The sequence below is a fragment of the Desmodus rotundus genome, chromosome 10, assembly GCF_022682495.2.
Source record: "Desmodus rotundus isolate HL8 chromosome 10, HLdesRot8A.1, whole genome shotgun sequence".
NCBI classification, from domain to species: domain Eukaryota; kingdom Metazoa; phylum Chordata; class Mammalia; order Chiroptera; family Phyllostomidae; genus Desmodus; species Desmodus rotundus.
In genome coordinates, this window is record NC_071396.1 from 46,853,354 (window position 1) to 47,096,302 (window position 242,949).

The 242,949-nt window shown below is 47.0% G+C and overlaps 7 protein-coding genes, 1 long non-coding RNA gene and 2 other non-coding genes across 18 annotated transcripts; 6 read left to right on the forward strand and 4 right to left on the reverse strand.

Moving 5' to 3' along the window:
• The first annotated feature begins 854 nt into the window (after window positions 1-854).
• Window positions 855-9,971, forward strand: CAMLG (calcium modulating ligand). Of its 2 annotated transcripts, XM_024575312.3 has the most exons (4): window positions 856-1,158; window positions 2,732-3,186; window positions 5,000-5,065; window positions 8,948-9,971. In XM_024575312.3, the coding sequence occupies exons 1-4, from the start codon at window positions 987-989 to the stop codon at window positions 9,137-9,139; spliced, it is 885 nt and encodes a 294-aa protein (XP_024431080.3). In that variant the 5' UTR covers window positions 856-986; the 3' UTR covers window positions 9,140-9,971. The 2 variants fall into 2 exon arrangements, with proteins under 2 accessions (XP_053769188.1, XP_024431080.3); XM_053913213.1 differs by lacking the exon at window positions 5,000-5,065 and having other exon boundaries at window positions 855-1,158.
• A 3,715-nt stretch (window positions 9,972-13,686) lies between these two features.
• DDX46 (DEAD-box helicase 46) lies at window positions 13,687-62,585 on the forward strand. 2 transcript variants are annotated; one of them, XM_053912912.1, is made up of 23 exons: window positions 13,687-13,876; window positions 14,805-14,993; window positions 17,983-18,126; window positions 21,642-21,741; window positions 24,056-24,221; window positions 28,470-28,621; window positions 29,528-29,641; window positions 30,190-30,355; window positions 31,081-31,201; window positions 31,792-31,967; window positions 32,902-33,023; window positions 34,900-34,978; window positions 36,717-36,799; window positions 41,581-41,745; window positions 42,255-42,417; window positions 45,496-45,689; window positions 48,616-48,753; window positions 49,066-49,215; window positions 52,343-52,519; window positions 53,878-54,096; window positions 54,784-54,928; window positions 60,382-60,455; window positions 61,945-62,585. In XM_053912912.1, the coding sequence occupies exons 1-23, from the start codon at window positions 13,860-13,862 to the stop codon at window positions 61,990-61,992; spliced, it is 3,102 nt and encodes a 1,033-aa protein (XP_053768887.1). In that variant the 5' UTR covers window positions 13,687-13,859; the 3' UTR covers window positions 61,993-62,585. The 2 variants fall into 2 exon arrangements, with proteins under 2 accessions (XP_053768887.1, XP_053768888.1); XM_053912913.1 differs by having other exon boundaries at window positions 52,343-52,516.
• On the reverse strand, window positions 33,435-33,573 carry LOC112318210 (U4 spliceosomal RNA). The gene has a single exon (XR_011650522.1). It is a non-coding gene; the product is annotated as a U4 spliceosomal RNA (small nuclear RNA).
• Window positions 50,236-50,307, reverse strand: LOC112318221 (small nucleolar RNA SNORD101). Its single transcript, XR_002976194.2, has one exon. It is a non-coding gene; the product is annotated as a small nucleolar RNA SNORD101 (small nucleolar RNA).
• A 6,554-nt stretch (window positions 62,586-69,139) lies between the features above and the next one.
• On the forward strand, window positions 69,140-77,752 carry C10H5orf24 (chromosome 10 C5orf24 homolog). 2 transcript variants are annotated; one of them, XM_045183967.3, is made up of 3 exons: window positions 69,140-69,450; window positions 69,916-70,128; window positions 74,342-77,752. In XM_045183967.3, the coding sequence occupies exon 3, from the start codon at window positions 74,345-74,347 to the stop codon at window positions 74,909-74,911; it is 567 nt and encodes a 188-aa protein (XP_045039902.1). In that variant the 5' UTR covers window positions 69,140-69,450; window positions 69,916-70,128; window positions 74,342-74,344; the 3' UTR covers window positions 74,912-77,752. The 2 variants fall into 2 exon arrangements, with proteins under 2 accessions (XP_045039902.1, XP_024431059.1); XM_024575291.4 differs by lacking the exon at window positions 69,916-70,128 and having other exon boundaries at window positions 69,142-69,450.
• A 13,946-nt stretch (window positions 77,753-91,698) lies between these two features.
• TXNDC15 (thioredoxin domain containing 15) lies at window positions 91,699-110,042 on the forward strand. The gene is made up of 5 exons (XM_024575274.4): window positions 91,699-92,065; window positions 101,650-102,131; window positions 103,572-103,735; window positions 105,497-105,627; window positions 107,283-110,042. The coding sequence occupies exons 1-5, from the start codon at window positions 91,765-91,767 to the stop codon at window positions 107,477-107,479; spliced, it is 1,275 nt and encodes a 424-aa protein (XP_024431042.2). The 5' UTR covers window positions 91,699-91,764; the 3' UTR covers window positions 107,480-110,042.
• Window positions 105,625-111,884, reverse strand: LOC123478136 (uncharacterized). The gene is made up of 3 exons (XR_006653272.2): window positions 111,760-111,884; window positions 106,460-106,621; window positions 105,625-105,831 (listed from the first exon to the last, which is right to left on the reverse strand). It is a non-coding gene; the product is annotated as an uncharacterized lncRNA (long non-coding RNA).
• A 128-nt stretch (window positions 111,885-112,012) lies between these two features.
• Window positions 112,013-168,159, forward strand: PCBD2 (pterin-4 alpha-carbinolamine dehydratase 2). Of its 4 annotated transcripts, XM_053912287.2 has the most exons (4): window positions 112,013-112,145; window positions 119,175-119,306; window positions 166,628-166,708; window positions 167,909-168,159. In XM_053912287.2, exons 1-4 carry the CDS (start codon window positions 112,062-112,064, stop codon window positions 168,002-168,004), a joined length of 393 nt encoding a protein of 130 aa, XP_053768262.1. In that variant the 5' UTR covers window positions 112,013-112,061; the 3' UTR covers window positions 168,005-168,159. The 4 variants fall into 4 exon arrangements, with proteins under 4 accessions (XP_053768262.1, XP_045039779.1, XP_045039781.1 ...); XM_045183844.1 differs by lacking the exons at window positions 112,013-112,145; window positions 119,175-119,306 and adding an exon at window positions 123,459-123,518; XM_045183846.3 differs by lacking the exons at window positions 112,013-112,145; window positions 119,175-119,306 and adding an exon at window positions 136,780-136,827.
• Window positions 168,160-168,303: 144 nt separating this feature from the next.
• On the forward strand, window positions 168,304-193,266 carry CATSPER3 (cation channel sperm associated 3). Its single transcript, XM_024575182.3, has 8 exons — window positions 168,304-173,198; window positions 174,802-174,955; window positions 183,251-183,490; window positions 188,291-188,467; window positions 189,143-189,283; window positions 189,624-189,743; window positions 190,539-190,696; window positions 191,652-193,266. Exons 1-8 carry the CDS (start codon window positions 173,080-173,082, stop codon window positions 191,755-191,757), a joined length of 1,215 nt encoding a protein of 404 aa, XP_024430950.1. The 5' UTR covers window positions 168,304-173,079; the 3' UTR covers window positions 191,758-193,266.
• A 14,139-nt stretch (window positions 193,267-207,405) lies between these two features.
• On the reverse strand, window positions 207,406-219,234 carry PITX1 (paired like homeodomain 1). 3 transcript variants are annotated; one of them, XM_053913178.2, is made up of 4 exons: window positions 219,034-219,234; window positions 213,380-213,621; window positions 210,883-211,115; window positions 207,406-208,929 (listed from the first exon to the last, which is right to left on the reverse strand). In XM_053913178.2, exons 2-4 carry the CDS (start codon window positions 213,546-213,548, stop codon window positions 208,387-208,389), a joined length of 945 nt encoding a protein of 314 aa, XP_053769153.1. In that variant the 5' UTR covers window positions 213,549-213,621; window positions 219,034-219,234; the 3' UTR covers window positions 207,406-208,386. The 3 variants fall into 3 exon arrangements, with proteins under 3 accessions (XP_053769153.1, XP_053769154.1, XP_053769155.1); XM_053913179.2 differs by lacking the exon at window positions 219,034-219,234 and adding an exon at window positions 215,695-215,714; XM_053913180.2 differs by lacking the exon at window positions 219,034-219,234 and adding an exon at window positions 214,204-214,221.
• Between the last annotated feature and the right edge of the window lie 23,715 nt (window positions 219,235-242,949).

Below are 242,949 nucleotides of genomic sequence, written 5' to 3' on the forward strand. Positions count from 1 at the left end.
CACTTTATAAATCATGTAAATGTTAAATAACTATGAACACCTGAAGCATATTGTGTGTGAACTAATTAAAAAATAAAAAATTTGCCCTGACCAGGGTGGCTCAGTCGCTTGGGCGTCGTCCTGCAAAGTGAGAGGTGGCGGGTTCAGTTCCCAGTGAGGGCAGGTGCCTGGGTTCTGGGCTCAGTCCCTTGGGGACTGCATGATAGGCAACCGATGGATACTTCTCTCCCCCTCTTTCTCCCTTCCCTTCTAAAAATAAATAAAATCTTTTTAAAAAGACTGTAGCTTCATAGGTTGTAATCTTAGAAAAAAATAAAAATATATATTTAAATTTAAAAAAGAGTGTTGGAGGGGGCGGGATTTAAATAGAATGGACTGGGAGGGTTGCTCTGGGAAAGCCTTGAACAAAGACGGGAGGTAAACCTGGAACTAACCAGGCACACCACGGGCGAGAGCGGTTGAGGATGAGGAATCAGCACCAAGAAAAATCCCCAAACGCCACGCTCCCCGCAGGGACGCCCGCGGAGTTACGTATTCCCGCGGCCTATAAGCGACGCGACAGAAGGTCAGTGGGAACAAGTGCCTGCCGCTGCAACCTCCATTTTGCTTCCTGGCATCCATCGGCATACTTGTAGCTGTCACTCCCTTCTTTTCCCGCTGGTCAGGCTGGGTGCCGATTTTCTTCAACTCCGTGTGGGCAGCAGGGGTGCTCGATGGCAGGAGAGGGAAATGGCGAAGGCCAGCCGAGGGGGCCCAAACTGAGGCATCCCCCGCTGCCCTTAGTCAAAATGGCGGCTCCAGCCTCCGGATCCGGCTGGTGGGCGGCGCGCGTGCTTATTCTGCAATCTGCAGGGCGGTGCTCCGGGGGCGGGTCTACGGTGAGGGGTGGGGGGACGACGCAGCCTGCGGCGGGGCCTGAAGTCATCCGCTCCGCCGCGGAGGCTGCAAGTACCACCGTTGCTACCCCCGAGATTGTAGAAGGGAAAATGGAGCCGGTGACCGTCGCTACTGACAGCGGGGAGCGGCCGGGGGCCCCGGTGGGCGCGGGCCTGTCGGCTTCCCAGCGTCGGGCCGAGCTGCGGCGCAGAAAGCTCCTCATGAACTCCGAGCAGCGCATCAACCGGATCATGGGCTTCCATAGGCCCGGGAGCGGCGCGGGTGAGGTCCTCCGCTTTCCCCCCAGTGTCCCGCCCACCCTTCTCCGTCCCCAGGATCATTCTTTCCCTCTTCCTCCACCCCGCTGACCTTTTGAACCTAGCCCTGCTCGGGGCCAAGTTCTCACTCGACCCCCGGGAGGTCTAGTTGCTTTCAGTTTTCGGGGGGCTTCGCCCAGCGGTTGGTTGTTGCCCCTCCGCCGCCGGCTTCGAAGCCCTCGCTCCAAGGTCGCTCCCCGGGCCCCGCGGTAGTGGCCTTTGCCCAGCTTCCTGAGACCGCCCCTCCTTCCTCCCCAACGCCGTCGCCGTGGAAGGGCGCGCGCGTGGTCTGCCCGGCGTGCTGCTGCGCCTGTCGGGCTAGATGCCGGCCCTTACGGCGCCTTCCCTAGCGTCCGCCTCTGGCTGCAACTGCCGGCCCACGGGAGCTTGTCTTTACTGAACTGCCCCCTCGTCCTTTGTGCGTGGGTCAGGGGCTCTCGCGGCCGGTGTCGAGGGCCCTCAGCATTGTCGCCTACAGGTCTGAAACACGGAGCGGCCGTCCCTCCAGACCCAACAAGTGGGACGCGCCCGCCCGAGGTCTCCTCTCCTGGGACGCCGAGGTTGCCGTGATTGACGGCGGGCACGGCCCGCCACCCTCGCGCGAGTTCCGCATTTCTCCCCGGGGGCATGCACCATGAGCTCCTTTAAAACTTTTTACGTGGCTGTCTACGCGTTTTATGTGAGTCTTTATCGAACGCCTAGGATGTGCCGGTGTTCCCATTGAGCGTTGCCTTCAGTCGCTGGCGGCCAGCTCCTTAGGTCCCTGTGACTTCTTTTCCGTGGGGCTTTAGGTCCGTAAACGTAGTTCTGAACTTTCAGACGGGTCACAGGTCCGCCGCTGCAAACTGCCGAGGGAGGCGAGGGGACTGCTGCAGGTTCTCCTGGAACAGGAGCTAGCAGACTGTCTCTGCCCTTAATGATTAATAGGATGTTTACTCTTTCCCGAAGTGTTTACTGTCGTTCTCGAGGGACATTCCATAGTTTGTTCTGTTGCTTTGAAAACGTTTTCTGTCGCTAAGGTTTTGTTTTAAACTGCAACAGCATCCCAAACTGCCTGCGTCCCTGCTAATGGCTCCCTGACAACAGAGGATTACGTCAGCGGTGGCCGTGGGACTCGCCACACCCTGTGCTGACAGGACTCCGGAGTCAGAAATACAGTATTAAAACACAGATTTTAGAAAGCTTTAATAGTTTTCTGTTTTTAACCAAATACGCTGGAGCAGGCAATGCAACAGCCATACCGCAGGGGTGGATTATGCACGAAAACTTGGCCCTTGCAGCTTGCTCCCTCCCTCCCTGTCTTTCCCAGTTTGCTCACCTGGCCTTTACCCCCACATTATGGGTTGTAGTCTCTGCGGGGATACTCTTTTTTGAGTTATATATTTTGAGGATGTAGAGGAAGGAACTAATTTACATTTTGCGCAGAATCAGAATTAATTTAGATTCAGAGTTCTAGCTCAGTGGCATATTTTTTATTATTACTATGAAGGGTGTTTGCCTGTCTGTTACACATAAGACTTCTGAATTTCTTTTCTCAGAAGAAGAAAGTCAAACAAAGTCAAAGCAGCAGGACAGTGATACACTGAACTCCCCCACCATTCCTTCAGTGTCAAAGCGCGCGGTGCTGGGTGATGCGGTCAGCACAGGAACGACCGACCGGCAGAGCGGCGGGGCAGAGGCCAAGGGGACTGAGCTGGGAGACACACTGGACTCGTTCAGTAAACCACCCGAGGGCGGTAGTGACGGAAGCCTCGAGCTCCGGCAGCGGAACAGAGGGGACCTGACAGCCGACCAGAGGGGGTCTCGCCATGGCCTAGAACAGTACCTTTCCAGATTCGAAGAAGCGATGAAGCTAAGGAAACAGCTGATTAGTGAAAAACCCAGTCAAGAGGATGGAAACACAGCAGAAGAATTTGACTCTTTCCGAATATTTCGATTGGTGGGCTGTGCTCTTCTTGCCTTTGGAGTCAGAGCTTTTGTTTGCAAATATTTGGTAAGAAACATCGTGGAAAGTGAAAATTAGTTATAATAGTGAGTGTTAATAGTTACAAAAAGGAACCCATAGAATTCATTGTCAGTATTAGCTTCATATTCGCCAGAGTCACAGGACCATTTGGAGATGTGTTAGAAGCTGCTATTCACCTTAGTTGTGGGAGGTATTCTGGTTAAATACAGAGCCTAATAAAAAATGCTAAACTCCTTCCACAGGTAGGTACCATTCTAAGTGATTTACATACATTGATTCATTTAGCTTCATCCTATGAACTAAGTATTGTTTGAATCTTTGTTTTATAGATGAGGGAATGAAGCCTCACAAAGGTTAAATCATTAGCCCAAAGTCACACTGCTGCTAAGTGACAGCTGGGATTAAACCCAGGCGGTTTGTTCTAAACCCAAAGGGTAAAGTACGTACATACACTGTATGTTAATTACCACTTCTCAAATAATTTTAAGCATTAAAATTCAGTTCATGTGGTTCCGAACATGATGTACTGTAAAATTTTTTATGGTTCAGAAGGCATTTCGGCATTTTATAACGTAGTAGTATAGAAATGCCATCCATTTTCACTGTACCTTCATGTGCCAGTGGCTGTTCATTGGAAGCTGGGATTTACAGGTCCTTTTGTTTTACAGCTTGTGGAAGAAGGAAGAAAAGCATAGCTCATAATAGTTTAGGCAGATAAGTAAGTTTTTTAGATAATTATGGTTTATGTTATTACACAAAAAATTTAAAAATCTGTTTCTATGTAAATCTTAAAGAGAATCTGTGGAACAAATGTGACTTTTTTCATAGCTTTCAGCATTTAGTGAGATACGTAGCTGTTTTTTTTCTCTTATCTGCAAGCGCTTTCATGCTGTAAAGTTGTTCTATTTTTGTGCCTTGTTTTTTGCATGAGTTTTTTGGCTTTCTGGTTTTCTTTGCTATCAGATTTTCTTATTTTTTAATACTTTCTAAAAGATTTTGTCTATTTATTTCCAGAGAGAGGAAGGGAGGGAGAAAGAGAGGGAAAGGAACATCGATCAGTTGCTTCCTGCACGCCCCCAACTGGGGACCTGCTGGGCAACCCAGGCACTTGTCCTGACCAGGCATCAAACCATCCAACTGGCAACCCTTCGGTGTACAGGCTGATGCTCAGTGCACTGACCCACACCAGCCAGGGAGCTGTCAGATTTCCAACTGTTATTTCTCACGGCTCTCACTGTATTTACATCTAGTAATGTTTGCTCTTTCACTCCCTTCATAATAGCTTTAATTGTAGAAATAAATGTAAATTAGGTATTATTGCTATATTTTTATTTTATTGTGTGAGAAGCAAGATCACCAAGCTATTTTATCGTTAATAAGACTAGGTTGTCATTTGAGAGCTTGATGTAGTATATGAGTTAATTTCTTGCCTGGAAGTCTGAGGAATGTGTGGGCATCTACTCTGAGTACTGGGGCATTGATGTGTGCTTTCAAATCGTCAGTAAATTCCCTCCAGATGAGAGAGATGTTACTGCATGGTGTATTTACTATGCATCTGTCACCGCTGAAGCTTTTTAAGTTGTTTAAAAGGTAAGTTTTTATGAGGGAAGACATTTTTGAGGACATTAAAGAATGTGACTTGACTTAAGAAACATGTTTATGTTAATAAGTCAAATCCTTTTATTTTCTTCACTCTTCTACACAAATGATTGTTTTCAACTGCTAACATTAAATATTTTTTAGGTTTTTTTGCTTAAAATTTATAGCTGCTGTTAGTTTGATTCATTGTGATTTGAATGATTATGTTGGAAATATATAATTGTATCTTCTATCTTCACAGTCCATATTTGCTCCATTTCTTACTTTACAACTTGCGTACATGGGACTATACAAATATTTTCCCAAGGTAAATTACATTTTTCTAAATTATGATGATGAATATAGTTTGATTAATGACTAGAGTACCTTAAGAACTTTTTAAAAATTTGTCATACTTTTGGTCTGAATCAGTTGGCCACCAATCAGACTTTTTGTTCTGTTTGTAATGAGTTAAGTTCAGAAAGTGAGTGATTAGACACTTTTATAGCAACTGTACATTGCCATAACGTCTGTATCGTATTTTTTAAAAATGTTGGTCTACCATGGATTGAGGGAAAGTGTGTATGAAAGTGTTCAATTTAATTACATAGTAAAGACTTAGTAATTCGCCCTGGCTGGTATAGCTCAGTGGATTGAGCACGGGCCTGCTAACCGAAGCATCACTAGTTGGATTCCCAGTCAGGGCACATGCCTGGGTTGCGAGCCAGGTCCTCAATAGGGGGTGCTCAAGAGGCAACCACACATTGATGTTTCACTCCCCCACTTTCTCCCTCCCTTCCCCTCTCTCTAAAAATAAATAAATAAAATCTTTATTAAAAAAAGGATTTAGTAATTCATTTTGTTTATGATAAAGGAATAATTGTTAGGTGAGTTCAGTTATCTTACTGTGCTCCTTAGTGGACACTTAACAGTGCACTTGATCTTTAGTGCCAAGAGCCTGATGTTTGCAAGAAATATTTGCCCGTAATTGCAGAACAGAATCATGGGGCGTGTCAGTGTTTACCTGATCTGCTTGACTGCACATTGTGTACGTTTATGGGACTTGGCTTATCTGGCATAGGAGATAGTTCTACTTGTGAAATTGAGTTTTGTGTGAGTTTTTTGCTGAGAAGTAGATACTTGGTTATTTGCTTAGTGATTTGTATGGCACTGATAGACCTTGTGTGTTTTTTATGGATTTGAAGCATTTATATTTTTAAGGGGCCAAATAGGTCAAATACACAAAGTAAAAGAGAGAAGTGTTATTTTTAATTAAACATTTTTTTGATGATACAGATGTGTATTTATTTTAAGATTAGTATTATTTTTTTTTTAGAGAGAAAAGGGAAGGAAGGGAGAAAGAGAGGGAGAGAAACATCAGTGTGAGAGAGAATTATCAATTGGTTGCCTCTTGTATATGCTCCAACTGGGACTGAACCTGCAACCCAGGCATGTGCCCTGACGGGGATGCGAACCTGTGACTTTTCACTTTGTGGAATGACACTCAACCAACTGAACCACACTGGCCAGGGCCAAATGTATATTTATTGACCTCCAAAAGTATAAATTAAACAAAAAAATTTTTATAAGACCTTATTTGAGTCCTGGCTGGTGTGGCTCAGAGGATTGAGCATTGGCCTGCGAACCAAAGGGTCACTGGTTCTATTCCCAGTCAGGGCACATGCCTGGGTTGTGGGTCAGGTCCCCAGTTGGGGTCACAAAAGAAGCAACCCCACACTGATGTTTCTCTCCCTCTCTTTCTCCCTCCCTTGCCCTTTCTCTAAAAATAAATAAATGTAATCTTTTAAAAAAATTATTTAAAAAGAAAAAAGGGCTTATTTTAGTCAAACTGACAACATCTACCAGGGAGCAAGATCTCGGATGCTCCAAAAGTATAATTTTAATAAAAGCACTTGTTTAGAAATTTACCCTTGAAACACTGATTGTAGTTTTGCAATAGCAGGAGTTTAGAAGCAACCTAAATGTTTACTAATAAGTGACTAGTTAAAAAATTACGGCTGGAGATAGGGGGTTGTAAGGGGACCAAATGGTAAAGGAAAAAAAAATACAATAAAGATTAAATTTGAAAAAATTATTGCCTATTAAGAGAAGAAATCAAAATACTGAATAGGATCTACATTATACTTATTTTTTATAAAAGGGAAGAAAATATAGATACTTGATTTTGCTTATATATGTGTAAAGAAACTGGAAGAGTATTACGTGAAACTTTTAACAACAGTGCACGGGCGTATAGGTTACTGGTTGAATGGAGGACAGAGAAAGAGAGATTGCTTATACTTTCCTCTGAAAACATTTTGCTGTAACAGTTTTTTAAAATTTTTTATTGTACTTTTTCCATGATCATTTATCCCCCTTATGTTCCCCTCCCAAACAGTTTTTAAACACAGAAAAGTTGAAATTGTGCAGGAACACCCATTTATACTTATGACCTAGATTCTACAATTAACATTTCATCATATTTATCGTGTGTCTATCCAACTTTCTATCTGTTGTTTTAAAGATTTTATTTATTTTTAGAGAGAGGGGAAGGGAGGGAGAAAGGGAGGGAAACAGCAATGTCTGGTTGCCTCTTGAGTGCCCCCTACTGGGGACCTGGCCCACAACCCAGGCCTGTGCCCTGACTGGGAATTGAACCTTTGGTTTGCAGGCTGGCACTCAATCCACCGAGCCACACAGCCAGATCTATCCATGTTTAATACATCTTTTTTTTTCTTTATGCATTACGGAGTATGTATGTTGTAGATGTAGACATCCAGTCACCTTACCCCTGCACATTTTGGCTTACATATCATTGTAATTCAGTGTGTCTTTATGGTTCTTTCTCTTTTTGGTAAGAGTTTCGAAAGGTGAATAGCTCAAGTCTTTAGTATACCATTTAATGACTTTTGTCTAGCCTTTGAAACCCGAATTCTTTAAAGGTTCTCTCAGGGAGTCCCATCATGCCTTTGCCAGGCAGCCCCAGCTTCTGTACTCCGAAGGCCAGACTTTCCCTTTCCCATCATAGACTTCTCTTTTCTGCTTTAGTACTTCATATAAGTGGAATCATTCCTGTTCATACATTTTTGCAGAAGGCCTCTTTTATTTTGCATAGTATTTTCGACCATCATTCATGTTGAGTATATTAGTAATTTATTCCCCCTCTTTTTGCTGAGTAATAGTTTATTGTGTAAATATATCCACTGATTTGTCTAATCTGTCGATAGACTTCTTGGTTGTTTCCAACTTTTGGTCATTATGACTAGAGCAGCCAAGCATTTCCTCGCGTGAATCTTTTTGTGGACGTAGGCTTTGATTTTTCTTGGTAACTGTAGCTTTTATATTATTAAAATTTTTGAATCATGGACTTGGTGAAACCAAATCAGTAAAGTAAATGAAAATTTAGCCTTGGGTCTCTTAAGAAATGAAACTAGAAAATTAGGAAGTAAATGTTTGGTGATACCCTACTGCATGTGCAATCCAGTGCGAATTGCTGTGCCTGGTGACTGGGGCTCCACAGACTGTTCCTGTGATTCTGTCACAGAATGACTCACTGTCCTGCAGTACACCTGTCACTCTTCTGACATTTTTTGTCATGGGACTTAACTTGCATTAAGATTTCTCCTCTTACTGCTGCCCACCTAAATCTTGCTCATACTTGAAAGCCTGTTTTTAATTCCACCTTCCCCTGAAATCCTTCCCTGTGCTCTATTTATATGTAAAACTCTGGGGTGATTTCTATTTCCTGTGAGCCACTATGCCTCACATTATCCAGTTTTCTTTTAAAGATTTGATTTATTTTTAGACAGAGGACAAGGGAGGGAAAAAGAGAGGGAGAGAAACATCAATGTGTGGTTGCCTGTCACATGCCTCCCACCAGGGACCCGGCCTGCAACCCAGGCATGTGCCCTGACTGGGAATCGAACCCACGACCCTTTGGTTTGCTGGCCAGTACTCAATCCTATGAGCAACAGCAGCCGGGGCTCCATATATAACTTTTGATAAAAAGAATGGTGTCTTTTTCCCTACTGCCTAGCAGTTTGCTACTTTATATATTGCATGTTTAGTAAATGTTTACGGATAGTGTTATTGATTGATAATTTGAAACTTTACTAACAGTTTTGAAATCAGGCAAAAATAGCACTGATAATGTTTTTGTAGTTTAAGTTATCCTCTGAAAGCTGCAAGATTTACTTGTCTTTCTCTACAGGGTGAAAAGAAGATAAAGACAACAGTACTAACAGCTGCTCTTCTGTTATCTGGAATTCCTGCTGAAGTGATAAATCGATCGATGGATACCTATAGCAAAATGGGCGAAGTTTTCACAGATCTCTGTGTGTACTTTTTCACTTTTATCTTTTGCCATGAACTGCTTGAGTACTGGGGCTCCGATGTACCGTGAAGCCTGCAGAACTCAGAAGGGGAAGCTTACAGAAAACCAGTTTCTCTTCTGCATTGCAGTGTCTCTAAAGGGGGCAAATCGGTTTACACCTTTATGTAATTCTTCACTTTGCAGGAGCTGTAACGCTGCTTCATTAGGAATGGAATGGCAGTTTCCCTGATTTGAAAGGGTTGAGTTTGTATTAATACTGATGTGAAGAATAGAGTACCCGTGTCATTCACTGATCTTTCTTTAGTTAGAATCCCCAGTCTACACCTTCTCTGAGTTCTCAGACTTGTCATTCTCCTGGGGGCTGAGCTAGTGCTTTGAGGGGAACAGAGGAGCATGGTCTCAGCCAGCCCCTTGTAATTGGGGTCTGCGTCTTGTGTTTACGTTGTTCTGTCCTGGGACGTGGAGCCATCTTAAAAATAAAGTGGAAGAAACTACATCGTCTAATGTTAAATCTGTACACTTTAATTTATAAGGGCTCAATAAGATAGCCAGTTGTATCTTGTCCTGTTGAAGCAGTCTCTTAATTCTTACTCCAGTGCAAATGTTGTGATGGGAGAAAGGATTAAGGTTCATACATGTGAGATTAGAAGGTATTTGTGAAATACTGAATTTTTATTTATGAAAAATGCATTATCCATCTCAGAATTGGAATTTTCACTTTTGAGTTTTCAACTTTCAGAAGTATGTTTTTTAAGCAAACTAGACTAGAATGATTAGATATAAAAATGGGATGTGAAGAATTGACTGAGTATGCAACTCAATAGCATAAATATCCCTTTCACTAACCTGGTGATACTGTTATATTTGGAAGGTTTGTATTAAAAGAGTATGAAACGTGTTATATCGCTTGGTATTACATTTCCTTACAGATTTTTGTACGGTCTATTTGATTAATCCTTGTGATATTAAAAACATATATCCTTTTTTTAATTACTCACAAAGTCTTGATTTTTGTCACTGTATTTTGAATTGGAATAATGCAGAGTAAATGTACTTGAGGTCTAGGCCTCTGACTTAGGGTAAGATTACAAGCACACACTTTTTCTGATCCCATAAGGGATCTAGTGTTGATCGGAAAGCATTCTTGATTTATCACATCTCCCTCGCCTCCCAGCCCCTGGGAAGACACTAGTAGTCTCCAGTTGCATGTTTTTACTCCTTTTGTCTCTTTAAAAAAAGGCTCCATTTAGCCAATTAACACATGAAAGTTTTAGTAACTAGAGGTCATTATCAAATTTACTTCAAAAGCAAAAACTGTAAGTACCTGTGTCTATTCATGCCACTTTGTGTTGAGTAGTATCAAAAGGAAATAAATATTTCTCAGTGTTTGGAATAACTAAAAGGAAAATTTTCTTTGGAAATTTCAGGGACTTTAAATGTATATGGGTTAATACTAGATTGAGTAGGATGGTTGTTGAGAGGCAACGTCTTCCATCAGTCGCTTTTTAACCCGAGTAGTTGTATAAATGGACATGTGCATCAGAGTTGGTCCTAAAAGTAGCAAGAAGGTTGTGAGATACTCAGAACTGGGTTAATTAAAATAAAAGTCTGCTTTGGACGCCAGGGTAGTTTGCTAAACGTGATGTATTAGAGACATAATGGACTGTAACTACAGGCCGCCCTGGAGATACAGTGTGTCAGGTTCCAGACTACCATGACGAAGTGAGTGTAAAGTGCATCACGTGGATTTTTTGGTTCCCCAGTGAACATAAAAGTTACGATTACACTGGTCTATTAAAGTGTGCAGTAGCCTTGCATCCACAGAACACTGTACATACCATAATTAAGAAATACTTATAAGAGCGCACTTTCCACCAAAGACGGAAGACTGCATTTCCCCCACCGGAGCTCTGACACCGATGTCTGGCTGGAGCAGAAGCAGAGCGGTGTGGACCAGTGCAGATGGGGCGCAGCAGGGCAGAGCAGACCTGGCAGCTGAGGACTGGCCTGGCCTGGGGGCAGCCTCGTGGCCGTGCTGCTCTGCGCCATTGTCGGGCTGTTCCACGCTTTAAGGCTGTAGAACTGCTGTCACTACGTAGTTTCCTTCTTCACCACACCCCAAATTGGGGATTCCTGTTGGCATTGAGTTGGTGCCAATGACCGTCAGTTGACACTATTGAGATATAAACAAACATTTATTTTAGGTGGATGATAGATTTATTATAAGGAACTGGCTCTTGAGATTACGGAGCTGAGAAGACTCGAGATCTGCAGTCAGCAAGCTTGAGGCTCAGGAGAGCTGATGGTGTGAGTCCCCGTCTGAAAGCTCGCAGGCTGGAGACCTGAGAAGAGCCAAATGTTTGATTTTGAGTCCAAAGGCAGGAGAAGACCAATAAAGTTATAGCTAAAAAATGCAAACCATCATTTGAGTTTGGGAAAAGGCCACCAATAGACTTGCTTGACACGGTGCTGCCACATACCTTCAATTTATAAAAAGCAGCGTGAAGCGCAGTAAAGCAAAGTGCAATAAAACAATGTCTGCCTATACTTTTTCGCGTCTGCTAATAAATAAAAGTTGCTGCTTCTGGGACACAGATGTGCTGCAAACTTGCCATAAATATGTGGACATAAAAAGCCAGTCAATTGTCACTTCGATGTGTTCTCTTGAAGTTAGAGCTCGGTCAGGGTATTAGATGCCTGGGCTCTGGTATCAGCTTAGATTCAAAAAAGATTAGTGATCCAGGATTAAGTTTGTTTCCCAAGTCTTAGTTTTTTCACTTAAAATTGATACGTGGTTTTAAAAACCTGTTTTAAGCTGTAGCATTAACTTCTGCATGGCCTCATGCAGTCATTGCTTCAAATATCATGTGTTATGCATTGTATAAAATGCTTGTGACCCTTACCTCTCCAATCGCTATTTCTCCCTTGAACTCCAAGCTCATCTGTTCCCACGTGTAGCCATTGTCTCCTGGATGTCTAGTAGACATCTCAAACATGACATCACTGAAACAAAACCACTGATTTTCTCTCCTTTCCCCACCAAACCTGCTTTCATGCATTTCTCATCACAAATACGCTACAATCCACCGTAGTTCTGTTCAAAACCAGGGAGTTATCTTTACTTCTCCCTTCCCCTCACAGTTTACGTCTAATTTAACCGTCAGTGTTTGGAGAGGTGCCTCTGGAATATGCCTAGAATTTGAACACTCAGTACCGCCACTTGTCACTAGTGGTTTCTTATTTCTCTTTCACTGAAACCCACATGCCTTCGGTTCAGCCTGGAAACAAATGATTTACAGTGGCTTTGATACCTGACCCACACTGGTGTCTGTTCTCGTCACATTAGCACAAGCCTTCCTTCCCCTTGGCATAGATTGCACTGGCACTTCAGGTGGGTAGTAAGCCACAGAGGAAGTGCAAAACTGGTCTTGGAGCCTTAACGTGGTTGCATTCTTCTAAAAATCAAATGCATTGAAATAAAATTTACATACAGTAAAATGCATCAACTTTTGAATAGTTCAATAAATTTTGATAAATGTATACATTCACTCGACAACCGCAACAATCAAGACAGACCTTTTCTATCATCCTGAGGTGTAGGAAAGAAAAACAGTACAGAAGTACGGAAATACGAGAGCCTCTCCCCAACTCCATTACAGCTTTCTGCTAAAATAACATATTGGTGTGCCCCCCACTGCGAGAGTCTCCTCAACCTTGACTACACTTAAGAATCACCCGAGAACCCTGGCTGCGGTAGCTCAGAGGATTGAGCATGGGTTGTGAACCAGGTCCCTGATTCAGTTCCTGGTCAGGGCACCTGCTGGGTTGTGGGCCCAGCTCCCCCGGTAGGCAACCCGCACGTTGATGTTTCTCTCCCTCCTTCCCCTTCCCTTCCCCTCTCTCTGAAAATAAATAAAATCTTTTAAAAAGAATCGCCTGAGAAACTTGAAAATTCCCAATGCACCAGAAGCACTCTAGACTATTTGATGGCAACACGCGTCCGTTTTTTAAAGCTTTCAAGCACCGGTAATGTTGAGAACCATTATAATTTTGCGAATTTTTTCAAAACTCTCCTCCTCTTCTCCTTCAAGTTTAGCTCCTTATTGAGTCTTCAAGTTAACTCCTTATTCAGTCTTCAAGTTAACTCCTTATTCAGTCTTCAAGTCTCCTCTTCAAAGGTCACGTCCTCGTTTTCTAAACCTCGCTTCTATGTTGGAATCTCTTTCCTGTTGAATTACATCTGCCTGTGTTTCAGTAATGTAATGCCCCAGTAGATTGTAAACTCCCCTGGATTCAGCACACTCGCGACACATATGCTAATGAATTAATGTATAAATGAATGAAAGTGAATGGAGATGTTTGTAGCATCACTCAGCGCGGATTAAGGCGGATGTCAGTACCAGACCTAGCAGAGCAGGGATGCAATTGGCACCCCGCTGGCTCTTGCAGGAAAGACTCTCCCAGGCTCAGCCGGGGGCCTTCCTCCGCGGTGCAGGAAAAACCCAGCCAAGGCATGTTCCTTCAGCGCGCTGAGCGCTGTGCGGCCTCCAGCCGGTAGGTGGCGCTGCGAGGGGTACAGCCGCTTCCGGCGCGCCTTTCCTTCCTTCTGCCGCCGGCGCCAACACGTCCTGTTTTCGTTGGCTGCGTTCGGATGGCTTCCACCGCTGTAGCCACTGCCACCAGTTAGTGCTGCTGCTCTCCCTGCGAGCGGGGTGTTGCGGGGCGTTCCCCATTGTCCGGTCCTCCTGCACGCCGTCGCGGAGGGCGCCGCTTCCCCGCGGCCTGCAGCATGGGCCGGGAGTCACGGTGAGGCGGTGCGGCGAGCGGCGGGCGGCTTCCTTGGAGTGGGGGCAAGAGGCGGGAGTTGAGGTGGCCGCGGGGGAGGCCTGGCCCGGCGCGGCCCCACGTGTGGCCAGCTCTGCCGGCGGCCACTGGAGGGGCTGGGGGCCCTCGGCCGAGGGAGTGGGTGCATGTTGGCCGGCGAAGGGCACAGGGTTCCCCCTCACTACCATCGGCCGGTTCGAGCCCCTGGACTGGTTCATGAGTGTATTATCTTTTTTGTATATTGTTGAATTTGGTAGGCCAGTCTTTATGCTGAGATTGAGTATAGACTGTAATTTTCATTTCTCATACTGCCCTTGTATAAAATAGCAAACCTTTTTTCTGTACTCTTCCCTTTTTCTTTACTCTGATCTGTTTTTCTCCATAGCACCACATGGCGTTTTGTATATTTGGTTGTCTACTTGTCATGTCTTGCTTTAAAAAATTTTTTTTAGATTGAATTTAGAGAGAGGAAGGGGAGAAGGGGAAGGAGAGAGAGGGAGTGAGAAACATCAGTTTGTTCTCGTACTTCGTTATGCACTCATTGGTTGATTTTTGTACGTGTCCTGACCCGGGTTTTGAACCCACAACCTTGCAATATTGGGACTCTGCTCTAACCAACTGAGCTACCCCACCAAGACTGGCATGTCCTCCTTTATAAAATGGAAGCTTCTTGGGGCTTGGTTTGTTTTGTTTACTCTGCTTGCTGCCCTTTTAAGATGGTTCTTTCCCTTATATATGTGCTATGGCAAAAGGGTTCACTCTTTCCCCCTAATTAAAAAAGAAATTGAGTAAAAAGTCCTTTCAATGTTTAATTTGTTTGCTGAGGTTTTTTGGAAAAATGTAGTAAATAAGATATAGTAGAAGAAGGGAGCTGTGCCTGCTAAACTTAACCTTTAACGTAATGTTCTAGCCACTACCGGAAGCGATCGGCATCGCGGGGCCGCTCTGGAAGTCGGTCCCGAAGTCGCTCACCCTCAGACAAGAGAAGTAAACGTGGAGATGACCGACGGTCTCGGAGCAGAGACCGAGACAGGAGGAGAGAGAGGTCTCGCAGCAGGGATAAACGACGGTCTCGGTCCAGGGACAGGAAGCGTCTGAGGTGAGGACGTTAATCTCCCAAGGGCCCTGATAGATGGAGCCTTCTCTGCAAAATCAGGTTTCTTCAGAACTGTGTTTTGCACTAGAACTTAGTGGCCCCTTTGTTTTAATTTCAGCTTGCTTGATTAGGTCCAGAAGTGATTTGCCTAAAACAGCGATTTTTCAGCCTTTTTCATCTCATGGTATATATAAACTAATTACTAAAATTCTGTGGCACGCCCAAAAATAACGCTTTTTGGCAATCTGACAAGAAAATAGGTATAATTTTGATTGATTTACAATAAAAATGGTGACTACCTGTTTTGCTTCAAAGTGACATTTTATTTTTTAAAAGATTTTATTTATTTTCAGACAGAGGGGAAGGGAGAGAAACATTGGTGTGTGAAACATCAGTTGCCTCTTGCACGCCCCCAACCTGGGGCCTGGCCGGTAACCCAGACATGTGCCCTACCCAGGGATTGAACTGGCGCCCTTTCGGTTCAGAGGCCGGCACTCAGTCCTCTGAGCCAGACCAGCCAGGGCCAAAGTGGTTTTTAAAAATCAGGTGCCTATAAGGATTTCCGGTACCAAGAATTAACCAGCCAGACTCAACCTTGTTATGTGACGTGACCAATAAGATGCAACTCTGTGATATGACCATAGATTTATGGTTCAGGACAGAACAATATGAGGGAGAGGTGGTTAGGCCCCTGACTAAAATAGTGAGGTGTTAACATGTTTTAAAAATTCTTGCGGCACACTGGTTGAAAATCGTTGATCCAGAACAAAGACCCTCAAACAGTATTTTAAGTTTGGAGACTTCGGTTGTATTTTCTGTAATCCAGAGAGAGCCCTGGAAGCCCCCCTGAGATAGGTTAAAAAAAGAAGCAAAAGGTAAGGTAACAATAGACCGTCAGTGGGTTCAGTTCTAATTCTGGCCCAAGAGAGCTGACCCTTGTGTTCAGAGAAGCCACTAGAGCTGACAGAAGGAAACAGGACAGAGCCCTCGCCTGCTCTTGCTTGCTTTTTGAGACTATTTTATTTAAAAACTTTTAATTTATATTTTTATTTTTTAAGGATTTTCTTTACTTGTTTGTAGAGAGAGGGGAAAGGGAGAGAGGGCCTGGCCCGTGACCCAGGCATGTGCTTTGACTGGGAATTGAACCGGCGACCCTTTGCTTTGTGGGACTATGCTCCACCATGCCTGCTAGGGCTTTTTGAGACTATTTTAAAGAACTGTTTTTTGTTGTTGATGTAATTTTTTAAAATTGATTCCAGAGGGAGGGGGAAGGGGAGGGGGAGATCGAGACTGAGACATTGATTTGTTCTAATCATTTATGCTGCTGTTGGCTGGTTCTTGCATGTGCTCTGACCGAAGATTGATCCTGAACCCTGGTGTATCGGGAACGTGGTCTAAGCGACTGAGCTCCCCGCCAGGGCAACACGTGTTTGTGGGTTGCTTGATCCAGATGGTTGACGTTCTGTAGCGATGTTCCAGGGCATTATGCTATACATGGAGGGTAAACAGAGAGACACGTGGAGAGAAAGAGAGAAGGGGGTGGGGGGAGAGGGAGAGAGGGAGGGAGGAAGAGAGAGAAATGGAGAAACAATGGTTTGTTGCTCTACCCATCCATGCGCTCTTTGGCTGAATATTGTATGTGTCCCATTTGGGGGGAAGGAACTGTCTTAGATTTTTTTTTTTTTATCTTCACCCGAGGACATGCTCGTTGATTTTAAAGAGAGGGGTAGGGACGAAGGGAGGGAGGGAGAGAGAGAGAGAGAGAGAGAGAAACAGAGACATCTGTGTGACAGAGATACCAACCAGTTGTCTGTTACAGGCGCCCTAACCGGGGATCGAACTGGAAACTTAGGTCTGTGTCCTGATCAGGAGTGAACCCGCCACCCTTCGGTGTACAGGAGGATGCTCCTGCTGGTCACACCAGCCAGGGCGGGACTGTTTTAGATTCAAATGAAAGAACATCTGGCTCTGGCCCCAAAGCTCAGTTGGTTAGAGCGTTGTCCTCAGACACCGGGGTTGTGGTTTCGATTCCTGGTCAGGGCACACACAAGAATCAACCAGTCAATGCTTAAATAAGTGGAACAACAAATTTATGGTTCTCTCTCTCTCTGTCTCACCCTCCCTTTCTGTTTCTATATGGTCAATAAATTAAATAAATAAAAAGATCAGAATTTTTCATTTTACTTGAGTACATAGCCAATCAAGCAGCCATTCCTTGCATCTTTCACCTTGCACTTTCTGGGGGTGAAAAACAATCTTTAAATAAAAATAATCTCCCCACACCAGAGAAAAGTTTTCTAATACAGTTTCTCATTAAAATAGGAAAGAAGACAAGGTTGTACAGTTGCTGTGAACTGATCACAGAAAGAACTTTGACTTTATCTTTTTCAAACATTGGAAGGAGAGAATGCAAAGGTACTACATAATACTCAGGGAAAATACGCCCCTTGACAATGTAGATACTCAATTTTATATTATGTGGTCCCAGGAACAGTTTCATACTGTTCATTCAAGAACTTAAGTGAAATTGTTCGTTTAAGATTTGGTCCTTGACTCTTTTGGTGTGAAAGTAGAATCACAAGATTTTAGAGAAAAAAGGATATTGAGATTATTTCGTGAAGTGTCCATATTTTACAGATGAGGAAACTGAGGCCCACAGAGTTGGTCTGCTCTGTGTCATGTCACTGATTAGTAGCAGCATCAGGATATTGTCTCTTGTCTCCTCATCTTCGTTTCTGTGATCTTCCCACAGCCCTGCTTTTGTCTAACCTCATACTGTGGTTTAGGCCGTCTTTGAAATCTAGGTTTGCTGTATTATAGGCTGTTATTACAGATCAGCTATGTTTTCAGTGAACTTCATTTTGAAATTACTCATTTTTTCAATGACCACTTTTAAGAATTGGCTTTATTGTTTCTTCTTTAGCTGGCTTAATAGTTAATTGAAATAGTCTCCAGTTGATCATAGAATATGTGAAAAGTGTCCCTTTTTCAGGCGTTCCAGAAGTAGAGAGAGAGACAGAAGTCGAGAGCGAAGAAGATCCCGAAGTCGAGACAGGAGACGCTCCAAGAGTAGAAGCCGGGGCCGCCGATCCCGGTCCTCCAGTCCTGGCAACAAAAGCAAGAAAGCTGAGAATAGGTAATGTTTCACTGGGCTGCGTCCGACCTGGGCTGGGAACTGTCTTCCCTGTTCTTCACTCATAATGTGGTTGTTCCCTTATGTAATAACTGTCGGAAATACATTTTATAAATACCTCTGTTGGAACTATGTTTTTTCCTTTGAAATGATTTTCTTAATTTTTCTGACATTGAGAAATAGCTTGAACTCGTGGTATGCATTGTTGAATTGCTGTTGGGTGAACTGTGTATAATTTAAATGTACATGTTTCCATTTGAGATATCTGTTAGACATGATATATTTACTCTTTATATTTCTCCTATCAGTCGTCTAATCTTTGCCTATAGTTTCTAAAGTGGTTTCATAGGATAGTTGATAAATGGTCTTGTATCTCTTTTCTGTTTAATATTTATATCAGTCATAAGTATTTTCCCCATGTCTTATTTTACTTTCTTTGTAAATTATATTTTTATTTAAAAAGGTCAGTCTGATAAAACCCATTGGGGTTATTTAAAAAAATTTTTTAAGTTTTTATTTATTTATTTTTAGAGGTGAAGTGAGGGAGAAAGGGAGAGAAACTGTGTGTGGTTGCCTCTTGTGCGCCCCCTACTGAGGACCTGGCCTGCAACCCAGGCATGTGTCCTGACTGGGAATCGAACCAGCAACCCCTTGCTTCACAGGCTGGCACTCAATCCACTGAGCCATACCAGCCAGGGCTTATTTTAAATTTTAAAAAGTGTATGTGGATATAAATATAAATTAACAAAAATGAATAAAGTAGAAACATGCAGTTTATTAAATAATTATAAAGCAGCATCCATGTAACCACCACCAAGGTCAAGAAATAGAACATTGTCAGTACCTCCAGAAGGCCCTCCACGTCCCTCCTGTAACCCAGCTCTCTGCTTCCTTGGATAAAACCAGTTCGGACTTTCGTTCTAGTAATTGCCCCATATTTCTTTGTAGTTTTACCACCTGTACTTGTTCCTGGAAAAAGTAGTTTAGACTTACATGTTTCTTATTTTTACATGAATGACTCATGTATTCTTTTGTGTCTTTGCTCAGCGTTATTTGGGACTCATCTTTGTTGCTTGGAACAGTAGTACATTTTCACTGCTGCGTGCTAGTACTGACATACCACTTTCATCCATTCTCTTGAGATTTCTGTTTGGGTCGTTTTAACTTGTGAGCTATTCGAACATTTTTGCGTATGTGATACTAGTAGACATATGCATGAGTTTTGCATATCTAAGAGTGAAATTCCGTGGTTGTAGCATAAATGTAGCTTTGTTTTTACTAGGTAATCCCAAATGCTTTCCAAAGAGTGTTGCTGATTACACACTCCCACAAACAGTATAGGAGGGTTGTGTTGCCCCATACCCTTGACGATATCTGGTATTGTCCTTTATGTTTTTGTTAATTGAATAGACATGTAATGCCAGTATCGTTGTGGTTTTAATTTGCATCTCCCTGATTACTGATGAGGTTGGCCTTGCATGTGTTTTTCAGTCACTTGGCCTCCTCTTTTCTGAAGTACATGTTCACATCTTTTGCTTATTTTCCTGTTGGGTTCTCTCTGTAAACATGGATTTATAGGAGAATTTTGGTTTTGTTTTTAAATACCTTGGATAGTTGTTTTTTGTCCGTTATATGAGTGGCAAATATATTTTCTTACTCTGGTCTGTTGTTTTACCCTGTAACGATAGATTTAATGAACAGATATTTAAGGAAAATTTATTTTATGAATTGAGAACATAGATATTTATACTTGACAAGAGCAGTATGAGAAAAGAAAATTAGTCTCTATTCAATCTAAACATAAAGACTAGTGTCCTTAACCCTATAAAACAGATAACAGTCATAAGCCAGTTAGATTTATCCCAGGAATGGAAGAGGGTGGACCATTAGGAGACCAGTGTGACACTGCAGTAATAGGATGAAAGGAGAAAAGCCAGGCTATTTAAGGAGATTCAGGAAAAGTGTTTTATTATTAACTTCCAACATGTGCTCATGTATAAAAGTTATTAGCAGACATGAATAGAAAAGTACTTGATAAACGATTATAAAATTGGAAATGCAAAGGGTGTTAACACTCTTGAAGTGTTACCAACACTTGTCATAAAGTTGTAAAAATTAAGATAGTGAGGTTATAGCTTAGGGATAGATAAATGGATTAGTGGAACCGCACAAAGAGCCCAGAAACAGATCCACACATCCATGGTCGTTTGAGACGTGACTGTGGCATGTGATCGGGCAGGACAAGTTTTTCAGTGAGTGGTGCTAGGGATGTGTGGTACCCTGTAATGAAATGGGACTGCCTGCCTCGTTCTGTACACAAAAAGCATTTCCATGCAGATCAATGACAAAGGCCAAAACTATAAGCCTTTTAAAAGTTTGTACTAGAGAATATCTTATTTATTTCTGGGTATTTTCATCAAGTCTGGAAAGATTTCTAGGTACTTTATTTTTTTCCTTTTTACTGAACTTATTGGGGTGACACCGGTTAGCAAAATTATACAGGTTTCAGATGCACAGTTCCACAACACACCATGTGTACACTGTATTGTGTGTTCACCGCCCCAAGTCACGTCTCCTTCGGTCACCATCTCCTTCTGTCACCGTTTGTCCTCCCATAGGCTCCTCGCCTGCCCCCACCCATCCTCCTCCCGGCAGTCACCACGTTGTTGTCCGTGAGTTTGCTCTTTCTCTTTTGCTTTCGCTTTCTCCCTCTCCCTTTCCTTTTCCTTTTCCTTTTCCCTTCCCTCCCCTCCCCCTCCTCCTATCCCTTCCCTACCCTTCCCCCCCCTTCCATCCTTTCTTCCCTTTCCTTTTTTCTTTCCTCATCCCCTCACTCTCCTCAAGGCCCCCCTCACCCCTAACAGCTGTCATCCTACTCTCCATCTATGAGTCTGTCTATTTTGCTCGTTAGTTCAGTTTGTTCTTTATATTCCACATGTGAGTGAAATCATATGGTATTCGTCTTTCTCTGTCTTACTTCATTTAGTATAATACTTGCCAGGTCCACCCATGCTGTTGCAAAGGATAAAATTTCCTTTTTTACAGCCGAGTTTAGGTACTTTAAACAGCACTGATCATAATGGGGTGGGGGAGATCAACCAGTTTAATTATATAAAACCACGTTTTATTCATTTTAAGGTACCATAAGGAGGGTCAACATACAAACCTGTTGGGATTTGCAATATTACATATAAAAACATCTTGTAGAATATTAATGTCTTGGTATGTTTCTTCATTTGTTAAATTTTACCCCTCCTACTTAAGTTGTGTAGTTTTTATGTGTCCAGTTTTTCATGGGTGAGTTTCTGAATATTTAGTAATATTTGTAATTACAGTCATAGCTTTAATTTATCATTATATTTCCAAGGTGTTTATTAATGGAGTATAACAATGCAGTTGACTATTGGAAGTTTATTTCTTAAAGTAAAGTACAGGTCTATAACATTATTTTAAAATGAATGTTCTCAAGCACATTCATTATCCACACAATGGATAATGTGTCTTCCTCTCTTTTTTAGAAGGTCCAGGTCCAGAGAGAAAACAGATAGTGGAGAAAGTTCGAAAGAGAAGAAAAAGGACAAAGATGACAAGGAGGATGAAAAAGAAAAAGATGCTGGCGTATGTTTACTAACATAAATGATATATAATTCAAACTTGATTCTGCAGTGACAAATTCTTATTGTTTAATGTTGTGTTTATCTTAACATATGTAACATATATAAGGTAAAAAGACAAAATTAATAGTTGTTTCCATGAAATTTTTTCTGAAAAAAGTTGCATATCTATACACATTTTACAAACTGTAACTATACCATATACACCGTTTTGTATCTTGCTTTTATTTTTAAAATATAAATTACTTTATCACTGTATAAAGCCTTAAGAATAAAAAGCAACAGTATACCCACCATCTTCCTTATAAACAGAATACCTTGCTGCTTTCAGCTGTTTATGTATTGAACATCTTTCTGTAACTGCATACATAGGTATAGCTCATTATTATTATTATTATTATTATTTTTAAAGATTTTATTTGTTTATTTTTAGAGAGGGGAAGGGAGAGAAACATTAAGGTGTGGTTGCCTCTTGCGCACCTCCTACTGGGGACCTGGCCCACAACCCAGGCATGTGCCCTGACTGGGAATCAAACCGGTGACAGTTTGCTTCACATCCTGAGCTCAATCCACTGAGCTACACCAGCCAGGGCTCTCATTATTGTTATTATGTTTTTAGTTTTTAATGCCTTTATAGTGTTCTGTTGAAAAAAGATAGATTACCTTTGATGGATATTTAGGTTGTTTCTAGTCTGCAATTATAAACAATGGTGCATTAATTCTCGTATGCATATTTTCTGAATATGGCATAAGGTAAAGTGGTGTCAAATTACCATAAAAAAAAAAAAAAGTTGTATGTCCCTGGCTGATGTGGCTCAGTAGATTGTAGTGCCAGCCTGTGAACCAAAGGGTCACTGGTTCCATTCCCAGTCAGGGTACTTGCCTGGGTTGCGGGCCAGGTCTCCAGTAGGGGGCACATGAGAGGCAACCACACATTGATGTTTCTCTCCCTCTTTTTCTCCCTCCCTTCCCCTTTCTCTGAAAATAAATAAAACGTTTTTTTAAAAAGTTGTATAAATTTTCTTAAGATATAGACATGAAAATGTTTCCTTGCCAACTGAGAATTTGAAATTTTAATTTTTGCCAGTGTAATTGGAGGTATTGGTATCATTTTGAGTTGCGTGTCTTTTTGTTTTTATTTTTAAAGATTTTGTTTATTTATTTTTAGAGGGTGGGGAAGGGAGGGAAAAAGAGAGAGAAACACTGATGTGTGAGAGAAACATCGATTGCCTCTCGAATGTGCCGCAGTGGGGTACCGGGCTGCAACCCAGACATGTTCTCTGCATGGGAATCCAACTAGTGACCTTTTGCTTTGTGGGACCACACTCAGCCAGCTGGAGCCACACTGGTCAGGGCTAAATTTATTTTTAAAATACAAGCATTCTATAGCCATACTATAAGATAAGGGGAAAGTCAGAAGTAATCCCCAGTAATCCCAGGTGCCCAAAACACCATCACCAATACTGTTTTGAAATATTTTCTTTGCCCGTTTCTTGCATGTGTGCTTCCACACCTGTCTACCATTCTAACATGTAACGTTTGGATTTATATAATGCTTAAGCCTTAAGTCTCTGATTCTGGCCAAGAAGAAGATTTGCTGTCTCCTCTTAAGGGTATTATTAATAATCTTGATAATGGCTTTAGAATGGCTTGTTTCTAGGAAACTTAGACCTAAAGGCTAAAAGACCAAAACTTCTTAATGATGTTGACAAATAAGTCTTACTTACCCACTAATAGAAGATTGCTTTTTATGGAGGCAATCTTGGAAGAGAGGGGTGTCTAACCTTTTGGTGTCTCTGGGTCACACTGGAAGAAGAGTTGTCTTGGGCCATGCATTAAATACATTGTCACACGTAATCACAAAAAAACCCTCATAATTCTTATTGTAAATTGACAATTTTGTGTTGGGCCACATTCATAGCCATCCTGGGCCGCAGGTTGGACACCCCTGGCAGAGGATTTAAAGTTGAGAATAGCTGGTAACTACAGAACTTTGCTTGATAAGTCAGGTAGTTGCTACTTTGTGAAAGAAATGTCATTCATGTGTGCATATTGCTTGTAACTAAAAGGAGTTTAATTTACGGTGTTTGAAGTCTTTCTGCTTTCTCGGTTGAAGATGCTTTTTTTGTGATTTCCTTTAGCTGGTGTGTTCATGGATATATTTTAAAGATATGTTGTCTTAATCTGGTCTAAACATAGGAGTTTGTGTATACATCTATTTTTTTCCTTTTTTTATACTTTGGAGAAAATATTTGGAATATCACTTAGAGTAAAATTGTTAATCCTTGTCTTCCTCCATCTCTTTCTTTACCCCAAAGAACTTTGACCAAAATAAGCTGGAAGAGGAAATGAGAAAGCGGAAAGAAAGGGTGGAAAAATGGCGAGAAGAGCAACGGAAGAAGGCCATGGAGAACATAGGGGAACTGAAAAAAGAAATTGAAGAGATGAAACAGGGGAAAAAGTGGAGTTTAGAAGATGATGATGGTATGTTCACTTGTTAGGCTAGAAGCCTGCAAGTATTCATGGAGAATATTCTAGAATTATGAGTAATTTTAATATTGATACTTTTAAGGCCATTTCTTTTTTATTGTAGAAAAATATTTACAATATAATGTTTACGATTTCAACCATTTTTAAGTGTATAATTCATGGCATTAAGTACATTCACAGTACAACCATCACCCCTGTTCATTTCCAGAACTTTTTCTTCATCCGAAACAGACTCTGTACCCATTAAACAACAATTCCCTGTCTTGCCTCCCACCCCATCCCTGGTAACTTCTATTCCGCTTTCTGCCACCATGAATTTGCCTATTCTAGGTACCTCATAGAAGTGGAATGGCTCAATAGTTGTCCTTTTGTTGCACTTAGCATCATGTCTTCAGGGTTCATTCATGTTGTAGCATGTCTCAGAATTTGATTCCTTTTTATGGTCAACAACACGTATATATGTTTTATACATACACACACAGGACATACCACATTCTGTTTTCCTGTTCATCTGTTACATGTAGATTGTTTATCCCTTTTGGCTATTGTGAATAATGCTGCTGTGCTTATTGGTGTACAAGCATCTGTTTGAGTCCCTGCTTTCAGTTCTTTTGGGTGTATACCTAGAACTGGAATTGCTTGGTTCATATGGAGATTTTAAATACCCCCTTAATACATATGTTAAATTTAAAATTGTAATGTAGCGTTTATAAAGGATAACTGATTTTGCTTTAGAGTGGACAGTTGGGTACTTATAGGCATAGTCAGTAAATAGCTTTTTTTTTTTTTCCCCCCCAAATTATAAGAGAAGGTTTATTTAGAAAGTCACAGAGGTGGTAGAAGTGAGCCAGCTAGCAGCATAGGCTCAGGAAACAAGTTTCGGGGGCAGGAGAAGGGCCCTGGAGCTCAGGACAGAGAAAGGCAGAGGTAATGCACCAGGGGAGGAAGGGGGCAGGCCTGGGCCTGCTCTCAAGAGGGAGAGCACTCCAATAAATGGCTTTTTAGTTTTCACTACAGATAAGAATGTTAGTAATGAGGGTAAAGGAAGGGCATGTTTTCAGGTTTCTCCTCTGAGTTTTTATGATTTAAAACAAACATTTCCCCTCCATATCTGATTTTGACTTGTTAGTAAAGGAAGAATGTGGAATTTTCTAGGAAAGTGGAATTTCCTCTAAATTCACTAAGAGTGGATTAAATAGATGAGTAGGTTTATCTTAAGAAAGGTAATTGAAAGAAAGAAATCAGCCCTGGATGCTCTGACTCAGTGGATTGGGTGCTGGCTTGTAAACCGAAAGGTCACTGGTTTGATTCCCATTCAAGGCACATGCCTGGGTTGTGGGCCAGGTCCCCAACTGAGGGTGTGTGAGAGGTAAATGATCAGTATTTCTATGTTTTCCTTCCTCTCTTTCTCACTCACTTCCCCTCTTTCTAAAAATAAATAAAATCTTAAAAAAAAATAAAGAAAATGATTAAACATATTTAATAGACAAAGTTTTTAGTTTGATATCTAGTAGTGTAACTAAGATTTAATACTGGGGCCCTTGCCAAATAGCTCAGTTGTTTTGAGCATCGTCCTGAAATGCTTTGGTTGTAGGTTTGGTTCCCAGTCAGGGCACATACAAGAATCAACCAATGAAGTCATAAGTAAGTGGAGCAACAAATGATACTTCTCTCTCTCTAAAAATAAAGTCAGTAAATAAAAAGAATACATTTCTTTTTAATATATTTTATTCATTATGCTATTACATTTGTCCCATTTTTTTTCTTCCCTTTATTCCCCTCTGCCATGTAACCCCACTCCCACCATCATTCCCCCACCTTAGTTCATGTCGATGGGTCATACATGTAATTTCTTTGCCTTCTCCATTTCCCACATTATTCTTAACCTCCCCCTGTCTGTTTTGTACCTACCATTTATGCTTCTTATTCCCGGTACCTCTTCTCCATTCTTCCCCCTCCCCCTTCCCACTGATAACCTCCATGTGATCTCTCTTTCTGTGATTCTCTTCCTGTTCTAGTTGTTTGCTTAGTTTGTTTTTGTTTCTTTAGGTTCAGTTATTGATAGTTAGAGTTTGTTGTCATTTTACTATTAATTTTTTGATATTTTTCTCAGATAAATCCTTTTAACATTTCATATAATAAGGGCCTAGTGATGATAAACTCTTGATTTTTACCTTATCTGGGAAACACTTTATATGCCCTTCCATTCTAAATGAAAGCTTTGCTGGATAGAGCAATCTTGGATGTAGGTCCTTGCCTTTCATGACTTGGAATACTTCTTTCCAGCCCCTTCTTGCCTGTAAGGTCTCTTTGGAGAAATCAGCTGACAGTCTTATGGGAACTCCTTTGTAGGTAACTGTGTCCTTTTCCCTTGCTGCTTTTAAGATTCTCTCCTTATTGTTAACCTTGGGTATTATAATTATGATGTGCCTTGGTGTGCTTCCTTGGGTCCAACTTCTTTGGGGTTCTCTGAGCTTCCTGGACTTCCTAGAAGTCGATTTCCTTTGCCAGATTAGGGAAGTTCTTCATAATTTGTTCAAATAATTTTTTGATTTCTTGCCTTTCCTCTTCTTTGGGCAGCCCTATGATTTGGATGTTGGAATGTTTAAAGTTGTCCTGGAGGTTCCTAAGCCTCTCATTTTTTTGAATTCTTACTTCTTCATTCTGTTCTAGTCTAATGTTTATCTCTACCTTCTGGTCCAAATTGTTGCTTTGAGTCCTGGTTTCGTTCCCATCACTGTTGGTTCCCTGTACATTTCTCTTTATTTCACTTTTCATAGCCTTTACTCTTTCCTGTAATTTGCGAACATATTGAACCAGTTCCGTGAGCATCCTGATTACCAGTGTTTTGAACTCTGCATCTGATAGGTTGGCTATCTCATCGCTTCGTCGTATTTTTTTCTGGAGCTTTGATCTGTGCTTTCATTTGGGCCATGTTTTTTGTCTTGGCGCTCCTGTTACGTAAAGGGGCGGAGCCTTAGGTGTTCACCAGGGCGGGGCATCCCACGTCACTGAGTTGTGGTGCTATATATGGGGAAGGGTACCAAGGAGAACATGGCCACTTGCTTTCCTCTCTGCCTGTTCCCAGTCACCTCCTCTGCTACCCAAAAACAAATGGGGCCCTTCTGGTGCTGATTCCTGGGTGGGTGGGTTTGTGTACGTTCTAGGACCCTGTGAGTCTGTCTGATGAACTCTCCTGTGAGGTTGGAAGTTTCTCCTGCTGCCATAAACCTCCACAGGTGTTTTCAGTCAGAGGTTTGAGGCTTTATATCCCGGAGCTGGAACTCTGGGTTGTGTGGTCTGTCTTGCTCCCCAGTTGTTCCTCTTGGTTTATCTGCACACAAATGTGGGACCACCTATTCTGCCAGCTGCCACCTGCCTGGTCCTCGAGCCACCACCTTGCCACCTGCTCAGTGTGTGAGCCGCTGCCTTGCCGCCAGTCTCCTCTCTGCCCCAGCTAGAGGCCTCTCCTACCGGTCTGGATGAATGTTTATTCTTTAACTCCTTGCTTGTCGAACTTCCATACAGTTCAGTTTTCTGGAAGTTTTGATTGTTTTTTTATTTTGAATTTGTTGTTGTTGTTCTTTTGGTTGTGCAAGGAGGCAAAGTGTAGCTACCTATGCCTCCATCTTGGCCGGAAGTCTGAAAAGAATACATTTTTAAAAAAGATTTAATACTGGATATTCATTTTTTTAATTTAATTTATTGAGGTGACATTGATTAATAAAATTATATAGGTTTCGGGTGTCCCATTCTATATTAAATTACAGAAATTCATTTTTATGTTTTGCTCACATAGGACTTTTTTTTTAACTGGATACGTTCTATTGCAATTAAACACCTCCAGTTGTGCCCAATAAAAATGTAATTAAGTCCTTTGAGATGAACTATGTGGATTTATTTAGGGCTTTGTTTGCTGTGCTGGTTGGAAACAGTGCTATATGCTGTAAGTTCCTGAGTAGTGTGTATAGGTAACAGACAAGGGCATTCTCTTGAGAGGTTCTTATTTTCAGGCATACTCTTTTTGCGTCAGTTTAATAATTTGTAATTTATATCATTTCTTCTATTATTCAGAACTAATACATGCGTGGTTTAAAGACTGTCCGGTGTATTTGAACTGCAGTGTGCTGGAGTTGACTGGGAAGGCGGGTGTCTGGGTAGTGAGGGAATGGTGGGTGTGGTCTGATTGTAAAGTGTTCGCTTTTGAAACATGTGCAAAGAAAGCGTGTTCTACTATTTCAGATGATGAAGATGATCCTGCGGAAGCCGAAAAGGAAGGAAATGAAGTGGAGGGTGAGGAGTTAGACCCGTTAGATGCTTACATGGAAGAAGTGAAAGAGGAAGTGAAAAAGTTCAATATGAGAAGTGTGAAAGGTGGTGGGGGAAACGAAAAGGTACAGAGTTTTATTTTACTTTTGAAGCTTTATATTCCTTATTGATTGGTTAACTTGATTTTGATCGTTGCATCGACCTCAGTGACCTCAGAGACTTTACGGTGTTTTTGTTTCCTCCTCCCATCTCGGAAACGCCGGCACTTTCCTGAGTCCCGATATACTAGTGAATTTTCACTGCGAACGGTCTCACCATCGTCACCTCTGTGTAGCGCCTTTGCTTACTTGTCACCTTTTCAGTGCGTCCTCTCCGGGCTTCTCCAGCATTTTCGTCTTTCACACTCCTATCCCCTTTACCCTAGTCTGTTTTTCTTTTTTAAATACATTTATTACCATTTGACAAATTATATAATTTAATTTTTCATCATGTTTATTATTTGTCCCTTTTCTTTTCTAACATAAAAGCTCCTCAGGAGCAGTGACCTTTACCTGTTTTGTTTATTGATTTATCCTAAGCTCCTAGAATAGTGTCTTGCTTGTCAAATAAGTGAAAAGTACCATTTTAGTAGTATTTTTAAAATAAATGATATTACATAATGTATGAAATTACATATACAATAAACCACATATATATAGGGTTGACAGAAGTAAATGTACAGTTGTGACTACACAAAACACAGTTAATAAAGCTATTGTAATAATCATAACTGGTGTGCTTTTTCCATATGAACCACTGACTACACCTACTTTTGCCCGCCCTGTATTAACGTATTATACAGTACAGGGCGATGTATTGCCCTGTCAAATTTAAACATATAAGGAGAACACAGACTACTTTCTGTCTTTTCTGTTAGTTGCCTCTAACAATTAAGTTAATTCAAATGATAAATTGTGACAGTTATCATTTCAGTTGGTGTATGATTTCTGTTTCAGCTTTGCAAAATATCTTATATTCCTTTTTTATTTTAGAAGTCTGGGCCAACGGTCACAAAAGTTGTCACTGTTGTGACAACGAAAAAGGCGGTCGTAGACTCCGATAAGAAGAAGGGCGAGCTGATGGAGAATGACCAGGATGCCATGGAGGTGACTCTGCGTTAATTCCCACTTCGTTCACGCACGGCCCTGGGAGTGTGGATGTGCACTGGGAAGCATTGCTGGAGGCGGGTTTGCAGTTACTCAGACGACTGTTAGGAGTTCTTGCCATTCTTAACAGTGGCTCAGTAGCCAGCTGGTAGAGCATTCTGACACCTTTGACCTTGTGCTCGATGTTCACTTTTGAGTCTGTCTTGCAATTCATCAGCTCACCTCAGACATACAATAGGGAGAGAAGAAATGAAGTGACAGTGAAATTTCCTACGCATGTGCGTTGTTAAGATTTATATAGGGAACTATGGCAAAACTTGGTCAAAGCTATATTAGAATTATCTTATTATTTTAGCCTTACCTTTTCATGCAACTTTATATAAGTGGAAAGAAAAGAGATACCAAGTTTAAAAATTCAGAATTTAAAAAAGTAAAAGCCAAAAGAACATTTGGTAGGAGAGGAGGATTTTAAAAGCTAGGAATGTTGATTGCCATAAGGAGAAAATAGAAATGGATTTAGCGCTTTACTTTTTTTTTTTTAATCACAGTATTCTTCGGAAGAGGAAGAAGTTGATCTGCAGACAGCCCTCACAGGCTATCAGACAAAACAGAGAAAGCTTCTGGAACCAGTAGATCATGGGAAGATTGAATATGAACCATTCAGAAAAAACTTCTATGTTGAAGTTCCAGAACTAGCAAAAATGTCTCAAGAGGGTAAAATTCTTTTATTCGTATATTGACTATTGTGGGAACAGAAGCGGATATTTTTTTTTTTTTTTTTTTTGGTCTGGGAGGAATGTGGATAGGCCTATGAGTTGATGCCTGAGTTGGGGGAATTGCCTCATGCACTTGGAGAAACGAGAGGAAATTAGAAGGCAAGAATTCATTCTAGAGAGCGGAAAAATCATCTGCAAAAATTCAGAGCTGTGAGGAATCTGTATTTCTGAAAGTATTTAAAAAATGAGAAATTTGGCTGAGATAGTTGAGAATTTAGGGTTGGAAATACTCTTCCTGTGAAGTTAGCAAATAATATATTGTAAGCCGTTTCCTTCTGGAATTGGGGAGTTAGGAACCAATGTGAATCTGTAATATGGGTAGAATAAGGATAATCTGGGCAACTCTTGCTTGGAGAAGAAGACGATTGAATTACTTGTCAGTGATTATTCTTTTATTGCTCTTGGAATTTAAGATAAAATAAAAGCCAAATTGTGGAAATAGGGATATTTCTTTTCATCTTTAGTTGGTTACAACAGTAATTGCTTTAACTGCCTCTCTGAACTGTTCTGTGCTTTGTCCTGTAGCTTTTTTGTGGAATAATCTGTGGTAGCACAAAAAAAAAAAAAAAAAGGATTCTTAATGTCATCATGCCTCATTGAAAGTGGGAGGCACTAATGTTAGAACAGTGATTAAGAGTTTTCAGTCTGGATTTTGTTTTGTAGAGGTGAATGTCTTTCGGTTGGAAATGGAGGGCATTACTGTCAAGGGAAAAGGTTGCCCCAAGCCAATTAAGTCTTGGGTCCAGTGTGGAATTTCCATGAAGATCTTAAATTCTCTGAAAAAGTAAGTGTGTAGTAGCTTTCCACATTTTAGAAAGTCTTGCTGCTTATAAGTATCCTTTCACACAAATACCTCCTTGGTTATATTTTTACTCTTAATAGAAAAATGTATCTTTTCTTAAACTGTTTTATTGAGATAATTTATTACATAACAAAATTTATCTTTAAAAGTGTACAGTTCAGTGATTTCTTTAGAGTATTTGTGGAGTTGTGCAGTTCTCACCATTAACTAATTTTAGACATTTTTATCATCCCCTAAAGAGACCTGTATCCATTAGTAGTCAGTCGTCTTCCTTTTTCCCTCCCTGGGCAACCACTACTCGTTGTCTCAGTAGGTTTGTCTGTTCTGGACATTTCATGTAATTGCGAGCATACCAACACAGTGTTTTGTAACTGACCTCTTCTGCTTAGCCTAATCGTTTTCCACGTGCAGCCAGGATGTGCACACAGTGGCTTAGGACTTTATTCCTTTTTGCCAAATAATATTTTATTGCATGGATATACCACATTTTTAGAAAACCTTATTCTTAGGGAACTGTGGTAGCTGAAGAGATCTCAGTTTTTACCTTGTTTTCCTCTGGTTTTCTTTTTAAGGCACGGCTATGAAAAACCCACACCAATCCAATCTCAGGCGATTCCTGCTATAATGTCTGGACGAGACTTGATTGGTATTGCCAAGACCGGAAGTGGGAAGACTATCGCTTTTCTGTTGCCCATGTTTAGACACATCATGGATCAGAGGTCATTAGAAGAAGGAGAGGGGCCAATAGGTACAATTTCTGCCATTCAACTTTTTTCAGATAACAATTTTGTTGTCAGTTAATGAGAGAGACTTGACACTTTATATTGTTCTTAATTACAACAATAAAGATATCTTTATGTATACCTTTCCTTTATAAATTTGGCACTTTGGGGCTGATTTCCCCTTACCAGCAGGTGGAGTGAGAATCTTCAGAGCTCTGGAGTGACATCTCAGAAGTACAAAAACAGCCTCTCCTGGCACAGCTCAATTTTTAAACTCTGACTCGGCAGGTAGACTCCTCGTGCATCTATCTGTTTATTTATGTTGAGGTTTGTTTTTAGCCCAGTATCAGTGGATTTATAAACTCAACATAGAGGATTGTAGGGAAATGTATTTACTTTTTTTTTTTTTTTTTTGGCCTTAAAGGCTCTAGTGCCAGCATTGCATTCAGTATTTGGTCTTCCGATTCAGATTTCTTGATTCATTTGGCAGAGATCTCTTTTGCAAATCTGAGTAGGGTTTTGGAAGGTTGTTACCAGCTTCTCTCTCGGAAATTCAGGGCACAGTATATTTCTCCTCTGTCTGTGCCCCTCAGACCAAGGTTGTTTCCAGAAACCGGGGAATGGCTCTTCAGCACAGTGAGTTGCTTGATTATCTTTGCTCTGTGGTTTGCAGTTGAGAATGACTTGCATTCTTTCAGCCAAGTATTTTCTTGATGGTTGAGTAGGCATTCAACTGATTTATCTTCCTCTAGCATGTTAAGTCTACTTAAAACTATCCTTCACCACAACCTCTACTATTACAAAGCTTTTGAAACAGTTTTCAGAGGTGCATAAAACAAAGAAAAAAGGAAAATTAGACCAAGAGAGTTAAACTTTATTGCAGAAGTTAGATTTAACACTTTCAAACATGGCATCTGAGGAATTCTGGTGGCGAGGCACTTGGCCTGTTGCTCGTTGCAGCTGTCATCATGACGCCGACCCGCGAGCTGGCCCTGCAGATTACGAAGGAGTGCAAGAAGTTTTCGAAGACCTTGGGACTGAGAGTGGTCTGTGTTTATGGAGGAACAGGAATCAGTGAGCAGGTAGCTATGAATGGGACATTCACTTTTTTTATTCTTAAATCGGATGATTTAATAATGTGATGTTTTGCTTTAGTGTTTTGTACAGTGATTGCTTCTAAAATCTTAAACAATGAGATATGAAGGTAATTCTAAGAATGAATTATAAGTATGTTATATATTGGAATTTTTTAGTACTCCTTATACCTTGCCTTTGTCATTTCTGTCTTTCTTTGTTCAAGGAAGGCAGGTATTTTCTCCCTTGTATACGTACGGAAATATTCAGAAAGGTTAAGTACTTTGACCAAAGTCTTCAGGTTAACAAGGTGTGGTTTGTCCCAGAACCTAGGTCTTCTGATTTCTGGACACCATGTATTTTCTCTAATGTACACGACATCTTTGAAAGGTGATGAGTAGGATGTATTAATATCAGAGTTTCAGCTGAATTCTTAAATGATTTCAGGAAGAATTATTTAAACATACCTTCACTCACTGTTTGGGAAAAGTTTTCAATTAGCAATAATCACTCCTCGGATAAACCTCATTGGCTATGATACTGCCACTGCGCAAAGCTTCACTCACTGTTTAATATGACATTTCTTCGAGTGTCTTCTAAAGAATGACCATCATTGGTTAAAGCATTGTCTTGATAAACCAAGGTTGTAGGTTCGATCCCTGGTCAGGGCACATACTAGAATCAATCAGTGAATGCATAAATAGTGGAACAACAAATGGATGTTTCTATCTCTGTCTCTCTCTTCCACTGTCTCTAAAACCAATAAATTAAAAAAAAAAATTATAGTCATTGGATATTTTGTTTTAACTAGAAGAAAGAAACTGGGTTCATTCTATGATCAAATAAGTTTTGGAAATGGTGGATTATACGAAGTTAAAACAAGTTTCTTTCTCGCAAGATTTCTTCCTCTTTAATGTGCTTGTGTACAATATATTGTATTGCTAGAAAAATGGGTTAAGTCAGATGGCATTTTCTGAACTTAGTTAACCACAAAACCCTTTCTGAGGACTTGTGTTCTCAGGTTCTAGAACACACTTCTGGAAAGTTTGCTTCTCTTAGCCCAGTGCTATTTTATACACTTGGTCTTAGTTTTCTAAGTTTATCTTTGTCAGTTTTTTTGACCACGGCCTATAGTTAGAAATTCATTTACAAAGTAACCTGGGACATGCACGATCAGTATATTTGCATAGAAGTCACCCAGAAGTTTTATAGTCTTAACACACTGTAATATTTTTCATTCTATTTCATTTTTAAAATGCTGGTTGGATTTACTGGATTTCATGAATCACTGATGGAAACAACTCTCATTTTGAAAAACATTGATCTTACAGCCCTAACTGGTGTGGTTCAGTTGCTTGGGTGGTGTTCTGCAGAGGGAAAGGTCACGAGTTCGAGTCCCAGTCAGGGAAATGCCTGGGTTGTGGGTTGGGTCCCCTGTTGCAGCATGTGCAAGAGGCAACTGATGGATGTTTCTCTCTCCCTGTCTTTCTCCCTCCCTTACCCTCTTCCTAAAAAAATAAATAAATCTTTTTTAAAAAAGAGAGAAACAGTGATCCTGTAATAGCTTTATTTACTGCTATCTCGTGTTCCTTCTTGGTTTTGAGGGATTGTCAAATTAAAATTCATAAAAATCTCTGATTTTTATTGATTTCAAAGTTATAGCATCATGTGGCCATGTTGCTTATACTCTAGTGTTGCCATACTTAATATACTGGAACACTGTACTCCAGAGCTCCAGTATATTAAATAGGAAGCTGTGGAATCTTCTAATCAGACCTCAGTTTCTTTATGGAGCTGTGCAAAGACCCTGGAAATATTTTGAAATATCTTTAAATAAGTGTTAGCGATAAATAGACTATAAAAGTTCTTTTATTTTTTAATTAGATTGCTGAACTGAAAAGAGGTGCTGAGATTATTGTTTGTACACCTGGTCGAATGATTGACATGTTAGCAGCTAACAGTGGTAAGTTGGGAATTTTTATTCTTATTTCTCCTTTTTGAATTCTATACATTTTTGTTAAATCACAGCAGATAGAAGAAACCACTTAAAGGTTTCTGCATTTCTTCTTAAAGCTGTAATATCTTAAAATTTGTATTGTAACAAGCTTATTGTTGTAAGTGTTCATAATATGTTTACAAATTAAATGAAAAATTGTTTTCAAAACTAACTCCATCTGACCTTTTTATAGCACTTAACATGGATTCTTAATCCAAGTTTAGCCTAACTTTCCTTTCAGAAGGGTGGGGGACTATCTTTTCTTTCGTTGTAAAATTTAGACTTTCTATACAGGTGTTAGTATTTTCTTGCAATACTGGATAAATTAAGATATTGCAGCTTCAAGAAATTTTATCTTTTGTAAATATTGCATGTTTTTAGCTCAAATGTTGTAATTTGTTAAATTATTCCCTATCAAAACTGTTACTAAACTGTTGACATTATTTAACTTCTGTGGAGAAAGGCCCTTCAAGATTTATAGAACTGGGCTTCCGAGACTTAAACCATCAAAGGTAGGTAATTTAATGCTGTTCCCAACCTTGCAAAATTACTTGGGGCTGCAAATGTTAGTATGGAATACTTAAATATTAGAAAGCGTTTATTGGGGCTTATTTCTATTGTTTGGAGAAAATGCTTTCAAAGGTTTTGTTGCAGCAGTTAGTAAATACATAGTAGAGTTTCAAAAACCGAGTAGTGCATGTATCTCACAGTATTCTGGGGTTTCTGTACGTATTTAATTCTAGTTCTGTGTGAAGTTGGCAGAGCGACAGCAAAACTGTCTGATAGTCGTCATGCTCGGACAGCATAAGAAAGGTTTTGGGTTGAATGTTGATGAAATAATCCCTTATTTCTTCTCAACGCTGCATTGATTCAGTCTCCTTCTGAAATTCGTCTTGATTAATTTTACCCTTTTCCCTTATTTGTCCTTTTGGTTATATTTAATATCCCTTTGCTAGGTGATTGATTCAACAATTGATAGAAGTGCCTGTGTTCATTGTTTGGAAAGGGTTTTCTGTTTATGTATTTAATTTTCACTGGCTAAGAAGCCTGTCACATTTATTTAAACCAGTGGGAGTATTTAATAAAATTGAATTTGTATCTTTGTACAGAAAAATTTATCTATGTGATACATTTTGGTACTTAGTTTTTGTGTGATATGTTAGCTACCTGATGTGTTGCATAGCTTCTCGTTAATTTTTTACATGCCCGTTAGAAGTTTCTGACTATGTGGAAGTAGGTTATAAGGTAACGTAAGGAAAGGTTTTCTGCTTCTCAAGTAGTTGACACTGGAACTTGCTTTCCACACATGCGCTGTAATCTCTAATATGTTTTTTCCTAGGTGGTGCTGTCAGATAATGGCTGATGTGGCTCGATGCTTCATCTCAGTCTTAGTTTTATGATGTGTTTTGGAGAGGGCTGTTTTCTGAATTTTACAGGTTCTTCAGGCCCTATGATGGTATGCAAGAGACGAGTTTGACAAACTAAAGGGCCTCATGTACCCATTGTCAGAAAGTATTTGCCATTAGAGTAAGACATTGTAGACCAGAACCTCTTTTCACCGTTTAAAGATACCTAACCTGCCCCTCTGGTTATGTCAGGCATTTTAGTTCCCTTGACAGTTTTTTAATGTTCTTGGTAGTCATAAAATGGATTGTGACTGATTTTTAGTTTTCCTTTTGTCTTTTTTTTTTTCCCCTTATCTTAGGTCGGGTCACAAATCTTCGAAGAGTGACATACGTTGTTTTGGATGAAGCAGACAGAATGTTTGACATGGGTTTTGAACCACAGGTAATCATTAAATTCCTTACTGTTTTGAACTGTAAAATAAACCATGAAACAACTGTGAGAATGAAGTTTTTGTGTGGTCTCCAGAATTCTCACACACATTTCTTTTGTGTGGCTATATAGCAGGTTGGGGACATATGAAATTGAAATAGATGTTTATGGTTTTAATTGTCCATAAAACTCATGTAGGAGGTACTTGCGCAGGCTTTCCTTAGCCATCTAAAACCACCATTGGCCCCAGCCGGCTGGCTCAGTTACTCAGGGCATTGTTCCAATACACCAGGGTTGTGGGTTTGATCCCCAGGCAGGACACATACAAGAGTCAACCAGTGAAGGCATAAATTAAGTGGAAGAACACGTTGGTGTTTCTCTCTCTTTTCCCCCTGCCCTCCATTCTCTCTAAATCAATAAATTTAAAAAATTCAAAACAAAACCCCATCATTGGTAAAATTAGAATGCTAATAAAAGAAGCTTAAGTTTTCAGATTTCATCTTTCGTAGTTTTATTGTACTCCCAAATAAATTGCTTTAATTCATGCTTTTAATTACCTCATGATCCAGACAGCGCGTGTTTACATCTGCAGATGTGAACACTCAGGCCTGAAGTGTTGCCTGACTTTCGTACTCCTCACACATGCCCTTTGCTCAAATACAAAATTCTAGTGCTAGAAACTTAGAGAAACACATCTTAAAAGATGCTAGAAATTTTTAAGAAGAGCAATGTGAATTGCCAAAAATTGTTTTAAATCACAAACTGCAGTAATAGGAATGGGATATTGGAAAGAGATAAGATTCAAATTGTGTCCAGTCTTGTCAGTTATTTGTGTATTCTCCAGAAATGTGTTGCCTGTCACGTGAGAGAGCTTGCACCATGATTACATTTAAGGGTCACATTCTAAATGAGATACAGAGGAGGGCAAGAGAGAAGACAGGGCAGGGTAACACCCGAGCCACGTGAGGAATATTTAACTTGGCGTAGAGGACTTAATCGCAACCTTTGACGCTCTGGCAAGAGTCTGTCACATGAAAGAGTCGTTTAGGTGTGGCTCGGCTGGTTGGGTGTCTTCCTGCAGAGCGAAAGGCCGACGGTTCGATTCCCTGTCGGGACACATGCCTGGGTTGCCGATTTGGTCCTCTGCTGGGGCACGTATGAGGGGCAGCCTGTCAGCGTTTCTCTTTTATATTGATGTTTCCCTCTCTTCCCTCCTTTCCCCTCATTCTAAATAAATAAATAAATAGGTAGGTAGATAGATAAATAAATCTTTTTAAAAGGAAAGAAAGAAACACTGCATTTGTTCTTTGGGGAAGCTGTGGAGAGCTTGATCTGAGCATAAAGTGACAGAGGACTAGATGAACGTTTGGAGGTGACACAGGTTGGTTTGTGGGAGGGGCAGATACTGAGTATACTTTTCTTCCGTGTGTTGGAATAGAGCGAAAGGTCCATTTTTGGAAAGCGAGTAGAGGGAACTGAAAAATCAGATGGCAGCTGGAACTAGGTTTTTAAAAATTTTCATCTCCTTGCAAATGTATTTTCTCCTTGTTGGTTTCTGTGTGTGTGTGTGTGTGTGTGTATGCCAGTGTATTTGAAAGCTTTAAACAGACTCAAGAACAAGAACACTGAAGTAGTCTTAACATTTATTAAAGAAATAAACTTATAGTTTTCCCACAAGGAAAATACCAGTCCCTGATTATTTTTTACTAGCAAATTCTTCCAGACATTCATGGAATGAATAATTATATTCCTAATTATACTTTATTTTAAAGAATGAAAAAGAGGGAATGCTCACCGATTAATAACATCATTGTAATCTCTTGTTTTTAAAAGAGCTCTATTAAAGCCTAGTTATATACCATAAAACGTGCCTGTACGTGAGCGCATAATACGGCAGTTTCAGCGCACACACAGGTTTGCGGAACCCTCACCACAGGCCCGTGGTAGGACATTTTCATCACCAGAAAGATGCCTTGTGCCCGTTTACAGTCATTTTCTTTTTCCACCCCCCGGCCCGAGGCAGACACTGATGTGCTTTCTATCGTTATAGATTTGCCTTTTCTGGACATTGCATGCAGATGGAATCATAGCATATACATGTAGCTGCTTTCCCTTAGTAGACTGTTTGGGGCTCATCCGTGTGGCATGTGTCAGTACTTCGTTACTTTTGTTTTGGTATGTGTCATATTTCGTTTGTCCACTAGCTAGCTGATAAATGTTTGTACTTCCGCATTTTGGCGGTTATGAATGTTACTGCCATGAACATTTACATACAAGTCTGTGGGGATTTATTTCTTCATTTCTATGGGGGAGATATCAAAGAGTAGAATTGCTGGGTTCGATGAAAATTTATGTTTAACTCAACAAACTCACAGCTATTAACGACTGAACCTAAAACAAAAACAAACTAAGCAAACAACTAGAACAGGAACAGAATCACAGCAATGGAGATCACATGGAGGGTTATCAGTGGGGGAGTGGGAGGGGGAGAGAAGGGGAAAAGGTACAGAAAATAAGTAGTATAAATGGTAGGTAGAAAATAGACAGGGGGAGGGTAAGCATAGTATAGGAAATGTAGAAGCCAAAGAACTTATATGTACGACCCATGCACATGAACTAAAGGGGGGCGAATGCGGGTAGCAGGGGGTGTGCAGGCCGGAGGGGAATAAAGGGCGGGAAATGGGACAATTAAATAGCATAATCAATAAAATATATTTTTTAAAAATTAACTTTTTAAGAAACTGTCAAACTTTTTCATAATGGCCGATCTATTTAAAAATAGGACAGTGTAATATTGATAACATCATACAAGTTACAGTTTCATATACGATGACACAAAAATCCTAAAAAATATATTAGGAAACTAAATATATAGCATATTGAAGTCAGTATCTTTTGGATGCAAGATCAGTTTAAAATTAGAAAAATCAAGTAACATAGTCCACCCTATTATCAGAATAGAAGGAAAAAAACATACCATTATCTCAATGTAGGAAAGGCATTTTTTTAAATTTTATTTTTAATTTTTTGTATTTGTTTATTTTTAGAGAGGGGGAAAGGGAGGGAGAGAAATATCAGTGTAAAATACTTAACATTTTGGAGGAGGTCCTAGCAAGTAAGTAAGAAAACAGTATAATGTTTGGAAAGTAGAGATACACTTACCTTTGTAGAAGACTCAGCCTAATCTATGGATAAATAATTAGAATTGATAAGAAAATAGTAAAGTTTCTGGATACAAAGTCAGTAAACAAAATCATTTACATTTCTTTTCCCAGCAAGTTAGAAAATGTATTTTACAAAAGCAATGAAAAACCTGACAAAAGCTACGTAAGATATATCTGGAGAAAACGATGGAGCTTCTGTAATGCATTGAAGAGGACTTAAGCTGACTCAGATTTATTCAAAAATTAGGTGGATTAGGTGGCGAAGCGTGACCCTCCAGAAGGGGAGGAGGAATGTGATAGGGTGGGTGTGGGGGAACTGCTTCTCAAAGTCTAACCCATTCTGATTTGGGTATTTAGAGTTCTTGGGTTGGCTAAGTCAGATACCCTCTAATCAAAATACTGCCACCATTTCCTGTCTTCTTTGTCTTCGTTGGTTTAATTTTTTAAAAAAATTCCCTGTATTGTTTTTACAGGGTTTTTAAAGGGAAGAAAAGTAAATGTCTGTGGTCAACCAGTAGTTTTAACTGAAAGCGCTGGTGTGTGGGTGGAGAACAGATTTCAGATTAGGCCGAATGAAGGCAGGGAGACCTGTGAGGAGACTGGGGAGGTGAGAGCTAGTGGAGGTTTAGCTAGGAACCCAGGATTTAGAAGTGCATGGGTAGGACTGCCCCTTTCTCAGATTTCCTATCATCTTGGATTGGAGTGAAAATGTGATCCTAAAATTCTTTGTATTCTTGGCGAGACCTTCACCCTTCCCAGTTTCTGACCGCTCGCCACTACCTGCTTGAAATACTATCATTAGGTCTTTTTTTTTTCTGTTTATGCCAGTCATCACGGGAATCTCAGGAGTTCTTGGTTCCTCCAGGCCTCTGTAGACGCTGAGGCCTTTGGGGCCTGTATCCCACCCCCTCAATAGTATGTCCATGTTCATTGTTCTGTTTCTGTACCTCTTACCACCACTTGACACCTAATATGTCTGTCTTCCTCATTAGAATATAAGCTCCACAAACACAAGTCTTTGTCTGTTTTTATTGCCTATTTCAAGCACTTAGAAAAATGCCTGGCACATAGTGGTTGCTCAGTAAAAATGTTTTGAATGAATGAAGGTAAACTGATACTAAATGGAGAATGGTTGCATCCTAGACACAGTTTGAAGATGGAGACTACTGAATTTGTTGATGGATTGGGTGTGTGACAAGTAAGAGACAGGGAGTCAAAGATGGCTCCTAGATCTTTGGCCTAAACATATGGATAACTAAAATTAATTTCTTTTTCTTTTTTTAAAAGATTGTATTAGCTTATTTTTAGATGGAGGGGAAGGGAGGGAGAAAGAGAGGGAAGGAAACATCAACGTGCGGTTGCCTTTCACGTGCCCCCTACTGGGGACCTGGTCCGCAACCCAGGTCTGTGCTCTGACTGAATCGAACCAGAGACCGTTTGGTTCGTAGGCCGGCACTCAATCTACTGAGCCACACCAGCTAGGGATAGAATTGTCATTTCTTGAGAAAGGAAAACAGGAGCAAATTAAGTCACTGAATAGATCTTCTCAAAAGTTTCTTCTACTTGATTTTAACATCACTTGATTTTTAGAGACCACACTCACCATATTGATGTATAATGTTTTCTCAGGTCATGCGCATTGTGGATAATGTCCGTCCTGATCGACAGACAGTTATGTTTTCAGCTACTTTCCCCAGAGCTATGGAGGCTTTGGCTCGCAGAATCCTGAGTAAACCCATTGAAGTGCAGGTCGGAGGCAGGAGTGTGGTTTGCTCGGATGTGGAGCAGCAAGTGGTGGGTATAATCCTTAGGATGGCCCCGGTTCCCCTGATGCTGAGGCAGTGTGTGATCCCTTTGAGGTCACTCTCTGTGATGCAGGCAGGTCATTTCTAAAATAGTGCACATCAGCTGCAGCCTTTTCGTTGTTTCCCACATACCCCGGAATATGTGCTGTTCACGAAACTGAATGTTTAAGATCCTCTTGTAGTTTCTCCCACCGGAAGTGGTGGGCTGGTAGGTGAAAATGCCACGTAGGTGTCTTATTCTTTGGTTAATAGGATGTGAAGTTAAGAAGCAGAGAGAACAGATGACTATTTGTCCACATTTGCAAGCTTCTCTGAAAGTTAGAATTTTTTTTTTTTTTGTCTTACTGGTTTACTAAATCAGATCAAAATTTTTCTAATTCTTCTTGGGGATTTAGCAGGGTGTTGTCATTTGTCCATTTGCCACAAATGAAATGAGTATTTTTGTTCAAGAGGTTTATTTGCATTTTTATTCCATTAACTTTAATTTGGTGTTTCCAGATTGTAATTGAAGAAGAAAAGAAATTCTTGAAGTTACTTGAGCTTCTGGGCCATTATCAAGAATCTGGATCCGTCATCATATTTGTGGACAAGCAGGAACACGCTGACGGTCTTCTGAAAGATTTAATGAGAGCATCTTATCCTTGCATGTCTCTCCATGGAGGTAATGTTTAATGAAATATCTGTTAACTACCTAACTTGGCCAGGTACTGTTTTGTGTTCTGAATGATACTTACTTTGTACTCTTAATTTATAACTAAATGTTATATTATCTGTCTCAGTTTTATTTACAGCAGCACTATTGTTATTATTACTCCCTTTTCAAGTGAGATAAGATGAATACATTAGTTTGACCAAATTTCATAGCCATTAATCAGCCAAGGAGGAGTTGAAATGAACATTTTCTGATTCGTGCTATATATTTTATCATTGTATCGTGTTACCTAGAGGTTTTCATCATCCATGTTAGAGATTTAATTGAAATTTTAAAGTAACATTTTAATTTCTTTGTAATACCACCATTATTAAATGTATTCGGATTTACATGAGTGGGAATTACATTTTTTAAACAGGAAATCAACTTGGTTGGACCCATATTCCAAACTCAGTCTTTTTTGTAGTGGGCAGTTTCAGAAATCTCTATTAATTTTTTTAGCCATAACTGGGCTACTTGGTTTCTGTTTCATGAATATGTTTAGGGATCAAATATTTAGACAGCATTTGTATGCATAATAGAGTGTGGCCACTCTGGTTTTTTCTGGGGTTTATCCTCCCTTTTCTGGTCCTGAGTTTGTCCTGAATTCTTTCTTCTGTTTCTTTTTTTTTTTAAATCCTCTCCCAAGGATATGTTTATTGATCTTTTTTTTTTTTTTTTTTAGAGAGAGAGGGATGGAGGGAGAGAGCAAGTGAGAGAGAAACATCAGTATGAGGGAGAAACGTGGATCAGTTGCCTTCCGTGCACGCCCCCACCAGGGACTGAACTCCCAACCCAGGCGTGTGCCCTGAGCGGGAATCAGACCCACAGCCTTTTGGTGTGCGGGACGACGCTCTGACCACCAGAGCCACTGGCCAGGGTTCTTCCTTCTGTTTCTTGTTAGTAAGACTATTTCTACTCAGGTTTTGACTTCCCTACCTGACTTCCCAGGCCCTTCCCACCCTCCCCCCAGTTTAAAATAAATGAACAAAATAAAATTCTATAAACTCAACATTATCATTACATTCTTCCATGTGTCTACTCCTTTCCAGGTTCTGTCTGCTTTTAGTCACTGTCTGGTGCCTTCAGGTAGTTCTTTATGTTGTGTCTACAATTCACAGTTGTCACCTGCGGGGGAGTTGGTCCTAAAGACCTTCTCTAGAGAAATATGAAATCCAGACACATTAGTGCAGGTGTGAATACAAGTGAGGAAATGTTTTTCTGTAATTCCCTATCATTTATCTCTCAGGTTAGAATTACATCACATGTTTATGCCCAAATCATTCATAGGCAAGGGGAATGAATGATTAATGGTTCTTAAAGTGTTGTCCTGGGACACCTGAGGGTCTCTAATACTTTCAGGGGGTTCGTGAAGTCCAGAGTATTTCCATAATGTCCCCACCGTGTTACTTGTCCTCCATTCCCTCGTTGGTGTGTAATGCAGTTTTCCGGTGACTGCGTGGCATGCTGTATTGAAACAGGTTGCAAACAGAAGATGGAAGGCTTCAGCTATCTTCTGTTAAACCGGGCGTTAAAGAAATTAAGCCAGAAAAAACAATCATAAAACAATTCTAATAAATTATTTTATTGTTTTGGGAAAGCTATTTTTCACAAAAATGTTTATTATTTTAACATTTAATTGCTTTATTGTTATTTTTAAGTATTAATAAGTATTTTAAAACTTCTCAGTTCTTGTTTGTAATACATTAAATATTGATAGAAAAATACTGACAGAGATGACCTGTAATAAGCTGAACCCCTCTGGGTCTGGTCCTTCCTAATTTTGAGAGTACAGAGGTAGCTTGAGCACAGAGAGTGTGAGAAGGGCTGGCTTTACAGTCACCATAACTCACCTCCTAAGGCTGAGAGTTAGGCTCCTCCTTGGTTTGGTGCACGGGACCATGTGTTGGACAGACAGGTGAGCAAAATGGGCGAAGCTTGCCGATTGCTGGGCAGGCATCCCATGTGCTGCAATTAGCATGTTATGTTCGTGGAATAAAACATGTACACTTGTGTTAGTAGTCAGGATACCTCAGGCTAAAGTAAAAGTTTTGGTGTTTTTTTGTGATTATCAAGTAAATTTATATTAATATTGATTCCATTAATTTTCCTTAGGAGATTTTTGGGTACAGTGTGAGCTCTTAGTTTCTTTAACACAAGATCCAAATTTTTTCTTTAATTCAGTCTCTGAAGAGTATGTGTAAAATTTTATGTAACATAAATGAATAAGTATATAGATGGTAAGTATTCTGTGTATGCTAAAATTAAATTTTGTATGAAATCTTAGAGTATCTTCTGCTGCAAAAGTGAATTTCAAGGTTGAGAATTTATCCCATTCCCTTCTCTATTTACTAGAGATGCCTGGGTACCCCATCATCAAATATATAGTGGTTGGGCATCTCGGATAGAACGTTTTGGCATTTTATGCTCTGCTTTGTCACTCAGTCTGAGGCTCTTGGGGTAACGTGTTTAAGAGAGATCCTACACTGGTAAGCGTTACCAGTATACCCCAAACTTTAATGTGCATATGCAGTCACCCAAATATCTTGTTAAAGTGCAGAATCTGATTTCAGTAATTTGGAGTAGAATCTGATATTTTGCATTTTTAACAAGCTCCCATGTGATTCTGCGTCTGGTCCTTGGACAGAACTGAGTGGCGAGTCTATAAAACCTGCAGAAGGAGAAGAATCTAAACCCTGTCAGTATAGGCTCAATCTGCCTGCCTTTTCTTCCGTTGCTCCCCAGACAAGATTTAGGGTAGTGAATCTGAGGTTGGTCTTCTGCGATTGTAAGCCTTCCATACACGAAAGCAGGCAAGCGGGGGCAGATTTAGAAGATTCACGAATGACTTAACAGCAGTAGCCTTTGATCTTGCCACTACATTTCCTTAGCGTTTTATTTCCTATATATAGTTGTTGGATGTGCGGTCAATATAAGTTGGATTTGTTCTTCACTGTATGTTGAACTTCTTTCTCTGAGTGTCAGAGAAAGTGGAAAGTTTAATTTGAACAGGAGATTTTGCAACTCTTACGTGTAATTTACTTGCAGGTATTGATCAATATGACAGAGATAGCATCATAAATGACTTTAAGAATGGGACCTGCAAGCTTCTCGTGGCCACTTCCGTTGCTGCCCGAGGCCTCGATGTGAAACATCTGATTCTTGTAGTAAACTACAGCTGCCCCAACCATTACGAAGATTATGTGCACAGAGCAGGACGGACTGGAAGAGCAGGCAACAAGGTAAAAAACAGTTTTAGGTTGATTTTTATTATGTTAAAATATAAGTGTTTATTATTTCAAGGAGTAATTAATCAGAGTTATGGAAACACTTTGAAGATCCTCATTCATCAAAGTCTGAGGAATAATAGTTGAGGTGTTCATCATTTATGTACATTATATGTCTAAGTGTCGTTAATGTTATCCATGTGTAAGTATTTTGAAAATTACCAGATACCTTGCTGTTGTCTGTAGTTAGGGGGTGTTAACTGTTTGTGTCCCCTTTTAGGACTTTTAATTAACTTGCCTGAAAGTTTCTATATACATCTATGTATATAAATCAGAATATTCCACTGCTTTTTTTAAAAAAATGTGGGATCATAAAATATACTCACACCCACATTAATCTCCCCTCTTGTCATCCTCCCCACCAGTATACATACATATCACTTGCTTTTTTGACTCATATATTCTGGTTAAGTATATAGGTCTAAGTCATTCTTTTTTTTTTTTTTTTTTCCTGGGGGGTGGTGGAGGAGGGAGGGAAGAGAGCTATGGGCAGGTGGGTGAGATAGGGTGAGGAGGCAGGGAAGAAGAGGGAGGGAGGGAGGGAGGGAGGGAGGAAGCAGGGAAGGAAGAGTGGGAGGAAGGGAGGAGGCTAATTCATTCTTTTTGAAGGAGCAGGATATTCTGCTGTTGGAAACATCGATGACTATATAGTTGGTTTTCCAGCCCTAGTCATTTGTGCATATGGAAGCAGTCATGGCATTGATAGTAAAGGGTATATATCTGGAGTGCTGATTAAGTGGCCGCCGCAGAAGTGCTTTCTTTACCTTTATCATTGCATCTTCACAACTTTCCTTGGAGGTTGGATGATACTGTCTCATTTAATAGATGTGAAAGTTGAGGCACATAAAGGTCAAATTACTTGCCCAAAGTTACACAGCTAATAAGTAATGATGGCATTTATTCTTTTAACCTGGGTTATTCTGTGGATTTGGGAAACTTTTTTGCGTAAATGGCCAGATAGTAAAAACTGTAGCAGGTGGCTACAGTTTTAGTGACATTTTAAGTGTCTTTTGGCACTTTTTAAAAAAATCATCACCCAAGGATATGTTTATTGATTTTAGAGAGAGAGGAAGGGAGGGAGAAAGAAAGAAACATTGATCAGTTGCTCTGGTACTCATCACAACCTGGGGATCACACCCGCAACTTAGGTATGTGCCGTGACTGGGCATCGAGCCTGTGACACTGGTTTATCGGGACAGTCAGCTGAGCCATCCGCCCAGGGCTTAACACTCTAGAGGTCAGTCTGTGGGGAGTAGGGGGTCATTTGAGGGGCTGGCTGTGTGCTCTCCACCCTTCATAGCCGTGTCTCACAAAATGAAGGAAATCAAGGACTGTCTGCTCCCAGCCAGGCGAAAGGATGCCGGATCTGTTAAGATCAAGAAAAAGTGAGGATAAGATGAAGTTCAAAGTTTGATGCAGCAGATCCCTTTGCACCTTGGTTGTCGTAGACAAAGAGAAGGCCGGGAAACTGAAGTAGTCCCTGCCCCCCGGGCTGGGCAGCGAAGGAGGTGAAATGAATCCCACGTGCTGATCTGAACTGTATTAAATTGTTAAAAAATCTTTTTAAAAAATGGTAGCCTTTTGAGGCCACATAGTTTTCTGTCACACATGTGTGTGCAGGTGTATACAACCTTAAACAAGTGTAATGCCATTCTTACCTCGTGGGCAGTATAGGAGCAGACCCTGGGTCAAATCTGGTGACCAGAGATGGCTGAAACACTAAACCGTGTTTTCAAATTTATAACAGTTGTTCAGTGGAAGAGGCAGAGTATTTTGTGAAGATGGCAGTCTGTGGTTTGCAAGTCCTGTACTTTAACTCCAGTCTTTGTCTTGCCTGAACCAAAGGCTGCTGAGGACATGTGAAGCCTTAGGTTTTAGAGGATCCCAAGGAGATAATGTAGCTGACTCATTTTTGCAAGATGGTTACAAAAATAAATAAATTTTTAAAAAATCACTCATTTTTATATATAAATACATTATATACCATATGTATACATACATATGCTTCTTTTTTTTTTTTTTTAAACACGAGTTTATTTGAGAAGCCTTAGGCACAGCCCAGACCAAAGAGCACAAAGGGGAAACACAGGGCATTGCAGGGCAGCTAGGGAGGCGGCAGGCTTCAAAACCCAGGCATGTGCCCTGACTGGGAATCAAACTGGTGACCGTTTGGTTTGCAGGCTGGCACTCAATCCTCAGAGCCACACCAGCCAGGGCACACATATGCTTTTGTACTTTTTGTTGGTCTTTAAAAGTATGAGCCCCTGACGTGTGGCTCAGTTGGTTGGGCATCGTCTAGCAAAGCGAAAGGCTGCTGGTCCAGTTTTGGTTAGGGCATGTGCCTGGGTTGCGGGTTTGGGTTTGGCCCCTCATTGGGGTGCGTATGAGAGGCAGCTGATCGGTGTTTGTCTTGCATCAGTGTTTCTCTCCCTTTCCTTGTCCCTCCTTTCTCCTCTCTCTAAAAATAAATAAATTTTAAAAAATGTATGGGAAGCTACATTCTAGGAAGTTGATAGGGTAGCTGGGGTAGAGGGTGCAGCAGTGGAGGAAGGGACTGTAAGCAAAGAAGGGAAAGAAAATACCATATTAAAGAAAATTATGTATGACAATGCAGTTGTACATTTATGTAAAATAACATATTTTTACTTACGCAGAAGAAATTATGAGATTTCCTGGCTTTGCTTATTTCAGTTTTAAATATTAAACCTAGATATTCCACTTTCAACCATTAAAGAATTTAGTAGGACTTTTTATGGTCTTTAAAATTCTTTAGTAAGGAGTCAGTCTTAAAAAGATTTATTGGGTGATGAGACTTTATCTGTGATCTAAGTAGGGTTTGCCCTGCTGGTGTCTAGTAGTTTCACTTCGTCCCGTTCCTTAGGGTTACGCGTACACTTTCATCACAGAAGATCAAGCTCGTTATGCGGGTGACATCATTAAAGCTCTCGAATTGTCAGGGACTGCAGTGCCTTCTGATTTAGAGAAACTTTGGAGTGACTTCAAAGACCAACAGAAAGCTGTGAGTTTTTTAACTCCCATTTTAATACAAATTGTTATTGTGTCCTAAATAATGACTATTTAACACTCGTAAATCTTGAAAGAATTATTTTCACGTATCTTTTTAAAAGGAGAAAAGCGAAAACAAAACCTTTTGCTTCAACTTAGTATTTTGAGTAGTTTACCTAAAGATCTTATTTTTTCTCACAGGCTAGATGAAGTGTTTTTGTTCAATTGGCATACTACTCCTTGAAGGGTATTTAATTGCTGTAAATTCCTGAACATTAAAGTTTTTTACTATGAAATTAACTTTTTTTTTGTTTTTTCTTGAAAGGAAGGGAAAATAATTAAAAAGAGTAGTGGGTTCTCTGGTAAGGGATTCAAGTTTGATGAAACAGAACAAGCTTTGGCTAATGAGAGGAAGAAGTTACAGAAAGCAGCTCTGGGTCTGCAGGATTCGGACGACGAGGATGCCGCAGTCGACGTGAGTGTTGTTCTGAACCTCGTTCCACCTGTTGAAACAGTTGTTCCTTTCAAACAGGCGTTGAACTGGTGGTCTTATGATACGCTTGTTGAGATAGCCAGTGACTGGAGCCTTGGTTTGTACTCTGCTCAGCCTTTTCTTGTGTGAGCATATCTGTTCATGTGCTTGTATTTTCATAAAAATGAGGTCATGCTGCTTTATGACCTGTTTTACAGCAACGGCCTTACGCTGAAATCTCCCCTTTTTTAGCACGTCACTCTTACATTATTCTTGACGACTACATAATATTCCATTCTATGGATGTTCTACCACTTAAAGAATCAAACCCCTATTTTTTAATGTACAGGCTATTTCTATGTGTTTATTATTTGGAATATACTGTACTTGATTATTATAAACTATACTTCATTGCTTCATCCTTGTACATTTAAGTTTGCGTGTTCATCAGATTCAGTCTTGAGGATGAGTGTATAAGAGGAATTACTAGTCTAACAGGTATTTCTAATTTGGTCTTAAAAACATTGTCAGATTATCCTCCAGCAACATGAGTTTGCACTCACTGTGGTGGCGTGTCAGGAGTGCCTGGCTCCCCATACCATTAGCAACATTGGTACTAATGTTTATCTTTTTAAATTGTTATTGAACATCCTTATTAATAATAATAGTGAACATTTATTGAGAGCTACTAAATGCCATGCACTGTGCCAAGGATTATTTTATTTACTTCCTTACGAGAGGTAGATACTCGAGTATTCCCATTTTATCATTGAGGAGACTGAGGCTTGAAGAAAGAATAACCTTTTCAGATTTATATAGCTGTTACGGTAATGAGTTGGGACCTGTACCCATTGCATTCTGCTTTAAAGTCCATGGTCTTAGCTTGTGGAATTATTTGTGATCAGTGAAGAGGGATATTGAGGACTTAGCAAGTTGAAGGTTTCAGAGAATTTTCTTTGGAATCCTGACTCCCCAGGAGCTTGAGCTTTAGAAGATTTTTTTTTTTTTTTTTTTTTTTTACAAGTTTGTCAGACTGTTATGTTTCACTCATAAAAGGAGCGAAAGGGTATCTGAGAAGATTTTTTCATCATAAAAGAATTTTGGAAAAATGTGCCTTGAATATTCCACTAGTAGTGGCATCAGCATATCAAAGGATGTGAAAAGTCCTTAATTAAAGAAGCTTATTTAACTTCGCTTAACCCAGAAATTTTTCAACATAGTTGATCTCTGATCATACAATATTTTTGACATACTCTATTAAACCTCAGCTTAGAACACACTTCTGGAAATCAGAAATTCGGTCTGTTCTTGTCATTTGAGGAAATTGAGGCCCAGGAAAGTATTTAGTCCACGGCCGCACTGGCTGTTACGTACAGCCAGGACCAGAACCCAGGTCTCCTGTGAACCCCCGGCCATTCTTTCTAGTGTCCCAGACAGGCTTAAAATTCAGTTAAGTCAATGTTTTAGTTATCTGTAATGGTGTAACAAATCAATCCAAAATTTAGTAGGCTACAACAATAAACATTCATTGTCTCAGTTCTGGAGGGTCAGGAAGTCGGGAGCAGTTCAGCCAGGTAGTTGTGGCTGAGGGTCGCGTAGGTGGCAGTCAGGCCGCTGTCCTGGCCGCAGTGATGCGGGACCATCTTCAAGATGGCTCACTCACGCTGACGTTGGCAGAATGCTTCCGTTCTTTACTGCCCTGCCTGCATGTCCTCACAGCATGGCAGAGGCCTTCCCCCGGAGCACTGGAACCTTAGAAAGAGCAAAGAGGAAGACCGAGTGCGTTTTATGACTAGTCTGAAGTCACACACCAGCGCTGCCACTTCATTCTATCCATTAGAAGCAAGTCACCCTCCAGCCCACACTCTAGGACAGGCTCCACCTCTTGGAGGGAAAAGTGTTAAAGAATTTGTGGCCTCGATTTTACACCTCATTTTTTTTGTCACTTTGAACATTTAAAAAAATCTCAAAATGCAGTATATTTATTGTTTCTCTGATTATTAAAATGATGTATACTGTTGGTAAAAAGTTAAAACAATACTGAAGTGAATAAAGTCCAAAGTAAAGTTAACCCAACCCGCTAGCAGCATACACATTCCCCATTCCTGCTTTTATACATTTGTTTTGTATTTTAATGCGTATGTGCTGTTTTTCTCAGTTAAATGGCAAGTTTAAAAGTAGTTGATAACTAAAATCCCTCATTAGATAACAAATATTTTTAAAAAGATGCTATTTCAGTAAAAGGGCTTTCTAAATTAACCTAATTAATTTTAAGCCTTGAACAAAATTTCCTCCGATTTGCCATTTAGGAGATAAAGCCTTACTAGCTTAATCTGAGTGTATGAAGGGGTTACGTCTCTGCGTTGGCAGTATCAGTCATCGTCCTTGGTGAAGGCGTCTTTAAAAGGAAGTGCGAACAGTTTACAAGGTAGATGGGGCAAGCCTGTGGATTGCACAGTCGCTGTAGGAATCTGTAGGAATCGTATGATCCCTGGAGAGCAGAGGCTTTCTGCATTGCTTTTGCTTTGATGGGGAAACCAACTTTCATTTCTTTTCTTTCTTGATTCAAATGAATAAAGCAGTAAAATGTTCTTTTCTAGTTCTCTTACCCAAGTTTTAAGGCAAATCTAGTTGCATCTTAGGAGTTGGGAAGAATTTTGGGAGCCTTGTCTTAGGAATATGTTGTACCAATCCCCCTGAGAATCATTGACTTTTTAAAATTATCCATTGGCCTTGAGTTACTGGCCTTTCACTGCAGTATAATTTGGCTTCAAGGCCTGAGCTGCGGAGCATCTTAGATGTATTTATCATATTGGCTGCTCTGTTTTGACAACACACATTCTTTATTTGCTGAACTGGGATGTACTTTCTGGACCACACTCAGGAGTCTGCATAAGTGGTTCATGCAACATTATATCTGTTTTCTATTTTTTTCACCATAGACAACTGATTTTTTAAAAATGAAAAGTGTTACTCTTAACCAATAGCTAGTATTTTTTCCTGTTCTTATGTGTGGTTGAATTAACATAAATATAACTGTAGACTTTTGGTAGAAATATTTTTTTATTATTTGCTATAGATATACATAAATTGGTATTTTTAATCTAATATCTGTTAACTTTTTTTTTAGATTGATGAGCAAATCGAAAGCATGTTTAATTCAAAGAAGAGGGTGAAGGATATGGCTGCTCCTGGAACATCTAGTGTTCCTGCTCCAACTGCAGGAAATGCTGAGAAATTAGAAATTGCTAAGAGATTGGCTCTTAGAATCAATGCTCAGAAAAATTTGGGCATTGAGTCTCAGGTATTAAGTATTTCGTTCTGAGATTTAGGCAATACTTTCCATAAGTTCTTTGATTTAAATGCCTTTTAGGAGTTAAGGTCAGCACAAGTGAACAAGTCCACTAGACACTGAGTGGATGAAAGTTTTAACATTCTGAATACAGAATTCTTTGATGATTGCATTTGAGTGATTGCTCCAGTGTGGTTAACTGAGGTCTCAATGCCTGTTCTGAAAGTCCTAATTGTTGAGCATGTTAGCCATGGAGAGTTTTTAAAGTACGATTCTTGATCGCTCTTACCAGAATCTAAAGAAATAACTCTCTTTTTCTCTCTTGATCTGCTTTTATTGGGTGAATTTGGGGGCACACAAACAATTCCTTGGAAGTGCAGACACCAAGGTAGTTACATGACTCCAACTAACATGGGTTTAAACAGCAGAAAATGTGTTAAATATTTTATGTTATCTTTCTTTGTGGAGCTTTTCAAATTTTTAACTTAAGGGTAGATTTTCACAGTGTTCCCAAAGAATATGTTGTTAATTTTAACAGTATTTTGAAGGTTTTTAGAGTCTGGGGATCTGCAGGGCTCTCTGTCCAGTGAGCGACATAGGGCAAGGTCTGTAGCACCTAAGCTGGGATGACCACGCCAGAGGCTGGTGCACTGACTGAGCGAGGCAGCCACAAGCAGGCTTGGTTCCTCTGGTCTGTGCATCTGCTTTGTTTAGCCATTGCGTTATCATTAAGTGTTTACTGTACCCAAGCCTCTGCCACCTCTGAGAACAGGGATGGAAGGACCTAAATTTTCTGGGATTATTACTGCTAATGACTCTATTGGAGAAATGAAATAGCTGTAGCTTTTCACCATCGTTGGAAAATCTCGAGGTATGATTCATGTATTACCCACAGAAGAATTCTGAACATGTTAGGTGTGTGGTAAAATTAAGTTCAAATTAAAACCCAGAAAGGTCCTGAGTAAGTCATTATACTGTAATTTGCTAAATGTTGGGTCGGGCTGTGGGGAGAGAAGGAACTTAGTGGTGGTAGTGGGCAATCTGTTCTAGAGAAAATTCTCGGGAGCCCCAAAGCATGCAAATGATTTTAGAAATATTATACTGTGTTAAATATTAAGTGTTGCTTAATTATCTATGGTCCAGTAGAACCTTATTTAACATAAGAGTTGAGTGTTCTTTAATTTTCTCATCAGAGTAAGGGAGATATGTCAGACTATCAGTTACAAGCGTATACTGCTAAATTGCACATACGGCAGGACTCTGCACTAGAAAGATGCTTTTAGTTAGTGGCTTTCCAGAGAGTAACTGGTGGGGTCCCTCATCTTGCCTCCGCCCTCATTTGAGATTTGACTGTAGGCCTCCTTTAATTACAGGATGTGATGCAACAGGCCACCAATGCAATTCTCAGAGGTGGCACCATCCTGGCTCCCACTGTGTCTGCAAAAACCATTGCAGAGCAACTTGCGGAGAAGATCAATGCCAAGCTCAATTATGTGCCTTTGGAGAAACAGGAAGAGGAGAGACAGGATGGTGGACAGAATGAATCTTTTAAGAGATATGAGGAAGAATTAGAGATCAATGACTTCCCACAGGCAAGTAACAAGTTTAAAAATTGTAGAGTGGAAAATTTTGCTTCTTAGGAGTGAAAATCCCTTCTTTAAAACCCATGAACATTTAATTTTATTTATTTATTTATATTTTTAAAATGACAGTTTACAGTCGATATTATGTGTATTGTATTAGTTTCAGGTTTATAGCATAGTGGTTAGAAAAACATATTTTACAAAGTGCTATGGACATTTTAATAGCTACTTTACTTTTTTATCAGGATGGGGGAGACAACAATAGAAATTCCATTTTTATGACTCTGTTCTAGGTACATTAGGTTTTTTTTTTTTTTTTAGATTTTATTTATTTACTAATTAGAGAGAGGGGAGGGGAAGGGAGGAAGAAAGATAAGGAGAGAAACAGCAATGTGGAAGATAAACATCGATTGGTTGCCTCCTGCACGCCCCCAATTGGGGCCCTGACCTCTAACCCAGGCATGTGCCCTGACTAGGAACCAAACTGGTGAGCTTTTAGCTCTCAGGCCAGTGCTCAGTCCACGAAGCCACACCAGCCAAGGCTAGGTACATTAGGATATAAGTGAGTTTATGATAAAGGTGTTAATTATAATTAACATTGACCATATTATGATTTAGACAGCCTAGTTTTTGTCAGTACACTCAGCTTTTAAATCCTGGCATGAAGTGAGTTTCCCCCTACCCTTTCTTTTATAGACTGCTAGGTGGAAAGTTACCTCTAAGGAAGCTCTGCAGAGAATCAGTGAATATTCCGAAGCTGCAATTACAATCAGAGGAACATACTTCCCACCTGGCAAGGAACCCAAGGAAGGAGAGCGGAAAATTTACTTGGCAATTGAAAGTATGTACTGTTGATTCTGTTTCAAGGTTGACCTAGATGTAATAGAGAGAATGTGAAATCAGTTCTACAAAATAGGGAGTACATATTTTAAAAGTTTCGTATTTTATTTAGAAGTTTAGTACACATACAAAGGTGAAAGATCTGTGTTTGGGACTCTTTCAGTCTTGACAATTAAGTCAAATTTAAAAATAACTAAATGAAAAGGACTTTTCTTTTAAGGATTAATCTGTTTATACTTGTATTAAGTTGAACATTCTGGCCAAAGTTTGGGTTAGAAAGTAAATCAACTATATTAATAGTCCACTTAATGAATGTTTAAGCAAATATTGCCTCTGAAATTATGCCAAAAAAAGTTCGTGCAGACCTTTAAAAAACTAACAAGAGGACAATTAATACCGTAATTGAAAGGATATAAATAATGCATTAACTAAGAGCGATCTGGTTTGCTTTTTAACCTGTATTTCATATATTCATGTATAAATTTAAAAGACACTTCATTTTGATTTATTTTCCTAATATGTTATTCTGCTGTGTAGTAGGTTAACCTGTCCCCCCTTCATTTCTATTTAATCTGACCATTTTTCTTAAAAACTTTAAGTGGCCCAGCTAGGTCCATTTTCTCTCTTTCATGGGCTGCATATTTGCAGGATACTCTAGTTGGAACTGTGGAGTCCTGAAAGCTCAGTGATCTCAGACACCAGCCTTGTGCTTTCGAGTCACACCCGTCAGTTCTAACAGGGAGGCTTGACTTGATCGCACCTGACACCCTGCATGCGACTCTTTACCTGCTTTGGTTTTCTTCACTGTACTCATCCCGTGGAAATTACAGTGTGCTTGTACTTGCTGTGCCTGTCTTCCTAGTGTGCAGTGACTGTTACCTTCGGTGTTCCCGGTGCCAAGCACATGCTGGATAAGTTTTCTGAATAATGCATCTGATGAAGGCCTGTCGTCACCTGTTTGCAGGACACAGAATATGATTTGACAGGCATGTCCATTTGACTCTAAAGCAGCGCTGTCCAGTAGAATTCACTGTGACGGCTGTGGAGCACTTGAAATACAGCCATGTGACTGAGAAGTTTTAAATGTTGTTTAATTTTTGTAAAATTAGATGTAAATAGCCCATGGCTGGTGGCTACTGTATTGGATAGCTCGGCTCTAAATGTTTTAGAAAGATCAATGGAGATTTATTTAGATCCATTGACAGTACATTGTTAAAAAGATTTGTCACTAGTTAATTGTGTTCTTATTATATTTTGGGATTCCTTTGGTTTTTGTGAAGACCATAATTTTAGGTAAAGTTTCTTACTGAAAGAAATACTCACGAAAATGATTTAATTATATCTTAGGAATTATTTTTAGGATTTGATTCTTTTGTTGCCAAAAACAAAGAGAATTTCACAAAAACTAAATTAGGATTGTGCCTAGTTAGTCACTGTGCTTTTAGTTGGTGATCTCAAATTGTTTTTACGTGGCTTCTTAGCATAAAGACGTGTGCAGTGTGCATCCCATTTACCTCTAAATAGAAACGGTTTCCTGGCCAGAATTGCCTGATGGGTTCAAAGTAAATTAAAACACTGAAAACTGGTTACTAAGGTTCATCTGTTGTTGGTGGTGGTGGTTTTAAATAAGTCCTTGCCTGCTTGTTGTAAACTTGTGATTAGTTTCCTGAGTTCTGATAAAGTTTATTTTAATAGTTTTTGCAAGTTTATTTGCTGCTTTTGTGGAGGAGCAGGCTTTTGGAGGTGGCTGCTCTGCTGTTGTCACCAGTGACACTCTCACTGTTGTACTTTTTAAAGTTAATAATGATGAATTGTGGCCAAGGTAGAACTCACATGCAGCCGTTACATTTTCCATGTTATTGCCATTTTACCACTACTGTGTAATAAGATTCATCAAAGATGTACAAAAGGAAGTGGAATGAGAAGTCAGCATATTTAATATTTTGTTTATGACTGTGACTTTGATAAACTGACTCATACCTATTTCAAGTCATGTTTTTTTAGGTTTTATATGTTTTTAGATAGAGAAGAAGAGAGGGAGAAAGAGAGGGAAAGAAACATCAATGTGTGGTTGTCTCTCACGCATCCCCTACTGGGGACCTGGCCCACAACCCAGGCATGTGCCCTGATCTGGGAATTGAACCAGCGACCCTTTGGTTCTCAGGCCAACGCTCAGTCCACTCAGCCACACCAGCCAGGGCTCAAGTCATGTTTTTAAAAGGCACCCTTTTGTGTATCCTGAAAGACTTTTAGTCTCCTAGTCACTCAGTGTGTTTCTAAATCATGTGATACTTTTTTATTGTGTAGTAATATAGGGGGGTTGCTGGCACCCAGACTTTCAAGGAGAGAAAATTATACTGATACGTTTCTGCGTTTGGAACTGGACAGGTGGCCCTTACTGCTCTGTTCATTAGGCCCCCTTGCAGGATGGAAACACAATGTCCTGCAGTGGGATCTGTTGACAAAGCCTTTGGTACACATGGAGTCAGCCTTTAACCTCAGCTTGAATATCATGGGTATTTAAACAAAACCAGTATTTTAAATTCCTGCCTTACTAAGAGGTAAATCAGAGACATGACTGCTCTGAAAGAGGATCCTCTGTGTAATTTGTTAATTTAAAGGTAATTGTGCTTGTTTAATATGGTATAATTAATGTATCAAAATTCAGTTTACATATAACTTTATCAGAACACACCTCCTATACTACAAAGTGAAATGAAGTGAGAAGCCCACAGCTTCTGCTGACTTTTCCATCCACTTAGAATGGTTCTGGTCACTTCTCTTCACTGTCAACTCAGGAAATAATGTCTAATTTTTATAATCTAAGCACCCCCTCCCTGGGATAAAAATAACCTTATCAAAAATGAATCTTGAAAATTCTACAGACATAAGATGCTGCATAGGAGCTGGGAATTGGTAATTAAAATGATCTCAATCTTTGCAAAGTTTCATAGATGATTAGAATTTAAAGGATCTTTCAGATTTTGAAACTTCAACCAAATCAACTGCACACTAATAGGATGAAAACAGGTGTTGGAAGGAGCCTAGTGTCATCTGTTTCTCGTTCTGTAATTGGAGGGACCCCACTGCCTGGCTCCTTAGAGGCTCTGTAGGCTCAGCAGCTCCAGGCCTCCCACCAGGCAGCGGGAAGGAGAACAGGAAGGACTTACATGCCTAGCCACCCTGTATAATTTATAGCCTGTTTTGTGACCCTCTTTTTATTAGTGGAGAATCCCTTAAAAGCAGCCAGAGTTGTTTTAGGACCAATGAAAGGAAATGCCTCTTTTTCATGGCAGCTTATAAACATATGTAACCTATTACCTAAAGAAGCTGTGTAAGTCAAAAATTTAAACTGGTCCAAATGGTCAGGCTTTAACTAAAATAGAAAAGTCATTCTTCCATTTGAGCCTAGGTGAGAGTCATTTTCCTTCTTTTTAAAATAGCACAGAATACCAGCAACCTTCACACCAGGTCATGCCAAGCAGCATATTTTCCTACTGATTTCTTTTTGGTTGTAATCCTCAGTCTGGCTTGGCTCTTGATTCTACTCTTGTCTTTACTCTCATCTCCCTCTCTTCCCTTCCAGTGCCCACAGTTTTAAAATGTGGTGGTTGGTCGCTGGTGGAGCACATAGGACTTAGATGCATTGCTGTGACTTCACAGCTGTAATCATGGCCCTTTCCTCCCTGTTGTTGCTGTTTCTTCTCCCTCTTCCTCTTCTTCCTCCTCCTTTTCCTCTCCATTCTCCCCTCCTCCCCCTCCTTCCCTCTCTCTGGGGTCAACAAGTTCATTCACATGTAACAAGTTGGAAATTTTTCCCATGTCTAGTGAATTATTTTCCTTATTTTGTTTTCTTATATAGAATAATTAAAATTCAGTTTACTGCATTGCAAGCCCAGTTTTCATTTTATTCTTTTTAAAAAATATTTACTTATTTTCAGAGAGAGAGGAAGGAGAAAGAGGGGGAGAGAATCATCATTGTGTGGTTGCCTCTCGCACACCCCCAACTGGGGCCTGGCCTGCAACCCAGGCATGTGCCCTGACTGGGAATCAAACGGTGACCCTTTGCTTTGTGAGATGCCTTGCCAACTGAGCCATTCTAGTCAGGGCCCGTTTTATTCTTTGACATGTCATTCCTGGTTCTCAATCTCTAGTTTACTTCTTTGGTCTAGTTCTTTTCCTCTTAGTGTACACTGTGCTGTCCATCTAGACATACCTCCTTCGTGGTGTTGTCCCTGGCCCCAGGTCCCTTCACACGTCCCCTTGGTAGCTGTCTGATCTCCAGCTCTCCTGAGCCACCGGTCCATGTCTCCATTGGCGTTACTGACCTTTCCAGCTGATGTCCCAAGAGCAGCTCAGCCACAGTGATCTCAGAATTGAATTTTGTCCACCATCACTGCTCGTAACACCTGTTCTTTCTCTTGGATTCAGTATCTTCTTTATTCTTATTTTACTTTCTGCTCAACTCTCAGCGTGTTACTTTGTTTCTCTTCTTTACTGTTCACATCTAGTCAGAAAAAACATTTTATCCATTCAACTGAAAAAAAATGTGCCTTCTTGGTGGTATGAACACAATCCTGTGAGAGCACTGAGGAGAAAACACCTGTGTGGAAGTCAGGGAAAGCTGCTTGGAAGAAGGGATATTTAAAAGTTATTCGGGCAGACTACTTCCTAGCTACTCATCCGGTTGTAATATCTTTACAAGGTTGTTTTTCTAGTGGCCCATAAGACTAACGAGCACAGAGTGCTTTGTGTAATGACGCTTACACCATGTCAGACATGATGGGTACTTAATGTTTTTTGAATTAGTGACTGTGAATGAATGTCTCCAGCTTGCCTCAGCCACCGAGCTACCTTGCTACATCCTTTCCCACTCTTTTCCAACCGCGATACACTTCTTTTACCGGCAGTGTTTAAGCACACCTTTCTTCATCTGTGCCGTTGCACATGTGATTCCCTTTGCAAAATATTCTCCGTGCCATCTCTTCTCCTTTAGCTTGCTTAGTCCTCCATTCATCTTTAAGACTTTGCTCAGATGCCCCCTTTCTGAAACATTTGTTGACTTTAAAGAACATAATATTGTGAAAATGTACAATAAATATTTGTTAAATAAATGAACCAAGAAAGTTATATTTCCCTTTAACTTTTTCTTACTCTCTTTGGACAAATTCCTAATCATCTTTTCTTCACTGTCCTTAATCAACATACCAAGAACTCTTAAGACTATGTGTAATGTGACCTCATTGGTTTCATTCGAAGCTCTCGAAAGAGTGAGAACAAATAAGCAGCCATTATATAATGTAAACGCTGTTCCCGGTAGTGAAAGGCTATCTTGGCACGTAGCACAGTGTTCCTGGAAGTCATCCGTAGTGTTCCTGGTGGCTCTCCATGACATGAATGAATATCCAGTGTGATTCTAGCAATAGCAAACAATGTTTTCCACTTGCTTACCAGGTGCCAATGAACTGGCTGTGCAGAAAGCAAAGGCAGAAATCACCAGGCTGATTAAAGAAGAACTGATCCGGCTGGTGAGTGAAAACCTCAAGGACGTGTTTTGTTGTTTTAATAAATGTTCTGTTAGACTACAACATAGAGAAAAGTATGCAAATCATAAACATAGCTTGATGAGTTTTCACAGAGTAATAAGCTCACCGATGTGGTCACTGTCCATACCGAGATATGTAGAATGTTTCCTAGTATCCCAGAATCCCGCCTCATGCCCCTCTTCACTGTTCATCTCCCCCCAGATGTAACAGTGTTCTCACTCTTTTAAAAAGATTTTGTTTATTTATTTTTAGAGAGAGGGGGGAGAGGGGAGAAAGAGAGGAAGAGAAATATCAATGTGTGGTTGCCTCTCATATGCCCCCCACTGGGTGCCTGGTCCACAACCCAGGTGTGTGCCCTGACTGGGAATCAAACCGGCGACCCTTTGATTCGAAGCCCGTGTTCAGTCCACTGAGCCACGCCAGCCAGGGCAATAAATCACTTTTAACATCAAAGATTAGTTTTGCCTATTTTGGAATTCCATGTAAAGTAGAATCAGATGCTGTGTAATTTTTCATATCTAATTTCCTTCACTCCACATTACTGTTAGGAAATTAGTCTTTATTCCATGAAACAGTAGTGATTCATTCTTTTTCATGGCTATATAGTATTTAATTGTGTGAACATACGATTATTTATATATTGGATTTGGGGTTATTTTAGTTTTTGGTTTTTATGAATAATGCTTCTATAGACATTTTATCCCATGTCTCTCTGATACACATCAGGATGCTTTTCTCTGGTTATAAACCTCGAGGTAGAATTGCTAATTATAGGGTATGTGCAGTTTAGCTTTAAGTTGGTATTACGGAACAATTTTTTTCCAAAGTGGTTATGCTAATTTACATCCCCTCCAGCACTGGGTGAAAATTCTAGTTTCTCTACATTTCTTTGCCAGTACAGGTGTTGTCAGTGTTTTTACCCTTAGGTAAGGACTTCATTTGATTTTGGAAAGGCCCCTTTCATGGACCAGCTTTCCGAAGGAGGCAGAACATCCCTGTGTCTTTAGTGTTGGCTGAAGCTTATAAACTCTCTGTACAATTTGTATATTGGGGTGAGGGCCCTTTGGAAGGAAATGTCCTTTCTCTAAGAATGTGTTTTTGAGGGCTTTTCTAAAATTCTCTGTATAGAACATTCTTTGGGGGAGGATAAAAAGTTTAAAGAATAAAAGGTACACAAAACAAGAGGGAAGAAGAAAAACAACCTTTAAATCATGTGCTTACGACTGTTCCCTCAAGGAGTGATAGAAAAAGAACGTGACACCACCACCCTTAAGTCAGTCCGAGACCGTTGTCACGGAGTTGTGGAGCGAACACAGAAATGACTAGTTACTGAACAGTTCTTTCTGCCTCCTTGTAGTAGTAACATTTTTATTTTAAATATCTGTTAGCTTGTGAAGGAGATTTCCATAATGTATCTTTCTTTTTTTTCTTTGACTTTTTCTTACCATGTATCTTTTATTTTCTATTACAGCAAAATTCATACCAACCAACAAATAAAGGAAGATATAAAGTCTTATAAAACATCTGAAAAAACCTTTTTACCTGTGCTGGTCATGATACACGTGGCAGTTGTTGTCTGCAGTTTACACTGTATTATAAATTAAGGTTTTTAAAGTTCTGCCTTGCTGATTTTTTAAATACGAGAAACCAGTATTTGCTAAAGAAATCTTCTTGCAGTAAGTACGCCTAGAATTCTCAAACTGTATTTAAAGCAGTCCCGTTTTCAGAGTATGATGTCCTTTATTGTAAAGCTGAAATATTAACGTTTTAAAGATCTGGGTAGTATTCCAGAAGTTTAAAAAAAGGGAAATACTTGGACTTTCTACTGAAGTTAATAAAGTACACAAGTTGCTAAGGGGCTGTTCATCGTGTCCTCTTGCAGTGAAATTGTGATCATCTCTTCAGGAAAGGTAAACTTCTGTCTAATTTTGTGTCCCCCTTGAGCTTAAATCTTACTTAACTCAGTGGAACAATATGAACTGGATTTAAGAATGTTATAATAGAATTTTTACAAAATGGGTTCAGAGTTTTTGTTTTAATTTTTATCATCATAAATGGGCAATAGTTGGATTGCTTTTTGGTTTTGTAAAATTAAAGATTTGTAGTATAAGAGTCTTTTGCATTTCTTTACATTGCAAAGAGTTTTAGTATTTACTACTTTTAGGTTCCCCTCACCACCTCTGGGTCTATACCTAACTACTAACTCTTTTCTAATCTCCATTTTAAAAAAGTGATTTGAGTCTGTAAATACTAATATAATTCCTTTCCCCCCCTGAAAATATTTGTTTATACATCTGTACATATAAACACCCTACTAATTTTAATCTAGTTTTTCTTCAGGATTATTGTGTCGGTTGTGAATTTTTAAAAAAATTTTCAAACATCATGACCCCATGTTTTAGACTCAGACATAAGCATCTCTCAGTCAACCTCAGTTCATAAGAAATCATAGGTTACACTTTCGAGCCCTCAGATACATTTCCTGAAGCACTAATGTAAATTGTTGTAATTGGATTACCTAATACTCTTTCCAAGACTCCTGGTATAACTTTATATTCTTGTCACTTCATGAAAAAAGAAAATTTTTAAGAATTAAACAGACATATTTCTTAAATTAAGAGATGGTTCCTTCGAATATTCTTGACTTGGAGTTTTTAGAAAAGAAAAGAGAAAGAATGAAAGCATATTATTGCTGTTAAATCAATTTGCTAGTGGTTAAAGGGACAAGTATTGACCATTACTTCTGCAATACAATATCATCACGGAAAAACTAGAGTAACTGGGGAATATTCTTAGATGCCGCACATATCCACTGTCTTCCTTAGAGGAAGACAACAGAAAAAACATGTCGGTAGAACCAAATAAATGAGTTACTCTAAAACTCCAGGCATCTTGGGCTCCTTTTTTCCCCATAGCTTATTTATTTTCTTATTTTTATTACCTAGTGATAGTTTTTTTCCTTTGATAGAGTATGTGGCAGTCCTACCTTGGTGATGACTGGCGCTCCTGTAGCCTGCTGGGTCACTTGGGGTTCAGCGTTTTACATCAGTTTAGCATTGCTAATTTGTGTTTGTATATCCGGTTGTAATAAACCATTGATAGTATTTTGTTCTAAAATGAAACACATTTCTCTGTTGCTACATTTGTAGTGTCACATCAACTCTTTGATTTTTAAAATTTGAATGATAATTTGTTTTTAACAAAATAATCAGTATTTGGTCATATTTTCTAAATTCCTTATAAAATAAAGTTGATTCAGTCTGCATTTTCCTAAAATTATCTTTGCTGAAATGTTTTCTGCTGTTTATCTGAATTTGCTTGTATTGGTAGTCATGGCAGCCAAGTATTGTATTCTATATTTGTTTTAAAGATTTCACTTATTTTATTTTTAGGGTGGGGGGAGAAAGAGAGGGAATTAAATATTGATGTGAGAGAAACATCGATGGGTAGCCTCTGGTATGTGCCCCGACCCAGGACCGAACCCACGACCCTGACGTGTGCCCTGCTCAGGGATCAAACTTGCAACCTTTTGCTTTGCATAATGATGCCGTACCAACTGAGCCACACTGGTCAGGGCTCTGTGTTTATTTTAAAATTCTGACAACTTCTACCCTAAATATACAGCTTTATTCAAAAATAGGTTCCTGAAGAAGCTCTTAGTCTTGGATGATTCTTGTATTTGGCATACGACAGATAAGCTACAGGGGAAATAATCGGCTCGTGTGCCAGTTGGTGTTTTACCACAGTGACCCTCTTAGCGTGGATATAAAGTACAGAATTAAATGGTAATGGCTAAGTTCTCCAGCTCCCTTTAAACACTTTATCATTTGCTGCATTTCAGGTCTCACTAGCCTTGTTGGTGTACATTGGTGTTCACCTGGTAGTCACAGTGCACCTGTGACTGGGATCGCTCCTTCGAGGCAGGCAGCCCCTCCACATAAAGAGGTGTTTGTCTGAGTAGAGCCAGCTCTTGAATGCCTGAGATTATATAATTCCCATGAAGCCAGCAGTGGGGTCCTTTTCTAAGTAACACATTAGCATTTTAAGAATCACAAGATGGAAAGCCCAGCCTCCAGATTTGTAACTTGGCTATGTGTGAGCTCTTTTCCTATGCTGCCTGGCTTTGTTTTGTAAACCCATCCGCTACAGTCATTTAATGACAGATAACATAGTATTCGCTTTAGCCAGGAGCTGGGGAGGAGGGATGATAGTTGAAGTGAAGTCTAGGGTAAAAAGCTACACTTTGTTCAGTAAAATGCTCCATTTTGGTGCTTTATAAATGATGGATGCTGAGTTTTCAGAGCAGGCAGGAGCTCTGAGTGGCTAGCCCAATGTGGTGCATGAGAATACTCTTCCTCTTAGATTTGAGTCTGGAGCTACCAGTTCTTGACATTTTGGTACATAGTTTTAAATAAGAATTGGAATTTATTGACATTTTCTTACACTTTCTGTTTCTGGCATGAAAAGCTCTCCCCCCCCCCAAAGTATTTGTGGAAGTTAATGTTTAAAAATGTTGTGTGAATAAATACAAAGAGAATGCAAATGAATGAATATGTCTGGGGAATATACGGGCTCTCTTAACTTTTTATTCTGTTTAGGTGTAACCATCAGAACACCTTAATAAAATCTCAGTTGAGTGGGGCTTCTAACTTGGAGTTTAGCAACATCTTTGTTCACACTGCCTAATAAAAAATACATTCTCTTAGCCCAGCTCTCCAGAGCCAGTGGGGGCTACATTTCCCTCACTAGGTAAAGATTCCCTGACATGTTAGCAATTGCAGATATTTGATACAAGATTTTAAGTTTTATATCAACTTATAATTTTCCTCAGGCAAGAATCCAAGTAGAAATGTGAAGAAAAAATGTAAACAAATGTATTCTTCGCAAAATTGCCACAATTATCAATGGTTCCACCTTTTTAGTGTTTATGGCTTAGTTTACGTAGGTATGGTAAGCACCTACCGTAAATCACATGACTGGTGGAGAATTTACTTTCGATTCCTTTTCCTGATCTTGTTCTCTTCCAGATATGGCACCAGCCTATAGGGGTTCATGCTTTTGAAGTTCCAGCCTTCAAAAAGAAACTTTAACTTTGCATGGACCTTGTTCTGTTGCAGAGGGGAAAACTGAAATGAAAAAGTTTGAACCCCTTTGGAGAACTGTAACTCAGAAGTTCAGAGTTACTCTCTCCTACATTGTTGGTATACGGTAAAAGAGTTCAGAATTTTAAAAAATCCTAATCATTTTTAGTATTTGGAAAATCCTGGTAGTACATGTTTTAAATCTTAGTTCCTCTTTACAGTTTTTCCTATTTATAGAATAAAGACCATGTGAGGATTCAGTGTAAGAAATGTGCTCTTTGTCCACAGAAAAAGAATGTCATTTGAACTTGGCACTTTGTAGTAGATGGATTTTTAGCAGCCTATCAATTCCAGGCACTTCTAGCAGCGTTGGATGTTGAAGTGTCCTTGGCCTTTATTCCTGAATTCCTAGGAGGCGCTCAGGTGCCTGGGTCCAGCCAGTACAAAGATCTTTGAAGGCGGTATTTCTTCTCCATGCCTTTGCCTAAGAGAGCCTTCTGGGAGCTGAGATTCCCAGAACTATACTGTGGATTTTTGAAAAAGAGTCCTCTCTATCCCAAAAGCCATCCTAGGCCCAAGTTTCAGATTTGGAAAGCTTGGTAGAGAGAACAGCAGAGTAAATGCCTGGGAACTTCAAAGAGAGCATAAGTTCCTCTAACTTTTTATTGGTCTGCTGTTGCTATTATTAGTGTGTCTGGGGTGGTAATGAACCTGTGATACACATTCGAGTTTGAAAACAACTGATAATGTTCGCTTTCTTTCGCTCTTGGGTTTTTGACTTCTCCGATACAAAGCAGTGGTCTCAAAGTGGGGCACACGCACCACAAGCCATTGGGAAGCCGGACACTATACCAGAGCATCTGATTGTATTTATTTTAAAATCATCCTTTACATTTTTTTGAGTGGGTTTTATAATATGCTGTTACCAAATGTATCATGTATAATATTTTGTTACAGTATTGGTATAACTGTTCATATACACAATTAAAAATAAATTTACATGTATTGGAGGTACTTGGACCACCTTAGGCACGTTGCTTAAATGCTTTGAAATGTCTGTTTTTTAAATAAAATGAGAATATTATACCTATTTCTCAGAGTTCTTGTGAAAATGAGGTGAAATAATAACAGAGAAAGCCTTAAAGCATAGAAAGACAGTGTCTGACAAATGTGTGGTAAGCATTCAATAAATACTATTACTCCCACAATGGGTAATGGGAGTGGGTTTTCCTCTGATATCTCTCAATATTGCTATAACTTTCAAAATTGCTTTGTAAGCCCTGTACCTAGCGAGGCCAATCAGTGGTGCACTAAAGCCTAGAAAGCGAGATTCCTTTTTTCTATGTATATCTTTCAGATGAAATTGAAGTATTTAAGAACTCTTGTTGCCTCATTCGAAAGGTCTTTAGAGGCAGCCATCTCTCAGTTCCAGACACATTCTTTTTGTGGCCTTCCTTTTGCATATATACAGTGACCATTGATTACTCAAGAATCTTACGAACTGGTGACTTGTCTATATGGTTTGGCCTGCCCTGGGCCAGGCTGAAGCTATTGGAGAAGAAGAAAAAAGTTTGAGTCCAAATTGTATTACAAGGGTATACGTTATTTTTGTTTAAAGATTTTATGTATTATTTTTAGAGAGGGCGGAAGGGAGGGAGAAAGAAGGGAGAGAACCATCAATGTGTGACAGCAACATCGATTGGCGGCCACCTGCACAAGCTTCAGACAGGAATGGGCCCGCATCCCGGGCATGTGCTCCGACTTGGAACCTAACTGGTGACCTTTCACTTTGCGGGACAACGCTTAACCACCTGAGTCACGCTGGTCGAGGCAAGAGTGTATGCTTTTGAAGAAGAAATGGGAGGTAAGTCACAAAATGTGACATTGAAAAGTGTGCTCTTGTTGCAATTGAAGTGATGATAAATGGTTATGCTCTTGAAAAAACCTCTACTTCTAGAACTACACTGTACCTTTATTGTGTACCCCATTAAGACCAACCTGAGATGATTATCAGAAAACACCAGATCATTTTCATTTAACACTATGCTGATTATTTTGAGTTTTCATCTACCTCACCAAATGTAAACTTGAGGTCAGGGACCATGTCTATCCTAGGGACTATACTAGGGACTATGTATCCCTAGTATATGTTTTGAACCTTAGTTTCTTTGTATCTGAAATGACATCATGTAGCTCCTTGCATTCGGTAAATACCTGTTGAATTGAATTGACTCATCACTTGTCCACAGTCATACAACTAGAAAGTGGTAGACCTAGAATTTAAAATCCAATCTATACTCACCTTGTAGCTCATTTAATTGCACAGCCCTACAAGGAGGGCATTGTCTTCTTCACAGCAGAGATTTACCCAGGGTACCAAAGGAGTCAAATGGCAAAGCGGCATTCAAACCCAGGAATATTTGGCTTCTCTGTTACTTTGGCTCCTTCTCCACTGGTCTTGTAAATCATTTGACCTTGTTAATACAAAAGTTTCTGTTTGTTAAGTGGTTTCATACACAAATGCCATTTCAGATAAAAGTTAAGAGTTATGGATCTGGAGTAGTCATGATGTGGTATGAGAAACAACAGTGCATTCTCAAATTCCATTTTAAAAAAAGAAGCCATGCTTAGAGAAAACATTGAAAGGATATTTAATATGCTCTAAAATAATGTGTACACATTTTAGCTGTTGTATATATATGGGTATTTTCATTTTATATATAAAAATACTAGCATGACCAGTCTTGTTTTCTAGTATTTCATAGTAGTTAGTTAGAATGATATTTAAAATCAAGTTATGAAACGCTGCCTGCCAGAAAATGGGCTGCCTGTTTTATGTACTGAATTTGATTTTGCTCCTGGCTTGTGTGTTCACCCAGAAAAGCTGCTCCTCCTTTCTTTCCTACTGACAGTAGAACTTGGCCAAGGAACTTGGTCTGTAGTTAGAGCTTGGTGCTAAGAATCATCTGCTCAAACACTGATTGGGCAAAAAGGACAGGCACCCACCTCTAGCCTCTTCGCACTTCTAATCAAGTGTCTTCCTCCCAGCAGCCTTCCGAATTCTAGCCTCTCTGACATCTTCAAATTCATGGAAGGAAGAACTGGGGAAACTAACCCTTTCTGCTAAGTGATTTATATGGGGCGACTGATATGCCAGAAATCTCACAATAACTACATAAAAGGGTGGGCGAGTTTGTAAGCAGACTACTTTTTGTCTCATCTTTTGATGGTGAAATGAAAAATATGGCAATTCTCAGGTCATGGATGTAGGTGTCCCACAAAATCAGGCATTTCATTAGCACGTAATCCTGGAACGAGACTGCTGGATTCAACCATTTACTAACCCTGTAACCTGAGAAATGGGGTCAGTAGTAGTTTCAGCATCACAGAATTGGGGTGAGACAACTAACTGAAGTTACTTCCCTTTTGGCGGGTCCCTCCATCCCTGCTGCAGCCGGGTCCACTAGACCCTGAGACGCTGGACTTTAAGCCCCGCCTCCTGCTGGTCCCTGCGACGCGCAAGCGCATCCTTGCTTCCCGGTTACTTCCCCCGAGCTTGCGCGCTGGTGGGTGGGAGATTGGGTTTCGCGAGTGCGAGTGCGTGCGCGTGCGCGGTCCCGGTGGGCTCGCGCACGCCCCACCCCGCCCCCTCTCAGTACGGGGCTGTATGGGCCTCTTCCTTTGGCGTCAGGGGCAGGACCCTGAACTGTGGCCGCAGCCGGAGTCGGGAGCCATCCTCCACCTCGTCGCCGCCCTAGCTGCCTGCCACTGTGCCTGGGGCTCTTCTCCGTGCAGCGCAGAGGCGGTGGGCTTGGAAGGGAGCATTGCCAGCGTGAGGTTCGCGGCCGATGGGCAGCCCCTGGGCGCGCTGAGGGGCCGGGCTACTAGCGGCTGAGGTAGGTGGAAGCGCGGGGAGTTGTCAGCTCGGCTGGGAGTAGAGTCGGGGCCGCGGGCTCTCGTAGAGAAGTCAGGTCGGTGGTGAGAACAGGGCCCTGCCAGCTAGCGAGACGAGGTCTCGGACCTTCGCCTGGGGAGGAGCTCTGGCCTATCCCAGAGCGAGAGGAGGGGCCCCAGACGTAGCCTGCATTTCCCTCGGCTTGGAGCCATTAATGGGGGGAAATTCCTTTGCTGCGGGCGGATGGGGTCATCTTTTCTTTCCTCAGAGGTCAAAATCAGCAGCCCTCTTCGAAGGGGGACGTCTCAACGGAGTGGCCTGTGGACTTGTACGGCTTGCACAACTCCGAGTGCACGCTCGGCGGGCGAGAGGTTTCGATTATGGAGGGCGGGCAGCCCTTTCTCTGAGCGTGGGCGTGTATGGTCTGCGAAGTTGTTATTGCTAATACGGTGATAATCGCTTTCAGGCACAACAAGTACCACGTTTCCGAAGGCCTGCTGTCAGCTAAGGGCTCTGGCAGCGGGGAAGCCGCGCCGTGGGGCGCGATTAAGGAGTGGGAAGAAGACAAAGGAGGCCGTTACACGCTCTGCCCCAGTGTCAGAACTTTCCGTGGGGGGCAGGACGCGGAGCTGTTGGCGTTTGTTTGGTCTTTGCTGCGTGGCCTTTCTGGGTGATTGAGGTGGGTGAGTCACAAACGGACTTTAATTTAGAGGTTTGAATTCGTGTATGATCCCGTACAATTGTTCGAAGCCACATGATCTGAAATAAATCTCTGAGAATTATGTGACGTTGGATCTTTGGGCAGAACTTGGAATTCTCGAAAGGAAGACTTTCTCTATGTTTAGAAAGCTCCATGAATGTTTTGAATGTTGCTAAAAATATAGTTCTTTAGGTTGGCAGTAATGAGCGCCACCCCTCAAGAGGAGGGAAAGGAATTATTTCGTAAAGAACAGCTCACCAAAAGACTTTAGGGGCTAAACACACTGTTAGAACAACTCCAGGGATGGCAAAATTTGGTGTATGCTCTGAAACTTCTAGTTTAGTCATAGTTAAAACATATGGAACCTCTTAGTTGGCTCCCTTAGATTCAGTGAACTGTTTTAATAGATAAAATTAACTGTTGGGCGTCCACACACGGTCTGTTCCGTAACGCTTGTCTTTCATTAAGTCCCGACTTTGCAGAAACGTGGTGTTAACTCCAGTGTATGAAGTGCGCTCTGCGGACTCGCAATGAACTGTGTGTAGTGTGGGAAGAGGCTTCAAGAAGGAGCAGTGGGCGGGCGCGCCCTGACGGGGGTGGGGGGTCGTTCAGGGTAGGACTCGCCCGTGTGTGCAGAGGTGGCTTCCACGGCATGGCCCTGATGGTGCGGTCTTCGCAGGTGGGGATCGGAAAGTGGAAGAAGGTTGGTTTTAGCTCTGTTTCCGTGTTTAGATAACTATTTACGTGGGTAACTGTTAAAGTACATTTCTTGCCCAGCTCCTTACGCAGTTAATGTGATAAGCAACATACTGTCCTGGTTTCTTGGCAGTGGTGGGGAAGGAAAATACAGAACATACAGAAAACTGCCCTTAGAATGTACGTGAAGTCAGTGCGTCACTGTCTCTGTTGGAATAAACAGCTTTACTCCTATTTTTGTGTCTTAGTGCTTAGAATACTGTTTTCAATGGGATTGGTCCTCAGTAACTGTGAGTTTTGTCAGAAGTAAATTAACATAATACAAACCAAATGCATACATTTCTGGAAAAGGTTGAAGGAATTGGGGAATGGTACTTTTTTTTTTTTAATTGAAGGACTACTTTATTTTTTTAATTGGGAAAATTTGTTTTAAAGATTTTATTTATTTATTTTAGAGAGCAGGGAAGAGAGGGAGAGAAACATCAAACTGTTGCCTCTCCCAAGCCCCGGGGAGAAGGGGGATAGAGTTTGCAGCCCGGGCCTGTTCCCAGGCCCAGAATCCAGCTGAGGCCTTTCACTTTGCAGGAAGACACCCCACCAACTGAGCCACACCAGTCAGGGCAGGACTACTTTTTTACAGTGTTTTTTGTTTTTTTTTCCCCCCCCAATGTTGGTTGGTTTCTGAGTAAAGGATGTCTAACATCCTTTAAAGCCTGATGTTAGTGTGGGAGCGTTTGAGATCTTGCTTTCCAGCATGTCATCAGTTTGGCTGAAACAGATTATTATAAAAGTTTTCAAATAAAATAAAATTCTAACATAAATGTAAGTTGAGATTCTCTATATCCTGAGTGCTAATAGATGGTAAATGTTCTGATATATTAAGAAGAAGTGAAGTTAAAGGAAGTAGGGTGCAGAGGGAAGGTATTGGTAAGTTAGTGAGAGGAACTTTAAGAGGCATGAACTATAAAGCAGTGCTTCCTGTGGAAGAGAACTTGGACCTTTCTGCCTCTTTTTCCTAGAGCTTTGCAGAAGGGTGATTTCTGAATAATAAAATTGAAAAAGGGGTCACCTTTTCTCTTAAAGTCTTCTGCCCAAAAGTCTGAGTATGTTTCTCTTTGTATTTGCACTTGGTCTCTATTCTATCTTTATTGGAAATAAACTGGTGTTTTGATTCCTATCTAAGGCCTGTGCATATTCCGCAATTAGCTTGTAACTTGAAGGGGAGAGAAATGTGGTTGGTCCCTGCACAAATCCCAATATTGGCTTTTCTTCAATTTGGAAAACAAATCTGTTTCACTTTATGGATGTTATCAACAGAAAGGTTTTGTGAATGTTTGAATAGGTAGGGGCTAAAGAAGTAAATAAAAACTTAAACAGGAACATTTTAAATTAAGTCCTGTATTTTCATTTTAGTATAGCTGAGTGATTCTCATTGTAGGGGGTGGATTTTGTCCCCCCAGGGAATATTTGGCAATGTATGGAGAAATTGTAGGTTGTCTGAAATTGGGAGGAGAGAGAAGAAGAGGGTGTAGTTACTAACATCTATGCGTAGAAGTCAGAGGGATGCTGCTGAGCATCCCACTATGCACAGGACAACCCTCCACAACGAGGAATTGCCTGACCCAAATAACAGTGCCACTACTGAGAAACCCTGGCGTAGTTTTACACTACACTGATGTTGTTGGTTCTGAAGGCAGGTGATCTTGATTCGCATTTGGCTTTACCATTTCCTAATGTGTGACCCTGAGAAGTTGCTGAAGTCTGCCTCAGCTTCTGTAAAATGGAGTTAATAATTGTATCCTCCTCAGAGTTGTGGTGATAATTAAATCAGATAATGTGCAAAGTGCAATCCTATCACCTGACACATAGAAAATGCTCAAAAACTGTTAACTTCCAGCTAATGTTAATTCATTTTGAACACATCTTGATGATCTCTCCTTATTTCTCATCTGAAATTAGAATTTGAGCTAGTGATAATTAGTAACCTAGTTCTCACTGTATCCCTGGGGAGTGAGTGAAGAATTACTCCTTTATATTTGTGTTTAGCTCAGTCTTGTTTTATATTCTGAAATCTGTAAGGCTTCTGTCATAAACAAGTAGTTTCTCATTGTCGATGTTTTTCCTTGATAGTTAAGACTTGAAGCCAGCTGGCCAATAGCTCTGTATCCGATGATTTTCAGCAAATACTTAGTAATTTAACAGAATTCAATTCCGTGACTTGATTTGATCCCCTTTTCCTTTGGCCTTTATAAACTGAAATTTACAGTGGTTTTGACTCACATTAGTTATCTGTTTTTTGCCTCTGGCAATAACTACTTTTGTGAGGTTTCGGTGCAACTTTGCATGTAGTAAGGGTCTAAGGAAGTATCTAACACCTCGGGGCTAGGCCTTCATACACATTTGAGACTTGAGAGAAAGATAAATATATGGGTCTCAATCGGAGCCCATATATTTATCTTTTTCGTAAGCTCTTCCTTTTCTGTGTGTTTTAATGATATGGCTCTTAGGCCTGGTTTGTTGCAGTGGCGGTGGTAATACAGCCTTTATAAAGAGAAAACGAATCACAGGGCTGCCCTCACAGACAAGACAGAGACTTTGCACCTCGTGTCACAGGGCTCTTGTAGGGGAGCATCCACATCCTACTTATGATCCAGGGAGAAAGCAGTGCTGTACATTCAGCTTTTTGTCTTAGTGACCATACCTTCAAAATAGAAACTATTTTGTTATGGTTTTTACCCATATCTCTGTGATATAAGTCTCAATTGTTTGTATAAGTGTTCACGCATTTTAGCTAATGGAAACCTTTGTTTACTGTTTATATCGATACTGCCTTCTGTTTGAATAGAGTAGTTTGAAGGGAGTCAAGATGTTAGGCCAAGAGATTGTGTTCCTTGTTTGGTACATTCCATCTTTTGTGAAGTGTAACATACACTCAGGATTCTGTATAAATAATAAATTGCAGTAATGATGAGTAAGTTGTGGAAACTGTGGCCAGATCAGAAGTATACATGTGGGAGATACAATACAAGGCCAAAGGGAGACATTCTAAGAATGTTAGGCAAACTGAAAAAAAGAATCATGTTAATAAGAGTTCTTGTCTTTACTGTTATCCTTTTGGGGTTTAGTGATCTAAAAGAAAAGAGAATATGGATTATATAGGACTATAGAATACATTCCTACAGAATGTAACAGGTTTATTTTTTACCCGTGCACCTTTTAATTTCCGAAGCAGAGAATACTATAGCTACTATATCAGTATTATCGTGGAGTTTGTATGGCGTTTGTCTCTACCTGTGATTAAATTGAGAAACACAAGTATCTTTGAATCTGCTGATGTGTGTTTGTTTATGAGTGGTCTGGAGTCCTGCCTGTTCAGCCTAATTTTAGGTAGCCTGTATAGTTGTTGGAAGACAGACTATTTTCCCACTGAATACTGTCATACAGATATATATTTGTATATGTGTATTTATGCATATTTGTGTTTTATTTTTGGTAGAAAATGATGCATCCTGTTGCCAGCAGCAATCCGGCTTTCTGTGGGCCTGGCAAGCCTTCTTGCCTCAGTGAAGATGCCATGAGAGCTGCTGATCAGTTTGACATATATTCCTCTCAGCAAAGCAAATATAGCCACACAGTCAGCCACAAACCAATGGCTTGTCAGAGGCCAGACCCATTAAATGAAACGCACTTGCAGACTACGAGTGGCAGAAGCATAGAGATAAAAGATGAACTAAAGAAAAAGAAAAATCTCAATCGATCTGGTAAGCGTGGCCGGCCTTCTGGAACCACCAAATCAGCAGGATACCGGACCAGCACAGGCAGACCCCTGGGAACCACCAAAGCGGCTGGATTTAAGACAAGTCCAGGCAGACCTTTGGGCACAACCAAAGCTGCGGGATACAAAGTCAGCCCGGGGAGACCTCCGGGTAGCATCAAAGCTCTGTCCCGTCTCGCCGACCTTGGGTATGGTTGTGGCACAGCTGCTTTTCCTTACCCTATGATGCACGGCAGAGCGGTTCACGGGGTAGAGGAAAACAGCAGCGAGGTCAAGCCCCCCAATGAGTGAGTGAGGCAGGAAAGGAGGGCCAGGTTTAAAGGAAGATTGTGAATAATCCCAAAGCTTTTTGGTTTTATTTTGACATACATGATTTTTTGGCCTGGACTTTCCACGTTTGTTTTCCTGTTTGTTTGGGTGTTTTTTTTTTCGCCCCCTGCTTTTGCTCAAGAACCGCCATATGCTGACAGATGCACTCAGGGCATGAGCAGTGGCTTTGAATTTGTACATAGGTTCCAGTGTAACACCTAACTAAGTCATTTTTGCTTTTTCTTTAGAGTATGGTTATGTCTCATTTCATTACTACTTTTGGGCTATTCTAAATAGATGCTTCATGTGCTAAACAACTGAAACCATTATACCTACTAGATTGTGAAGTAAGCCTACAATATAACAAAGGGAATATCTAAGGTATTTTTTGTTGATGGAACAAAACAAACCAATGATTCAGGATTGTTTGAAGTATGGCTGTGAAATTTTGTAACATGTATTTTCTTGAGACAAGACACAGATATTTGTATGCTTTGGCATTTACATAGACTTCAGATGTTCAAATTTTTATTTTTAATGTTCTAGGTTTAGGCAGCTTCTTATTTATTGATCTAAATGGCATTAATTGATTTAACTGTTGTTGCAAAAGGAATTATTTAGTGTTTGCTTTTCAGCAGTGATAGGTTGTATATTTTTTAATTGCCTAAGACCATATATACTGAACACTACAAACAATTCATATTTACAAAAAAAAGAAGCTTTTTAATAAAAACTGCACATTACATTATTGGTGAAAAATGATGCATTCTGAGGCTAGCATATGTAATATAATAGAAAAAGAAACATTCTTAAGGTTTGCATGGAGCTATATTCACTACATTTTGTCTTTCATATACTTAGTTTCAAAACATGCTTAAAACATTTATTATTATTACTCATGTATTCAGAATGTTAATAGTTTTTTTCTGAGAAATTGTCCCGTTGCATTAGCATTTACTGTGGTTTCAGGTTGGGACACAAACTGAATGGTAGGCTCTAAAACTGATAGAAATAACAAGCAGTTTTCTGGCTGTCAGAACACAAATACTAAGAAATATATAGGAATCCACCTATGCATGAAACATGTAAAAAATATATTGATTAGTTTAATTAAAAATCTAATTGTGGCTCCCTTTACCCCTCCACCCCAATTTTTTTTTCCAACAGTGTTTGCTTTAGAAGCAAGGTAGTTAGAAAAGAAAAAATATATATTGGGTAGATACGTATAGTAAGGACAGAAGGAAATTTCTCTTGCCCCCTTTCTGAAAGTAATATTCTTTATTAACACGCATTTTATTTATTCTGAGTTTGTTCTAAATAAACTGGATTTGAAAAAAATTCCACTGAACTTTAAAGTTACAATGTATGTATTTGCCATTTAAAATGCTTTTGAGATTATAATGTAGATTTTCAGGACCCAAAAACTTAAAATAATTAAAAGTTTAAGAAGGCGCATAGTGTGTTGTTAGGGCTTGCTCTCAGTTAGTGCAAATGGATGTCACGTTTCGTACCTTTTTATCAGGAAAAAAGCAGCGCGCCTTCAGGTGTTCCAGTGATGCCTGACGCAGTGAGCTGGACTTTATGCTGCTCTTTACAGGAAGAGGTGTTGCATTGTATGTGGGAACTGTGTGTGCACTGGTGTCTGAGGCAGTGACCTCAACAATTTTAACTTTGCACAAACCATAGAGAACCATGTTGGGTGACTACATAATCAGTTGCAACATTCTGGCAGCTAAATTGCTACACGAGTTTCTTCTTGCAGAAGCTTAAAATATAAAATTTTAATAATTTACTCAAAGCAGTATAACTTCTGACACACACAATGCTTAACATCTTTATTCATATGTTTATCCACTTTTATGATGTATCTGTCATTAGCTGTTTTTCAAGGTGATGTTCAGCAGCTGACTGCTTAGAAATCCTCCTTTGAGTTCCTGAGTACAGTTGTTAAATGTTCTACTGTAAATTTGGTTGCGTGTTGTGTTTTTTAGTATGTCCATTTGACGTTGTCCTTTCAGTTTATTTTGATTCCTGGTTTTGTTACACATGGCCTTCCCTTTCTCCCTGCCCTTACGCATATTCACTTCCCGCCCCTTTCCTCATCCTCCAGCACATCCACTCGGTGGTGGTGTGCTGTGTGTCAGAAGGTAAAGCAGGTGTATTATTGTATGCTGAATTTTTTATACATGTTTAATGAAATGGTGGAATCAAGGAAGTGTGTTCCTAACAGTGTTTATTAATATCAGGAGCTATGTCCCAGGAAGAAAGGGGAGTGAATGGATAACATCGTTTAGAAAGCTGCATTTTCTGTTCATGTCACAGTTACATGGACTGTTATGTCTGCGTGCGGGTGAGCATCTCCTGATCCTACTTCCTTTTCTCCTTGTGAACAGTTAGCGCTGCCATGCTGGAGAGAACAACTCCTCTGAGGGGGAGGGGGTGTAAGGACTAAATGGTAGTGGATAAAAAATACAATAAAGATTAAATTTTTAAAAAGACACATCTAAGTAATAAATAACATGAAGTCTTAAAATATAAAATATTTTTACTTCTCTATAATCTAAAGACTACATTGTGCATCTTTTGTAACACTGTCTCTTGTCATGATTAACACTGAAATAGCATGTTAAACAAATGCCTATACTTTAATATAATCACTTGGGGAGAACCGGACTTTTCTTCCCACTGTATGACTGTTCCTTTAAAGGTGAATTGCTGATTTTATATTGTATAGTTCTCTTCACAAAATAGGTTTCACTATTCTGTATTAAAACTGTTGGTCAGAAAATGATCTGCTGTTCAAATAAATTTGCTTTACTTTTTTTTTTAAAAAAGTGTTTTAACATGCCTTATTTATTATTCTCATATTAACCAATGAGATAATGCAGATGAAATTTTCATCTTTTGACAAATATAACCTTGCATAACTAATCTTTAGTACGAGATGATTTTGATACTGTCTTTGGAGTTTTGCACTGGATATTAAAAAAATACTGGCATGTTGTGTTAGAAGAAAAGTATTGGCTTAATTTTTAATATTGGGACTTTTTAAAATCAGTGTTTCAATTAAATTAAGAAATTCTTTATATTTTTGTTTACTTAAAAAAAATCTGTTAGAGTAATAAAAGCAATATGCATTCCAAACTGATATTTGTGTAAATTTACATGTATATTTTCATGAAATAAGAATAGAGATTCAGTTAAGGAGGAAAAAAATATCTGAATCCACTTATTACGTTAAAGATAATTCATCCAGTGTAAGAAAAACCAGTGTATGAGCTAAACAAAAAATAAACAACACCACCTCTTTTATATTCTAAGAAGCTTTAAAAGACTAATTCAGGGGATGTTGACGATAACTGCTACTTTGTCAGTCATTGTCTCTATATGCAGTAAAATTTTATGATCCCTTTATAGTAAAATAAAAGAATTCACAGCAATTGTTGAAAACATTTTTCCTTGGACATAAAATATTTTAATGCTATTAAGTTTCTGTTTTTATTATAGGTTAACTATATCCTATTAAACTTTAGGGTGTATCTAAATCTTTATTTTCCCTCCTTCACCTCCAAGTAGATAAAACTGTGCTCTCACATATAATATATTTAATTTTTGGAAAATTTAATGCTGTAGTAAATCCAGTGTGTGATTTATAGTAATCAGACCACTTTGACTCTTTAAGTTGCACCGTTTCCTTTTTCCACAGATAACTATGGAGAAAATAATTCCCAATTAACTGATATAAGCACGCTGTCCTCTGCTGTAAAAAGTCTGAATAGATACTGTGTATGTTTTTATGTCCATGAACTTGAGCTACTCGTGTGCAATTATGTGTATGGGAATGGAGTAGTGTTCATGATTTGTATCTACATCATCATATGGATGTATATTTATTAATAAAGTCATTACTTTAAAACCACCGTGTTTACTACTTTATTTAAGTAGGGGAATGGTAAATATTCCACCTTTTTTTTTATGGCCGTGGATCTTATATTTGTTCTCGGACTGTGCTTTAAGTAAAAAACCTTTTTAAGTAGTGATTTCCCCAAGCTTTCAGCTAGCCTGATGAAGTCAACAAACTTCAGCAACTATTGAGCACGCACTCTGCGGTGCGGCAGCTCGCGTGCCGAGTAACAGTCTCTCCCCGCAAGGAGCCCGTGGTGGAAGACAAATGCCTTAACACGTAGAACTTCAACAGTGTGAGGCCAGTTTTTATTCATTCTGAATTGACATTTTAGCATACTTAATCTCAAATTAGCTCATTCATTTGAGCACAGAACCAGTGAAGCTACAGTTCATCTGCCTAGTCCTAAGCTTTAGGCTACTTTTTAGATGAATTTCACAAGAAAAACGCTATTGTGGTAACGCTGGCTTTTAAACCATGTCGGGAGCTACATCGTGGCTGCTGTACTCCCTCTGTTGCGTGAAGGAGAACAGTGACTACACCTAGTTACGCATCCTCCGCATGCCGTGTGCAGAGTGGCCGAGAGTGAAACTGATGGTGATTTTTTTGAGTGAGTATAGGACTGTCACAAAAGCACCCTTCCCCCCAAAAACCCCAACTTTGTAAAGTTGCTGAGAATTCTGCTTATTTTGGAAATTCCAAACATACAAAATGTAGTAAGTGTAGAGTGTAGTGACCCTCCATGTGACCATCAAGTTCTGGAAGTAAAAATTCAAGATACCTCCCTGGGTTTGTTTGTTTGCTTTTTGGTCTGTAAATCTATCCAATTTGTCCTCTTCAATTATTCTGAAGCAAAATTTTCCAAATCCTATGTCATCCTAAAACATTTTAACCTCTAAAACAAGACTTTCTAAAACATGTAAGCATGATACCTTTATTATACTTTTTAAAAGTAATAATTCCTAAATATAATCAAGTATACAGTGTTAAAACTTCAAATTGTCTCATAGTTGTAAAAAGAATTTCTTTAGTTGTTTAGTACTTTTATTGAAGCATAATTTACATACCCAAAATGTCAACCAGTGTAAGTATGCAGTTCATTATATTTTGTATGGCTAGCCAGCTTTTACCCCACTGAGTTACCTGGGCATGTTCATTGACAATCAGTTGGCTGCGTAATGTGTAGCTTTGTATCTGGACTTCCTTGCCTACCTCACTGCTCTGTGTGCAGTACTACACTGCGTTGAGTTGTAAAGTTAGTGTAAGTCTGGGTTTTTGGGGTTTTTTCCTCAAAATTGTTTCAGATATTTTAGCCTTTGTGTTTCCATATAGATTTCTGAATAAGTTTGTCAGTTTCTACAAAGTCCTATGATTTTGTCAGAGATTATGTCGATTTGGAGAGATGTGCCGTCATGATATTCCAGTCCAAGGCCGCGATATGTCTGCCCATCCGTGTAGGTCTTCCTCGGTTTCAGTCAGCAGGGTTTTATAGTTTCCAGTGTAGAGAACTTGCGCTTCTTGATTGAAATTATTCCTTTTTTGATGACACTGAATGGAATTGCTTTCTTTATTTCACTTTGGTATTGTTTGCTGTGAGTATATAGAAATACAACCCATTTTTGTCTATTGATCTTATATCTGGCAACTTCGCTAAAATCACTTTTTCTGGTAGTTTTTTTGGTAGTTGCCATGGAATTTTCTAGGAACAAGATCATATCACGTGCCCCCCAAAAGAGTTGTCCTTTCTTTCCAAACTATACACCTTCAGTTTCTCCTTATTGCTTATTGCACTGGCTAGGCCCATCAATAGAATGTTAAATAGAAGTAGGCAAAATGGCCCAGGCTGATGTGGCTCACTGGACTGAGTGCCAAGCCTGCAAAGTAAAGGGCCGCCGGTTTGATTCCTGGTCAGGGCACACGCCTGGGCTGCGGGCTGGGTCCACGGTTGGGGGCGTGCAAGAGGCAACCAAACTCTGATGTTTCCCTCCCTCTCTCCCTCCTTTCCTCTCTCTCTAAAAATAAATAAGTAAAATGTTTAAATAAAAAGAAATAGTCAAAATGGACATCACTGCCTTTTCTTGATGTTAAGGGGAAACATTCAATCTTTCATTGTTAAGTATGATGTTAGATATATGTTTACAGTAGACGCCCTTTAACAGATTGAGAAAGTTTCCTTTTGATCCTAATCTTTTGAGATTTATTTAAATGAATGGGTGTTGGATTTTGAGATGCTCTCACAGACACACCCAGATTTAATATTTTATCAGCTATCTGGGCATCCCTTTCGCCCCATCAAATTTACACATAAAATTAACCATCACTGTAGCCTTTGATCTTGGCCAACATTCTTTCTTACATTAGCAGTTGCAAAATTGCAATTTTTAAAAAGATTTTATTTATTTTTATAGAGGGGAAGGGAGGGAGGAAGAGAGGGAAACAGCACTATGTGGTTGACTCTTGAGCGCCCCCTCTAGGGGAATGGCCCACAACTCAGGCATGTGCCCTGACTGGGAATCAAACCAGCAACCCTTTGGTTCACAGGCCAGCACTCAATCCACTAAGCCACAGCAGCCTGGACTCAATTTTTATTTCTATTGTTTCATTATCAATTAGGTCAAATATTTCTATACTAAAAACCTTCTCCTCATCAAATATCCGGTTACCCTGAAATACTTTTTGTCAGGAATATAAATTCCTGATTCTTTTCTTTTATCTTCCAATCTTCTGAATAGAGTTGGTTCTCTAGCATCTTCCAAAGGGTTAGTTAGGTAAAAAAAACATTTAAAAAATATATTTTATTGATTATGCTATTACAGCTGTCCCTTAATTCCCCTCTGCCTTGCACCTCCCCTCCCACCCATATTCCTCCCCCTTTAGTTCATGTCCATGTGTTGTACATATAAGTTCTTCGGCTTCTACATTTCCCATACTATTCTTAACCTCCCCCGGTCTATTTTGTACCTACCATTTATGCTTCTTAGTCCCTGTACCTTTCCCCCCATTCTCTCCTCCTCTTCCCTGCTAATTACCCTCCATGTGATCTCTCTTTCTGTGATTCTGTTCCTGTTCTAGTTGTTTGCTTAGTTCATTTTTGTTTTTGTTTTGTTTTTTAGGTTCAGTTGATGATAATTGTGTTTGTTGACATTTTACTGTCCATATTTTTGATCATCTTTTTCTTAGATAAAGTCCCTTAAAGTCCTTTTAACATTTCATATAGTAAGGGCTTCATGATGATGAACTCCTTTAAATTGACCTTATCAGGGAAGCACTTTATCTGCCCTTCTATTATAAATGATAGCTTTACTGGATACAGTAATCTTGGATATAGGTCCTTGCCTTTCATGACTTCAAATACTTCTTTCCAGCCCCTTCTTACCTGCAAGGTCTCTTTTGAGAAATCAGCTGACAGTCTTACGGGAACTCCTTTGTAAGTAACTGTGTCCTTTTCTTTTGCTGCTTTGAAGACTTTCTCCTTATCTTTAATGTTGGGTAATGTAATTATGATGTGCTTAGGTGAATGTTTCCTTGGGTCCAACATCTTTGGGACTCTCTGAGCTTCCTGGACTTCCTGGATGTCTATTTCCTTTGCCAGATGAGGGAAGTTGTCCATTATTCTTTCAAATAAGTTTTTAATTTCTTGCTCTTCCTCTTCTCCTACTGGCACCCCTATGATTTGGATATTGGAACATTTAAAGTTGTCCCCAAAGTTCCTAAGTCTCTCCTCATTTTCTTGAACTCTTGTTTCTTCATTCTGTTCTAGTTCAATGTTTATTTCTTCCTTCTGGTCCAAACCATTGATTTGAGTCCAGGCTTCCTTCTCATTACTGTTGGTTCCCTGTGCATTTTCTTTTAATTCACTTTTCATAGCCTTTACTCTTTCCTCTACTTTTCGATCATACTCAACCATTTTTGTGAGCATCCTGATTACCAGTGTTTTGAACTGTGCGTCTGATAGGTTGGCTATTTTTTTGTCACTTAGTTGTATTTTTTCTGGAGCTTTGATCTGTTCTTTCATTTGGGCCATTTTTTTTGTGCGTTGGCATGCCTGCTACGTAGTGAGGGGCAGAGCCTTAGATGTTAAGGGGGCGGGCCAACCCATGCTGCTGCTGGGCTGTGACGCCGTAGGTGGAGGAGGGGCCGAGAGGGTACAATGGCGCTTGCTCCGCTTTCGGCGGGCTTTCAGTCATTTCCCTGCTACCTTCAATCAAATTGGGCCTTTCTGATGCTGATTCCCAGGTGGGTGGGCTTGTGTACATTCTAGGACACTGGGGGTCTCTCCAATGAAGTCTCCTGTGAGGCTAGGAGTTTCTCCCGCTGCCGCCTCAACCCCCACAGGAGTTTTCAATCAGTGGTTTGTAGCTTCATTTCCCCGCGCTGGAGCCTGGGGTTGTGTGGTCTCTCACTCCCCGGTTGTTCCTCCTGGTTTATCTGCACAGAATGTGGGACTGCCAGGTCTGCCAGCCGCTACCTCGCTGGGTCCACCCGCCACCACTGCGCCCACCGGGTCTCCAGTCTCCGCCCTGTCCCAAAACCTCTTCTCCTGGCTGCCATCTCTGCCTCTCCTACCGGTCTGGATGAATGTTTTTTCTCTAACTCCTTGGTTGTCGGACTTCCATATAGTTCGATTTTCTGGCAGTTCTGGTTGTTTTTTGTATTTGAATTTGTTGTCCTTTTGGTTGTGGGAGGAGGCACAATGTATCTACCTACACCTCCATCTTGGGCAGAAGCCCTAAAAAACACCTTTTTATATCAGTATGAATTCATGGATTCTAATGTGAGGTATCTCTGACTATTGAAATTATTCATTCTTATGCTTGAATTGTTCCATCTTTGGTTAATAGGAACCAGTTTGGCTCCTTAATCTTCTTGACACAACCCTAGTATGATAAAATGTCTCAGACTCACAAAAAGGTCTTCTGACTTAGTAAGGCAATTTAGGGAAGCTGTCTTGAATTTTAGGGTGTATGGGGTTTAGAAGAAATGTCCTGTATTTTAAAAAATTGCTATCTTACAAAATATAGAAACTATTTGAAAGAATCCTTACAATGACACATTACTTTTTTTTTTTTTTTTTGTAAACCAAGGGTATTTAAAGAAAGAGAGCTGGGATCAGGAAGGAAGGCAAAGAAAATGAAAAGGCATTGGTTTGAAGTGCTGTACTCCAGTCTGAGATGCTCCTGGTAAACTGATTCTAGAGTATCCCTCTGAGCAGACGTTAGAAGTGCGAGATATCACCAAGCATATTCCTTTTGTTTTCAAATTACAGTTCTTCCTGCACACGGATGTCTTACTCACACCCAGTGCCCTGCTCTGACAGAGCATCCTCCAAGCTTTCTTCTTTCTCTCCCTGCTGCCCCAGCCCCGGCTCCACACGGCAGCTTTCCAGCGAGAACAGGAAGCGCTTGGATACAGACGTGTTCTGTTCACGGCAATTGGTAAAGTAACATTTTGGTTGCAATTGCTCACATGAAGCTAGACATTGTTGACCTAGCCTTTGTCAAATGTTTGAATCCTGGTTTTGAAGAGATAAACTGAATACTGGTTAAGCGGTGTTGCAGGGCACTCCCCACCTATTTCAGGGGCCTACTGGGTTAATCCTAATTTTATGTCTGTAATATGTCACTTTTCAATGTTTGTAGCAAAATACATTGGATTTAGAGGTGGACCTGGATTTGAGTCTCTGCACACTCACCAGCTTATGACCTTTCTCAAGTCATTGCTTCATTGTCTCTGTTTCAGAAATGGGCTTGTGGTGAGAATTACGTGAGAATAATACTTATGGGTAATTTGACATGCTGACGGAATTTGAGTAGGGTTCATATTCTAGACATGTCATTTAATATAAGACCTTAGGCAAATTAATGTTTTATTTTCTTTCTTTATATATGTTTATTTATTCTCACCTGAGGATTTTTTTTTCATTGCTTTGAGAGAGAGAGGGAGAGAAAAACATTGGTTGCCTTCTCATATGCGCCCTGACCAGGGGTCGAAACTGCAACCTGGATATGTGCCTTGACTGGGAATTGAACGCTCAGTCTTTCACTCTACGAGATGACGCTCCAACCGAGTCACACCAGCCAGGGCTATTTTCTTTATTTTTAGAATGTGTAACATATCTATGGCAAGGATATTTTAAGAACTTTATGGGATATATAATCAAAATACTTAACCCAGCACTTGGCATATGATAGTACAATAATTTTAGTTTTTGTTATACACTCAAAAAGGTCTTTTAGCCCTGGCTGGTGTGTGTAGCTCAGTAAGTTGAGCCCAGGCCTGCAAACCAAAAGGTCACTGGTTCAATTCCCAGCCAGGGCACATTCCTGGGTTGTGGGCTGGGTCCCCAGTTGGGGCCTTATGAGAGGCAAGCGATGGATGTTTCTCTCCCTTTCTCTCTCTCTCCCCCTCCCTTCCTCTCCTATCTTAATAAAATGAAAACAGATGCTCAGTTTTTAAGTTTGTAAATTTTCTCATCGATTTGGCCATTTCAGTATTGGTAGTACCAGAACGCCAGGCAATATCATGAGGTATGCCATTAACCTTCAAGTAATCTGAAGCGTTCCTGGGGTGGGGGCGGGGCAGGGCGAGGAGAGGACCGGCATCGATGCAGGTATGCTTACTGGGAAAGCCTGGCTGTAAGGGTACTTCCAGCACTTGAACGATTTTATCTTCCTTCTTGGCAATTGCATGCACTGTTTTTAGAACAAAAGATATTTGGCCTATTGTCCTCTCTGTAGTCGTCATTTTGACGTCAGTTTTAATATTTTGAAGGTAGGGTTAGTGAATCAGTGTCTTCAAACGCTACATTGGATACACTGTCAAACACAGTAAACTGAATCACAGTTTAGGAATTTCTTCATTACTTTAGGATTTTGCACTTCCTAAACAACTTCTGAAATCCTGCTGTAAGTCAAGTGCTTCTCAAAAAAAAAAAAATTAGATTCAGTGAATTGAAAAGGGAAGGAAGAACATATTAGATAAGTAGGTAATTGACCATTAGGTAATGGCTTGGACAGAGTTTCTTTAATTTAATTTTCATATTATTTGTAACATCATCAAGTGTTGAAATTATAGGTATCCAAATCTTACTACTCAGCTGTGGTCAGCCAGCCTCCCATACGTCTCGAATGGTCCTCACTTCCTGGTATTTACACCAGGATATAAAAACCTGGATGGTCCTTGGATAGTCCTCTCCTACATTGTGTAACCAACAGGGTATTGCAGACATAAGGACGTGATATTTTTACGTCCTTAGGCGTCCAACGTATTGCAGGTTTGCTTGGCTCACTTGGTCTGGGGAAAGCCAGCTGTTGTGTTACAAGCACACAAACGTGGTTGATCCACGTGGTTGCGAACTCAGGGCTTCTGCCCACAGTCACTGTCAGCTCGCCGTCTCGGAAGCAGATCTGTGCCCCAGTTAAGCCTTCAGCTGACCGGCACCCCAGCCGACATCTTGACTGTGACAGAGCCACCCTGCTAGGCCACTCCTGAACTCCTAGCCCACATCAGTGAGGTGGGCTAGGAAATGATTGTTGCTGTTTCCAGGCAAAGTTTTGGGGTAGTTTGTTCCACAACAATAGATAACGAATACACTGATTATAATGATTGTTAGATTATACCCAGTACTCAGGAACCTAAGAAATGGCCAACTCTTGAAATTTCTCTGTAGAAATAATGTTAGGACTTGACTATACTGACAAACATTAGCAAGTCCCATAATATTCAACTCATTTGACCCTAGTCTTTCCATCACACAAGCCTGGCAGAACACTAACTCTGGGCTAATTGTGGCCACGTGAACTCCTGGGCTGCTGCGTGCTACTGGAGGAAAACGCTTACCTGTGCCATTGGCCACTATAAGTTGCTTTGCAACCGCAGCTGCACCCCCAACACTCGCAGGAAGCCCTTTTGTGTTCTTAGCTCCCATGCCATTCTTCATGTAGGTTGTTTCAGATTTCCCCTCCCCACTCCCCTTAGGTACGTGTGTACTGCCACAGGCGTGCTCCACGTCCTCTTCACGGAGATGGCTCACCTGCATCCATCCTGTTCCCGGGTTCCAATGGAGCAGGTATTTCTCTCTCTCAGTTTCTTCCTCTCTGGATCCCTTTCCCCACTTCTCAGACATTACCCTCTCTCCTGGACCTCAAACCCCTCCTGACAGAGTCCTTCTCATTAGCTTTTAAATACAATTAACATATTGAAATCTAGTATTTATTCACAGAAGCTATTACAAAAGTATTGATGAACAGTGTGATATCATTGGAAATGAGTTCCTGATTGGATACCATAATATAAAAAGTCCGGATTCCAGCTGGTGTTCTAACCTTAGCTCTGCCAGAAACCTCCCGTTGTGTGACGCTGAGCCATGTTCTTGGTGCCCCAGTGTCCTAGCAGGTCAGGCAGGAAATGCGTCTGGGGGAGAAGTTCATCTGAGGGAAACGTGAATGCCCAGGGCTTGGCACCTGCATTGGGAATGTGGAGGTCTCCTATTACAGCTGCGCTTTAAGCTGCTGATTATACTAGGTAGCCGTCGTCTTTTTTTTAAATTGCAGTTACTTAAAAATACTTTTTCTCAATGACAGTTCACATTCAACATTATTTTGTATTAGTTTCAGGCGGTGGTAATTTCCCCAACTACTATACATCGCTCCGATCTACCCTGTGTTTCAGGGCACAACTCTCTTCAAATAAACATCTTGGGAGGAATTACTGAAGGAGCTCAAGTCAATTTCCTTTTATTACTACAGGGAATACCTATTATTGACGAGACAGTAATGAGTACATTGGGTCAACGTAAGTCCATCAGCATATAACATTAAAATGATAAAAACGGGAAAGGAGCTTGGAATAAAACTATATGCAAATATGCCCAAAGTACTGATTTATTCAATTCACTGAAATATTCTCTTCAGATTAAAGGAAATTCACACAAAATAATCTATTCTCTTAGAAGCCACACAAAACGTAGTGACTTAAAACAATACACTTTTAATCTCTTTCTGGGGGCCAGGCATTTGGGGAGAGCTCCAGCTGGGCGTCTCTGGCTCTGGCCTCGCAGGCAGCAGTGTGCCAGCGGTTGCTGAAGCTGGAACAGAGTGAGGCTGGGGCCTGCTGGTGATGGTGGGCATCCCTCCTCATGCCACGTCGGGCTGCTGTGTGCCAGGTGGTTGGAAATTCCTCCGAGCACGGCCACCTCTGCACAGTCCGACTGCTTTGTGACTCAGGGCTCCCGCACGAATCTTCGAGCAAAAGGATAAAGCTATGCAGTGTGGCCTTGGAAGTCATACAGATCACTCCATAAACTGCTACAGCTGTTGGTCACCTGGGAATCACAGGCCCCTCCAGATCCAAGGGGAGGGGGATTCGAGTCTGCCTGTTGATGGGGGGCGGCAAACGTACTTGTAGAGCAGCAGGTGGGATGGGGCATACTGTTGCCGCGATCTTTGGAAAATACACCTTGCCACAGTGATCAAAATGAAAGTGAATACTAGTCTGTGGACGTGAGAGGGAGGAAGAGAGAAAAAGAAGAGGGGTCCTTGTGACTCACCACATTAAAATAACCTAGGCAAACGTACTGAGAGGGACAAAAAACACCAGGAGTGCAAGTGTGGGGCTGTGTCTGACAGTCCCAACCGGTGTCAGCCTCTTGGATGGACAGTCCCAGGCCCTATGGTGTCGGTGCACAGAACTCATTTCAGCCAAAGGAAACGGATGTCAACTGTCACCCATCTCCCCCGCCCCTCCCACCGAAAAACCCTGCACGAAAATAAAATCAGTTTCCAGACCAGCTTGAAGGCAATTTTCTCCCCAAAAATAAGTGCACGTGCCACCTGGTGGTGAGACCGTCAAATGTGCATTCTCTCCTGTTGACTGCACTTGCTGAGAAGTCCGTGGACAACGACCCCAGCGTCTGTAAGTGTGCCTCTCCACAGAGCCAACAGGCACAGGCAGGGAAAGGACGCGGTACGGAGGAAGGAGTAGCGACTGCAGGGCATCCATGTTGGAGTGTCCAGATGAGTCGAATCGGTCTCCTTTTCATCGATCCTAAGTCCCCTTAATTCTCTGTCCTATTGATTTTTTGTGCACCTTCAGATTGGGCACAGAGGAGGAACAGGGAGAGAGTAAGTTAAAGAAGGGAATATTTGTTCTTACACTGTTGGGGGTGAGAGAGGGAGGTAGCGAAAGGATGGCTGTACTGATCAACTCTAGAACGGTGGACTCTCACCGTGTTGTCCATTGTCTGAGATACTCCTGGACCCGCCTGAGAGTTTATTAAAGCCAAAGCATGCAGCCTGTCTGTCTATCTATCTATCAATCCATCCATCTATGTTTCATCCTCACCCAAGGACATGCTCACTGATTTTAGAGAGAGAGGGAAAGAAGCATCGATGTCAGAGAGAAACATCAGTTGGTTGCCTCTTGTACATGCTCCGATTGGGGACCAAACCCACAACCCAGGCATGCGCCCTGACTGAGAATTGAACATACCACCTTTCAGCTTATGGGATGATGCTCCAACTGACCAAGCCACAGTGGCTACGGCCGTGACAACCTACTTAGAATATAAGAATCATCCACGGGGGCAGATTGACGTTGCAGCTTTCTGGTCCAACCATCTGGGATGGGCACAAGGGGACTGTGGTTACTCTACTAGAATCATATCATCCAGCTAGTAACAGCTACCACTTCGAGGTGCTTATTGTGCATGAGTTACTGCACTGATCATGTTACATCTCATATAATCCATATAATTCTATAATTTTATCCCCATTTTACAGATGAAGGAACTGAACTTTGAGAAAAGTTACGGACCTGAACGACCATATACTGTTATAAATGTTGGAGCCAGAATTCACCACATGGCCAAAAAGCCCAGGTTCTTCTTCTTTTTAAAAGATTTTATTTATTTTTTTAGAGAGAGGGGGAGGGAGGGAGAAAGGGAGAGCAACATCATTGTGTGGTTGCTTCTCACGTGCCCCCACCTGGTGACCTGGCCCACCACCCAGGCATGTGCCCTGACTGGGAATTGAACCAGTGACCCTTTGGTTCTCAGGTCTGCACTCAATATACTGAGTTATACCAGCCAGGGCAACCCAGGTGCTTCTTAATGTTGTTATATTTACTAATGCTTTGATGTAAAGATCTTTGAAATCTATTTGTTTTTTCAACCTCTTAAAGCAAGTTTGAAAGCCGCACTCTTCACATCGATTTAAAAGTTGCCTTCCTCTTTTTTAGGAGGCCCTCCCCTCTCACTGCTGACAAGGAGGGTCATCCTTTTTATTCCCCCTCTGTGACTTTGCTCTGGAATGCACAGCCCTGTTCCCTGGTCGCACACCTCTCCTCCCCACCCATGTTTTCTCCATTCTAGGCCCTGTCCTAGTTTTATGCTCCAGGTGGCTTCATTTCCTCCAGGACCCACATACTAAACCTGAAATGCTCAGGGAAAGGCCAGCACGGCGGCCCTACAAACTCAGAGACTGCAAGTAACCACATAGGATGGTCTGAACATAAAAATTACTAACTAAAAGTGGACCATGGCCAGTAGTCACATGCTAGGCCTGTGGCTTCCTTGACAAAGGTCAGCCTTTACCGTAAGTGAAGAAGAGCCCTCAGGGCTCACCCACCGCGCCAGAGCAGGAGACCACGGAGCCCCTCACGTTATCTTGTTTTCTGCACACCATCTCAGTGTGGTATCACTTGTTCACTAAAAGTATGTGACTCTCCTTTTCGCTCTTGATCCAATCTCACATTTCTTGGCTTGGCTTTCTCCTGGCTCCCTAATCTACCACCAATGACTTTCATGTAACTCAACTTATCTTTTCTCCTTTTATTTTAATGTGTAAAAACCCCGGAATTTATTTGTTTAAAAATGTATATTTATTCTTACATGTTTAAAATTCAGTGACTTCAAAGTACTCTCCATTTGATTCAATATACCTATTGAGATTTTTTTCCCACTGGTCAAAACAGCTTTTGAACTCATTGAATTTGATGCCTTTTAGTGCTTCTGCCATTTTTTTGTTTCACCTCTTCCACATCGGCAAAAAACGTTTCCCTTCTAGGACTTTTTTCATCTGGGGAAACAAAAAAAGTTGCCAGAGGCAAGATCAAGTGAATAGGGGGAATTGGGCACGGGGGTTGTGCCTTTTTTTGGTCAAAAACTGCTGAACACTCAGCATGGTGTGGCCAGGTGCTCTTGTAAATCACCCATCATGAAATGGGCCAATGTGCTGAGGCTTCAAAAAAGATTCACTGAAGCCAAAGGCAGCCTCTCACAACAACGCCATCTGGTACACTGACACAGATGGGTTCCCAGATCACTCGCCTAGTGGGGGAAGCCAGCACTACAAGGGGTTCCACCCCCACAAGACAATTCCAGTTTTCAGGTGTCCACCCCCTCCTAAGCTGCAAAACTGCCGTTCTCCAGAGCATTTTCTTAATCTGTTGAGAATTTGCTTCCTGGCAATTGTTGTCAATTTAGCTCAAATAAACTCATAAAAATTCTCTATAGGTTTAGACATTTCTTACATCCACAAAAGCAATTAAAACCTCCTGTCCTGAGTAGACAGGTAGGGTTAAGACCTCCAGACAGAGCAAATAAAATTAGGGGGCATTCAGTTACACTTGAATTTCATTATGTCTCTTATAGTAAAAACCTATTCGTTATTCCTGTGAAATCCAAACTTAACGGGACGTCCTGTACTCTACCCAGCAACCCTAGGTAGGGCAGTGCCAGTAGAGCAGGGGCTGGGATGGTTTGCAGTGGAAGGAGGTGGCCTCGGCCTTCCTGGCCCAACAATAAAGCACCCAGCAGGTGCAGTGTGTGCTGCCAGCAGCCAGGCCCCACCTAGCCCCTGAGGAAAGAGGCAACGGGTCTTTGCTGGAACCACTCCCAGGAGCTGGGGGTCAGAAAAGTTCGAGATGACTTGAAATGTCCGGTGCTTGGCTGCTAAAGAGCCCTGAGGCCATTGCGCAGGCCACAAGCCAGAAGCCGGCGGCCCGACATCAAGATGGCGTCCGAAGCGGCTGCCAGGTTCCAAGATGGTGTTGCGGGGCCGCGCACCCTGCTGTCCTGCCCCGCCTCCCTCCCTCTGGGAGCGCGCCTCGCGTCGCTGTGCAGGTTGCCCTTAGGTCTGGGTGGTGGTCCCCGCTGCCGCTCCGCACCATGGGGCTCCTGGGCTGGTGGTTGGCACTGCTGTGTGTGCTGGGGCCTCTCGCCCGCGGCCAGGAGGGTGAGTGAGGGTTGGGGCAGTGGTTCGGGGGGCGGCAGGCAGGTGGACGTTCGCAAAATGACTGGGCCAAGTGGGGGACTGGCCGGCCGACGGCCTTTTACCTGAGCGAAGGCCCGCAATGGGCGCCTCGCCTCTCTTAGGAGCTCTTCTCCCTGCGTTGTCCCGACCTCGCTCCTCCGGTGGTCCCCGCTCGTGGTCCGCAGTGGGAGCAACGGCGCGGCGGGGAGCCCGGGCTGTGACCCGGCCCCTCTCAGGCCCCCCGCGGCCGACGGCTGGCGGTCGGGAGTGACCGTGTAGTAGCGTTTCCCGAAGCGCCGTGTTTTTCCGGGGTGCGCTTTGTTATTACGATAATGATCATAACGACTAGCTGGCGTCGGTGCCGCCCTTACTGCGAGCCTGGCGCCGTGCAGGCGCTTTCCATCCTTGCCCGACGCAGTGCTCCCACCGACCGCAGGGGCCAGGCTTCGCTCAGTCCCCGTTTTACGGAAGCAGAGGGCGCCCTCGGGGAGGCCGGGTCCTCGGCCTGCGTTTGCGCTGCGGGAGCGTGGCCCAGCCTGTCTCTCGATGCGCAGAGCCCCGCGGTACTTGGCACCCAGCTCGGCCACCTTCTTAAGAGGGCCGCGCTTGCCCTGGCCGGCGCCGCTCAGTGAGTTGGGTGTCGTCCTGCGTCCCGAGGGCTTGAGGGCTCGATTCTTTATTTTTTAAATTTTTTTAAAGTATACTTTGCTGGTTACGATATGACAGTTTCCCCAAGTTTTCCTCCTTTATCCCCCCTCCCCCCTGCACCCCCCAACTCTCCAGCATCGCCCCCGCCTCCAGGGTTCGATTCTTGATCGGGGCATGCGCCTGCGTTGCGGGTTCGGTCCCAGTTGGGTGCCTGCGAGAGGCAACCCATGGGTGGTCCTCACTTATACGTTTCTCTCCCTCTCTTCCCCTCTCTCTAAAATCAATGAGCATATACTCGGGTAAGGATTCAAAAATAAATAAATAAGGCCACTCTCGCTCAGGTTCCACCCCGCCCCCACCCCGGGACAACCTGCTGCTAGCCGGGGCTTGCTGTCAGGGCCCTCAGGTGGGGGTGGGGCAGCCACCCTGGAGGCCTGGCTGGTTCCAGCAGTGGAGGCCTTCCTCTCGTCGCCTCTTCACCCCACTCCTTGGGGGCCTATTCAAGGCCCTGCTCTCTGGTGTCGCTCGTCATTCCTAACGGAATGGGCACGTCTTTCCTTTGCCTGGGTGTCCTGGTGGAGGCAGGGCAGCTGGCTTGCTAAGCAGGGAGAGAAGGTTGGGGAATAGTAACATGATTACCATTAATGAAAGCACTCACTACGCGGCAGCTGCTGTGTTAATGCTTTACAAACATCATCGAATTGAATCTCTATTAAAAAATATTTTTATTTATTGATTTTAAAGAGAGGAAGGGAGAAGAAGAGAAACATCAATTTGTTGTTCCACTTATTATGCATTCGTTGGTTGTTTCTTGTATGTGCCCTGACCCGGGATCGAACCTGCAACCTTGGCTATTGGCAGGATGCTCTAATCAACTGAGCTACCTGGTTAGGGCCTCATATTTAATTTAATCTTTAAATGCTTATGAGGTAGATGTTGTTACCATCACTGTTTTATAGATGAGTCAGCTGAGACTCAGCATCAGTAAAACGTTTGCCAACCTGAAACAGCCGGAGTTGAGGGGCCACAGTTCAAGCCCGGGCCTGTGTGATTTCACAGTGAAACCTCTGTACTGCTCTTCTGTCACTGCACTTAACCCCCCGCCCCAGGGAGGGGACAGCATGTGCTGGTAGCTTCTGTTTGCCTCCCAGATCATTCTCAAGCCTTCTCCATCCTGCTGTGTCCTTGCTGTTGCAATCTTCTGTGACGGTTTCTGCCTCTGGCCTCAGACGACCTGTGAGTGGTAACTGGCTTGCCGTCGGCTGTGCCTGGCGCTGGAGTTCCTTACCGTTGGCTTTTTCCCTATGCGCAGTACGTGCTGGTGGTCCCTTCATTAAGCTTTCCTCCAGTTGCCCAAGTCGAATGTGCTTTCTGTGTCTTGGCTGATTCAGGGGAGTGACTGAGTGTTGCATTCACTGGGTCTGCGTGGTCATCAGGGCCATATTCGTGTAGACCTGAGGATAACACCAGCCGTGGTGGCGGGGGTGGTCACTGGTCACCAAGGCTGGGCCAGGGATGGGGTGAGGACCTAGGAACCTTCACCAGCTGCATTTTTCTCAGGGTGGCTGAAAACCTTAACTTTTTAAATTTTATTTTTCAATTAGAGTTTACATTTGGTTGTTTTGTATTAGTTTCAGGTGTACAGCGGAGTGGCGAGACCGTCATACACTTTACCAAGTGTCCCCTGGTGTTTCAGGCGCCCACCTGGCACCATACATAGTTACTACAGTATGATTGACTCCATTTCCTGTGCTGTGCTCTCCATCCCTGGGACCGTTTTGTGACGACCAACGTGTAGGTCCCAATCCCTTCACCTTTTCCACCCAGCCCCCCACCCGAGTCCAGACACCACTGGCAGATTAGCAACTGGAGGTGGCAGTGCCCTCCAGGTGTCAAGGGACGGGAGGTTACTCCCGGCTTCAGTACATCCAGGCCTGTCCTCACTGGACAGCCAACTAGCAGTTCTTACTGAGTGTCCTTCAGGTGCCACACACTGTGCTGGGCACTGAGGGTATGATGCTGAGCCAGACGGAGAAACAGGCCCTGTCCTCCCGTCTGATGGGGAAGGCGGGCGTTAAATGACTACAAATAATTAAGTCAGTTACAAGAGTGGAAAATGCTTCAGGGGGAGTTCGGGGGCATTCCTGGATGTTGTAATGGGAGACCCCTCTGGTCCGAGGGCAAGAAAATGCGAAGTTCACCTCATGTGGTGAAGTTCAGGGTGAGATCTAAAGGGTGAGTTGGATTAGCCCGAAGAGGGGGCAGAGGGCTTTCCTGGCGGAGAAACTGCCCTCAGGACAGCTCTGAGGAAGGAGGAGGAGAGCAGGAACGTCAGGGGCCAGAAGTGCGTGGTGGCACCAGCCCAGGGTGTGGGCAGAGGCCGCATCACGAGGGGCCTGGTATCCAGGCCCCAGAGTGCAGACTCCTGCACTGGTCGGGCGGGCGGTGGAACAGGCTTCAGCAGAGGAGTGACAGGTTAGATGGATCTCCAACTTTCAGTTCCACGTGGGCCGCTGTGAGGAGCGCGTCTGGAGGGGGAGATAGAGGGCCAGCCACCACGGAGACAATTAGGTGGCTGTAGCATTGTCTGGGTGAGGGAGGCTGGGCCGAGGGGCGTGAGTGGGGATGGGAGAGGCAGGCGCATCCAGAAGAGGGATTAATACAACTTAGTTATGGTGCCCTTCCATCTCTTTGAATTGTAAATACGCGTCATATCATCGTCATCCTCACTATCATCACTGCAGCCATTATTGGAGTCCTACTATGCGCCAGGGACCGTGCACATCTTTTCTCATTTAATCTGCACAGTATCCCTGTGAAGTTCTGCATTCCAGTGGTATTTTTGGTGCTCCCACCTGTGGCTTCCCTGCCACAGAAGCCACTGTGGAAAAAACAAACCAAAACAAACCCCTGCTGCTGGTAGAGAGCCCTCTGGGAAAAGCCGCCCAGCGTGAAGCAGCTGGCCTAGGCTCGGGCTCCCTGGCAGAGTTGACGTGGTGCCCCCTCTGGTTCTCCAAGCACTTTCCTTGCTGCCAGTAATGCAGTACTTTTCACTTTACGGATAGATCAAGCTGTACCCAGCTAGTTTAGGGTAGGAAGCGATCTCTTTTGAAAGTGCGTTACCATGGGAGGGTTTGGTGGTTCTTGAACGGTAGGTCATTTCTGTCATAGTGTGGAGCAATTCAATAGTTTCTTCCTAACACCTAAATTAAAACGATGGTACCCAAGGCCATATGAATTTTTTTTCCTGGTCTGTACTGTCTACTTAAATATCTTCACAGGAAGGGAAAACTACACTCCTGAACTTAAAATACCAGCTCTCTGCATCACTCAAGACTCCCTCGTGGTTTTCCCTGGGGGGCATCTATCCGTTTTCCCCCTGAGGCTGATCAGAGAGAACCAGATTCTAATTTGTACCCTGATTTTTTCCCCCTGAGGTTCTCCTAGGGTACTGGCATTCTCTGTTTACTTATGGGCCCTAGAATGTCCATTAGGTTCAGAGAAGAGCAGATCTCTGAAGAGCTGGGGCATCTGGGAGGAGGGCTGGCTCTCCAGCCCGTCACCTTTTGTTCTCCAGCCGTCAGGCCTCTCTGGCTTCCTTTCCTGCTCAGTCTCATGGAGGATGCAGCAGACACGCTTGCTTGCTTGCTTTTCTGATTATTCAGGCAGCACATGCTCATCAGCAAAGGCTGCAGAAAGGCCTCCAGTGTGGAGCCCACTCCCACCAAGTTTGCAGAGCCCCTGCGCTGGCACCCAGCCCTTTCTCCAGGTCATAGTGACAGAGATGCTTGACACTCTTCTGTCAAAGCCTCTCCGTGTTGCCCACGCCCTGTACTCACCATGTCTAACCTATGTTGTCACCTCTCCCTCCTGACAAGCTCTCCCATCAGCTCTATACATCCTTAAGCTTCTCCTATGTCTTAAAAAACAAAACAGAAACCTCCCTCAGCCCCCTGCCTGCCTGTAACAAGCACCCTGTTTTTCTTCTCCCCCTTCATTGCTGGACTTTCAGAAAGAATTACATGTATTTGTCCATGTAGTTACTATTTCTGCTGCTCCTCATCCTTTTGTGTGGAACCGTATTTCCATCTGTTAGCATTTTTCTCTGTTTGAAGGAGTTCCTTTAAACTTCTCATCATGAGGTCTGCTGGTGATGAATTCTTTCATCTTCTCTATGTGTGAAAAAATATTTATTTGCCTTTGTCTTTTGAAAGGTATTTTTGCTGGGTATAGAATTCTAGGCTTGTAGTTTTTTTCCTTCTGGTACTTTATTTTTTTTCCAGTACTTTATACTTATTATTCTTTCAAATACTTTTTCTGTCCCTCCCCCCACCCCCACTTTTTACTCTCTTTCAGATACTCCGATTATCTGTACATTAGACCACTTGACATTGTCACACAGCTCACTGATGCTCTTAATTCTTTTTTTGGACCCTTTTTCCCATTGCCTGTGTCATTTGGATTGGGTCTGTTGCTGTTCGCTACCCTTTTCTTCCGTAATGTTGCATCTGCGGTTAATCCCATCCAGTGCCGTTTACATTTGAGACACTGTAGTTGTCATCACTAGAAGTACAGTTTGTTTTTTTCTTTAATCTTACGTCTCTATATCTACTTAACTTTTTGAATTCTTGTTATACAGTTAAAATTATGGCTTTAATATCTTGGTCTAATAAATTTTTTATTTTAAAGATTATATGTATTTATTTTTAGAGACAGAGGAAGGGAGGGAGAGAGAGAGAGGGAAAGAAGCATTGATGTGAGAGAGAAACATCAATCAGTTGTGCCCCTTGCACGCACCTGACCAGGGACCAAACCTGCAACCCAGGAATGTGCCCTGACCAGGAACTGAACTGGCGACCTTTTGCTTTGTGGAATGACACCCAACCAACTGAGCCATATTTGTCAGGGTCCTTGTCTAATCTGATATCGGTACGAGTTCTGGGTCACTTTCAATTGGTTAATTATTCTTGTCATTTTGGGTCATTTTCCTGCTTCTTTGTATACCTGAAAATCATTGATTGGGTGGTAGAGATGAGTTTCACCTTGATGGGTATTTTAGTATTCCTATAAATGTTCTTGAGTCTTGTTCTGCAGTACAGTTAAGGCCAACCTCTGAAAGTTAAACTGCTAAAACAATTCGACCTGCGCTTTTAAAGTTCGTTAGATGGGAGCAGAGCTGTACTTAATCCAAGGTTAAGTGTGCTTCGCTACTGAGGCAAGTCCTTTTGTGGACTCCACCCAGCGCCCTGTGAAATAAGAGATTTTTCAGTCTGGCTGCTGGGTACAGGTACTGTTTCCAGCCCTGTGTGAATGTGGGGCACTGTTGTCTCCAATCCTTTTGGGTGGCTCCTCCCCCTGGCTTTGGATAGTTTAGTCACGTGCACGCGCTGACCAGCACACTCGAGGGGCCTCTGCATGTCTCTGGAGTCCATGCATGCTCTGCAGCTCTTCCGTCCTCAGTGTTCTCTCCTGCAGACTCCAGCTTCCGTGGTCTCTGACCCTCAGCTGCATTTCCTCAACTCAGTGAGTGCACTGGGCTCTGCGTACGTCCCCTCCCCCACGCCGCAGTGGGAACCCCCTGAGGCAGTAGGCTGTTTCAGTTGTAGGGCTCTCCTTGTTTGCGTGACTGTTTTGTGGGATCACTGTCCTTTCTGCCTGGTGACTAGTCTTCTGAAACTGTTGTTTCACACATTTGACTGTTTTTTGGGTCACTGTAGGAGGGAGGGTAAATCTGGTCCCTGTTACTCCATCAGAGCCAGAGCAGGATGTTTTTGAATTGCTGAATGAGCCTGCCAGTCTCCATGGGCGTGTTCTTTTAGACCCTGTGCGAATGTGCATACCTTAGGGAGCTCCCGCCCCTACCCAACTCTGAAGCTAGCTGGTCATTCATAATCCTGCGACGTGCTGGTGGCTTGGCAGAGCTCATTACCCAGCCGGTGGTTCCCCAGCCCCATGGCGAGCCTGCCTGAGTACAGCTGGGTTCGTTGGTTTCCTCTAGTCAGTGTCACTGTTGTTGCGTTAATGAGGGTTGGAGGGCAGGAGTCTTTGTGACAGAGGTGGGTGGAGGTTGCTAAATGGACATACAGGCCTGCCCGGGACTCTTCCCTTGTCTGAGCATTTTGCCTAGGCCCTGGCTAGTGGCTCCGAAGTGGGAGGAGAGTTTTCCTTTTCTCCCTGCTGCTGCTCCTGCAGCGTTGGGCGGCCCTGCACCTGGCTCCGCTGCTTGCTAGCTCTGTGTCGTTGGGCACTATGCTGCACCTGTCTGTGCCATGCGTGGTCATCTGTTAAGTGGGGGTGGTGACCCTTGTCCTGTCCATTTCACAGAACTGTTACAATGTGTGCAACAGTGCTTTGCCATAATAAAGCCTTCTGTAGAGCCATCATTATTTTCTTGGATATTCTCATCAAACGAAATGTTAAAATGTTTGTATTATATTTTCACAATTGGATGTCTGCACTGAAATGCTTTCGTTTATAACTCACATGGCAAGCAGCGGGTTTTGCTTGAAGCTATGTATTTGTCCACTTATTTATTTATTTTTGACTTAAGATTATTTAAAAAATTGATTAAAATTTATTTATTTTTAATATATTTTATTGATTATGCTATTACAGTTGTCCCATTTCCCCCGCTTTATTCCTCTCCACCCTACACACCCCCTCCCACCTCCATTCCCCCCCTTTAGTTCATGTCCATGGTTCGTACATATAAGTTCTCTGGCTTCTCCATTTCCTACACTATTCTTACCCTCCCCCTGTCTATTTTCTACCTACCATTTATGCTACTTATTCTCTGTACCTTTTCCCCCCTCTCTCCCTCCCACTCCCCTGCTGATAACCCTCCATGTGATCTCCATTTCTGTGGTTCTGTTCCTGTTCTACTTGTCTGCTTAGGTTTTTTTTTGGTTTTTTTTTTTTAGGTTTGGTTGTTAATAGCTGTGAGTTTGTTGTCATTTTACTGTTTATATTTTTGATAGTCTTTTTCTTAGATAATTCCCTTTAACATTTCATATAATAAGGGCTTGGTGATGATGAACTCCTTTAACTTGACCTTATCTGGGAAGCACTTTATCTGCCCTTCCATCCTAAATGATAGCTTTGCTGGATGGAGTCATCTTGGTTGTAGGTCCTTGCCTTTCATGACTTGGAATACTTCTTTCCAGCCCCTTCTTGCCTGCAAGGTCTCTTTTGAGAAATCAGCTGACAGTCTTATGGGAACTCCTTTGTAGGTAACTGTCTCCTTTTCTCTTGCGGCTTCTAAGATTCTCTCCTTATCTTTAATTTTGGGTAATGTAATTATGATGTGCCTTGGTGTGTGCTTCCTTGGGTCCAACTTCTTTGGGACTCTCTGAGTTTCCTGGACTTCATGGAAGTCTATTTCCTTTGCCAGATTGGGGAAGTTCTCCATTATTCTTTCAGATAAGTTTTCAATTTCTTGCTCTTCCTCTTTTCCTTCTGGCACCCCTATGATTCGGATGTTGTAACGTTTAAAGATGTCCTGGAGGTTTCTAAGCGGCTCCTCATTTTTTTTGTTTTCTTGTTTCTTCATTTTGTTCTGGTTGAATGTTTCTTCCTTCTGGTCCAAACCGTTGTTTTGAGTCCTGGTTTCCTTCCCGTCACTGTTGGTTCCCTGTAGATTTTTCTTTAATTCACATAATGCAACCTTCATTGCTGGCTGGGTCTTTTTTTATGCTGTTGAAGTACCTACCCAGTGAGTTCCTGGAGCATCCTGATTACCAGTGTTTTGAACTGTGCATCTGCTAGGTTGGCTATCTCTTTGCTGCTTAGTTGTATTTTTTCTGGAGCTTTGATCTGTTCTTTCATTTGGGCCATTTTTTTTTGTCTCACCACACCTTACTTGGTAAGGGGCGGAGCCTGAGGTGTTCACCAGGGCGGGCATCCCACGTGGCTGTGTTGTGATGCTGTATGTGGGGGAGTGGTCTAAAGGGGAACAGTGCCAGTTGCTCCACTGTCTGCCAGCTTTCAATCACTTCCTCCGCTACCGACAAGCAAATTGGGCTCTTCTGGTGCCGATTCCTGAGTAGGTGGGTTTGTGTACATTCTAGGATCCTGTGAGTCTCTCCAATGAACTCTCCTGTGAGGCTGGGAGTTTCCCCTGCTGCTGCCTTAACCCCCACAGGTGTTTTCAGTCAGAGGTTTGAGGCTTTTTTTCCCTGCACTGGAACCTTGGGTTGTAGGGTCTGTCTGGCTCCCCAGTTGTTCCTCCTGGTTTATCTGCACGTGAATGTGGGACCACCCAGGCTGCCAGCCACCGCCTTGCCAGGAGTCCTCTCCACCTGCTGCCCGTCTCTGCCCCTCCTGCCAGTCTGGATGAATGTTTCTTCTTTATCTCCTTGGTTGTCGGACTTCCATACAGTTCGATTTTCTGTCAGTTCTGGTTGTTTTTTGTTTTTAAATTTGTTGTTGTCCTTCTTTTGGTTGTGTGAGGAGGCACAGTGTGTCTACCTGTGCCTCCATCTTGGCTGGAAGTCCAAAATTTTATTTATTTTTAGAGAGAGGGGAAAGGAGGGAGAGAGAGAGGGAGAGAAACATGTGCGAGGGAAACATTCATCGGTTGCCTCTCACACACCCTTAACTGGGGACCTGGCCAGAGAGGAGGGTTGGGGGGGGTGGAGAGAGAATATCTGCAGCCTTGGTGTATCGGGATGATGCTCTAACCAACTGAGCTACCTGGCCAGGGCTTGTCCACTTATTTACTTGGCATTCAGTAATCTAGTACCTCCTTGAGACCTTCAGGGCCTGGAGAATGGTGGGGGGCCCTATGATAGTTTAAGGGGAAGGATAGCTTTTTTCTCTGTAGGGAAAATGTCATATTTGAGGAGAACTGTAAATCTCTTGGGTTTATGTATTCGGAAGCCGAATATGACTGTGAACATGCTGGCACGTTTTGGTTGCAGAGGAAAGTGGTCACTTATGGTCAGAGGAGCAGCCGGTCCCCCACCTCCATGTGGGGGCTGTGTACAGGAGTGAAGAGGAGCCTTCGCATGGCCTGATGGGCCCAGACACGTCAGCAGAGGAGGCTGGGGCCGTGCTGGGGCTGGACGCGGAAGGCGACCGCGTGGTGATGCTGTCTGTGGCTCCTGGGGAAGCTGAGGGCACACTGAGCTCCGAGCCCCGCGATGGCACCTGCAGGGCCGGAGGGAAGGAGGACTCGCGGTGCAGCCTCCGGGAGCGCCTCTTTTCTCTGGATGGCGCTGGGGCCAACTTCCCGGATAGGGAGGAGGAGGATTACACGGAGCCAGAGGCAGCGGAAGCCGACCCGGCCCCCACCGAGGACTCCAATCACACTGACAGCCAGAAATCTCCCAAGGTCAACTGTGAGGAGAGAAACGTCACCGGGATAGAAAATTTCACCCTGAAAATTTTAAATATGTCACAGGTAAGAAAAATGACTTCGTGCTTTTCTCCGTTTCAGCACTTTGACTTCATGATTCAGGTTCTTGATCAGCTCTCACGGGGGGTCATGTTGACCACGTTGTAAGTAGTGCAGTGTTCAGTGGCTGAATCAGTGAGAGTGGACGTGGCTCTCTGATCTCTGTAGGGGAAGGAGAGGAAGTAACTAGTGTCCGTTACGCTTTTTGGGGTGGTCTCACCACTAAGCCCCACGACAGAATTCCAGTGGACATCAGAATCGTAACAGAAGCCACTTAAAAAATCTGAATTGTAAAAAGAAGTCTGAATTACTGAAATTGTAATTTAGCGTTGTTTAGACTGGTAATGCACCTGGGAAGTACGTAACATTGAAGAAAAGTTTATTTTCTCCAGAGTGTGAGTCTAGTGTTTATTCTTTAGTGACTGATGAGACAGTTGTCCCAACCAAGCAGCTAGTTGGATAAGTGGTGATCCCTAGGAGAATGCTCAGGAGAGGGCAATAGTTGTCTGTTGGTAGTCACGTCAGGTAGCAGCGTGAACTCACAGTCCGAGCTCTGAAAGCTGTGAGGGCGCGTGAGGGGTGTTGGGCACACGTAGCTCCTCTAAGTGCAGGGTCAGGCCTGGCCTCACACCCTGCCTCTCACACCCTGCCTCAGGGCCTGGTCAGCACCGTGCCGAGCTCTGTGGGACTTGTCTCACAGGTGTCACACACAGGACCAGGAGTGACGTGACCAGGAGGGACTGAGCAGTCTGCTGGTGGTGGATGGAAGATGTTTTATTTATATTTTTAGAGAGAAGGGGGAGGAGGGAAACTTCAATATGTAAGAGAAACATTAATCAGTTGGTTCTTGCGTGCCCCAAACTGGGGGCCTGGCCTACAATCCACACCCTGACTGGGAATCGAACCAGCGACCTATTGGTTCACATGTTCACAGGCCAGCACGCAATCCACTGAGCCACACCAGGCCTGGGTAGGGATGGTGCACTTTTGACTCGAACTGACCTTTGGCCAAATACATTGATCCAACTGCTTAGTACAGACTTGGATGTACTGAGATGATCGTTTGGGCCTGAGACCACAGTGCCTTAATAATGCCATCAGATTGTGTGAAACGCAGAATTCAAGGCTGGGACGGTGGCCTGTACCCTGCGAGTACCTAGTATTTGAATGGATAGATTATGAAAAATACTAAAATGGCTCTACAGTAATATTAAGAGAGCTTAGAGGAAAGTTTTGTAACTTGTCATTTGATAGTACTTTTCTGTTGATTGATGTGGATGCATAGGGTTCAAAATACAGAAGGCTTTGAGGGGTACACTACAGTCCCCCCCCCACCTCTGCTCCCACCTCCTTTCCCCAGAGGCAGCGGTGTTTCCTGTTTCCTGCGGGTCAGTCCAGAGGAGGTACATTTACTGCTGACGTTGACACTTGTTTCTTTTGCCGCAGGACCTTATGGATTTTCTAAACCCCAACGGCAGTGGCTGCGCGCTAGTCCTGTTCTACACCCCTTGGTGCCGATTTTCTGCCACTTTGGCTCCTCATTTTAACTCTCTGCCCCGGGCATTTCCAGCTCTTCATTTTTTGGCCCTGGACGCATCTCAGCACAGCAGGTATCTGCCCTTTGTCGTCTCTGACTCATCCTGTGGGGTGACAGGCGGCAGTTATTTGGAGGTGGTAATTAGTTCAGTGAAAAGCAGAGGAGGTGGGCGTGAGCTGTGCAGAGGAAGGCAAGGGTGAGTGAGGAGGCAGGACTGCTTCTGTGAGGTGGAGGTGGCTCTGCCTGATGCCAGGGGAGGGGCCGAGGACTTCCTAGGATCTTGGCCAGAACCAGTTAGCAGAGTCAGGTCACATGCAGGATCTTCCTTTGTGACTTTCGTCTGCAGTTCCGGTCCCCAGCCCTGACCGCCTCACTCTCGGCACCCCGCTCTGTGTTTATTCACGATTTCTTTCTCTTTCTTTTTTCCTCTTTCTCTTTCTCTTTTCTTCCTTTCCCTTACATTTATTTTTGCATGAGTATTCCTTACTAGACATTCAATAAATTAATTCAGTGAGTGAGTTTGGCCCTCTAAGGTGACATTTACCCATTCTCCATTTCTTTTATACTGTTCAGTGGACTTCTCTTTTTTAAACGCTCAGTAAGATAAGTCCCTGAGACTCTGGTGAGGCAGGACACGTCTCCCCGCAGCGCTCTGCCTGCGCCGGGGATGAAGGTGGCGCGTGGCCCTCATGCTCTCAGGCAGGCGCTCCTCCGCAGCTCGCAACAGAGCTGTGTGTGAATGAACACAGGAGGTCCGGGCAATGGTCAAGCTGGTGGTAAAAATGGAGTAAGGCTTGATTAACCTGTGCTCCAGGGATTTTTGGTGTGGGTCACTGCCAGTGTTTACCTGAGACTGTTTATGAAGAAATTGCCCAACAAATTGGTGATTCTCACAGGGGTTCAGGGAAGCAGATGTGAGCGGCCTGGCCTAGGGTAACAGATTGACGGGAAGGACAGTCAGCCCAATGCCCAGCTTTGACTGGGCCCTCCACTGTCGCCAGCCGAGCAGGGTAACTCCAGCACCTGCTCAGCACTTTTTGGTTTGGGGCCTGGTACGGTGACCCCCACTACACCCCCCATTCCCTGCAGGCTTTTATCATCTGCTGGGTTCTTCATCTCCACACATCCTTCTCAGCGGCTCGTATGGCCCCTTAATTACGGAGAATACAGGGTACTTGCTCTTACATGGATGGCGTGGGACGTGAGTTCGTCTCCCGTTAATATTTAAGTCACAGCGTGTATACGAAAGAAAAAACCCTGATTGTCCAACATTACCACTTTATAACGGGGGCAGTTGAGGCTTGGAGAGGAAAAGTAACCTGCAGGTTACACAGATTACCTGGTCCGGACCAGGACTAAGGCTGAACCCAGGGGGTTTTGACGCGGAGCGCGTACCACGCGCTGTGTTATGAAAAGGTAAACAGAGCCACGCAGGTCACGTTACTCCTCAGTCGTCCTGCCCTAGTTGTGAGCTTCCTGGTGTGTTTGTTAGATTATAGATCCCTTATTGCCAACTCATCAGACTGTTTGCCATAAGGTGGATCTTTTATGAGGGGTGGAGGTGGGCATTCTGGAGAGTTTGAAATGCCTTCTGTCAAGTAAACTGACACAGTGTGCTTTGTCCGGGAGTTAGGATTTTTTGTTCTGGAAGTTAGGAACTTACACCCCCAACCGTGACCCGTAAGGAAGGAGGTCAGAAATGGCAAGTCCAGAGTTCGAATATCAGAAACCTCCACGCAAAACAATCCTGTCTCATTTACTGCCGTCCATTCTCATGTGGTCATTGTGTGAGAAGGCCCATGGTTCATTCAGGTTTTCTGACTTTCTCTCATAGCCTTTCTACCAGGTTTGGCACTGTAGCTGTTCCTAACATCTTGTTGTTCCAAGGAGCTAAACCGATGGCTAGATTTAATCACACAGACCGAACATTGGAGACGCTGAAGATCTTCATTTTTAACCAGACAGGTATGTAGAAATAACATGCTGTACACAAAGACATTTTGTTGCTGGGGGGTGTGCTTCTGTGGGTTCCAATCTGCTGTACCCTTAAGTGAAGGGTTCAAGATTGCTGTGAGAGGCGAAACTTCTCTTGTAATGAATGGTCCTGTGCCTGTTGACTGTCTCCCAACCAGCATACCATGAGTAGGTGATTTTCATGTGATTAGACACCTTTAAAAAAATGGACAGCTTTATTCAGATAGAATTCACGTATCATACACCTGTAGATACGTTTTTAAGTCCATTTTTTATTTGAGTATAGTCTTTACACAAAAATACGCATCAGTCAGTATGAACGGGGTGATGAATTTTCACGAAGTGAACACCTCAGGTAACCAGTACTCGGATCTGGAGGGAGAACGCTACCAGCCCCCCTCGGGCACTGCCGCCCCTGCTTTCCCCCAGGGAAGCCACTGTTTTGACTCCTGACACTGCAGACTAGTGTGGCCTGGTTTTGAACTTTGTCCATGGAGACGAAGTATGGGTTGTTTGTCTGGCTAATTTCACTCCCCGTTGTACCTGTGGGGTCCACCTGCACTGTGGCATATGGCTGTGTTACGCTTTTGCTCCTGGATAGCATCCCATTTATTAGTCTACTTGCAGATGCTATTTTAATTCCTTAATATCTGCCAAATCAGGTGGCCTTATTTTCTACTCTGTGGAAGTTTGAACATTGTATATTGAAGAACTTCCCCTCATTAGGCAAGTCTGCTCCTCAGCAGCTTTACCACATCCATAGTGAGCACCCATCTTCTTCCTGAAGTATATCCCCTGGGAAGGAATACAAATTATAACATACCTTCCATATATATTACGTTGCATGTAATCGCTTACATCTAACACTACAGAACAGAGAGCCGAGTGACCTCATAGGAGAAGGCGGCTTTGTGCCAGGCGGTTAGCTATTCCAGGTCTTGCCCTTCCAATTGACACGGAGAGAGGGAGCTGTTTTGTTCGAAGTCTAGGAGAACATAGGATACAAATGAAATCATTAATCACCGACCCCAATGTTATCTGTGCTAACAATTCTTTTAGTAAATTCATTTAAAAGCATTTTAAAATAAGGACAAAAAACACACAAAAAAATTAAAAGCATTTTTGAATTTATCTTTGAATTGTAGTCTCCTGAGAGTCGCTTTACTAGTTACTTGTTGAACTTGGGTGTCTAAAGAACGAAAGGCCCTGGTCGGTAGCTCGGTGGTTAGGGCGACATCCCGCTACCCCGAGGGCGCAGGTTTGGTCCCTGGTGAGGACATGCACAAGCAGCAGCAAATGATGCCCAGATAAGTGGGCCAGCAAACCGGTGTTCCTCTCCCTCACTGTCCTCTCCCTCTAAAAATTAGTAAATAAAAATAAAAAGAGAACAGAAGACAACTCTTCGTATGAGCTCACAGAAATTCTAGTGTTTTAGTGGAGAGCAGCTGCACGGATCCCTGTTCCTTCGATGTGGCGGGGAGGGAGGCGAATTACACTCTGCACTCAGGCAAGTGAGACCCGTCCCAGACACATCAGCAGTGGCGCTTCAGACTGCACGTCATTTTGCGTACCGTGCAGAGTGCTTCAGAAAGATCCGCAGTGCGTGTGTTTTCTCTCTGATGGGAAACAATTGATTTCCCTTGCAGGTATAGAAGCCAAGAAAAATGTGGTGGTAACTCAGGCCGACCAAGTGGGCCCTCTTCCCAGCACTTTGACAAAAAACGTGGACTGGCTGCTTGTGTTTTCCTTGTTCTTTTTGATTAGTTTCATTATGTATGCTACCGTTCGAACTGAGAGCATCCGGTGGCTAATTCCAGGACAAGAGCAGGAACACGTGGAGTAGGGATGGACCGAAGGAAGTCGGAAAGAGGCATTTCAGTCCTTTGTTTCAGAGGTTAATGCTGCGATTTCACTATTTTCTCCAGTGAAGAGTTGACTTACAACTGCAGTCAAAAAATCATGCGTTCGTCGAACTGTTAAATGTGTAAAAAATTATAAACTGGTGTTTTAACTAGTATTCCAATAAACCAATGCAAAAATACACAATGGAATTCGCTATTCTTGTTTTTACTACCAGAGCATAGTCCAGTATTTTAAGGGAGTGATCCAGTTTGAAATGTGAAGATGTATTCTGGTGGAATAACGAGTAGGAGGACAATCTGCTTACTATATAAAAGGCAGAAACAGGACTTGGAGATGAGTTTCGGAAGACTCTTGATCCCTGACATGTCTAAGAAGGTGGGTCTTCTGTTCGTTTGCAGGTGCGCTCTCACACTTTTAAGCAGGAGAGCGTTGTGACGGGAAGAATAAACTAGAATTGCTAAGTGTGGCCTTACAGGTAGCAACTGACGGGAAAACAAGAGTCAAATACCCTGTCGTTGGGACCTGAACTCTGAAAGAGTCCGCAGTGGTATAGGAAGTTCTTTCTGGGTAAGGCAGACGTCAGAAGGTAAATGGTACCATAACTGAAGCTTCCTGAGCTTCGGTTCTGTGCTAATGCACTCAGTGGGCCTTAAAGCGTTAGCTAGCACTGTGCTACGTTTAGTGAGAGCCAAAAGAAATATAAGACAGTTCCTGCCCACAGGTTGATTCTAGTCTAGTTTTAAGACACATAGAAAACACGTGTAATTTATACAAACTTTTTGAACAGCTGTTTCTAACAGACCCCTTAAATTCAGGTATGACAGTTGATTACATGATGATAAATTGCTTTTATACTGATTGTTTCTAGTGTTTGAGACAGTAGTTTATAAGGCACCTACACCCTATGGAAATGGAACCTCAGATGAGTCTTCTCAGCGTCACATTGGAGGAGAGTTTAGAACTTGGTGTCACGTGGACAGCTAAGGCAGGGGCACGAGGGCTCTGGCTCAGAGCACCCCGTCACTATTTCTGCTTTCTAAAGGAGCAAACCGAGGTGCAGACAGGTTGAACGGCCTGCGAGGCTACACACACAGTAAGTTGATGAAGCTGGGACTTCAGTTTTCATATGTATCTGTATTTAAAATACAGGGAAAAAACTCCCAGTAATTCTGTGTCTCGTAATAACCAACCCTTGCATATTACCCTGTGTGTAAAGCACTATTTTGAGTGCTTTACATATCATTTCATTTGTCTGTACAACAGCCCCACAAGACTGTCACTACTATTTAATAATCTCATCTTACCGAAGAGAGAACGAGGCCCCAAATCACTTGCTCTTGGTCATGCAGGTTCCAGTGGGGGGACCCAGCCCCAGACCTAAGGTTTGCGGAGTAGTGCCCTGCCCCACCTCTGTGCCATGCCTCCCGATCATGGTGTGTATTTCCCTCTAGTCTCTTTCCTGTTTCCCATAGCTGTAGTCATATATATATAGCTATAACGTAGCATATTTTTCTTAAATGGTTAAGTATTTCATTGTTGCTAATAGTTTTCCTAACCATGGCTATATAATAGACCTTTGAGTAGTTCGGCATTGGTTACCTAACCTGTCTTGCTGGATTTATGGAATGTAGTCTCACTTCCTTGGGGGCAGATTCCCAGAGTGGGAGTTATTCTATTAGAGATGCAGGAATTTTCATGCCCTTTGATATGTAAGGGGGCCCTGCTCTATCTAGTCCAGGGCGGGAAAGACTCCCAGGATGACAACAGGTCCATGGCTTTGCTTCTAACGCTTAAACGACAGCTATGAGCGGTTCCCCCAGAGGAAACCGTGGCACATGCTGGACCTCTTGGTGGGAGGATGTTCAAGAGCAGAGAGTGGGGAAGAGCTGGTGTTAGCGAAAGCACTGGGTGGTACAAAGTTTTTTTATAGAGAGAGACAGAGCAAGACCAGCTCCAAGTGTGTGTCCCTCATGGCTAGCTGATGTCCCCCGCAGCCCACGGCCTGGTCTGTGGTGCCCCAGCAAGACCCCTCCATGTGTGTCTTTTCAAGAAATCTATGGAAACAGAAAGTAGATGAGTGGTTCCTGGGCCTGGAAGCAGAAGGAAGAAATGAGGAATGGCAGTAGGTACAAGGTTTTTTTTAGGGGGAGATGAAAATTTCTAAAATTAAGACTGTGATGGTTGTTTAACCCTATGAGTGTACTAAAGAACATTGAATTGTGTACTTCATTTTATATTTTTAGAGGTTTCATTTACTTATTTTGAGTGGGGGAAGGGAGGGGGAAAGGGAGACAAACATTCATCAGTTGCCTCTGGAATGCCCCCAACTGGGGACCTGGCCAGCAACCCAGGCATGGATCCCAACCGGAATCGAACCCGCGACCTTTGCTTTGTGGAGGACGATCAACCAGCTGAGCCATGCCAGTCATGGATGAATTGCATACTTTAAATAGAAAGGTTAAATGGTATGTGAATTGTATCTCAATAAAGCTCTTTTTTAATCAAATGGCTAATACACTAGAGCCAAGGAAAACATTGTGCCTATTTAAAAGACAGAAATAAAAAGCATACCCAAAGAAAAAAAGAAAGGAAAATCATGAGAATGATAAGGGGACTTTAAAGGGCTTCCCGGACCCAATGTCCAGTGTGGTGGTGGTGGGCTTTCCCTCACCAGCGAACAACTCTCAGACACTAGGAGGGTGTCCAAGAATTCACCTCAGTCCTGACACTCTACTAGAGATACCATCAGGTTCCACGGGTTAAGGGTTCAGTCCCAGAAGGCTGTCCCCAGCCCCCACCCTTCAGAAGCCAGTGGAAAGCCAGGCTTGTGCTTGTTGTAGTGGACTGCCTGTACATCAGAGGTTCCCACAACCCCTTCCTTGGATTTGATTAATTCTCTGGAAAGGATCACAGAACTCCGGAAAACCCGTGTACTCACTAGCAGACCAGTTCATTACAAATTATATTAAAAGACACAAATCAATAGCTATATGAAGAGATGCATACATAGGGGAGCTTGGTGGCTCCCCTCCCCAGAGGTCGGGGGTGGGACTGAAGGGTCCAACACTAATCACGTGGTCTGCTCCAGGGGCCACCAGCCCTTACCCTTAGGTGTTTTCCAAAGGTGAACTCACATTTTAACAAGACACCTTTATCACTCAACACTTAGGGAAGACCAAATGTAAATCAATACCACAGGCCTCACACCTACCAGATCATTTTTCAGTTATTTTTTTAAAGAAACTTTTTTTCATTTATTTTAGAGAGGGGAAGGGAGAGGAAGAGAAACATCAATGTGTGGTTGCCTCTCCTGTGCCCCCTACTGGGGACCTGGTCCAAAACCCAGGCTTGTGCCCTGACTGGGAATTGAACCCGTGACCCTCTGGGTTGCAGGTCAGCGTTTAGTCCACCGAGCCACACCAGCCAGGGCCCAGTTCTTACTTTAATGAGCAAGTGTGTGCAGCATTTCTCATGCTCTCAAACACTGAAGGTAAATACTGGAAGTACAACCTTTAATTCCACCCTTAGTCTCCATCCACCTAAGGCAGAGAAACTACGATATCTTAGATAAATGCCTTGAGACCGGTGGCGTTTGGTTAGGGTCTCCAGTGAGATTCCTCCCTGAGATTCATCAAGTGGGCAAAAAGTGGGTTTGGGTTGTAAGTTTTAGTTTAGGCTATTTTGAGGCCAAAAGGCTTTATTTTTTCCAAGGTCATATGAGAAATAAAACCGCCAGTAACTACTAAGTTGAACTCACATGGCCTCATCCTTAAAAATTCTTGTATTGTTATATCCACTGCAAAACGGCTTATATTATAAATTTGCTTATTAAGAAAACCCCACGTGGATATACTAAAAACCACTGAATTTCACACTTTAAAGGGTGAATTTTGTTAAATGTGAGTTACATCTCAAAAAGACAAAAGGGAAAAAAAAAGATTATTTTATCTAGCACATACAGATGAGCCAGCTTTCTCCAGGGCCTTGGCAGTTAAGGAACCACAAAGCAAGCTCAGATTCGAACCTACGTCTCCCTGACCTGAATCACGACGGTTCGCTGCCCCCTCCCCGCCCCGCGAACACCGGCAAGGTTCCCAGGCACCCACCCGCAACTCATCTCTTCCTTCCCCTGCCCCCGACATCCTCTTGCCGGCCGGACGGTTCGCCCCACCGTCCTGGAGGGAGACCAGCACCATCAGACGGTCCGCGAGTGTCAACCCTAAGCGCCGAGGAAAGCCCGGGGCCCCGCGGGCCGCTCACCTTCTCTGCACAAATAGGGCAATTCGGCACCCGGGCAAGGGAGACGCAGAAGGGCGCAGAGCGGCCTCTGAGATCGCGGGGGCCTGCGGGGGCCTGCGGGGCCGGGTCCGCTCGCTGCCCGCACAGCCGGCGTGGAAGCCCTGGGGGCCTTCCGTGCCGGGCCGCGCCTGGGCCTGCGCGGTGGGGCCGGGCTGTGCGGGCGGCCTGGCCCGCCGCCGGGAGCTGCCCGCGGCCGGGCGGCGGGCGGCCGGGGCTGCGGGCGGCGGGCAGGCAGTGCGCCGGGCAGCTCTCGGCGGGCGGCCATGGCGGCGGCTCTGGGGTCGCGGGTACCGACGCGGTGCTTGCTGGCGGCGCTGCGCAGTCGGCGGCCCGGCCTCGCGGCCATGGTGAGTGGGTGGCGAGGGCGCGCGGTGCCGGACGAGGTCGAGGCTCCGTGGCGGCGGCTGCGGGGCGGGAGGGACCCGCGCGGGCCGCGAGGTGGGCCCGGCGTCGGGACTCGGACTTTAGCAGCCGCGCTGGTCGTGCACGCCGGTCGGGGACTAGCGTCGCCGCAGCATCCTCCAGTTTCCCTTGACTTAAAAATCCCGTCGCAGTCTGCGCAATTTTCAATGGAAAACGAACGGGGACGACTTTTTTTTTTTTTTTTTTTAATTGACGTTTAGGTCACTGGAAGGGACTGAAGGTGCTGTTTGGTCCTCTAGGCTGTACGCTCGGTGAGAGCCCGGACCGTCTCGGCCGCGGCGCGCTCGCTGTACACGGGGTGACCGAATGTTAAATTAACTCACTTGTTTTGGTGTTATCTTTGAGAAGTTATTAATAACTTATGTTACTGGTGACACATCTATTCTTCCCCCTTACGAGGGGCGTCCGTCAGTTACCCCGCTGGAGAAGTTCAAGTATTGGTGGTGAATTAACGAGTGAAAGTTTTAACGTGCAGCACCACCTAGTGGGAAAGTGTTGAATTAAACCCATTTTATTTTAAGTTGCTTGTTAAGAGCCCGTTTGGCAGTTTGCAGTTTTTTGATAGAAGAAATTAAAAATATTTCCGGGATGGAGGAAGATAAGCCTCTGGCTTCGTGGCCATTAAGGTGAGAACACAAACTGAGTGCTTGCTGCCACCTAGGTACGTCTCCAGGCGGAACTCTCATCGAGGGACTGGTGATTAAGTAAAATTCGGGTGTTGGGGAGAAATGAATAAACAGATAGGATTTGAGGGGCTGCCACGAGCCAGGTTCTATACTGGGTGCCTTCGCATTCAAGATCTCTTTAATTGAAGCCTTTCAAAGATCTCGTCAGGTCGATACTGTAATATCCCCATTATAGACACGAGGATGCTGGTGTTTGGAGAGGCTCAGTAATTTTTGTTCTGCATCCCACAGCTTCAAGTAACAAAACCTGGCCTTAAGTCAAGTTTTTGCCCTTAAGATCCTATACTTTTCCCTGTCCCTACCCCCAGCCCCTACGGAAAAAAATTAAGCCCACCACCAAGGGTTCTGCGCCGGGCGTGTCCCCAGGGGGCCCATTTCTGCCGGTAGACGGAGTGGCTCCATTCCCAGCCCTCGACGGATCCCGGTCCCGGGCGGACATCTGTGGTGAGCGCGCCGTGCGTGCGGGTAACCTCGTCGGGGGTGTGGCGGGCGGAGGACACGACGGCTCCGCCCTCGCTCCACAGACTGCGGGGGACCGTGTGTTACCTGCAAGGCGCTTAGTCGTTTTCTTTGCAGCCGCTCGGGGTGGATGCAGATAGTTCCGTTTCTTTTCCAAAATACTCTTGAGTTGACTTAAAATATTTAAGTGTTTAATAAGAACTTTACATTGTAACTTGTAGTGGGTCTTGGTGTGAAAGATCTCAGAAACTGTCATTTTAAAGAATGAATAGATATTTTGGTTCTTAGTAGTAAATGTTTTTGATAACAAGCCTTTGAATGTTTTTATCTAGTTAAGAGGTATTTTCATTTTTCTTTTCTGTTAGTTATAGGTAAGGGTAGCTGACCTAGTAAAGAAGAGAAACTAGAAAATTGGCTCATTAGCATCCTTTTTCCTCTTCTTTAGACTAAGTTGTCTTTTTATCCTTTATAATTTTTTAAATATTTCAATTAGAGCCCACGTTCAATATTATAATAGCTTCAGGCGTACAGCATAGTGGTTAGACATTAATACAATTTATGAAGTGATCTACTCACTTGCCACCGTACACAGTTATTGCAGCAGTATTGACAACATATTCCCTGTGCTGTACTCACGTCCCTGCGACTGTTCGTAACTACCAACCTGTACTTAATCCCTTCACCTTCTCACCCGGTCCCCCAGCTCCCCTCCGATCTGGCTGCCGTCAGTTTGCTCTCTGTTATCTGTGAGGCTGTTCTGCTGTTTGTTTGCTCATTTTGTTCTTTAGATTCCAGTATAAGTGAAATCATACGGAATTTGTCTTTCTCTGCCTGACTTGTTTCACTTAGTGTAATACCCCTGTAGGTTTTTCCATGCTGCCATAAATGGTAAGATTTCATTTTTTATGGCTGAAGAATATTCCATTGTATATACCGTATTTTGCCATGTATAATGTGTACCCATGGTTTTGGCCCAAACTTTCAGGAAAAAAACTTTTGTTTTAATTTTTTAACTCAATTATTTATTTATTTATACTTAGAAACAAAATCGATGATCATATTTCAGGGTTTTATTTTGCATACGGATATCATCATTGCTTTCTAGAGTTATACTTTTAATGCATAAACATAAAAGAATTAAAACCATTTACATAGATACTGAATTAGTACCGCCTATGTATAATGCACATCCTTATTTTTCCCTCAGAAATTTGGGCAAAAAGGCGTGTGTTATACACGGCAAAATACGGTATGTAGCCCAGCTTCTTTATCCAACTGTATATGGATGGGCACTTAGGTTGCTTCCCTATCTTGGCCATTGTAAATAATGCTGCCGTGAAATTGGGGTGCGTGCATCTTTTCAAATGTGTTTTGGATTTTCTTGGATAAATACCCAGAAGTTGAATTGAGGGTCATTAGTTCTGCATTTAATTGTTTTCCCTGGAGGCCGCACCAGTTCGCAGTCCCACAATCCCAGCAGCAGTGGGGAGGGCGCCATTTCTCCACACCCTTGTCAGCACTTGTTGTTGATTTAGGGATGTGGCCATTCTGACAGGTGTGAGGTGAGAGCTCATCGTGGCGTCAGTTCGCGTTGTTGAGGATTTTTTTGCGTCTGTATTCATCAGGAATGCTGGCCTGTAATTTTATTTTTTTAAATGTCTCCGGTTTTGGAATCAGGGTAATGGTGTCCTTGTAAAATGAGCTTCGGAGTCTTCTCTCCTTTTGAACTTTTTGGAATAATTTGAGAAGGAGAGGTGTTAATTCTTGTTCGAATGTTTGGTAAAATTCACCTGTGAAACCCTCTGGTCCAGGACTCTTGTTTTTTGGGAGTGTTTTGATTACTGATTTGATTGGTAGTAGTCAGTCTGTTCAGAATTTCTTTTTCTCCTTGATTCAGTCTTGGAAGACTGTATGTTTCTAGGAATTTGTGTGTTTTGTCCACGTTGTCCAGTTTGTTGGCATGTGATTGTTCATGGTGTTTCCTTACAGCCCTTTGTATTCTTTGGTGTCAGTTTTCACTTCTCTTCTTTCATTTCTGATTTTATTTATTTGGGTCCTTTCTCTTTTTTTCTTGATGAGTCTGGTTAAAGATTTATCAATTTTGTTATCTTTGCAGAGAATGAGCTCTTGGTTTCAGTGATCTTTTATATTGTTTTTTTTTAGCTCCATTTCATTTAAACCGGTTTCCATCTTTACTGTTTCCTCCCTTCTGCTCACTTTGGGCTTGCTTTGTTGTTCTTTTTCTAGTTCCTTTAGGTGTAACTTTATATTGTTTATTTGAGATTGTTCTGCTTCCCTGAACAAGAGGCCTGCATTGCTATGAATTTCCCTCTCAGGGCTGCGTTCGCTCTGCCCCACAGATTTAGGGGGTTGTGTTTTCATTTCTATTTGTCTCAGTGTATGTTTCGATTTCTTCCTTGTTCTCATTGTTGACCCATTCATGGTTTAGTAACGTGTTGTTTAGCTCCCGTGGGGGTGTTTTTTCAGTTTTTTTCTTGAAACTTTTTCTAGTTTCATACCATTAAAACTTGTTTTGTGGCCTGTATGTGGCCTATCCTGGAAAATGGTCCATGTGCACTTGAATATGTATTTGCTGCTTTGAGATGAAATGCCCTGAGAATATTAGTTAAATCCATTTGGTCCAACGTGTCATTTCAGGCTGCTGTTTCCTTGTTGATGTTCTGTCTGGAAGATCTGTCCATTGATGTCAGCGGGGTGTTAAAACCCCCGACTGTGACGGTATTACTGTTGATCTCTCTGTTTATGTTCATCAATACTTGCTTTATATATCTAGGTTCTCTTATTTTGGGTGCATGAATGTTTACAAGGGTTAAATCCTCTTGTTTGATGGATCTTAAATCATTACGAAATGCCGTTCTTTGTCTCCTACTACAGCTTTTGTTTCAAAGTCTGCCCTTGTCTTGGCCATGCAGCATGAGCACGTTTCTGGAGCTTGGGGTGAGCAACGAAGGTGCGTTGACTGAGCTTGCGGCTGCCGCCCTCCGGGATCTTGGGCCTGACCTCCTTGGGCTTTACCAGGGCCTTGATAGCCGCAGCGTGTGTGCTCATGGCCTTGGTCTTGTTGGCCTGCATCTTCTTCGGGCCCTTCTTGTGCTTCTTGGGAAAGCACGTGTTTCTCAGGAACTTGATGTCCACCCCCCAAAGAGATTTGTGTTTTTGTGATTGGAATTTCTTGCTGCCCTCTCTGGACCATTTTTGAGATTCATTGTGCGTGGTGTGGTCCTTGGACTTGGCCATGTCTCCACTGAAGCCTGTGGCTCCCGAAGCACCTTGGGCCAGAAGAGAAAGAGTGTAGTTGAGTCTTGACTGCTGATTGACCCTCAGGCTCCCCTGCTGTGATGATCGGTCACAAGCACAGCAAATGCGCTACTGTGCTGGGGGCTGACCCCAAGGAGCGGGATTCACCCCAGGGGGCTCTTCTGCCTGCTGAGGTCTTCCTTTGGGCGTGCAGCTTGTGGAGCTGATTCCGTGGTGGTCTGTTGTGATCTGAAGCTGGCCACCGGGTGTGTTGTTGCCGAGGTCTCCTGGGAAGTGCTCCAGTGCAGACCTAGGTCAGCAGTTGCCTGTGACTGGCCTGGGGCTACCTTGCAGGGGCTCCAGAGCTCTCTGTGGTTGTTAGCTGCCTGTGCCGGACTGGGCGCAGCTCAGCAAAATGCACGGGGCACTGTGAGGCTTGCCACTGCCTGCCAGCTGCTCAGCCACTGAAAGAGCCTCGGGTGGTATGCAGGTTGTGTGAGGTGGGGTCTCAGGGAGTCGGCAGGGTGGGAAGAGCCGTGTTCACCCGGTTAATGCAAATTCTGAGTGGCACCAGTGCTGAACCTGGGTCCATTCAGCGAGGGGCACGCTGCCATCCCCCTTGGGCCTGCAGACCTATGAGGATTTTTCTGTAAAAATTTTATTTATTTATTTTTAGAGAGAGGGGAAGAGAGAGAGAAGGAGAGGGAGAGAAACATCAGTGTGAGAGGGAAACATTGCTTGGTTGCCTCTCCAACTGAGGACCTGGCCTGCAACCCAGGCATGTGCCCTGACCGGAATCGAACCAGCAACCTTTGGTTTGCAGGCCAGTGGCCAACCCCCAGAGCCACACCAGCCAGGGCCCTTTGAGGATTTTTAAGAAAGATTGCCACACAGTTTGGCTGCCACTGTGAAATAGCCTCTGTTGGTCCTTGACGTGGGTGTGGCGGGGCCTCGGGCAGTCATCAGGCGGAGGGCGTGCAGTTCACTAGGCCAGTAGACTGGCTTCTGGCTGCGTGCGGGGAGGGCTCAGCACAGGGAAGATGGTGCCCTTCAACTGTGCAGGAGGAGAGCTCAACTCGGGCAATGGTGGCCGTCCCTCCAGTCCTTACCCTGACACCACACAACTTAGTTTCTTCCAGTCTGTCTCTGATGCCTCCCAAGCCACTGTCCCTCCGCAGGAGCCTGGGGTGAGGGCCTGTGAGCGAGTGAGTCCATGTGGGGGCCCTTTAAGAGGATGCCTGGGTCTCTAGCAGCCGTCAGTGTCACCCGGATGGATGGAATCCCCATTGATTTTCACAGCCAGGGGTTGTGGGGGCTCTTCTTTTTGACACTGGCGAGTGAGGCTGGGACCCCTTACTCCTCAGAGGGGGACTTCTGTAGCTGAGATACCCTCCCGATTCTCAGCTGCCACAATCGGGTGTGGGGTCAGCCCAGTTTGCGTCTTCGCCTCTCTTACCAGTCTCATGCCAGCGGTTAAGGTTCTCGGATTTCTGAAAAGGGAGTGGGTTGCAGTTTCGTGGAGGAGCATCCGGCTCAGCCCCCTGTTACCCTTTGATGGGGAACTCTCTTGTCAGCTCACTCTTCCTGGGTGACCGTCCCCCTGTCAACTGAGCCTACAGTGGCCCTGCAAATAGGTAAGGCAGGAGGTTTTGGATGACACTCAGCCAGAATGAGAACGAAATTCTTCCGACTTTTACTGGAGTGCCCTTCTCTTCTCTCTCTGGCCGTGATGCTCAGAGTTCTTTCAGTTAAAAACAAGTAGTCCAGGGATGTGTGGGCCCCTTAACCAGCAAAAGTCTGGGTTTGTGAACGTCGTCAGCAGCCCGAGCAGGAACGAGGTGGGCAGCGCACACTGGTGCCTGGGGCTGGGCAGCGCGCTGGCCAGACTGTGGAGGGAGGTCTTACTGGGGCCCCGAGGAAACTCACTTTGCTGAGGTAGAAGGCTTTGTACCTGTAGTCCGCCCCCCAGAAGTTATCAGCACAATCCTGTGTAAATGTGCATTTGTTTCTTTTCTCTCTGGGGATTAGTTTTCATCACAGCTGAAAGGGGTAGGAACCCAGATAGTTAGGTCCCACGTCAGTAAGCAGTGGCAGCTACTGAGGTTTTGTGGGACCATCCAAAGAACACCAGACCAGGAGTTCAGATCCCTGGGTTCTAATCCTGGTCCTGCCAGTGGACTTGCAGGGTTTCCTTGGGTGGGGCATTCACCTCAGTTTCCTAAGAACTGGGATGCTGGCCGCTGTTCATGGTCGCCAGTCGGGGGCCGGTGGTAACGGCCAGCCTCAGTGGTAGCTGTGACTCACCAGAGAAGCACAAGTGTGAAGTGTGAGGCAGCGTGAGGGCAGTGAGACACTGTCCATGCAGGCGGCTTGTGTGCTGTAGAGCGAGCCTCGTTTCTGTCCATAGTTTGGGAACGAAGGAACCAAAGATGGTTAGAAATTGTTGCCCTTAAGACTTTTTGTACATCTTTAATAAGGAAAAGAGTTACGATTTGATTTGAGTTTAACTAAACCTCTACGTTTCAGATATTGAATGTGTTCTTTTCATAGTCAGCAAATGCTCACGTGTTGACAGCGGAGGAGAGGAGCCAAGCTATACTCGACCTGACAGCCGCAGGATGGTCGAAACTACAGGAGAGAGACGCCATCTACAAAGAGTTCTCCTTCAAAAACTTTAATCAGGTAATCATGATACATTGTTGCTGGTACATTGTCTGTGTTGTCACCTTAGGCTGTAACTTTCTGACACCGCTGGTTGTCTGATCCCATGTGGATCCAGGATCCAAACACTCTTCTTTAAGACTTCAGTCCCTGTTGACATTTGATCCCACCCAGCTGAGGGAGGGATTCCCCCTTAGCTCTGGGGGAAGAGGGTGTTTTATCATTTGGAAAATCAAATTCTGAAACCACTCTTGCTTTGATTTAGTGCTGGTTGGGAGATTTAGTTTCCTTTAGAATTTTAAATAATGTGCTAAGAGAGTGTGAGTGTATGTTTATCAGAAGGGAGCACGAGTAAACACAGTTGGGAAACACGCACCAGCTCGACTGATTTCTCCTAATCTTCTTAGACAACTGTCAAGTTTTCTTTCTCCCGCTGGTTGTATTTCTGTCTAAGTCATCACCCAAGCTGCACCCTCGTCTCTGATTGGCTCATTTCCCCCAGGCCCATAGCCAGCCCTTGAAGCTTTTCTTGAAAGCTGGTCTCCAGGTGGAGACTCAGCCTTAACAAGGTGACTGCCCCACCAGGGCGCCTCCCTGTTTGGAGAGCATCTCCCGTGACTCACCCTGCAGTTCTTACTCCATCGAGTTTGCATGAGGTGAGCACTTGGGGCTCTTCCGTGTTCGTTCAGTTAGTTTGGTGATCCTCCAGACACATTTACTGTTTTTACTTATATTAGGTGTCAGCATCTCGAAGGCAGAGACCCTGTTTGCTTAAATAACTCTCTATTGTACCCAACACAGCTCTGCCCACAAACAGGCATTTGATAAATGCAGACGCTGATTACAGTGTTCGCTTGTTTCTGGAAGGGTGTGTGAGGACCAGATTTCCACCCGAGAAAGCGCCGACGTGTTTTCCTAGTAAATGCCGTTGGCTCCACTGAGCTGCGTGCCCTGCTCTGCTCTCCATTCATCTGGCTGCCAGCCTTCGGCTGCGCGTCTCCACTCCCGAGGAAACCCGGACCAAGCCCACTCCCTGTCACTGCCGCCCCATGTGCTCAGAAGCTCTTGTCAGGGGCTTAGCACTCTGTGGCTGGTGGCAGGGAATCCCATTGGTACAGTAAGTTCGTGCGTAAGCTCTAGGTAGCGTTTTCCAAGCTTATTAAAATTCTTACATGTGTACAGCCTGACTTCTTTAAGCCTGGGCTAATTTATTGGGCTTGAACATGTGGCTTAAAGTACTGGAGTAGCATTGCCTCGGGCTCTGCCCGCGAGTCAGTCGTCCAGCCTCGCTCTAACCTTGGGCCAGGGTGACTTGTGGAAACGGGAGGGAAGGGAGATGTCCAGGCAGCATCGAATTAACTAGACTTTTCCTTCTCACTTCATCCGGCTTTTAGGAGAAAGAGGCAGATGACAAGAAAATGAGCTCATGTCAGGGAGTGTGTTCAGAGAACCAGCACTGACTGAGGTTATGTCCTAGAGCTGTCGTTTCTCTAGCCAGCCTCCTGTGACTTCTGCGTGCACAGTGGCCTGTCATGGCAGTCGGCGACAGCTGTCACTTCCCACCAGCCAAAGACTACCAGGCACATACCGTTAGTTGAACAGGTTGGGCTTGCTGCTTGGTGAAGCAAGGGAGACCACACACTGCGGGAAGCTGTGGGGCATCTCAGGACCATGCCGCAGACTTGGTACAGGATTGGGGCTTGTGCTAGTGATTCGGGAGAGTTGAGGGGCTTTGCTGTCCACATAAGGAACGTTCAAACCTGTAGAGAATTTTTGTGTTTATTTGAGCCAAACTGATGACAAGTGCTGGGAAGCAAGATCTCAAGTGACTGAGAAAATGCTCCAGAGAATGGCATTTCTGCCCCTGCTTTGTGCATTCAGTCCAAGGGGAGGACGTAGGTGGGTCACCTGAACTGCACTGGGAATAGATTAGGGAGGCGGGAGGAAGCAAAGCAGGGAAGCTTCTGGGATTGGATAAAAGGAGAGATGATAGACACGTACTTTCTGTACATTGGTGGGTGAAGGATAGTCAATAGTTAACAGTCGGCAGTTAACTCAGTAACAGGGAGGGGATTTGTGGTCTCTGCTCCGGTGCTCTGGTGCGGTATCTGTGCTTTGAGGGGTCCAGAACAAAGAAATTACTTTGACATTCCAAAGGTATGTTATCATAGATGCAAAAAGACAATAGACAGGCTTAATTAAGGTGTAAAGATTGACTTTTGTCAGGGAAGATTCTAGCCTAGGACGTAAACTGCTTTTCGTCAATAAGTTTTAATCTCAGACCGGCCTTTGTGCTGCCTTGAGGTCTCTGAGTTAATAAGGCTGCCACGCAGGCCCCTGAGCTTGTCAGGCTTCGCGTGCGGCCCCTTTCTGTCCACAAGTGGATGCTGTCAGAGAGTGGGCAACTATAATTCAGTATTTTTCCCCTTAAATTGGAGAAGTCCTGTTACAAAGAATTTTTAATTTAAGTATAGTTGGTATGGAATATTATCTTAGTTATATTAGGTCCAGGTATGCATATAATTCAGTATTTTGATAAATTTTACTGATAGGCAGAAGAGACTAAAGTGTAAATGAGTAAAAAGCTGTAGTCACTCGTTAGCCTGGGGTGGGTGGGTGTTTGTGGTTTGTCTGTACTCAGATATCACTACAGGGCGGGCTTATTTTTGTCTTAATTTCCTAGAGGCGGTCCGGTCACCTCCAGCGCAGCCCAGAACTCGATCAGGCAGACGTAGACATTGGTGGTGACATGTGGCCCAGCGCCCCACACAGGACTCCTGCAGTGTTCTCTGAGGGGTCTGCTGCATCCCAGTGGCCTTGGGAGAGGCGGGTGCGCGCTCCCTGGAGCAGTGTTGTCTCACGTGGGTGTTTGCATTCAACACTGAGGCCCAGGCGCTGGCCCAGGCCAGCTCCGGGGTCAGGGCTGTTTTTCTCCAAATCAGTGTTTAGAGTGGTGACCCTCTGCACTGGCAGACCCTCCCTGATCTTGCACTTAGGGTAGAAACTCTGTTTTTTAAAATTATAAAACAGTAACATAAACATTAAAATAGGTTAGTAAATAAAAAAGTTTTCCCATTGTAACTACTTTTACCTTTTTTACCATTCTCTTTTATCCATAGGTCCAGTTGTTTACAATGTGGCAATTGTACATGCAGTTAATTTTTTAAAATTAGTTTAATTTTTATTGTAAAAGTAATAGTCATTAACTCAACAGGTATTTATTTATTAAGCATTTCCCTGGGCCAGGCACTACAAGCTCATGTCGGTAGCTCCCATCCTAGCGGGGAAGAGGGACAGAGAGCAGGTGAGTAGCCGGCATGATTTCGGGCAGTGGTAAGTGCCGTGAAGGAGAATGTAGTTGGCTTTGCAGTGGAGAGGATGGAGTGGTCTGGCAAGGCCCCATTGGGGAGGGGACATCTGAGGCCTGAATAACGTGACGGAGCTCAGCATGTGAAGACCCAAAGAAAGAGCATGCTGGCGAGTCCGGAAGTACAAGATTCCTGAAGCACGCATGATCTTGGCATGACTGCGGAGGAGTGGACTTCTTGAGTGGACAGGAAGGAGACAGGGCTGGTAGGCCACGAGGCTGGAGAGGGGGAGGGGCGAGCACACCGAAGCCTTGTGAACGTGGAGAGTTTGGATTTTACTCTGTGCAGGAAGGCCACTGGGGCATTCCCAGCAGAGAAGTGCTGTGATTTGTGTCTGTTCTGGAAAGAGCGCTCTGGCTGCTCTGCCGGGAGTAGACAACCAGAGGGCCCGACTGCGTGGGTTGCCATTGCAGCAGGCTAGGCAGGAGGTGATGGGAGAACGGAGGGAGCGGTGGAGAGGAGAGAAATGTAGGATTCCCCATGTATTTTGGAGCTAGAACAATTGCGACTTCCTGTTAGAGCGAATGTGGGGAGGGTCAAAGGTGATCCTAGGGTTTTAGATCAAGCTGTAGGGTGGAGGGTGGTCCTATTGGTGTTACTGAGCCGGGGAAGATGGCAGGGAGGGCAGGGCAGGGAGTTGAGAACCCTGCTTTGTACACGTTAGATGTCAGGTACGTGTTAGTCACCCAGGTGGTGTTCCGGTCAGCCGGCAGATAACATGAGGTTGGCGTGCAAGCCGGACGTGTCAGTCTGAGAGTTGTCGAGGGGATGGTTGTGAGAGCACAGCCCTGCATCAGCAGGAGAGCGGGCCGGTGGAGGCATGGGGCACGGTGTGTCCGTCGGAGCAGGGGAGAAGGCAGAGTGGGTGCGTGTGGGTGGGTTGCTGTGTTTGTCCAGGGAAGAAGAGAGAGTTCTTTTCCGACTGCTCCTGTTTTTTCAGTGAGGCCATCAGTTGAGAACGAGCAGGGGTGAGAGGGAGGAGTGTTGGAGAGCTGGGAAGGCAGGAAGAGGAGCGGGACAGTCATCTTGGACCTGGAGACTGTGACAGTGAACTGACTGAGGAAGTGTGGCCGTTTGCTGGTGGTTCTCAGAGTCACTGGAGGTTTATGGTCAGACAGTTAAAGTGAAGGTTTTGAGTGTTTTGTCCAGCCGTGTTCAGCTGCTTGGGCAGAGGCTTGGAGCAGGCACTGAGCTGGGCTTAACAAGGGGCTGAACGTTTGCCCAGTGAGTGCAGTGGAGGACCACAGGGCAAGAGAGATGGAAACGCTGGACCCTGGAGTCTAAACTGGTGAGGAGGGCGGGGCAGCTGGGATGTGGAGAGGGATAGTGGAGAGGTGGGAGTGTCCTTTCCTGTAACCTTTTGGAGGGCAATTGGGCAAAGCCTGTCAGCTTTTAAAGTGCACATACCCATTGTCCTAATCTAGAAATTTATCTAGATTTAGTCCTGCATGAGAGCAAAACGGGTATGTGGGGGCACCCATTATAGCTCTGGGGGCCTGTAATTTTGTGTTGGGGCAGGCATCTTCCTGTGCGCGTGCGCCCCTGGGGAGACCACGCCTCCCTCGCTGTGGCTCCACCCTGGGCAGGGGGCAGGGGAGGCCCGCTGTGCTCTGTCTGCTCTGGCTGAGCAGCACCCACCCTGGCCTCAGCTCTGTGAGCTGGAGGGAGCCCCCGTCAAATCTGGTCCCCGCCCTTGAGAGCGTTCAGCCCACACGGGGTGGCGTTAGCATATCTATTTTTAAATCTTTGCAGAACATATAGATAAAAAACATGTTGTGTTTCATTCGCTCTGTAGATTATGAACACTCGTAGTTCTTTAGTAGTCTTTTCCTGTCACCTACAGTAAATCTTCAGGAGTAAGATTACACTTGGTTGGGTGTTAAAATAGTTAAATGGTTTGCTTATGTAGTGTGTGGAAAATGGTATCACAAGTTTGCTTTAGAATTCATTTCTTTTACTACTGTGGAAAATGAACCATACATTTTAGAAACGTTTTCAGTGACCCTGGATGAAAAACCTATTTGCTGGGTAATAACCCAGCAAAATACGTATGAACTTTTTTCTCTTTGAGGTTTTATTCCAGGATATAATTAGTTCCAACTAGTCCACAGGCATTTGATAGCTCAGGTGGGCGCATGTAGTTGGAGAGTGTAAGTGCGAAAGTTCCCCAGGAATTCTAATTGTGTGGGTCGCTGACGTGGCCACGGGCCTCCAAAGCGGTTCGTCCACTGCCTTTCCTTGGTGGGCAGTGCGGCAGAGCGGGGGAGGCGCCGTGGGCACTCGGGGCTGGCAGTGCTGGGATGGGGGGCAGGGAGCTCTGCACTGGGAGCGCTTGGACTTGGGGTGGGGTTGGTGTTTGTAAAGGAGTTTTGCTTTGGGTGTGCGTGCGTGTGTGTGGACAAAGGAGGGAGCGGTTTCTGAGTGATATGTAAACTTACTCTAAGGTGCTTGGCGACTGCAGGGTGTCTGCATTGAAGGAAGAAAATGTCAGAAATGTGACTGTGAGTGTCCCATACAGACAGATGTTACAGGCTGTCATGTGTGGGAACACGCCGGAAACTTACCAAATCAGAGGGAACTTTAGGCTGTCCTGTGGGTGCACAAGGGGAGGCTTTGGAACCCAGGAAACAGCCACTCCAGGTGCCAGCAGGTGGAGCCCTGTAGGGCAGGAGTCCAGACCGGTCAGGTAGCAACACCACCTTCTTTGGAAGGCTGGCCCCATTCTCTGCTCCTGGATGCCGCGCCCACCATTGTTCAGGATGGAAATAAGCTTCGTATCAGGAATGGGTGGGCAGTGGTGGCGGCACCTGGCCTGGCTTGGTACTTTTTGGGTGAATGAAGAACTCTGGGTGGAGGATATGAGTTTCCAGGTGGTAACGATTCCACTTGTGACTCAGGAGACAGGGACTGAGCTTTGTCAGAAAGAACTGTGATGCCCTGCCCTCCTGGAGGCTCCTGTCTCTCGTCTGTCCTTTCTCAGGCGGGCCTGCCTGCAGGGCATTCAGTTGTGTTAGATCGAATCACGTGAACTGGCTGATGTTCGGCCAGTTTTGACCGACTTTATGTGGTTTAGTCTGGTAGCTTGTCAGTGTCGTGTCTGTTGCAGAGCGAGGCCCACGCTTATTTAGCACATATCTTCTTCGTCACATTTTGGTTATTGTAACTGCTGTCATTGAAAGAGTTTTGGAGCTGCAGTGGGAGGGGGCCTTCTGAAGGCCAAGGCTACAGTGGTGTTGGCAGCAGTGGTGGAGGGGTGGTCTGTGCATCTAGCAGCAGTAGCGCCGTATGTGAGTTGGGGGTTTGTGAAATGTTTTTCTTCCTGTGCCCAGAGCTGCTGCTGTAGAGCAGTTGAAAGTTACTGTTGCTGACTTACTGTATGAAAGTGTCTTAGTGAGGAATTTGACAATAGGCTACGGTTAGCACTTGGAAACCCTGAGTGAAGTTAAAGCCTTGATGGTGTCAGAAGGAAGACAACCGCCGATGGAAACTTCAGTCCCCTGCAGGACGTGGTGGGGGTCTCAGCAGCTCTTATCAGGGCGAATCAGTTCTGGTTTTATTGTGCATTGCATGCGCCAAAGCCATCAAGCACATCAGAGTTGTGAATCAGAAATGCAGTAGTGTAGATCTCACACCCGAGCGCTCCTGAAGGCGGAAACTGCCTCTGCCTGGTGAGGGAAGGGACGCTCTCCCAGGCTCAGGCAGCACGCAGATCAGAGGGTGTCTGTGTTTTGCCTTTGAAGTGTAGGCTGACGTCTGTGTGTTGGGAGCCAGGAAGAGTGAAAGCTTGGGTTGTTATCACACACAGTAACTGGCACCTAGCTCATGTCCACTGTAACCACAGCAACCTAGAAACCCGAGAAAGTGTCCCTGGTTGTCATGCCTGGAGACTGGAGACGCTCAGCATTTAGCAAACTTTACCTAAGGTGTGAGGAGCAGTTAGAAAGGCTTGGGTGGCTCAGTCACGCTGGTGTTCATTTTGGGGTTGCTCTAGTGCCCCTGTCTGGCTGGGGCCCTGAATCCATGCCAGATTGGCCTGTGGGTGTGCCCAGCACTGGTGGGGCCCACTCTCCTTGGCATTGCCTGGAAGTAGATGGTACCTAAGTGAAATGAAACAGGCGTGAGAGGTGGGGGCAGGCCCATGCCGACCTTGTGGGGGGGGCGGGGACGCGGAGAAGTTAGAGTCAGAAATGCTATCATTTGGAGCCTTGCTTCTGCTGTTTAGGTTACAGAGCTGATGTGTATTTGTGGTGCGTTGGATAGATGAGGGGAAATGTAAAACAGGTGTCGAAAATGCAAATAGGACACCACGCAGCAGTGGGGAAGTGCCGTGGTCATTACCGGCCTTTGATAAAAACGGACTTTTAACTGCATCGTTTTTTCTTAGTCATATAGTAAATCTTCTGTTTACAGAACTTAGCCTGAGTATTTTGTAAACGTCAAACAGCCAAGAAATATAATTTCCTCAACAGTCTTTGTCTTGCCCTTTTACAGATGGTGTAAAATCGGGTGTGTAAAAAATAGAAAGCAGTTTGAGCTGACGTGAAAGGTATTTCAGATTTATGCTTTGCAGATGATATTGGTATGATTAATGCATTCATTGCTTTTTTTATTACTTTTCACAGATAATGCACATGATGCATGGAAAATGTGGGTTTAAATCTTTGCCAGGTTTAGACTGTGAATATCAACAGATGTTATCATATAAGTACTATAATCATTATGAAATGAAAAATTTGTCATGAAACGCATTGACATAAATTTCATTTATGTAAATTGCCTTCATTAGTGTAAAACCTTAGTGTAGCTGTTAGGGTTTGTGAAGCACTTTAGATGAGATTAACTTGGTATAATGTGGTCGCAAATGGGTTGCTTTAAATTTAACTGACAAGAAAATAACACTCAAAAGTGAGGAAATTACTGAGGCATTTGTTTTCAGCCTGCGTTGCTGGTACTGCTTAAATGGGTTGAACATGAATTAATAACAATGGACTGCGTGGCTCCATAATTACAGACAATAATTTAAAGGAGACCTTAAATAATAACTTAAAAGTATTTTGGTCTTGTACTTTTCTGTTCTGTTTCTGGTTCTCCTTGGTACGCCGGCCCCTTGCTCCAGTGCAGCTGCTGTCAAGAGTGCTCAGGTTTGCACAGCGAGTTCTGTCAGTAGAGTTTTGGAGCGTCACGGCCATGGCGTAGCAACTTGCACTGGCTGTTTTAAAATGCCGGATGTTGCCCTGGCTGGGTAATTGCTTACAGTATCGTCCTGACATGTAAGGGTGTGTGTTCCATCCCAGGGTAAGGCGCAAACAAGAACCGGTGAATGAATACATAAATAAGTGGGACAACAAATCGATGTTTCTCTTCCTCTCTCCCTTCCTCTCTGTCTCTAAAAATCAATTTAAAAAAATTGGGTATTGGGTCCTGATGGAGTGGCCTTACCAGCTTCAACTCCTCCTGGCAGCAAATGCAATGTTGCACTTAGGTTTCTGTGGCAGGGTTGCCCTCTGTCCTCAGGAGTGATTCTGCGCCCCCACCCCCCGGGGGGACAGGTGGGCGAGGGTCTTCTTCCCTGTCTCAGAGCTCTCTGTGTCCTGCTCTCTTTTCTGCATCCTTTTAGACAAAACAAAGCAGTACATCCTCTGCCCTGGTTTGCAGATGATTTGCCGTCTCGTTGCCCTTCCAATCCAGGCTGGAACGGGCCACTCTAACTAATTCACCGCATTTTACAGGACACCCAACCAGACTGAGATCATGGGATTACTTGAGGTCACCCCAGGTCATGTCACACCTAGTAGGTGCCAGACTCACATCTCTGGTTCCTGCAGGAACATTTTTAGGTCCTGCCGTGATGAAAGGTGTTTCTGTTTTTTTCCTAGGAGATATCTTACTTTCCAAGGTCTACCTGTTGGATTACTCTTCTGCCTTAAATGGGTGTGAGAAAGGGATTATTCACCAGCTAAAACAAAGCTGTACTTGTTTAGGAGTAACCCAGGTATCCTTGCTGAGCAATCGGAAGTCATTTAATTATATCATTCTATCAGTCCCATCAAAACAGCAACCACCACTAATGTATCTGTTTGCCTCTGGGCTTTCAGCTGGCCAGGCAGGCTTGCGGCCTTCTCCCATGTTGTTCATCACTGACTCCGTGTGACCTGTCCTTGTCATTGCATCCCTGGCTGTGGACAAGTACCAGGCGCCCAGAGCAGACCCAATCAGGGCTGAGCTGGGAGCCCTGTGGTCTCTCCGTGGAGCGCTGGCAATCCTAGCACTGCCACACTCAGTAGGCAGTGAGACCCTTGAGCTGGCAGCCCCCGAGGGGCTCGCACTGCTCTGGGCCCAAGGCGCAGAGTGAGGAAGATGCAAAAGAAGGACAGGATTCTGCTTCTGCCCAGAAGAGCTCCCGGTTTGGCTGGGGAGGTGGCACGCCTGCATTGCACAGGGTGGTTGATTTTTAAAATCGCTGTGTTAACCAGGTGCTAACGTGTGAAGTAGTAATAAGCTGAGGGAGGTGTATTTCCAGGATGGCTGCCTGGAGAAAGGGGAGTTTTGAGGTGGTCCTTGAAGGTCTGGTAAGTTGTGTTTTTTTTTTTTTAATTTTTTTTAGGGAAAGAGCTAAGGGAGAGGTCAGCAGGTGGCACAGGCCACAGGCAGGGAAGAAGAGGGCATGTCGGATGGGTGATGTGTTAGGGGCGCGACGGTGCTCAGATTGGTTCCGGGGCCCCTGTGCTCTCTGTGCATTTGGTGTTGCCTCGGGCTTAGAGTGTCTGAGAGCCAGCTCTCGTGTTTCTGTCTCACCTCCAACGTGCTCGTTTGTCCTGGCTGTCCCACTGTCCTCTCAGGCCCCCGGACCTGAAGCTAAAGACTCACCTTGGTCACAGTCACCAAGAACTGGTCCGTCTTTGCTCAGTGTCTTTGACCAAGACTGCTTCTGGTTGGGTGTGTCACTTGCCCCAGAACTGCTGCAGGAGGTCCCATCTGCCTCCAGTGGCCTGTAAGCTGCTTTGTAGTGACCGAGTTGGTCTCTGCTCAGAAAAATCCCACTTCTTTCTTATTCCATCTAGTAATATATCATCTTCTCAGAGGTTTTCAAAGCTGCCCTCAACCTGGCCCTAATTCTGCCTCTCATTACTTCCCTACAAGAGGCCTCTTTGCTCTGTGAGAGATTAGAACTGTAAGATACCTGAGAGGTCACCTAGTCCTTTCCCTCACTGAAGAAGTGGGGAAACCAAGGCTGAGACAGGGGAAGCCCAGAACATTAGTCACCACCATGTTGGAACTGCACCCCAGGCCCCCAGCATCTCAGGTCAGCTCTTTTCTACCTTTATGCCAACTGTTCCTCACCTTCCTGTGCTGCATCCCACCTGTCCTGCCCCCATCTGTCCACATCCCACTCACTTCTAGAAAGTTTTTCCCAACTCTTACACACTCGACACTAATAATTATTGCACGCTTACTGTAGGCTTGGCGCACTGGTAGACACTGGGGTGCAGTGGTGAGCACAGCAGATGTTGCCCCCATTTTCACGGAGCTCAGAGTATAGTACGGGAGGGAGAGCGTAAACAAAGAAAACAATGAGGGGAGAACCAAGATGGCGGCGTAGGTAGACACACTGCGCCTCCTCGCACAACCAGAACTGACAGAGAATCGAACAGCAAGGGGGACCGACACCAAGGAAATAGAAAATAATCATTCATCCAGACTGGTAGGAGGGGTGGAGACGGGCACCGGGGTGGAGAGGACTCGCATGGCTGTGGCGGGACTTAGACTGGCGGAGTGTGGGACAAATGGCGCAGGCAGTCTGAGCAGTAGCAGACCCTGCAGCCCCACATTTGCACAGATAAACCCAGAGGGCCAGACTCAGAGTGGCGGAGAGTGGGGCAGGCAGAGCAGCGGGTAGCACCCCGCGGCACCACATTCGCCCACAGATAAACCAGACAAACGGCGGGGAGCAAAGCAGACCGCGTAACCCAGGGCTCCAGCTCAGGGAAATAAAGCCTCAAACCTCTGATTGAAAACGCCCGTGGGGGTTGGGGCGGCAGCAGGAGAGACTCCCAGCCTCACAGGAGAGGTTGTTGGAGAGACCCACAGGGGCCTAGAGTGTGCACAGGCCCACCCACTTGGGAACCAGCACCAGAGTGGCCCAGTTTGATTGTGGGTAGCTGAGTGAAAGATTGAAAGCCGGAGGAGAGTGAGGCGGGCGCCATTGCTCCCACTTGGCCCCTCCCCCACGTACAGCGTCACAGCGCTGTGGCCAGCATTACCCCGCCCCGGTGAACACCTAAGGCTCCGCCCCTTAAAGTAACAGACTCGCCAAGACGAGAGAGAAAAAAAAAAAAAATGGCTCAAACGACGGAACACTTCAAAGCTCCAGAAAAAATACAACTAAGCGAGGAAGAGATAGCCAACCTATCGGGTGCACAGTTCAAAGCACTGGTTATGAATATGCTCACAGTCTTGGTTGAATCTATTCGAAAAACAGATGAAAAAATGAAGCCTATGCTAAGAGAAACAAAGGAAAATGTACAGGGAACCAATAGTGATGAGAAGGAAACTGGGACTCAAATCAATGGTGTGGACCAGAAGGAAGAAACAAACATCCAATCAGAAATAATGAAGAAACAAGAACTTGGAAAAATGAGGAGAGGCTTAGGAACCTCCCGGACTCCTTGAAACGTTCCAACATCCGAATTATAGGGGTGCCAGAAGGAGAAGAGGGAGAACAAAAAATTGAAAACTTATTTGAACAAATAATGAAGGAGAACTTCCCTAATCTGGCAAAGGAAATAGACTTCCAGGAAGTCCAGGAAGCTCAGAGAGTCCCAAAGAAGCTGGACCCAAGGAGGAACACGCCAAGGCACATCATAATTACATTACCCGAGACTAAACGCAAGGACCTACATCCAAGATTACTGTATCCAGCAAAGCTATCACTTTAGAATGGAAGGGAAGATAAAGTGCTTCTCAGATAAGGTCAAGTTAAAGAAGTTCATCATCACCAAGCCCTTATTATATGAAATGTTAAAGGGAGTTACCTAAGAAAAAGAAGATCAAAAATAGGAACAGTAAAAATGACAGCAAACTCACAGTTATTAACGACCACACCTAAAACAAAAACGAGAGCAAACTAGGCAAACAACTAGAACATGAGGGTTGTCATTAAGGGAGTGGGAGGGGGGGAGGGGGGGAAAGGTACAGAGAATAAGTAGCATAGATGATAGGTGGAAAATAGACAGGGGGAGGGTAAAAATAGTGTAGGAAATGTAGAAGCCAAAGAACTTATAAGTATGACCTATGGACATGAACTATAGGGGGGAATGTGGGAGGGAGGGGGTGGGCAGGATGGAGTGGAGTGTGGGGGGGAATGGGACAACTGTAATAGCATAATCAATAAATATATTTAAAAAAAAAAGAAAAAAAAGAGAACAGTGAATATATAGTTGCAAAGTGTGGTAAGTGCCATGAAGGAAATTCCTGATAGCTGATGTATGGGGGAGATCCAAGGTGGTGGCAGAGTAGGTGGAAGCTTCACTCACCTCCTCCCAGGACCAAACTGGAATTACAGCCAAATTCTAGAACAGTCATCCTGAAGGACCAACTGAAGACTAGCTGGAGAGAAGTCTTATAACCAGGGATTTACAGAAGAAGCCACATCAAGATTGGTAGGAAGGGCAGCGCCACGAAAAGGGCTGGCCCTACTCCTGTGGGCAGCACCTGAGGTTCCAGAGGGATATCTCAGCTGTGGGGGGTTCTCCCTGACAAGAGTGAGGTCTAGTCCCCAAGCCAGCTCCCCAGCTGAGAGCACCAGAGCCAGGAAGAGGCACCCACATAACGTCTGGCTCTGAAAAGCAGCGGGGTTTCTGTTTGCCAGGGAGAGGTGGGAGTCTCCTAGAGACACAGGCACCATCTTAAAGGGCCAACACACAAGATTTTGTTCATAGCCACTTTCCCTGGGCTCCTGCGGAGGGAAGGAGGAGAGGATTAGAGTCGTGTGAGGAGAGTCTGCAGTTTGTGGCTCTGGGGAGAGAGCTGGAATCATATCAGTCATCTTCTCTGACCATAATGGAACTAGAATCAGTCTCAAGAAAAAAAAAAAAACAACTGAAAAACACACAAAGACAAGGAGGATAAATAACATATTACTAAACAATGAATGAGTTAACAATGACATCAAGGAAGAAATCAAAAGATACCTTGAACAAATGAAGATGAAAACACAGCAATCTAAAAATCTATGGGACCCAGCAAAAGCAGTCCTAAGAGGGAAATTTATAGCATTATAGGCGTATCTCAAAAAAACAAGGGAAATCTCAATCTGTCTTTAAACTTGAAGGAACTTGAAAAAAAAAGACAGCACAGCCTAAAGCAAAATAATAAAGATCAAAGGAGATAATAAAGATCAAAACAGAAATAAATGAAATAGAGTAAAAAGGCAGTACAAAAGATCAGTGAAACCAAGAGCTGGTTATTTGAAAAGATAAATAAGATTGACATTCCTTTAACCAGACTCATAAAAAAAAAAAAAAGGACTCAAATAAATAAAATCAGAAATAAAGAGGAGAAGTAACAACTGACACCAAAAGAAATTCAAAAGATTGTAGAAAAATATGAACAACTATATGCCAACAGATTGGACAATCTGGACAAAACGGATTAATTTCTAGAAACATACAATCTTCCAAAACTGAATCAGGAAGAATCAGAGAATCTGAACAGACAGATTACAGCTAGTGAAATTGAAGCAGTAATAAAAAACCTCCCAACAACACAAGTCCTGGACCAAATGGCTTTCCAGATGAGTTTTACCAAACATTCAAAGGAGAACTAACACCTAGCCGTCTCAAACTATTACAAAAAATTCAAAAGGATGGAAAGCTCCCAAGCTCATTTTATGAGGCCGGCATTATCCTAATTCCAAAACCAGATACAGACACTACAAAGAAAGAAAATTATCGGCCAGCATCCCTGATGAACACAGATGCTAAAATCCTCAATATTAGGAAACCAGATCCAGCAATACATTAAAAAGATCATACACCGTGATCAAGTGGGATTTATCCTGAGGGTTCAAGGTTGGTACAACATCCGCCAATCCATAAGTGTGATACATCTCATAAACAAAATGAAGGGCGAAAACCACATGGTCATATCAGTAAGGAAAAGCATTTGATAAAATTCAGCAGCCATTTATGATAAAAACTCTCAGCAAAGTGGAAATAGAGGGAACATATCTCAACATAATAAAGGCCAATAGGAGAAACCCATAGCCAACATCACACTCAGTGGGCATCCCCCTTAAGATCGGAAACCAGACAGGGATGTCTGCTATCACCATGCTTACTCACCCTAGTGCCAGCAGCCCTAGCCACAGCAGTCAGATAAGAAGAAAAGGCATCCAAATTGGAAAGGAAGAAGGAAAATTGTCATTACTTGCAGATGACATAACATGTATATGAAGAACTCTAAGGATTCCACCAAAAAACTACTAGAACCAATAAAGGAATTTAGTAAAGTAGCAGGATACAAAATAAACATCCAGAAATCAGTTGCATTTTTACACACCAGTAATGAACTATCAGATAAGTAAGAAATCAATTCCATTTACAATTTCCTCAAAAAGAATAAAATACCTAGGAATAAATTTAACCAAGGAAGTAAAGGACTTATACTTGAAAAGTTATAAGACACTGAAGAAATTGAAGAAGATACAGATAAGTGGAAGCACATACCACATTCATGGTTAGGAGGAATTAACATCATTAAAATGTCCATACTGCCCAAAGCAATCTAGAGCTTCAGTGCAATTCCTACCAAGATCCCAATGGGTTGTTCCACAGAGATAGAACAAATACTCTGAAAATTTATATGGAACCATGAAAGATCCTGAATAGCAATGGCAGTCTTGAGAAGAACAAAGTTGGAGGAATCGTGCTACTTGATACCAAACTATACTATAAAACTATAATAATCAAAACAGCATGGTACTGGCATAAAAACAGACATTATAGATCAATGGAGCAGAATAGAGAGCCCAGAAACAAACCCACGCCTTTATAGTCAATTAAATTTGACAAAACGGGCAAAAATATACGATAGGGTTAAGACAGTCTGTTCAATAAATAATGTTGGGTATATTGGGCAGGTATGTGCAAAAATATGAAAGTAGACCACCTTCTTACACCATACACAAGAATAAACACAAAATGGATTGAAGACTTAAATGTTAGACACAAAACCATACAAATCCTGAAAGAAAAACATAGGCAGTAAGATCTCAGACATTTTTCGTAGCAATATTTTCCTGGTATAGCTCTTCAGGGAAAGGAAACTAAAGAAACAATAAGCGGGACTACGTCAACCTAAAAGTTTTTGCACAGCAAAGGAAACGATCAACCAAATGAGAAGACATCCCACTGAGTGGGAGAACATCCGAAATTTATAAAGAACCTGACACTCAACACCAAAACCCCCCGACTGTCCAGTTCAAAAACGGGCAAAGGACCTGAGCGGACACTTTTCCAAAGAGGACATACAGATAGCCAATAGACATGTGAAAAGTTGCTCAGCATCACTAATCCTCAAAGAAACGCAAATTAAAACCACAATGAGTTACCACCTCACACTGGTCAGCATGGCTATTACCAATAAATGAGCAATCAAGAAGTGCTGGCCAGAATGTGGAGAAGCAGGAGCCCTGGTGCACTGCTGGTGGGAATGCGGACTCGTGCGGCCACGGTGGAAAGCAGTGTGGAGATACTGCAAAACATTAAAAACGGACCTGTCTTTCGACCCCGTGATTCCACTTCTGGGACTAAATTCGAAGAATCATGAAACACTAATTGAAAAGAACATGATACATTCCTATGTTCATTGCAGCATTATTTACAGTAGCTGAGATTTGGAAGCAGCCCAAGTGCTCATTGGTAGATTAGTGGATAAAAAAGCTACGGTGCATTTACACAATGGAATACTGCTCAGTGATGAAAATGAAGGAAATCTTACCCTTTGCTACAGCATGGATGGACCTGGTAAGCATTGTTCAGAGAAAGATATACCGTTTGATTTCACTCACATGTGGACTCTAATGAACGAACTGCACTAGCAAGTACAGTAGTGACAGACTCATAGATGGGGAGCAGGCTGACAGCTGTCGGGGCAGGACTGGGTGGAGGGATTGAGCAAAACAGAAAAAGAGAGAAAAACTCGACACAGATAACACTGGTGATTGCTAGGGTAAGGGGGCGGGGAGGAAGGTGGTGGAGGGACGGGGGAATAAATAGCGATGGACTGAGACTTGACTTGGGGTGGTGAGCACGCAACACTTACGGAGCAGTGGAGCTGGGAATGGACCCCAGGCAGTCCCTACAGCTTGCCAGCGTGAGAGCTGCCTCTCCGACAGAAGAGTGTTGTGAGGGGGATAAGGGGAAGACCTCCCTCAGTGCGAGGAGAGCGGCCCAGGAAGGCCTGAGGAACTAATAAGCTGGTGCATTGTTAAACTTTTCTAGCTAGAATGCACCAAGTTATGATTAAAAAAAAAACAAAAACAAAAAACACATCAGCCAAGAGTGCTGGGCCACAGTCACAGAAAAGGGAAGGGAGGGAAAAACAGGATCCGAGGCGAACAGAGTTGTCTGGGAGAGTGAGTGCCTAATCAAACGGGAGGAGTGGTGATGGGTTAGAGGAAGGAGAGGGGTTGCAAAAGCATGACTCCCAGATTTAGGACCTGGAGGAACTGGGTGACCGGAAGTGACATTTACTGAGCTGGAGAATTGTGGGAGAGGGACAGGATGGGGTGCAAGGATCAAGATTTCTGGTGTGGACGTTGCTAAGCGTGAGACACCTAAGTGTGAACTTAAGAAGGTAGTTTCGTTTCTAGGTTAGGAGCTCATGGTAGAGATTGGGGTTGTAGATCACTGGGGAGTCACAGGTGCGTGTGGGAGAAAGCCGAGACAGTAGATGCTGTCACTCAGGCACAGCTTGTTGCGTGAGAAGAGAAGGGCTCAGGCCTCAGTGCTTTCAGGGGTTGGACAGAAAAGGAGTTACTGGCAGGAGACCGAGAAAAACCTGTTAGTGACACAGGGAGAAAATCAGGCCAGTGTTGTAATATCCCAGAATTCAAAAGAAGATGCTGTTTTAAAAAGAAGGGAGGAATCAGTTCTGCTGAGACTTTGAGTAAGGTGAGTACCAAAAGGTGACCGCTGGATTAAGCAGCACGCAGGTCGATGACCATAGTGAGGATGTTTGGCGGGTGAGGTGCAGGCCGGCTTGGAGAGGAAGTGGGGCTCATGTGCCATCAACAGGTCCTTGTAGCCACAGACGTGAGTCTGTTCTCTTTTTCCCATTTAGAATTCAGCCTGTGGGTTACCTTGTTTGTGATGTTCCTTGTTTTGGTAATGATCCTGTGAACGTTAGGACTAGAAGGGATGAGGCAGCCGAGGTCTAGGGGTGAGGGGGTTGCCTAAGTTGGCAATGAACCAGTGGCGAATCGGGATGTCACTAAGTGCAGCTTCGATGGTGCAATAGAGAAATGTAACTGCTCACCTGTATTTTTGTCCAGCGAGGGTGGAAGCTCCTTGAGGGCGGAGGCTCCTTGAGGGCGGAGGCTTGGGGCTCCTTGAGGGCCGAGGCTTGGGTTGTGCTTGCTTACACCTGTACCTAGCCCAGTGTTACCTAGATGCACTTTTAGTACAAGGTCCCTTGATTGTGTTCACGTGGGTGGTCCTTGTCAGTGTCCTTAGCCCCAGGGGGGGCATAGTGTTTTTTTGTCTTTTTGTCTTCTCCCTAAAACCCTTTCTCACCAGGGGACTTTTCCGCACCCTCATTTCCTCACTCCCAGACGCAGATGGTTCCTGATGGCGGCCAGCTTACTTGGCCACTGAGCTGTCGTCTGTGATGGGATGAACTGCAGGGCAGCACTTCCCAGGAGAGCAGCAGCGGCCGTGCCTTTGTTCCGTGGGCAGGTTTGAGTAGCAGAGAAAGGATCTGCTTAGGGCATCTCCAGGAAATTGCCTCCAATAACGAGAGCCTGGGGTTGGCACTTAGCACTTTGGCCGCACGGCTTCAGCTACCCACAGCCAGTCTCTTGTGAGTCTTGGTGTCCTGAGGGCCCGTGGCAGAGCCTTCCAAGACTCCCCAACGTCTTGCACTGGGAGACGGCCCCGGCCTGTTCAGTTAGGCACTCACTCTCCCAGACAACTCTGTTTGCCTCAGATCCTGTTTTTCCCTCCTTTCCTTTTTCTGTGACTGTGGCCCAGCTAATGTTTTTTTTTTTTTAATCATAACTTGGTGCATTCTAGCTAGAAAAGTTTAACAATCTATTGGATGCATTTTTTGGAATCACTTTGGGAAATTTTGATGTAAAAATGTTGCTTTAAGGCTGTTCTGTATACAGGTAACTCTTAATGTAGCTTCATTTACCTGAAGTGCAGCCGAATCAGTTTTCTTCGTGACAGTTTGGAGAGTCACAAAGTATTTTTTCAACCAATGGTGAGTGTCTGTGAGGTGTTAGTAGCTCCTGGTTAGGTGACCTGTGAAGTGACAGAAGCCTTGCAAGGTTAGGGTTAGTAACCCCACTCTGCTAATGGGAAGTTAAAAACCTGCTTGAACTTAGAGGAGGCAGGCAGGGCCGTCCTTCCAAGGCCAGGCTTCCTACCCCAGGCCACAGCTCTTCTCGAACCCAGCTCTGTAGGTCGAAGGGCTGCGGGCTACTTCAGGACGTGGACTGCAGTTCTGGAACGTCCTAAACCTTCAAACGAACAACTCTGTTCGTGGATTTTGAACTCTGTGTTCAGAATCGAGTCTGTTTCTTTGTTCTGTTTAGGAAAAAATGTTGATTTTGGAGGTCTTACAGGGGGCTCTTGTTCTTTGCATACTTTGAAGGGAAGGGTGGCCAGCTGCTGATAGGAATTTGCCTTGTAAATTGCCGCATGGTCCCTTCCCCGCGTCCTGCCTTGAAAGCGCTCGGTTCTAATACTTGGATGATCAGTTATTTGTCCTGAGCTGATTACAGATTGGAGTTCAACTTCTGTCTAGAGTGGGAAGTCACTTCCAGATTGGCCTGCAGAGAGCAGCTGAGAACTTTACTCTGCAAGTCAGAACTCCATGGACAGAAGATAGACTTGTCATGTGTGGAGCGACCCCAGCTTTCTGAGCTACTGGCCGTACGGCCGCGGGTACAGATGTGCGAAGAGAGGGCCACTGTAATTCCGAGCGTCTGCTAGTGCGGTTCTGTCGCGTGAGCTTGAGAGGGCGTCTTCTCCATCTTCCTGTTTGTTTAAAACTGCAAGCGTTGTGTAGAAGGGTTTGATGTTTATGGGTTACTCCTGCACCACGGAGGTCAGGCCGGCCTGTCAGTCTCACGGGAATGGTGTCACCATGTTACATTTGTGTGGTATGTTTAGCTTGTTAATAAATAGAACACTTTTTGTTTCCTGACTGCATAGTATGTTTTATGGTATGGAAAACAGAAAAGTGCACAGAAGAAAAATACAGTACCTGCAGTTCTTCTGTTTGCTTAAAAAAACAGCATGTGTGAATGTGTGTTTTGTGACTATTCGTGTATATATATGTATATGATATATATTCGGGGTCACATTGTAGATTTTTTTTTGCTCAGTTGTGTTTTCACTTAACGTATGGTGAACATTTTTCTCCGTCAGTAAGATATTTTGCTTGATGATTTTTAATGGTGGTATATATTCAATACTCCGTTGAAGGGAAAGGCCGTATTTAATTTGGCCAATACCTTTCTACAGTAACTAACCGTCTTCACAGATTGGGCTTTATGAGCCCCCTCTTTCTAAATGCTCCGCATGAATGCTGCTCATCAGAGAGGGAGGGGGCCACACCAGTTCTCGCTAAAAGCACTCAGGGTCTTGATGCCTATTGAGACCGTGCATAGATGCCATTTACTCGTTTAAAAACAATTAAATAGAAATCATCACCTAGATTGAGTTGATCTGCTGAAGCTAAAAAAAAGATCAAGCCCTTCCAGTCCCTTGAGAAGGTCAGAAGAAAAATGTTAGCATTATAGGGCGTTGTAGCTCTGTTCTCACAGCTTAGTGGAGTGATGTAGGGAATATGTTCATCGAAATATTTCTCTATGTTAGAGATTTTTATTTTTCAGATAAAGAAGGCTGGTTTAATTCAGGAAGAGTTATTTCGTAGGAAATTAAATCTCTGCAAATCCTCTCTCACGTTTCCTCAGGTGCCAGTTCTCCGGCCCGTGATGGCTTACAAACAGTTCAGGGAGGGTTTCTTCAAAGGAAACAATTCTGGATTTTTACACAGTTATCTTTTTATTTTTGATTGGATAGGTAAGGGAAACTTGTATTTCCCCTTTGTGTTTGTCTCTGGGTGATATCGCTGGTTCCCAAACTCAGAATGGTAATTACCGGTAGTGATTCTTTAAAATTTCACCCTGTGAGAATGTTTTCTTGGGTGTGATGAATGACTCCAAAGAACTTCAAAACGCAACCGGTGATGTTGGCCAGGCGCCGGAGAGTGGCTGCTGCTCCGAGATCCGTAATTGTTGCATCTCAGTTTGGTGCGCTCGGTGCTGTCTAATCATGCCGTGTGCTTGGGGGCCGTGAAATGATTTTCTTTTCAAGTCTCAGTGCATCATTTTTTCCAGCCTTGATCAAAGGTCGGAAAACGAGTGTTGTATACGTAGCCAGGGTATTCGTAACTGTCTTACATGCTTAATCTTTTGGATATTTGGTTGAACTCTATCTACGCCTCTTAAATATTGAAAACATAACATTCTTTAATCTACAACTGCAGAGTTAAAATGAATTTCATGTGAAATATTTAGTTGTGGACCACATCTTCAGCTCTTGCTATACCACAGTGGTCTTGTTTTCCCCCTTCCATTGTCTGATAGTGAGGTCATTTTCAGTCCTCTGAGAAACTCTATTCCCAGCCAGATGCAGCTCATATATTAAAAGTAGCACCTGTGGCTAATATCACAGCAGCTTACCATAAATTTACATGGTAACTAGGATTATATCTGTCAAGACGGTTAAAAAACATCTAGATTTAATTTGATTTCCAGTATTGTAGAAGCTCTCCAACATTTTGCTTCATAACTATATTTTAAAAGTTAAAAATCACTCCATTGTTAAGTTTTATAGCACTCCTAGTGCCCATTAAGTTGATTTGTTCAATGGAGGTCAGAGTAAAGCAACTTGGTTACATTAAGATCGGAAACCAACCCATTTGTGACAAATTTAGTCCTTTCGTGTGAATCTTCTCAACGTCTCTGCACTGATTGGATTCAGGTGTAGCTTATGTCAGTAGCATTTAACCTCAAAAGAATGAGCAGTGTGATTGGGTGGTTGTAAATTATGGAGCGCTTTGCCTTTGCTTGTTCAAACGGAACTGTTGACTGCCGCCCGTGCCTGATTGCCCCGCTGCGTCTGCTGTGAGCGAGAGGATGGGTGGGTTGGAAGACCTCCTGGGCAATTGGGTATGTGTCCTCATCCCTTCCCCGCTCTGCGTGACCCTTTCTAAACCGCTTTATTCCCCGTTATCCTTTGAGTCATCTGCCGCATGTTATGATTTGCACACCTGCAGTTATAAAGTTATTTGGGGGTGTCATTATATCATGTTGTTCACCGATTTTCCAGCATTTATGAATACAATAATGATTTGCTGTAAATCAAGATAATTTACAAGTTACAGGGAATCTGCTCCTACAAGTAAGAATTGAATGATTGATTTCTTTGGTGTCCTCCCATCCGAACGTTGGTCCTCAAAATGAAACCAGTAACCTTTTTCTTTGTATTTGTGAAATGTAACTCACAGTCCAGAACTGAATTAAAGTTTAAGTTCAACCTTCAGGACACTTGGTATTTTAAGGCATGTGAACAAAAATAAGCCAATTAAGAAGTAAGCAACATCTTTTTCTTAATCAGTAGTTGTACCGCCGTGCTCTTGTGAGAGACCCGCAGTGTGTTGGTGTTGAGGGTAGGGCAGCACGCAGTGTCCTAGCGTAGGGCCCGTACCCCAAGTGGGCACGTCTGCTTGGCGTTGGGACTCAGTGCGGCGTCGTTCTGGAGGTGAGCTGATCGTCTTCTCTGAGCCCAGGGCTCACCAAGGCAGTGGAACGGTAGCCGAGAATTACTACGCGTGCGGAAAGGGCTGTGGCGACGGAAAAACTGACTAGGTTGATTACCAGGTGTAATCAATCACTAAAAGATATGAGGAAATACCTATTAATGACCAGTTTGGAGGCTTGTAAAATATCTTTTTGGGTGAATCATGACATCTCTCTTGCAGTTGCGTCCCTAGGATCAAGTCCGCTCCTGGGGGACGTGGGTGCCCTCCTGTGAGTCTGCTGCGGTTTCTGCTCCGTGGAAGGGGGGCTGAAAGCACGTTCCCAGCACCAGTCTGTCACACAGCCTTTCTGCTCACTCCCTCCTCTCCCTCCCCGACTTCTTACCTCATCTCCACGGTGGACCTTTCTGCCCTCCCCAGCACACTGTAAGCTCCTTGAGGGGCAGGGACTGTGCCCCAGGGCCTGGAGCCCAGGGAGGTCCCCAGATCGGTAAATGTATCCCACACCTTCAGGCACAGAGTGTTAGGAAGATCCTGAATCTTCCAGATACATTAAAGGTTTCAGATCTTGTATGGAGAGCAGAAAGATACGAAATTGGTAACTTGTTTTGATGACCAGATTCTTCTCAGTCTTCCATTCCAGCTGGTGGCACGTGTGAATCTGTTTCCAAAGGTGTCAGTTGGCATTGTGAAGGGCACAGGAGCCATGGGGTTGCTGGCGTTGGGGTTCCCCTTGCCATGTAGCCGCCTTCAGGCTCCCTGGGGTCAGCCTCTGCGGGGCCCAGGGGCGGCGTCTCTCAGTGGCCCGAGACACAATCTTAGGGGGCTGGTTTTGAGAACAGAAATAAAACTTATTTTAGAAGACCTGCTCATTTTTAGAGAAGTATTATCTCTGTTCAATTCAGAAATGAGTTAACCCTAAAATAATCACCGATTTGAAGTACCCAGTGCCAGCTTTTATCACTCATTAATGCCATATTACCTTAAGTGGTTTATATATAGGAGAAGTGGCTAATTGAAAGCCAAGTGGACCAATTTTTTAGCACTATGTATAAAGTATTTTTGCATGCATTTGCTTATAAGATAATATTTAGCTTTGTTCTTTCATAAGCAGTATCTCGTTGAAAAATGGAAGCTGGTACTAACTGCATTTTTATTTAGAATTTTGTTTTAAGCCATGTAATATAGTATTGTGTAATTGGCTTTTCATATGAGAGTATATGAGTAAAGTATTTATTCTAATGCATTCCTCATTTGGCAAATTTTGGCTGTTACAGTTGCTATTTGATGAACAAGTATATTCATTTCACATGAAAAAAATTTTCCTTCATTACATCAACACACATTTATTTTTTTAAATACATGCAACTTTTTCTTCACTAAATTAGTAAAAATAAGAAACCGTTACAACAAGACCTGTAACTCTAAGACTGTAATATTCTGGACTGTAATTAACAATGGGCTCTGCTGGTGCATGTTGGGAAGAGGCAGAGAAGAAAGTTAGAATCCAGTGCCTATTTACAAATTAACCATTACCTGCCAAAAGCACATCAGACCCTCACAGCGGACATCCGCTAATCCAGCGGTTCGCCGTTCCGGGCCCTAATGCACACTGTTTTACACGTTAGCGGTTTTGAAGTTCCAGCCAAAGCTGACCTTTCACATGCGCTCCGTTCACGGTAGGAATCTCCACTCACTGCTTCCTGTCAGCGTGGATTATGGTGACACAGCCCAGGGCTCGCTTTGGCTGCAATTAAGTTTTTGATCAGAATTATTTCGTTCACAAACAATCACATTTGTTAAAATGTTACATCTGCCCTGAAAGCCACTGGCAGCCTCTCGGTTTATCAGTGTGATGGGAGTGTAATTCTTCATTTGTTTTTCATCAAACGGCAAACCATCTTATGTATGTTTTTTAATTTTTTCTTTTGCTGGTTTCTGCCTTTCATTTCATTGGGTTTGGAAGGAAACTATGTCTCAATATTAGTACAAATCTGATCGTAGACTTTGGGAATTTGAATGGACTGGTTTTTGGTGCAGAACAAAATTATCCAGTTGAGCCAAGACTCAAATATTATTTCCAAAAGTTGTTAGTGGTGGTTTCGTTTCTCACACGAGGAAACGTTTTAGCTTTGTGAGCGTGGGGGTTCGAGGGTTTGGTCTTTGGTCTGTAGTTCCTGTAGTGTCCATGCCCATGATGTCGCTGTCTCAGTTTTTATCATAGTGCACGTCTCAGGACCCATCACCACTGCCATCGGCTTTGGGCACCGCCACCGAAACCAGCAGGAGCGCTATTAGCCTTGCCTCTCATGCTTCTTCGACAAGCTTTTAAAAGTGGTTTTCTCACTGAGAAATGGCAGCAGAGATATACAAAGTAGCTTTTTGGCTGACTAACCGATTTGTCTGTAGCACGGTGTGGGGAGCAGGGGGACTTTGCAGCTTTGGTGCTGATTTTCGTTGTCTGCCCGGTGTCGTCATCCTCCTGTGAGCCCTCCCACCTTGGAGGAGAAGAGGCTGTTGACGTGGTAGTTTCATGGGTGGGGGGTGCTTTGGGAGCACGGGATTAGAGGGTGACTTAAAATAGAAATTAACCTTTGACTTGATTCTGTGTGAGAGTGGAGGCTGGGTGGTGCTGGGGGCTGGGGAAAGAGCATGGGAGGTTGTGAAGTTAGGGATGCCCGAGTGCTGCCTGAAATTCCAGCATTGAGCATGGAAGTTTTAATTGCTTTATGTATGTATGTATGTATGTATGTATGTGTATATATATGCCTTACATGTACATATGCTTTACATATATATATATTAGAATGCTATTAAAGGAATTTATAACTACCTTTAAAAAATTACGTTAAAACCCAAACCATTTCCCATTTTCTTTGATGTAACCAAAGTCATTCATAATTAACTCATGGAATTACAAGTGGCAAAAGGAAGGTGCCACACCGAAAACGTCTCTTTATTTAGCCATAATTTAAAAAACTTTAAAAATAAAGTAGGGCTTACTTATACTTCTAAAATCCAGAGGCTTTACTTAAATGAATAATGTAAATATCGGCTATATCAATTTGCCCTTCATTTTCTCTGTTGTCAGATCTGTGAGCAGATTTTTCATAAATCCATTACCGTAACTGTGTTTTTAGTTTTAAAAATATCATATTTGGACTATGCCTGCTTATCTCTACCATTTAAAGGAAATACATTTAAAGAAAATACTGAATAGGGAAGAAAAGGCATACAACTGTAATTGAATAACAATAAAAATTTTTAAAAAATGCTGAATAATGTTGAATTTTGAGAGGAAACACCCGCCTGGAACCCTCTCAGGACAGGCATGTGAGTCCCTGTCAGCTGTCACGACCCAGGACCCCCTGCCTTGTCATGGAAAGTGGTGCCCACATGTGGCTGCCCAGAACGTGTGCCTGTCTTACAAGTGTGTGCGAATGTAGCTGTTGATTTTCTTGCATCCAGATTTTACTGCGTCTGTTGGGTTTTGAGATTCTGAAATCTTTAGAACTTTATATCTGTCACCTGTGACACCCATGTCATGTGCATAGGGCTCTGCTGGGTGGTGGGAGCCTCCAGCAGCAGTGACGGGGCCCACTGCAGCCTGGGGCAGCCAGGGCAGAGTGACCCAGTGCTCCCACCTGTGTGGTGCACCGGAGGCCACTGAGGCCCTCTGCAGCGTCCACTGCGCGCGTGTGCACGGTCTGCACCTGTGCATGGTCTCCACGCTCGCACCGTCGGTGCGCCTGAGGAAGGCAGCAGGTGAAACGTGTATGAAGGTTCAAAAGCGCTTTTCTGAATGGCTGAGATGGATGGTTGTGACTTGGGACCTGCTCTGACGGCACACGAAACTGAAAGATAGATCGGTCACTTCACTGCCTGGAAGTTTTAGTGGAGCTTGTAAAACACACCTGAGGTACCACGAGGTCATTCATGTCCGAGACGAACTCTAGATTCTCCCCTGACTGCCAGGAAAGTCAACACCCTCACTTTTAACAGCAACCTGATGGCTGGCTTAGGGAGACCCAGTCTGTGCTCGGAGAATAATCTTTAAAAACCCCACCAGGGTATGCAGCACTCTCCTCTTTGTGCTGGTCACGCCGCACAGCGGGAGGAGCCCCACTGTCACCGAGGAAGCCGGGGCTGAGAGAGGAGTCACTGTCACGGGGAGGGGTGCTAGGCCTGCACCCCAAGTACACTCTCCCTTCTGGGACTTTCTGTGTCACAAGACTGTTCAGCATTTTGTATAACATTCTGCGTGAGCCTGGAGAGATCTAATGTTAAGGCAGAACACCTTTTGTACAGAAAATTAGACGAAAAAATCGTTAAGGCCTGCTTTTCGGGGCCTTGGGGATCTGGGCCAGGCAACCGCTGCCGCCCCCGCCAGTGCCAGCCTGTCGGTCTCAGGAAGCCGGGCTGCCTGGGTTGTGCGTTTCTTTCAAAAACACCCAATTTACTTCTGACCTCATGCCCACTCCCTATATTCACAGCTCAGCATATTTTTTTGTTTTATTTTAACTCTAGATTTGCAACTGGTCATAATTCTCAAGGTTGCAATGAAGAATATATCTCAGGGTGCCAGGGAGCGTGTGGCCCCCAAGTTTGCACTGGGTGTCCCAGGAAGAGATTAGGCAGGCTAGGAGGGTAACGGGGACTTTGACCTCATGGTGAAATGCTACCAGTATCACAATTTGGGAGAGTAAGGATGGAGATCGTTTCAGAGCAGTCAGTTGTCCCTTGGTTTCCAAGACCCCTCACGGATACCAAAATCCGTGGGGTTCCTTACATAAAATGGCCTGTGAACTCGACATGAGGTGAACAGCGCTCTAGTGAGTCCTGGAGAAAGCCCGAGTGTCTGTGGCAAGGCGGAGGGCTGCAGCAAGACACGCCTGCACCTCGCTCGTGTGGGTTCGGGGTGGTGCTGCGGGGGCAAACCCCGATTTTGCCTTGTGGAGCTGTGCGGGATGTGCTTGGTTTTTTGATCCGTGGGTGGTTGACTCTGTGGGTGTAGAACCCGTGGGTGTGGAGGGCTGACTGTGCTCTGTTGTCTAGGCACTAAAGACAGAAATACATAAAGCTCTTTTTTAAAAAAAATACTAACTTTATTGGGGCGACACTTCAATAAGATTATATAGGTTTCAGGTGTACAGTTTCTGTGATACATCTTCTGTATGTGGCATTGTGTGTTCACTACCCAAAGTCAAGTCTCCTTCTGTTTCCATAAATTTGGCCCCTTTACCCTCCACTTACTTGCTCGCTCTCTCTTCCTCTGGTAACCACCATGCTGTTTTTGTCTGTTGCTCTCTGTTTTCTATCCCGCACATGAGTAAAATCACGTGGTTCTTGCCTTTTTCTGTCTGACCTACGCTGTTTAACTTGATAGTCCCGAGATCCATCTGTGTTGCAAACAGCGGTGTTTTATCTTGCGGCTGAGTAGTCCTCCGCTGTATTTGTGTGCCGCATCTTCTTTAGCCAGTCTGCTGTCTGCCAGCACCTGGCTGTTCCCATCACTTGGCACCGTGAATGATGCTGCAGTGAGCATGGGGGACATGTGTCTTTATGAGTAAACGTTTTCAGAGTTTTCAGGTAAGACCCAGAAGAGGGATTGCTAGGTCATAAGGTAGCTCTGTTCTTAATATTTTGAGGGACCTCCATACTGTTTCCTGCAGTGGCCGTACCGGTTTACGTTCCCATCAGCAGTGAATGAGGATTCCTTTTACGTGTAGCTAGCTCATCCCGACTCCTCGTCATGTCCTCACGGCCTCTCATTGGTCCTTTCCTGGACAAATAGAGCAGCTGAGTGTGGAAGCCGGGTGGCGTGCCCACTGTCACACGTGTGGCTGGAAGAAGTATTTGAGGATAAGAACCTGGGTCTCAGAGAAACCTACCTGGGGGATCTTTCCCCAGGACACACTGCCTACAGGTGGGAGAAGTTGATGACAATGGCCCTGTCGTTTCACGTGTGGGGGGCGGAGGTTTTACCTGGTTCGGTTGTTAGGGTTTTGCCACAGCAGATTGTTAGTACCTGCACTGATGGGTTGTAGTACCTGCACTGATGGGTTGTAGTACCTGCACTGATGGGTTGTAGTACCTGCACTGATTGGTTGCTTTAATAGGTGCTGAGCTAAAGAGGGTTTTATCCTATTATCAGATGTTTTCACTGGACGTTAAAAAAGGATTAAAAACCAATTTCTCATTTATTCCATGAACCCCCAATTGAACAGTTGCTCTCTAATTTGGCCCCGAAACTCCGCACTGTGTGTTGGTAGAGAATTCAAAGAATCTTTTGTGTTCAGAAGACCTGGCTTAAAAGGTACATTTGGTACACATGTCTCCACTGCATGATCGAACTATTTACATGAAATGATTTCTAAAAGGGAAAATTACCCATTCTATGTGAGATTGTGCAGCTTTTAAAAAATAAGTAAAGAGGACCAGGAGCCACATGGGAAATGAGTAGGATGTTTTCATGTTAAAAGAAGGCTCAGGGTATACAATAAATAAATATTATGACAGTTGTGGGAAAAGGGCACGAGGAAAAATAAAGACAAAATATATGGTAGCTTTTTCTAAGCTTCTGTAATGCGTTATTTTCTCTTGCAATCAAATTTTTAAAATTAAAATGACAGGAAACTTATTTTTGCTAAAATCAGCATTGAGGTAAAAGAAATAAATGAAAACAGTGTATTCTGACATCAGGGATTTGTCCCAAATGCACATGTGTGGGCTTTGGAGTTGGACACACGGGTATTGGAACCCCAGCCTCACGTTTCCTGAGGGTGTGACTCTGGGCGTGTGACGTGTGCTGGCAGAGCCTCAGTCCTGTCCTCTGCAGAACAGGCACGACAACCTGCTCGCGAGGTGGTGTGAGCGCTTGTCCCTGGGCTTGTTGCTCAGCAGGTGCCTGTCATGTTCTCCCCTCCCTTCTTCGTCCACAGAGCCGAACAGTGAGCGTCATCGGTATCTCAGGCCTTGAGATCCACCACGATCCACGGTCAGGAGGGATCAGTTATGTTCAGAAGGTGCTACCTGATCAGAAAAGAGTCTACTCAGGTGTTTCTGTGTTTTGATAAAATAACTTACGGTTGATGCTGAAATAATCAGAAGGTAATCAGAGATATCCCGTTCCTTGTGCCTACCAGATGCTGCCGCAACTGTTAGTGCCTAACATTCTTTTTTCTTGGACATCACAGTGTGTGTGTACGGCGCATTGCTGTGCGATTGGTACACATCGCCTCTCTGTGCCCAGGTGGGAACCTCAGCCCAGCCAAGTCATGTGTAATGGCTTGTTCCACATCTGGGTCTCAAGCCCAGGTTTCAGACTCGTACGCTGGATAGCCTTTCCGTCTCATTGCACTGCTTCTGATCCAGTAGGTATGTTTTTAAAATGTCTTGTCCTCAACACCATTTATTGAATAAACTACCTTTAGTCTGTTGTATGTGTTTGTTTCTTCTGTCAAATATTAATTGACTATAAAGATGTAGATTTATTTCTGGGCTCTCTGTTCTGTTCCATTGATCTAAATGTCTGTTTTTATGCCAGTACCATGCTGTTTTGATTACTATGGCTTTGTAGTATAGTTTGATATTAGGTACAATGATTCCTCCGACTTCGTTCTTCTTTCTCAAGATTGCTGTTTGCTATTTGGGACCTTTTGTGGTTCCATATACATTTTTGATATATTTGGTCTAGTTCTGTGAAATAGGTCATTGTTATCTTGAACGGAATTGAGTTGAATCTAGATTGCTTTGGGTAGTATGGGAAAATTGGACAGATGGTGTGCCAAAAAGTGAAACTAGACTATCTTCTTATGTCCCACTTAATAATAAATTCAAAAATGGATTAAAGTCTTGAAACTTAGACCCAAAGCCATAAAAATCCTAGAAAAAAACATAGGCAATAAAATCTCAGACATTACTTGTAGCAATATTTTTTCTGATATATCTCGTTAGGCAAAGGAGACAAATGAAAAAATAAACAAATGGGACTACATCAGACTAAAAAGTTTTTGCACAGCAAAGGAAACCATAACAAAATAAAAACAACCCACAGAATGGGAGAACACATTCGACAACACATCTGATAAGGGGTTAATACCCAAAATTTATAAAGAGCTTATAAAACTCAACACCAAAAAAAGAAACAATACAATTTAAGAAATGGGCAAAGGACCTGAACAGACACTTCTCCAAAGAGCACACACAGACGGCCAACAGACACATGAAAAGATGCTCAGCCTCACTAATCATCAGAGAGATGCAAGTTAAAACCTCAATGGGATATCATCTCACACCTGTCAGAATGGCCACCATCAATAAATAAACAACAAGTGCTGGCGAGGGTGTGGAGAAAGGGGAACCTCTTTGCACTGTTGGTGGGGATGCAGACTGGTGCGGCCACTGTGGAAAGCAGTATGGAGAGACCTCGAAAAATTAGAAATGGAACTGCTTTATGACCCAGCAACTCCACTTCCGGGAATTTATCTGAAGAAACTTGAAACATCAGTGTGAAAGAACATAAGCACCCCTGTCTTCACTACAGCATTACTTACAATCGCCGAGATAAGGAAGCAGCCCAAGTGTCCGTCAATAGGTGAGTGGAATTCTGCTTGGCTGTAAAAAAGAAGAAAAATTTGCCCTTTGCAACAGCATGGGTGGACCTAGTGACCATTATGCTAAGTGAAATAAGCCAGTCGGAGAAAGACAAATATGTATGACTTCACTCACATGCGGACTCTAATGAACAAGCTGAACTAGCAAGCACAATAGTGGCAGACTCACAGATAGAGAGCAGGCTGACAGCTGTCGGGGGTCGGAGGGCTGGGTGGGAGTGGAGGACAAAGGACTCACGGACACGGACAACAGTGTGGTGATTGCAGAGGGGAGGGGGCTTTAAGGGGGATAAATGGTAATGAAAAAATACAATAAAAATAATACAAAATAAAATGTTCTAGTCCTCTGCAGATCAAGTAAAAATTTAAATATGTTAACCACAGTTTAGCTGTTGCCTTATTGATGAACATTTGGATTCTTTAGGATGTGCATTATTATATCAGTTCTGTAACAAGCACCCTTAGGTTCCCTGAGTACAGGTGTCAGAGTTTCCTTGGATCCCAAGCTGAAATTGTGGGATAACCCTCTGGTATGCAGATTAATACAAAAATGAAGGTTCGGGATTCTGAGAAGTTGGGGGCGTTGGGACAGGCGCATTGCAGCCCAGTGATGCGGAGGCTCGTTGCCATCAGAGAATCCCTGCCCATGCAGGAGACCAGTGTGACTCCGGGTTACCTAAGCCCTCGTGACTTCAGAACCCCGGGAGCCCATTTCCAAGTGGTGGAATCTAGGGAGGTGTGCATGAAGTGCAAGGGTCCTGGGAACAGGAATAGCCTGCGGGGCCTTAGGCCAGGCTGTGAGTGCCTTGGGGCGAAAACAACCCTCTTACATTCTTCACCAGGGTTCCCTGTTGACAGCACTGGCTGGGAAAGCCACGAGTAACTCTGTTACCCTCGAACGTTTACAGCTGTGCCTAGTGTTACGTTCAAACCTCAGTTACTGAATGTGGATGGAAAAAATACTTGAAAATGGTATTTTCCCTTTGATTTCCCAACTGAAAAGGGTCCAAGTTGTGACAGAAATGTAACTACTTGTCTCCTTTCCTGTACAGATACCTGTGAGACTGAAAAATGGGGCTGGCCGAGTGGCCGTGGTTCTGCACGCGCTGGACTTGAGTTAGGATGTGGTGGGGGGGACCTCAGTGGAGCTGGAGGTGGGATGCGGACGCCTGGCCTCTGCCAGGCCTGCGTCTTCTAATCGTGTCTGAGGAATCTCCCTGCTTTCAGCGGAGGAATCCTGTTTTACGCTGGTCTTGATGGGCAAAGATAATTACATGTATTTGCCTGGGTGAGCAAATCAATAAGCTTGTAATAAGGTGTATCAGACCATTTCTTTGGCAGGACTGACCAGAGCAGCTTGTGAGGCAGAGCCGTTTCCAATGGAGCGCGAAGAGCTTTGAAAACTCTCAGGAATAGCAGAGAGCAGGATTTGAAACCACTCTTAAACAGTTGTTTGTTTTCCTCTTCCCCACCCAAGTTTATAAAAATTTGGTCAGACAGGCATTTTGTTTTGATTTAAAATTTTTTCAGTGACTTGTTATCTGCCGAATGCACATGTGTTTCTGCGCTTTTTCTTTCACGATTGAAACATTAAACCCTTCCTTTAAGTCCCCCTACAAACCTCCCTGCCCAGTGAGGTTTGCCTGTATGAGGAGGGCGAAGGGGTTTGGACCCCGGAGAACCTCGCAGTTTGAAGTCTGCCTGTGCAGTTGCGTCCTAGAAAGGGCCGTGCTTACCGCCACGTGGGCTCTTTGTCTTTCTCTTCTACCAAGGTTCCCTGTCCCCCCAAGACACGGTTCATGTGGGCGTTCCAGCTTGGTTAATCAGACCAAGAGTGCCTGTGACCATGGCATGAGACATGAGTGAAACATTTGTAAAAATTTGGCTCATAGTAAGTAAGCCCCATAATTTGTTTTAAAGAATTACCTCTTCAGTGACATTCTAAAAAATCTCCCAAAGACTGTGGTTTATAACACCACACCTGGTCCAGATTGTACTGGATGAATCCATATTTGCTTCGTTGTAAATGATTTTGAGGGTGGAATTCTTGGATTGTTTTCTGTCTTGTAAGCCCTTGACATTGTACTGGTACCTGTGTGCACACAAACCTCCCGACATGGGAAAGGCCAGCTCAGCCTCCCACTGAAATGCAGGTTGGCTGCGTTTATTCTGCATGTTCCTAGAACGAGGAAACGATATGACAATAAACAGAAATGCCCTTGCTGAAGAGAGAAGGGAAGCTGGTGTTTATCTGGTCAGGTGGTTTAGATTAGCCGTGATGCGGCTCTGTATTATGTTACTTTAAATCATTGTGTCCCAACAGGACATAAATTACGAAGATTGTTACAGTATGTTTCATCCTATGTAAGATCAACAAATTGGAATAATTTTTTTATAGGAAAATCACAGTGCTTTTGGCAAGGCTATTGAAGCCTTTAATTTGACTTGAGTATTTCTCAAATATTATTGCCTAATAGATAAAGTATGATTTGCATAAGGTATGAAATAATGAACTTAAAAGCGAAAGGGAAGAATTTCTCTGTGGTAACTGCATCGAATGGCCGCATACTCGCACCCCATCGGTACCTGCGTTTCTTTGTCCCTGTGCTTTAGCGCCAGTTGTGGGCGTGCCTTCCCTTGGTGGGTCGTGGAGGAGCTGGGCAGTGCTCTGGGCGGGGACGGAGCCCGCCCGCCCTCACCTGCACAGAGAGGGCGCCTGCCCCAGGGGCGGGGGGTGGGGGGGGCGCAGCTGAATCGCAGCCTGCTCTAAGGAGGACAGAAATGAACGATCCCATTTCTGTCCATTCAGGGAAACAAACCGTCTTTTCCTTTCAGGATTTTGCAAATTATTTAAAAAAACAAAAAACAAAACCCTAACCCCCCAAACTCTACTTGATCAACAGCTCAAGTTAAGGTAATTTATATTGGACGATTGCAAAAAGAATCAACTTAAGTAAACATTTATTCTTTTAAATGTTTCCTCTATTCATTACTGTTTTCTGAGTTATTGGCTTATTTGTGGATTTTTAACACAGAGACTTATAATTATTCATTTGTATTCAGGATGCAGCTAAGTTTATTTGACCACACAGTAAATTTTCTAGATTAAAAAAAGGCATGAAATTACTGTGTGTGGGACTCAGGCAGACTGGACCCCGTTCAGCGTAGCACATTTCTGCACAGAGCCCTCCGCGTGTTGGTACGAGACCTTCTCATACAGTGAGGTTAGAGAGTAGTAGAGCTTCCAATTTCCAGAGACTCGGAGAGATGAGAGGTTTAGGGTTCGCGCAAGGCTATAGCATGAGGTAGAGGCAGGATGAGAACTTTTCTGGTGGGTGATACCGCTCACCAAACCTTGTGAGTCTTTGATACCAAAAACAGGGTAAGTACCAAGCTTATTTTACTCTCTGTGTGTCTCAAGCCCTGAGAGTTTTCTTGTTGTCTGTAGTAATACTGTTTGAAATGCAAAAACAAGGAAGTACCTCGCTTCAGTCTGTAAGGGTGGTAATAGATCTCTCCTTAAGCCTCATCAGAGCAGGTTGGGGATAAATGCTGAATATATTGTGGTTTGCTTCACCTCGGTGTCTGAAGACTGACGGGTTCAGGGACCTTTCCAAGTTCACAACCTGGGTGTGCACTTTGAAACAAATAAATACAGACACCTTACGAGATGGTCTCTTTCCGCACCGGCCTCTTCTGGATTGGCACCGTTTTCTGAGAAGCGTGTCTGGCAGGCCGTTCTTTCCTAGTGACGCCTTGCAGCCAGCTCTCCCCGGAGGTCCTCTGTGGCAACACCAGCACGTCTGGTCGGGCTCGCGCATTTGGGTGATGTGTTTTTCTTACAGAAAATACTGGTAATGCTGCCAAAACTGTACTTAAAAACTCTTAATAGTAAAGTTGATTCCTTTTTAAAAATAAGAAGGTGAGCATGTATTTGTTGCTGTCGTGCAGGCCTTTTTACACCGTCTGATGTTTTGTGCAGTGGGATGAGACTGATTCACAGAATGCGCACTGCTCGTGGAAATGCATTGGCCACCGAGTCATCAGGAGTTGGCTCGTCTCATTGTAGTGTTTTCACATCACCCCCCCCCACCCCGAGCCCTCATCCCCGCCGCCACCCTCTGGTTATTGTTGCAGGGTCTTGCCTTTCAGTTTAATTTAACGGGATCCAGTTTGAGCGGGAGCCTTTTTGCCTTCTCTCTTTCTCTTTTTAAAATTAGGTGCGATAGATTCTTTTTATTATAATGCTAAGGCGAGACAGTTCCGTGTCAGATGGGCACTGGAATTGTATAGTGTAAGCAGTGGTTGCATCTCTCAGAAGGAGCCAGTTGATCATAAAGAAGACAAAGCAGGGAGGAGAGTGCTCTTTTGCACATTCGATTTTCTGAAATGTGTTTGTCCACATACTCCATGTATCTGGTTTGGGTGCATGAAGTTGAGATTTCTATATAAATTTGAATTTTACATTTTATAATGATGATAATACCAAGGAGTGTAAATTCTAACTCTTAAAGGGTTGCTAGGACAAAACATAGAACTTTGGTAGTCTTTGCAATATCCCTTGCCTCATAGGACTCCTGAAAGGCAGTGAATGTGGGTCATCAGTTGGTCAGGAACGAAAACCTCGATGGGACTTTCCTGAGGCAGCTGGCTGACATGAATGAACAGTGGGGCTTCAGGAGTTATTGTGATGTTGGGGAACTGTGGGTGAACGGTTTCTCTTGGTGTGAATTTTGAAACCAGTGTTTCGGTCTGCTTTAGGGGGAAAGGACGGATAGAAAACGAATGAAATGTGTTGATCACGAGAGCAGAACTGGATTGTGAGAGATCCTAGCAGGAGCTAATCAGAGTAAGCTGCTGGTCTGCCCGAGAGTAGCTGGCTTGATGGTCATGCAGGGAGCTGTAATTTCAGCTGACGGGCGGACAGATTCGGAAATGAGTAGTGTCTTCCCAGGGAAACGGCATTCGTACCTTGCGACGCTCTTGGCCACGACGCCCTGCTGGCTCACGTCAGCCGTGCGGAATCTAACTAGAGAACTTCCACTAAAAATGGAACAGAAGCGAAGAGCCCTTAGGTAAAGAACAGTTGTGTGTGCAGGTGTTTTGTTGCTTAGATGGCTGCCTGGAGAAGAGTAGACCCCTCCCAAATGGCAGTCTTCCTAGCCTAGGAACTCGGGAGGAATTTACCAATGTAATCAGAAATCGTAATTCTGCAAAGGAAAACTGTTTTGCACCTTGCCTTTGCACTGAACAGCGTGTCTTGAAGGTGCTACTGTAATTTAGCTAAAAGAGCTGCCTTGTTTTTCCAAGTGGCTTTTGAGGATATTATGCTAATTTCCAAATATGGTGACTTAAGAACGTCTTTTTATTTAAGGCTTTAAAATGTTATGGTTCTGTGAGTGCAGCTTTTGAACGTAATGTTGAGAAGTGAGCACGCTGTCTCATAGGTGGTGTACTAATTAGCCGAAGGGGTGCTAATTTAGCTGAGGGCACAGTAGAGCAGGCTGCTCTTCCAGGAGCTTGCGGGCATTGTCTCAACGCCTGGGGAAGCCAGTTTTAATTTCAGAGTTGGGTACTCTTGGCCCCAGCCATCAGAAATGTTGTTTTTTAAGTGGGTCAAGTAGAAGGCAGGTAAGACTAGTGGCCCGAATGGGGTTGTGCCTGCCCCCTCCCCTCCATAGTGGACTGCCTAGGTAATGGTCATCACGTGAGACCTTTAGTCTGTCTTCTCAGGGAGACACGAGTCACCTGCTTGGCTAAATGCTCACTGACAGATTGCCAGTTGCACCGGAAATCTTCCTGTGAGGATACCCACTTGGAGAAACAGTTTTAAATATGTTTCTGGGTTTCTCAGCCTTGCAAAGGTGAATTTCTTTGGCCTTCCAATTGTTGTTGTAATAGGTTTGGAAAGGAATATATATATATCTCACCTGTCCGGAAAAAGTTCAGCCATTGTCAATGTAACAAGAACAGTTTGTGTGACATTGATGTAACCTGGCAGCCAAGGAGAGTGGATGGGAGTGTGCATGGTGAACAGTGACGACCTCATTGTACTAGTCCATGAGGGCAGTAGATGCTGTTGAGTGAGCACGTGTACTGAGTGGCCCTCACATTCAAAATGACTGAGCGAGTAGACCATCAAATTTTGCATTAAGCTTGAATGTTCCTCTGCGGAAACTATCTGGATGATTCAGAAGGCCGCAGCTATGGGCACCTGGTGACTGGCAGCTTCATCACGACAATGTGCCCACTCATGCATCACGTCTCGTGAAGTTTTTTGTTGAAACATCAAATCTCCCAGGTGACTCAGCCCCCCTACAGCCCAGATTTGGTGCCTTGTGACTTCTGGCTTTCCCCAAAACTAAAATCACCTTCCAAAGGGAAGAGATTTCACACCATCGATGAGTTTCAGGAACGTATGACAGGGCAGCTGATGGGGACTGGGAGAACCATGTGACGTCCCAAGGTGCCTACTTTGAAGGGGACTGAGGTGTCATTGTCCTGTGTACAATGTTTCTTGTATCTTGTATCTTCTTCAGTAAATGTCTTTTTTTCATATTACATGACTAGATATGTTCTGGACAGGCCTTGTATGTGTTAAATGTTAACATGTTGGTGATGATGATAATCAGTAGCATTAACTGAGTGCCTACTAGAATGGCTGGCATACTGTAAAACGTGTTACATGAATTAGCCCCCTTTCACGTATGAGGAAACTGAGGCTCCTTTCAAAGGTTAAGTGATTCCTCTGAGGTCACACAGCTAGTGAGTAGCAGAGCTAGGACTTGAACCTCGGTCTCTGATGCCGTTGGTCTTTGTGATTGACTGGCGTGTTCAAAATATGGGTAACAGTTTGGAGAAAAAAGCATGGATCAAACGCATCTTGGTCGGGTCTGTTTCTTACCATTCTCATGTTGCTAGTCGAGAGTATTTTCTTTGCCCACAAATTAAGATCTGGTGTTCCCTTTGCAGTGGCTAGAGCAGTTAACGGTGTTTTCCATGAGAGAGTTACGTTGAGACACGTAGTCATATTCTGGGGCAAAGACCACCTCTCCTTGCTGCACCCAGCGGCCTTTATGTGATGGGTCAGACACCAACACCCGGGGAAGGTCCCGTCCTGTGACATGTGCGTGCTTGGCAATGATCTTGCCGTGTATTTTGCTTAATAATTTTCATTATTTTTAATTAAAGTTGAAGAAGTACAGACTCTAGCCAAAATTAAGGTAGGTTGTGTTGCCGGAATCTGGTAATTACTTTAATTGATCACAAGATAGTTTCCTTGATCACCAATTAGACTAAATTGCCGATCAGGTTTCAAGACGTGAAGAAATGCCCAAACTGATTTATGTAATAGTGTTTTCATTTCTAATCAGACATAAATATCATTTCCTTCCATAGCAATTGTGTTTTATGAAAGAAGGGTTATGGGCCCACAAACATAAAGGTGATTCATAAACAATGGAGTTCTAATTCATTGAGTTAGTAAAGGAAGTATTTAGAGGCTTAATGGAGGTTGTGCTGGGGAATTACGTTGGAGTTGCTGGTGCTCATTTTCTTAGTGGGAGATACGTTCTTTCTTAGTGCATAATTAAAATAGCCTACAATCAAAATGTAAAAGGCAGCTGATTTAAAGAACATATCAAAGAGAACTGCTCTGAGTAATGAAAGATTCGTATTGTAAATATGTGCAAAGTTAAGTCTTAGAACTTTAATAAATCATACATGGGACCTGACTGAGGCTGCGTTTTAAATTCAGGGTGCTGTTAAACATTTCACAGATTGATACGGGATTTTTGTTTTGGTTTTGTACATCTGATAGTCTTTCATATTTTCATGGAATAAAATGAAACAAAAGGAACTTTAAGAAAAATTAAAGTTTCCAAAGAATACTTGATTTGAGGTTCATGGAAAAATCTTTTAATTGCTGATGGTTTGGAGATTTCCAAATGACAAACTTCATCGGCCCAATTTACTGTGATTGTAATGCTTACATTCCTTAAAATGGCAGACTGACTTAAAAAGTCATACTTCATCATGCATTCATTGACTTGTTCATAAAATGTTTGTAATTTGCAATAGGGGAAAGACTGAAACTATTATCAGCCATTATATGTTATTTGTTGGCCATATGTTTGTTTGAAATGGCCGTGGCTCAACAGAACATGGCTCATAGACAAACTATGCTGTAAATTGGCACTAAAAACCCACCTAAACAGGTAGGCATATGTTAAGAAGTTAACATGAGCCAAAACATTTTAATACGAACCAGGTTCCATAGACTGCAGGATCCCAGCTGCCTTTACAGTGAGGCCTTCATTTGCATGGCTGCTTCATTTTGTCCCCAGACTAATTTTTAAACATAGATCAGGTGTATACGTGGTACAAAATCCAAAAGGTTCCAAAGGGTATAGAAGTCCTTTCCTGTTCTCATCCACCCGTTTCCTCCCCCGCCTTCACTCACGCTATTACTCGTTCCAGAGATACGAATGCGGGTAGTTTTCTCTCTTTCCTTTTTATACAATTCATAAACTATTTCTTTAGTTATGTATCTTGGAATTATTTCCGTGTCGGGATAAACGGTTTCCTCGTGCTTCCTAGTGGCTGCAGGGCATTCCAGTGTAGAATGCACTGTAATGTATGCATTTAATCCGGGCCCTCCTGATGCACATTGGCTCTCTCAAGTCCATGGCTAGTAGCAGCTGTGCTGCAGCGACCGTCCTTGAAATTTACCTTTGAGAATGTCTGCAGACACATGCCCAGAGATGGGACTGTTTGGCCCAAAGGCATAGGCACTTTTTTCCCTGAGGGCATGGGCATGTACAATTTTGATAGATATTGTCAAATTCTCTTCCATGGTGATCGTTAGTTTATAGTCACCAACGATGCACAAGAATGCCTTTTCTCCTGGGTCTTCACCAATAGAATATTATCAAACTCTTTGGTCTTTACCAGACTGATAGATTTAACTTAGTTCCCCCCAGCTTTATTGAGATAGAATTGACCTTCAACTTAGTTTAATTTGCAAATACAGTTTATTTTGTGTCTTTTGTTTGTTGTTTGCTTTTGTTACCACATAGAAAAAAAAATTAATATAATAAGATTTATCTATTTTGTAGTAGTGGTTTAAAGTTTTCTGCATATGGAATTTATATATTTCTTATTCAGTTTACTTCTAGATAATCTTTGGTGTCATTTTAGGTGGGATCTTTTCTTCCAATGTACTTTCTAAATAGTAGTTTATATTAAAAGGATGTTGAGTATTTTTGGCTTTATTTTATTCTTGACTTTAATGGGAATTCTTTTGGTGTTTCCCTATTAAGAATGATCCTGAGGATATATTCTAATCATTTAAGGAGGGTTCATATATTCTTCTTAATAATTTTAATACATAATAAATATTGAATTTATCATATATCTTTTCAGAATTTACAGAAGTCATGAATTTTTGATTAATGTGATAAATTATAGCAATATATTCCCTAATATCGAACCATCCTTGTATTCTCATATTAAATCCTATTTACTCACGCTGGCTGGTGTGGCTCAGTGGATTGAGTGCCGACTTGTGAACCAAAGGGTCACCGGTTCAATTCCCAGTCAGGGCACATGCCTGGATTACAGGCCAGGTCCGCAGTAGGGGGCATGGGAGAGGCAACCACACATGGATGTTTCTCTCCTACTTTCTCCCTCCTTTCCCTTCTCTCTAAAAATAAATAAATAAAATCTTAAAAAAAGTCCTATTTGCTCATGGTGTTTTGTTCTTTCAGTATATTGCTAGGTTTTGTTTATTAATATTTCAGTAAGTATGAGATGAATTTATGGTTTCATTTTATGTTATCTCTGGGAATTTGGAGACAATGTTATGATAGTTTATAAATATAACTTGGAAACGGTCTTTTTCTATGCTTTGGAACAGAGCAGTTAGCATTAGAGTTAGCCTGATGAAAGACGGGACTGGGATTCATGGGTTCCTCTGTGAAACGACTGGGAGCTGTCACTCTTCGGTGCCATCTGTGGACATACTTCTCTTTTGTAATTGCTTAATTGTTTAGATATTTTCCCTTCTGGGGTCAGTTCTGATCATTTTTATTTCTCAGGGAACTATTTTACCTAAGTTTTACAATTTGAGTAAACTTTGTATTTGTTTAAAATTTATTTTATCTGTAGTACTTCCCTATTTTCATTTCTTCTTTTGTTTATGTGTACTTTCTCTGTCTTTGTTTTTTAGATGAAGTAACCGATTTCCTATTGTATAAATTTTTCAGATACAGCCTTTTGATGTATTCTACCATTTTTCTTTTTTCTAATTCATTTACATCTACTTTTCTCCTATATTTTTCCTGTTCTCCTCCTTCAGTTTATTTTGTTGTTATTTATTTACCTTCTTGATTGAGTCCTTCCTTCCTCCCTCCCTTCCTTTTGATATATCCACTGATCTTTAGAGAGGGAGAGAGGAAGGGGGAGAGAGAGAGAAAAAGAGAGAGGTAGAGAAATCGATGTGAGTGAGAAACATCGATCGGTAGCCTCCTGTACCCACCCCGACTGGGGATCAGACCTGCAACCTAGGTTTGTGCTCTGAGTGGGAATTGAACCTGCGACATTTTGGTGTGTGGGACGATGCTCCAACCGACTAAGCCACACAGGCCAAGGCTTAATTTATTTATTTTTATTTTATCATGTTCGTTAATTTAAGGTAATTTAAGTATTTAAAATGTTTACTCGTATTATTGCTATTTAGATGCATCCTATATATAGTACTTATTACATTATTAATTTCTTTTTCAGTTTTGGTGTCTTTGACTCAAGATTTTTGTTTTGTTTTTTGACTCAAGATTTTTAAATGAAATATTTAAAAAAATTTCCATGCAGTATTTTGCTGCTCTTGGGCCCTAGTTTTGTTTGAATTTTATCAGAGAATGTTGTCAGTACTATTTCTACTTCTTGGAACGTATTGAGATTTTCTTTGCGGGCTAATATATGATCACTTGCTGCGAATGTTTGGTAGATATTTTTAAAGATACAGTCTCAGTTTTTAGAGTAGAAGATATATTGACTAGGTCTGCCTTTTGAACTGTGTGTTTAAGTAGTCGCATCCTTGCATTTGTTGGCCTGAGGGCCCTGGATGGAGAGATGTGAATTGAAGTGTCTAACTGCGCAGGCTTCTGTGTGTCCTGCCTTTCCTGTCGTTCCTGCCTCATTGATTTTGCTGCTTTGTCATTTGCGGTATAAATACTCACAATGGTTTAATCTTTATTGTGGCTATGCTTTGTAACTGTAGATTACCCTTATGATTTCTTCTGAAAAGTCTTTTTTACATTTGGCTGTGTCCTTTTAGTGTTTAGTGGTTGGGTTTTGCTTTGTGATGCCTTGTAAAGTTTTCTCTCTTAATTGGTTGGATTTAGGCTCTTTATTGATTGAAAAGATGTTTGGCCTTATAAAATATCACAGAACCAGTGTACTCCTTTAAGTCATGGTTTGGATTGTGTTTTCTTTGCTTCATTTTAATTGTGCTTTTCTTCAATTAATTGTGAATGTTTTCATTTCCATTTTGGCTCTTCTAGTGGATACTATTATAACTATAATTTTACATAGCGAACTTAACCCTTTATTTGTGTAGAAGGCATTTCGACAGCATTTCTTTGCATAGTGGTCTCTCCACTCAGCAATATCAGAATTATACTTCTGTTTTCCCTCACTATACAACTTTAGTTCACATTATTTTTAGTTTTATTAGTTATATTTTATACCTTTATATGTACATCTGTAACATTTGATATTTCAGCTTTCAAGACTTTTTAAAACTTTCATCTACCTTCCCCATTTCTTTCCCTTTTTCCTTCAGTCCTTTTAATAGTTTATAACTCTTGCATTTATTCTGTGATTATATCCCCACAATTGTTTTTAATGTGTTCCTAGGGCTGAGTGAATTTATTGCTTACTGTCAGTACCTTTGGTGTGGTTTCTCTATTCATCTCTTAGTTCCTTTTATTTCATTCTTTTTATTTTTAATTAAAAGATTTTTTTTCTTATTATTTATTTTTAGAGAACGGAGAAGGGAGAGAGAAAGAGAGGGAAAGGAATATCAATCTGTGGTTGCCTTTCAAGTGCCCCCAACCAGGGACCTGGCCCACAACCCACGCATGTGCCCTGACTGGGAATTGAACCTGTGACCCTTTGGTTCACAGGCTGGCACTCAACCCACTGAGACACACCAGCCTGGGCTATTTCATTCTTTTCAAACAAAAATTTCCTTAATAAGGATGAATGGGAATTATTCCCTGAAAAAATTAAAAATTTTGTCTCTTGCATTAATTTTGAACAACAGTTTAATTTAGCTAGGTATAAAATTTTTGTACTTTCATTGCCTAAATTCTTTTCTTTTTAAAGCTTTTATTTATTTATTTTCAGAGAGGGGAAGGGAGGGAGAAAGAGAGGGAGAGAAGCATTGATGTGCGAGAGAAACATCAGTTGGTTGCCTCTCATATGCCCCTACCTGGGAGCCTGGCCCTCAACCCAGGCATGTGCCCTGACAGGGAATTGAACTGGTGACCTTTTGGTTTGCAGGCCGGTGCTCAATCCACTGAGTCACAGCAGCCAGAGCTCATTTCCTAAATTCTTGATAAGTATTGCTCCTCTGACTTCTATGTTGAATGTTGCTGTGTGGAAGGCTGAAGCCAATTAGATTCTTTTCATCCCTATAGGTGAATTGATCTTTTTTTTCTTCAAAGGATTTTTTTCTCTTCAATTGTTGTATACACATGATTGAATTCTTACCATCTGGAGATTTGAATCTTGTATTTCTGGACGTTTTTCTTGAATTACATTTGTAATTTTTCTGGTTTTCTTGTTCTCATTAATAATCATCTATATGTTAAATCTACTTTGTCTTCTGTATTGTTTTCTGATCTTATAAACTTTTGTTGACTTCTACTTTATTTTGCCCATTTTCTCAGTTCTGTTTTTCTTACTGGGTAGTTAGTGGTGTCCCTTCTGCCTTGGGCTGCTCGCAGCTTTTTTTTTTTTTTTAAATAATTTTTATTTTTGATTGCAGTTGCTACACGACATAGTGATTAGATCTTTCTGGAATGGTTTTAGAAAGTCCGTGCCTTTAGCTAGTTCAGGCGCTTTAGATTCCAACTGGCATCCTGGTAACAAGTAGGCGGGGCTGCGAAAACTCTTAGAAAGAAGGGACAGATGCTCTTCATCATCTGCCAAGCCTGCTGTTGAGTCATAGTCCTTCTTCATTATGTTTCAGGTAATTAGAATTCCCTTTTGAGGTTTTACTCTTTTCTTCTCCTATCCACTCACATAACTTTGTTGCAGAAATTCCACTTTAATTTGAATGTGTATTGTTGCGGATGTTTTTAATTTGTGGATTCGAAAATAAATATTTTGGGGATTATTTGGCTTTGTTCTGTGGAAGGAGGGCTATGGAATCGCCCCCTTGTTCCCAGAGCAGGCTGTGTGTTCTTCCCCTAAGGGGGAATTAGGAGTAAGTCTTGTGTAAATGGTTCATTAGGCTTGGTGACATTTTATTAAATGCAAATATCAGGTGACAGTTGAGGGAAATATATAAAGCTGAGGAGAATACAAATTTAGAGGGCCTTCGGATGTGCCCCCCTTTTTACATCGTCTGTAGATACGGTCGATGCTTTTCCTTTGGTCTGCGTACCTCTTAGGGTGTGGGTGTCTCTTTCAAGTCTGGTGTCTGATGAGACAGGCTTTGCTGTTGGGCTGACCCTTGCAGTCAGAGACCTGAGGAGCACGTGTGCCATGTTCGGTCACCCATTGGGTCCATGAGGCTCTTGGGAAGTGGTAAGGGGTTCTAAGCACCACTTTGCACCTTTCAGGGTACCATGGTTCGAAGACATGCTGGCCACAGGGCTTAGGAGCTTGGCAGTGACTGACCGGCCGCCTCGTTTGTTGCCGTTAAGCTCTTCCCCCCAGGAGGTGTGCGCCCTAGCGTTACCCCGCAGTGTGCCGTCTGTCAGCTGCTCGTGTGGCGGCCCCTCGTCCTGGCACACGGGAAGAGGAAGGGCTGCTCTTCTGGGAGACGGCCGCTGGAATCTTGGGTTCTCAGGGCTCCGGGAGGGCTCGCTGCCTGTCGTTGTTTTGTGGGGTTCGGCGAGGCGCGGGGGTGGTACTGCCGCTGTGGGCCTCTTACTCCGTGCCTAGTGCCGTGCCACGTGCTCTTACGTGCCCCGCCTCGTTTTTTCATGGAATGGTTACCTGAGTGTTTTATTATTGTCCCCATCTCACTGACGAGAAAACTGAGGCTTGGAATTAAATTACATGGCAGTGAAGTAGTGGAGTTGGGGTTGGAATCCAGGACTCGCTGACTCAAAAGCGCATGCCCTTGACGACTGCGTTGCTGTCTCGGAGGTGATGATTAGTCCTGTAAGTCTTCTAGAGCTAAACAAGAATGAGGCATCATAGACAAACAGCAACAGTTCTCACTGTACATCATGTCATACAGGTTAACTCTGTGTTTGAACAGTTAGGACAGACCTTCCCGTTACACTTGTCCCTTCCCCTCACACAGTCTAGAGAATCAGATGACAGTGTCCCCCCTTATCCGTGGGCAGTGCGTGCCAGGGCCCCAGGGGGTGCCTGGAGCTGCAGGTAGTACTGAACCCCACACATGCAGAGTTTTTCCTGTACACACGTACCTCTGGTAACGTTTAGTTTATGAAGTTAATCCGTAAGAGGCTAACAGCATAACTACTAATAAAATAGAACGACGGTAGTAATGCACTGTCATAGAAGTGACGTGAACGTGTCTCTCTGATTTCCTGTCTGATAGCCGAGGTGGCTACTGGGTGACCAGTGGATGGGACGTGTGCACAGTGGGGAAGTGTGGGACAAAGAGATGAGTCGTGTCCTGGGCGGGACGGAGTGGGACAGTGTGAGATTTCGTTACGGCACTCAGAGTGGTGCACAATTTAAAACTTACGAATTGTTTACTTATGGAATTTTCCATTTAATATCTTCAGACCGTGGTGGGTCGCTGGGGACTGAAACCACGGGACGCGGAACTGTGGATAAGGGGGAACCGTGTGCCGTGAGAGGGCGGGAGAGTGAGGATCACCTTCCCACTGATGACTCCGTGCGTGGTTATTAAATGGTTCTGCTTGAATTTCCTTCCTTTTCCTAACAGGGAAAAACCTTTAGGCCTTAAATGTCAAAATGGAAGTCTTTATCCTGAATAAAGTGGATTCGGAGATAGGAACCATTATGGATGACGAAAATTATTAAAAATGGCATCTTCCATATTTCTCACTGTTAACTTGGATGTGCGCTCTTGTGTCATTTGTTGGTCCAAAAACAACACAACTAACATTAGACTGATTTTTCTGGATGTTGTGATAAAGTAAAATATTTATTTCTGTGGCTGCATTGAGGACTGCCCTGTGAATTCCGCTGTAACTTTGCGATTAATGTGACCTTACCTTAGAGTCCTACCAACTATTTCTGCCTTCTGGGCACAATAGAGACAAACTCCCCTATTGTTTGCAATAACCCTCATACAAATTTGAAAGCAGGCAAAAAAAGGTCTTTTTTCCTCTCAGGACAAGTTTGCCTTCTGCTCAACAAAATTAGGTGAGCAGTTCCCTGTGGTATGAAGACAGTCCTCCAGGTCCCCCCACACCGGTGGCGGGGCCCGCAGCCCTCTGCTGAGAGGCGGGCCCTTTCCTCTGTGAGTGGCAATGCTGGGCACTGGCAGAAAGACCCGGAGCAGGCAAGCCAGTCTTCTCTGTCTCAGCCTGGGTTTCAGTACAAGCAGTACTTCATCCCCTCCTGTCCTGCCTGAGAGATGGAGTAGGGAAGTGGTTCATTTCTGCCAGCGCTTTGACTTAGGACACACTCAGAAGACATTCCCATGCTGACGCCTTCGGGAGCAGCCCCGTCTCGGAAACAAAAGCAACGGCTCTGCGAGAGCAGGGGCTCCTGAGATCTGGGGCCAGGCTCTGGGTCCAGGGCCCTGGGCTGGAGGGAAATTATTCCCGGGCTATTTTGGAGAGTCTAGTCCTGAGGACAATTAAACAGTCCAGACAGGTCACTGGGTGAGACCAATTTCCTGCTTTGTTTATTTGAGCCTGATTGTTTTCACCACGGAGCAGCAGGTCACGGTCCTGCTGCGCAGCTACCCCGGCTCTGCAGAGAGCAGTCCCTTTCATATTCGGTTTCTCCAGGCTTCCCTAAGGGTCCTGGCCGCGCCTTTATCTGGCTGGAGTGCTCTGGGGTCTCTCTCAGGTCCAGGGCAGAGGGCAGCGTCAGGAATCACTTTCAACTTCATCTTCTGCAGGCATTTGGCTTTATGTCCCGAGTTGCTCTACAAGCAGAGAAGATGAATCATCACCCGGAGTGGTTCAACGTGTACAACAAGGTAATGAAGTTGCCTTATTTGGGGGTCGCCTTCATTGCAGAGTTTCAGAAACTTCTTTCCCCCTGTCGTCCTGTGCAGCTGCGTGTCGTGGTGCTTAGGAAAGGTTCTCTATTTCTGTTTCTCAGAATCTCTGTGTTGATGCCATTTAGTAACAATTTTGGATCTGCTCGAGAACAGTGACCCCTTTATTTTCATGTTTGTCTCCTATTGAAACTAACATGAAAGTTGGGCTATATTATTAGGCTCCTGAATTAAACTTAAATATCAGCCATGTGGATAAAATTTTAAACCCTCTTAAAGTAAATTATTGAAAGAAATGGTAGCAGATAAGAAAGGTGTGGCCTTATTTATCTCATTGATACAAATATGCTCAAGAACTCTGCTTTAAATAATAATGATTTATTAAGTGCTGTGTCCTCAGTGGGAACTGACCTCCTCGCTTAAAAGACTTCATTGAGCAGGTTTAAGGGGACCCAGTGAGAAGAATTAGCCCCCCCCTGAATGTACTTGCCTGTATGGTCATACCATTTAGAATGTCTTATTATCTAGATTTCTGTGGAGTTCTTTTTTCTCTTTGAAAGTCTTCTATAAATAAAGAAAACATTTCATATTTTTGCGACTTATTGGGATAATCCAGAGCATGCAGGTATCAGCATAAACTTTTCTTTCACAGTTGCCTCTCTTTGCCCAGAACTTTGCTTTTGCCTTTTAATTGACATGTCAAGGAGCAAGAATCTGTTCCTTCACCCCACCCCCACCTCACTTCCCTAATTTGGAAATGAGCTTTTTTAACCTTGCTAAGATACTACATTTGATAGCTTGGTTTTTCTCAGTGGCTTGAAAATAGTGGGTGTAATTAAAGTAATGGGAGTTCAACTGGAACCTCAGTCTCTCTGTCCCTACCCCTACCCCCACCCCCCACCCCCGAGAGACAGGATTTGAGATTCTTGCAGCTGAGGGGCCCTTGCTATGAGAGAGCCTTTTTTACCCCTGGGTGACCTCTGGGCCCAGCCTGGAGCAGACCGCGCCCCAGGAGTTTGCTGGGCTTGGGAAATGCTGTGCTTATTCATGTTTTCTGAATCACTTAATATCCTCAGTTCTTAGATACGAACGTTGGAATATAGATTGATTTCTGAACCCCCCAAAAGAAAACCATGAGTCACAGGTCAGGGTTTTAAAAACTGCTTCTCTCTTTCCTAGGTCCAGATAACTCTCACCTCGCACGACTGTGGTCAGCTGACCAAAAGAGACGTGAAACTGGCCAAGTTTATTGAACAAGCAGCTACTTCTGTGTGATTTCTTTCAAAATGCATGTAAAAATCTCATATACGTCTCAGGTGCAGTATATTTTGAAGGTGATTAACATGAACAAATTAAGCTGTAAAGTTAAGTTCAGCTCTATAGACCCCGTCTTGTCAAATCAGTGCTGAATACAAAAGGATTTACATTGAGTCTGAGGTATTTTTCGTCATATCTAAATCACATATGTAACGCAAACCAGCCTAGGTAATTATATTAATAATACCGTGTGTGTGTGTGTGTGTGTGTGTGTGTGTGTGTGAGAGAGAGAGAGAGAGAGAGAGAGAGAGAGAGAGAGAGAGAGAAGAGAAGAGAAGAGAAGAGAGAGAGAGAGCGTGAGCGCATCCTTGAAGACCAGAAATTGAGATGGGGGAGTATTTACACATTTTATAACCCAGACATTCAGGTGACCCTGGTGACTGGACACATGCATCGTGTTGGAGACTAGTTGTAAGATAGGAAAACAGTGAAGAACTCTGTAGGTAAAGGGTTTTAACCATCTATAATAATTCCTGTGAATTTGAATTTCAGCTGCTGTTATTACTTAAGTGTTTAATTAGATTACAAAGTCACGAAAGTTGGGCGAGCTGTCTTGCTGAAGGGAGTTGGAGGGAGAGCACAAGTGTTTTGTCCACGGCTTCTAGAAAGCTGGGACAGTAGGACTCGCAGTCATAACTGACCAACTCACCAGGTCATTATTTGAATCACTGAGTTACGGAGGAACCAAGGATCATTTTTTTTTTTTTTCCATCATTTGCTTCTTGTGACCTCCGAACTGAAGCTCCATAGCCATTGAGCCAGAAGCTACTTGGGTATTATTCAGTAATGAGCTCTATTTACCGTGCCTGTCACAGACAGGAGTAGAATGGAATATGAAGTAATCTATTATTTAAAAACTGTAGCCCTGGCTTGTGTGGCTCTTTGGGCCTTTGCACTGAAAGGTTGCTGCTGGGTTCCCAGCCCAGGCACATTCTGGGTTGCCGGCCAGGTCCCCAGTTGGGCATGTGGGAAAAGCAATGAATTGGTGTTTCTCTCACACATCAGTATTTCTCTCCCTCTCCCTCCCTTCGCCTCTCTAAAAATAAATAAAGTCTAGCCCTGGCTGGTGTGGCTCAGTGGGCTGAGTGTTGGTCTGCGAACCAAAGGGTCTCTGGTTCATTCAGTTCCTGGTCAGGGCACGTGCCTGGGTTGTGGGCCAGGTTCCCGGGCGTGGGTGTGTGTGAGAGGCAACCACACACTGATGTTTCTCTCCCTCTCTTCCCCTCTCTCTAAAAATAAATAAATGAAATCTTTTAAAAAATAAAATATTAAAAAAAATTGTAACATTCTGTGAAGGAACTCAGGTGTGTACTTATTAATGGTCTTGGAATGCAAATTAAAAACTGTATACAGGGCAGAAGTAGGTTTATAGTTATTCGTGTGGAAATCATACACATAAGAACAGTAAGTGATAAACAAATAATACAAGAATAAACTCATGTTTCGTGTTCTCACAACTGTAAACCTACATTTGCCCACCCTAGTCCCCTTTGTAACCCACCCCACTTCAGAGGCCCGGAAGTTCACTCCCCACCCCACCCCACCCCAGCCGCCGGTTGGAGGACCCTACGGCACGTTACGAGGTGAACTCTCTGAAGCTGGCTCCTGGCGGGCTCTGCTGGCCTGGGAGGGGCGGGCACGGGCGGGCTGCCCTGCGGGTGCCTGTGGGTGCGGAGTGTGCAAGGGGCACAGAGGGGGCCGCCCGGGCTCTGTGGCTGCCGGGAGAGCAGAGCCAGGGTGCTCCAGCTCGTGCTGCTTAGTACTTTTTTTAGAGGAAAAGGCAAATATATGTGTTTTTATAAACTCTTATTTATAGATTTTTGAGGGACTTCTATATATTTTATTACCAAATATTTTTCAATGCTTCAATTTTTTTACATGAGTTTTTAAACGTGGGGAAAAATAGACATTTTAAAAGAGTGAATACTACATTGAGTCCAAGATTTTGCCCCAGTTACTTCATATAATCCCCCATTTCCTTTTTCTTCGCTAAAGTATTTAAAAGCAAATCCCTGACAGCATTTCATTTTACCCCTGCACCCTTCAGTAAACATCTCTAGAAAAATACGGTCATTTTCTTATGTAAACCTGAATGCCATTATCACACCTAACAACATAAACCATGGTTTCTTGGTATCACCTAACACCCAGGCAAAATCAAATTGCCCTGAAGGTCAAGAATGTGTTTGGACAGTAATTTTGTTCTAATTGGGATCCACATGAAGTCCACCCATCACATCGAGTTTCTGTGTCTTTTTAATCCTTCAATCTAGAGCAAGCAAGCTCTCCTCCCTCCCCTCCGCCTTCCCCACGTTATTCACTTACTGCAAGGACTGGGTCAGGGGTGTTCCACCTTCTGTATTTGTTTGTTTACTCTCTTGTGGTACAGTTTAACTTGATTCATTGTACCCTGAATGGAAGCCTTTCCCCCTGTTTAGAATGGATTCTAAGTCTGAGAGGCTCAGGCCGTCGGCTGTTAGCATGCATCGCACTCAGCACCCTAGACAGAGTGGGGCATGGCTCATACTGCCGAGGCGAAGACCCGAGCTGCAGCTACTAATCAGCATCCGCATGGCGGCTGGACATAAGGTTCATGTTAAGGGTGTCGCATCTGCTGGAACGCACAAACTTTGCTATAGAGGACTAAAGGTCCCACACCAGATCTGTGGAAATACTCACAGTGGTAAATTCCAAACGAAGAGTCCCAGACTTGTCTCAGGTAACTGACATTTCAACCTAAAAGAGACATCTGCAAGGGCGGAGGCCCCCAAGTTCCCTCCTGTTCCACGTCTTTGTGTGCTGGCACTGGTGTCGCCGATGTGGTAAGTTTTGGTTTTCCTCCATTTTCTTCCTAGATGATCCCTGGAGAAGAGAGTTGAGTAGACATGACCTATGACCCCTTGCATGACCTCCATGGATAATAAACTGGGGCCAGCAGGTTAACAAGTCTCCTTTTCTAAAACAAAGTTAATAAAAATTCTGAAAATAATGGTTACTTTCCGACATTACTAAGAGTAAGGAAATCTTTGGGTACATAGGATAGGCATGGTTTTAATGGTTTTGCTTTAGACAAAAAACAGCAGCATGTGTATTTTTAAACGCAGACCTGACCCTTACTAGTGTATTCAAGTGTCGGATGACTGGTGTTGATGTGAAGTGGTCTTCACACTAATTTACCATTCAGAAATATCCAAGTGAGCTCTGTAACTTTCAGGTTTTTGAAATTTCCTACAGAACAGCAAGGACTGTACAGGTTTGGCTGTAATATGTGAGCTTTGTGTCTCAGTGCCAGTTTCGTGGGACAACCAAAGGAAGGACCGTCGGCCAGAGGACGTGAGTCGCCGAGCAGCCATGCCTGCTGACTGCTGGCTCTCCCTGCCAGTGCTGCTGAGCGCTACGACCCCCGGCGGGCGGAGAGTGAGCTGCTGCTGATGGGAGAGACAGGTGCCCCTGTGGCTTCCTGTCCCAGGATGCCTGAGTCTCCCTGAGAAGAGCTGGGTTCAGAAGATCCGATAAGCTTGTTACCTGTGATGCCGCTCCGCAGCCAGAGTTCCTGACCCAGACGAGGTGTCTTCATGGGTGACGGCAGAGACCACATTCGCTGTGGTTGGCTGTGCTGAAGCAGCATGCTAAGAGCAGCTGGACTCTGCTGCTCTCAGCTGGCCACCTTTCCTTACCCTTCCAAGCATCGTGAAGAATTCTTTACCTTCTTACTCTCTTCTCCAGTTCTCCCCAAACGCATGGCGTTGGTGCTTAAAGAGGGCACAGAAGTGTACCGTTGGGGTCCCTGAAGGTAGAGTTGCACTACGCTCAGCTACTTGAGCGGGCACAAGGACCACTGGTGCCATTCGTTTGTGTATTCACAGAGCACACACTCACCAAGGGCCTTCTGCATGCCCCTAACGGAATATGGCACATCGGTGTCCTGGGGCAGGTGGAAGCAGAACTGAGTCAGGCTCTCTCCACGCAGCTGCTGCAAGAGGCCACTGTGGGGATGCGGAGCAGGAGCCCAGAAGGTGTTAGGAGGCATAGACCAAAGAAGGCAGTAGGAGGTGTAGGAGGAGCCGATCCCTGAGGGAGAGAATGTCACCTGAGAAGATGAGACTAAAGTTTGAATCTTGGGGGTGTTAATCAAAGTGATTCTTAAAGCTTGACTGCTGATTTTAAATAGAGAAATTGAGCACATAAGATGTTCTTTCCCAGTGTAGTATATTCGTTGCCTACAAGAGTCTTTTCATACAAGAAATGGTCATTGCACTTGTGTTAGAATACTTGGGACAGCTGGGTGGTTCCTTTTTTTCTTATGGCCCAAGAACTTAGGTTTCCTGGAATTTGGCCAAATTAGCAACTAAAGATTTAGTACAACACAGGGCTACCTAGATCCCTCTGCCTTGATTTGTCTTAAAAATCAAAGGAGTAGAAGAAGAGCAAGGAGAATCATATTAATCCCAAAACCGAACAGGGCAAAAAATCCTATTGACTCTTGTACCTAAAGCATTTCTGCCCCGCGGGCTCATTCCGCTCCCGGTGGCTCATACACGTGCAGCCTGTACCCCCAGTTCGCCTTGTTTCTTATGTTCCGGCTCCAAATCCATCAGAACCTTCCCTCGTCCTTCCAGGTGTTTCCAAGGCTGTGCCCTTGCTCTTAGAACCTCAGAGAACTTTGCTTCCTCTCTTCTATGAACCTTAACTTATTGTAACGTATTATTAAGGACCTGTGCCTGTCGGGACACTTCACGAAGAAGGAGTTTTCGTCTGGCCTATGTCTGGCATCTCCTGACTTGAGTCTGGAGCTTCACAGTTGTGGGGCACTCATAACCCTTTTGCTGAACTGAGGTGCCCGTTCTCCTCGGGCAGAGAGGATCTGTGCGTAGATCGGCCAGGGAGCTTGCCCTCCAGGGGCCTGCAGGCTAGTAACGTGCTGGAATGCCCAAGGGTGACCTCATAAAGCTAGAATTCTCCCCACGGACCCTTCTCTGGGGCCTCTGGAATCTAGATGGCGAGGAAATCCTGAAGCAGAGGTTTTCTGTTGGATGATGGAAGTTCGGAAAATGTTTCAACACTTGCATCACCCGACCCACACAAGAGTCATTTCTAGTTCCTTGTTGGATAATGCATTGGCGGTGTTTTGTAAGAGATGCCGGACGTTTCGGTAAATATCCTCTGTTTCTACTGCTTCTTAGGAAAGTGGCAGTGGGGGCAGGGTGCCAGTGCTCTCAGCCTCCTCCCGTAGGCCCTGGTGCGCTTCCCAGACTGGGGGTCTCTATAGGCTGACTTCCCTGACCCGTGGGGCTGGGGAAGGCCAAGCATGTTACTTGTTCGGGCTGTGTCAGGACCGGCTGGTTAAGTCAGATATTTGGTCACGCTCTTATATGGCCTGTAGACTGAGTGGTGAGTTTGACTTCATTTTGTCCTTTCTTGTTAACTGTGTTAGATTATTTAAAGCTTTTGGGGTGTGGGTGGTCACCAACTCTATCTCAAATCAGATCATGAAAATTACACATATTGCTTTTATACATTAAAGAAATATATACATTCTGTATTTTTTTACTGTTATGAGAATGTGTTCATTTGTTACATATAATGGGAAAAAGTTATACTCTGAGAAAAATTGCGAAGCACAGAGAAATTTGGACAACGGAAAAGAATCACCGACAGCCTCACCACTGTCAATGTTTTGACGTATTTCCTGCCGAGTTTTTCCTTCCCAGTTTTGCAGCTGAGCAAACAAGTAGAGAATTTGTATCTCATTTTGTCTTTGTGTTTTGCTATTCAGTGGATCATAAACATTTTTTTAAATCATGAAAAATGCATAGACACGTTCCTGTCTGTATAATCTTCCATGAGATGGATATGCTGTAATGTACTTAACCAGTCTTTTGTTAAGACTTTTAAATTGTTTCGGTAAATAAGGCAGGGACAAACACATTTGGCCCAAGTCCCTGTTTTGCATTTCAGGTTGTATTCTCTTGGGGTAGATGCCTGGGGTCAGAGGATACGAACAGGTCTAAGGCCGTTCAGAAAAGGGTCAATGTACATTCCTCCTTGGAGTGTGGGACAACGCTCGGTCACGCTGCACTATTGCCCATGTGCACATATTATCACAGCGGGGTCTTTGCTGATTTGCGAGCAAGAAGAATGGTTTGACTTAATTTCCATTTCCCCGGTTAGTAGTACTGCTGACCGTTTGGGGGAAAGTTTATTGCCGTGTATTTGTTTCATGAATTGACTGTCTTTGCCCCTTTTTTCTTAGAGCGTTTATCATTGATTTGTAAGCACTTATTGTAACGTATTATTAAGGGCCTGTGCCTGTCAGGACACTTAATAACTTGTGTCCTGGGTGATTATTTGATTATTATCCATTTTCCTTACTAAGCTGACAATATTTAATTTTGCTCATGTTATATCAGCAGTGCCTGCTGTCATGCCTGGTGTGTAGTAGTTACTCAATAAAAATTTGTGACTGAGTAAATGAAGACGATGCTTTGTTTTGCTTGAGAAGGAGTGGTAGCCATTCTGTTCCAGAAGTCTGGAGAGAAAGGACTGAGGAACTGAGTGAGGACAGACCCACTCGGTGACTGTCATACACGTTTCAGGGGCCATTCAGTCAGTATTCGATTGCAGTTTGCAAGTATATATAAACTGACCTCAAAGAAGGGGGAAAAGCAGACCTCGTCCCTACAAAAAAGGACGCATTGTCTGGGGATCCAGCTCCGTGGTGAGATAATCATACCTCTTATTCAACTTCTCGACAGGAGGAAAGACACTCAGTGCCAGGCATTCGTGAAGAGAATCATAGTGAGCCGCCCGTTTAAGATAGTGATGATCAGCACCGTCTCGGTGAATGCCTTTTTGGTGGTCTTGTGTACCGATTACACAACAAGATACAAGCTGTTCAGACTCTTTGAGGTAAGCAGACAAATGGATCCTCTTTTTTTCCCTGTTTCACCTATTTTAATTCTGAAAATGTGAGGCAATTTTGAAGACATTTTGTTTAAGAAAATTTTCTGTAAAAAAATTCTAAGGGCTTTCGAAATACACTCTAAAATCTGGGAATAGGGCCCTGGCTGGGTGGCTCACTTGGTTAGAGTGTTGTTCTGATGCACCAAGGCTGTGGGCTCATCGCCGGCCAGGGCACAGACAAGACTCTGTAACAGAACGCAGGTCCGGCTGACCGCCACTTCGGAAGCAGTAGTCAGGAGGCAGGTGCTGATGTAAAGGAAAGTGGGTTTACTCAGGTGCCACCGGCACCCTGGAAAATAGGGGACTCTCATCTCAAAGCGCATCCTAGCATCTCAGGTGTCATAACTAGTTATATTCCCAAAGGTAACCACTAAGAAAATAAAAATATACAAATGAGAAGGGAATGAAAGTGATACACTACACACACACACACACACACACACACAGAGCCATAATGGGGGAACTGAGGAACATAAAAGATATGACACATATATAAAAGAGTAGCAAAAGGGCAGGAATATTTTATCATTAATTACCTTAAGTGTAAATGAATTAAACTCTACAGTTAAGACAATTTGGATCATCAAAAAGCCCACAGGTATGTTGTCTATAAGAGATTCACCTGAGATCTAAAGATATAAATAGGTAGAAGGTGAAAAGTGAAAAATATTTCATGCAAATAGAAACCAAAGGAGGGCTGGGGTGGCTATACTAACATCGGACAAAATCGACGTTGAGGCAAAAACTTAAAAAGAGGCAAAGAAGGACATTATGTATCGAAAGGGGTTGATTAATTGAGAAAGTAGAAGGTTTTCCAAGTACGTACAGGGCATTCTCCAGTGTAGACCATATGTTAGGTCACAAAACACGTCTCAAAAAATATTGAAATCATACAAAATACCTTCTCTGACAATGGAATGAAACTAAAACTATTATAGCAGTAAAACTTGAATTTTTTTCTACTATATGGGAATTAAACAACATACTTAACTAAAAAACAACAACAACAACACACTCTTAAATATCCAATAGGTCAAAGAAGATATCTCGAGGGAGATTAGACAAATACTTTAAGACAAGACAAAATGAAAACGCACCCCAATAAAACTTACAGGATGCTGCAGAAGCAGTGCTCCGAGGGGAATCATACCTGAAAAAGCCTGGTATGAGAAAGGAGAAAGACCTCACATGAACAACGAACTTCACACCTGAAGGAACTACACAGAAAAGAGCAAACTAACCCCACAGCTATGAAAGGGAAGGAAACAAAAAAGGTTAGAGTGAGATAAACAAAATAGAGAATAGAGAAACAACAGAGAAAAATAAAAATTGTGTTGTTCAAAATGATCGTATTGACAAGTCTTTAGCTAGATCAACTGAGAAAAATAACGAGATGAATTTCTAAACATACAAGTGAAAGTTAGGACATTCCTGCTGACCGTTGATTTCTGTACCGACCACACAGAAATGAAAAAGGTTATAGGAGAGCGCTGCCAACAGTTGTGTGACAACCTAGGATGAAACAGACCAACTGCCAAGCTGACTTGGGATGGAAGAGAAATCAGACATATTGAAATAGACCATAACAAGTAGAAAGATTAAGTCACTGATCAAAACCCTCCCCAAAAGCAATGCCCAGGACCGATTCCTCACTCGCTAACTCTGCCTTGCACTTTAAAAAGAATGAACACCAGTCCTCAAACTCTTCCAAAACAGAGGGGAGGAGGGGCTACTTTCGAACTCATCCCATGAGGCTGAGCGTTACTCTGACACTAAAGATGGGCAAAGACATAATAAAAAAATTACAGACAAATATGAATATAAATGCAAAAATCCTCAGTGCCATACTAACAAAATGAATCCAGCAGCAACCTAAAGAGATTATGCACCGTGACCAAGTACGATTTATCCCATAATGCAAGGTCCGGTGTACGAAAGTCAGGGTAATACACCAATAGGATGAAGGCAAAAATCCCCATGCCGACCTCAGTTGATGCTGAAGGAAATCTCACACCTTTTGATCCAAAGATACAAATAGGTTGACAGTGAAAGAATGAAAAATTATTCCATAAAAATAGAAGCAAACAAACAAGAAGAGCTTGGTTGGCTGTACTAAACGAGAAACAGGAGGGAAATTCTTTAACTTGAGAGTGGTTATTTATGAACAAATTCACAGCTAGAGTCATATTCCATCGTGAAAGACTGAAATTTCCCCCCGTGAGATCAGGAACAAGACTAAACTCCCTGCTTTCACCATTAATCAAACGTTGTGCTAACCGGAGTAGTTAGGCAAGGACAAGAAATAAAAACGTATCCAAACTGGAATGGAGGAGCTGAAATGATATTTATTTGCAGATGACTTGATCTTGTATATAGAAAACCCTGAAGAACACACGCATGTGCCCCGGCTGGTGTGGCCCAGGTGGTCGGAGCGTCTTCCTGTAGACCGAAAGGTCGTGCATTTGATTCCCGGTCAGGGCGCATGCTCAGGCTGGGGGTTCGATCCCTGGTTCGACTTCTTTGAGAAGAGAGCGATTGATGTTTCTCTCTCACATCAGTGTTTGTCTGTCTTCCCCTGTCTCCCCCTCCCCCTTCCTCTTTCTCTCTCTCAAAGCACTGGGAGAAAAATGTCCCTGGGTGAAGGTTTTAAAAATTAAAAAAAAACAAAACAAAACAAAACCCGCACGCACACACACAACTGTTAGAGCTATTCAACAAATTCAGCAAAGCTGCTGAATACAAGACCAACAAGAAAAATCAGTTGATCTCTCTACACTAACAATGAATAATATGAAAAGGATATTAAGAAAGTTCCATGTCCAATAGCATCCCAAATAATAAAATACTCAGGAGTAAGTTTACCCAAGGAAATGAACGATGTGTGTAATGGAAGTTCTAAAACATTGCTGAAAGAAATGAAATCAGACTTCGATAAATGGGAAGATGCCATATTCACGGATTAGAAGATGTAAGACTTAAATCTGTCCAAACTGAACCACAAATTCATTGCAATCCTTATTAAAATTTTAACAGCCTTTAAAAAAAAGTGAAATTGGAAAGCAGGTCCTCAAATTCCTATGGATGTGCCTGTGGCCCTGAGTGACCAAAACAATATTGAAAATGAAGAACAAAGTTGGGAGACTTGCACCTTCTGACTGCAAAACTTACTACAAAGATTAAGCAATCAAAACAGTGTGCTACTGGCAGAAGGATAAACATACACATAGGCCCATGGAACAGAACCGAGATTCTAGCCCTAGGTCCGACCATCTCCGGCCAGTTGATTCTCAAGGGTGGGGCCATTCAGTGGGGAGAAGGGTAGTCTTTCCATTGAATGGTGCCGGCACAACTTGGTACCCACATACAAAACAGTCAGGTTGGACCCCTTTCTCACATCATATACAAAAATTAACTCAAAATGGATTAACATCCTAAATATAAAAGCTAGAACTCAAAACAGAGGGTAAGTCTTCATGACCTTGGATTTGGCAATGGATTCTTAGATATGACATCAAGAACATAGGTAACAATAAAAAATAGATAATTTGGATTCATCAAAACAAAAATATTTGTGAATCTAAGGGCACTATCAAGAGAGTGAAAAAATACTTATAAATCATATATCTGATAAAGGATTAATATCCAGAATACATAATGAACTTGTACAACTCAACAATCTAAACAACCCAATTCCAAAGAATGGGCAAAGGACTTGAATAGGCATGTCTCCAAAGAAAACACAGAAGTGACCGATAAGCACACGAAAAGATGTTCAACATCACTAGGCATTAGAATGGGAAATGCAAATCAAAACCACAGTGAGATCCAACTTCATACCCATTATTAACAGCTAGTATGAAAACAAAGAACCATAAATGGAAAGTACGTGTTTGTGAGGGCATGAGATTGGATAAAGGAAATGCGATATTCTTCAGCCTTAAAAGGAATGAAATTGCCACATGCTACAATGTGGGTGAATCTTGAAAGCATTATGCTAAGAGAAACCAGGGACAAAAGGGCAAATGCTGTGTGGTTCTATTTAAATGAAGTACCTAAAGTAGGCAAATTCACATGGACAGAAAGTAGAATAGAGTTTACTAGGAGCGGAGGGGGGAGGTGATGAACAATATTGTTTGCTGGGTACAGAATTTCTGCTTGAGGTGATGGAACAATTCTGGAAATGGATCGTGGTGATAGTTGCGTATTATTGTAAATATACGTATTCCCACTGAATTGTATCCATAAAAATGGTTAAAAATAGAAATTTCATGGAATGGAAAGTTTTCCACAATCAAAAACAAAGGTAATAAATACTCAAAACTAACCCTCCACACACTCAATTCTACAGTTTAAAAAGATTAATTTTATGGTACATGAAGTATATTTCAATTTTGAAAATTAAGGAGCTAACCTGTTGTACAAGAGCAACAGAATAATATCAGAAAAGAGGGGAAAAGGCCCTGGCTGGTGTAGCTCAGTGGATTGCGTGCCAGCCTGCAAACCAAAGGGTCGCCGGTTCGATTCCCAGTCAGGGCACATGCCTGGGTTGCAGGCCAGGTCCCAATTTGGGGGTGCATGAGAGGCAACCACACATTGATGTTTCTCTCCCTCCCTTTCTCTCCCCCTTCCCCTCTCTCTAAAAATAAATAAATAAAATTTTATAAAAAGAAGAAGGAAGACGTAGAAGGTAAAAAGGAATGCAGATAAAGGGAAATAATAAAGGTAAGACAAAAATGAATGAAATAGAAAACAAAGATTCAGTAGAAAGTATCAATAAAACCAAAAGTCAGGTCATAGAAAATAATTAAAATAACTTTCTTCATGAGACAAGCTGAATAGAAGCCCTGAAATCTGTCAGGAATTATAAAAGGAAGTTACAGATATAGTTGATATCAGAAATCTAATATTTTCATGGCAATGTAGTTGAAAACCTAGCTGAAATAAGACAGTCTTCTAGAAAAAATGTTACAAAACTGACTCAATAAGAAAGCAAAAACCTGCAATAATCTTATATGTTTACATGTGTCCTTTAATGGTCATAAAGTGTTGAATTAGTAGTTAAAATTTTTCATCTCCCAAAACAACTGAACTGGATGGTTTTATATTCATGGAACATATAATTCCAAACCTGTAAGACACTTTAGGTGATTAAATACATGGGTATATCCGCCCTGCCCACAGACAATTCATTTTGTGAACCTTCACGCCCAAATCAGACTAGGATAGTACCCAGAAGGAAAATTGTACTCAATGTTATGAGGTTGGACACAAAATTTCCAAACAGAATATTAGGAAGCTAAATTTTACAAATGCATCCGAAAGATAGTATACCATTTCCAAGTTGGTTTTCTTCAGGGATGTGCCTATTAGAAAAATCTACACATTTCATTAACTAGCTTAAACTATTAAAAGAGAAAAAACCCTGCAAGACCATTTCAAGAGATGCAGACACAACGTTTCTCGTGAATATTGTTCATGATAAAAACTTAGCAAACCACGCAGTTAGAGTAGCTTGTACCGCATGCCTTCGTCAGTCAGCACTGTAGCTGCCACTTCCATCAGGAGTTTTCGTCACAAGTACAAAGCTTCTTATACTTCGTTACGTTTTCAAGTCAGTTGTGGCCCAAGATTTACATATTAAAATACGTACTATTTTATTGTAAATTAAAACAAACAAACAAACAAACAAAAATAGCAAACTGAAAAAAAGAACTTTCCAAACTAGGAATAGGAAGGATCTATGTCTAAGCTGATTAAGAGTACATATGAAAACCTCTATCAAAACTCACAGTTAGTGGTGAAACTTTAGCAGTATTCCAGTTATTATTGCTAAAGTTTGTATTAGAGTCTTAGCTGATGTATAATACAGGAAAAAGAAATAAAAAGCATTAAGGATTAGAAAGTGAAAAAATAACTAATTATTCACAGGTGATGTGATTGCTGCATAGAAATCCCAAAAGAATCTGAAAGAATTATTAATAAAGTTAAATAAAAAGCCCAGCAAGTTTGCTGTATATATGATTAATAAATAAATTTAAATGTATTTAATAAATCAGCAACAAAAAAGATAACATTTCTAATAACAAAATATTAAAAGTTTTAAAATATATTTTATTGATTTTGCTATTAAAGTTGTCCCATTTTTTTCTTCCCTTTATTTCCCTCCACCCTGTACCCCCTTGTAACAGCATTTTCCCATCTTAGTTTATGTCCATGGGTCATACATGTAAGTTCTTTGGCTTCTCCAATTCCCATGCTATTCTTAAACTCCCCATGTCTATTTTGTACCTACCATTTATGCTGCTGCTTCTCTGTACCTTTCCCCCATTCATCCCCCTCCCCTTCCTCACTGATAACCCTCCATGTGATTTCTGGTTGTATGAATGTGTTCCTGTTCTAGCTGTTTGCTTAGTTCATTTTTGTTTTTGTTTTTTTAGGTTTGGTTGTTGATAGTTGTGAGTTTGTTGTCATTTTACTGTTCATATTTTTGATCTTTTTCTCAGATAAATCCCTTAAACATTTCATATAATAAGGGCTTCATGATGACGAACTCCTTTAACTTGATCTTATCTGAGAAGCACTTTATCTGCCCTTCCATTCTAAATGAAAGCTTTGCTGGGTAGAGTAATCTTGGATGTAGGTCCTTGCCTTTCATGACTTGGAATACTTCCTTCCAGCCCCTTCTTGCCTGTAAGGTCTCTTTTGAGAAATCAGCTGACAGTCTTACGGGAACTCGTTTGTAGGTAACTGTGTCCTTTTCTCTTGCTGCTTCTAAGATTCTCTCCTTCTGTTTAATCTTAGGTAATGTAATTATGATGTGCCTTGGTGTGTTCCTCCTTGGGTCCAGCTTCTTTGGGGCTCTCTGGGCTTCCTGGACTTCCTGGAAGTCTATTTCCTTTGCCAGATTAGGGAAGTTCTCCATTATTCTTTCAAATAAGTTTTCCATTTCTTGCTCTTCCTCTTCTCCTTCTGGCACCTCCATGATTTGGATGTTGGAATGTTTAAAGTTGTTCCAGAGGTTCCTAAGCCTCTCCTCATTTTTTTGAGTTCTTGTTTCTTCAACTACAACAGAATGATTATTTCTTCCTTCTGGTCCAAATCGTTGATTTGAGTCCTGGTTTCCTTCCCGTCACTGTTGGTTCCCTGTGCATTTCCCTTTATTTCACTTTGCATAGCCTGCACTTTTTCCTCTATTTTGTGACCACACTCAACCAATTCTGTGAGCATCCTGATTACCAGTGTTTTGAACTGTGCATCTGATAGGTTGGCTATTTTTTTGTCACTTAGTTGTATTTTTTCTGGAGCTTTGATCTGTTTTTTCATTTGGGCCATGTTTTTTTGTCTTGGTGCACCTGTTTTGTAGTAAGGGGCGGAGCTTTAGGTATTCCCCAGGATGGGGCAACGCCTGGTGCTGCGATGTGATGCTGTATGTGGGGGAGGGGCCCGAGAGGGAACAACGCCTCTTGTTCAGCTCTCTGACAGCTTTCAGTCACTTCTTCCGCTACCCACAAGCAAACTGGGCCCTTCTGGTGCTGCTTCCCAAGTGGGTGGGTTTGTGTACGTTCTAGGACCCTGTGGGTCTCTCCAGTGAACTCTCCTGTGAAGCTGGTAGCTTCTCCTGCCACTGCAACCCCCACAGGTGTTTTCAGTCAGAGGTTTGAGGCTGTATTTCCCTGCTCTGGAGCCCTGGGTTGAGCAGTCCATCTCGCTCCCCAGTTGTTCCTCCTGGTTTGTCCACACGCATATGTGGGACCGCCTACTCCGCCAGCCTCCGCCTTGCCTTGAGTCCTCTCCACCCAGGTTGCCCGTCTCCGCCCCTCCTACCCATTTGGATGAATGTTTCCTCTTTAACTCCTTGGTTGTTGGACTTCCATACAGTTCGATTTTCTGTCAGTTCTGGTTGTTTTTTGTTTTTTAATTTGTTATTGTCCTTCTTTTGTTTGTGCGAGGAAGCAAAGTGTACCTACCTATACCTCCATCTGGACCAGAAGTCCTAGAAAAGTATTTAGAGGCCCTGACCAGGTAGCTCAGTGGGTTAGAGTGTCGTCCTGATACCCCAAGGTTGCAGGTTCAAGCCCAAGTCAGGGCCCATACAAGAATCAACCTATGAATGCAGAAGTAAGTGGAACGACAAAACCATGTCTCTCTCTCTCTACCCCACCCCACCTCCCTGCCTCCCTATCACTCTCTCTCTAATAAATATATATATTTCTGACCCTCCAAACCTGGCAACCCCTGCAGGTCTCGGAGATGATCTTTGTGGCCATCTATAGTTCCGAGTTCTACATGAAGCTTTATGTGGACCCCATCAACTACTGGAAGGATGGCTACAACCTCCTGGATGTGATGATCATCGTCACTCTCTCCATCCCCTACTTTCTCCGCAAGATCAAGGGCAAGCACTACCCCTACCTCAACATTGCTGATGGCATACAGTCCCTGCGCATCCTCAAGCTCATCGCCTATAGCCGTGGCATCCGGGTGAGTAACCTGGGGTGCCGTGGATCTGGGAGTGCAGGTGTCGCGGCCTATCCGCTGACCGGCCCCTGATGAAATAATAATTAGACTACTATCATCCAGTCAGGGAGTCCTGTTGTATGGCAGGTTGGTCTTTACTGGTATTATCTCATTTAATCTTACATCAGTGGTAGGAAGGGTATTGTTAGCTCCATATTACAGATGAAGAAATTGAGACCCAAGGTCACGCAGCAGTTAGAAGCCAGAGCTGAGATTTGAAAGGCGTGTCTGACTCTAGAGTCACCTGAACGTTTCCTCTCTGCCATACTGCAAAGTGTGCCATTTTCTAGGCACAGACTCTTCAAACACCATGCCCAGGGGGAGCTCCGGCTTTCTGGTAGCCCAGGCTACTCACTGCTGTTCCCAAAGTGCTAAAAATGCACTGCTGCTTATGATGGGAATAGTCTCATTACTCTGGAAATGCTGCTCCTGCTGAGAAGTCGTGGGGTGACCGGCCTTTCCTCAGTCCTCAGAGCTGACCCACCATGCTCTTAGGCATGAGCCGGGATGCAGGGTGCTTGCCCTGGCTCTGTACCCCATGTGTCCTTGCTTCTCCAGGAAGGGACTGGTTTGGACCGACTTGACCGCTGAGAGTATGCTAGCCTATTCGGCTGAGATTGCTCCTGGCCTAGCCTGGTGTCTTTCTAGGGCCTAGAACTGACACATGGGGACCCCCAGTCCTAGGGGGAGAAGATAAGGACAATGTTAAAGGGCTTCCCCTGCCACAAAGCCCCATTCATTCATTCCTTGCCCTATGTAGTCACACACGTGCGTGTCCCTCCCGTACGTGTATGCCCCTCCCACATAATGTAGTCCAGCCTTCTCTTCCTCCTTGTGGGGAGGCTTTGGAAAGAGGTGTCTGTACTCCCGGCCCCCACTTCCTTGTCTGTCATTTATGCCCTGGCTTCTTCCCTCCACTCCAAGTTACTAGTCCCTCTGAGGTTGCCAGCAACCTCCTTGTCACTAAGTCCACCGGTCGTTTCTCTTGTCACTGCTTTCTCTGGGTTTGCTTCCCGTCTCTCGGGCATGGCTTCTGGGGTACATGTTTCTTTGCCTGGCTCCTAACTGTTGTTTTCTCAGAACTACCTCTTGAGTTCTCTTCTCTGCATATTCTCTTTGGGTGACCTTTTCTACTTTTCGGGAGTCTTCACCTGCCCGTGCCTCTCTCTGTGACCTTCACACCAACTGCCTCCTGGGCATCTTGCATGCTCCTCAAACTCAGCATGTCTCAGCTGGAAGTCATCACTCGCCCCACCCCCTCAAATCCCCAAACCCTGACTCCTCCTCCCGTGTTTTGTCTTTTGCTGAAAGGCACTCCCTCGACCCTATTCAACTTCCAAGTCATACTTTGGAGTGTTAGCTTTGACTCCTGTTGCATGGCTTCCTACAGTTACCGAGTGTCCACTTCTTTTCATTCCCATCGCCATCATCTTTCCCCTGACACCACCCACCTTCACCTGGGTTCCTGCAATGGCTTCCCACACTACTGGGAGTTCTGGAATCAAAATGTCCCAGCAGCTGGGGGAATCTCCAAAGTGTACATGAAATCAGGACACCCTTCCTTTGGAAACCTGAGCCTGGCTCCCCTTGTTTGTGGGCCAGCGACAGATGCTGGAATGTGACCTAGAAGGCCGGGGGAGGAGTGTCTGAGGTGCTGGGCATTGGGGTCGATGTCGATGTTGTGTAGGTTCGAGAGCAAGGCAGGTGGTCGGGAGAGAAAACTGGAGGTCCCTGGGAAGTAAGTGCCAGGCGGTGGGCACCTCAGAGTGAGGAGGGATCAGACAATGGGAAGTGAGGCCTGGTTTTTCCAGGTGTTGGGCACCACGGGAGGTCTCACATGGTGCAAGGGTTGCCGGGGTTGAAGAAGTCAAGGAACGAGGAGGCCTGGGGGGTGGCAGGAGGCTGTAGGCCCCCAGGATGATAGCAGGACAGGCTGGGGCCTGATGGAGAGATTCTGAGACACCAGGTCGAGGGGAAGCTGGAAGGTCGGCCCTGCCCAAAAGCAGGGGCTTTGTCCACGGGAGTCAGGGCTCCAAGGACGAGGCATGGGCAGCTTCCTGAGTCAGGTCGATGGGGGATAGGCAGCCGCCCTCAGGCGAGAGAGAATTTTCAGGTGAGGCCAGGAGAGGGATCCCCATGGGATGAAAGAGCCAGAGACCTGCGAAGTCTCACGAGGAAGGAGGTGGTGGCACTGGGCTGCGAGAGGAGGGAAACAGAAAGGACTGGGGCAGGAGGGACTTCTGTCTTGGGGGTGGGGGGTGGGGCAGGGCGCCGACCTATGTTAGCACCTTGAGAGGCTGAGGGCACCAGCTGCCTGCTGAGTGCGTGCCTTGGACATGTCATGACCGCCTGGCCAGAGGCGAGCCTGAGGCTGCCTGGGGCTTAGGGCCTGGCAGGGACAGCCCATCCTTCGAGCCCAGGGATCTGGTGAAGGGAGCACAGCCCGCCCCACTGGCCAAGGTTTATAGCAGAGCTCAGCCTGGCTTGCTTGGTGACCACAGGCTTCTGCTCAGCCCTGGCCCTCGCAGACCCGCACAGAGACCTGTGGGTATGCAGGCACAGTGCACGCACTGATGTACGGCCCGTGTTTGACCTTGGGTCTTCTGCTATTAAGCAGAGCCTTGTACCCAAAAGTTGTTCCCTGGGGACCACCAGGCTCCCTGGCTGTGGCTCTTCTGTGGCCTTTGGGATATTACTGGACTGCAGCTCCTCAGGGGCTCAGAAGTGACTCGGTTATGTGCCCTGGCTACACTGGCCTGGCCAGCTGGCCAGGGGATTTGGAGGCCCCAAAGGTGGAGACCTGTAGCTCTGGGCTATTTATATTCATTGACGTCTAAACGAGGCTTTAACAGAGCCTCAGCCTCTGTGCCCAGAGCTGGCACTTTGGCACATTCTCAGCCTCCGTCCCCTGATTAATGAAAATGGGGCTCTGCCTTCCACCTTATGGCAGTAAACCTGCACCGCAAGGAAAGAGGCTCTTGTTCTTTTTCACAGAGAGAAGTTCCGGTTGGGCACCCAAGGGCCACACTGCCCGTTTCTCTGCATTTCAGTCTGAAGAACAACCTTCAGAAGCTGGGCTGTGGGGGGAGCATCAGCCTCACCTTCCTCCCTGCCTCCTCCTTGGGGCTCATCACTTTCCCCACATCAGAGCAGGCGGGTCTGGGCATGCGCCCTGCCTGGACGTCCCCTTCATACCCAGAATGCCCCAGGGCTTGACCCAGAGCCCAGGAAGGCTGAACTGGGGGCTAGGTATTGTTTCCTTAAAGAATTTGGGAATTCAAAGTCAGGAACTTACTGGGGGCTGGGCTGTAGGCCTCGCAGCCCAGGGCTTCCTTGGGGAAGAAACTGCAGGGCTTGGGGATCTGGGCCACCTCCTGGGCACATTGCTGCACATTCCAGGTTGTGGACTAATAGGTCCTGCCTGGTTGTGCTTGAAGAACATGGCCAAGGCCTGTTGTCAGGTGTCAGTCCCATGGAGGCTTCCAGGGAGTGTGACCTCTTCTCCAAGGCCGTTCTTAAAGCTGCTTGGCCTTGACCTCAGGCAGCTGGCCCGGAGGTGGAAGACCCAGCCGGGGCCTCTCCCCCTCCTTTCCGCAGTGCTTCCGCTTCTACCACTCTGTGCACCCCTTCCCCACCCGGGCAGACCTCACCGGCAGACGGCGTCCTGTGCATCGCTCTGTGGACTCGCCTCTTCAGTTGTGAACTTCTCGGGAGAGGAGTTCTGTCTCTGGCTCTCGGGGAGGGGCCGTTTTTCATATCTCAGCTCTCTTGGAACGAATCTTAAAGCCCTGATGTCCTTCCTGCTCTGAGCAAGGAGGGAGGCACCTGACGCGCGTTCGCCCAGCAGGCAGCTGCCCAACCAGCTGGGAACCAGCCGTGCTTCCCAAACTACCCCTAACTGCCCAGACGTCACTCTTGTGTGTCCCAGCTCTGTCAGGCACCTCCTTCCCTAGTGTTAGGCTGATCCACAGTTTCCTGGCTTGGAAAAGGGGGCCTTAGTGGTTGAAGGTGGTGGCACAAGGCAAAGGGCTTGAGAGCTGGGTCCAGTTATGCCCTGGATATGGGCCTGGCCAAGCCATGTTCTTCTCGGAAACTCTGCTCCCTCGTCGTGAAATGGGAAGAATGATAACACCTTGACATGATGTCTGTGACAGGTAGGCGAACGTGTACTGAGCACCTACTAACTCCATGCAGGACTCTGGGTCAGGAAGAATGAACGACGAGGAGCCCTGCAGGGTGCTCCCCAGGACTGGGTAGTGGAGTGGGAGGTCGGACTGAGGTCACAAGACAGAGACCTGCCTGTGAAGTGGGGTCCAGAAAGAACAGGAAGCCACGTTCCTCTCAGCCCTCTTCCTTCCCCCTCCCCGAGTGGCTCCCCTCTTCCTCTTAGTCCTGGAAGAGCATCCAGGGCTGGGCCTCGGTGAGAAGCAGGAGCAGGCCACCTTGGCATGACCATGAGGCCAGACAGGGGTTCAAGTGGAGCAGTTCGTGGTACTGATGGGGAGGCTCCCCCAGACCTGAGACAGCACACGCAGTCTGCCCGTAGATGACAGAAGGTGGGGGCTGCGCATTGGGCTTGTTGGACTGGACCGGCCCTCAATCTGGGCAGGGTTCCCGTCCCTCCTTCCATCTCCCCATCCAAGCATTTGCGGGTAGGCAGGGCACTGGATGCTGGGGACAGCTGTGTGCTGGGTGGGCTGGACCCTGTGCCCTGTGCCCCGCCCTGCCGGCAGCCTTGCCTAGCCCAGTGCCTCCATCTTACAGACACTCATCACCGCCATTGGGCAGACGGCCTACACCGTGGCCTCCGTGCTCACCCTGTTCTTCATCCTGATGTACATCTTTGCCGTCCTGGGCTTCTGCCTGTTCGGAGGTCCCGAAGGGGGTCCTGGCTGGGAGAACCTGGCTGTGGCCTTCTTCACCCTCTTCAGCTTGGCGACGGTACGGAGTTTGGGAACAGCGGTGGTGGGGTCCTTGAGTAGGGGCTGCCAGCTGGTGTGGGTGTGTGGACATGTTGGGCCTCCCATGGGGCCTTCCCCACGTTCAGATACCTTGCTGGGTCAGGGAAACTGAGACAGAAGTGAGGGCTCTGGCCAGGGGTCCGTCTCTGTCTCTGGTCTTGTGACCCCCTAGAGCATTCCCAGTTGTCTCACAGAGTTGTAGAAATTTCACAGGGTTCGCAAAAGATGATTCACTTGGATTAAGTTTAATTTAGAAGTGAAGCCCATGTCACTTAGCCTTTTGGAACGGCCTGTCGCAAACCCACCCAGAATAACCCTGCGAAACCCAAGTCCAGAAGTCTAGACTCTGGAAGGACTGGAGTCTCTCCCAGGGAGTTTCCTGGCAGAGAGGCAGAGTCTTCTGGAAAAGGATGGGAAGCCTTTTGGAGAAGAGCCCTCGGGGAACCTTGGCCAGAAGCACGCCCACCCAGTGGTGCCCTGCACCCCCAAGCCACCGCGTACGCACCGGAGTCAGTGGATTGGGGGCTTCCGAGGGGCTTATATGGGGGCAGAACCAACTTCCTCCTAGTGGGGTGAGGGCCTCTGTACGGTAGGTGAGCTGGAGGCCCACCCCGCTGGGCCTTGGCACTCGGCCTGCCCTCCCTTGCCCGAGCAGGTTGATGGCTGGACAGACCTGCAGCAGAAGCTGGACAACCGGAACTTCGTTATGAGCCGAGCGTTCACCATCACCTTCATCTTGTTTGCCTCCTTCATCTTCCTCAGCATGTTCGTGGGTGTGATGATCATCCACACTGAGGTGGGGCTGCGTGTGCACGGGCGGGGGTCAGCTCAGGTGCGGCAGGCGGGGCTGTGGGCCCAAGTCTTCAGGGAGAACCCTGAGCTGGCTCCGTCCTGAAGTACAGGGCAGCTGGCCCAAGGGGCCCCTCTCTACCCATCCCTACTCTTCTCCCTGGGCCAGTGCATCTCCCTGCCTCATGGTGGTGGCTGGCAGGACAGGGGCTTGGGACGGCAATGGCAGCTTGAGTGGGGCCCTCCTGCTGAGGGCTCCGCTCCGCAGTGCAGGGCTGGCTAACAAGGAAGTCTGGGGGTGGGTGTGCAGCGAGAACCCTCGCCTCACCTCCGGCCCCACTCTCCAGGACTCCGTCAAAAAGTTTGAGCGGGAGCTGCTGCTGGAGAGGCACCTGACGCTCCTGAAAGAGAAGCAGGTGATCCTGAAGCGGCAGCAGGAGGAGGTCAGCAGGCTGATGCAGAGGCAGGTGTGTGAACTCCCTCGGCAGGCGGACACACGGCCCCCCGGGCGGTCTGGCTGACGCAGTGGCCGGGAAGAGGAGCCTGGAGGCCTGTGGAGAGGAGAGGCTTTATTCTCCGCACTTCTGTATTTCTCTGGCCCAGTGAGCACGTGGAGTGCTGTGATTACAACCTCCCCCTTGTTCCCGGGCCAAGCTGCGCTGCTGGGCCCTGGGCCTGCGGTGCTCTTGTTACTGGGGGCTCACCGGCCCCCAACAGGCACGGGCCCCCGTCCCCTGAGTGGGTGCGGCCATTCAGAGGTGTTAGGAACCTCGGGTTTTGTAAACTGAACACGGAGAGCACAACAGCCTGGAGAGTGTCTGTCGGGCACGATGCAGCTGCACGGGCTGGGCTGTGAGCTCCCCATGCTGAGCCCTGCGTGCTCTGCCAGGGTCGGAACTGCTGCCCCTTCCTCCCCCACGTGGTCGGTGCATCCCCCCTCGGCCTCCTCTCTGAGGCACAGACATGTGCTTGACTGTGCTTGAAGGCTTGCTCAGCGCAGGTGAGACCACGCTGTGCCACACTCAGGCTCTCACAGGTCCCTTCCTGTGTCATCTGTCCTCACCTCAGTGACGGTGGCTCATGAGGCTACCTCGGCCAGGGGATCCCAGCTCAGAAGGGGCCAGGTGACTGGGATGAGGCTCAGGATTCATTCTGGGGTCAGGGTCAGCTCTGCTGGGGCCCTGTGGAGGGTCCCCAGGCCTCTGTGCATCTTGGATGTCACCCCTTCCTTATCATTGACCTCTTTATGTGTCCCTCTCTAGAAAAATGTCGACTACAGAAGTTTCACTGAGCTGGTGGAGAACTTCAAGAGGACCCTGCGGCACACTGACCCCATGGTCTTGGATGATTTTGGCACCAGCCTACCCTTCATCGATGTCTACTTGACCACTCTGGACAACCAGGACACCACGATCTACAAGTCAGTGCCAGCCCCGCTGACCTGGCCCAGGAAGACCAGGCGTTTCCTGATCCCCTGCTTCCTTGAGGCAGGACCATGTCCTCTGCCCTGGGAGAGCAAGGGGCGTGATGGCCGCTGAGCAGGCTGGGCGGAGGGAGGCCCTTCTTGGGTGTGCAGGGTCCCCTGTATGCACAGGGCTCGGCTGAGGCGTGGACAGGCCCAGGGCCAGGGCGACTCTGCTCCCCTGCCCCTCCCCAGTCTGCCCTGGACTGTATTTAAGTGCTGCTCCTTTCACTGTCCGGCCTGTGCTTGCTAACCCCTTTCCAGGGGCAGAGGGAAGAGCATGGCTGGTGAGTCAAGAGCTGAGGCTCCTGACCTGGTTCTGTCACTACCTTCCTCTGTGACTCATGGCCATCTCTGCCCCTTTCCCACCTGTCACAGGAGGGGGCTGCTGGACTGATTCCCTAAGAATGTGAGCTTGGCCTGGCCTAGGGCTGTGCTCAGCGAAGTTAGCTGGGATAGTAACTGCCCATTACTGTGGGAAGGGGACCTGGGCGTGGCCCTACGGAGCCACAGTGGGCTTTTAGAACGAGGAGGGACATGATTAGCCTGGTTTCTCAACAGAAGCCTCCTGGAGGGCTTCGTGGACTGGAGGAACTACAGGGGGACCTCAGGGAACACCTCCTCTGGGCCCAGAGGGGACCAGCAGTGTCTGTTATCGCTGCCTGGTCACCTCACTCAGAGCCCAGGAGTGTGTCGTCTCTACCTTGACTCACATGGTGAAATAACTCACTCCAGGGGCCACAGGTGGAACTGTAGACCTGGATTCCAGTGCGCCTGATTGGGCTCTGAAGTCCTTGCTCTTTCCTGACCCCACACCTGCTAGGTGTGGTGGCCGCCCGGGTGCGATGGGCGGGGACCAGGTGGCTCGGAGCCCAGCCCTGCACTCAGGCCCCCTCTCCTGCCCCGCTTCCAGGCTTCAAGAGCTGTACTACGAGATCGTGCACGTGCTGAGCCTGATGCTCGAAGACTTGCCCGAGAAGAAGCGGTCCCACTCCTCAGAAAAGGTGGATGACGTGTAGCTTGGTGTGGGCTCCCAGGCCCGGAGGGCCTTGCAGCCTGTGAGGAGTCCCAGTAAACATGGGCTTTCTGAGCGGGCCTCTGCATGGTTGCATGTCATGGCGCTTCCCCACCCTGAGGGCTGGGTCTGGGCAGGTGCTCGTGACGCCTGATCCCACAACACCCCAACCTCACGCCGCAGCCAGATCTCGGGGTTGGGGAGAAGGAGGCTCAAGACTTGTCCTGGCCAGGGGGCACACCCAGAGGCCGCACTGGACCTCTCCTCCCTTTACCCCAGCAGCAGAGACCCACTGTGTTCCTGGGGAAGCTGCCTGAAGACCCCAGACCCAGAAGGGCCCCAGACCTAGCAGCCCCTAAGAGTGTATGGCTCCTTTGAACTGGCGTGACCTACTTCCCTCTTGGAACCTCTGCAGGGCTCATCTCCGGGGTCTCCCCACACCTGGCAGAGCTACATCTCTCTCTGTGGGCCCACTGCTCCAGGCACCCTCTTTGGAAATTGTCCCTGCTTTCTCCGAGGCTCACAGAGGTCGTGGTGCTCCGAGGGGGCGGCCGTGACCGACAGGGCTCTGTTGTGTGGGGGTGGAGCTCGGGGTAGGCTGGTCTGGCTGGCTAGCTTCAGGCACTTTGGGCTGCTTCCCCTCTTATGGTTGGTTAGGACTCTTCACCGAAAAGGTGGGCAACATTCCTAGCCAAGTGACTGCCAGAGCTGCCAGGGTCCTGGCACCATGCTGGTCCAGCCATGATGGAGCCATTCGAAGGCAGGGGGCTGGTACCCCTTGCCCCCAAGTGGCCAGGCCAGAGGTCTGGTTGTTTCCCCTCTGCTCCATGGCTGGGGAGTATTTCTGAGGCCTGTCACCATGGCAGTGATATCTCAGACGGAAGCGGGGTGGGTTCTGGGAGGAGCCAAGTGCAGAAAGACCCAAGACCCACACTGGGGAGTCAGGTCAGCAGCAAATACATGGGGTTGAGTTGAGAGTGGTGGGACACAAGGGTCCCATGGGTGAGCCCATGGGCTCCAGGCCTGGGTGACAGCACCCCTGAAGCCACAGGACAAGGGCAGGTAGAAGCCTATATTCGCGGTTTTATTTCTGTATTGACTACCATTTACTGAGCTGTGTTAGCTGCTGGGGTTCTGTGAAGAGAGGCCCACAGTCTAGTCCCAGCCCTCGTGGTGCTCACGGTTGTGCAGGGAGACAGAAACCCTGTCAGACTGGACGAGGCTGTTTCCCGAGGAGGCGACAATACTTGTTAGAGCGCAGAGAGCGCACATCTGCTGGACACACACATCATGTCCATTTGCACACGTTCACCTCTCAGGACCCAACCGAGAATTACGTGAGCAGCACCAAGGATTGCTCTGAGAGAGACCTGCTGCCGTGCACGGGGGGTCCTCTGAGGGCAGGGAGCAGACCCTGGCTGCCCCTGGGGTGGGGAGAACATTGTGCCACTACCCGGGAGCTGGGCCTGAAGGAAGCAGGGTGCCCGTGCCCTCTGTGGCAGGGGATGAGGCACAGGGCCTTACGTGTTCAGCACCTCAGCATGCTGGCTGGGGGCTCCCAGGGGTGCTGGGGCGGGGGAGCGCAGTCAGCAGGGCAGCCAGGCCTCCGGCAGAGGCCCCACTCAGGGCGGGGACAAAGCAGAGGTGGCCAAGGGCTCACACTGGCTGTGCCAGCCTTGCTCTGGGGAATACAAAAACACATCAGCTGCCTGCACAGGAACCCTGGAAACTGCCCCAGGCATCTGGGAGTGAGCAAAAGATTTAAAACTTGCCTTGGGGAGTTAGAAAGTACCCTGGTTTCCCAGTCAGGAGACCGGGATTCCCTCATCGGTGACCTTGGGCACGGTGCCTAGGCCCTGGAGACCTCAGCTGCCTCCTCTGAGAGGTGGACTGATAAAATTGGGGGGGGGGGGGTCAGATAAAACACGCGTGACGGTGGGAAACAGGATGTGGTCAGCCCAGCGCTGTGTGCTTTCTGGCTGTCAGCTCTGCCTCTGCTTGGCAGCCAGCTGCAGAATGGGCTGTGCCAGCCAGGGGCTGAGAGGGACAGGGCCAACGTCAAGGTGGCGGGAGGAGGGTCAGGAGCTGAGGGCCGGGAGCAGAGGTCAGGGACCTGCGGGGGGGTGGGGCTGGTGCAGGACCTGCAGCCCACAAAGCAGACCTGGGTTGGGAGGTCTGGGTTCCAGGCCCAGCAGGGAAGCGGTGCACCTGGGCCACCGGCCTGTGGCAACCTGCTTCTAAGAGCACAGGCAGAAGGCTGTCACGGAGCAGAGAACTGTGAGAGGGTGACATGCAGAGGGCTGGCCCAACACTGCTGGCAGAGCAAGCCGCTGGATACTTGGCGCAAACTCTGAAAGCACCATTTCTGTTTGGCTCCGCTCGCCTGTAGAGCAGACACTGGTAGGCTGGAATTCCCACTTGGGCTCTCACCAACTCAAACAGGCTTGGCCAAACTTTGAATTGATTTGCTTGGGGCAGAAGCGGCTCTGCTTGTCCAGGCCTGGCAGTGGAAGCAAGACCCTCTCGCCCTCCCCCAGCCCCGGGATCCAGCAGACCTGTCCCCAAATGGCTCACTTATCTCCCTTCTGTCAACCGGGTGGTTTGGGGCCTGCACTCAGACGCAGGGTGCTCCTGGGCCTGAATCTTCTGGTCACACCCAGGCCCTCCCCCAGCTCTGTAAGCAGGATCTGGAATCCAAGGCTGGAGGTGTTTGGAAGGTGACCAGATTTCTTTTTTCAAACTGCTGTTGATTCCACCAGCAGGAAGCGACTCCTGTATCAGGGAGGTCCAGGCAGTGCCTGAGAATGTAAGCTCGCCTATTCGTCCTGGCGGCTCTGTAGCCCAGTACCGAGATGCCAGGAACTGTTGCCTTCTGTTTTCCTGCAATGTGGGTGAGACGGGGCACCTCCTGCAACAAACTGCTCTTCACCGGGTCACCTTTGCTCTCAGTGGCATCTCCCCCTGTTCTGGTCTCTGTCCCAAACCGCCTGGGTCCGCTCCATTGTCCCACAGACTCAAGAGACATGGCCCTGAATTCCTAATTAGGCTCCTCAGAAAGGAGAGGGGATGGTTGCTGATTCCAGTCACAGGGATGGGAAGTGGGGACAACGGAACGAGACGTGACAGAGTGCCCAGTCTTCCCCACGCTCTGCCACCAGGAATGGTATCGGTCCTTGGCCGGCCACATGCCTCACCTTTCCCGGGTTCTGGCTTTGACACTGCTTTCAGCTTGGTGGGATGCACACCTGGAGAGCGGGGGAGCCAGGAATGGAGCGCTGGAAGGAAAGGGGGCGTTGCGTGTTCTTGGTCAGCTCCTGGGCTCTCCTCCCCGGTGAGAGTCAGGGAGGCGGGAAGAACAGGGAGAAGTCTGCCTGATGCTAATTAGGCTGCATGGACCTGTGCGGTCAGGGTCAGGGTCAGGGGCAAGGAGGAGGGAGCCAGGCTGAGGCCCAGGAGACAGAGACTTCCAGACAGAGCCTCCAGCGTGGCCAGAGTGTGAGACCTTGAGACATGGGAAGGGGAGAAGCGGGGGTGACAGGTGTCCTGGCGGGGTAAGAACTGGCACCTCACCGATGTTCTCTGAGAGAGGCAAATAATGGCTGGAATTGTTTAAAGATGAGTTTTAATGGTTGAACGATACCTTCAAAAATGGAGCCCCATGAATAGATTTGACCATGGGGAGTCAGCAGTGTATTTGAGGGACATCAAGATCACCCTGTGGGACAGAAACCCGTTGGGCTAAAACTGGGGAATGTTAAGAGGGGCCTGTACACCTCCGACAGAGCCCCCCGCTGGGATCGGAGACCTCTGAGCGAAGTCCTCCAGCGGGCGGCGGCACCAGGTGGGACTGGCTTTCTGAAGAATGAAACTGAAGGGTCAGAAGGAAATGTGGACGAGGCTAGAGGGGGATGAAGAGTCTTAGGAAACTGGAGGTGGCCCCAATCACTGTAACCTGGTGGGGGGCCAATGACGTTCTCATAAGCAGGGGCACCCCACAGCCCAGCATCCTGAGAGTGCAACCGCCCCTTGACTCCCTTCTTCCCAGGGGGACCCTGAGGCCTGGGACCGGGGCCTGAGATGAAGAGACTTCTTCCAAACTCGCCGCTGGGCCAGACACGGACGGTCCACGTGGGGCTCAGGCCCAGCTCCAGCGGGCCGGCCGTTGTCTGGTTGGCCGTGGATAGAAGGCCTACTGGGTAGTCAGAGTTTCTGAGCACAAGGTACCTTCACATACCTGATCTGAATCTCCAGATAACACTTAGGTATCCTAATTACTCCCACGGAACAGGTGGTAAAACTGAGGTTCAAAGAGGTGATGTGACCTGTCAGACTACAGCTAGGGGAGCAACCAGGACTCGCAACCAGCATGTCCGACCCTTGCGGCGCTCTGCCGCGATGGCGTCTGTGCAGCCGTCGTCCAGGGACTTGTTACCCCCTACGGGGGTCAGGCTCTGAGACACTGTCACCCGGCCAAGACTGTCCTCATAGGGCGGGCTCGGTACTCGAATGCAGGCCACACACAGTCCCTTTGGCTCTGCTGCCTCACATCGACCTTGTTCTCAAAGTTATTTTTCTGTCTTTATTTTGCAAAAGACTTGATTTATTTTTAGAGCGAGGGGAAGGGAGGGAGAAAGAGAGGGAGAGAAACATCAACGTGAGAGAAATACATCGATTTGCTGCCTTGCATTCCCCTAACTGGGGACCTGGCCCACAACTCAGGCATGTGCCCTGACTGGGAATTGAAGCTGTGACCCTTTGGTTCTCAGGCCAGCACCCAATCCACTGAGCCACACCAGCCAGGGCTCTGTAATTCCTTTCTGAGCAGGACTTGGTTCTGGGAGGAGAGAGCATGGTCGCTCAGATGGGCTTCCATCTGCCAGTCTCCTGGCGCCTTCCCACTGCCTGGCTGAGGCTGTGAGGTCTGAGGTCTGAAGTCTGCTGGCCCAGGGGCTCCTGGCCTGGCCCTGGGAGCCCAGGGAGCTCCAGGGATGTGGAGGCAACAGGAATCCATCAGTGTGTGCAGATGGGTGGCGACCGTAGCCCCGAATCAGGAAGTTAAAGGGCCTGGGCAGTAGCGGGGCTTAGTTAGACACTGCCCTTCCCTGCTTGTCGGTAAAGCAGCCCCGCAGGTGGGAGGTGCTGAGCAGGCAGGATGAGCACTATGCAGAACAGCCCCCATGCCCAGAAATTTGGCCTCTTAGGTGGAGACATTATAGTTCGTCCTTTCTGGCCCTCTGCCGGCTTGTGCACCCACTGGTCACGCATCAGCAAGGGTAGAAGCTGTGGGCCTCCAGAGGGGGCACTTTGGGAGGCTCTGGGTCCAGGCAGATGGCTTTTACCTGACCCTGGAATGAGCAAGTGGAGAAGGGGCGAAAGGGTTGTCAGGAGGACAAAGCCAGTTGCGTGCTGTACGTAATGACATCTGCATTTTTTAAGGAGAAACACATGAAGTCCCACACAGTGTTAGAGACGTTCTCTTTCAGGCGGCAAAGATGGCAGACTAACCCATCATGTTTGTAAGGCTGCGGGGTGTGGGCACCGCATCCGCTTTGGGCAGCACGAACGGGCGGCCTTTGTGAGTTAGCGCAGTAGATTGCAGGGCTGTGTTCCCGCAGCCCGACAGCTCTGCTTTTCGAAACTCTCCCACGGAGCCGAAGGACAAAAGCACAGACGTGTGGATAAGAATGTTTACGGTGGCCTGTCAGAACCGAAACAGCAACAGAAAACGGGGTCACCTGAATGCCCACTGCTGAGGAAACAGGTTCAATTTCTGTGAATCCATAATAAACTTAGCCCATAAAAATACACACTTAAAAAGTTGTCCGTGGATAAGAATAGATGTCCTTGATCTTGTATTGAGTGAAAATGGTGGCTTCTAGAGCAACAGGTGACGTGACACTTCATGTAACGGCGAGAGAGCACACAGAGGGTTTGTGTGCGCACAGGTGTGTGAGCTGAGGTTCGATGGACTTGACTTTTCGTCCTCACACTGTTACGAACTTTCTGAATTTTAAGAATGAGTATGTGTTTCCTAGTCGGGAAAGAACCACAGTTTTCACCTTGAAAGCAATGTTGGGCAGCGTGAGTGTGTGACGCCGCCACCGTGGTGCGTGGCAGCATGCTCCAGGCAGAAGGAGCCGCAGGCGCAGAGAGGAAGGGGGTGGGAGTGCTGACCAGGTGGTATGGCTGCAGCCCGAAGCACGGGTCGGGGGGAGGCACTGGGGAAGTAGTCAACAGACTGGAGTCAGGTGCAAGCAGGACAGCGACCTGACCTGGCCAGAATTGATTTTGCTGCCCCCCTGGGAGTGGCCTTATCCCCCTCACCTGGCATTTAAGGCTCCCCGATTTTATCTCCCCCTTCCTCTCTCCATAACTCCCAGGGCTTCCCTTTGCCTGGCTCAGGCTCACCCCTGCTCCTGCACACCCATTCCAATCCTGCCTGTCTTTCTACGCTCTGCACCAGGCCTCCTCTAACAGGAAGCCTTTCTGGATTGCAGCAGTTAGCTTTGATTTCTACTTTCCCCTACCCTCACCCTTGACTTCAGACCTGACCTTAAATTATACCTCAGTTCCTCTACCCATTGTTGTTTCTTCTTCCAGCACCAGTCGGGGAGGGCCATCCACTGCGAGGTCATGTCCTGGCACGTGGGTGGCAGTGGCGGGCTGCCGGAGACATGCCAGCTTAGGGTCATGATGGGGGGAGGGGGCAGAGACAGAGACCCAGGAGTTATTTTGAGCCTATTGGGTCACAGGCACAGCACCAAACACTGTACATACATTTCTCCCTATTTCGTAGATGAGGAAACTGAGGCTTAGGGGTTCCGTGGTGGTAAGCTGTAGCACTGTGAGTCAACCCCCGGCACTAACTCCAAAGTCCATTCTCTTAACCCTGGTCTACTTGTCTCGGGCTGTTACCTGCCTGGAGGTTGGCTGGCCTGGGCCCGAGGCGGGACCGTCCTGTGCCTTGCTGCCCCAGGCCCAGCAGAAATGGACTTCGGGGGCAGGAAGATGATACCATCTCAGGGGACCCTGTGGAGGATCTGGGGGCCATGCAGCCTCCCTGTGGGGGCCTTGGGAGTTCCATTCTCCTCAAGGAAGTAAAGTGAGATGTTTCCCTGTGGGGCCAGCTGGCAGGGGCGCGGTGGAGGAATGTGGCAGGGAGGGGCCTGGACACCTTGCCCAAGCATGAGCTTCCCCACTCAGAGCTCCTCCAGACATAGGGGTTCAGTGAGGTGATCAGGGCCAGTTTTGTGTCTCTGAAGCAACAGCCCACCTGAAAGCCTTACCTTCTGGTCACGTCTGCGGTCTTCAAAGCCTGAGGGGAGACTTTGGCTCAGGGAGGAGCCAAGTGCCAGGGCCAGACCTCAAGGGCATGGCCTCTGCCCATCACCTCTGTCAGCCTCACCCCTGCAGGCTGGCTGTCTTTGTGAGCCTGGGGGATGCTGGCCCCAGCCTCTGTGGCCCCACCCTGGGCTCTGGATGGTGGGAGAGTCGGGAAGCTTTGGAGGAGTGGGTGCCAAGCTCGGGAGAAGCCAGGTGTTTGCCACTAGTTGCAGGCATCAGAACTCAGTACCTGCCTCCGTGACCGAATAAGGGAGCCCGCGGGGGTGGGGTGGGGGAGGGGTCCTTGGGGTGTGTGTGTCTGGTGTAAATACACCCTCGGGGAGGGCCGGGGTACCCAAAGGCAGAGAGGTGTGTGCATGACGGGCTGCAGTAGGGGCGGGGGTAGACAGTCATCCTTGTGTGTTCTGGAACCTGCCCAGAGAGGCCACAGGCGGGAACAGTTTGGGGAAACCCTTGCCGGCCGCCACAGCCAGGCAAGCGACAAAGTGGCCGGTGCTTTATGGCGGCAGTGTCTCGGAGGGTCTGCCACGCACTCTCTGTGAAGTCACTGGGACATTAAGCCCTTGGTTCAATTAAGTGGGTTAATACACTCTGTCTGATTCTGATGAACAATCACGTAATGTGATAATAGCAGTAATGGCGCCATTAGCTGTGGTTACCACGCGTGCCGCGCTGTCCCAGGCACGCAGGGGAGGCGCAGCCCACATTCTCACACGCCCAGGCCTCATTTTCCACTCGTAAACCCCCCCTTCAAAGCCTTTGCAGCCCAACTCCCTATATCCATTTTCAGGACAAATTACCAACACTTAAAGAAATTGGTCCATTTTGCATGGAAGCCAAGTCCAAATTACTGTTACTTTCCCCTTTGTGTCTTGGAATTGAAAAGAGTAGGGGTGGGGAGGCGGTGGGGACAGGGGACGGAGAGAGGAGGCGAGGGGGAAGAAGGGGAAGAGGGAGAAACCTGTATGAACAAAGAGGAAAAGAACAAGCCTTCCTGATCCAGTAAAAACGCGTTTCTGGAAGGATGTTTCAGTGTGCTCGGGCAGAAAACTTACAAATGGTGTGCTTATTAAACCCTGAGTAAGGCTAAGTAAGCATGACTATTTTTAGTAGCGTAGTAAAACCTTGGTAATTTGGACCTCTTTAATAAAGATTCCACGGCCGTGCTGGCTGGCAGGCACACTGTGTGTGCGTGTGCACGCGCGCGAGGTAGGGGCGCAGAGGGGCCGCTGCATTGTGGGATAGGGGGGTGCACTGAGGAGAGAGAGGGACTCTCCACTCACGAAAACTGTTCCAAAACCCTGAGCCCTCTTTGCTCAGCAATGAAAAATCTTTCCAAGTTACTCTTTGAATATTCCTCTTGGCACCTACTGATTTGATATCTGCTTCAAGGAGAATGTATTTGAAAACAATGTTTCATGTCTGTAAAAATCTGTAAACGTTTCCTCGACACCTGTCACACTGGCCTCTCCCCAAATGCGGCTGCATCCCGAGGGTTGACACGCCATCCCAGGCAGGTGGTGACCGCCACCTCCGGGGTGAGGGCTGGGACCTTGGGCAGAAGACCACCACCTGCCCTACCGATTGTAGGTCGTTCGATGTTTACAATAATCTCGACTGTCTCCGTCCATCATTACAGAAGTGATATGTGTGCAGCGCAAAAAACTTGGGAGAGGCCAAGTGAAAATAAAACCCGTCTCCGCCACAAAGGCAGCTGGCGGTAGCGCCCTGGGCACGCCCGCACCTTCTCTGTGCACAGCGGCGCTCTGCTCAGGTACTCTCTTGCAGCCTGTCTTCTTTCGTGTTTTAGACAGGGAAGCTCAGTGAAAAATGAAAATAAAAATAAAAATAAAAAAGCCATCGGCAAACCTCTTGTTTAATTTTGTGCTAAACTTATAGGAAAAAGCCACCTTCCCAGTTGCTCTCTCTTGCCCACATTGTAGACAGTAAGGGAAGTGTCTTCAATGAGGTCCTGCTGCGCCCTGAACAGAGGGGTGGGCCGCGGGGTGAGGGCCCCCGCAGGTCAGCTGTCCCTGGGGCCTGCCCAGGGCTGCCCGTTGAAGGGGCCGCAAGAACAGGCTTTCTGACAAGCAGCAGACCTGCTCTGACGGTGGGCTCCGCCTTGGGCGTTCGGGGCGCCAGCCTCTGAGCGCCTCTCTGGATAAGGTAGGGGCATGAGCAGATTCTTTTTTTAAGAGGTTGAAAAATACACGCAGTGTGAAACTTGCCCTTTTAACCTTTTAAGTGTACAGATCAGTGACATTAAGTAGATTGTTGTGCAGCTGTCACCACCGTCTGTCTCCAGAACTGTGTTGTCACCCCAAAATGGAGCTCTAAACGCATGAGACAGTAGCTCCTCACCCCTGTCCCCGCTGCCGCCGGCGCCCCATCCTGTTTCCTGTCTGTCTGAGTCTGCCCACCCTAGCTAGGCACTGCACGTGCGTGGAAGCACAACCGCGGTCCTTCTGTGACTGGCTTATTGCACTGGGTGTGACGTTCCCCCGGCTCGCCCACGCTGTGGCGTGTGTTAGGACGCCCCTCAGCTTTAAGGCTGCATAGCGTTCCACTCAGGTGTCTCACGCCTCTGTTCATTCAGCGCTTCCCGGACACTGGCTGTGCTCCGGCCTCTCCGCTGTGGTGGATCACGCTGCTGTGAACGCGGGTGTGCAAAGCTCTGTTGGAGCCCCTGCTTGCTTGCTTTTGGGTCTCTATCCAGAAGTGGATTTCTGGGTCATGGAGTAATTCTGTGTTCGATTTTTTAGGAATTGCTGTGCTGCTTTCCACAGTGGCTACACCATTTTACATTCCTACCAGGAAGACACAAGGGTTCCAGTTTCTCCGCATCCTTGCCGGCACTTCCTATTTTCTGGGGTTTTTTTGGGGGGGTGTTTTTGTTTTCTGTTTTGTTTTTTCGTTTTTTGGTCGTGGCCATCCTCATGGATGTGTAGTGGTATCTCGTGGCTTTGATTTGCATTTCCCCAATGACTAGTAGTGTGGAGCATCTTCTCATCTGCTTATTGGCTATTTGTGTATCTTCTTTGGGGAACTTTCTGTTCAAGTCTTTTGCCCATTTTTGGATTGGGTTGTTTGGGTCTTTTGGTGGTGGTTGTTCAGACATAGTTTTACAAGCAGTGCCAAGAGCTGGCTGTGCTGAGAGGGAGGCGAGAGTGGAGGAAGGAGAGAAAGGGGTGGGAAGAGGAAGAAAGGGCCAAAATATCTCTTGTGGAGTGAATGGGGAGGTGAGGCAGCCCTTCAATACTTTATTCAGCAAGTATTTATTGAGCACCGACTGTGTGCAGACACTTCTGCAAGTGTTGCTCTCTGCATCTGTTTGCCCCGCATCCTGGCTCTCCTCTCCTGGCCTGCAGCAGCCCCGCCCCGCCCCCACGGGCTCTGTGGGCAGGCAGGCTAGGACCCGAGGCCCCAAAGCTGCCTTTCGACAGGTTACACGATGTTGCTGCCCCTTAGCTTCCTCATCTGTAAGATGAAGATCATAAGAGAAATTAGACATGCCCAGTGCACAGCAGGAGAGGGAGCAGAGTGACATGGGACCACGTGCCTGAGACAGCCAGAGCAGCTTTGCTTCTGCACTAAGGCCACCCTGCCCTCGGCCTCCACCCCACTCCAAGCGCAGCTTCCTGCACCCTGACCTGCTCCTCTGCAGCGTCCTGATCATGGAGTTGCAGCCCCTCCACCCTGCTGACTTGGGCTCCCTGTAGCCACCTGATAGTGGGCAACACCTGCCAACTGGGAGACAGGCCCAGGGCCCCACAAAGTCAACACAGGAGCTGATGAGTGGGGTTCCCATGGTGAGAGGGGCAAGGGCTGGGAGGAAGCCTAGGGGGGCTTCCAGAGGGAGGCAAACTGGAAGCACCCGTCCAGGATATGAGAAACTTGTAATACCAAATGAGGTGGGAGTTTGGATTTAATGGTGGCTATTCCAGGGCTCTGCCTGCCCACCCCATTCTGCAGCCCCTACCCCAGGGCTTCCTCAGTCCTGTGGTCACCCGCGCCCCTGCTGCTGTCTCACACAGTCTGTGGAGTGAGCTTGGTGAAGGCCAATCTCAGGGCCTGGTGCCATTTTGCTCTTCCCCAGAGCCCATTGGAGCCCAGCCTCTTGACAAGAATTATCACCGTTTATCCCGGCCCCAGCCCCACCCCCACCCCCAGGACAAGCAGGAGGCCATGCAGTGCAGTGGGTGGGAATGCGGACCTGGGCGGAGGGCTGGAATGCAGGTCCTGACTCATGTGTTTTACTCTATTTTATTGTTTTTGCCAGATGGCAGAATTTTATGGTTTTACTGAGACAAAGACAATGTGCACACAAGCTGTCTATTCATTTTCTTTGCTGCGCAGCCTGGCATTGGGACTGGTGACCCTGACGGCCAGCTGGGCTGCTCTGTGCACCGTGGCTGTGCGGTGGCAGGAGGAGGGGCTGTGAGTGGTCTCAGCACAGTGACAGTTGTCGCACACCAGCAGCACTTCAAGCTCCTGGACGTTGTGGACCAGGAACCTCCGAAAGCCACTGGGCAGCATGGGCTTGGTTTTCTTGTTGCTCCTCTAGCCAGCACTGGGCTCAGGGTCTGGCCCTTGAGTTTGCTGCGCACCCTTTTGTCAATGCCTCCGGGTCTCCGCCAGTCACGCTTAAGTGTGACCTATTGGTTGGACTGGTGCTGGATGAATTCCTTGGTCCTCTCTTTCACAGTGTCGGGCTTCACAAGGGTCTGAGGGCAGCCCTGGCGCCCTGTAGGGGACGGCTGCCCCCTGCGTGGTCAGCACCGAGGAGGAGAGGAAGAGCAACTCTCCCAAATCAGCTGTGCTGTCTGAGCGTCCCTTGCTCCCTGTGTAAGAATAGCAAGCCCCTCCCTCCTGTGAGGAGTGCATGCTGACATTCTTATAAAGTGCTTGCTCGAAGCCTGGTGCTTGCTCAGTGAAGACTTGATGTTAGCTACGGATGAAATGACCGACACACCAAGATGAGCCGGGGCGTCTTCATCCCACGTTGCAGAGCCCAAGCTGGCGGCTGCCTGCCTGCCCCCAGCACAGACTGGGCCTGTTCCTCTGCGTCTCCCAGGCTGGGTTGCTGAGGACCCACGTCGAGGGTGGACGGGTCCAGGGCTGGGAGGAGGGGAAGGTTGGATGGAGTGGGCAAGTCAGCAGGCAGGACTATCAGTCGCGACTCACAGTGATGATACCCAGCAAAGCTGGAGTGAAGAAACCAGATTGGACCCCAATTGATATTTAATAATAACACCACCACCATTAATAGTAACCACTTATTAAGCACTCACTATACCAGCACCCCAATGAACACTTTATGTGTATTATCTCATTTAATCCTTTAAACAACTGTGTGAAGCGATTGTTGTGATTCCCTTTTATGGAAGAGGCTCAGAGACATTAATTAAGTCTCTTGCCCAAGGGAACTCAGCGGTGGAGCCAGAACTCAAACCCCTCTGTCTCCAAGACCCCAGCGGAGGTTCCTGCAGTTATCAGAGCCAAGTGGCTGGCCCAGGATATGGGAAGGTCAAAGGGCATAAATCCGCCCTGATTCTCATTTCCCAGACTGGCCCTTTTGGTGATGAGGGCCTGCTGCTGTCTCATGGGGACCTCAAGGGCATCCCAGAGCCCCCTCCAGGGCCGGGACTCCCTGGGCATTGCTCCCTCCAAGGCAGGTCTTCCAGCTGTGACTTCCCCTTGGATGCTGTGGCCCCAGGGAGTCCTGCGGCCAAGCTGGGCCATAAGGCTAGGGGAGGCACGTCAGCACCTGTCCCTGCATGACCAGGCTGCGGGGCGTTGTGCGCAGTGGCTAATCCAGGGTTCCTGTGGCGCCCCACAGGGCCCGCAGTGCTGGGTGCCAGCCTCTCGCCCTCCTGCCCCTAACTCATGGCCTCCCTGAACCTGCAGCCGCCCTTTGGGACCAGGGCTTTGCCAGGACCAGGTAGAAACCAACCTGCGCTTCTGTTTCCTGGGGGCTAGTCTCTTCAAGGTCACTCTCCACAGCCCCTGTTGCCCATGGTGCTTGGCATGGGGCAGCCCAGTACAGAGAGTGGGCACCGACTGGGTTCGAATCCACTCTGTCCCTTCCAGCTGTGTGACCTTGGGCAAGTGACCTACACTCTTTAAGTCTTGGGGTCTCATCAGGGAAAGGGGTTAATGGGGACCCTTCCTTACAGGGTTAATGTGCAGGCAAAGGGACTCATCAGTGAGAGGTGCACACTTAGCACAGGACCCTGGGCCCCAAACGGGCTCAATGAGGGAGAGCGCTTGCCACTGAGGACAGAAGGAGTCTCCTCCCTAGAACAGCCTTCCCTGACCCCCCTGTCTCATTTTTTCTTACAGCACTTTTTCTTCGAGAGCACTCAGCCCAGTTTGTAATTATACACACGTTTGTTTACTTGTCCATGAGAGGCACTGTGTCTGTTTTCCACCGCCCGACCCCCAGCGCCAAGGGCAGGAGCGCAGTGATGTTGGCTGAATGGATGACTCCCCTCCCTGGTCTTCTTCAGGCAGAGCAGGAGTAGGACTTTCTGCCTCTTCTCAGAGCACTTGGCTTTCAGAGCCCTCTGTGTCCCTCAGCCCCTCCTCCAGAGACGATCCTGCAGCTGGTGCAGCTGCAAAGGGCGGGATTCTATCTGCTGTGCCAGCCACATAACAGCTGGGGCAGCACAGCTGGGTGGAGCCGGAGGCTGAGCCTTACACTCACCTTGCTGGCCAATATCCTCGATGAGTGATGGGCTCTTTCTGGGGCTGCTTCGACCTCTCCACCCTTCTGCAGCTGTTCGGCCTGTGGCCCCACGGCCACAGCAAGTCTCCACCAGAGCCACCTTCATCCCCCTCTCACCTGGAGCCGGGCTTTTCTGGAGAAGTTTCTCTGCCTCCCACTTCCCTCCAGTCCCACCTCCTTCTAGGTCTCCCCTGCCTCCTGCCCTCAACTGAGACCAGGGCCCCTTGGCCTTGGCAGATGTGTGAGGCTGGGGAAGGCACTCGGAGTCCAGATGTGATTGTGTTTATGTTTCCAGAGAGTGAGGGGTCGGAGCTCTGGACTGGAGCCGCTGGGGGAGGGGTGGTCTGGCTCCAGCCCCTTGCCCTGGCCTTCCCTCCCCCACCTCCCTCCTCCAGCCTGTGTATCTGGCCCTGCTGCTCTGAGAACCCCACAGTCCAAGTCCTATAGCACCAGGCCGGGCCGGGCTGTCCAGGAAGGACCCTGCCTCGCACCTCACCCGAGGGTGAGAAGAGCAGCGGAAAGTGCCGCTTTGGGATCTAAAGACTATTGACTCTGTGAGAGCTGGGCCCAGTTACATCATGCAGCGGAGCCTCCATTCGGTTCTGTCGTCTGAATAGCAGGGACAACACTCTTGACCCCAGAGATAGTGCCGACCTGGTTTGAGAACAGGCACATGGCCATCAGCTCGTGGCTAAGCCTGCGGAGGTGCCCACTGCCAGCTCGGCCGGGCGGCCTCCTTCTGTCCGGCTCGGGGGCAGTCCCAGTCCCTGTCCCAAGGCGATCCTGAAGCAGAATTACCGACTCCTTTCCCTCTGCTGCAGCTGCAAATATTTTGTTTTGCCGTCAGAAGTGACGTACTGAAGGAAAGCAGAATTTTACGGGCAGCTCACAGGCTAGTCTTGTTCAGTGGTTTCCAAATGCTAGGGGAAGGTGGAGGCAGCCCGGAGCTCCAGCAAGTTAGGATGGAAGGAAAGTGAGAAGTGAGTTCTGTGTGATGGACACTTCCTACCGCAAGCTGCACACCCCTGGATGGGACTGGGGCAGGGGATGAGAGGAGGGAGGCCCTGGCTAGACTGGCGGATCTAGCACTCACAGTCCCCCTCAAATAGCCAGGGCAGGGCTCCAAAGTGGGGACACCGGGCCCACAGGAGAAAAGGCAACCCCAGACCTGAAGAGGCTCTCAGCAGGCCCACCCCTACACTCTGGGCGGACAAGGGTCGCACACACCCTGAGAGCCTGGAGGGTCACTACAGAGCCAGCCTAGGAAAAGCCTCCGACCGGGGTTTTGAGGGGGGCTGGGAGGCGACCCGGGTTAGAGCGGCCAGCGCCGGCAGCGCCAAGGCTGAGCAGCCACGCTGGTGAGCGCCCGGCGCGGCGGCGCGGAAAGTGGGAGCTTGGAGTGCCCGGCAGCGCCCTCGCGGGAGCCGGGCACACAGGTCCGGAATGTGGGGGGAAGTAGGGGCATAGGCCCTGGCGGGGTGCGCCTCCATTCTTCCGTCCTACTCTCGGGGCCCTCGGTGGCAAATTTCCCTTTCTACCCGCTTCCCTCCTCAGATGAAAGAAGGAGTCGGGGCTCGGCAGTGGTTAGCACGCTCGGACTATGGTTTTAATAGACGTACATGGACAAGTCGATATAGACAGATTTATAATTCTATACAGTCAGTCCGACATACACAGGGACGCTGTAAACAGGGGAGCGGGCCAGAGAGCGGGTGTGCAAAGTGGGCGCGGCGCGAGGCCCCGGCCGCGCCCCGAGCTCTCCCGGCTCGACTCTCGCACTGCGGGCGGTGAGGAGGAGGCTCTGCGCCGGGACCACGGGGCCACCTCCTAGCCTGGGAGCAGAGCAGAGGGCCTGGGCCTGCGGCGAAGTTGGGGTGCTCGGAGACGGGCCCACCCCAGCCTCTCGCTGCCAGCGGCGGCTACGTCGCCTTAAAATAGTTTTCCCGGGAGCCGGGCAGGCGGTGGTTCTCGGGGCGCGCCAGGACCGTGTGTGAGGCTCCTCAGCGAGTCCTCGGTCCCGGGCTAGACACCGTCATCCCCGGCTGAACCCCCCGCTCCAACTCGGATCCGGATCTAGCTAAGGTTCGCTCGGCCAGGACCAGCTCGGAGAGGGCATCTTGGTTCGTGCTGGACCGGGACCAGGACCCCGGGTCCCGGGCGCGTCCAGTTCACAGGCGCGGCGGCGCAGTCCGGGCCCAGCGCGGCAGGAGCGCGGGCTACGAGGGCGTCCTCTCGCCCTCCGGGCGCGAGTGCCTGCCTCCCGCGCCGCGTCCTCTGCGCAGAGTGGCCCGCGGAGGCCCAAGGGAGCGCGCACACGCCATCCGCACCATCCCGAGGGAAATTGCAACTCATCCGTTTTTTCGCGGCATTTCGCTCCGACGTCTTTTTGTTTTGACTGGTTTTGGAGGGCAGAGTGGGGTCCAGAAAAGCAAACACAAAACCAACCCGGAGTGGGGTGAAGGAGGAGGGGGCGGCGCGGGCGCGCGGCCTGGGGCCGCGAGCCGGGCCCCGCGCGCGTCCTCCGCCCCTGCGCCCTGCGGCCCGCGAGGCCCGGCGGGGCGGTCAGCTGTTGTACTGGCAGGCGTTGAGGCCCGAGGCCGGGCCCTGCAGGCCGCCGTAGCCGAACGAGGAGTGCTGCTTGGACTTGAGCCGCAGGCTGGCTAGGCTCGAGTTGCACGTGTCCCGGTAGACGCTGTAGGGCGAGGCGGGAGTGCCGTACGGGCAGGCGCCCGGGGACATGGCCGAGTTAAGCGAGGAGCCGGTGAGGTTGTTGATGTTGTTGAGGCCCGAGTTGGGCATGCCGGGCACGGCGCCCGGGCCCATGCTCGAGGGCATGGTCATGGAGGAGATGGAGCTGGGTGCCGAGAACATGGACTGCGAGGACAGCGGGCTCATGGAGTTGAAGAAGGTGAAGCTCTTGGTGGAGAGCGGCGCCGGCGCCAGGCTCTTGGCGGCCCAGTTGTTGTAGGAGTAGCCGGCTGCGTACACGTCCTCGTAGGGCTGCACCAAGCCGCTGAACTGCGGCACGTAGCCGCCCTTGCACAGGTCCAGCTGCTGGTTGCGCTCGCGCTTCCGCCACTTGGCTCGCCGGTTCTTGAACCAGACCTGGAGGAGCGGGGCAGGACAAGGGTCAGGGCTGCTCGGGGCGGGCAGGCTCCCCCCGCCCCCCAGCCCGCCGCTCGCCTCCTTCTCTCTGAACGGAGTTTCTCCGATATTTCCGCCCCTGCCTTTTCTCCATAATGGTCGCTTTCCTGTCCCCAGAAAATACGAGGCCTTCTCTATTCCTGATCTTTATCCTCTTCCCCAAATTAAATCCGTTTTCTTCTCCTACTACGGATCCTCTAGTTTTAACAAATATTCGTTTTTTCCTTCCTCTCTCAACCAAGCCATCTTCTGCTTTCTCCCCCTAATCGGCCCCTAGCTATCCCCTAAACAGCCTGTCTTTTTTCTCCTGCCTCGAATACAAAAGGTATTTTTCTTCCCTGAAACTTAGGATCTTCCGACTCCCCCCAACTCTTCAATCTGCTTTTCATTCCTCATTATAGTCCGTTTCCATTTAATTTGCAATATTTGATATTCTCATTTCTTTCCCAAATGTTTATTTTCGTTTGGTCCACCCCGCGATCTGAACCGCTTTCTCTTCTTTTAAACAGTCCATTTTCTTCGTTACCTCCATTTCGATCCTTTTGATTCCTTGCCAAATATTTAGTGTTTTCCTTCCTTTCCAAATATCTGACCTTCAACTATTGCTCTTAATAGTTGATTCTTTATTTTCTCAAATACTTGATTCTTTTGCTTCTCCCTTAAATATTTAATTGTATCTCTGCCACCTAAGTATATGTCAAATATGTTTCTCTGCAAATATTTAATTTCCTTTCACATCTTACTAGTTTATCTCTCCAATGTGCCCTCCTCTTTCTCCCGCAAAGGTGATTCAGGACCTCTTCTTTCCACACCTATCTTGCAGGTCCTCACCTATATTCCCCCCGCATGCCCTCTGCCCTCCCTAGCAGCCCTCCGGCCCTGGACTGTGTCTCCGCAGCTGCCTGGCCGACCCTGTAGCGCAGCCTTCCTCGGTCTCCAGCACTGAGTTGCCTGATTCCACCCCCACCCCGCCATAAACGGGCAGAGTGCAGAGTGCGTTTCACAGGCTGGCCGGCCTGACGGGGGAGGAGTGAGAGCTGGGGTTGTAGCAGGGAGTCCAGGTGGGACTTTGGTCTGACTTGAGACGTGCTCCCAATACGATTAAATATTTGTGCACCAGAGACGAAATTATTCCCTTGCTGCTTGGTAGGAGAGCCTTGCTCTTACTGGGAATGGAAGGGCGAGGAGAAGTAGGGTGCAGTCTGGTGTTGGTAGGAAACCTTGTGTCTCCAAAGGGACTCGACCTGACGGTCGCTCACCCACGAGAGTTACCCCCCCGCCATCCCACCCCTACAGGAAACAGAATTAGGGAAAAGACCCAGCTACTGACTGGCTGAATGGCTAGGAACAAATCAGGGAGACAAGCCCAGCAATTTTGGAGAAGCTGGGACGGATGGGACCACGGGTCTAGGAATTTTTGAGACCAGGCACCTTTCAGGCCTCTGGCAGGCCACTAGGCAGCACCCACCTTTCCCTTTTGGGGGGCGTGGGGTGGGGCAGGGCGCCAGCAGCTCTGAGGTCCCCGGCAGTGGGGAACCCTAGGCGCTGTCTACAGTGGTCCCATCGGGGTAGGCCCTGGGCCATGCAGGGCACGGAAAGTTTCCTGGGGCCACAGGTCTTGTGGCTGGGGCTGCGGTAGAGCGGGAGGGTCGGCAGGATGCGGGTCAGAGGGATCGGTGACAGCCGCCGCCGAGGGTGCTAGCGGCCAAAGGGCCCGGCGGTAGCAGGGCAGACGCGGCCCAGGGTGGAGTCTGCTACAGTGGGAAGAGGGAGCAGGTCTGTGTGGTGGGAAACAGTGAAAGCTCGAGCGCGGGTCTAACTTGCCCGGGCTACGGCCGAGGCGCCGGCACCCGTGTGTGTGTGTGTGTGTGTGTGTGTGTGTGTGCGCGCGCGCGCACGCGTGCCCCAGCTCACCCTCACGCGCGGCTCCGTGAGGTTGGTCCACACGGCGATCTCCTCCCGCATGCTCATGTCGGGGTAGCGGTTCCTTTGGAAGGTGGCCTCCAGCTCTTGCAGCTGCTGGCTCGTGAAGTGTGTGCGTTGCCGCCGCTGCTTCTTCTTCTTGGCGGGGTCCTCCGCACCTCCGCAGCCCGCGCCACTGGCACTGCCGTCCTCCGGCCCCTTGGGTTCCCCGCTGCGCTCCTTCTCTGAGGCAGGCGGGAGGGGGCTCCGGTCACCTTGTGCCTAAGCCCTTGTGTATCCCATCCCGGCTCCATCGAAGGAACCGCCATCAGCGCCCTCCCTCCAGCCAGGGGCCCTGGAATTGTCTCCACTGGAAAGAGCCCGCCAGGCGCCTTCTGGTCAGTAATCGCCTCGGGTCTGGGGTGTCTGGAGAAGAGCCCAGCCCCGCAGCCCCGCAGCCCCGCCGCCCCGCCGCGGGCCTGGGCTCCTGGCAAGGCAGGGCCCGCTCTCCCAGCTTGGCTCAGGCTTGAGCCCTACTTCTAATGTCAGCGCAAATGTACCATTTTCAAGAGTTGGTTTAAATTTGAGGGGAGTCTCTGCTTTCCTGAACTAGGATCAAATTTTTCTAGCCGGAAGCTAGTGGGTCGGTGGCGCAGGAGCCAAGCAGCGTGACCTGAAGCCCCTCCACTTTCTTCTCTCCAGGGCTGCGTGGGAGCCCCACAGGGCAGGCAGGCACAGCCCTGTTCTTGGCCTCAGCTCCAGGCCTCAAGTCCCAAGGCCCAAGAAGTTTCTCAGGCTGCAGCTCAGGCAGCCCAGGCTGACAGACTCTTATGTCTAGGAGACCTGGGGCTCTTCTGGCCTCTCTCCTTCATAGCTACACAAAACGCAAATAGTCGTAGAAACATAGAAACATAAAAAAGAACTTAGCAAAACACAGAAGCCTCCCAAAGTTCACAGCTCTGTGACTAAAAGCATGGAAAGGGTCACAAACTTAAAAATAGTCAGGTAGGAACACAGAGCAGATGCAAAGGAAGGCGCCAGAAACACAGCCCTAAGTACAGGGCTGTTCGCGCTGTATAAACGCCAGGCAGACACAGCGTTTACTTCTCTGAGATTTAAAAATCGATGCACTGTTGGAGATAGTCTTTAACCCCTTCTCAGTAATGTCCCTCCAAAGGCAATACTCACATTCCGGGGAAATACAACGCTACGGTTAGAGAACCTCAGTTCCCCAATTAACACCGGGTTTTGAAATGGATTTTGAAAAACGACCAAGAAACGCGCCATTTTGGATTGACTTTGTAAAATCTCCCGAAGAACAATGTTGCATGTGGATATTTTAAATTCCAGAGAAATATGCCTATTAGAGTAATTCTTTCTGCATAGAAGAAACACAGTCAAAAATTTAACTTGACCCTGGTACATTTGTTTTGCTTAAAACAACAACCTATAACTATGTTTCTCTGGGTTTTAAAAATCAAAACTAAGCAAAGGCCATGCTTAAAACTTTTGAAAACAAAAGCACAGTCCAGTGTTGATAGTTTTTTAAAACCAAGCAAACAATCTCTCAAAGTCACTTAGGGATGCAAAACAGAAACAAATAGAGATTAAAAATCCGTAGAGAAACACTCTGCGGTGGATGAAAAAGTGAACGCAGAGCAGCGGGTGGCTCGGGGAGTGGGGAGCTCGGAGGCGGCGCGGAGTTAGGACGGCGGGTGCGGGAGCTGACTGGGGACCCAGGAGGCCGGGCCGGCGGGGATCAGCCGCGCACCGCTCGCTCCGCCCGCCCGGGGGTCGGGGCCGGCTCGTCCCGGGGGGAAAAGCCGGAGTTCCAACGATAAGGCAGAGGGGAGGGAGACGCGGCCGAGCGGAGTCGGAGCCCTCGCTGGGCGGCCTGGCGGCCCCGGCTCCCGCGGCGCACGTGGGGCCGGGATCCCTCGGTTAGGGGGTCCTGCCCCGAGCCCCGCAGCACCCACTGGCCCGCTGACCCTCGCTGTCCTCTTTTCCCTTTTCCTTGCGGCTGTCGTCCCCCCTCGCCCCCGGTTTGCCTTCCTGACTCTTCCGGCCACCCCCTCTCTTTGGTGTCCCCTTCTCAGTCAGTCACCCACGGTCGGCGCGTCTGTCTTTCTCCGTCTCTCCGGGCACTTTGCTCTCCCCGCCGCCCCTTCCCTTCTCGATCTTCTCTCCTCGGCCCCAGAGGCCCGTGGCTCCCAGCCGCGCAAACCTAACTCCCCCCGGTCTCTGCTCCTGATCAAGAGGGGCTGTCAGTTCGCGTCCAGGGCTGTGGGTTCGCGCATCGGCCGGTCTCAGGGCGTGTGGGGACCGCGTGGAAGTGCCTTCGTACTGCACTAAGTGTCCGCTTCATGGAGCGGGTAAATTTCCGCGTCCGCGGGCAGATGGGGAGCCTGGGGAAAGGAAATGCCCTGACCCGGAGCGTGGAAGCCAGGCCTGCTCCCCGCGCCCCGCGCCGGGCAGGTTCCGCGTGCGCCGCCCGGGGAGCTGCGCTTACCTGGCAGCTCCGTGTCGGACGACTCGCTGGCGGAGTTCTCGAGCGGCTCGCGGGGGTCAGCGGCGCGGGCCAAGTGGAAGGCGGGCCCCATGTCGTGCGGCGGTGGCTGCGGTGGCCGGAGACCCTCCGGCAGCCGCTCCAGGCTCATGCCCCCCTTGAAGGCGTCCATGGAGGCGGGGACCGCAGCGGGCGCTCCAGGGGCCGGGGCCGGGGCTGGGCCGCCGGGCCGCCCAGGCTGCGACCTGAGGGGACAAGAGCGCAGCGCCTAAGCGGCCACCCCCCGGGGCTGCCCGCGCCCGCAGCGTCGCCGCGCCCGCCCCATGGACCGCCTGGGGCTGCGGGGCCAAGCGGGCGGCAGCAGCGGTTTCTCGCGACCCGGCGCCCGGCTTCGCGCTCCGCTCCCGCCGCTCTGGCCTCGGCCGCCCGCCCGGCCCCGGCTCCGGCTCCCGATCCGGGGCCGGTTTCTAAGGCTCCGGCCGGCGCCGGCAGAATCTGTCTTAAAGCGACAGCGCGCGCCGCCAGGTTCCAGCAGTCCCCGCGCCGGGGGTGGTGGGTGGGGTGGGCCGGCGTGGGAGGGGGCTGGGAGGAGGGAGCGAGCGAGCGAGCGCGGGCCGAATCCGGCCCCGAGCCGCCCGCGCCGCCGTCGCGCCCTCCCTGCCGCCCTCCCTCCCCGCCTCGCCCGCGCCCTCCTCCCAGGCACCTTCCCTCGCCTCCCCGCCCCCTCTCCCCACCCCCCGCGGCCTCTCCCTCCTTCCCCGGTGACACACCGAGCTCTCCCGGGCCGCACAAAAGAAACGCGTCTGGCCTGCAAGTCCCGCGCCCACCTGGAGCCCCAAAAGAGTTGCTTCGCTCAGAATCGGCTGCGATCTGGGCCGAGAAGTTCCCAGCCCCCGGGCGAGAACAGCTCGGGGCGAGTGAAAGTTCACTGAGCAGGATCGCACCGAGCGGGCGCCTCCGCGCCAGCGCCAGGGCCGGGGCAGAGCCCAGGGCCCGTCCCGCCAGCTCCCCGCAGCGTCCTCGTCGAGGGGCCACCGGCCCCTCCTCCCTCAGCCTCTTCTCCGGGGACCGGAGCCCAGCTGAGTGACAGCAGCCCGCGCTCTAATGGGCCCCCGGATGCCGCCTCCTAATTAGCTTGGACCCTCTCCCCCCAAGGCTGCTGCTTAGGCCCCCGCCTCTGCACCGCAGTCAGTTTTCCAGGACTGGGATAGAACTAACTGATGGCTTCTAATCAGACGAAACGTTTCTGTTGGCTCCAGGCCGCTGGCCAGTGCAGCAGGAGACCCCACGAACCCCACGGAGCCCCACAGCCTCTTCTGTGGGGCGCTGTCCCCTTGTTTTGCATCTTTAACAGTCTGGCCAAGTCCACCCAGCAGAGAGTGGGCCTCTGCCCCCTTCAGGGCAGGTTTGTTGTCACCTGGGGCCTCCGCTGTGGCCTCCCAGGGCTGCAGGCCAGGTGAGGGCACTTTCCCAACCGTGGGCCCGCAGCCCAGGAGGCCTACAGTGGAGCTTCTCTCCCGCACGTCCCCCTCCCTGCTCCCGGGAAAGATCCCTCCTTGAGTCCTCCTCCTTCAGTGGAGTTTGTTGAAGGATTTTGCTCAGCAATTGTTAACTGGCCCCGAGACTGCAGAGTCTTGAGTAAACAGGTGACAGCTGGGACAGTAGGGTGCGACCCTGACCTGTTTTCCCGGCCACAGCTGGATCCCGGGCTGCCCTCTGCTCCTCACCTGCTTACCAGTCCCCCAGACGGGAGCAGTGCGGGGCTGGACAGTGGCCGGGAGAGGAACACTGACCTACTTCCAGGCTCAGTGCATCCTCACCTCCCCCTGGGTGGGGGTGGGGGGTGTCTCTGCTTGGGAGGGAACATGCAAGCTGTCAGCGTCGGAGGTGCTCTGCAGGCACTGCCTCGAGCCCTCACCCTGACTCCTCTCAGAGGATGGCCCCACGCTGAGCTCCTTGGTGGGGACTGCGGGAGCAGGGGCAGGCGCAGGGTGGAACCAGGCCTGCCTCCGACTCCCTCAGCCTCACCCCGAGGCCCGCAGCTCTGGGTCCTGGGGAGAAGGCCCAGTTCCTCGGGGCCTGGCCCCCGCTCACTGGGTGCCCGTGAGTACAGGGGGCAGGGTCTGAGGCGGAGGACAGAAGCATCTAGGAGTTGGGGTTGGGGAGTCTCAGCTAATCCTGCCCTTTCCTCCCGAAGGGAAGTTTCTCTAAGTTGAGCACCCTCCCCGCCAGCATGTGCGGGGGCATGGTAGGAGGGGGTCTTGGTGAAGTATGGTTGCCCAGCATTTGCCGCATTTGCCATCGGCCCCATCTTTTACCAAGTTCTTGGCTGAGTCTCCGGGGCAGCAGATACCTCGGAAGTCCCCAGGTGCTGCCGCGCGCCGCCCGGGAGTGCCCCTTCACCTACCACGCTGTGGCTGCTTCTACTCTGACTGGACAGCTTGCCACGGGCAGGGCGCAGGATCGTGCACACACACCTCTGTAGTGCACACGCACACAAGTATGCTGTGTACCCGCAGACACACACACTCGCCGCACCCTCACACAGAGCGCTGAGTACCAGCACACAGCTGTGTGCGCGCCAGGCCTCTGGTCCCAGAATGCCGATGATGGTGGCGCAAAATCTGGCTGGTAGGGGAACGGAGGTGTGCTCAGGCCAAGGTGGGAAGCACAGTGCCTTCTGGGTGGGGACGCGGGATACGTGGTCTGCCTGTGGGCATCACGGGTTTGAGGGTCACAGCCCTTCCACTCCCCAGAGGGTCTTAAGAGTCAGGCCTCCCATGGATGGGGACTGTTCTGTGACTCTGAAGCTTTAACTATTCAGTCTGGGGGCTTGCATCACTCACTCTTGATGGACTTAATGCAGTTATTGAGCACTTGCTGTGTGCCCCTCTGCACCCAAACCTCTGGCAGTGCTCTAAGCAGCCAAAATACCCCTTAAATTTGGGGATATCGATGCCTGCTCTGTGGATGGAAAGGCCCTCAGACTCCTGTGGGTGATGCTTCATACGTGCAGGGCCCTGAGCCCCAGAGAGGGGCTGAGCCTCTCAGGGACTGCCCTGGCGAATCTGCTCTGCTGGACCCGGTCAGCGCTGACCAAGCAGGGGCCCCTGGCCTGCTCCTGGGTGTTGGGGAGAAGGGACCTGGGCGCACTCGTCTTTCCCCAGCCACACCCTCCGCTGGCCACTATCCCAGGCAGGGTAGGGGCTTCTTTCTTTCACTGTCACAGATATCTCTCTCTCACATGTGCGAGTGCACACGCACACACACACACACACAGAGGACAGGAGGCAGCTGTCTTTCAGGAGTAAAAGTAGGGGTCCAGTGTTCCCCCGGCTTTGCTGTGTGACCTTGGCCAAGGTTTGGCCTGTGCTGTGCCTCAGTTGCCCTGTCTGAATGGTACAGAGCCAGCCCTGCCTGCTGCTTCAGCTTCCAGCCCACTGGACAATGGGACACAAGGAGGGCAGGGAAGGGGGCTTCCTGGAGTCGGAACCAGGTGCCCTGTTCTCCACCCTCCCGGCCACACAGAGCTAACAGTGATGCTGTGACTTTCAGGGACATCGGGGCTTAGAGTCCCGGCTGGGCTGAGCAGAGGAGCCTGGCTGCAGGGGGTGAAAGTACTCACTCTAGGGACCCCTCCTGACGCTGGGCTCCCTCACAGCAGACTCTGCGCCCAGGAATGGTTTGGTACTTTTATTTGGGAAGGGTGGTTGGAGGGTCCTTATGGAGGGCATCCTTCCACCCGCTCTTGGGGGTACCCTGCCCTAATCTTCAAATACGAATGGAGGGATTTTAGGAAAGGGAAGGAATGTGCCATGGCTTGCCCGCAGGGCCATCCACATCTCTCCGGGACATTCCAGCCCTAAGCCTCTTAGGCCGTGGAGAAGTTCAAACTAGAAAACCCAGTTTTGGGAGTGCAGACAGGACCACCTACGGCCTTCTGCCTGGTCTAAGACCCCCTCCCCAATAAAAAGCTTTTATTTCTTTGAATGTAATTACTGGGTGAGGGGGAAGAGGGGCACTCAGATAGGCTCTGGGAGCAATCTCATGGGGTTCCTGAGGCTTCAGGAGACCCCAGCCTGAAGCTTCCTGTCAATTGGGCCTTCCCTGCCTGACGCCGTGGGGAGAGGGCTGGGGTGTTTTCAGGCAGGATGGCTAGGTGGGGTGCCCATGGGACCCTGGAACTCAGAGCTCTTGCCAGCAGCTGGTGAGGGCCCATTGGTGTCCCTGCTTGTGGCTCACCTGACTCCACCGTGGGTGTCTGATTCCTGAGAACGGCTGAGCCCGGAGCTGAGCCGAGCCGGAGAGAGGGCTGGGGAAGTGGCAGGGGCTGGTCGCGTAACTGGGGAGCAGAGGGTCGGTTTTTGCAGGATCACAGTCTCCTCTTTCCAGGAGCCGGTTTGTGGTGAGAAGGGCACTCTGAGCCTGGCCGGAAGGTCAGCAAATGCTGCTTCTATGTCCTAGTGTCCAGGAGCCCGGTCTCCATGTCCCAGTCTGCTTTCTTTCCTTTTCCCGATGGAGATCAGGCGTCCCAGGCAGTCTGGAGAAAGGGCAGGGGCCCAGCAAGCCCCCTCCTGTGCCGCCCCAGCTGCCTGTATGTAGCTTTTGCCTTTCTCCAGAACCCCTCATCCTGCACCCTGCGGACAGCAACCCGGGGTGCCTCCCTCTGGCCCTGGCGGCTGTCAGAGACCCCTGGGATGCCAAGAGAATACTGAGCCTCGGTTTCCCAGAGAAGTCGACTCAGGTATTTTAAGATTGAGGGAATCCCTAAAGAGGAAAACCTCGTAACCAGGGTTGCAGCCTGGGGCTCCCATTTCTGTGGTGCCGGCTGCGGTGCTCTCCTTTGGCCCGCGCTGAATCCGCGCAGATTCAGGAGGCTGGTCAGTTTCGGGACTCCAGACCCGGGTCTGGAGAAGCGGCTGTGTGCTCCGGAACGCCGTGCCAACCACTACACCCTGGGAGAAGCCCCGGGAATGTCTTTACTGAATTTTGCGAAGAGCATTTGGGGTTTCTCTTAGGGTAAGAAGAAGCCCGACCCGCGCCACCGAGGCAGGCAGCGGCGCTGCGAGCGCCTCCGGGACGTCGGGGTCCGCGGCGAACCGCGCTGCAGCCGCGGCCGACGGAGGTGGCTTTTCTGTGGCGTAGCTGCCCCAACGAACAAGCGAACCAACGAAGCGGTTTCGTTTAGGAAAAATACCCTCTTGACACGAAGCTGAAGCCGAAGTCCCCGGCGTGCCGAGGGGCCATCGCTTCCCTTCGTGCAGGGGCCCCGGTTCCTGAGCGCAGCGGGGAGAGCAGGCGGCCCTGTCGCCTGCCCTTTCTCGCAGAGGTCCCCTGCGGCCCCTTCCTCCAAGAGGGGCTGCGCCCTCGAAGCTTCTGCCCTTACGGGGTGCCCAGGACCGAAGCGTGGGGTGGGCTCGCCGATTTGGTGAGGTACCACCCGGGCACCCGGCAATGGCAGCTGTGACCCTGAGCTGGGCGCGTAAACCAGCTGCTCGCGCTGCCCCGGTGGCGCCTGGCCTTCCTAGCATTGCGCATAGTCCCGCGCCGCGGGCTGGACCCCACGTACGCCGGGAGCCAACGGTGGGGAACCCGCCCACCCCCTCCCTGCGCTCCAACACCGCGGAGACCGAGAGCCCCGTCCCGGCGACTCTTACCCCACCCGGGCTGCGCTGTGTGTGCGGCTTGTAGGCTCTGTGCGCGATCGCCAGGGACTCCGGCTCAGGTTTCGACTCCAGCCGGCCCCGCTCCAGTTGGGTCTCCAGCTCCACGCGCAGTTTCGCCCCCGCTGGTTCGCTACATCCCAGCGTGCAAGGTCCGGGCTGCCTCGGCTGGGCCCGCTCCTCCCGCTGCCGCCCGTCGCCCGCGGGGAAGGCGGGGACACGGGCGGGGAGGCGGGAAGTGGGGAGGGGAAGCGAGGCGCTGGTCTGAACTAGCGGGGAGGGGGTAGCGTGCAGTCCAGCTGGCTAGGGGTCCGGGCCTCCCTAGGGGCGCAGGCAGGGGTCCGTGAGGCAGTGGCCGGGACCCGAGGCCGGGGAGCAAGCCGGGGAACTGGCTCCAGGAGGAGGGGCCGGCCGCATGCGGACGAAGCCGAGGCGGGTACCGGCCTGGCCCGTTGCACGTTGTTTCCCTTGGGCTCAGTTTCCCACCTGTCCCCGAGCTCCCTTTAGTCGGGGTCTGGTCAGAATTTCCTTGGGTCCTGCCAGGTGACAGTCTAGACCATGTTCTGTGATTCGACCTTTTCCCCTTTCGGCTCAGCCTGCGGGAGAGAGCTGGTCTTGCGTGTTTGCAGGGAGAGTCCTCGGCGCAGAGCTCAGCAGCCTAGGTGGTTTGAGGACAGACCCCAGGGTGCGTGTGTGAGACTGGGGAGGGGCAACCGCCCACTTGCCCTGCCTGGAGGATCCCCCTCCCCCACCCTCCTCTCAGGGGCTGGGCTGAAAGGAACAGGGAGAAGACCCAACAGGGACAGACGCCTCTGTGGCCCCTAGTCCAGCTCCCAGCCTGCATGCCCTCCAGCAGTGGCCCTTCTCTGCCCTGGCACAGGGGGGGATGCCATGCACGTGGCCTTATTGGCCTCTCCCTGGCTGGTGGCAGTTGGGAGATGGGCAGGGCTTGATGGAGACTGAGTTCCATCTGCAGGTGACTCTTCTCCAGTGTTGCCCATTGCTAGGTAACCTGGAAGGGAAGCCTCATGGGGGAAACCAAGGGTCCGAACAGGCTCCTGGTTCCCCCAAGCGCCCAGTCTGAGCCTGCTGCTGCTGGGGCCTTGGGATGAGGCACCAGTCCGATGGGTCAATCCTTTAGGGTCCCCCCTCTTGGTTAGGAGCCGGAGGCCTGCCCACCGGCAGGCAGCTGTAGGGCTCTGGGGCTGTGGCTTTGGCCCAAGGTGCCAGGAGATGGCAGTGCGGTGGCCAGGCATCAGGGTTTCACGGGGTGCTGTCAGTGGTGGCGCCTCCCTGCCTGTTTCTCCCTGACAGCTGCTGCAGCAGAGGCCACCAGCTGGTGCCAGGCCAGGTGCCTGGCTCACCAGCAACCCCAGGGCCCATGACCTAAAACATGGAGACCCAGGACACCCCTCTGAACACCCAGATTCAGAAGCAGGCCTGACCCAAGCCTGAGAGGCTGCGGGGCTCAGACCCTGAGGGTGTCCCCTGCACCCTGTCCTGATGTTGGGTGATGCCACAGCCTCCCCTCTGCTCTCAACAGCAGAACTACCTGCCTGGTGTGTATGGCTGGGCGCACACAGGACCAGAAGGGTGAAGGATCGAGTTCCCGAGGCTTGTGATTTCAGACCTGGATTTGGGGCAGCCTGGCAGCGACGTGGGCTGGGGCCCTGTGCTTCTGGGAATTCTGTCCTCTGCTCCTCCCGCTGCTACGGGGGCTGTTTCATGAATGGAACTGGTCTATCAGTAGGTCTGGCCCTGAGGGCTGCTAAGCTGAGCTGCTTCCGACCACCTCAGGTGCTCAGGTCAGTTCTGGCATAAAAGCAACCGCTGGGCTCTTACTAAATATGGAGGGCCCAGCAGGCCACTTGCTGGGGTGGCTTCCATGCTGGTGCTTGCTTTAGGAAATTCCATCTTCCTACCTCAGCACACCAGCGATTCTCCCGGTTTTGTTCTCAACGGGGACATGCCCATGTTCCCAGGTAGCGCCTGTGGTGCCAAAAAGCTGCCTCTGAGGCTGGATGGACAGAGTCAGAATCCCGCAGCCTGTGTCTTGTATTAGCTGTGTGGCCTTGGGCAAATCGCATGAGCTCTCCCAGCCTCAGCTGCCATGCCTGGGAAGTGGGAGAATAATGAGCGTTTCCCCGCATTGAGAAATCCGTGAGATGATGGAGGCGAGGGGTGTGGCCCCTGCATGTGGGTGGGCAGCCAGGCCGAATGTTCCTCGGTAACACCTGCCAGCCTGCTTTGTTCTCTGAAGCAGTTTGCTCTTATTTTCCTTTCCTTTTCTCCCCAGGGTGGTCAGGCGGTTTAGTCAGGTAGGAGCAGGCTCCTCCTCTGGTTTAGTAGACCTGCCCTCATCCCGTTAGCCAGTAGGAAGTTTCTGGCCAGGGAAGCTGGGCAGGCTGGTGGGGTGGTACCAGGGCCCGAAGGCCTGGAAGTTCTTGGTAAATGGATGTGGGCAAACAAGCTTTTTATGATCTTATTTTTGCTTCTTTCTAAAGGAATTTTTGTAATTTCCCTGTAGATTCTGATATTTGGGCACGTACATCCGCACTTGGACGGCAGCAAACTCAGGCAGCAGAAAGGGGAGGATGGAGCTGGGTCCACCCGGAGCAGACACAGTCTGGACATCGTGTTAGCCTCCAGGTACCTAATCAAGAAAGGCCAGCAAGACTGGCGGGCACCCTTCCTTTATCTTTCCTCCCAAACTGACATGCTTCCTCTAACCAGCAGTTGCTCCCCCTAGTACAGGACTCTGAGGAGAATTTGTGGCACAGGTTCACCCTGAATGCAACGGGCAAATGTCCTCAGCGATCGATAATGCAGAAAGGAATAACAATTCTTCAAGCAGCATTTTTTATCTCAATGTCTAGTAAAAGTAGGGAGATTGTCCTTTCCCTTCACAGCTCTCATTGCAATTGTGTTGAAATCAATATTTGTGTAGTGATTGACTAAAGCCTGTTACCCCTACCACTTGTAAGCTGGATAGCAGGGCCTGGAGCCTCTGTAGCCAACCACAGGACCCTCTGTGGGGCGGGCAAAGGGATTCTATTATGCTGATTGGCTGGATGCCGCTCACGTGCCTCCTGCCGGCCAATCACCTTGTGGGGAAGAGTGGCTCAGGGCTATGGTTGGCCAGGCTAGAGTCACAGGCTCCACCTCAGAAGGGTAAAAGGGGAGCTTCACCGTCTCAAGCAATACTCACCACCCTCCCTCAGGAGCTCTGGCTGCTGTCCTGGAACAAGGCCCCTGGGCTGCTGGTGGCCGGGGATGGCTTGGCTTGCAGGGAAGTCCCTGCTCCATGAAGGTTCTCAGAGAACTGCTGAAGGCCCTGGGAGGGAGTCCACTCCAAAGTGACAGGGAGGTCTGGGCTCTGTTGGGAGAGTCTGAAGCCCTTCAGGGTCGGTCCTGCACTCATCTGTGGGGGGACGTGGAGGGCTACCAGCAAATCCGCAGGGACGCTTCGCTCTCTGTGGGGATGGGTCCACAGAGCAGGAAAGGGCGTCTATTTGTACTCCCTTTTGCACCTGTGAGGAGGGGCTTAGGGGCTCTGAAGTTAGAGAGGAACCCCTAGGATGAGGTAAGGTATTGATTTATTTCGTCATTTTTATACTACACTCTGAGCTTCCTGGCAGCCAAAGCAAAAATAGAAACCATTTGGGTATCTCAAGTATTTATTATTATTTTTTTTCATTGGAATGGTGGAAAGAGCCCTGGTTGGGGACCTTCCTGGACCGGCCTCTATCAGGTCAGCAGAAGCTTGGAGAGAACATATTTTGTGCCCATGATGGCAGAGATACAAAGGTGGTTGGCCCCTGCTCTTTGGGTTGAGTCAAGGAGGCAGACCCCAACCCATCAACACGTGGGAGTGCAGTGCTGGAGAGGAAGCCAGCAGTGCGGTGTTGAAGGCCATGAGTGACATTAAGTTTGCCTGGGACAGTTTTTTACCCCCAAGCCCCCCTCCCTGGGAGAGCACAGGGACAGGTGGGAAGGCGGCGAACGGGTGAAGAGGAAGTTGGCGAACTAAGTGGGAACCAGATACCGCAGGGCTTCCTGATCCATGTTGGGAGGGTGGGGCGTCATCCTGAAGGCAGAGGGGAGCAGGCCAAAGGTTTAAACAGTGAAGGATCTGGTCAGAGGTGTGTTTCAGGAGGGCCGCTCTGTCTGGCCCGTGGGGGATGGATTTGAGGAGGTGAGAGAGGAACGGGGTATTGTGACCTCATTCACTCAGCCACTCCATCCATCTGTTTCTTTGTCTGTCAGTCTGTCCATCCACCCTGAGCACAGGAGGCCACAGCTTGGTACAGGAAATTCGAAAGTGAGAAGTTATGTCCCCTGCCTTTCTAGAAGTGCCCCTTAGGGGGCCTCAGTTTACCCTTCTGGGAGCCTGGTCTGCCTCTCCCATCCTCTCAGGTTCTGCGGCTGGTGCCTCAGCAGCCTTCCGGATGTCTGCTTGCTGGGTGCTCGGGGCGAAGGGGCATAGCCACTACCGCAGACAGACAGTTTGGGCAGCCAGCGCAGCGAGCAGCCCCGTCGGAAGCTTTTAAAATAATTACTCCTGCCTGCTCTGGCTGCCTGGCTGGCAGCAGCCTGTTGGCCCTGAGTTGGAAATTATGAATTGTTTCACGACAATTGAAAACAAAATTGGAGGCCAGGAGGCAGCTGCCCATGAAATATTGATGTTTGTGTGGTGTCGTGGGGCTGCTCCCCGCCCTCAGCCGGAACTGTGGGTGCACAGGGCTGGTGGCTGCAAAGGGACTGCAGTCCCCCCTGGGGCTCCTCAGGCAGGCTGCCCTGTGAGGAGACGGGAGTGTGTTTTTGTGTGGCGTCACGAGGGGTTTGGGGACCTGCACCAGTGTCAGGGCTGGGCGGGACAGAACCTGGGGGCTTGAGGTGTGTGTTCTCCTTTGGCTCCCAGCGTTTTTGGTGCTCAGGCTGGTCTGGATCAGACTGGGTGGGAATCCCAGCTCTGCCCCCGTCCTCCTTGTGAACCTCGTGTTCTCAGCTGTTCACTGGGGGCCGGTGGCGGGGAGGTGCTGTCGCCGAGAGTTCCTGCCCTGCAGGGCTGGGAGGCAAAGGGGTGCCCAGCTGTGTCAGGCCTGGCCTCCACCATCACAGGCTCGCTGGTTCATCAGGAGGAGCCCTTGGTAGGTCCTGGGCCAGCCCAGGCCAGCTATGGGACCTGGATGCTCTGGGCATTGCAGTCCCGTCTGCTCCGCACGGTGCTTTGAAGTGCATTGTGTTTTCCCCGTCCCTGCAAACCCTAAATGAATGTCGTCGTAGGTGCTGGGAAAGCATTCTGGTCTGGAAGTGCCCTCTGCAGGGTGAGGAGCCCTGGGGGCTTGGTAGGGGACCCACATCGCAGGCCTGGTCTCTGCCCGTTGACATGAGGCTCAGCCATGGCTGAGGAAGCTGATGGGTCATGGCTGCTGGCTTCCTGCCTTCAGAACCTGCCCAGGAAGGCTGCTACGTGAGCCCTTGACTTGCCAGCCACAGTGAGTGGCTTACTTATCCCGGGAGGTGGTGTTTACCCATTTTACAGAGAGGAACACAGAGGCTGAACTTCATTCCTTGTTTCCACTCTCAGTTATTCGGCTCATGCTCTGTGTTCTGGCACTGGTGGGGCCAGGGACTCGGGGATGATGGCCGTTCCAGGGCGACCCTTCCTGAGGAGCTGGATCTAAAGATTATGCATCTTTTAGAAGTGGGGCAGGTCAGGAGCTGTGGGAAACAGAACAGGGACAGCAAACTTAACTTGGGAGGTCAGGGCAGGCTTCCTGGAGGAAATGACCTTCCCCCTGAGCTGTGGGGATAGCAGGAGTTTGCTCTGCAGCCGGGGTAGGGGCAGAACCCCGACAAAGCTAGTGAAAGGCAGGCTCAGTCTGGGTATTCTTGTTGCCTGAGGATGCTCCCCCCACCCCCACCCCATGTCCTCCTCACCGGGTGCCATGAGGTGCACCCTAAGGGGAAGGGCTTCTGCAGCTCCCACAGGCTGGGTCCCTTGCCCGAGGACCTGTCTGGGCTTCATATTCTTCACTCAAGAAACAAGAAAGTGGATTACTTCTCTCAGCAGGGCACGTTCTTCAAATGGAACTTGTACTAGGACCCATACTGGCTAAATACGGTGCTGCTCTGGTTGAGGGTGTAGAAGTGAACTCCTCCGCCCTCCCTACCCATCCCCCTTCTTGCCCTAAGGCACCCTGATGAGCCCTAGGGCTCCCTGGCCACCGCTTGCAAGCTGCAGGGTGAGGAGCCTCTCCCCAGGCCCTGGGGGTCCTGAACTCAGCATGGCCAAGGCATCCCCTCTCCATCCTGGTGGAAGCACCGCTGTGGGCCTCCTGTTCCTTGTTCCTTTTACACTTCCCAGTAGCCACTTGTGAGTCAAGTCCGCAAGCATATATTAAATACCTACTGGATGCATGCGGAGGGGCAAAGGCTCTCTGAGTTCCACCTGTGGGTTAGGTCCGAGTGAGGCCCTTTGTGTCGGGCCATTTCCTCGTCACAACCGGCTGCTGGACCCATTCGACGGATGAGGGAGAGGAGATCTGGGAGGGGCTCTGGGACTTGCCCAAAATGACGAACAGTAGTAACAAGGACACCTGCTCCCATGGACTGAGCACCGGGCTGTGCCAGGCCTCGGCTAACATCTTCTGCGCGTTGGCTCCTTTAGTTCTCAGCTCAAACCTATGGAGTGGGTGCTGGGTCCCTCCCTGGGGGTCCGAGAAGTGTAGGCCCAGAGAGGTGAGGACCTGCCTGGACCCTGGACCAGCGCCCACCTGGGCCTCTCCCTCTGTGCTGGCTCTGCCCGGTGCTGAGGGTCTGAGGCTGCTACAGGTGGATGAGCTCCCTCCCCTCTGTTCCCACAGTGCATGTAGGGAAACTGAGGCCCAGAGACGCACTCCCCTCAGAACATCTCACCCTCTGGGGCCTCCTTCTGGCACAGGCCTCCATCTGTCTGTGTCCCGGCATTGACTATGAGACCAGAATCTGGCAGAATAGCCACGTTTCTGGGGGCTGTCTGCCCACCCAGTAGCTTGGACCAGGGCACACTGACCTCGGTGGACTGGGCGGCACCATCCTAAGGAGTTCAGGATGCAGGGAGGCCAGATCTGGGGGAGCGTGGGAGCCAGGGGTGGCTGCTCCTGCCTCCCCTGCCCTCTGCTCCTCATGCTCAGCTCCCATCACCACAAATCTTGAGTCCTTGCGGTTCCCCTGCCTCCCCCCCCAAACATCCCAAACCCACTGCCACAGAGGTGTGACCGGGGTGACGGGCTGACTGACAGTGCCTGCAAGGGGTTCTGGCCGTGGGGGGCATATGAGATGCCTAGGTCGGTGGCATTTCAGGAAGGGTGGAGGTAGGGACTGCCACCCTGGTGCACCTGCAGGTGGGGCCTCGGGGCCGCAGAGGATGGGGGCTCCCACCGAGCCTTCGGGGCGAAGCTTGTTTGTGCACAGAGCCCAGATTGCTGCTGAGCAGACAAACACAAAGCGAGGGTCGAGTCTCAACACATGTTACCAAGTCCCTGGCTGATTTGGAGGTTGGGAGTGGGAGGGGAAGGCAGCCTCCAGAGGGCCGTGAATAGCAAGGCGGGAGGGGCGGCCGGCCCGAGGCTCCATGGGACCCGGTCCCAGGCTCACAGCCCCTCTGAGGTTTCTCCATCCTCTCCATAGGCTTTGGGCCTGCTGGCTGAAGGCCTGGACCACGAGCCTCATTTCCCTGGGAACTGCTGGGTGCTGGGCCATCGAGGGGCCTGGGTGTACTGGGAGCCAGTGTGACCTGTCCATCCCAAGGTTCTTCTCCCTCTAGGGACAAGGAAGTTTGGCTCTAGTCCACTGTGGCAAAGTTCCCGAGGAGGCAGAGCTGGGCTGGCACTAGACCCTGGGGCCTGTGGCACTGGATGTACCCAGGCTGAGCCTCGCCCCCATCCAAGGGTGCACTGTGTCTCTGCCCACAGTCCAGACAGATGTGGGACTGTGCTTCTTCACGGGAAGGTGACAGAACGGAAGACGTAGAGGGTGGCAGGACAAGACACTTTCTTTTTTTAAAAGGGATTTTATTTATTTATTTTTAGAGAGAGGGGATGGGAGGGAGAAAGAGAAAAACATCAATGTGAGAAACATTGATTGATTGCCCCTTGTTCGTGCCCAACCAGGGATCGAACCTACAACCCCCGGCGAGACACTTTCCCTCCTCAGGCTTCCGTTTCCTCAGCTTATCACTGGCCAGCCCCTGCCCTGGGGCTCCTGTGGGTATCAGGGGGCTGAGCCGGCCTGGGGATCAGAGGGGCTCCCGGAGGGGCTGCCTCTTGTACTGAGTCTTGAGACACAGGCAAGACCTTCTTCCGATCAGATGGGGGGCCATCCATCTAGGACAGTGCATGGCCAGCTGAGCCCACAGGGTGTTCCAGGGCCTGCGAGTTCGCTTTGGCTCAGTGTGGCTGAGCCTGGGTGCTCAGGGGGTGTGAGTGGGAGATAGGCTGAGAGGACATCTGGGCTCCGAACACCCGGGCAAGGGATCTGCCCAGGGAGAGGCGGGTCATGGACGTGGCCGAGCTGGGGAGTGGCCTGAGCAGGGCTCTGCTTTGCATGGTGGAGAGGGTGCTAGAGACCACTGAGGCGGGTCTGGGGGAGAGGCTGGGGGCGTACTGCACGGGGCCCCTGGCTTCCTCCTCTGCTCCTGCCTCCTCTGGGCTGGGGAAGGAGGCCCTGGACTGGGCCGGGGTGGGGCTGGGGGAGGCCCGACCCTGGCCTTCCCTCCATGACCTGGCTGCTTCACTGGGCTGCGCTCCTTTCTTTCCGAGTTGGGGCAGCCTGCAGCCCTGGCCTCTGGACCCTTGGGCCCCACACCAGGGCACCATCTCTCCGTGTTTGCCCTCTGACTCTGCACCCAGTGTTCTGCAAGGAGACCACCTCAGGGGCCCTCGGGATGGGGAAGGTGGCCAGGAGGCTCGGCAGACGAAGGCTAGATGCTGTTTGCCTTCTTGGGCCCCATCCTAGGCCCACCCAGAGTTACTGTCTAAGCTTCCCTGGCTGTGCACCTCACTTTAGGGTTGGGGTTGGAGCTGGGCCTCAGGGCCTAAGACAGGAAAGGACTCACCCAAGGTCATGTATGCACCTTTATTCAGCAACTTTGGGGCCCCCACCTGGCCAGGGGTCCACCAGTGGCAATGGCGAGGCAATAGATAAGTCCCCTTCAACCTTCAGGGAGGGGAAGAAGGGACTTGGGTAGTATCTGAGCTGTACATATGGGGGGGACTGCTTCAGGGGAAGGGGCAGGGACCACCAGAAGGCAGGTGGCTCACCCTATGGGCGGGGGGATGGAGGAATGCAGGTCCCTGGCCTTTGTGGAGCTGGGTTCTGGGCCCATGTGACTGGGTTCCCCATCGCCTCTTCATACCCCTGTTAGCTCTTCATTCTCTGGTGGGCCTGGGGTGGGGCTGGGTGGTGGGAGAGTGGGAAGAGGGAAGCAGGTCCCCCACCTCCAGCCCCTTCCCCCCCTGCTCAGGTATGGACGGGTTGACCAGTGCGCCTGATGCTATAGCTCTTGAGTTCAGTTTCCATTCTCTATCCTGATTTATTTATTTTTAGTTTTATTGTTATACTTGAAAAAAGGCCATCTCAAATATCGGGTGAATGGGACAGTTCAGTATCTTGATTTTGGTGGCGATTCCATGAATCTACATATGTGATAAAATGACAGAACTAAACACACACTTTCTACCCCAGTCAGCTTCCTGGGTGCTGTTCTCTAGTCGGGACGATGGAACCCTTGGGGGAAGCTGGGGGAAGGGTGCCCAGGCCTGTCTGCACTATCTTAGCGACTTTCTGTCAAGCTATATTATTTCAAAATAAAACGTTGAAGAAGTCATTTTGGGGCTCTGCTTGGGGGTAGAGAGCATGTTCCCACAGAGGACAGTAGGAGCTGTTGGGGGACCCTGGAGAGGAAGGAGCGTGGGGGCCAGGGCAGTGGAAGGGAGACCCGTGGTTGTGGGCCAGGAGCTGGGAGCGTGTTCTCAATGGCACACGCTGGAGCCCATCCAGGCCCGTGGCTGCCGCCGGATCCCAGGGGAGTGCGGGGCAGCTGGGCTGAGCTGTGTCCAGGGAGAGAAGGCAGGAGGAGGTGTGCACTTTTGCCTCCAAAGGCACCTCAAAGCCAGGGCTGTAGGTGTGGGCAAGATGAGAGGCACCGTGCAGGGTGTCTTTGCTGCACTATGCCTGGGTGGCCCAGCGGCAGGCGACTACTGTGGGGCCTGGGTGGTGCATCTCAGAGTCTCCCCCTCCGTTGCCATGGGAAGCAGGTCTGCTGGAGGAAGTGCAGGCAGTGGGTACAATGCTCTGGCCTCATGGAGTTCCCGAAGGGCCGTCTCCCTGGTTCCACACAGCTGATGCTCCGTCCAGATTCCCGGGCATTCCCACAGCTGGGGCCTTAGTGTCACCTGCTTCCTCATCTCCTCTTCCAGGACCCTTCCCTACCTGTCATCCTCCACTGCTATCCAAGAGAAGTTCCACCAAAGCACTCTAAACTGACGTCACCATCTTGCACCACACCCTTCCCCTGCCCTGGACCCACATGCAGTGCTCAGCCCCAGGCACGGGCTGCCCCGCCTCCATTCAAGGCTCTTGCTAATTGGATGCCTGTCTACCGATTCCTCTGCATCCTCTGCTGCCAGTCCCAGCTGCCCTTGCCTCCCCTCCAGGGGGCTCACCGGTTACCAGCTATTACTTGACTGCAGGGAATTGCTTCTTCCTCCTCTTTCGGCCAGCTCCCACTCAATCTTCCAGGCCCATCCCAGAGACCCCTCTTTGGAGTAGCTTCCCCGTGCCCCTCCTCTGACCACGCTTGTATCTGTGGGCCTGCCCCCTGGGCACAGCCCCCAAGTTTGCGCTTAGCATTTCCTGTATTTGTGCGCTTATTTTTGGCCGCAGACTGTGGGCTCCCCGGGGGTTGGGACTATGCCTTTCTCCGTTTCTGTCACACTGCCCCTTACCCGCAAGCACAGGGGCCCGTGTTGGGAGCCCAGGAAGGTTTGCCATACTTGTGAGGCTGGGGATAGGACCACTGTCCCGCAGGTGAGCCCGGTATGAAGGTGTCAGGCTCCCGGGGCATGGCCGGTCTGGGCAAATGGGCAAGGAGGCCTGGCATCTCCAGTCCTTTTGCTGTGGGGATGCCCCGTCACCTATTACAAAGCTGCTCCTGTCTGTTGCGCTCCTTCTGTGTGTGCCATCCTGCCAGGTTAGGGACTGCCCTCGGGCCATTTTCCTGATGAGAAAACCAAGGCCCAGAGGGTGTTACTGCCCCAGGCGCAAGGGAGGAGTTGGGATTCAGACCTGGTGCTTGATGGAAAAGCTCCTCCGTCCCACCTGCCCATGTTTTTGACTGTTATAGGGTCCTGGCAAACTCAGGGGGTGGGGTGGTAGAGTACCAGCCCCAGCCTGGGTCTGACCCCCGGGCCCAGCAGGAAGCAGTAGGTCCCAGTGGGGGAGGGCACCCTGAGACCCCCTGCCCGCTTCAGGGGGCCCAGAGGGTCCTGATGGGGGCTGCTTACTGGCCGGAGGAGAACGACTGTCCCAGCCCCGTTTCCATGTGAATGTAGCCCACTCAGGTCTGCCAGGGGCGCCTGGCTCTGCAGAGCTACTGGTGGGCTCAGGAATTCCTTGTGCGCCCAGAGCTGGGCGTCTGGGGTTCAGCCACCTGCACTGGGAGAGAAACTGGGGTTATCTCGATCTCCAGCTGAGGCGGCGTCTGCTGGCGCAGTTGCCTGGGAGGCCCTTTGCCTTGGATCTGGCTTGCTGTCTTCTTCCGGCCCCTGATAAAGAGCCCAAACACAGGGCCCTAAAGGTGGCCATAAAACCGGAGAAACGCTGGCGCAGCGGCTTATCAAAGCGCATCTCGGACAGCGGCCAGGGCTCCCTACTTCAAGTTTATTTCTCCTCTGCTTTCTCTCAGAAGGTGTCTCGTAAACAGCTAAGAGGGTCATTTATAAATGTCTCCCTTACTCTCCCTGGCCGGCCGGTGCTCCCTCCTCCCAGGTGCCAGCAGAGAGGAGCCCGGGAAGCGGAGGGCTCCTGGCAGCCCCAGAGAGGTGAGTGATGGCGACAACTTTGACCCGGGTCCTGCCAGCGTCCTCCCCTCGACTCCTAAGATACTGATGGGCAGGAGACGCCTTGCCGTGGGCTGGCCTTGGTGATTGACCTGCGTCTCAGAACTGAAAGGACTTTCGAGATTGCCTCCTAAGGTCTCTCCTAATTCCCTGAGGTCTGGCAGCAAGTTTGAGATGGAACTGGGAGCAGAATTCGATCTCTGCCTCCCCCGACACAACCTTCTAACTTCCAACCACATCGGTGACGACCCGCTCTCCTTGTGCGGCACGTGTCACACAGTGAGGGGCTGGGGCGGCCCGTTCGGTCCGATCTTTGCAGTCATTCTGGGCAGAGAATGGTATTTTCATTTTACAGATGAGGGGACTGGGTGCTCACAGGTGCAGGCGAGGGCCTCTGCTCACGAGCACACAGCTGCGTTCTCTCTTCGCCCCTTCCATTCCTCTCAGGTTGCCTTGTTGAGTGTCTTCTCATCCATTTTCAAGAGAGGTTCACGGCAGCTCATCTAAACACAGCCCTCAGCTTCTCAGACCTCCCGTCCTGGCCTCTGGGCCGGTCCTGCTTCCAGCTTCATAGCCACAAGAGGAAGCAGAGTGAGGTAGTCCTGGGCCTTCTCCCTTCTTCCCTGGGGGTGGTTGGGCTCCTGCTAGCTGCGAGGCTCGTGGCTGGGGTTGGGCAAAGCCCCCCAAATGCTGAGAGGCATTGCAGAGGACTCTGGGTCATGGCCGAGAGGGTGGGGGTGGTCCGAGTGAGTGTGAGAGGGGCCCTGGCTTGCACGCAGGAACCTTGCAGGAGCTCCTGTTTGCCTTGCGGCCCAGGGCTTAGCATACAGCAGGCGCTCAGGAAATGCTAATTCTGCAAATTAGCCCAGCCTGGCGTGGCCACAGTGACTGCACCTGCCTTGGCCAGAGCGGCTTCCTTTCTGTTACATCTGTTTCAGTTAAAAGGCATCTATGTACTCTATCATATCTGCAAAGAACAGCCCCCCTGCCCCTACCCTGCGCCCCAGTCAGGTTAGAGCTTTCCCACACCGGCTGCTCCTCAGCCCAGCAGCACTCAGGGGCTTTGGTCTCCACGTGGCAGCCCCTCTGTATTTGTGGCTCCTGGGCTGTCCCTTTCCTTAGCTGATGCCTTGTGGTCTGAGTTGATACATAAAAGTCCTCCGAAAGTAGGTGCTGCTCATTGCAGGACGGGGGCACTTCCTTTGCTCAGGAGAAGACAGGGGGGCTGCCCGTGGCTAAGTGACTTTGCTGGGGTGGCACAGAGGGCTGGTGGCAGAGCCAGGGTGACACTCTGACCTCGACGTCACTTCTTGTCCCCTGTTTCTTGTTCTTCCGTGGTGAAACCTGCGGAGTGTTGAGGGGGCCATGGCAGAGACCGCTGGGAGGCCGTGCGGGGGAGGCCTCGTATCTGCCTGCTGCCTGTGATACATTTGAGTTATCTCCGCAGATGAGCCCTGATCTAGCCAACGGGCTAGAGTAAACTTCAGCTTGAAGACAAATACAATTGACACTGGGCTTGAGTGGTTCAGAGGTTATTGGTGCAAAACTGTCGGCTGTGTTTAGCCGAGGGGCTGTATTTATGATGAGTGCGACGGCAGCGCCATCCATAACTCGCTGGCCACGAGCTGATGTAGGGCCGAGACAGCCTATTTACACAGAGCTCGGAGTTTAGTTTCTCTGCCGGGAAATGCAGAGGCAATTCGATTCTTGGCCAAGATGCTTTATGGGCTCTGGCTTAGGTCTGGTGTCATAATTTGGGTCATCAGTTCACCTCGCCGGGGAAGGACAGCTCCACTCATGGCCGTCATTTCCTGGGTGGGTGCCACGGGGTCAGCTGGGGTGGCAGAGGTGCTTGGCCTGTTCAAAGGACCTGCTCCATGGGTTTCCCTTTGACCCCTAAGTTAAAGCTCACATATACAGGAGCAGCAACTCTGTGAGTCCCTGGTCTGGGCCCTGGTAATTCCCCGTGTCTCCTGGATGGGGGTTGGTGTTGGGTGGGCGTCGTGATGACAAGATGCACTGGTCTGCAGTGCCGCACGGGCCTGCACTCCAGACACAGAGTCCCCTTGCAGAGAAATGGTCCCGGGGAGGAGCGAGCTGTGCATGGAAGGAGTCAGGGCCGGAGACGCACAGCTGCGTGTGGGCTGGCTTTTTGGATATGGCGAGGCAGCCTGTATCAAGGACCTTAGCATGTGCTTCTCACGTGGCTCCTTTACTCCGCTGCTGGAACCCACTCCGAGGAGGCCGTCACGGATGTGGACAGGGACGCAGGACCTGGACCTTCACCGCAGGTCATCTGTAATAGCACAGAGGAGAGACAACTTCAGCAGCAGGAGTTTCTGTTACGTTAACCATGGCGTGCTCACACAGCGGGACGGTCTAAATGACCGCAACTTGATGTAATATGTTTCGGGAGCATTATGAAGAATTGTTAATGGTTTTGTCAAAACGATTCTACGTGGCGGAAGGGAACATTTTACAATAGTCTGTGAAGGGTGTTTTCTGTTTGTAAAACTATCTGCAGAGGAGGAAAATACACCAGTGTGTAAGTGGAGTTAGCTCAGGTGGCGGGACTGTGATGTTTAATTCTCTTATCTCCTCGTGGGGTCTATTTTGCATTCCTGTGAAAGGGTTTAATTTTCATCCTCAGGGACAGTTACCGAGGGAATAGACAAAACCTGAGTCTCCGCCCCTTAGGTGGTCCCTGCTCTTCTCCAGGCCCCAGCGTCCCTGCCTGTCTATAGAGGGGCTGCTGGGCTGCTGCCGTTCGGCCCCGGCTTGAGTCCTGGGCTGGGAGGAGTGACCCTCTGGGCAGCTCTGCCAGCCTGCCCGTGAGCCCTGTGTCCCAGGTCTGACGGGTCACCTAATTTTAGTGCCGGCAAGGGCAGCTGCCTCAGTGCGGCCCCCGTTGCCAGGCAGATGGACGGTCAGGGTGGTGTTGGCCGTGTTGGTGGCATCTCTGCCAGGCTGGTAAGGTCAGAGCCTAGCCTGGGACCTGCACTGCGTAAGTCACAGGGCCCCTGGGGATTCTCAAGTGTCCACAACTGAGGACATCACCACCTTCGTTTTGGAAGAAATCCAGCAGCCAGGATCCCTGGGCTGAGCAGAGGGGAAGGGGACACCTTGGAGGAGTGAGGGACAAGAAAGGCTGCAGGCCCAAGTGCCGAGAAGTCAGTCCTCTGGAATTCCAGAAGGCAGCCTGCCACCAGGGTCTTCCAACGTATGGCGAGGACTTGTCTCTCAGCCCAGCACCATCTGTCAGCTGGGGATTTACCTGGAGACACGAACATTTCCCCAAAAGATCTTGGCCAAGGGCCGCTTTGCAGAGCAGGCAGCTCTGGGCACTGTGTCCTTCACCAGAATAGCTGAGAGTGTGGGGTCTGTAGGGGTGTGAACTTGAGAACATCTCTACCAGGAAGAAAGTTCAAGGGCAAAGGGAGAGCAGAGCTCAGTTGGGGAAGATGGGGCTGCTATGACCTCCTCCCTGGTCTGCTGTCTTCAGTCTTCTGTGTCACCTGCTTTGCGAGTCAAGCCATCATTCTAAACCCAGTGCTGATTTGTCCCCCTTGCTCTGAGTGGGCTCTGCAGAGCCTGTGCATAAAGCCAAGACCCCGGAGTATGGCATTCAAGACCTTTCCCCAACTTGGCCTCAACCTACTTTTCTGCCCACACGCTGCCTGCGTTGGCTGAACCACGCCCCGTCCCTGCGTGATCCTTGAACACACTATAAATCCTCAGTGTGTTCTCTGCCGGAATGCCTGTACTCTGCTCTGCCTCGTTTAATTACTGCATGTTTATGGAGCGCCTGCTATGGGCTGGGAAGAGTCACCTGAGAAACTCCTATTCAACCCTCAAAGCCCACATGTCTCGTGGTCTGATGTGCCTTCACCAGCATAACCTCCAGGCCACTCTTTCTGCACTGATGACGATGTCTCATGGCTCCGTATTCTTAGAGCATCACGACTTCTTTTCCCCCTGGGCCTCGGTAACTTTCCTTTGTGTTCCTGGCACAAGGTGTACTTCTCCGGAAATAGCTGCTGGGTGTTGTCATACAGAGAGGAGCCAACAAAACAAGTGGGAGGATCCATTCCCTGGAGTTGTTGATAGCGAATCGGGTCAGCTTACACCCACCAAGCACGCACCGTGTACTGCGCGCTTTCCATTTTGCTAGCCTTTCGAATCTTCCCACGACCCAGGAGACAGAAGTGCTCACCCTCCCATGTTACCAATGGGAAAACAGGCACAGCAAAGGCTAGTCACCTGTTCCAGGTCACACAACAAGTAAGCAGATGAGGTGGGATTTGAACCTATACCGACAGGCTCGCAAGCTTCCACATTATTGCTTCTTTCGTCCCAGGCAGGGAGGTGCTGTTTGGCTGCTGGGAAGTGAAGGGCAGTGGCATGCCAGGTGGGTCGTGGAGCCAGAGGCTGCTGGCAGCCTCGCATGGATGTGTGGCCGGTGGGCGGGGGCTTTTCTAAGTCTGTCTTAGTGATACATCTGGACATGTCTTTCTGTCTCCCACTCTCTCCCGTGCTATTTGCCATGCAGGAGACAGGAGTACTGTCTTCTTTGCCTCTCCTTCAGCAAATACATTCATTTTCTACACACTTATGGAGCTCTTCTTGCTGGTTGAGCCTCTGTTGGGCACTGGGGTGCAGCGGCCCCTGAGCAGTGGGGCATGGCAGGGTCAGCTGGCGTGGGCTTGATCTCTCGTCCTACATCATAGGCCTGGCGCCTGTGTTTCCCTTGAGCCCCGGGGTGGCCCGGGCACTTCTGAGGATACCAGGCCCTACTCACCCCCCCTCTGTCCAGGCCTCTCCCTGTTTGCACGGTGTCTGGGCAGACTGAGCAGGAGGCTGGACTTCGAGCTTGGTGACCCACTCAGCACTAAATCTCTGGAGAACATATTGTAGCCCGGTGGTGGAGGGCACTGAGGTGACGGCAGTTCCTTAATGGGCTCACCTGAGTAGTTGGGAGCATGTTGGTGATGGGAGGGGCCTTTCTGGCCTTTGAAACCAAACACAAGCTTCTCTGCGCTTGGTTCTCAGTGCCCACTCCCCAACTTGGCCAGAGTGGAGGTGCCTTAGAGGAAGGGGGTGGCAGTGGCTGTGGACTTGGTATTGGTCTCTTGGGGCTGCCGTGGTGAAGTGCCGCAAATGGGGCGGCTTAAAACAACGGGAATGTATTCCCTCACAGTTCTGGAGGCCAGAAGTTTGACACCGGGAGTCACCGTGGTTGGCTCACTGTAGTGACTGCGCCGCGTGCCACTCTCTGCTTCTGGTGACACCGGGCCCTCCTCGGCGTGGGGACGGTCTGCGCTCCTGTCTGCACGTGGTGGCGTTCTCCCTCCCGGGCCTGCGTCCAGGTTTCCCTCTTCTTGTAAGCCCACCAGTCACGGTGGAGTAAGGGCCCCTACTTCAGCGTGACTTCATCTTAACTAATTACCTTGGTAGCGGCCCTGCTGCAAATAAGCTCACAGTCTGGGGTGCTAGGGGGTTGGCACTCCAACATGTCTTCCTGTGGAACACCTTCCGATTCATAACGAACTCTCTGAGCGAAAGGCTTGGGAGCTGCTGTGTGGGATTGCTGGGTGTGTGGCACGTTGTGGCCTTTCCCCCTTTCTCCTGAGGGGTGTCCAGAGAGGTTCTGCTGCCTGCAGGGGGCGCTGCTCGGGACCTGGGGAAGTGGGGGGTGGTCAGGAGCCCACCCAGGTCTCAGCTGAAGGGCTTCCTGCCAGGCCTCATGGCCCTGGGAAGGCGTTGGGAGGGACAGGCTGGTCAAAGATGGCTGAGGGGTGGGGAGCCTTTCCTCTTAGAAATGCAAATGGATCTGTGGAGGAATCCTTTTAAGGGATGAAAGCGGTTTTTAAAAACACATTAATCTCCTCACGCACTTCCTTCTGATGGCGGGAGATGAGTGACAAGCCTGGTAATTGAAGATGGTGGGGCTGATAATTCCGCAGTAGCCCCGGAGGGAGGGCTGACTCCGGCTGTGAATCACTGCCACCGCAGACTGGAGCGCTCCCTGATGCTATCTCCCAGGCCCTGGCTGGCGGGAAGAGGCGAGTGTGTGGGTAAAGACTCAAGCTCAGCTGGCCCCAGGAAGTTTTCTGGGGAGCAGCCGCTGCAGCAGGAGGGAGAATCGAGTGCCTACTGTGCACAGGCACCCTCCTAGGGGCTGGGCCGAGGGGGGCCGGGTGCGTAGTAGGTGCTTGATAGATGTCTGTTGACAGGACCAGGAAGGTTCAGGGTAGGAGCCTCGGATGTTTAGACCAAACCCACGCGAGGCCCCCCAGGGCTCTCCCCATCCCCTTGCAGTGGCTTAGAGGGTGGGAGATGCTCAGAGCTCGTGGGGGGTCCCTGCCCAGGAGGGTGCTGGGGGAGCGGGTGCTTGGGGGAGACTCAGCCTCTCCACTGCAAACGCCGTGGCCCGTGCTGTGGAAGTGCACGTGGACCCCTACCCGTGGCCAAGCCCGTGGGCTGTGAGGGGCTGCTGCACGGGCAGGCCAGCAGCCACAAGCAGACAGGATGCCGAGGCGGGCTTGCGGACACACGGACACTGGGAGCCCCCAGCCCCACCTGTACATTGGCTCTGATAGTGGGCGCCCGCTCGGGGCTGCTAGCACCTCGGACAGGGCCAGCGCTGAGCTGGGGAGGCACTGAGGAGGGGAGGGGAGCACAGCCCTCTCCCTTCCAGGACCCCCAGAGTGGCTGCAGTGTGGCTGCTCCGGAAAGTTGTCTGGGAGGCCGGGAGGTGACCTGGGCCACACCGTGTGTGTGTGTGTGTGTGTGTGTGTGTGTGTGTGTGCAGGTGGGTAGGTATAGAGAGCATTCATTAATTCATCAACTCATTCATCCAGTTAGTGGGTCAGAAGCCCCAGTCTCCATGTTTGACTCTGGGATTCCAAGGTGGGGACAGAGCTGACATGATCCCCACTCTCACGGAGGGACACAGAAGTGACCTCAACAGTCACACCAGCAGACACAAAAGCCCCGATGCTGCTGGGGTGTGAGGGGGGACTCTAGGCTGAGCTTTGCTACTGGTGACTTTCTTTCATACCAGATCCCCATCTGCGTGCCCCGTCTCCGGCGGCCTCCGGGTTCCGGGGAGCCCAGTTCGGGCATCGCTGCTGCGGATACTGGGGAGCGCGGGGCAGTGAGATGTCGAGTTGCTGTTTCAGGAAGGGGCACGTGGCAGGGTCAGCTGAGATGCACGGTGTCAGTGATTACAGGCTGGGTCATCCAGGCCCCTACAGTTGGACGACTGGGTCCAGGGCCGGCCTGGTGCCAGATGTGAGGGGAGACCAAGGTGCCTGATGGGAGAGGGCTCTGCTGTGGAGCCCGGGCTTGCTGAGAGGCCCCAGGGAAGAGGTGGGTGGGGGGCCGGTGCTCGCTATGGGCTTGGCCTGCCCTTAAGCATGGACTCGGGCCTCCCCCAGAGAGTGGCTGCATCCATTGCGGAGCTGAGGTCCTTACGCAGCTTCCCAGGAGCGGGCCCTTCCTTGAAGAAGCGCGAGGAGGTGGACGGGCAGGGCAAGGGAGGGCCCTGGGGCAGTGTTAGTTTTCTATGGCTGCTGTAACAAGTTACAACAGATTTAGGGGCTTAAAACAACACAAATCCATCGTCTTACAATCCCGCAAGTCAGACGCTGACGGGGTTTCATGCAGTTGGGACCGAGGTGTGGGCTGCGTTCCATCTGGAGGCTCTGCGGAGGATCTGTTTTCGAGCCTTTTCCATCTTCCAGGGGCTGCCGCCTGCAGTTCTCGGCTGGCGGCCCCTTCCTGGGTCTTCCCAGCCAGCGGCATCACATTTCTCTGACCCCTCCCACCGTCACGCCTGCCTCTCTCTGCTCACGGCTGGGGAACGTGTCCCACCTCTCAGGGCTCTTGTGATCAGATTGGGGCCACCCAGGCCAGCTGGAAGATCTCCCCATTTTAGGACCCTTAAACTTACATCCGCGGAAACCCCCTTTTGCCACAGAAGTGATGTAATCGCAGGTTCTTGGGGTGCGCATCTTTGGGGGTAGGGTGGGCATCACTCTGCCATCCACAGAGACCTGGGGATCGCCACAGCCAGGGATGGGGAAGCATGTGACTTCTCTTTGACTTCTGAGGTGGGGGTCCCCACAAACCCCACGACCATGGTAGATCCTCTCCTCGGAGGGCCGCCTCCCCATACCTCACCTGCCCCTCCGCCCCCGCCCAGACCCCGCACCTGCCACTCCCCGCACCTGCCAGGCTCCCTTTTGCGTCTGGACTTTACATGCATTTGCTCTGCCTAGACCCCTTTCCCTCCACTCCCCCCTCACCCCCACACTGGTGAAAACGGGTGTGTCCCTGGTAAGCCCCCTGGAAAGCCGCCCTTCCTCCTCTCCTGCCTCCTCCTCTGAGTCTGGCTGGGGTAGGGCTCCCACACACCCCCCTGCCCCCCGTGTGGTCAGGGCCCGAGCTCGTCCTCACCTCCCCCAGCTGACTGTGGGCTCCTGAAGGCGGGGCAGGCCTGTTCCCCCTCTGAGGCCAGCCTGGGCCTGGCCCTGGGCCTGTGACTGAGGAGCTTTTTGAAAGAAATGAATAAAAGAACGATTGAGTAGAGACGGAAAAAAGAAAGAAATGAGGCTGGGGGTATTTGGAATGACGATGAGGAAGGGTGGGTTGGTCCCGCCAGCTGCCCATGGTGGGGACCATGGCTGGTTCATGTGAGGTCCTTCCAACTGGGCTGGGTCACAGGAGAGAGGGGCTGCGAGGCCTCCCTTGGGGCCGGGTCCCCAAGGCCTCGGGCAGTACATGGTATGGATGGGGGAGCTTTGGGCAACTGGAACATGGCCCCACCCGCAGGGGTCTTGTGGGGCGTCCTGACTGTGAGGCCTGCCTCTCCTGGGCCGGCCCCACCTCTGCGGGTGGGCTTCTCCTCCAGCTTTCTTTGCAGCCTGTCTGAGCTTGGGGCTGGGCGGGGGTGGGGAAGGGAGCTGAAATGATGGAGGCATTTGAGCAGCAGGGCACAGTGGCTTCTGAGCCCCAGGCTGGGAACCCACTTCTGAGGCGGGGGAGCAGCCCAGGTGCTTCAAGGTATATTTTTGCCCTGTCCCACCCCTAGATGTTGCCAGCTCCCGCTGACCTCTGGATGCTTCCTCCTCCAGGAAGGCCCTCAGGGTGTACCTTCTCTGTGAGTTCTCACCCCGGGAGACACTGCTGTGTGGGGTGACTGGAGGGAGCCCTCTGCCCCCTCCCTGGTCTGAATGGCCATTTCTAGCCATATTGGAGCTGGAGGCAAAGGAAAAATCAATAATACCAGTTCTGTCTTAAAATTTTGTTATTTCATTCATCATGGATTTTTGCCTTCATTTTGCTGTTTAAAAATATTGCATGGGAATATTGTTAGTTTTGTCTGTGGGTTTTGGTCCCCTTTACCCCTTACATTTTGTGCCCCTTAAATTTTGTGCTTCACTCCCCTCCCTCTGGTCCTGGCCCAGCCCCAAGGATGGTGTCCCGGAGCCCTCCACGCCTGCAGGAGCTCGCTCTGGCCTCTAGTCCTCTCTTCTGAGGAAAAGGGTGGATGTGAACTGGGTGCACAGGAGAGGAAGGGCTGGTGACATGGCCATCTTGGTTTCCCTTAGGGTCTGCCAGGGCCACCAGCAGGCTGTGCATGTGGGCTGAGCCGAGGAGGAGGTGCTGATGGCAATGGTTTCTCCTGGTTTCTCCTGCGCCCTGCCCCCTGCCACCCCCCCCCCCCCCCCCCCGCACTGCCCAGAGCACTGAGCGAATCTCCCCACTTCTTGTGGGGTTGGAGGCCCAGCCTCTGGGACATCTGGATGCCTGGACAAAAGACATCTCCTTCCTGGGTGTGCGAGAGGCCCAGGGGCAGGGGCTGCTGGGGTGGTGGGCAGGAGAGGAGGCCCCGGGAGGCAGGGTCCCGAGCACCTGGCCCCAGCAGCCGGGAGCACATCTGGGTCGCTGAGAAGCCACGTCGCCCTAGCTAGCTGACTGCAAGCCGCGTGGGCAGGGCTGGGGCTCACAGCTCTGGTGCTCAGCATGCTGTTAGCACTCAGCAAACAATAAATAATAATAACATCTCCAGCATGCTGCGGGAGCCCGGGGAGGGAGAGGGCTCAGGGAACATGTGTTCCGTCTCATGGCGGGTGCCCGGAAGCTGAAGCCTGTTCAGCACCTCAATTTGAGTGGGATTTGGGGGAGCCATCCCCTTCCCCTACCTTGGCACAGGAGGAGGGTAAGCAAACAGCTGGGCCTTGCCTTGGGAACTAGGGGCTCAGGGAGAGCTGTCCGGGGGTCTCCTCGGACTGCCCTCAAAAAATAAAAGAAGCTTGGACTGGACTCAGATGTCCTCTGGGATTTAGAGAAAATCATACTTGGCTTTAAATCTTGAATCTACCACTTCCCACAAGTCAGTGAGCCTCCCGCCTATGAAATGGGACAGGTACGGCAACTGTGAGGTAGGTTCCATGGAGCAGCCGCAAGCGCCTGCACGGGGCTGGCGACTGATGTGTGGTGAGCCTTGCTGGGTCATAGCTCAGTCGGCTGTGTCTCTGGGCCTCAGTGTGAGGCCTGAGTTTGGTCCTGGGGTGAGGGGGGGTGGGTGTGGTACGGTGCGGATGATGAGGCCCAGGACCATGTGAGTGGCTGGTGCTAGGATTCTGCAGACCCTCTGTCTATGGCAAGTGGCCACAGGACTCTGGATCCCCACTACTGTTTGTTGACTGACTATGAGACCCAGAAGCTTTCCTGGGGCAGGGGATAGAGGATGAATGCTTGGTGTTGAGGCCGGCTGGGGACTCAGTGGCATGGATGGTGTCCCCTCAGCAGCCCCTGCATGTGGGGCTCAGCACCGATATCTTGGGGTACAGCTCCTTAGGGTGTGGGAAGGCTGAGAGGGGCTGAGGCAGTGAGGTGTGGGAAGCACTGGGCACAGTCTTGTATGACATTGCCATCTCCCTGGCATGGAGGAGTGGGGTGCTGCCTTCTACTCAGGGAGGATGCTTCCCACTTGCTCAGGCTACTCTGGGGCGGCTGTGCCCCTGAACCTGCCCCTGTGGCCACCAGGATCCTGCCCGGCCCCTCCCCCTTTCCGAGACCCTCGTGGTTTCCTTCGCTCACTCCTGGCTTCTCCCAAGAAGGCTATTGTCTTACTCATCACGTGCCTCTTGCCTCGAAGTGAGGGCTCCTCTGGGGTGGGCCAGCAAGGCCTGGCCACTGTCCCTTCAGCCTGGCTCAGCATGGTGCCACAGGGGAGGGGCCACTTGTCAAACGCTGTTGTTTAATTTTCCTCGCCCAGCCTCTGCGTGCTCCAGCACCCTGCAATGACACGGGTGTTAACTGAGCACTGGGGACTGTAATTATCCGGGTTGAGAGACAAGAATCTCCCGGTGGTGTAGCAGCTGCGGGCCAGAGCCACCGGCTGGTCTGTCCCCAGTCCCCAGAGAGGAGCATTCCTGACTGACGTCTGCAGAGCTGCCGGGGTCACGCCCTTCACCTGGGGCTTGTCTGACCATGGCCCGAGGGTATTTCTCCGTTGTGGGGCAGGGCTGTGGGTGTGATTTGGGTCGAGTGTGGCTGGGCAGCACCGTGAGCGTCTGAGTGGGACAGGCACCTTGTGTGGTCTTGCCGATGGCCCTTGAGGCTGCTGCGCTGGGAAGGGCCAGCTTGCGGCCACATGGGTTCAGAGGAGGCCTGGGCTCGCTCCGGGTGGCCACAGCCGGGGAGTGGGGCCTTACTGAGGATAGACACAGCGTTGCGCTTGGATTCAGGAGGTCAGTTCCTGGTTTCTGTCTGTGGAGGGATAGACCCGACTCAA

Coding starts and splice junctions, on each gene's coding strand:
- PITX1 (XM_053913178.2), bottom strand. CDS start 213,548: ATGGACGCCTTCAAGGGGGGCATGAGCCTGGAGCGGCTGCCGGAGGGT. Junction 211,116..213,379: donor GTCCGACACGGAGCTGCCAG/GTAAGCGCAGCT, acceptor CGCCTGCCTCAG/AGAAGGAGCGCAGCGGGGAA. Junction 208,930..210,882: donor TCACGGAGCCGCGCGTGAGG/GTGAGCTGGGGC, acceptor CCGCTCCTCCAG/GTCTGGTTCAAGAACCGGCG.
- PCBD2 (XM_053912287.2), top strand. CDS start 112,062: ATGGCGGCGGCTCTGGGGTCGCGGGTACCGACGCGGTGCTTGCTGGCG. Junction 112,146..119,174: donor GGCCCGGCCTCGCGGCCATG/GTGAGTGGGTGG, acceptor TTCTTTTCATAG/TCAGCAAATGCTCACGTGTT. Junction 119,307..166,627: donor CCTTCAAAAACTTTAATCAG/GTAATCATGATA, acceptor CATCTTCTGCAG/GCATTTGGCTTTATGTCCCG.
- C10H5orf24 (XM_045183967.3), top strand. CDS start 74,345: ATGATGCATCCTGTTGCCAGCAGCAATCCGGCTTTCTGTGGGCCTGGC.
- CAMLG (XM_024575312.3), top strand. CDS start 987: ATGGAGCCGGTGACCGTCGCTACTGACAGCGGGGAGCGGCCGGGGGCC. Junction 3,187..4,999: donor CTTTTGTTTGCAAATATTTG/GTAAGAAACATC, acceptor CTATCTTCACAG/TCCATATTTGCTCCATTTCT. Junction 5,066..8,947: donor TATACAAATATTTTCCCAAG/GTAAATTACATT, acceptor CTTTCTCTACAG/GGTGAAAAGAAGATAAAGAC.
- CATSPER3 (XM_024575182.3), top strand. CDS start 173,080: ATGATGGAAGTTCGGAAAATGTTTCAACACTTGCATCACCCGACCCAC. Junction 174,956..183,250: donor AGCTGTTCAGACTCTTTGAG/GTAAGCAGACAA, acceptor CAACCCCTGCAG/GTCTCGGAGATGATCTTTGT. Junction 189,744..190,538: donor GCAGGCTGATGCAGAGGCAG/GTGTGTGAACTC, acceptor GTCCCTCTCTAG/AAAAATGTCGACTACAGAAG.
- DDX46 (XM_053912912.1), top strand. Junction 42,418..45,495: donor TTGCATGTCTCTCCATGGAG/GTAATGTTTAAT, acceptor ATTTACTTGCAG/GTATTGATCAATATGACAGA. Junction 49,216..52,342: donor ACGAGGATGCCGCAGTCGAC/GTGAGTGTTGTT, acceptor CTTTTTTTTTAG/ATTGATGAGCAAATCGAAAG.
- TXNDC15 (XM_024575274.4), top strand. CDS start 91,765: ATGTCCGGTGCTTGGCTGCTAAAGAGCCCTGAGGCCATTGCGCAGGCC. Junction 92,066..101,649: donor TCTCGCCCGCGGCCAGGAGG/GTGAGTGAGGGT, acceptor TTTTGGTTGCAG/AGGAAAGTGGTCACTTATGG. Junction 105,628..107,282: donor CTTCATTTTTAACCAGACAG/GTATGTAGAAAT, acceptor TTTCCCTTGCAG/GTATAGAAGCCAAGAAAAAT.